The following is a 270,320-nucleotide window of genomic DNA, read 5'->3' as shown; positions in this document are numbered from 1 at the left end:
ATTTGACCAGGTCTTGGTGCCCTAGGAGTATTTTCCCAAACTTGAATAGAGACCTGGGATGAAACATGAAGGACACAGGCCTTGTTGCTCAAAATTGGTTTCTAGACACCAGAGATCCAACAAGCAGAATAGACTAGGCCTTGTTAAGCTAAAAGTAGTAACCCATAGTAGGAGTATAAGCCCTCCTTTTTTCGCAATGGGTTTGCTGCCAGAACACAGGTGTTGTGAAAACCACCACTAAACCTAAACCAAAATGGAAAAGGAAAAGACTCACATCAACATCGTCATCATTGGACACATAGATTCGGGCAAGTCTACCACTACTGGCCTTCTGATCTACAAATGTGGTGGGATTGACAAAAGAACTATCAAAAAATTGAGAAGGAGGCTGCTGAGATGGGAAAAGGCTCCTTCAAGTATGCCTGGGTCTTGGATAAACTGATAGCTGAATGTGAACGTGATATCACCATTGATATCTCCCTGTGGAAATTCGAGACCAGCAAGTATTTTGTGACCATCATTGATGCCCCAGGACACAGAGACTTTATCAAAAACATGATTACAGGCACATCTCAAGCTGACTGTGCTGTCCTGATTGTTGTTGCTGGTGTTGGTGAATTTGAAGCAGGTATCTCCAAGAATGAGCAGACCCATGAGCATGTCCTTCTGGCTTATAGGCGTGAAACAACTAATCGTTGGTGTTAACAAAATGGATTCCACTGAACCACACTATAGCCAGAAGAGATACAAGGAAATCGTCAAGGAAGTCAGCACCTACATTAAGAAAATTGGCTACAGCCCCGACACATTAGCATTTGTGCCGATTTCTGGTTGGAATGGTGACAACATGCTGGAGCCAAGTGCTAACATGCCTTGGTTCAAGGGATGGAAAGTCACCCGTAAAGATGGGGTTGCCAGTGGAACCACACTGCTTGAAGCTCTGGATTGCATTCTGCCACCAACTTGTCCAGCTGATAAGCCCTTGCATCTGCCTCTCCAGGACATCTACAAAAAGCCCTTGCATCTACCTGGTATTGGTACTGTCCCAGTGGGTAGAGTGGAGACTGGTGTTCTTAAGCCTGGCATGGTGATCACCTTTGCTCCAGTCAATGTTACAACTGAAGTAAAGTCTGTTGAAATTCATCATGAAGCTTTGAGTGAGGCTCTTCCTGAGGACAACGCGGGCTTCAATGTCAAGAACATATCTGTCAAAGATGTTCGTCGTGGCAATGTGGCTGGTGACAGCAAAAATGACCCACCCACCAATGGAAGCAACTGGCTTCATGGCTCAGGTGATTATCCTAAACCATCCAGGCCAAATCAATGCTGGATATGCACCTGTGCTGGATTGTCACATAGCTCACATTGCTTGCAAGTTTGCTGAGCTGAAGAAGATAGATGGTCATTCTGGAAAAAAGCTGGAAGATGGTCCCAAGTTCTTGAAATCTGGGGATGCTGCCATTGTTGATATGGTTCCTGGAAGACCTATGTATGTTGAGAGCTTCTCTGACTATCCTCCTCTCGGCCATTTTGCTGTTCGTGACATGAAACAGATAGTTGCTGTGGGTGTCATCAAAGCAGTGGACAAGAAGGCAGCTGGAGCTGGCAAAATCACCAAGTCTGCCCAGAAAGCTCAGAAGGCTAAATGAATATTATCCCCAATACCTGCCACCCCAGTCTGGTCTCAGAACTGTTTGTGTCAATTGGCCATTTAAGTTTAATAGTAAAAGACTGGTTAATGATAATAATGCATCATAAAACCTTCAGAAGGAAAGGAGAATGTTTTGTGGACCATTTGTTGTGTGTGTGTATGTGTATGTGTGTGTGGCAGTTTTAAGTTATTAGTTTTTAAAATCATTACTTTTTAATAGAAACTTTACCAAAAATCTGTCACAGAATTTTAAGACCCATTAAAACAAAAGTTTAATGAGAGAGAGAGAGGGAAAAAAAAGAATCTAAAGTCCTGCTATACAAATACACACAAGGCCTTAGTCTCAAATTATGGCCAGTATTTTTAACCCAGAGGCCTAAGATCCAACAAGCAGAGGAAATCAGGTCTTTGCATGCTGGGATTTGTACCTCTACTGTGAACCTAGACTTTGGTACCTATAAGAGAGGAAGTCAGCCCTGGGTACCCTGTGAGTAGCTGTCTATACTTTGAACCTACCTTTGGATCCACAAATATATAGGAAAAGTTCTGGGTGCCTAGGAAGTATGTTCTCATAGTTGAATCCTAGACATTTTGTTTTATGCTGGTCTCAGCTAATGAATAGTGATACTGTCAGCTAGGAATTCTTGGGCCACTCACCTGGGCCCATATTACTTGTGGCAGCCCCCACAGACATTTCTCCAACTGCAGCCAATATTGTGGCTGGACAGATGCTTGTAGTTTTTAAAATGATTGCAAAACACTCTTCGGCAACAAGAATCAGGGAACTTTATAAAAACAAGGTTTAGTACTCACAGGTCCTGGAGTGTACACTGCATGCTCAGGGCTTCATAGTGAGGTCACAGATAGAGAGAGAGAGAGAGAGATAAAGTATGAGCCAACCTGGGGTACTAACTTTATTGGATTGAGGGTGGGTGCCTAGGGTTTCACAAGTTCACTATTGGTAAATTTACAACATAAGAGCAGGAATTAAAACATGGGGGAGGAAAAGCACGGTCCCTCAGTCAGTTTTCTAGGTCACTATGAGCTTCTTAAAAGGGAAACATCATGAGTAGGGACAGCCTGGCTCTTTATCTGGTTTTATAGCTGGTACTGTGTCACATAGCTGGCAATATATTTATATAAGATGTATATCTTTGAAATGGATGCCTTAGCAGTTAAGAGCTTAATGTCCGGCACTTACAAAAAAAAATAATAATTGTCAGGCACTTACACTACACATCTGGGACCTAACAAGCAGCAGAAACAAGCTTTAAAGCCCTGGAAGTAGGTATACATATTAGAAAACTAGAGGTATTTAATCCAACAAGCAGTGCCTTGCTGACCTGGAAGCCATTTCCCATACTCAGAACCAAGACTTGGGATCCAATAAGCAGAGGAGACAAGGAGTTAGTTATACTTGCAACAGAAAGAACTGTTGTATAACAAAGAGAAGGGACAAGACCCTGGTCCCATAACTAGTCTCTCTTGTGTCTAACAGTTATAGGAAATGAGGTCTTAGTGCCCTCAGGTGTTAATACCCATAATTGAATCTTACCAATTTGGGATCTACCAAACTGTGGAGACATGGCTTTGGAACTCTTGAAAGAGGTGTACATACTCAGAAATTAGAGGTGTATAAGCCAATAAACAGGGAACAAGACCTAACTGTAGTGAAAGTTGTTGTCCATACTTGGAACCTAGAGATCTGAGATGTAAACAAGTAAAAAGGGAAAGGCCTGTTGTTCCCAGGAGTGGCTCCACTTGTTCATGTTCTAGGGACCTTTGAGTAAGAAAGCAGTAAGGAAAAGTCCAGAGCAACTAGAAGTACTTGCCCATTCTTACAACATATATATTAGATTTCTACCAAACAGAGGATTTAATGTCTTGATATCCTGGATAGTTGCCCATCCTCAGAATCTACGCATTCTGGATCTAACACAAAGAGGAGATAAGGCTTTCTTGCCTTAATACTTGTCCAAAATTGATCCTAGACACAGAAGAGTAAAAAGAATAAAAGAAACCCTCCATGTTTGCTATAGACTAAATACTGATGTCTCTCCCAAATTCATATGTTGAAAGTAATTCAATCTCTAGGCGTTAAGTAAGAGCAATTAGTTCCAGAACATAAAGGCCTTGTTTTCTCTGTGTTCTGCATCCCAAGTTATTGGTTCTGAGTAGAGCAAGTATTCCCATTACCCAATATGGTGGTATTAGGTGATGGAGCATTTGGGAGATGCTTAGTCATGAGGTGAGAGCCTTCATAAATGGGATTAGTACTCTAATAAAAGAGACCCAACAGAGCTCCCTTGCCTCTTCCACTATGTGAGGGCACAGTGAAAAGACAGCCAACTGTGAGGAAGTGGTCTCTCACCAGACATTAAATCTGCCAGTACCTTGGTCTTCAACTTCTAACCTCTAGAATGATGAGGAACAAATTTATGATGTCTATAAGTTTATACAAGCAGAGGATTTTTTTTTTGTTACAGCAGCCCAAACAGATTAAGACATTGTTGCTCATATTCAAAACTTACAGAACTTATGAAGGGGTACATGTACCCCAATGTTTATAGCAACATTATCAACAATAGTCAAATTATGCAAAGAGCCCAGATGTCCATCAACTGATGAATGGATAAAGAAGACGTGGTATATATACACGATGGAATATTAGCCGTCAAAGAGAATGAAATCTTGCCATTTACAACAACATAGATGCACCTAGAGTATATTATGCTAAGTGAAATAAGTCAATCAGAGAAAGATAAATACCATATGATTTCACTCATATGCAGAATTTAGGAAACAAAACAGATGAACATATGTATGGAAAAGAAAAGGGGGGGAAGCAAACCATAAGAGATTCTTTTTATTTTACTTATTTATTCATGAGAGACACAGAGAGAGAGGCAGAGACACAGACAGGAGAAGCAGGCTCCATGCAGGAAGCCTGATGTGGGACTGGATCCCGGGACTCCCGGATCAGGCCCTGGGGTGAAGGCAGGAGCCAAACCACTGAGCCACCCAGGGATCCCCACCATAAGAGATTCTTTTTTTTTTTTTTTTTTAAAGATTTTATTTATTTATTCATGATAGTCACAGAGAGAGAGAGAGAGAGGCAGAGACACAGGCAGAGGGAGAAGCAGGCTCCATGCACCGGAAGCCCGACGTGGGATTCGATCCCGGGTCTCCAGGATCGCGCCCTGGGCCAAAGGCAGGCGCCAAACCGCTGCGCCACCCAGGGATCCCGCCCACCATAAGAGATTCTTAATGATAGACAACAATCTGAGAGTTGATGGAGGGAGGTTGGAGGGGAATGGGCTAAGTGGGTGGTGATTATCAAGGAGGGCACTTGTTAGATGAGCACTGAACATTACATGTAAGTGATGAATCACTAAATTCTGTTCCTGAAACTAATATTTGCTAACTATCTAGAATTTAAATAAAAAATTGGAAGAAAAACGCCCACAAAACCGACAGACCTTGTATCCAATTTGCTAACTATCTAGAATTTAAATAAAAAATTGGAAGAAAAACGCCCACAAAACCGACAGACCTTGTATCCAAGAAGCAAAGGCAACAAGCCCAGGTGTTGTGACAAATTGCTTTTCATTAGAACCTAGAAACATTGAATCTACCAAAAAAGTAGATAAGGCCTTGTTGTCCAGTGAAGAGTTGCCAATAGTCAGATCCCAGACATCAAAGAAATAACAAGAAAAGGATATAAGATTTGGACCCTAGGAATACTTTCTCATATTCAGAAGCTATAACTTGGCATTCAAAACAAAACAAAACAAAACAAAAAAAAAAAAACAAGAAACAAGGCCTTTATGTCACGGGAGTAATTGCCCTTACTGAAGCCTAGGGAACTAAAAGAAGCTAACTGTGACTTCCAAAGTATCAAATTAAAAAAAAAAATCTGAAAATTATATGGCAAAAGAATAACAAGGAAACTGTAACAACACACTAGAAACTATTTATTTACCACAAAATGGCAATAACTGAGAAATAGAATTACAAAAGACATAAGACATGTCAAAATAGCAAAATCAAAGACTTAACTCCTACTTTATCAGTAATAACATTAAATATAAACAGATTAAATTCTTCAATCTTAAGGTAGATGCTAGGGACACCTGGATGGCTCAGTGGTTGAGCATCTGCCTTTGGCTCAGGGCGTGATCCTGGAGTACCTGGGTCGAGTCCCACATCAGGCTACCTGCATGCAGCCTGCTTCTCCCTCTGCCTATGTCTCTGCCTATCTCTCTGTGTCTCTCATTCATAAATAAATAAAATCTTTAAAAAATTAAAGAAAAAATAAAGGCAGATGCTGGCTGAATGGATTTTAAAAGTGGGGGGAGCCTACATAAACCAGCAACATATTACCTGTAAAAGACACACTTGGGTTTGTTTTTTTTTTTTAAGATTTTATTTATTTATTTATTTATTTATTTATTTATTTATTTATTTAAATAATAGATAACTTAGCAGACATCTACTGAACATTCCACCCAGGACACCTGAGTGGCTCAGCAGTTGGGAGTCTGCCTTCAGCTTGGGGTGTGACCCCAGAGTTCTGGGATCGGGTCCCGCATCGAGCTCCCTGTGTGGAGCCTGCTTTTTTCCTCTGCCTGTGTCTCTGCCTCTCTCTCTCTCTCTCTCTCTCTCTCTCTGTCTCTGTGTGTGTGTGTGTGTGTGTGTCTCATGAATAAGTAAATAAAATCTTAAAAAAAAAAAAAAAGAAGGAACATACCACTCAACAACAAGAGCAGAACGTATATTCCTCCTTGGTGCACATGGCACATTCCCCTGGATAGACCATATGTTAGGTCATTAAACAAGCACCAATAAAGTGAAAAGGATTGAAATTTAACAAAGTAATTTCAATTCTATTGAAATTATAAATTAATAGAAGGAAATTTGGTTAAGTAAAAAATACGTGGAAATTTTAAGATCTACTCTTAATAAATGGTCAAAGAAATCAGAAGGGAAATTAGAAAATACTTTTGAGATGAATGAAAATGAAAACACAAAATATCAAAATCTATGGCATTCAGAAAAAGCAATGCTTACAGGGAAATTTATAGCTGTGCATGCCTACATTTAAAAGAGAAGAAAGACCTTAAATAAGTAATTTAAGCTTCCATCTTAAAAACCAGAGGAAGAGCAAACTAAAGACCAAAATAGACCCAAATCAAGCTGAAGGAATTAATAATAAAGATTACAGTGGGAATAAGTTATAGAATACAAAATCAGGGGCACCTGGGTGGCTCAGTGGTTGAGCATCTGCCTTTGGCTCAGGTCGTGATCAAGTCCCGCATCGGGACTGCATGGAGCCTGCCTCTCCCTCTGTGTCTCTCATGAATAAATATATAAAATCTTTAAAAAAGAGAGACAGAGAGAAAGAATAGAAATTCAATAGAAAAAAATCAGAAAACCAAAAGTTTGGTCTTAGAAAGAATCAAAGAAATTGGCAAGCCTTTTGTCAGACCAACAAAAAAAAAGAGATGACTCAACTTACTAAAATTAGAAATTACCTATCAACAAATTAGATAACCTAGATGGAATGGAGAAATTCCTAGAAAGACAAAAACACCAAAACTGATTTGAGAAGAAATAGAAAATTTGAATAGACCTATAAAAAATTGATTAACATTCAAAAAAACTTCCCACAGAGATAAGCTCAGAACCAGATGGCTTTGTTGGTGAATTCTACCAAATATTTGAAAATTTAACACCAACTCTTCACAACTTCTTTCAAAAAATAGAAGACGGAACATTTCCCAACTCATTCTGGGAGTTCAATATTACCCCAATACCAAAACCAGACAAAGATATCAGATATAAAAAAACTACAAACCAACATCCCTTATAAATGTAGATGCAAAAATTATCAACAAAATACTGAAAAGCCAAACCCAACTATATATATAAAGACTATATATTGTGACCAAGTGGGATTTATACCAGCTATGTAAGTTGTTTCAACACAAGATGATCAATCCATGTAAAACATCATATTAATAGGAAAAGAAGGAAACACATAATCATCTCAACATACTCAGAAAAAGAATCTAACAAAATCTAACATCCATTCGTGATTTTTTAAAAATCACTCAACAAGTTAGAAGTATAAGGGAACTTCTTCACTCTGACAGGGGGCTCTACAAAAAATTTGACATCAGGGCAGCCCGGGTGGCCCAGCGGTTTAGCGCCACCTTCAGCCCAGGGCCGGATCCTGGAGACCCGGGATCGAGTCCCACATCGGGCTCCCTGCATGGAGCCTGCTTCTCCCTCTGCCTGTGTCTATGTCTCTGCCTCTCTCTCTCTCTCTCCCTCTCTCTCTCTCTGTGTCTCATGGATAAATAAATAAAATCTTTTAAAAAATTGACATCATAGTTAACATTGAAATACTGAAAGCTTTCTAAGATCAAGAATAAGATAAGGATCTCTTCTCTTGCTACAGCTATTCAACAAATTCAGCATGAGACTCTAGGTAGTGTAATTAGGCATGAAAAAGAATGAAAGGCACCTTGAAGGAAAAAGAACCAAAACTTTTTGCAAATGAGGTGCTTGGGTAACAGTCGGTTGAACATCTTCCTTCAGCTCTCAGGTCCTGCTCTGCTAGGAGCCTGCTTCTCTGTGTTCCTCTGCCTGCCCCCTGCCTGCTTGTGTGCTGTCTCTTGTTCTTTCTCTCTGTCAAATAAATAAAATCTTTTTGAAAAAATTTCTTTTGCAGATGACATGAGTGTTATGTAGGAAACCTTAGAAGTCTACTAAAAATTTACTAGAGGTAAGAAGTAAGAAATAAATTCAGCAAGATTGCAGGATACAAGAGAGATATTTAATAATCAGTTGCATTTCTATACACTAGCTATAAACAATTTAAAAATGAAATTAAAAGACAATTACATTTATAAGCATATCAGGTGACTCTCTGGTGGGTTTTCTCCCACGGAACAGCCAGAGAAGTGGACAGCAGTGAATTCCCAGCAGCCAATCCTCCTACCAACTGGAGGATAGCATTAGAGCAATCACTACACCAGGGGGCAGCAAACTGCAAGTTTGGCAAATCATAAACTACACCCGGGAGCCCCCAGTTTTTTCTGAAGAGTCAGATAGAAAATATTTCAGGCTTAACTGGCCATCTGGGCCATCCGGGCAGCAACTACTCAACTCTGCTCTTGTAGCCTAAAAGTAGTTATAAACAGTACAAAGAAACAGTACAAAAGTACAAAGAAATGAGTGTGATTATATTCCATCAAAACTTTATTTAGAAAGAGACTGGGTGCCAGATTTGGCTTGCAGGCCATAGTTTTCCAACCCTTGAACTACCCGTAGGATATAAAGCTCTGAAGAAAACCAAGAGAATATTTCCCTCTAGAATGGGAGGAGGAAGCTGTGAAGCAGGAACAGTCAGGTTCTTCTGGGCGGCTAACAACCATGCGGATCTTCCTCTTGGCCTGGTTAGTGGTTACCTGGGAATTCACTTTAGAATACTTTGTTGCACTGTGCATTTATTTTATGTACTTTTCCAAATGTGTCATATTTTATAATAAACAAAATATAAAAACAAAAAGAACTGATAGCTCTGCACAATCATTTGGCACCAAGAATTCTTTCTTCTTTCTTTTACTCACCTCTGCAGAAATGCTAAAAGTTATGGAGGTGAGAGATTCCCCCCCCCAAATTTTAATGAATCTAACTCAAAACCTCATTTTCAATTTTCCCATATCACCCTAAAATATATTCAACTTTCTGTTCCTAAAGCCTTAAAGCCCATACCCTATGACTCCCATTGCACTTAAAATCTCAGGCAGCCTGGGTGGCTCAGTGGCTTAGCACCGCCTTCAGCCCAGGGTGTAATCCTGGAGACCCGGGATCTAGTCCCACGTCGGACTCCCTGCATGGAGCCTGCTTCTCTCTCTACCTGTATCTCTGCGTCTCTCTCTCTCTCTCTCTTTGTCTCTCATAAATAAATTAAAAAAAAAAAAAACTTAAAAAAAATAAAAATCTAATCCACTTGCCATGACCTCTGAACAGACTGCTGCTAGATGCTATGAAGCCCCCAGTTTGTATAAAATACATAATGCATGTGTTGATTTAGAACAGATCTTCCCAAGGCCCCTTTTTTTAGCTCTAGAAATTCACTAGTTGGTTTGGGGGCCAGTATTCTGGGTATTGTTAGAAATTATAGAGTAGATGCTCAAGACTCACCTAGACCTACACCTGGAAAGGCTTTGTTTCTTTCAAGGTCAGAGATACTGGACCTCACTCTTTTCCATTCAGCCTTGCTCATAGCTAGCTCCATTTGAAAATGCTTCTAACTTCAGTTGCACAGTCCCAAGCCCTCCTCTCAAACTTGCATGAGTGTTTTTTAGAACGGGGACAAACACTGCCTCTCAGCCACTTGGCTCCACCACATGCCCAGAAGGCTTTTTCTGGGGCACATCACCCGAGTCACAAGACCTGGAGGCCCAAAGACTTCAAAGTCCTTCAAGAAAGGACACCTTCTAGGTGCTGGCTCCCCTCACTGAGACCCATCCTACAGAGCTGGGAGACTTTGCATTAAGTCATGTTTAATAAATGATCATATCAAGGACCTATGGATTTCAGAATTCCTGAAAGAGGAGCCAAAGGACTGGCCCCTCATAGAGGGTGAGGCAGGAGACACTACTTCTGGCCACTGGGTGTCAGAGTTCTCTCTCTCTGGCTCAGAGGCCCGGGGGTGAAAAAGTCCAGAAGAAACAGCATGTCCAGAAGGAAACTTCTCAATCCCTACTCATCCTCCTGGGACTTGAGGGTATGGGATGCATAGCTCACCAAAGGGACATGCACTTTATTGGGAGGGGTCTGCCAGGCTTCTTGCTTCATTCTGGCCATGTCATGGCTTCCAGTACCAGAATTACATGAACAAAATCAATGCTCTCCTGAGTGTTCCTCAGGAACATGCATATTATTCTGGATATTTCCATTATTTTATCTCTGCTAAAAGTTAAGAGATTAAATGTGAGTATCAGAAAGGTGTGGTTGTACCAGAACTGTCAAACAATGCTGGTGGGAGTATAGAGTGGTATAACCACATTGGAAAACATGTTTTTCATTAAGGCTAAACATATGCCTACCTTTTGAAATTCCACTCCTAGGTATATACACAAGAGGAGTGAATGCATGTGTTCACAGAAAAACTTATATAAGGATGTGCACAGCCCTTTTTATTCATAATAGTCTCCAGATGGATACAACTTAAATGATAATTAACAAGAGGAAGGTAAAATTGTGTTATATTCACCTAATGGAGTACTACACCCCCCTGCCCTCCCCACACACAAAGGAATGAAGTAGCGAAACATTCAACAACAAGGATGAATCTCATCTATTAGGTTGAGGGAAAGAAACCAACTATAAGAGAAAATGCACTGTATTTCACTTATATGAATTTCAAGAATGCCAAACTTCAATAAATCAGAATAGTGATTTTCTCCAGGGAGGGTTATAGATCAGAAAGGAAATTTTTATTTTATTTTATTTAAATTCAAGTAATTAACATATACTTTACCATTATTTTCAGAGATAGAGTTCAGTGTTTCATCAGTTGCATATAACACCCAGGGATCATTACATCACATACCCTCCTTCATGCCCATCACCTAATTGCCCCATCCCCCCACCTACCTCCCCTCCAGTAACCTTCAATTTGCTTACTATGATTAAGAGTCTCTTATGATCTGTCTCCTTTTCTGATTTTGTCTTGTTTTATTTTTCCCTCCCTTCCTCAATGATACTGTTTTATTTCTTAAATTCTACATGAGTGAAATCATGATAACTGTCTTTCTCTGATTGACTTATGTTGCTCACCACACTACTCTCTAGTATGTTCCATCCACATAATTGTAAATGGCAAGATTTCAATTTTTTGATGGCTGAGTAGTATTCTGTTGTATATGTATATACCACATCTTCTTTATCCATTCATCTGTTGATGGACATTTGGGCTCTTGCCATAGTTCGGCTATTGTGGACACTGCGGCTATAAACATTGGGGTGCAGGTGCCCCCTCTGGATCACTATATTTGCATTCTTTGGGTAAATACCTAGTTGTGCAATTGCTGGGTCATAGGGTAGCTCTATTTTTAACTTTTTTAGGAACCTCCATACTGTTTTTCAGAGTGGCTGTATCAGTTTGCATTCGCACTAACAGTGTAAGAGGGTTCCCCTTTCTCTGCATCTTCACCAACATTTAATATTTCCTGAGTTGTTAATTTTAGTCATTCTGACTAGTGTGAAGTAGGATCTCATTGTGGTTTTGATCTGTATTTCCCTGATGCCTAGTCATGTTGAGCATTTTGTCATGTACCTATTGGCCATTTGCACATCTTCTCTAGAGAAATGTCTGTTCATGTCATCTACCCATTTCTTCACTGGATTTTCTGCTTTGGGGGTTGAGGTTGATAAGTTCTTTATACATTTTGGATACTAGTCTTTATCTGATAAGACATTTGCAAATATCTTCTCCCATTCTGAAGGCTGCCTTTTAGTTTTGTTGACTGTTTCCTTTGTTGTGCAAAAGTGTTTTATCCTTGAGAGCTTGTTTGGAGGTTCTAGCAGGGGAGCGCAGCTACTCGTATACCCTTGACCGAAGAACGGTCCTCCTCTATCGGGGATGGTCGTCCTCTTCGACCGAGCGCGCAGCTTCGGGAGGGACGCACATGGAGCGGTGAGGGAGGAAGGGGACACCCGCCTAGCCAGCCAGATCAGCCGAATCAACCCTGGCGATCAATGGGGTGACAGATGTCGCAGCCAGATCGCCCTCACATCCAAAAGTGTTTTATCCTGATGACATCCCAATAGTTCATTTTTGCTTTTGTTTCCCTTGCTTTTGGAGCCGTGTCTAGCAAGAAGTTGCTGTAGCTGAGGTCAAAGAGGTTACTGCCTATGTTCTCCTCTAAAATTTTGAGGTATTCCTGTCTCACATTTAGGTCTCTCATCCATTTTGAGTTTATTTTTGTGGGTAGTGAAACAGTGGTCCAGTAGCTGTCCCATTTTCCCAACATCATTTATTGGAGACACTGTCTTTTTCAGTGGATATTATTTCCTGCTTTGTTGAAGTTGAGTTGATCATAGAAATGAGAGTCCATTTCTGAGTTCTCTATGCTATCCCATTGACCTATATGTCTGTTTTTGTGCCAGTACCATACCGTCTTGATTGATTACAGCTTTGTAATAGAGCTTGGAGTCCAGATTGTGATGCTTTTTTTTGTTTTTGTTTTTTCCAATGTCGCTTTGGCTATTCAGGGTCTTCTCTGGTTCTATACAAATTTTAGGATTATTTGTTCCAGCTCTGTGAAAAATGCTGATGGTATTTTGATAGAGTTGCATTGAATGTATAGATTGCTCTGGGTGGCATAGACATTTTAACATTTGTTCTTCCAATCCACAAGCATGGAATGGATTTTTCCATTTCTTTGTGTCTTCCTCTATTTCTTTCATAAGTGTTTTATAATTTTTAGAATATAGATCCTTTAATCTTTTGGTTAAGGTTTATTCCTAGGTATCTTACAGTTTTTAGTGTGATTGCAAATGTGATTGATTCCTTAATTTCTCTTTCTTCTGTGTTATTGTTAGTGTATAGAAATGCAATTGATTTCTGTGTATTGATTTTATATCCTGTCACTTTGCTGAATTGCTGCAAGAATTCTAGCAATTTTTGGTTAGAGTCTTTTGGGATTTCCACATAAAGTATCCCGTCAATGTGAAAAGTGAGAGTTTGACTTCTTTGCCAACTTGAATGCCTTTTATTTCTTTTTGTTGTCTGATTGCTAAGGCTAGAATTTCTACTACTACGTTGAACAACAGTGATGAGAGTGGACATCCCTGTCATGTTCCTGACCTTAGAGAATTATATTCATTGTGGGCTTTTCATACATGGCTTTATGATTTTGAAGTATGTTTCCTCTATCCCTACACTGTGGAGAGTTATAATCAAGAAAGGATGCTGTACTTTGTCAAGTGCTTTTTCTCATCTATTGAGAGGGTCATATGTCCTTTCTTTTATTAATGTAGTGTATTACATTGATTGGTTTGCAGATGTTGAACCACCCTTACAGCCCAGGAATAAATCTCACTTTGTGCTTGTGAATAATCCTTTAAATGTACTGTTGAATCTTATTGGCTAGTATCTTGGTGAGAATTTTGGTATCCATGTTCATCAAGGATACTGGTCTGTAATTCTTCAATTAAAACAATGAGGTCTTTGGTTTGGGGATCAAGGTAATGCTTGCTTCATAGAATAAGTTTGGTAGTTTTCAGGAAGGAACTTCTGGGGTCCTGGAAATCCTCTATATTTTTATTTGGGTAGGAGGGATGATAGAAATAGAAATATATATAGATATTATATAGATATAGATAGACCAAGCTGTACATTTAAGAATGATTCCAGTTAGTAAGTGAAGAAACCTGATTGACTTTTTAAAATCATCATTTTACCATATTAAACTAATTTGTTTAATTAAAGATCATCCATGGATGAAACCAGTAGCTGGAAGGATGATAGGGTAGTTTACATGGAGGGGTCAGGTTCTCACTACCTGAACCAACTGACCTTATCAGGCATTGAGTGCCTCCAGATCTGATGCAATAGAAATCACTAACACCATATATGCCATATCTTTAATATTAAAAGGTAGAAATGTAATCCAATCAAATCTAGAAATAAATTCAATTTATAGAAAATATGGAGAATTAAGGAACCAATTAAATTATGCCACAAAGAAACTAGGTGGCTGCATTAGTTATCTATGGTTACTAACAAATTATCACAAACTTAAAGTCTTAAAAAAAGTATCTATTATCTCACAGTTTCTGAGATACAGAGCTAGTATGGGTTAGCTGGATCCTCTGCTTAGAATAGTAAAGGGCTGCAATCATGATGTTGACTGAATCTCCTTCTCTAAATTTATTTATTAATTTTTATTTTAAGAAATTTAAGTATAGGTTGGGTGCCTGCCTTCGGCTCAGGTCCTGATCCCAGGATCCAGGAACGAGTCCTGCGTCAGGCTCCCTGCATGGAGCCTGCTTCTCCCTCTGCCTGTGTCTGCCTCTCTCTCTCACTCTGTGTCTCTCATGGATAAATAAATGTCTTTAAAAAATAAAAATAAATAAAATTTAGGCATAGTTGATACACAATATTTCATTAGTTTCAGGTGTACAATATAGTGTTTGACATGTCTATATGTTGTTATGCTCACCACAAGTGTAGGTACCATCTATCATCATGCAATGTTACAATACCCTTGACTATAATCTCTAGGCTATGCCTTTTATCTCCATGACTTATTCATTCCATAACTGGAAGCCTGTATCTCTCACTCCCCTTCACCTATTTTGCCCTTCTCCCCACTCTTTCCCTTCTGGCAATCATCAGTTTGTTCTCCGCACTTATGGATCTGTTTTTGCCTTTTGTTTGTTTGTTTTGAAAGAAGACATACAGAAGGCCAACAGACAGGAAAAAAATGCTCAACGTTGGGGCAGGCAAGATGGCAGAAGATTAGGGTCCCCAAGTCATCTGTCCCCACCAACTTACCTAGATAACTTTCAAATCATCCTGAAAACCTACAATTCGGCCTGAGGTTTAAAGAGAAAACAGCTGGAATGCTACAGTGAGAAGAGTTCACACTTCTAGGAAGACAGAAAAAAAAAAAAAAACAAATAAAAAAGCATCCAGCGGGGGAGGGGCCCTCACGAGGACCCGGGCTAAGGCCGCGCGGTGAGAGTCCCCAGGACAGGAAAGCTCAGGCCCGGAGAGGCAGGAGCTTCACCGATCTTCCCCGATGGAACGGCGCTCAAAGGGACCTCCGGCAGGGTCCCAAGAGGGGCAGTGGAGCCCCCAGGTTCCCGGGGTCACTAACAGAGGAAGTGCCCCCCGGGGGAGAGCGCGCCACACACCGCTGGCCGAGCTCCCTAAAGGGCTGCAGCGCGCCCAGCGGGGTCTTGGGAGCAGCTCAGGTGGCTGTTCAGGCGGCGGCTCCGAGCGCAGGGGGCTGCGCGGCCCTGGGAGCACGATTCCAGCAGCACAAACCCCGGAGCCCAGGACGCCGGGGAACACAGCCCAGGATCCAGCGCTCCCCTTGGGACAGGTGGATCCTTGGGACAGGACAGCGAGGACGCTCCTGCCACGCGGGGGGCAGCCCTGAGCTGTGCAGGGCAGCACCCCCCGCCCCTGGAGCATCCAGGCCTATGCGGACTGGGAGCTGTGGGAGACACTGCATGAGCTGACTCCAGGGCTGGAGAGCTGGCAGCCACCAGGCTTGTTGTTCCTCCCTCTGTCACCTTGCCTGGGATGGAGCAGGCTGCCAGGGAACAGGGCCTCACAGGATAAACAGCTCCCACTGAGCCGTGCACCAGGCAGGGGGTAGGGCAGCTCCCCCAGGTGCACACACCTGAGAATCAGCACAGCAGGTCCCTCCCCCAGAAGACCAGCTGGAAGGACAGGGGAAAAGCAAGTTCTTAACCAAACAGCACTGGAAAGCTCCAGGGGAAGTTGAGGGACTTACAGTATATAGAATCAGAGGATACCCCTCCTTGTTTGTTTTTTTGTTTTTGTTTTTGTTTTCTGTTTTTTGTTTTCCCCTTTTTTTCCCCTTCCTTTTTCCCAGTACAACTTGTTTTTAGCCACTCTGCACTGAGCAAAATGACTAGAAAGAAGAACTCACCACAAAAGAAAGAATCAGAAACAGTCCTCTCTCCCACAGAGTTACAGAATTTGGGTTACAATTTGATGTCAGAAGCCAATTCAGAAGCACAATTATAAAGCGACTGGTGGCTCTGGAAAAAAGCATAAAGGATTCAAGAGACTTCATGACTGCAGAATTTAGATCTAATCAGGCCGAAATTAAAAATCAATTAAATGAGATGCAATCCAAACTGGAGGTCCTAACAACGAGGGTTAATGAGGTAGAAGAACGAGTGAGTGACATGGAAAAAATACTCAATATCACTCATCATCAGGGAAATGCAAATTAAAACCACAATGTGATATCATTTTACACTTGTCAGAATGGCTAGAATCAAAAAGACAAGAAATAATATGTGTTGATGGTGATGTGGACTCATCCTCATCCACTGGTGCAGCTACTGCGGAAAATAGTATGGAGGTTCCTCAAAAAATAAAAGAAATACCAAAAAGATAAAAAATAGAAATAGAAATACCGTATGATTCAATAATATCACTACTAGTATTTACCCAAAGAAAATGAAAACACTTATTTGACAGGATATATGCACCTCTATGTTTATTGCAACATTATTTACAATAGCCAAGATATGAAAGCAACCCAAGTGTCCATCAATAGATAAATGAATAGGGCACCTGGGTGACTCAGTCAGTTAAGTGTCTGCCTTCAGCTCAGGTCATGATCCCAGGGTTCTGGGATTGAGTCCCAAATCTGGCTCCCTGCTCAGCAGAGAGCCTGCTTCTCCCTCTCCCTCTGCTCCTCCCCATGCTTGTACTCTTTCTCACTCTCTCAAATAAATAAAATCTTTAAAAATATAGATAAATGAATAAAGATGTGGGATGGAATATATATATATACACATATACATACATATATATGTTTATGTGGGAATATAGATTTAGAGATTCTATTATATATATACATAATGAAACATTAGTCATAAAAAAGGATGGGATCTTGCTATTTGTGACAACATGGATGGTATTATGCTAAGTGAAAAAAGTCAGACAGAAAAAGACAAATGCAATGTGATTTCACCTATATGCAGAATCTGAAAACCAAACAAATGAGGCTCTTTTTAACATTGAATCCATCTTCTTGGATCTTATCTTTCTATAAGTTTGAAGCATGGATCCAATTTAATTTTTGCTACATGGTTACCCAGTTGTCCATAGCCTATCAACATTTTTTTCCACCGGATAATTGTTTGGGAAATTCTAATAAAATTTAAAGCTTACGAATTCTGTGTGTAAATTAGATTAAATAGCCTTTTTGGGTGAGACTTAAGAGTTTCTCCTGCTTTTAAAATTAATAGAATCAGACAGCCCTGGTGGCTCCGCGGTTTAGTGCCACCTTCAGCCCAGGGCGTCCGGCTGCCTGCATGGAGCCTGCTTCTTCCTCTGCCTGTGTACTCTGCCTCTCTCTCTCTCTCTCTCTCTCTCTGTCTCTCATGAATAAATAAATAAAACCTTTAAAAAATAAAATTAATAGAATCAATCTCTTGGCTTTGTGGTATCTAGTTTAACTACTCAAAAACTTTTTTGGGCATGCTTCCTTGACTTTAGTTGATTTCTGAATCAGAGAAGCTATTATTACAAACTTACAACAGGAAAAAGATAAAGAAAGACACACAGACAGATGTGTAGATAAACATAAATAAATAGACGAAGAAGCCATTCTGGAAGAAATATTACCCAAGGAATAAGAGTAAACTCTACAATAAGAATTTTACTCTAGAAAAAAAAAAGAATTTTATTCTAGGATGCTGTTCTGAAAAGAGCATAGCAGCTGTGAGACCATTGTACTTAGGCTTGTTTGCAAAGCTTGCCTTGGGGTGGCATCTGGAAATGTAGATTTAGAGAGTTCACTTACTACTCCATTATTATTTATTTCCCTAACTGATTAGAGTGGCTCACTGCCTAACCTATTTGTACAAACAATATTGTTTATGCTGAACTTGTGCTTTCCATTAGTCTTGAATTTTATTTTAATTTTTTAAAGATTTTATTTATTTATTCATGAGAAACAGAGAGAGAGAGAGACAGGCAGAGGAAGAAGCAGGCTCCATGCAGGGAGACTGACATGGGACTCAATCCCAGGTCTCCAGGATCACACCCTGGGCTGCAGGCGGCGCTAAACCGCTACGCCACCGGGGCTGCCCGAGTCTTGAATTTTAATGTGACTGATAACTGATAAAATCCTGGACTCCTAGGCTCAGGCAAGTTTCCCTGGCAGACAATATTTCAGGCATATTATCATAACTTGTTGAAGGAATTTAGCACATGCATGTGACTTCTTTTGAAGATGACTCTTGGAAGCTCCTTGTTTCCTCTGGATCTCATCCCATGGACTTTTTCCTTTTGCTGATTTTGTTTTGCATCCTTTCATTGTAATTAATCATAGTCATGAGTATGACTATATGCTCAGTCCTGTGTCCTAAGTGAATCATCTAATTTCTGGGTGGTCTTAGAAACCCCTGACACAAATGCTCAATAAGAACAAAAAAATCATTGAAAGAAGAGCTCAGAGACTGGATAGCAAACAACAGATTTGATGAAAAATAAAATTTCAGAGCTAATGAAACACATAGAATTTCACCAATATATAGACATAGAGGATAAATATTGAGATAATTAAGAAAAGAACAAACATAACATAAAAGACTATCCAACATAAGGATAATTGCTTTCCTTAAAATAGAGAACTCACCTGATGGAACATATGAAGGGGAGGGTTAGCTTGGGGATATTTAAAAACACAGTGGTAGAAAATGGCTGGGGGCACCTGGGTGGCTCAGTCAGCTAAATGTCTGCCTTTGGCTCAGGTCATGATCTCAAGATCCCAGGATCAAGTCCTGCCTTGGGTTCCCTGGTCAGCAGGGTGTCTGCTTCTCCCTCCCCATCAGCCCCCTCTCCTGCTCGTGCTCTCTTTCTCTTTTTCTCTCTCAAATAAATATATACATTTTTAAAAAAAAGAAAATTGCTGAAAGAAGGAAAAACAATCTACAAAAGAAAGGATATACTATGTACTAGTAGAAATGATAGATTGTTCAGTGTGATATATTCTAATTGAGTTATTGAGCTTTGAGGATAATAACTAATTCTGCAGATGCCAGGTAGAAGAAAGAGAGATGGAATAAAAGAGAGCCTCTACTCTTGTATATTTCCTTCAAAAATTGGAAGCAAATACATTAAAACATTAAGATTTGATAGATTTGAAGGGATAAGTACATGGCTTATTAAAAATGTTATTCTCTGTCCTTTATAGACATTAGAAATATTTTATAATAAAAGAGAAAAAACATTATTTTTTTCAACGGGACAACAGACTGGGGGCCTTTATTGGCTGGAGATGTCTACTTCCAGGGGGCCCCTCCCTCTCCATGCCCCCACCCCTACATGGGACACAGGAGGGGGTGGGGCTTCGGGGGCAGGTCCTATGCAAGGAATCCCCAGCGTCCTGACAATTATTTATTTATTTATTTATTTATTTATTTATTTATTTATTTATTTTTTTTGCGTCCTGACTATTGAGCTCAGGGTGGGGACCCAGCACCAGAAATCAAGGAGAGGAGGGGTATGTTGGGATCCCCAAGGTTTAGCTGGGAAGGAGGGGGAGGCGAGCCCTTCCCCATCAGCCCTGCAGGTGCCAAGGGCCCAGGAGAGCCCCAACTCCTGGCTCCCTTCATTGCCTACAGGCCCCGAGGCTTGGGCAGCTGTTAAGACTTGAACCCACCACCCCTCCTCTGCAGGCCTGCATCATCCTATTTCACAGAGGGAGGTGGAGGCACAGGGCTCTGAGCAAGGCCTCACCTCTTACCTGGGCTGCCCCTCCCTCTCAGGCCACTGTCCTCTCTCAGTTTCCTATTTGGCTTACACAGGGAGTCAGGACCAAGACTTGCCCATCCCAAAGGCCTAGGTGACAGAAGGGACCCTGAGGACGTTAATAAATATGGATGGGCGGTCCCTGGAGGCAGTTGGCAAAGTTCAGGCTGGGAAGGGAAGCCTGGCCTGGTCTGCCCCTAGGGCCGACCCACCCTCAGCCTCTCTTGTTGCTGCTCCTGGGAGCCACGATTGCGATTGCGTAGTTGGCCGCATGTCCTCCCCTCTTGCCCCACAGGAGGCTGGGAGTGCCCGGGCCAGCAGGGCCTGTCCCCGGCCCCTCTGGTTCATAGAGCCCAATCATTGTTTCCAAGATTAAAGCCCTCTCAGCTAAAATCTTCAAAGCCTCGTGTGGTTGGTGCAACTCCTCCCCCCATTGGCTCTTCTCCCCAGGGTCTCCTTTGGGGTCAGGTTCTCTCAGCTGCCCCATGGAGCCTTGGGGGCCAGGCTCCCCATGCAGTCCTCTTTCTCCCTTCTCTGCTGGGTGGCCAGAGATTCCTTTGGGTCCAGTGGGGCCTGGGGATCCCACGTGTCCAGGACTCCCAGGGATGCCCATGGGACCAGGAAGTCCAGGGGGACCCATAGGCCCTGGAGGTCCTGGGAGTCCCGCTGGTCCCTGGGGCCACTGGCTGCTGGTCTCAGTGAAGGTGTTGGACAGTAATGGGTCCCCATACTGGGGGTACCAGATGTGAGGTGGCCCAACAGGGGCTGGGGGCCCAGGGGGGCCAGGAGGCCCTGGTGGGCCTGGAGGTCCCCACTCTCCAGGGTGCCCACAGCTCCAGCCTGGCCAGGGCTTCCTGGGGGACCTTGAGGACCTGGTGGCCTCTCATCCCTGTTGGGCCTCGGCTGCCAGTTTCTCCCTTAGGGCCAGTGGGCCCAGGAAGCCCCTGGCCACCAACTCCATCATCTCAAGGGAGCAGTGGGGCCCTCCTGTTCTGACTCTGGGTAGCCCTCGGAGGCCTCCATCCCCAGGGCTGCCCTGAGCTGCTGGGGAGCCCCAGAGTGGGTCGGCAGCAGGGGTTGGGAGCACTGCCTGCTCAGTGACAATGAGCGCTGCCACCTTGACCTCCAGTACCTTCAGTCGCTTGGTCAGCTGACACTTTGCTGCAGTTGAGGCAACCTGAAAAGGCTGTGGGCCGAAATGCCATCGGTCGCATGGTGTTGCCTGACCACCCGGGGTCCACGAAACCAGAGGAGCCTTCCTCACAGTTCACCCGGAGTGCCCAGGGCAGCACCTCCACTCCCGCGCGGTCACTGTCTCGTACATCACTTTGTAGGAGGGTCTCACCACCGCTGTAGCTGCTCCCGGGGCAGCTCACGGGCCAGGCGCAGTGCCGCAGCGCTCGTTGAAGATAGGTACCATTTTGCACGTGGCATGAGATGGTACGAGTCACCACATACGAGCACCAGTTCCTTGTTGGGAGAACGGGGCTCCCTCGACGCTCCACGCGGCGCCGCCTCCGGGGAGCAGGAGCCCGAGGCAAAGCAGCGCCCAGGCCCGCGCGCCCCGGTGCTGCGCCCGCGCCCTCCGCGCACCGCCCCTCGCCGCAGCCGCCGCCGCCGCCCGCGCTGCCTGCTCCCCAGCGCCGCGGCAGGAGAGGGGCGGGGAAGCGGGCGCCGGGCGGGTGAGAAAAAACATTATTAAATCTTTCCTGATTCCTTATTTGTATTTAAACTCTTCTCAAACATAGAAATAAAAAATATTTTTTTTTTGAAAATCAGACTGACTTCAGAGTTAAAAAAAAACACACCACAAATACTTCTACTGGAATGTTTGCAGGTGGTGAACATCCAATTTTTGATCTAAGCTCAGGTCTTGATCACAGGATTGTGAGTTCAGGTCCCATAGTGGCCTCCATGCCTAGCATGGAGGCCACTTAAAGAAAGAATGTTTTCAAACACATGAAGAGAGAATAGCATGAAATCCTCATATACTTTGTACTTGTTGCCCAACTTAATTAGCAACTTCCTGCTATTTTTACTCTTTTAATCTTGATGGGAGAGGCAATCACAGGCGTGCAGTCTTCTGACCCCTGCTTGGCTGCATGGGAATGGGTAGAGGCCTAGAATACTTCTTTTTCAAGCCGTAAAGAGCCTTGGCAGCCTGTGCTGCTATCACCTCGTGGGGCATTCTTTCCCTGTTTCAGATTCTGCGTATTCCTTTGTTCTGCTTGAGCATGTGCGTCGTAGGTCATGTGGCCAACCCCGCTACTATATCCATTCCCAGCAGGGATGAAATGGGGTCCTTAGCTTGAAGCAAAAGAGGGGTGAATGCAGATCATTGTCCTGCATTGGCCACAGGCTGGGACCTGTTGACCATGATAGACTAAAACCCACCGTTGAAACTGATTCCTGTGAGAGTAAAGTGTCATTCTATCTAGTGAAATGTGTCTCTCTTGGTGACCCTAGCATTTATAAAGCATGGAGGGAGTAGACATCTTGTGACTACTATTCTGGGTGGCAGGTATCCATACCCTATTTTGCTATCCAACATGCAGTAGGATTCTTTCTTGCCTGGAGGTGGTAACAGGTGTCACGTACTTGATCAATCCATTTACACATATGCTTACACACTCCTTTTATTTCCTTATGAAAATTTAAAAAGCAAATCCCCAACATAATCATTTCACTTGTAAATACTTCAGTGGTTGTCTGTAATAAAGATACTAATATAATGACAATTTCATTAGTACACCCAACAAAATTAACAATCATTCTTTAACATTATTCATACCCCATTTGTGTTAAATTTGACCTCAGACTCTTAACATTTAATGCCAGAAGGTGAGACAATGTCCGCAATGTTTTTGGGAAAGAAAGTACAGTCTTGAAAATATTAAATTCGTGCATTTTGTGGTTCAAGTAAACATTCCATAACTAAAGAACTCAAAGATTCTAACACCTATGGTTGCTTATTTTTAATATATGTTCATTGAAAAATTTGTGAATTGAAAGATAGGAAAAAATTGGCTAAAGGATGATTTGAATAATGAACCCAGTTAAATATATATTTAAGATTATATAAACATAGGGGTGCCTGGGTGGCTCTTTTGGTTAAGTGTCTGCCTTCGACTCAGGTCATGATCCCAGGGCCCTGGATCAAGCCCCGCATGGGGCTTCCTGCTCAGTGGAGAGTATGCTTCTCACTCTCACTCTCTCCCTGCTCATGGTCTCTCTCTCTCTCTCTCTCTCACTCGTTCACTCTCTCAAATAAATAAATAAAATATTTAAGATTATACAAATAAAGAATTATGAGTACAAGGTAGCCTCTAAATGTTTTATGCCTTGACAAAGTAAAAAAAAAAAATTGCAAGGGGATGGTAACTGAGCTGATTTCCTCATTGGTCATCGCAAGGAGTCACATGATACTGTCTCAAAAGCTAAGAGAAACCTAGTAACTGCCTAATGTTTTTCACTGCCTAATGTTTTTCACTGACAATTTTAGAGGCGTCTTTTAGGAACTAGTCTCTTGTGGTAGAATAGTATTTATCTTAGCTTCAGTGGACACTCCATTTTTATTCCAGTTTATAAAATGTTAATTAAATCCAAGTAATATACATTTGTTGCTTTTGAATTAAAATACTACATGTGCCTTCCCATTTGATAAATGTCTATCATTTTACCCAAATACTCATCTGGAAAAATGTTTGGAGTGGAGGTTTTTTTTTTTTTTTTTTTTTTGAAGATTTTATTTATTCATGAGAGACACACAGAGAGAGAGGCAGACACAGGCAGAGGGAGAAGCAGGCTTCCCACAAGGAGCCTGATGCAGGACTTGATCCTGGACCCCAGGATCATGCCTTGAGCTGAAGGCAGATGCTCAACCACTGAGCTACCCAGGCGTCCCATAGAGTGGCGTTCTTAATGGTAATAATAGTTATTTTAGGTGACTGAATTTGGGGTGAGGTTTTTTTAAAATTTTTATTTATTTATTCATGAGAAACACACACACACACACACACACACACACACACACACACACAGATACACAGGCAGAGGGAGAAGCAGGCTTCATGCAGGGAACCTGATGTGGGACTCAATCCCAGGTCTCCAGGATCACGCCCTGGGCTGAAGGCAGTGCTAAACAGCTGAGCCACCCAGGCTGCCCTGGGGTGAGGTTTTTATATTCTCTGGCATTTACTGAATTCACTGAGTTTTTATTTATTTATTTATTTATTTATTTATTTATTTATTTATTTATAAATGAGCATGACTCTTTTTGCCAAAAGCTCTAAAGGCATTATTTAAAATATATGTATATTAAATAATATGGCATTATTAGAAAGGTAAATTATTATTATGCTGGCAATGTTGTTGCTGCTGCTTTCATTTGCTTGCTTCTGCTGAGATTTATGATAGAAGTTATTGCTTATATCAGGAAACCTCACTCATGTTCACAGGTATATTTAAAAAGAATAAGCAACCACTTCATACCTACTAGGATAGCTATTTTTTAAAAAAGACAAATGGAAAATGACAAGTACTGGTGAGAATGTGGAGAAATTGGAACCTTTGTATATTGCTGGTGGGGCTGTAAAATGGTGCAGAGACTATGGAAAAGTTTAGGAGTTCCTCAAAAAACTAAATATAGAATTACCATATGACTCAGCGATTCCACTCTTAAGTACACTATACCTAAAACATTTTAAGTCAGTTACTCAAACAGCTACTTTCATGCCCATCTTTGCAACATCATTCACAAAAGCCAAAGGTGGAAACAACTCAAGTGTCCATCAACAAATAACAGATAAACAAAATGTTGTATGTATATACAGTGGAATAATACTCAACTATAAAAACGAATAAAGTTCTGACACATGCTACAGCATGAATGAAACTTAGAACCAAATGAAAACCAAGCTAAGTCATAAGCCAGTCATGGAAGGTGAAATATTGTATAATTCCATTTGGATGGAATATCCAGAGTGGGAATATTCAATACTCCAAGTAGTTTCGTAGTTACCAAGGAGTAGGGGTAAGAAGTGGGGATGGCTGCTTAATAGCTACAGAGTTTGTTTCAGATGATGGAAAAGTTTTAGAAATAGCGGTGAGGGTTGTACAACCTCGTCTATATAATTAATGCCAGTGAACTATACATTTAAAAATGTCTAAAATGGCAAGTTTTATGTTATATACAACGGACCTTTGAACAATGTGGGATTTAAGGGCACCGACCACCCCTCCACACACACAGGAAAATCCGTGTATACCTTTTTTTTTTTTTTAAAGATTTTATTTATTTATTCATGAGAGACAGAGAGAGGCAGAGACACAAGCAGAGAGAGAAGCAGGCTCCACACAGGGAGCCCGACGTGGGACTGGATTCCGGGACTCCAAGATCATACTCCAGGCCAAAGGCAGGCACCAAACCGCTGAGCCACCCAGGGATTCCCTCCCACCCCTGTATACCTTTTGATTCCTTAAAAACTTTACCACTAATAGCCTACTGTTAACTGGAAGCCTTACCAATAACATAAACAGTAGACTAACACATATCTTATATATTATATGTATTATATATTATAGTCTGACAATAAAGTAAGTTACAGAAAACATCAAGAAAATCGTAAGGAAGGAAAATACATTTACAGTACTATATTGTAACAAAAAAATCTGAGTATAAGTGGACCCAAGCTGTTCAAACCCATATTGTTCAAGGGTCAATTGTATGTTACAACAAAAAAGAATAAACAATGGGCTAGATTCATTCAGCATAAACGTTTCATAGGGAAGAGTATATGATTTCATATACTATTTGAGTTTGCTCCACAAACTAATAATGCTGTAGATGTAGATTTATACTCTTTAACTGAGTGTTTTCAAAATTTATAAAGATGTTTATTACAGCATCATTTACAATAGAAAAAAAAAACTGGTAGCCAAAACAACCAACCAACCAACAATTGTTAAATGGCCGGACAAATTACAGTAATTAGCTTTATGGGAAATTATACTGCCATTAAAATAATAATTGTGGGGATCCCTGGGTGGCTCAGCGGTTTAGCGCCTGCCTTTGGCCCAGGGTGCGATCCTGGAATCCCGGGATCGAGTCCCACGTCGGGCTCCCTCTGCCTGTGTCTCTGCCTCTCTCTCTCTCTTTATCTCTCTATCATAAATAAATAAATAAATAAATAAATAAATAAATAAATAAATATCTAAAAACATAAAATAAAATAATAATTATGTAGCAACGTGGAAACTGATTATGACATTAAGTAAAAAGGATATTTTGTATATTATTATTTGATATTATGTAAAAGTATATATACTGAGGGAAAATATCTAAATAATAATTAGGCTAGAGATTGTGGAATTTTTAAATAAATAACTAGTACTGTTTTCCACGCTTCCCTTTATTTTGATATATTTTATTGAAAATAAATTAGGAAATTAGGTGTTACGGTTGCAAGCCGGACTGCTGCACTGTGGCGACGGCTTGGCTTCACGCCAGCCCGTCGTCCCATCCGAGGGTCTTCAGCCGGTGGTCCAGGGTTCAGGCCCTGTCGAGAGTCCCCGTGGGCCTCTGCCTGCAGCCTTGGCGGGGATGCTGATCCCTCCTGGTCCTGCCTGCGTCCTGCCGGCCCCTCCTGGTCCCAAGCGGCGCATGGGACACTTGCTGAAAAATGATTTATCTGAGATAAAACTTAAGTGGGGTTCCTGTATTCTCATTCACCTCCAGCCTACCTCGAGCGCCCGCTCCCTTTTCCCAGCACCGCCCCCTCTTACTACTCCCTCTCTCGGCCCCTTCCTCACGGTCGCTCCTCCGGCCTCCAGGCTCGCCGAGTCCACCCCGCACCGCCCGGGACCGCCGTGGCCCCCCCGGGCGCCTGCCCCTGGACGCTCCGAGCGCTCACCCCACCCTCCCGCGGGCGCCGGCCCTGGCTCCCCGAGGCCGTCCCCCACCCCCACCTCGGTCCCGGCTCGGCGCGCAGGCGCAGGCGCGGAGGGCGGGCGCGGGCGCGGGCGGAATGGGGACTGCAGCGGCGGCGGCGGCGGCGGCGGCGGCCGGGGAGGGGGCCCGCAGCCCGAGCCCCGCTGCCGTGTCGCTCGGCCTGGGCGTGGCCGTCGTGTCGAGTTTGGTGAATGGGTCCACGTTCGTGCTTCAAAAAAAGGGCATCGTGCGCGCCAAGCGGCGAGGTAGGGCGGGCCGCGCGGGCTGTGCTCGGGGTGGAGGCGGGGGTGCAGGGAGCCGTCGCCGGGCGCAGGGAAGGGGCGCGGCTGCTGGCCGGGGGGTGCCTGGGTCCTCCCTCGGGGCCTGCCCGGGCGGTAGGCGGAGCGCGCCTGGCGCCCGGCGGGAGGCTGCGCGCCCACCTGCAGCGCGGCGGCGGCCCGGGCGGGTCCCGAGCATCCCCGCCGCGGCCGCGCCCTGCGCTCCCGCATTCCTGGAGGCGGCCCGGGCCCTGGCCGCTGGGACTCCGCATCTTGCTGCTCCCGCCGGCGGCCTGCGGCGCCCCGGGTCGGTCTGATAGTGTTGCTCCGCGGACTTCTTCCTCCTCCCCAGACCCTCCCGCGCCCTCTGCAGCCGCGCCGCCTGCCAGCCGCCCTCCGCTTGGAGCCCGCGCCGCCGTGGCCCGCACTCACCGCTGCTCGGGGAGCCTCTTCTCTCAGAGGAGCCCCGAGGAGTCGAGGCGCGGCGCGGCGCCTGCCTGCAGGGAGCCACGGGCCTTCCGCCCGGGCTGTGGCCCCGGCCGCCGCGCACTCGGGAGACGGAGCCCCGCTGGTTTGCGCCCCTCTCCCGCCAGCGTGCGGGAGGAAGCGCTGTGCACTAGGCCGGCCGCGGCGCGGCGCGGCGGGGCGGGGCGGGACAGGCGGGCCGCGGAGGCGCGCACCCTCGGGGTTGGGCAGCAGGTCTTTGCTTCTCTTGAGCTTCTGTTCCCGGGGCCCTTGGTTAAGCCACTCTGGTTGAGACTCCAATCGTCTGACTACAAGTGATCTTTAGTGTGAAGAAAGCGCAAAGCAGATATTTTAAATAAGCAAAAAATGGGCCAACTGAGTATTCCCCCGGTGGATTCACTACCAAACCCCACTGCTTAGTGGTGGGAACGTGAGAGATGGAGCACAGTTCTTTGCTGACATTCCTCTGTGCTAAGAGAGGCCTGAGACAGTTTACTGAATGCGAGATATAGCATGCTTTGAAACGGAAAAGAAATGCTGCTCCCAGAAAGACAGAATCTTGTGGTTGTTAGCTGCATTTTAATAAGAACGGTATTAAGAGTTCTTTGGGGGAAATGAGACCACCAAGTCATGGGTTTGAGAACAAGTAAACTTATTTAATAGTTCTGATTCTGGAACACAGGTGAAACTTTCTCAGAGTGTCCTAGATGGTCAGCCAGGAGCCCCTCCAGTAAAGACATAAAAGGGACCTGTAATCTCAAATGAAAATATAAAATCATGGATATTCATTTAAAGAACTCAAGTTTGGAGTGAAAACACTGAAATTTACATAAAATCTAAATCAAAGCAAATTCAACAGATATGAAGACACAACTCGCAGTGGCAGAGTTTTCAGGGAGCCAGTTTGATGGGCTTCAGGAGTGTGTGAAGTGTTTGCTGTGACTCAAAAATATTTTTTTTATTTTTTATTAAAGATTTTTAAATTTATTTATTCATAGACACACACACACAGAGAGAGAGAGAGAGGGAGAGAGAGGGAGAGAGGGGCAGAAACACTGGCAGAGGGGAGAAGCAGGCTCCATGCAGGGCACCTGACTTGGGACATGATCCCGGATCTCTGGATCACACCCTGGACTGAAGGCGGCGCTAAACCGCTGAGAGCCACCAGGGCTGCCCTGTGACTCAAAAATAAACAACACATGTGCCCATTGGTAAGATGTGTGAGAAGAGAACTCCACCTCTGTGATGGTCCTTCCAAAAACCTACAACCCCAGTCTCCCCATGAGAAAAACATCATACAAACGTGAATAGAGGAACAGCCTGCAAAATATCTGACCAGTCCTTTGCTAAGGTTGTAAAGTCTGAGAGATTGTCACAGACAGGAGAAGTCTAAGGACACATGATATTGGGGAAAATCTAACGAAACCTTAATATAGACTTTAATAAAAAAACAATTATTGAGTAAAACTAAAGTTATTTTAGCTCAGCTTATGTATTTGAGGGAATTAATGAATAAGAAAATAAAATAACTAGAAAAAAAAATCCGGCTGTGATTGATACAGTTATTTATAACTACATAACATCCCTTTAAATTAATAAAAGTGAAAGTGTAATATTTGCTAATTCCATACTTCCCCACTTATCCACTTGCGACAGATTCAGGTAGGCTGAGTTGTTCATCATGATGGAAGACACATATCCATTTGTTCTGATAAATTTAGTTTTGATTTGTTCAGTAGATTTTCATGAAGCTCTTATTATGTGCCAGACACTAACTATTGTAGTTATTGAAGATATGCAGTTTTAGAATCTACTCTCCCTAAAATTTTTTCCCACCTCTGATAACAAGCAGCAGAATTGTCCATTATAAAATGCCTGAAATGGAGGATTTAGGAGGAAAGAGAAAATAGCCAAGAAGTAGGAAGTCAAGTTCTTGCATAAAAAGACGGTCAGTTTCCTACATTATAAAAAACTCTCACTGAAAGCTTCAATTTTAAATGAATTGCCACGTGAGAGCATTTCTTTGGAGTTTTACCTTCAGGAGAGGTAAGCTCTGGTCTCAGCCCTTCTACTGTGGGTTTTGGGGCAAGGCTTCCTCTGTTATAGGCTTTCACACACCTTGAAAGGACCTTCCCAATGAATGGAGTACCCAGATAGTCCACGAGCACAACACAAGCTCCTAGTGGACTGCCTGACTCTTGGGGAACCTTTGAAGGACTCTGCATGGGAAGAGGACATGAGGGACCACAGATCATTTTTACATTTATAGTGTTAGAATCCAGGTAAAGCAGGACTTAAGTGAGAGAAACAAGGTAACCATTGGGTGTGAAAACATTTGTGGAAAACCAGTTACAGCTTTTAGAATTCCTGTGCATATAGGTGAGGATGGCCAGGGAGTATGATAGCATGAAGGTGGTATCCTGCCCTGGAACAGGCTTTGTGGAAACAGTTTCAGGAAAGTCATGTGCTTGAATTTGCTGGAGGCTTTGGAGAATTGCCTAGTGAGTTGCTGTATGTAGAATGCCCTAGACTAGGATGAACCAGCTGATCTTTTTAAAATCCCTTTCATCGAAGCCAGGAGATATCACTTCATACCCATTAGAATGGCTATTGTAAAAACAAAACAAAAACATAAAATCACAAGTACTGGTGAGGATGTGGAGAAATTGGAAGTCTTGTGCAGTGTTCATGGAATGTAAAATGGTGCAATTGCTAAAAAAAAAAAAAAACAAAAAAAACCGTATGGTGGGACGCCTGGGTGGCTTAATGGTTGAGCGTCTGCTCAGGGCATGATCCAGTCCCACATTGGGCTCCTTGCAGGGAGCCTGCTTCTCCCTCTGCCTATCTCTCTGCCTCTTTCTCTGTGTCTCTCATGAATGAATAAACAAAATCTTAAAAAAAGAAAAGAAAAGAAAAAACAGCATGGCAAGTCCTCAAAAAATTAAACATGGAGGGAACCCCGGGTGGCGCAGCGGTTTGGCGCCTGCCTTTGGCCCAGGGCGCGATCCTGGAGACCCGGGATCAAATCCCACGTCGGGCTCCCGGTGCATGGAGCCTGCTTCTCCCTCTGCCTATGTCTCTGCCTCTCTCTCTCTCTGTGTGACTATCATAAATGAATAAAAATTAAAAAATTAAAAAAAAATTAAACATGAAATTGGAATTACTATATGATCTAGCAATTCCACTTCTGGGTATAGACCTAAAAGAAGTGAAAGCAGGATCTTGAACAAATATTTGTACATCCGTGGTTATAGCAGGAACAAAAGGATGTAGAGTGGACAAAACATGGAAACAACTCAAATATCCATTGATAGATGAATGGATAAATAAATTGTGGTATATACATTCAAGGGAATGTTATTTAGCCTTAAAAAGGATTGTAATTCTGACGTGTGCTACAATATAGATTAACTTTGAGAACAATATGCTAAGTGAAATATACCAGTCAGAAAAGGACAAACACTTTATGATTTTACTCAGGTATCTAGTCAAATTCATAGATAGGAAGTAAGATGGAGGTAACAGGGACTGCAGGAAGCAGAGAGTGGAGAGTTAGTGTTTAATGGGTGCAGTGTTTCTGGTTGGAAAGATGAAAAAGTTCTGGAGATCAGTCGTGGTAATAATGGTCGCACGACAGTGTGACTTAATGTCATAGAATCACACACTTAACAAGGTTTAAAATGGTAAGTTTTATATATATTTTACATAATAGAAAAATCCTTTTCAGATTTCATAGTCTCCTTGCTGAGGAGTACAGCCTAGAGGTGTAGTCACACTCTTAAGACACTTAGAAGGTGAGTGAGAGTGGAAACTGGTATTCAGGCATTCTGCTTGCTGTCCTAAGCCTTCTGTGCATTGTTTCTGCAGGGTGTGTGTTCCATGGCTATGAGATGCATGTGTGCTTTCTCCTTGCCTCTTCTGCCATCTCCAGGCACACACTTATGATCTCAGGATTGTGGGATTGAGCCCTGGGTGGGCTCTCAGCACAAGAGTCTGCTTGGGATTCTCTTTCCCTCTCCTTCTGCCCCTTCCTCTGCTTGTGTACTCTATCTCTCAAAATAAATAAATAAATAAAATATTAAAAAATAATTTATTCTCATTTTCATATGATATAAGCAAAATACCCCTTGGTCTTGTTGGACCTGTTGACACCATATTTCTTCCTCAAAGATATTTATAGGTATAGTATAAAATATAACGGTATTTATATTTTCATTCTTTTAATTAAGTCCTTAATGAGTAAGCAATCATCTTCTATTTTATTTTAAAGATTTATTTATTTATGATAGACATAGAGAGAGAGAGAGAGAGAGAGGCAGAGACACAGGAGGAGGGAGAAGCAGGCTCCATGCCGGGAGCCCGATGTGGGACTTGATCCCGGGACTCCAGGATCGCACCCTGGGCCAAAGGCAGGCGCCAAACCACTGAGCCACCCAGGGATCCCCGCAATCATTATTTAAAAAAAAATCGTTTCAACTGTGAGGAACTAGAAAAGACCACTTTTCACATTAAATAGGTGATGGGTATTTTTTAAATTTATTTTTTATTGGTGTTCAATTTGCCAACATATAGAATAACACCCAGTGCTCATCCCATCAAGTGCCCCCTCAGTGCCCATCACTCAGTTACCCCCAGCCCCCGCCCACCTCCCCTTCCACCACCCCTAGTTCATTTCCCAGAGTTAGGAGTCTTTCATGTTCCGTCTCCCTTTCTGATATTTCCCACTCATTTTTTTTTCCCTTCCTCGGTGATGGGGATTAAGCAGTTTGCTTGTGATGAGTACCAGGTGATGTATGGAGGCGTTGAATCACTATATTGTACACCTGAAACAAATATTACACTGTACAGTAACTAACTGGAATTTGAATACAAACTTAAATACCACTTTCCAAAAAGTAATATGCACAATCCCACAGTCCCTCAGTCCACACTCCTTAATACTTCTGGCCCAGGAACTTGTGACTGTAAACTGACCTCATTTAGATATTGCCTGAAACAAGCTGAGAGGCAGTGCCCTCGACCCAGGGGCGGCAGTTAGGCAGAGGGTTTGGCTGGCTTGTTCATGTCCAGTCTGAACTCTTTGGGGTGATGTAATTATTCAGCAGAATATATCATAAATTCCCAGACATAATCATATTTTTAAAAAGCACCTTCTTCCTGACTAGAGTTATTGGTAATTGTTTAAAATCTGGGAAGTACATAAAACTATGAATAGGAAAATTAAAAGTATCATCTCCTCAACTTGAGATAACTTTTTATAGTTAGGGTGTATTTCTTTCTAGTCACATTCAATAGTTATCTTTCAAAGTAGAATTTTAATGAAAAATTCTACATACAAAATATATCTAACACATATCTAGGGTATAGAGTAATGACCACTACCCATCAGATATTCCAAAAAATTATATATCCTTAAAATCTCAAAAAATGCTTTTTATTATGGAAAGTGTCAAACGCATACATAGAAAAAACAGTGTAATGGGCCCTCATTGTACTTGGCTTCAACAATCATCTTACTTCATCTGTCCCCCAGGGTCATCCCTCACCCTCAGCCCACTGGGAATTTTGACCCAAACTTCAGGCAGCATACTGTCTCCCCTAGATATTTCAGCAAATATCCCTTGGTTCGACAAAACCATAATATATTATACCTAAAGATTAACAGTTAATGTTTAATATTCTCATGGTCAGTGTGTAATATTCTGTGATTATTTCAAGTTTTCCCTCACTTTATCTTTTAGAATCAGGATCCGGTTCTGGCCCAATATTGCTTTTAGGTAGTACATCTCTTTATGTACTTTCTAAAATGGAGCAGAACATACATGTGTCTGTGCTCTGTGTGTCAGTTTATATCTTGTGGTTATGTTCCATCTGTCATGAGCTCATCCCATGTTATTAGATAGTATTTGAAAATATATTCAGTGGCTGTTACCATTCTCCTTTTGTAGGACATGGGTGTGTCTAGTTTCTTTGTTAATGTAATATGTTACATTGACTATCCTTTCATGTAAATCTTTGTGGGTTCTTTCCTTTGAGTATCTCTCTTGCAGTAGAAGTTTAAAAGTGATGTTCTTATAAACTGTGTGTATGTATATATAGCCAGATTGATTTCCAGAAATATCATATCTATTTTCAATCCCACCAGCAATGCCTGGGAAGCATGCTCATATTTAAATGTAGTGGAAATATAAACATGTATACCCCAAATTCATTTCCACAGTTTTGACTTATCTCTTACAGTTCCATTCTAGTCGTCATGACTGAGAGCTCATTATCATAGATTGTTCTGTTCACATCAAAAGATCACACTGGTACAGGTATAAATATCTGACATCTACCTGTCATGAAAGCAGGAATCAACCACATTGGCTTCTCTGCCCTCAGGGTGCATCAGGGGCAGCCTCCATCTCTGGGAGAGAAAGCCCTGCAGTTATAGCAGGGAGAAAGTAGAAGCTCTTTAAGGGCAGAAACTATGCCTTGGAAGTCTTTTAAAGTCTTTGTATTCACTAAGGACTGTGTACATGGTGGTTCTAATAAATACTTAATAGATAAGCAGAGTAAGGAAATGGAATACAACTATTGACTGAGCTTCCTGGAGGGAGTAGGATGAGAAAGGAGAATGTGTTAATATATACCACATTCATTTTCCCTTTGAAGCACAGAATTTCATTTTCTGACGAAACAGTGAAACTTTATCACAGCAGTTAATGTATTATGGTCAACAGTGTGTGGGCTAACCTGGAAATTTTTATGTATTGTTTATGAACTATTTCTTTTAAAAAACACTGGAGTATAATTATGTAAACTGCACAAATCTTAAGGGTACAGTTTAATGAGTTTTGAGAAATAAATACACCTGTGTAGCTGACACCCTAGTAAAATAATTGATTATTGCCATAACCCTAAAGAGTTCCCTATGTCCTTTTTCATTTTGTCTTCCTCAAACAAGAATACCCATTCTTCTGATACCTATTTGCACAGAGTGAATTAATTTTGCCAATTCTTGAACTTCATATAAGTGGATTAATACAGTATGTATTTTCTTATGTCATCATGGTTTGAAGATTGATCACGATGTGTGTATCAATAGTACATTTCTTATGTTGCTGGATAGTGTTCCATTGTTTGAATACCATACTTTGCTTATTCATTCTTTGGTGATGAACATTTTGGTTGTTTCCAAATTTTTAAGTCTTTTAAAAACATAATGTTTTCATTTCTTTCCAGTAAATACCTTGGAGTAATAGTGTTGGTTAATGAAGTAGGTATATAATTAAATTTTAAGAAACTACTGAACATTTTCCCACTATAATTGTACCATTTTACATTCTCATTAGCAGTATATGAGGGTTTTTGATGTTCCGCATTCTTTTTTTTTAATTTTTTAATTTTTTTATTATTTATTTATTTATTTATTTATTTACTTATTTTAATTTATTTTTTATTGGTGTTCAATTTACTAACATACAGAATAACCCCCAGTGCCCGTCACCCATTCACTCCTACCCCCCACCCTCCTCCCCTTCTACCACCCCTAGTTCGTTTCCCAGAGTTAGGAGTCTTTACGTTCTGTCTCCCTTTCTGATATTTCCCACACATTTCTTCTCCCTTCTCTTATATTCCCTTTCACTATTATTTATATTCCCCAAATGAATGAGAACATATAATGTTTGTCCTTCTCCGACTGACTGACTTCACTCAGCATAATACCCTCCAGTTCCATCCACGTTGAAGCAAATGGTGGGTATTTGTCATTTCTAATAGCTGAGTAATATTCCATTGTATACATAAACTACATCTTTCGTTGGACACCGAGGCTCCTTCCACAGTTTGGCTATCGTGGCCATTGCTGCCATAAACATCGGGGTGCAGGTGTCCCGGCGTTTCATTGCATCTGTATCTTTGGGGTAAATCCCCAACAGTGCAATTGCTGGGTCGTAGGGCAGGTATATTTTTAACTGTTTGAGGAACCTCCACACAGTTTTCCAGAGTGGCTGCACCAGTTCACATTCCCACCAACAGTGTATGAGGGTTCCCTTTTCTCCGCATCCTCTCCAGCATTTGTTGTTTCCTGCCTTGTTAATTTTCCCCATTCTCACTGGTGTGAGGTGGTATCTCATTGTGGTTTTGATTTGTAATTTTTATTTATTTATGATAGTCACACAGAGAGAGAGAGAGAGGCAGAGACACAGGCAGAGGGAGAAGCAGGCTCCATGCACCGGGAGCCCGATGTGGGATTCGATCCTGGGTCTCCAGGATCGCACCCTGGGCCAAAGGCAGGCGCCTAACCGCTGCGCCACCCAGGGATCCCGATGTTCCGCATTCTTTTCAACATTTTGTATTGTCACCTGTTTAATTTTAGCCTTTCTGATGAGTGTATAGTGGTATCTCATGACTTTCATTTGCATTTCCCTGACACTGTATGATATCAAATATCTTTTTTAAAAAAACTTATTTATTTTGGAGAGAGAGCGCACAAACGGGAGGGGAGAGGGACAGAGAATCCCAAGCACATTCCATGCTGAGCATGGAGCCTGATAGGGGGCTTAATCCCACAACTCTGAGATGATGACCTGAGCTGAAAACAAGAGTTGGGTGCTTAACCAACTGTACCACCCAGGTGCCCCAATATTGAGTATCTTTGTGATCTATTCTGGAGAATGTTTCATGTGTGCACTTGAAAAGAATGTGTATCCTACTGTTTATATATATATATATATTTTTTCATGATGGTTTTATCTGTTAAAACCAAACCTTCCAGTATTCAAATAACTTTTTCCATAATTTTCTGTTTAGATGGTCTGTCTGTTGATGTGAATGTATTATTATCCTTTAGTTCCTTTATGTTTATTATGAACTGTTTTATGTATTTGAGTGCTGACATGCGAGGTGCTTAAATATTTACAATTGTACATTCTTGTTGGATTATATTCTTTATCGTTATATAGTGGCCTTCTTTGTCTCTTGTTACAGCTTTTGTCTTAAAGTCTATTTCATCTATTTGTTTTAAAGTATATTTTGCCCAATATAAGCATTCTTTGCACACTTTCTTTTGATATCCATCCCCTCACTTTCAATCTGAAGGTGTCTTTAGATCTGAAATGAGTCTCTCTCCCATATAGATGGGTTTTGGTTTTTTAAAATCCATTATATCACCCTATGTCTTTTTTTTTTTACCCTATGTCTTTTGATAGAAGCATTTAATTCATTTACATTCAAGGTAATTATTGATATATATGTATTTATTGTTATTTTATTTGTTTTGGGGTTGTTTCTGAAGATTTTCTCTGATCCCTTTTTTCTATTTCAAGGTTTGCTGATTTTTCTTTAATGATATACTTTCTTTCTCTTTATTTTTTGCATGTTTAGTAATGTCTTTTGATATATGGTTACCTTTAGGTTTGTATATAATTTCTTGCGCTTAGAGCAATGTTTATTAAATTGATAGTTGTTTAAATTTGAACCCATTCTTTACTCTTCTCTCCATGTTTAGCTATATGTTATTATATTTTATGTCTTTTTTTGTGAGTTCCTTGAGTTTTTACAAAACATTCATTTTAACTGCTTTAGGGTGTTCTACTTTTACACCGTCACTTTTTATTTCTCCTTTCCACCTAAAAAAGTCTTCTTTAATACTTCTTGCAGGGCAGGTTTAATGATCACAAACTCTTAGTTTTTGTTTATATGGGAAACTCTTTAGCTCTCCTCTATTGTGAATGATAGCCTTGCTAGATAGAATATTCTTGATTGCAGATTTTTCCCTATTCATTACTTTGAATACGTTATGCCACTCCCTTCTAGCTTGCAAAGTTTCTGCTGAAAATCTCCTGCCAGCTTTATGGGTTTCCCATGTAAGTTACTGTCTTTTGTTTTACACTTAAAATTTTTTTCTTTTTCACTATATTTTGTCAATATAAGTATAAGATGTCTTGATATGGATCTGCTTTTGTTGATTTTGTAAGGGTTTCTCTGCCTCTTGGATCTGGATATCTGTTTCCTTCCCAGAGTAGGTAGTTTTCAGCTATTATTTCTTCAATTCCATTTTCTGCTCCCTTTTTTTTTCCTATTCTTCTAGGACTGATGTAATACAAATGTTCTTATGTTAGATGGAGTCACTGAATTCCCTAAGTCTATTCTTATTTTGCATAATTTTTTTTCAGCTTGATTACTTTCCATTATTCTGTCTTCTAGGTCACTAATTCATTCCTCTGCTCCTTCTAGCATGCTGTTCATTCTGTTAAGCTTGTTTCTTGTTTTGTTTATTGATCCCTTGTCTATGGCCATACCACCCTGAACGCGCCCGATCTCGTCTGTTTATTGATCCCTTTATCTCTGCTATGTTGCCTTTTTTAAAATTTATTTTTTAATTCAAGTTTTGTTAGTTAACATATAGTGCAATATTGAGTTCTGGAGTAGAATTAAGTGATTCATCACTTACATAAATACCCATTGCTCATCACAACAAGTGCCATCTTTAATACCCATCACCCATTTAGCTGATCGTACCCCTCCCTCCCTCCATCAGTTCTCAGTTTGGTCTCTGTCATTAAGGGTCATTTATGGCTTCTTTTTCTCTCTTCTTTATTTTTCCCCCCCTTCCCATATGTTCATCTGTTTATTTCTTAAATTCCACATATGCATGAGATCATATGGTATTTGTCTTTCTCTAACTGACTTATTTCACATTCTTCTATGTCATTACTTATTTTTGTGTTAAGGGTCTCAGTCATGTCTTTCACTCTTTGCTCAAGTCCAGTGAGTATCCTTATGATCATTATTTTAAATTCTCTATCAGGCTAGTCCCTTATATCTGTTTTGCTTAAATCTCTGGCCATGACTTGTCCTGTTCTTTCCCTTGGGATAAATTTCTCTGTCCTCTCATTTTGTCTGAGTCTCTGTGCATCTAATGGCCTTGTGAAGACCACAACATGTAGTACCCTACAGTGTGATGTCCTCTGTTGCCCAATGTCTGGCACTTCCAGGAGTATCTCCAGTGTGTGCTGCATATGTTCCGCTTTATGCCCTAGCTGTTTTATCATTCAGGCCAGTCATCTGCAGAGGCTGTGGGCAGTGTTGAGTCCCTGGCCTGAATGTGGACATTTTCACTAGGTGTGTTCTAGTCTGTTTATAAAATGAGATCTGTCACCACCACTACCTAAACTGAGGCTCTGCAAAACCTCTCAGATCGAGGAGGCATAGTGTGAGTAGGGTTTTGGGCTGGTCTTCTGAAGGTGGCCTGCCGCACTGGGACTGAGGTAAGGGTGACTGAGAGGAGTGGTTCCACTGCAGTGGGACGGGGCGGGGGTGGGGGGTGGGCTTGGTGCCAGCAAGTTAGTTTTAGCACTGTGCTGGTTCCCGCAGGTGGCCCTGTGCTTATAAGAGGCAGGGGAGGGAAGTAGCACCAGCAGTTCCTTTTTTCTTGGAGGGTTCTCTTTGTGAACACTGTCTTTCTAGGATGAGTTCTGAAAGGAGTAAGTAACCTTCCCCACTGTGTGCCCTAGGTGCTTTTCGGATTGCTTGTTTCCACATTGTATGTCTATGGGTTGTTGCCTGCCTTCTCTCTAAGACCAGCAGGATGCCCTCCAGTCTCTATCTCAGCCAAGGATGCTGGCTTTTAAAACTCCAGGTTTTAAGCTGGGCTGATTGCTGGAACTCAATAACATTGGCCTCTCTCTCTTTCCAAGCCAGTTGCTGTGGGGATTTGTTTTCCCTGCAGGATCCCCAATATGCTAGCCCGTCTCTCAGCCTTCTCTGCGACTACAGCTCCCTCCATAACACAATGGCCACAGTCTCTCTGTCAAAACATATCTCTGCACTTCCTACCATCTGTGATGTGGCATCTTCTCTACGTTTAGTTGTGGAGTTTGTTCTGCTAGTCTTCAGGTCGATTTCCGGAGGTATTTAGAATGATGTGATAGTTATCTAGTTGTAGTTGTGGGATGAGGGGAAGCTAGGGTCATACTCTACCACCATCTTCCAACCTGCATAACTTTATTTTGTTTCTTTTATGTCATTTGTGCTTTTTGATTTGATTTCTGCCTATGAAATCTTTGTTTCTACTCAGGTCATGGTGGCATCCTTCTGTGTTTTCCTCTAGTAGTTTATAGCTTTAGCTTTACCTACAGGCCTGTAAACTATCTTGAGTTAACTTTTGCATATAGCTGAGGCATGAATCAAGGTTAGTATTTTCCCTATCATTATCCAGTTGATGTAGCACCATTTATTAAAGAGACTTCTCCACTGAATTATACTGCTGTTCCGGTCCATGATTTGAGGGTACACGTGTGGGTATATTTTTTAACTTTGTTCTGTTACATTGTATATGTCTATGCTTATGCCAGTACCATACTGTCTTGATTATGTAGTTTTATAATAAATCTTAAAGTGAGATAGTGGGAGTCCTACAGCTTTGTTCCTCTTTTTCAAGACTGCCAAACTATTTCTTTAGGAAAATAAGTCTACATATTTAATACTTGATGTACAAAATGACTTAAAGTATTAAATCCACATATAAGTCAATGAACGCTAGTGCTCAAATTGATTCTACTTAATACCCTCATCTAGCTATGTTGGTATTTGGAAAGAAAATTTCTTTATTCCTAGCCCTTTTTAAAGAACCCTATGAAAACTGTGGCATCTTTTTACACAGTTTTAAAGTCAAGGCATTACTTAATTAGTAAAGGACATAGTGATGGACTCTAGCTTTGCTGTTTGCAGCAACTTCTATTGTTACTATAGGAGCACACATAAATGGAAGCAATTTTTCTGTGGTATAATCCAGAAAGTAAATAAACTAGATGGCTATCTGTATTTTTGTGCTAGAAAGTCATATTTTAAGGATGTTTGTGATGCACTTATATAACTAAAAATGAAATGTTTTAAAAGCCACAAGTCCATAGTTGGACAGTATCCCTGCCAACTGATGTTCTCATCCTGACAAGTCTCTTTTGTATTTGCACAACATTTCTTTGTTTTATAGTCCAACTGTTATAAACAGGCATTCAGCCTCCCAGTTAGCACCCAAGTTTTCCAGTGTGAGACAAAACCCCCTGCAATTTAGCTCTTGGTATCTCCACCTAGGAGTGGAGGAGAGGACAGATGAGTTTAGGCAAACAAACAGAAAATCCTCCATATTCTATTCTATAATTTTGTGGCTCTCTGTTCTTGCTGAGCCCAGAGGGCTTGAAGTATCGTGGCCATCAGCTGGGAAATGGAGTGTGGGTAGAGGTTTGAATGAGTGCCTCCTGAGGTTATCAGGTGAGTGACTTTAGGATCAGGTGAGAGACTTTAGGATCTTTAGGTACAGTGATGTCTGAAGATGAAACCTGAAGAAACCAACTGGTTTTAGAACATAGAGAAAAATATCTATTTATGATAGAGATTGAAGGCTGTTATGGAATGCAAACACTGAGGAACTCATGGCTACAGAAGGAGGAAGGAACCTGAGGCAGCCAGCTCAATGAGGAAGCTGTGCACAGGTGGATGGGTAAGCAGAGCCATGGACCTCCTTCAGGGCAGAGCACAAGGGATGCTCCTGGTTTGAGGCCTTTGGAGACCATCTGGAGGAGCTTCACCTTGATTTGTAGCAGGATGGGTATCCAGATAGAAAATCTGATTTATTAAGTGTCCATGGAAGCAGAAAAATTTTGCTTAATATTGGCTTTAAACGTGAGTGTGCTCTAAACAGCTTTTGGATTTCATCAAATACAGGCTCCTCCTAGAGCATATGAATGAGAGGGACTGAGAGATTTGGAGCTCCTTTGACAAAAGCGTGACCAAAATTTTTTCATTTCGCCATCCTTTGGTACCAGCTTTCTCCCCATTTTAGTAACACATTTTTTTTTTTCAAACTTCCAAATACATGTGCTACATGGTGGTCAATGGTGCTGGGAAATGTAGCAGTGAAAGAGGAGAGCCCATGGGTTTTCATTGCATTGGCCACGGGCATCCTTGGACCAGTTTTCACTTCATGAGGGTCACTCACATTCCAGCAACTGGTATGATGGCTATCCCTGACTCCATAAGCACTGATGACCAAACTATATTCATTAGAATAAAAAAAGTTGGTGTTCCCTGCCCCCAGCATTCTGTTTTCTCCACTACGAAAGATTGTGATTCCTTGATTTTAAAGTCTCTAAAATCTTTCTACATCATAGATAAATTTTAAAACATTGAGTGGATTATTATGTGCATCTGCCATAAAAATGAGCTTCAAAATGTTGTAGAATGACATACATTTACAATTATTTAAATTAATGGATAAGAATATTTACTTATACACAAAAGAGAACTGAAGTGATTATACTAATATGAAAAACGTAGATTTTTAAGACAAAAATATATTAAAAACAAAAAACATGTTATAACAGTGAAATGTTCCATCTATCAGGATGATGTAACAATTATAAATCAATATGTACCTAACAACAGAGTCTCAAAATACGTTGAGCAAAACTAACATAATAAAGAAAGAAATAGGGACACCTGGGTGGCTCAGCGGTTGGGTGTCTGCCTTTGGCTCAGGGCATGATCCCAGGTCAGGGGATCAAGTCCTGCAATGGCCTCCCCTCAGGGAATCTGCTTCTCCCTCTGCCTATGTCTCTGTCTCTCTCTCTCTCTATGTGTCTCATGAATAAACAAAATCTTTTAAAAAATTAAAAAAGAAAAAGAAAAATAGGAAAACAATAGTAGTTGGAGACTTCAGTATCCTAGGTTCAAAAATTTATTTTAAAAGATTTTTGTAGAAAAGCTAAGCAGAAGATCACCCAGGATTAGAAGACTTGAATGATATTATACCAACTTCTGTTTAATATTTTAATTATTACAGTTGGATTTATATATGCCACTTAGTCTGTTGTATTTGTCTCATGTATTTTCTGTTTATATACTCATTTATCATTTTATTTGCATAAAGTGAAAATTTCTATTGTAAGTTAATTCCTATAGTAATTTTGTACTATATATATTTTTATTGAACTATTTTATTGAAAATGGTATTCAACATTATATTAGTTTCAGTATAGTGATTACATGACAAAATGGTCATCATGAGAAGTCTAGTTACCGTGTGTCACCACACAAAGTTATTAAAGTATAAATGATTATATTCCCCGTTATTCTTTATATTCCTTTATTTTATAACCAGAAGTTTGTACTTCTCAATCCTCTTCACCTGTTTTGCCCATCCCTCCATACTTCTCCCTTCTGGCAACAGTTTGTTCTTTCCTTTTGTAAGTCTGCTCTATTTTGTTTTCTTTTATTTATTTTGTTTTTTAGATTCCATGTAAGTGAGATCACACTGTATTTGTCTTTCTTTGTCCAACTTACCTTATTTGGCATAATACCCTCTGGTCCATCCATGTTGTCACAAATGACAAGATTTCATTCTTATGACTGAGTAAGATTCCACTGTGTGTGTGTGTATCTATGTCTGTATCTACCCCCCACCCCCTTCTTCATCCATTCATCTGTAAATGGGGACTTTAGGTGTTTCCATAATATGGAAATTCCATATGGGAAATAATGCTGCAGTAAACATGAGTGTATATAGCTTTTGAAATGAATATCTTTGTTTTCTTTACGTATATACATAGCAGTGGAGTTATTGAGTCATATGGTAGATCTGTTTTTAACTTTTTGGGGAAACATCATAAAATTTTTCCTAGTGGTTGCATCAATTTACATTCTCACCAACAGTGCATGAGGATTCCCTTTATCTATATCTTTACTGACACTTGTTATTTCTGCTCTTTTTGACTATAGCTATTATAGCAAATGTGAGATGATACCTCACTGTGGTTTAGATTTGCATTTCCCTGATGATTGATATTGAACATCTTTTCATGTGTCTGTTGGCCAGCTGTATGTTGCCTTTAGAGAAATATCCATATCCTCTGTGCATTTTAAAATCAGATTATTTGGGGTTGTTTTGGTGTTGGGTTGTATGAGTTCTTTATATATATATATATATATTTATTTTTTTTTATTTTATTTATTTATTCATGAGAGACACAGAGAGAGAGCGAGAGAGGCAGAGACACAGGCAGAGGGAGAAGCAGGCTCCATGCAGGGAGCCTGATGTGGGATTCAATCCTGGGACTCCAGGATCAAGCCCTAGGCTGAAGGCAGGCGCTAAACCACTGAGCCACTCAGGGATCCCTTTATATATTTTAGATAGTAATAATCCCTTATCAGGTATGTCACTTGCAAATTTCTTTCCCCATTCATCATGTTGCCTTTTTGTATTGTTGATTACTTCCTTTGCTGTGCAAAGGATTTTTAGTTTGATATCATAGTTTCAATACTTTATTTTTGCTTTTGTTTCCCTTACCTGAAGAGATATATCCAGAAAAATGTTGTGGAATCTGATGTCCAAAAAATTACTGCATATGTTTTCTTTTAGGAGTTTTATGGTTTCAGGTCTTACAGTAGGCCTTTAACCCATTTTGAGTTAACTTTTGTAAATGGTGTAAGAAAGTGGTCTAGTTACATTGTTTTGCATGTAGCTGACCAGTTCTCTAACACCATTTATTGAAGAGACTTTTTTCCTTATTGTATACTCTTGTCTCTTTTGTTGTAGATTGACCATGTAAACATCAGTATAACTTGCTCTCTATTCTATTTTTTAAATTTGTGTGTGTGTGTCAGTGTGCCTGCACATCAGTACTATACTGTTTTGATTACTATAGCTTTGTAGTATAGTTTAAAATAAAAAAGCATGACATTTCCAGTTTTGTTCTTTCTCAAGAATACTTTGGCTATTTGGGGTCTTTTGTGGTTCCATACAAATTTTAATATTTTTTGTACTGTATCTGTGAAAAATGCCACTGATATTTTTGATAAAGATTATTGAATCTATAGTTTGCTTTGAGTATGTACATTTTAACAATATTAATTCTTTTAATCCATGAACAGGGTATATCTTTTCATTTGCATGTGTCATCTTTAATTTCTTTCATCAATGTCTGATAGATTTATTCTTAGATATTTTATTCTTTATGATGCTATTGTAAATGGGATTATTTCCTTAATTTCTCTTTCTGGTAGTTCATTATTGGTGTACAGAAACACAACAGAGAGAGAAGTTAAGATGTTGGAGGAGTAGGGGGACCCTAAGGGTATCTCCTCCCTTGGATACAACTTGATAGTTATCAAATCTTTCTGAACATCCAATAAACCAATTAGAGATCTGAGAAAACAAATGCTGCAAATCTACTAGTAGAAAAGCAACCAACGTTTGGAAGATAGGAGGTGTGGAGACTTGAATCCAGTGTGATATAGCTGAGGATATGGTGGTGGGGAGGGAACCTGCTTAAGGAGGCTACTACGAGTATTTTAAACAGCAGAGTGCAAAATCAGTACTTTTAGAAGTCTGCTACAGTGGGGCATGTACCTGGCTTAGAAGTGCTCAGGAGGTGAGTGGTGTGGAATCCCAGGTGTGACAATGTGGTCTCAGGATGCCATAGGTCACAGGAAGAACTGGTAGTGCCTGAGTGCGAAGAATTCCCAGACCTAGGAGCTTGGAAGCCACCTGGGAACAGTGTAAGTCACTTGGGTGGTTCAGCGGTTGAGCATCTGCTTTCAGCCGAGGGCATGATCCTGGAGTCCTGGGATGGAGTCCCACATCGGGCTCCCTGCATGGAGCTTGCTTCTCTCTCTGCCTGTGTCTCTGCTTCTCTCTCTCTCTCTGTGTCTCTCATGAATAAATTAATAAAATATTAAAAAAAAAAAAAGAACAGTAAGTCTATGTGTCAGCTCTATGCTCTGTGTTGGCATAAACTGCAAACTGTGGTGTCGTCCTGTGACTGTTTTCTGGGAGGAGTCCAACAAAAGGCAGAAGGGTGGTGAGCAACTCCCTGCCCCCCCCTACTGCCCCAAGAGGAACAGGGCAGGGCCACGCTATGGGAGTCCCTAAAATTTGAAGTTTTGAAACTCAGTAGCATACCTGAGATAAAAACGCTCGATCAAGGAAAATAAGGCGAATCTTTGTTTACCCTTAAGATCACTTCAAAATATGTCATCATTTTTTTTGAATTTTATTTATTTATTTATGAGAGACACAGAGAGGCAGAGACATAGGAAGAAGGAGAAGCAGGCTTCCTGCGTGGAGCAAGATGGGGAACTTGATCCCAGGACCCCAGGATCACAACCTGAGCTGAAGGCAGATGCTCAACCACTAAGTTGCTCAGGTGCCCCAAAATATGTCAGCATTTGACAATCTTATATGACCCACTCCAAACTTTTCCTTTGTGATGGGGTTGGGTGGGAAATGGAGCTGGAATACTTTGATGCAAATCCTAGAATTCTGTATTTCTCTAATAATCAAGTTGGGAGCTAGAAGATTCATCTCTATAAATAATTATTCAAGGATATAAAAGAAAAAAAAAACAAAAACGCTCGATCACAAAGATGGGTGAGTACAGAGTTCTGATGGCAACTGGGCAGACAGAGTGATTGATTGCTTTTCTTTGAGGGCTCACTGAAGACTGTGTTTTGGGGGTGAATTTTCAGCTCCAGGACTAGAGGGCACAGCCATTTTCATCCCCCTCATCAGTGCTGAAAGCCTTCAGGGAGCAAAGTTGCACCACCTAGTGGAGTGTGTAGCCACTTACAGCAAGCTCTGCCTCCCTGTGCCCAGGAAAAGCATTTTCATCACAGGGTAAATCCACCAGAGAAACAGTGCCACAGACCCTTCCCCTAGAAAATCAGCACAGACAGTTTGCTCTTACCAAATTTACTGATCTTAGAGCACTGAAGACCTTCAGCTCTCGGGGAAAACAGTATATAGCATTCTTTGTATTTTTATTCTTTAGTGTTTTAGTATTTTTTCATTTATTTTCTCAATTTTTTATTCCTTTTTACTTTTTATGTATACTATACATATTCTTTAATTTGTTTTCTTTCATTGTATTTTCATATATGTGTGTGTATATGTGATATATTATATATACACACATATATGTTTTTCTCTTTCTTATTTTGGGATCTAGTTTCTTTTAACAAGCAGACCAAAACACACCCAGAATATAGGGTATTTTTGTTGTTGTTGTTGTTGTTGTTGTTTTTGTTCATTTTCTTCCTTTTCTGGAAAATGAGGAGACAGAGCTCATCCCAAAAGAAGGAACAGAAGGCAGTACTCACTGTCAGGGATTTAACCAATAATAGATATTAATAAGATGTCTGAACTAGAATTTAAAACGGTGACTATAAAGATACTAACTGGGCATAAAAAAGCATAGAGGATACTGGAGAATCCCTTACTGTAGAGATAAGAGATGAAGATGGACACTATATCATACTAAAGAGGTCTATCCATTAGAAGACCTCACAATTGTAAATATTTATGTCCCTAACTTGGAAGTAGCCAAATACCCAAATCAAATAATAACAAACTTAAACTCATTGATGATAATATAGTAATGGTAGGGAACTTTAATACCCCACTAACAGCAATGGACATATCATCTAAGCAGATCAACAGGGAAACAAGGGCTTTGAATGACACACTGGACCTGATGGACTTCACAGATATATTCAAAGCATTTCATCCTAAAGCAGCAGAATACACATTCTTCTTGAGCACACATGGAACATTCCCCAGAATAGATCACATACTAGCTCACAAATCAGGTCTCAACTGGTACAGAAAGATTGAGATCATATCATGCATATTTTCAGACCACAATACTATGAAACTTGAAGTCAACCACAAGAAGAAATTTGAAAGGGTCCCAAATACTTGGAGGTTAAAGAACATCTACCAAAGAATGAATGGGCCAAGCAGGAAATTAAAGAACTTAAAAAATACATGGGAAAAAAAATACATGGAAACAAATGAAAATGAAAACACAACAGTTCAAAAGCTTTGGGGTGCAGCAAAAGCGGTCCTAAGAGGGAAGTGTATAGCAATACAGGCTTTCCTCAAGTAACAAGAAGTCTCAAATATGTAACCTAACCTATCTAAAGGAGCTGGAAAAAAAAAAAAAAGCAAATAAAACCTAAATCTAGCAGGAGAAGGGAAATAATAAAGATTAGAGCAGAAATCATGGGGTGCCTGGGTGGCTCAATCAGTTAAGTGTCTGCCTTTGTCTCATGTCATGATCCTAGAGTCCGGGGATCAAGCCCCAAGTCAGGCTTCCTGCTCAGCAGGGAGCCTGCTTCTCCCTCTCCCTCTGCCTGCTGCTCCCCCTGCTTGTACAATCTCTCTCTCAAATAAATAAATTTTAAAAAATTAGAGCAGAAATCAGTGATATAAAAATTAGAAAAACAGTAGAACACATCAACAAAGCTGATTCTTTGGAAGATTTAATAATATTGATAAACCCCTAGCCAGACTTATCAAAAAGAAAAGAGAAAGGACCCAAATAAATAAAATCATGAATGAAAGAGGAGAGATCACAGCCAACACCAAAGAAATGCGATTATAAGAGAATATTATGAGCAGTTATATGCTAACAAATTAGGCAATCTGGAAGAAATGAATGCATTCCTAGAAATATACGAATTACCAAAACTGAAACAGGAAGAAATAGAAAACCTAAACAGACTCATAATCAGTAAAGAAATTAAAGCAGTAATCAAAAACCTCCCAACAAACAGGAGTTGAGGGCCAGATGGCCTCCCAGTGGAATTTTACCAAACATTTAAAGACATAAAATCTATTTTCTGAAACTATTCCAGAAAATAGAAATGGAGGGAAAACTTCAAACTCATTCTATAAGGTCAGCATTACTTTGATTCCCAAACCAGACAAAGGCCCCATTAAAAAGGAGAATTGTAGACCAATATCCTTGATGAACATGGATGCAAAAATTCTCACCAAGATACTAGCTAATAGGATCCAATAGTATATTAAAAGGATTATTCACCACGACTGTGTGGAAATTATTTCTGGGCTGCAGTGGTGGTTCAGCATCTGCAAATCATTCAGTGTGATACTTCATATTAATAAAAGGATAAGAATCATATGATCCTGTCAAAGATGCAGAAAAAGCATTTGACAAAATACAGCATTCTTGTTGATAAAAACCATATGCTATGTAAGGATAGTGGGAGCATACCTCAATATCATAAAAACCATTACAAAAGACCCACAGTGAATATCATCCTCAATGGGGAAAAACAGAGCTTTTCCCATAAGATCAAGTACACAACACAGATGTCTGCTCGCACCACTGTGGCTAACTACAGCACTGGAAGTCCTACCTCAGCAATCAGACAACAGAAGGAAATAAAAAGCATCCAAATCAGCAAAGAACTCAAACTTTCACTCTTCACAGACGATATGATATTCTATGTAGAAACCCCAAAAGACTCCACCCAGAAATTGCTAGAACTGATTCAGGAATTCAACAAAGTGGCAGGATATAAAATCAGTACACAGAAATTAGTTGCATTTCTGTACACTAACAGAAGCATGACAAAGAGAAATTAAGGAATCATTCCCATTTGGAATTGCATCAAAACCAAAGAGATACCTAGGAATAAACCTAACCAAAGAGGTAAAGGATCTGTCCTTTGGAAACTATAGAATGCTTGTGAAAGAAATTGAGGAAGACACAAAAAGTGGCAAAAACATTCCATACTCATGGATTGGAAGAGCAAATATTATCAAAATGTCTGTGGTATCTAAAAGCAATCCACACATACAAAGCATTCCCTTAAAATACCATCAGCATTTTTCACAGAGCTGGAGCAAACAATCCTAAAATTTGTGTGAAATGAGAAAAAAAAACCAACTAGCCAAAGGAATGTTAAAAATGAAAACCGAAACTGGATGGAGGCATCACAATCTGAACTTTAAGCTGTATTACAAAGCTGTGATCATAAAGACAGTGTGGTACTGGCACAAAAACAGACACATTGATCAATGGAACAGAAGAGAGAACCCAGAAAAGGACCCTCAATGCTATGGTCATCTAATCTTTGACAAAGCAGGAAAGAATATCCACTGGAAAAAGGACAGTTTCTTCAACAAATGGTGTTGGGAAAATTGGACAGCCATGAGCAGAAAAATGAAACTGGCCCATTCTCCTACACCACACACACAAACTCAAAATGGGCGAAAGACCTAAATGTGAGACAGAAATCCACCAGAATCCTAGAGGAGAACACAGGCAGCAACTTCTGTGACCTCAGCCACAGTAACTTCTTGCTAGACAGGTCTCCAAAGGCAAGGGAAACAAAAGCCCTCCTTAATGTTCGTTTCCCAGAGTTAGGAGTGTCTCATGATTTGTCTTCCTCTCTAATTTTTCCCCACTCAGTCCCCGCCCCCTTCTCTTAGGATCCCTTTCACTATTAGAATTAGGTACTTTAGTTTGAACTGAAGAAACCTGTCAGATGAGCATTTTGACATATCTGAAATTGTGTAACTATGTGTTTCAGAGTTCGGGAGACCATCTTGCTGCAGGTTCCTGTCATACAGGCAGGAAGAGGAACCCATGTGATGGGAAGGCCTGGGCACCTGTTCATGTTTCTGCCTGACTGCATGGGGATATATTAGGGTAACCTAACAATACAAGAGACTGTGTAAAATGTCAAATCACTGAGTGAGTGAAAAGGTCTTCTGCCCAAATGGTTGAAAAAAGAGCTAAATCATAAATTCTAAGTTTTTTTTTTTTAAAGGTTTTATTTATTCATGAGCGACAGAGAGAGAGGGAGAGACACAGGCAGAGGGAGAAGCAGGCTCCATGCAGGGAGCCCGACGTGGGACTCCATCCCGGGTCTCCAGGATCACGCCCTGGGCCGAAGGCAGCACTAAACCGCTGGGCCACCCGGGGCTGCCCCTATAAATTCTAAATTATGAAAATTGAGTAACCTGTTTAAGCATCAAGTCATTGAACCCTATGCTCATAAAATTATCATATAAATGGGTTGCAGTAAATGCATGAGAGAACTGGACTTCAACATAAACTACATGCCAAAGAATATGTGTGACTCTGGGTGGCATCATGAGCCAAAAAATCATTTTTTATAAAGGTTTTACTTGTTTGGGTCAGTTTGTGTTCGTTGCAAAAAAAAAAAAAATCTGAATTTGCCACTTTTAGTGGTTACTCATGTTGCTATTTATAGAATAACTTAAAGAGTAAATAAGCAGTATGGCATTCATTGTTTTTAGTTTTATTTTCATGTAAAAACTGCTTTTTTGAAAAGATTTTATTTATTTATTCATAGAGACACAGAGAGACATAAGCAGAGAGAGAAGCAGGCTTCCTACAGGGAACCTGATGTGGGACTCGATCTGATCCAGGGACTCCAGGATCATGCCCTGGGCGGAAGGCAGACGCTCAACCACTGAGCCACCCAGGGGTCCCTAAAAACTCCTTTTTAAGTATGTAGTTTGTAAACCTCTTGCTTTATACTTTTCTCACATTTTTATCTCTTTCATAGGTACCTCCTATTTAACAGACATTGTGTGGTGGGCAGGCACAATTGCAAGTAAGTACCTGGTGTGGTGAAGAGTGTGTTTTCTTTCTTAAGATCAGTCATTCTTCTGGTTGGACTGGAGCGGGTGGAATGAGTGCAGCTCCAATCTTTGGGCTGAAGACCAATGTGGGAGGCATTGGAGGGAGGGAGGAGGTAGAGTTCCTGCTGCCTGCAATTAGTTCTGAATTTAGGCCAGGTCTGACTGTCTGGGCCCAAAGAAACTAAAACAGCTTCTGCTTACTCACCTGTAGTCAGGCTGTTGACATTTGGTGAAATTTCATGTTTTGTTGAACATAATTGGTTTTACAAAGGAGAGTTTCTTCACTTAGCCTTAAGTACAGGATCATGTAATAGCATATAAAAGAGGTCACACACAGAGGTTTATGTGCTATCATATAAAAATAATAAGATTGGAGTTTAGAGCCCTACATATATAAAGAAAAATTGTGTTAGAAAATTCATAAATATCATGAGGTTTATTTGTCACACATTGTCTTTTAGGCAAGGTGTTGTCTAGCAGATGATGTTTCCTTTTATTGAGGAGCTCATCTTAAAGCTCTGTCTTGATACAGTCCCAGTGCAGTCCTGTGCGGGCAGTAGTTTTTCCACTTGGTGTGCCAGCAGCATGTCACTGTGACCTAGTACTCTATACTGGAGTAGATTCCAGGCCATTGAAAGGACACAGGAGATTCTACATGACTAGTCTTAAAACAAGAATGTGTTACGGAAAGAGTGGAAATATACTTTGTTGCATCCACTGTCAATCACTGCCATTTAGTTTTGGAATTTCCACAGAGGGCTGAAACTACTTCTGAATGATTGGGTCCGTGATGCTGTAGGGCCTACTTTCCTCTGCTTTCAGGACCCTTAATTATGCAAACATTGCCCCACATTTGCATCCTTACAAGAAATGAATAGAAGAGCCCTTTCAGAGCAGAGCCTTGCCAAATTAAACTCTGTGATGATTGCTAAAAGTGAGCTGTAATTGCAAGTGATATCCTGTGATTCTCTTGACAGTGGCTGTTGGCCAGATTGGAAACTTCCTGGCTTACACAGCGGTCCCCACAGTCCTGGTGACTCCACTGGGTGCCCTTGGAGTGCCATTTGGGTGAGAACTGGGATTCTGTGTTTTGATTTTTAATGTGCAGTTTAGATTTTAAAAAACTTTTCATTTTAAGTATTTTTGTTCAAATAATAAAAGCAAAATTGTAACTGAAGCTAGGTCTTCAGTATTCTACTCTGTGGTTTAATTTTATCCCTTCGAAATGATTTTTGTGAATTATTACCCTTCTCTTAGAACTTTGTTTTAGTATATTTCAGACCCTAACTTATGCATGGACATGAGTGAATGTGATTCTGTTGTTCTCCTGTCTTTATCCTGAAAGACTTCTAGAAACTAAGGTGTTCCTGGTACCTTAGCAAGTGATTCTGAGAAATCACTAAGCAAAACTAGTCAGTTGGTGTTTTATTTGTATGCCTAGCATCCCCTACCAAACACTGAACAAATCTCTCACTCCACTCTGGGAAATTATGGAGGTGGCACCAATGGGTATAAAATAGAATTTATAACTCGTAACAGTTAATAGCAGATGAATCCCCATGCCCAGGAGAAGGGCTTCTGTGGTCTAAACGTCCAGGGGGAAATGAGGGTGGAGGGGCTTTGGGTTTTTATTGCAGTTAGAAAGTGAATGGGGTGAAGGTTTCCACACTCAGTTAAATTTTTGCCAGTACTAATGGACTGAGGACACTAGGGTCTGAGACTATGAGCAGGTTTTCTTATCACGTTGCCCAGATGTGGGGCTAAGGGAGGAAGGTAGGACTGGGGACTTGAAGGCTGCCAGCCATTATGCATTACAAGTGGAGTCTTTGTATTACATTTGAGTTACCTACAAAAATGATTTTATGAGCTATTAATTGAATAGCTCAACATACATCCTTCTATGAGCTTATTTATATTCTGTTTTACCTTTGAAGAAATTATTAAGAAACAGATATAATAAAAGAAATAAAATCCAAGTTTCTAACTCATTTATATATTGGCATTCTCCTGTATTCTAGACAGACTCCCAAATCCTTTCAGAGAAGTGGTGGGTCTATGATAGATAAATTTAAATTGTACTTTAAAGTCAATTAGGCTTTAAGAGTCTGTAGCCTAAAAAGCACAAATATGTTTTCTCCAGGTTGAAAATATGTTTGTAGAATGTTGTCCTTATCTAAACAGCAGACTAATATCACATGTAGCATGATGTTGCTTTGTGTTTGGATGGCCTGAAGAACTTGGATTGCATGAGTGATGCAATTCCACTTCAGGGAATCACTGCTCTAGCTTCCCAGAGCCCAGCCTCACTCTTTGATTTGTTCTTCTGAAAAAACATCAGGTAAATAAATCATCTGACGCTGGGGTCTTTGCACATTGAACATTTAATATGCATATATTAAAATATCTTGCCTAGTTAAGTTCCAAAGAACTATTCTCATGGACTTTGACAATTAAGTCACCTCACCAGAAATGTTCACTGCTCAAAGTCTTCAGGAGACAGACTAGAAATATAGAAGAGAGATAGAATAGACTAGAAATAGACTAGGGAGTCCCCAGATAGGTCTACTTTTCTCTAATGATTCAGTGTATGATAAAGTAATCATCACAATATAGTATTTTGAAAAGAAGTTAAAAACACTTTTTATTGGAAAATAATTTCCAAATTACAGAAAAGTTACAAGATTAAGAATAATCAAAACAGGTGATGGGTTAAATGGGTGATGGGGATTAAGGAGTACATTTGTTGTAATGAGCACCAAATGTAGTATGTAAGTATTGAAACACTATACTGTACACCTGAAACTAATATATTAACTGGAATTTAAATAAAAACTTAAAAGAATGATCAAAACAACATCCATATACCCCTCACCAGTGCACACGTACTGTTGATTTTTATCCCACTTCCTCCATCATTTGCTTTCTCTGTATCAAGATTTCTCAACTTTGGGGCAGCCCTGGTGGCTTAGTGGTTTAGCGCTGCCTTCAGCCCAGGGTGTGATCCTGGAGATCCGGGATCGAGTCCCATGTCAGGTTCCCTACATGGAGCCTGCTTCTCCCTCTGCCTGTCTCTCCCTCTCTCTCTCTCTCTGTGTCTCTAATAAATAAATAAAATCTTAAAAAAAAAAAAGATTTCTCAACTTCAACACTGTTGACCTTTGAGACTAGTCATTCTTTGTTGTGAGGACTGATTTGTCCATTGTGGGGTGCTTAGCATCTTTGGACTCCACCGATCAGATGTCAGTAGTACCCACCCAAAATGTGTCCAGACATTGCAAATGTCCTTGGGGGTGTGCAAATCACCCCCAGTTGAGAACTATAAATGTGGTGTTTGCTTTGTTTTTTGTTTGTTTGTTTATCCTTTGAGACTACATCTATCATGATTCTTCACCCTTAAATACATCAATTTGTGTTTCCTAACACTATAGATATTCTTTTAATAACCACAGTACAATGATCAATTTCAATAAATTTAACATTGTATTACATGTATCTAATCTGTCTTCTGTATTACAATTTTGTTAAATGACCCATTATATCCTTATTTTATGTCATTATCCTTTATTCGTTTATTTTTTACCATTTATGCCATTATTTCTTTTTTAAAGATTTTATTTATTTATTCATGATAGACAGAGAGAGAGAGAGAGAGAGAGAGGCAGAGACACAGGCAGAGGGAGAAGCAGGCTACACGCTGGGAGCCCGACGCGGGACTCGATCCCAGGACTCCAGGATCGCACCCTGGGCCAAAGGCAGGTGCCAAACCGCTGAGCCACCCAGGGATGCCCTATGCCATTATTTTTATGCCATTTTTTTCCTTTGTACCATCATTTTTTCTTCTAGTACAAGATCCAGTCAAGTATTGGGATTAAATGACTGCATTTAATTTTCATGTCTCTATTCTAAAAGAGAAATTTTTTTATTTAGGTAAATAGTGTTGGGAAAACTGGTAGACAATTTTGTAGGAATATCAGTTTAAATCATAGCACCGTCAAAATATGATCTAATCTAAGTAAATTAAATATTATATATAGAATGTCCATCAAATGTGGAGAGGCAAATACAACCAATGGTTTGTTGATACTATTCCAGTGTTCCAGTGCATGACTGAAGTGATATATTGAAGTATATTGTCCTGTTCGTAATGCAGAGTTGAGTGTTCTTTGTAAAGCTGTGGTAAACTCAGTCAGTTAATGTGCCCAATTATCTGTTGCACATAACTATAGACATTTTCTGTCTCTTATTTTTACTGAATAAACCTGCATCTCTAGTGTAACCTAGAATATGTACTATGGAGGTTGAATCTGTAAAAGAACAGGAAAAAAAAGGTTAGCTTGGCTTATGGCCTATATATAAGAAAAATATTTCTATTTTTACAACTTGAAAAAATGTCTTTCAGATCTTAAAAGGATAAGAAATTTCTAAAGTTTGATGTAATAATGAAAAGTTTAACATTCTACATTAAAAATAAAATGGAAAAAAGATTTAAATAAATATTACAGTAATTAAAGCTATGACATAAAGAATTTCTTAAATTGATGAGAATAGTATGAAAATCCCAGTAAATAAAATGACAAAGGGAAAACCTGACGATTTTTTTCATAAAAAAATACATTTATTGGGATGCCTGGGTGATTCAGTGGTTGAGCACCTCCCTTCAGCCCAGGGCATAATCCTGGAATCCCAGGATCGAGTCCCACAAAAGGCTCCTTGCATGGAGCCTGTTTCTCTCTCTGCCTGTGTCTCTACCTCTTTCTCTGTGTCTCTTATGAATAAATTTTTAGAAATCTTTAAAAAAAAGAAACTACATTTATTTCACTAATATTAACCCTCATTTTCAATAAAATGCACATAAGCAACCAGATGTAATAAATACCTGTTATTTAATAAATATTTCAAAAGTAATAAGAATGTTAGGATACCTGGTAAATATAACAAACTATAAATACGTACGTGTTCTTCTTTCTTTTCTCACCTTTAAAAAACATATATAAAATTTTATAAAGTAATAATTATAATGAAGTATTATTTGGTTTGTAAAAGACCCAAATAGCACAAAAAATAGTGCAAAAGGAAGTAAGTAGAAATTGAACTATAGAGGAATAGCATTATATCTCACTAGGGTTAATTTAGTATCAATTTAAAATGTATTCTGATAAACTCTAGAGAAACCATTAGAAGTTACTCAAAGAAGTATGGTGAAAAAAATAAGGAACTAAAATGTTTCACTAAAAAGATTTACTTAATGTAAGAGAAGACAGTAAGTGAAGAATTGGGAACAAAAAAACATGAGACATGTAGAAAAGAAATCTGACTCTTGATTTTGGCTCAGGTTATGATCTTAGGGTGGTGGGATCGAGCGTGCCATCAGGCTCTGCACTTGGTGCAGAATCTGCTTGGGGTTCTCTCCCTCTCCCTCTGCTTCTCTCTCTCTGTCTCTCTGAAATAAATAAATAAAATCAATTTTTTTTAAAGGCAGAGATTGTCAGGCAGGATAAAGATCCAGCTATATGCTGTCTACACAAGACATTTTAGATTCAAAGATATAAATTGAAAGTAAAAGGAAGGAAAGAAAATATATTATGCAAACAATACCATAAGAAAGTTGGAGAGGCTATATATCAGACAAAATAGATTATAAAACAAAAAATATTACTGATAGAGACATCTTGTAATGACAAAAGAGTCAATCCATTAGGAAGATGTAACAATTATAAACAAATATGCACTTAAAAACAGACCTTCAAAATATATGAAACATACCTGATAGAAAAACGAATAACAGACAATTCAATGATAATAGTTACAACTTGCAAAACCCAACTTTCAATAATGGATAGAAAAACTAGGCAAAAGATCAAGAAGGAAATAGAAGACTTGAATGACACTGTAAGTCACTGTAAGTCAACACTGGAGAATACTCCAGCCAACAACAGTAGAATTCATATTCTTTCAAGTGTATAAGGAATATTTTCCTGGATAGACCATATGCTAGGCCATAAAAAAGAATCACCAATAAATGTGAAAGGATTGAAACCATGCAAAGTACTTTCTGACTATAATTGAATGAAATCAGAAAGCAAAACCAGTGAATTTTTTTTTAATTTACAAATATGTGGAAATTAAATTGCTGCTAAAAGACCAATGGGTCAAAAAAGAACTTACAAAGGAAATTAGAAAATACTTTGAGATGAATAAAAATGAGGCGAAAACACACCAAAGCTCACATGACTCAGCTAAAGCAATATGCAGAGGGAAATTTATATCTGTAAATGCCTACATTAAAAAAAAAAAAAAAAAGGAAAGATCTCAAATCAACAATCTAACTTTCCATCTTAAGACACTGGGAAAAGAGGGCCAACTAAACCCAATGGAAATAGAAGGAAGGAAATAATAAATATTAGAATAGATAAATGACATAGAAACTAGAAATACAATAGCAAAAAGCAGACCCAAATATTGTCCTTTGAAAAGACCCAACAAAATTGATAACCTTTCAGTTACATTGACAGAGAAGACTGAAACTACTAAAATCAAGAACAAAAAGGGGATATTGGCATCAACTCTCCAGAGATTAGAAGAATTATAAGCAAATAAGATGAACACAGTATACCAACAAATTGGATAAGTTAGATGAAATGGACATATTCCTAGAAAAACTCAAACTACTGAAAATGCTTTAAAAATAGAAAGTCTGAATAGACCTACAAGTAAAGATTGGTTTCGTAATAAAAAAAAATTCCAACAAAGAAAAGTTCAGGGAGAGGTGGTTTCACTAGTGAATTCTTTGGAACATTTAAAGAATTAATAGAATTCTTCACAAACTCTTCTAAAAAAATAGGAGAAATGGGAGCCCTTCCCAACTTACACCATGGGGTAATATTACCCTGGTAACAAAACCAAAGAAATCACCAGAAAGGAAAACTACAAACCAATTCTCTTATTAATATGAATGGAGCAATCCTTAACAAAATACTAGCCAATTGAATTCATTAATATATAAAAAGACTTACACACCATGACCAAATAGGGTTTATCTCAAGAATGCAAGGTAGATTTAGGGTCAAAGTAAGTCAGTTAATATACTTCATCAATAGAATAAAGGTTAAACATATCTCAATAGACACACAAAAAAATCATTTTATAAAATTCAATACACTTTCATGATGAAAACATTATGCTAGAAATAGGAGGGCAACTGGGTGGCTCAGTTGGTTAGGCATATGACTCTTCATCTCAACTCAGGTCTTGATCTCAGGGTCATGAGTTAAAGCCCTGCATTGGGTCCCACACTGGGGGTTGAGCCTACTTTAAAAAATGCTAGAAATAGAGGGTAGCTTCCTAATCTGGCAAAGGACCTCTGAAACCCCCCCCAGCAAATATCATATTTAAGGTTAAGGACTGGATGATTTCCCCATAAGATCAAGAACAAGGCATCTGCTGGGGATCCCTGGGTGGCGCAGCGGTTTGGCGCCTGCCTTTGGCCCAGGACGCGATCCTGGAGATCTGGGATCGAATCCCACGTCGGGCTCCCGGTGCATGGAGCCTGCTTCTCCCTCTGCCTATGTCTCTGCCTCTCTCTCTCTCTCTCTCTGTGACTATCATAAATAAATAAAAATTAAAAAAAAATTTAAAAAAGGCATCTGCTTTTGCCACTTATATTCACGTTGTACCAAAGGTTCCAACCAATATAGTTGGGCAAGCAAATTGGAATGAGAATGGATTAAAAGACATCTTGATTTGGAAAGGAAGGAGTCAGACTATCTCTGTTAGCAGAGGACATGATCTTGCATATGGAAAATTCTATGGAACTGCTAAGAAACTATTAGAACAAATAAGTTCAGTAAGGATGCTGGATGTAAGATCAATATACAAAAATCAATTCTGTGTACAGTAGCAGTGAGCAAGACAAAAATGAAATTAAGAAAACAATTCAGTTATAAAATATTACCAAAACAAACTAGATACTTAAGAATTCATTTTTAAAAAGAAGCACAAAACTCAGTCTGAAAACTGTAATTCACATATCATATATCCATATTCACATGTTAACAAGAATTAATATTGTTAAGATGATGATACTAACTCATCTACAGATTCAGTGCACTATCAGAATCTTAGCTGACTTATTTGAAATTGATAAGCTGCTTCTAAAATTCATACAGAAATGCAAGAGAGAGATGCCTGGGTGCCTCAGTGGTTGAGCATCTGCCTTCAGCTCAGGGGTCCCAGAATCAAGTCCCTCATCAGGCTCCCTGCAGGGAGCCTTGCTTCTCCCTCTGCCTGTGTCTCTACCTCTCTCTCTGTGTCTCTCATGAATAAATAAATAAAATCTTTAAAAAGAATGCAGGAGACCCAGAATAGCCCAAACATTCATGATAAATAAGAGGACTTACAATTAGAAGACTTACACTTCTTGATTTCAAAACATTTTGTAAAACTACAGTAATCGGAAGAGTGTGGTACTGGGTTAAGGATAGACATATATATCAATAAAACAAAATTGAGATTCTAGAAATTAGCCCTAACATTTACTGTCAACAGATTTTAACCAATGGTTAAAGACAATTCAGTAAGGAAAGAGTAGTTTTTTCAATAAGTGGTGCTGATCCAACTGGGTATCCACATGCAAATGAAGTTGTACTCCTCCCTCACACTATATATAAAAATAACTCAAAAAGGATCAAGTACACAAATTCAAAAGCTGAAACTATAAAACGCTTGAAGAAAAGGTATAAATTTTTGTGACTTTGGATTAGGCAGTATTTTTCTAGATCTGACACCTAAAGCACAAGCAAAAAAGATATATAAATATAAATAAATTGGGCATTATCTAAATTTAAAACTTTTGTGCTTTAAAGAATGTCTTCAAGGAAGTGAAAAGCCAGTAAAAAAGGTGATGTCACCAAAATTGTTATGTATGGGAACCCCACCCTCTGTCCCCCTCTCAAAGATCAATAATTGGACAGTTATCCATGTAGAAAAATAGTTCTTTTTTTAATTTTTTTTTATTTTATTTATGATAGTCACACAGAGAGAGAGAGAGAGAGAGAGAGAGAGAGAGAGGCAGAGACATAAGCAGAGGGAGAAGCAGGCTCCATGCACCGGGAGCCCGATGTGGGATTCGATCCCCAGTCTCCAGGATCGCGCCCTGGGTCAAAGGCAGGCGCCAAACCGCTGCGCCACCCAGGGATCCTAGAAAAATAGTTCTGGGAGAGGTCTAATGTTTGCTTAAGAAACTTAAGCAGTACTGTGGAACAAAAACCCGATAATAACTACAAAAAAACAGAAAGAAAACAACTTCACTTTGTATCATTGCTTCCCCCAAGCTGACATTGCACAGCACCAGGGTGTGGGGAGGGACTTCTCAACCAGAAAGTGTTTCCTTTGCCAGGAAGGAGGGGCAGGGTGAGCAACCAGCCTTTCAGGACATTGCACCAAGGTCCTGCTTTGGTTTCATTCCGCCCACCCTGCAAAAGCTGAGACAGAGGTGGCTAGGAGGAACAAGGAAGAAAAGAAGGGATACCAGTAGCAGCCACTCAGTGAGAGCAACTGTGGCTCACTCATCTGCTCTGTAGACAAACCCAGCAGATTTTGCCACTGAAGAAGTCAGTGGCCAGCACAGTTACCATGGACATCTGGATATTTCATCAGCTTATGCCCCAGGGGTATTCACATTTAATGATACTAGCATCAGAATCCCTCCTCATTCCATTTGCCATCCCACCCTTGCCAGATCAGGATCCAGTCCCAGAACTCTATAGCTGTATGAGTAGACATCAGCCTACTCCTACAGCTGACTGTGTGTTCAGGGTTAGCCTCTCCATTTGTGGACCTGAAATCTGTTACCAATCTCCACTTCAGTGTACATGCAGTTGAGGGTACTTCTCTGCAGCCATGAGAGACTATTCTGACAGTCAGGGTCTCTGCAGCAACCTATTGGCTTTATCAGGGCTTCACATCTGTCACTGCCCTGCACCACCATGTTCACCTGCAGCTAGCTTCTCCAACTATGCACCTGCACACTTCCAGCCTGACCACTATGACTGCTACACTGTAGCACACACACCCAAGGAAAGAGTGTGCAGCCACACCAACAGCCAGGGCCCTTATAGCTGCCAGTGAGCTTGTGGTTGGCCCTGGTCTTTATTGCTTATCTTACTCCTGAGCATTATGTATGTGTCTGCAACTGGACCCTGCAACCAGCCATGTCCACACCAGCTCTGGCCATCACCCCTGCCTGCCCTGATCCCTTTCATTGGACCTGGAGGCACTCCTGAGGACACCAGTAGCCCCACTGCTGTCAATGTGGATGACTCCAGCAGCCTGAGCTGAAGAGACATACCCCACCAGACCTAGTGCTGCCACACACCCCCATTCTTGGTACCCTCCAACACTAACCCCCAAGTCACAGCATGCTCCACTGTGCTCTCATCCATAAGTAAAAGTCTTCTTTTACTAATGTCAGTCCCTAAAGTCTGGAAGAGGTGACAGCATTTTCAAATGCACATATACCTACACAAAGCTACAGGGATCATTCAGAATCAGAGAAATATGACACCTCCAAATAGAGTAAACCTCTGGTTACTAGCCCCAAAGAAATGGAGATCCAGGAATTGCTTGACAAAGAATTCAAAATAGTTCTCTTAAAGATGCTCAGAGAACTGCAAGAGAACACATATAAACAATTGAAAGACATCTGGAAAATAACAACAAAATGAGAAGTTTGAAACAGACAACCTAAAAAAGATTCAAACAAATTTTGGAGCTGAAGAGCGCAATTGATGTACTGAAGAATTCAGTAGAGAACTTGAGCAGCACCCTTGACCAATCAGAGGAAAGAATTAGTTAGCTAGAAGACAGATCAATTGAAATCATCTAATCAGAAGAGAAAAAGCAAAAAGAATGAAGAAAGACTATGGGACTAATGAGGCACCTTCATGAAAACAGTGTACTACTATTGGAAAAAGAGGAAGAAAGAGGTTAGAAAACATATTTAAATAAATAGTGGTGGAGAACTTCCTAAATCTGGGGAGAGATTTGGACATCCAGACTTGTAGGTCACCCCAAAATTTTAATCCAAAAGAATCATCACCAGAATATAATAAAACTGTCAATAGACAGTTGAAAAGAGTATTTTAAAAATAGCAAGAGGGGTGCCTGAGTGGCTCAGTTGGCTATATACCTGCCTTCAGCTCAGGTCATGATCTCAGGATCCTGGGATCGAGCCGCATTACAGGTTTCCCTGCTCAGTGGAGCACCTGCTTTCTCCTCTCCCTGTCCCCACTCATGCCCTCTCACTATTTCTCTATTTCTCTTTCAGATAGATAGATAGATAGATAGATAGATAGATAGATAGATAGAATCAACACAAACAAACAGGAAGAGAGGGATACCTGGGTTGGTTAAGTATCTGTCTTTGACTCAGGTAATGATCCCAGAGTCCTGGGATCAAGCCCCGTGTTGGGCTCCCTGCTCAGTAGAGGAGTCTGCCTCTTTCTCTCTCTCTCTCTCTCTCTCTCACTTCTCTCTCAAATAAATAAATAAATAAATAAAATCTTTTAAAAAAGAAAGAAAAAAAACAGCAAGAGAAAAAAATTATCTTACATAAGGAAACTCCCATATTATCAGCAGATTTCTTACAAAAGACCTTGTAGGCCAGGAGCACATGGTATACCATGGAGCACTGGTATATTCAGTGTTGAAAGAAAGGAAACATATAGCAAGAATACTTTACTCAGCAAAGTTGTTCTTCAGAATTAAAAAGAGATAAAAATTGTGCAGAAGCTTTTTATTTGAATGTAGTCCCAAAAGTTTGTTTTTGCTTTTGTTTCCCTTGTCTCAGGAGACATATCTAAAAAAATGTTACTACAGCTTATGTTACAAACATTACTGCCTGTGCTCTCTTCTAGGATTTTTATGATTTCAGGTCGAACATTTAGGCCTTTAATCTGTTTTTAGTTCATATTTGTGTATGAAATTTAGTATATGGTATAAGAAAGTTATCCAGTTTCATTCTTTTGCTGCTAAGTTTTCCCATTGAGAACAAAGTGATGGCTACCAGAGGCGATGTGGGTGGGGGGGATGGATTAAATAGATGATGGATATTAATGAGTGTACTCGTGATGAGCACTGGGTGAAGTATGGAACTGTTGAATCACTATATTGTACACCTGAAGGTAATATAACACTGTATGTTAACTATAATGGAATTAAAAATTTCAAGAAGAGATAAAGACTTTCCCTGATGAACAACAGTTAAAGGAATTCATCACCACTAGACCTGCCTTGTAAGAAATGCTGAAAATTCTTCAACCTAAAATGAAAAGGTGCTTAGAACATGAAAATATTTAACACTCTGGGGCAGCCCCGGTGGCACAGCAGTTTAGCGCCACCTGCAGCCCACGGTGTGATTCTGGAGACCCAGGATGGAGTCCCACGTCAGGCTCCCTGCATGGAGCCTGCTTCTCCCTCTGCCTGTGTCTCTGCCTCTCTCTCTCTCTGTGTGGCTCATGAATAAATATATAAAATCTTAAAAAAAATACATATATATATATAACACTCTGGTGAAGTTAAGCATTTAGTCAGATTCAGAATATTCTACTGTAATATGGTGGTGTGTTAATACTAATTCTAGTATGCAGGTTAGAGGACAAAAGTATTAAAAATAACTATAGCTACAATACTTTGTTAATTGACACATAATATATAAAGCTATAAATCATGACGGCAAAAACAAAAGGCAGATGGTAAAAAGAGTTTTTGTATGATATTAAAATAAAATTTTTGTTGTTATAAAATAGACTGATATAGGTATAAAGTGTTTTCTGTACACCTCATGGTAAACATAAAGTAAAAGCCTGCTGTAGATTCATAAAAGTTAAAGACAAGGGAATCAAAGTATTTCATTACAGGAAATCATCAGTTCACAAAGGAAGATACAAATGTTGAAGAAAGGAACAAGGGAACTATAAAAACAACCAGAAAACAATTAATTAGATGACATTAGTAAGTCCTCACCTATCAGTAATTACTCTAAATGCAAGTGGTGTGATTTCTCCAATTGAAAGACATAGACTGGCTACTTGAATTAAAAAACAGGACCCTACAATATACTGTCTACAATAAACGCAATTCATCTTTAAGGACACACATAGGCTCAAAGCAGAGGGATGGAAAAGGCTATTCCAAGCAAGTAGAAGCCAAAAGGAAGCTGGGATAGTTGTATTGAGACAAATTTAAAAAAAGATTTTATTTATTTATTCATGAGAGACAGAGAGAGGCAGGCAGAGGGAGAAGCAGGCTTCATGCAAGGAGCCCAACATGGGACCCGATCCTGGGTCCTTTTACTAAGGCAGTGCTAAACCGCTGAGCCACCCAGGATGCCCTATTTAGACTAATTTTTAAAAAGATTTTATTTATTTGAGAGAGAGAGAGAATGAGCAGTGAGGAGGGGCATTGGGGAGGGGAGAGAGAGAGAGAGAGAAGCAGACCCCTTGCTGAGCAGGAAGCCTAGTGCGGGGCTTGGTCCCAGGACCTGGAGATCATGACCTGAGCCAAAGGCAAATGCTTAACCAACTGAGCCACCCAGGCACCACTTGCTGTACTTAGACAAATAGACTAAGGCAGATACAGTAATAAAGGAAAAAGAAACTCACCATCTAATGTTAAATCCATCAAGATTTAACAATCATAAGTATATATGCACCCAGCATCAGAGTACCTAAATATATTAAGCAGATACTAACAGATATGCTGGAAGAAAAGACAGCAATACAATAATAGAAGGGGACTTCAGTATCGCACTCAGTAATGGATAGATCATTCAGACAGAAAATCAAAATGGAAACATGAGACTTGAACCATACTTAGACCAAATGGATCTAAGATACATACACAGAACATTCTATCCAACAACAGCAGAGTTAACATTCTTCTCAAATGCATATAGAACATTGCCCAGGATAGATAAATATTACAGGTTTCTGAAGAAGTCTTAGCAAGTTTAAGAAGGTTGAGATCATAACAAGTATCTGACCTTAATGGTATTGAAATTGAAATCAGTAACAGGAAAGGAGCAGATTTATACGTATGTGAAGATGAAACAACACCTAAACAATCAAGGGTCAAAGAAGAAATTTAAAGAGAAATAAAATAATCTTGAAACAAATGAAAATGGAAATTCAACATATTAAAACCTATGAGATGCTGCAAAAGCAATTCTAAAAGAGAATTTTATAGTGATAAATCCCTAATTTAAGAAAAAATGATCTCAACCTAACTTTACACCTTAAGGAATGAAGAAAAAGAACAAACTAAACCCAGTATAGATAAAAGGTAGGAAATAAGAAAGATCAAAAATAGAGATCAGAAGAACAATAGAAAAGATTAAAGAAACTAGGAGCAAACATTTTTAAAAGATAAAATGGATATGGCTTTAGATTAAGAGAAGACTCAAAATTAGGAGTGAAAGAGGAGGCGTAACAACTGATACAACAGAAATACAAAGGGTCATAAAGCACTACTATGAACAATTATATGGCAACAAATTGAACAGCCTTAAAGAAAGAGATAAATTCTAGAAATATAAAACCTACCAAAGACTGAATCATGAAGAAATAGAAAATCCGAACCGACAAATGATAAGTAAAGAGATGGAATCAACAATAAAAAATATCCGAATAAAGAAAAGTCCAGGACCAGTTGGCTTTATGGGTGAATTCTACCAAATGTTTAAAGAACAATTAATGCCAATCTTTTTCAAACTTCCAAAAAATTGAAGAGGAGAGGACTCCCAAGCTCATTTTATGAGCCAGCATTTCCCTGATACCAAAGCTAGATAAAGACACTACAAGAAAACTAACTACCAATATCCCTGATGAATATATTCTCAATTCATCAACAAAAATTCTTACAAAATATTAGCATGCCAAATTTAATAGTGTATTAAAAAGAACATACATCATCATTACGTTGGATTTATCTCTGAGATGGAAGTATGGTTCAACATACGAATACTGGGCATCCCGGGTGGCTCAGCGGTTTAGTGCTGCCTGCAGCCCAGGGTGTGATCCTGGAGACCGGAATCGAGTCCCATGTCCAACTCCCTGCATGGAGCCTTCTTCTCCCTCTGCCTGTGTCTCTGCCTCTCTCTCTCTCTCTCTGTCTCTCATGAATGAATAAATAAAATCTTAAAAAAAAACAAACCCATATGAATACCAATACATGTCATATACCACATTAATGTAATGAAAAATCAAAATTCAATGGTCATCTCAGTAGATGCAAAAAATCTTAGTAAAAGTCAATATGTACTCATGACAAAAAATCCTTAACAAACTGGGTATAAAGGTAACATACTTCAATATAATAAAGGCCATTATATGACAAGCTCAGAGCTAAGATAATCAGCAGTGAATGTTTGAAAACTTTCCTCTAAGATGGGGAAAAAACAAGTGTGCCCATTCTCACCGTTCCTATTAAACATAGTACTAGAAGTCTTAGAGGACTTAGGCAAGAAAAAGAAAGGAAAGGCATCTGAATCAGAAAATAAGAATTAAAATTGTCTTTGTTTGCACATGACATGATCTTAAATATAGAAAATCGTAAAAACTCAACAAAAAACTATTAGAACAGATTTTAAAAATTCAGTAAAGTTTCAGGATATAGAAATCAGTTGTGTTTCTCTCCATTAACAACAAAATAAAATGCTAAGGAATAAATATAATCAAGAAGGTGATCTGTACACTGAAAACTACAATAATTTATTTTTATTAAATTTGACCTGCAATGTTATATTAGTTTCGAGTGTACAACATAAATGATTCAACATTTCTATGAATTACCCAGTGCTCATCACAATCAGTGAAGTTACCATCTGGCACCATACAGTTATTACAGTCCTTCTGACCATATTTCCAATGCTCTACTTTTCAACTCCATGGTTTATTTTACACCTGGAAGTTTGTACCTCTTAATCCCCTTCACCTATTTCACCCATCTCCCCACAGCCCTGCCCCACCAGATTGTTCTCTGTATTAATGAGCCTTCGGGGGTTTGTGTGTTTTGTTATTGTTCATTTTGTGATTTAGATTGCACATGTAAATAACATGATATAGTATTTTTCTTTGACTCCTTTCACTTGGCGTAGTGCCCTCTAGGTCCATCCATGTTGTCACAGGTGGCAAGATTTTGTTCTCCTTATGATTGAATAATATTTGTGTGTGTGTGTATGTATATACACATACCATTCCTTCTTTATGCGTTCATCTGTTGATAAGGACTTAGGTTCCTTCTCTATCTTGACTGATAAATAATTCTGCAGAAAACATTGAAGTACACATATATATTTTTGAATTACTGTTTTCATTTTATTTGGGTGAATACCCAGCAGAATTATTGGATCATATGATAGTTCTATTTTTGATTTGTTGAGGAACCCGTGTACCGTTTTCCATAGTGGTTGCACCAATTTACAATCCACCTAAAGTGCAAGAGGGTTCCCTTTTCTCCTTACCAACACTTACTATTTCTAGTCTTGTTTAAAATTTAAAATCAATTAAATAAAGTATAGTGCATTATTAGTGTCAGAGGTAGAGTTTAGTGATTTCATCACTTGCATATAACACCCAGTGCTCATTACATCATATGCCCTCCTTAATGCCCATCACCCAGTTATCTCATCCCCCTACCCACCTCCCCTCCAGCATCCCTCAGTTTGTTTCCTGTAGTTGAGTTTCTTATGGTTTGTGTCCCTCTTTGATTTCATATTATTTTTCCTTCCCTTCTCCTATGTTCGTTTCTTTTGTTTCTTAAATTCCACATATGAGTAATACCATCTGATATTTTTCTTTCTCTGACTTATTTCACTTAGCATAATACCCTCTAGTTCCATCCACATTGTTGTAATTGGCAAGATTTCATTCTTTTTGATGCCTGAGTAATATTCCATTACACACACACACATCACATCACATCTTCTTTATCCATTCATCTGTTGAAGGACATTAGGGCTCTTGCCACAGTTTGGCTATTGTGGACATTACTGCTATAAACATTGGGATGCGTGTGCCCCTTCAAATCACTGTATCATTTGGATAAACACGCAGTAGTGCAATTGCTGGGTCTTAGGGTAGCTCTATTTTTAACTTTTTGAGGAACCTCCATACAGTTTTCCAGATTGGATGCACCAGTTTGCATTCCCACCAGCAGTGCAAGAGTGTTCCCCTTTCTCTGCATCCTCATCAACACTTGTTTCCTGTACTATTAATTTTGGCCACTCTAACTGGTGTGAGGTGGTATCTCATTCTCGTTTTGATTTGTATTTCTCTGATGCTTGAGCATTTTTACATGTGTCTGTTGGAGAAACGTCTGTTTTTGTCTTCTGCCCATTTCTTGACTTGGATTTTCTGGGTTTCTTTTCTTCTTTTTTCTTCTTTTTTCTCCTCCTCCTCCTCCTCCTCCTCCTCCTCCTCCTCTTCTTCTTTTGGTGTGTTCTTTATAGATCTTAGATACTAGCCCCTTATCTGAGAAGACATTTGCAAATATCTTCTTCCATTCTTTAGGTTGTCTTTTGGTTTTGTTGACTCTTTCCTTTGCTGTGCAGAGCTTTTTATCTTGTTGAAGTCCCAATAGTTCATTTTTGCTTTTGTTTCACTTGCCTTTGAAGCCGTTCTAGCAAGAAGTTGCTGTGGCCAAGGTCCAAGAGGTTGCTGCTTGTGTTCTCCTCTAGGAATTTGATGGATTCTTGTCTTACATATAAGTCTTTTATCCATTTCAAGTTTATCTTTGTGTCTGGTGTAAGAGAATAGTCCAGTTTCATTCTGCACGTGGCTGTCCAATTTTCCCAACACCATTTATTGAAGACTCTCCTATTTCCAGTGGATATTCTTTCCTGCTTTGTTAAATATTAGTTGACTAGAATAATTAATTAGAATATTGTTATAGTTAATTAGAATATTGTTGAGGGCCCATTTCTGGATTCTCTCTTCTTTTCCATTGATCTGTGTATCTGTTTTTGTGCCAGTACCACACTGTCTTGATGATCACAGCTTTGTTATACAGCCTGAAGTCTGGAATTGTGATGCCTCCAGCTTTGGCTTTCTTTTTCAACATTCTTTCCTCTCTGCTTTCATGCATGGCAGCCATTTTCCACTTTGGCATAGCCTGCCCATAGCCTGCCCATGATCCCAAGCTTACTTCTGAGAGCCTCCCAGTCCTCTGGTTTCCACATATGTGCAGCTATGTCTGACCCCTCAGTTTAACACCCAGTTGTGTAGTCTAATATTATTTGTTGGTTTTTAAAATGATTTTGTTATTTCCTCAAGTCCGTTGCAAAGGTTTCCTTGAGGACTAGGCTGTCTAGGGATCAAGACACAAAGTGGTCTAAGGGAAAAGATGGAGCTTTAGCTTTATAGATATGTTATCACCATGATTTCACCTCTTACTAGTTTTGTTCTTTGGGTTCAGTGCTAATCCTTTCTGAGACTATTTATCTGTAAAATGAGGATTAAGAAGGAAATAATGCAGTATATCTAATTCTAGTGTGCCTTCCTGATGGATATTTGTGTTCCCTGAGGGCCTTTGCCATAGACAACAAAGTGACTATTACTAGTCTTATGATTACTAAAAGCCGAGGTTTTCCAATTCAGATTGTTTACTGATGTTACACAGGGAAATAAAAAACGTATTACCAACCAACCTTAAGATTATAGGTGTTTTTAAAGGAATACTTTTTTTTTGCATTATATAAGTAATGTGACCACATTTTAAAACTTTAGGGTATTGGGGACACCTGAGTGGCTCAGTCAATTAAGTATATGACTCTTGATTTTGGCTCCCATCATGTTCCCAGCATTGTGAGATTGAGTCCTATGTTGGGCTCTGTGCTGGGTGTGGAGCCTGCTTAAGATTCATATTCTCTCTCTCTCTCTCTTTCTCTCTCTCTCCGCCTCCCCACAAAAAATAGTTCTCCCCCTTCTCAAAAAATAGTTTGGGTTGTTATAAAATTGTAATGCATTTACTGCTGCATTTTTGGGTTTTCGTCTTTTTTGCATTTTCTCAATTCATTTTGACTTGTGTTTTCATCATGAATGACGTGTAATTATTTTAACAGTTTTTTATAACTTACTTTCCCATTAACATAGTTTGTTTGCTTTTAGTTTTTGTATTAACTTTTTAAAAGCTTTTATTTTTTTTATTTATTTGAGAGAGAGAGAGAGAGAGAGAGCGCGCGCGCGCGCGCGCGCGCGCGCAATCAGGGGGAGGAGCATAAGGAGAGAGAATCTCAACTGGACTTGCACTGAGTGGGGAGCCCGAGGCGGGGCTTAATCTTATGACCCTGAGATCATGACCTGAGCCGAAAGGAGGAGTCAGATGCTCAACCAACTGAGCTACTCAGGCCCCCTGATTGTCTGCTTTTAAAAATAAGGAAGCAGTATTTTTATTTAATTGTGAAACTTCATCTTTATGAATAATAAACATTTTTCTATCCTGGTATATTTTCTATCTACCAAAATAATATATAGTAATATAGGTTAAGAGTCATTATCTATGTACTGACTGCATGGAATTGGTATGGAAATCTTTTGTGTTTAAGTAACAATTTCAATAAACTCCCAATCTTTTCTGCTCTTAAAAACTAAATTAAAAACAAATATGGCTGTCAAGAAAATAGGGCTTTTCCAAAATAAGTACAATTAGTAGAAACAGATCAGATAGTATGGTTTAAATTTTAATGATTTCTCTCTCTCTCTTTTTTTAAAACAAAGGTCCATTTTAGCTTCTTATCTTCTGAAGGAAAAGCTCAATATCTTGGGCAAATTGGGGTGTCTGCTAAGCTGTGCAGGTTCTGTTGTGCTGATTATCCACTCCCCAAAATCTGAGAGTGTGACCACTCAGGCTGAGCTGGAAGAGAAGCTGACTAACCCAGGTAACTCCTTTCTAGCAAAGGTGCAAGAGAGCTTGGCTGTCAGTATGATTCTTCCAGTCCTAGGCTGGAGTTGGCTTACTCATGGTCTGTTCTCCCAGACCCTCTGTTCCTCTTTGCCTATGAGTGGCCATTGTTGTGCCCTGCAGGCTGTAGCATCCCCACTCGTGCTGCCCGAGGTGTGGGAAGAGGTCTGGCGGTCCCTGTGTTCCAGACCTTGCATTCCTGCTCCCTGGAGATTGGGACCCCTTCTGCTTTCTTCTGGACCTCAGAGACCTTGTGCATGGGTTCCTTCATCATCTGCCCCTTCCACAATTGGCTCATCCCCTCTTGCCTCCCTCTCACACTTACCCACTTGTAGCTTATTGTGGCCTTCCCACTGCCCTACCTCCCATGACCACTCCCCATGTCTCCTCCCACCGCCTCTTACCTCTCCCTACCTCCCATATTCCCACCCTACCTCCTTTCCGCATTCCTGCTGTCTCTCCCTCTTAGTGTCAGTCCTGCTAGGGTCTGCTATGGGCCATGCTCCCCTCAGGACCACTATGTGTCCACACTCTGCACTTCCCTCTGATGTGAAGCTGACAGCTGAGACTCAATTTGATTTATCTTTGGATCTCCCATAGAAATCTCTCTATATTTTTTCTAGATATTTTTAAGATATATTTTTTGACAAATGCTATAAAAAACCACAGTTTACAAAATTATACTGGCTTAAAATATAGATTCTTCTAAATTATTACCAGTAGACCATCTTATGTTGCTCACAAACAATTTTAGAAAGGTGGCAGCACAAAATTGCATCCACATGAATATCCCAAATATAGACATCTCTAGGTCACAAAAAAAACTGACCACTCTTTTATAGCTCTCAATTGACAGTGACTGTCATTGCAACAGAAACATCTGTAAAAATTTGAAAAAGGATTTATAATGAAATTAGCTAAGACTGTATTTTTCTATTAGATTTTGTCCCTAAACACTTGGTATTATTTCATTTACTTCACCCTGTAAAAGTGAAAATATTTCTAAAACTATGAGAAATGAGAATACAAAGACACGAAAAAAAAATCAGTAAACTGGATATGAATGTCCTGAAGGATTTACTTTATTTAAGTTTCAGAACAATATTTCTTACTTTTTTTTTTTTTTTTTTGATTCGGGGGCACAGAGGGAGGAGGGAAGAGAATCTCAAGCAGATTATCCACTAAGTGTGGAGCCTGACTCAGAACTCGACCTCAAAACCCTGAGATCATGACCTGAGCAGAAATCAAGAGTCAGATTCTTAATGACTGAGCCACCTGGATGCTTCAAGGCCTCTTGCTTTTTTTTCGCTTTTTAAAGATTTTATTTATTTATTCATGAGAGACACACAGAGAGAGAGAGAGAGAGAGAGGCAGAGAGATAGGCAGAGGAAGAAGCAGGCTTTCCATGGGGAGCCTGATGTGGGACTCCATCCCAGGACCCTAGGATCACGCTCTGGGCCGAAGGGAGATGCTCAACCACTGGGCCACCCAGGTGTCCCAGCCTATTACTTTTTGATAAATCTGGATGTTGCCAGTATTCAGGTCCTAACTTTTACAAAATATATGTCTAATTTGAATACTACCATAACAATTTGATATAAACGTATGGTAGCAAAAAGATTTTTGTTTTTAACATGAAAAACTTTGTTTTAACTTGGAATATAAATTGATATTATTCTATCCTATTTATTTATTTATTTCAGAAGATTTTATTTATGTATTCAGGAGAGACACAGAAAGAGAGGCAGAGACACAGGCAGACAGAGGCACATTGACTCCTCCCTGTGAGGAGCCTGATGTGGGACTCAATCCTGGATTATGGCCTGAGCCAAAGAAAGACACTCAACCCCTGAGCCACCCAGGCATCCCATCCACTTAATTTATTAAGTTAAGGGAGGTTTCTAGTTTTTAAAAAAATTCTTCTAAATGTAAAAATCCAGAATGAATTTTTTTGTCAAATAATTGTCTCAGAATAATTTTTTAAAATTTATTTATTCATGAGACACAGAGAGAGAGGCAGAGACATAGGCAGAGGGAGGGGCAGCCCGGGTGGCTCAGCGGTTTAGCACCACCTTCAGCCTAGGGCCTGATCCTGGAGACCTGGAATCGAGTCCCACGTCAGGCTCCCTGCATGGAGCCTGCTTCTCCCTCTGCCTGTGTCTCTGCCTCTCTCTCTCTCTCTCTCTCTCTCTCTCTCTGTGTCTCTCATGAATAAATAAATAAAATCTTAAAAAAAAATGCAGAGGGAGAAGTAGGTTCTCTGTGGGGAGCCCAATGTGGGACTCGATCCCAGGACCCCAGGATCATGACCTGAGCCTAAGGCAGTTGCTCACCCACTGAGCCACCCAGGTGCCCTGCCTCAGAAGAAATTTTAAGGTTATCTTCCTGAATCCTCTCCTAGAACAAGGCTCCACAGTTCCTTTTTCTTACCTGTAGGGAAGACGGGACTCCCACAGCCTGCCTGGTGCATGTCCACGTTGTTCCTTGCCCTGTCAGGCCCAGCTCCTAGTACCTCCTTTACTAACTCATATTGAATTGAAAATTATAACCTCCTTGTACATGTAATTTCAAAGTACATTTTCAATATGATGCCCTAACTATAAGATGAAAGAAAAGGAGAAATGGCAGGTTGGTACTTTATAATAAAATAGAATGCTAAGGGGGCACCTGGATGGCTCAGTGGTTGAGTGTCTGCCTTTGGCTCAGGGCATGATCCCAGGGTCCTGGGATTGAGTCTCACATCTGGCTCCCCACAGGGAGCCTGCTTCTCCCTCTGCCTGTCTCTGCCTCTCTCTGTGTCTCTCATGAGTAGATGAATAAAATCTTAAAAAAAAAATAGAATGCTCAAGTACGACTACAGAAAACATACTAAAGCCAGCAGACCTCACTCCATGTGGAGTCGCCGAGACCCTGGCAGTTGCAAATACAGACTCATGGTATGTTGGGCTATTAACTGAAATACTTAGGGTATTGCCATCAGCAATGGGATCCTCTGAAATGGAGAATAACTCTTGATGAAGTTCTGAAAAATTCAGTGCATATTAAATATATGCAAAAATTTGTTTCATATATAAACTGGGTTCTAGGCTCTGATAATTACAAGCATATTTTTCATTTATAAGTCCAAGGAGACATTCAGAAGTTTTGAGGAGAAGGGGATGATTTTTGATTGTGTGAAACCATCTCTATATCCCAGGGCCTATGGCCTTCATCTGCCGTATATTGCCCTTGATCACCAACATAAATTCCCCTGCAGCTTTCTCACATGTTCTTTAAGAAACCTCCCACTCTGGCCACATGTACAGGAGCATTATCTGCCTGGGTCTTGTTGAACTGACTCTAAAGTAAGAAAATCATCTGTTTTCCAGTGTTTGTGGGCTATCTGTGCATCGTGCTCCTTATGCTGCTGCTGCTCATCTTTTGGATTGCGCCGGCCCATGGGCCCACCAACATCATGGTCTACATCAGTATCTGCTCCTTGCTGGGGAGTTTCACTGTGCCTTCTACCAAGGGCATCGGGCTGGCGGCCCAAGATATCTTCCACAACAACCCATCTAGTCAGCGGGCCCTCTGCCTGTGCCTGGTGCTCCTGGCTGTGCTTGGTTGCAGCATCATCGTCCAGTTCAGGTACATCAACAAGGCGCTTGAGTGCTTCGACTCCTCTGTGTTTGGGGCCATCTACTACGTCGTGTTCACCACCCTTGTCCTGCTAGCATCGGCCATCCTCTTTCGGGAATGGAGCAATGTGGGCCTAGTGGACTTCCTGGGTATGGCCTGTGGGTTCACCACCGTCTCTGTTGGGATTGTCCTTATACAGGTGTTCAAAGAGTTCAATTTCAACCTTGGGGAGATGAACAAATCTAATATGAAAACAGACTAGAACCCAACAGGGGGTTGAGTGGCTCAAGAATAGGAAATGGATGTTGTTTCTGGCCCTAATTTGATGTGAAGTGGAAGAGACCCTAATCAATGGTATTGCTTGCATATTAATGGGTGGTCTGATGGACAGTGGGGAGCATCACTCAGCACCAGGGTGGGGGCCCAGCCCTCTGCAGTCTGAAGTTGCTAAATGGTTGCCTGGGCATCATCTCTCTCCGATGAGAGGAATCTCATGTTCTTTGCCATTAACCTGGAAGCTTTCATGAATACTCTTTGCTTTTAAAATATTTTAACATTATTCAGTACAAAATAAAGATGGGCTCTTTCTGATTAGTCTTTGCAGGGGCGCAGATACTCTTACTTAAAAGATTACTTTGGAAATGGGAGAAATTGTTGTCTTGAAGTCTGGGTATATAGTAAATGTGTCTGTAGTTGTGTTATTTTGCATTAGGCATGTATAACATTCAGGTACCTCATCCATATAAGAAGTATATACATTTAATTGTTTTTAATCCTCTAATGAGCTGACTCTCCCACCCCCCACTCCAAGATATTTTAATTGAAAATAGAGAGAGAATAGGTGGACATGATGCAGAGTTCCATTTATAGGCTGACTTTCAATAGCTCAAATCAATTTCAGTGCCTTTTATCACTAGAACTCTTCACTTAATTTGATGAATAATACATGTATATTCTTTTAGATTAGAATAACTCTTTGATTATACTTTAATATTTCACTATCCTAAATATAAATGTGTAAAGCAGTTAGAAATAACAATATAGTCATTTGTTGGAAGAAAGTCAATGTGAAAGACACAGAAGAGCAAATTGACCCTTTTAGCATGAAGTTATTATCCAATTAAAGACAATTGACTTAAGGTAACATAAGGTATTTTTATTTACATTCAGTCTATGTACCTTGGACCCAGTATCAAATATATCCATGTTCTCTTTCAGTGAGTATTGTGGCCATTGAGAAGAAATAAATTACTTGACAGGGTGTTAGTTGAGAGAGTTCAATAGCACATATATCGAGTTCCCTATAATACAGGAATAGGTTAAAGGACACAGTGTAGTTCAGACTTTCTGCAAATTAGAACACATATACTAAGTTTTAAAAAGAATTTCTAGGAAAAAGAAAAGCAATTAACTTAGCCATCTCCCTGTTGTTTGAAAAGGCAGAGTACCCTAGAGTTCTTCACCCAACCTCTAATTAAGCTTCTGAAATGCAAAGTAGCCACGAATTATGCCAGTATTTGGATCAAAGAGATCATCTGTTTTTAGTAACTTTCTGTGTATATTAAATGGGAGCAAAGCACAAAGTGATGCAAATTATTTCATTAAGATATCATGTACTTCATGTGCAGTATTTTACCTAAATAGTGAACTGTGTCAAGTTGGAAGATGGGATTGGGTGAGGTGATTTGGTGAACTAGAATATCAAATTTAACAATAACCAATTGAAGTTACTCACTAAGGGAAAAATGTTTTTTCAGGCAAAAAGAACATCTCTAAAGGCCAAAGAAATTGTTCCCTAAAATATTAAACAAAAAAACTAAATAAAATGAGGATAGTTTAACATAGAGTGAAGAACACCTTTATGAATTAAAAGCACATATGATGATGTGGGTTGTCAGGGATTAGTGAACTGAGAGCAGCAACAAAACTGTTTAAAAAAATTTTTAATCTTATATTAACTGATAGTTAATAAATACTCAAAGAGTCCCTCACTCTTTTTGTCAGCTCTTGAAGGTTTGTTTTTTTATCATCAGGTATTTTTAGGAATGCAAGCCTTAATTTACTGAACTATGCTCTCAAAAATGTCACATGGTAATATCAGTATATTTTTGAACATAAAAATAATTTCCTAGATAAACAGTTTAAGATATTAAAAGAATATATGTGGTAACACAAGTACACTGAGAAAGTTCATATGTCTTATGGAAATTATCTTGTTTATTTTGTTACAATTTATAGGTGAAGCTAAGTTTAAATTCATCTATTAGTGTTCCTCATTATATTTTAATTCATAATTATACCATGGATATTCAGAGGTGATATTTTCTGGATGATCACCTCTGATTTTTTAGAGTAAAACAAAATCTGAAAGTAGTAATAGCTGGTCTCTTAAGGGTGATTTGTTCTGGAACAGTTAGATTCTCCCAGATTAGCAGATTATTTTGATAGGATGCCCAGCTTTCCTTCCAGTGGAACAAAGTTCTAATGATTGAATTTTTAAGTGTATAACTCTAGTCTCAAAATAATTGACATGATCAGCAGTCTAATAGCCTAATTTCATGTTTGACATAGAGCATATAACTTAATAGTTTTTGTTTTTGTTTTACAAATTCATGTTTTCATAATTCATTTGGAATCGCAAGGAAAAAAAGCCTCAAAATGAGAGTTTTAGAGGAGGGCCTAGAATGGGAATGGGTCTCATTGTCTCTAAAAGTAAATATATATGGAACATTTTCATTATTATACTATTCTTTGGATTTTATCTCTGAAAAAGTAAGAAAAAAAAATACCTACTGTCTATTTGTTTTCAAAGCTTCTCTACAATACCATAGTTAAGTCATTTCTCTGCTCTACTACTTGGACAATGCTTTGTGTTTTTCATCTGAATCTTTACATTTAAAAAGATTGCTTTCTTATTTTGCTCATTGAGGCCTATTAAGGATTCTAACCCAAACCCAGCACTAAGACCACCCTGAGCATTTTGCTGTTCTGGAGGACTACTCCATGCCTGTAGAGAAGGTTCTGGAGAGGAAGGGCCGTCTGCTACTTGCCACACATGGTTCTTCAGTCAGATGTCACTATGGTACTTTCATATTAGAACATTAGTGAAATATACTTTGCTGCTGTTGGTTCAGCAATAAGATATATTCTTTCAATTCCTCCTTTTCAAGCCAATTTGTTATATTCAATTTTATTTCCAGAAGTTCATGCCAGCTGTAGTAGGTTGGTCTTTGTTCTTTTTCTTTGGGTTTCATGTCTGATAGAAGAGAATACTATTAATGTGTGTAGTCACCCCTCTTCCTTCTTCCTTGACAGCTCCTCTCTTTGTAAATACTGTGTTCACTTCCAGAAGCTAGTTCCTAGACATTTGTAAAGCACTGAGATGCATTGTCTCCTAGGTATGGACAAGCACTTGGTCCATGGAGACCAAGGTGTTGATGAACTGCCTAGTTCTTGTTGAGAGATGATACCTTTCTCACCTAATCTAGAAGAGCAGAGAAAGTGCTCCGACTGTCTACAGAGCCATGTCCATTGCTCTTTTCTGATGTCTACTTGATCCTTACTTAGGCCTCTCATACCCAGTAGGAAACTGTGGAGAGAAAAATGCTTTAGTTTAGATCAGTTCACAGTTGCCTGGTTGATTCCAGTGGTCTGAAGGAGTTGTCCTTCTCACTGTGTTTGACACCAAGGAAGCAGTTCACCCATTGAGCAGGATTAGATGGAATCTTGGTGTTCCGCCTTCTCAGGGACCAAAAAACGTAATATTAACAACTTAGTATCGACCTTCTTCCCAAGGACATGTCTGTGTTATTTTTTCATGTTTTACTCATATTCATAGCTAGAGGTCTTAACTTGAGTTGGAAAGAGAAAAGATCCAGTTGCACACCAGTCACACCATGAAACAGTTTATCATATAAAATACCTCAATTTTCTGTATTCCTCACTTCCACTTCACAATTGTACTGGTGATGAATTTTAAGGGTCGGTCCTTTAGCTTTTAGGTGATTTTTCCCATCTGGCCAGATTCTTATACCTCCATTGTATACTTGAAAAGATTAAGAATTATAGGAATGAGAACGAGAATTTGGCCTGTTTCACTACTTGTTTATTTTCATACACATTTCTCACATGCTATTAAATGCAACAAGATAATTATATTTTTAAAAATGTAACTTTATGTTACATAAAAAAATGTTGTCTAGTAAAAAGTTGATACTCAGTAGAACAATGATCATGTAAATAAATCTATTTCAAACGTACCCAACATGATAAAAAACATAGTCTAGGGCCCAGAGCATGAGCCAGGGAGAAGGACATATTTGTTCTTTTCTCTATTTTTCCTTGAATTGTGCAACTATAGGTGAGTCACATAACCTTTCTGTGCCTCAGTTTCTCTACCTCTAAAGGGGTGAGATGGTTCTCCAAATCACCTGTTTTAGAGCGCTCACACTGTTAGCATGTGCTGGTAGCCTCAGACGAATGTTATATACAGGATTGCTCTGGAGTGAGGCAGTGGAAATTCAGCTGCACCATCTGAGTCTGCTCAGGACTGTGCTATAGACAGGCAGCTTCAAGCTCTGCGTAAGCAAAGGGAGTGCTGGGTGTAAAGTTTGCATGATTCCATGAAGCTTTAATTTTCCTTTTTTTTTGTTTTAAAAGGAAGGGTTTGTATATTCTATTATAAAATATGGAAATTAAACAGGGACTTTAAAAGTTGCACTGAAAAATCACATTCTGATGGTGTGATGAGATTTTCTGACATTATGCCTAGGTTTATGTGCTGCAAAAGATTCAGTGACCTGTGAACCAGATTGATCCTGTTGTGTTAGATTTGTAAGAATGATGCTGAACTTCTTGCTTCCAAGCAGTTCATCCCTGACATGAACTACCTGACACCAGGTAAATGTCAGGAGCTCCTAAACCACTAGTACCAAAAGGTCATGTTGAAAAGTTCAGACTATTTTATATGTCAGAACATAATAATTTGGCCCCTACCCCCATGTCAGTGTTTTTGCACTTTGGAATCATTTAAGGGTACTGTTCTTCAGTAGCATTCCTGAGTGTTTTTGCCTTTTTAAATGACAACTATTACTTTCTTGTAAAATGGAATATAATCGTGAAGGAAACGATGACTAGATTAAAAAATGTAACATGTTGATTGATTGTGTAGGTTTTTTTCCTGTAAATGTATCAGGGGAGCTTCCAGTTAGCATACATACACACATTTATCAATGGCTAAGACTTGCTTATATTTTGCTTTATAGAAGTAGTCATAGCATGTTGTAATTGCCTTATGTAAATATAAAAGGCTATTTATTAAGTTTTCCAATAATATTTATTAATCTGTATGTGTTTTAAAATAAAATAACTTATTTCTAGCTGAACACTTGTTGCTTTTCTTTTTTACCCACAACTTGAAATATTGTAGTCTCAGATTCCATTTCATCCTAGTTCCTTAATTAAATGTGTCCCGTTTCCTTTGTAGAAACAAATAGCCCAGGTCCCCATCATGATATAGAAAATATCTACCTGTGCACATCTTAGGGAGCAGATCCATGATATGTGAAGGAGTTTACCATGTAGTGATTATGTTCTGATACAACAAAATTATGGTATTAAGGAAAATCAGCTATATTTTAAATGTTAATACCTTTTATATGTTATACATAACATTTTATTATATTTTAAGCACATGGAAAATTAGAGAATCATAACACATTTTAATACGGTGTCATCAGAAATCTTGTCATTAATCTTTATTAGTGTCCTATAACTCACTTTATTAAATGAAAAAAATATTGGATGCCTGGGTGGTGCAGTCGGTTTAGTGTCTGACTCTTGATTTTGGTTCAGCTTATGATCTCAGGGTTAGGAGATCAACTTTCACATCAGGCTCCACACCTAGCATGGTACCTGCTTAAGATTCTCTCTCTCTTCTGCTCCTTTTGTTCCACAATCTCCCCTGCCCAAAATAAGAAAAAGAAAAATTATTTGAGCAAAAATTATGTATTTTTGAGGCTCTTTCCAAAAGGATTTAATTACTCATATATATATATATATATATATATATATATATATATTTATTTATTTATTTTTAAACAATCTCTGCACTCAATGTGGGGCTCTAACTTACAACCCTAAGATCAAGGGTTGCATGATCTGCCAACTGAGCCAGCCAGGTATCCCTAATTACTTACATTTTGATCAAAGTGTACCTATACAGAAATCAGGAACATTTTATTTTTTTATTTATATTTTTTTATTTAAAATATTTTATTTATTCATGAGAGACACATAGAGAGGAAGACATAGGCAGAGGGAGAAGCAGGCTCCATGTGGGGAGCCTGATGTGGATTCTGGGATCATGCCTGGGATTCTGGGATTCTGGGATCATGCCTTGGGCCGAAGGCAGATGCTCAACCGCTGAGCCACCCCGGTGTCCCCAGAACAAACATTTTATTTATTTATTCATGAGAGACCGAGAGAGAGAGAGAGAGAGAGAGAGAGAGAGAGACAGGCAAAGGGAGAAACAGGTTCCATGCAGGGAGCCAGGCGTGGGACTTGATCCATGGGCTCCAGAATCACACCCTGGGCTGAAGGCGGCGCTAAACCACTGAGCCATCCAGGCTGCCTCAAGGAACAAACATTTTAAAAACCACCAATGTTTTTGGAGTTGTGAAGTGTGTAAGTGCCTAATTGTACAAAAACTTGTCCTGGTTGGTTGCGAGGAACTTACGGTCTAGTTCCTCTGTTGCTGAGTTATGTCCCTGTCTGATGGGTCTGAGGCATGACATTTTTAGCATCTTTACTGTAATGTTAATCACATTAGTACACCATATTTCCAAACTTACCTGGTAGTTTCATAAAAGTTTTTTGTGTTGGAGAGCTGAGGCATAGTCAAGAAACAAATAAAAAGATACTTCTATCTGTATTAGTAATTCAAAAGAGACAGACTAATTCCAGTTGAAAGTTGAGACTGGAATTGTACCATGGCAAGGAGGATAAGAAGGATGCCAATCAAGTAACACAACAAATCCATATAAAGTAACTCAGACAAAGGGATGGAGGATGGAGAATTCAATGGAATCCTTTTATTTTTAATGATGATGTGTGGGATCTCAATTGTCCTCCTTACTCTGATTTGGTGTGCTTATTTGCTGTATTGGTTTTCTATTGCTGCCCTAACAAATTACCATCAACTTTTTGGCTTAAAACAGCACAAATGTATCATCCTACAGTTCCAGAGGTCAGAAATCCAACACAGATTTAACTGGGCTAAAATCAAGGTGTGGGAGGCTCTAGGTGAGAATCTGTTCTCTGCCTTTTTCAGTAGAGACCTTGCATATTCTTTGGTTCATTCTCCTTTCTCCATCTTCAAAGCCAGCAATGTTGCATCTCTCTGACCCTTCTTCCATTGTCATATCTCATTCTCTGACTCTGACACTTTTGCCTTCTTCTTACAAAGATCCTTGTGATTAATTTGGGACCCGTTTAGACATTAAGGATTATCTTCCCATCTCAAGACCCTTAATTTAATAACACCTGCAAAGTCCCTTTTGCCTATAAGGTAACGTAGTCACACATTCTAAGGATTAGGACTATGGACATCTTTGGGGGAGGAACATTATTCTGTCTACCATCTCCACTCACCATTCCATCAAATGAGACAATTATTAAAAGCCAACTCCTGGCTTTTAATGAATATTCTAGTGTTCTACTTAAATTTACTGCAAGTTAGTATTGTCTTTTTCAGAGAGGTCTCCTCTCTCCTTCCAACCAATGTTCTGGAAAATGCCCTACTACATTTATAAGTCATCTGCGATCCTGAGTAAATTTAACAGTATTAATTGGAAAACACTTATATAATACTAATCTTTTAAAATGCTAGAAATACCAGAGGGGAGTGGGCGGAGGAACAGGTTAAGGATAGGATTAAAGAGGGCCCTTGTTGTGATGAGCACACAGTGATATATGGAAGTGTTGAATCACTGTATTGTACACCTGAAATTAATAATCCACTGTATGTTAACTAACTGGAATTTGAGCAAAAACCTTAAAAAAATACATAAAATGCTAGAGGTTGCCACTATTCACTTCAGAAGGAGAAAGGCAAATTCAGTGATAGGGAGTTGAGCTAAAGAAAAAATAATCATCTGTTATGCTTTCTCATGCTCTTGGCTGGCCTCTATAGTAACAAAACCAAAGCACAGAAGAGCAAGTGAACAACACTTTGTACATGAGAAACTATTTGATTTACTAATACATGATTTTTTAAAAAAAATACTGTATTAAAGAAGTCTTGCTTATACTTCTATAACAAAGATTTTCACAGTTTTGAGGTATAATTGACATATTCTATTACTGCACTTATGTAAAATGTACCCTTAGTAGGTTTTGATGTATGTTGCATGATGTTATAGGATGAAAGTATCACCATGAGCAAAACAGTGAACATATCCATCACCCCAAAGTTTCCTTTTGCCGCACCGTAATCCCTCTGCCCTTACTGTCCTCTCCACTCCCAGTCAGCCATCTACTTTCTGTTGCTATATACACCTTCCATTTCTTAGAATTTTATATAAACATAATTGTTTGTTATATACTTTTTGTCTGGTTTCTTTCACTTACTGAAATTATTTTGAGAATTAGCCATGTTATAGCATATATCAATAGTTTATGCCCTTTTATTGTTCAATGGTGTTCTATTATATGGATATACCACAGTTGCTTTTATCCACAGTTGCTTTCTTGTTGGGCATTTGAGTTGTTTCCATTTCTTTGGCCATTACAAATGAAGTTGCTATGGAATGTTAATTTACAAGTCTTTTAATGGATATATACTTTCCTTTTTCTTGAGTAAATATCTACCAGTAGAATAGCTGGTCATATGGTTGACATATGTTTAACTTTTTAAGGACATGCCAAATCGTTTTCCAAGGAAGTTACACTATTTTATGATCCCACCAGCAGTATACGAGAAGGAAACGAATTTTTAAAAATTTAAAAATATCTGCTTGAACACTCACATGTAAGTTGTGTAACATCATATGCTGGAGAAGTGGTCTGGGCATTTAAGGAGCCTACATAATGTTAGCAGGTCTATTATATACACTTTTAAAAACAATGCACTGTGTAACATGACTCTTAAGTGTCAGGTGGGAGGTCCAGATAAATGTGAGAGGAGTCTGAGCTACAACAAAGAGAGAAAGATGATTACATGAGACAGGGCTTTGTTGGGATGATTAGAATACCGGCAGAAAAGACCTGTAAGCAAATTCCTTAGGTTAGCATAATTTCTAAGCATTCTTTTCATACAAACTAACCACTATTTTCATTGTGATCATCTAACTCCTGTAGGTATGATGGCATTTGTTAGTTATTGCTACATACCATCTATATAAAAACTGGTGGCTTACAACAATCATTTAGTGTTTTTCATATGTCTGGACCAACAGTGCATATTCGTGAACCTCAACCAATCATATTAGTCTGTTGGCTCAGTCTCTGGTGTCTGGACATAGTATGGTTCATCTGGGTAGCTCTGCAAGTTGCTCTGTTCCACGTGGTCTCTTTCTCCAGCAAACTAGTTTAGGTTTCTTAGCATAATTTAGTCTGGGAACCACTACATCTTCTTGGCCAAAAACAGTCCCAAGGCCTCGGCAGAATCAATGGATGAAGTGGAACCACAAAGTCACTCTGCAAAATGCATGGGCACATGGATGGGTAGAGAATTAGAGCCATTTTTCATCAATCTACTATATCATCAGAGACTAACATGCCAACATCTTTCAATATGTAATTCCTTACTTGACTATGTTACCTAGGTAGACTTTGGCTGAGACCAAATAATTAAGCAAAAAAAAGTCTTCTGAGCCAGTTCTAAATGTATGGTTGCCTGGTTACCAGCTCACAGAAGATTAAAAAGCTTTTAAATTAGTAGCTGCAAAAAATAAGTTAATTAGTAGCTGCATAGTCACCTATAACAAAACTGGAGGTCGTTGGCTAATCAGATGAGTCTGAAAAGAGCAAATTATATTTGGCATTTTCTGGTTCAACAAGCATTCATTTAAAAAACATTCCCACCCAACATTATTTACATTTCGAATACCAGTGTCTATTCAGAAACCAGAACATACCCAAAGGACCTTAGCACCTCCAACCAAGATATTAACAGGCCTCACACCTGATCTGGCTTGTTCCTCTCTACCACACACACGTCTTAAAAATGAGTACTGCCTTTGCCCATCTTATTATTTTTTTAAAGATATGTTTATTTTGAGATAGAGCAAACCAGTTGCAGGAGGGGCAGTGAGAGAGGGAGAGAATTGTCGAGCAGACTCCCTCTGAGCACAGAGTCCAAGGTGGTGGGGTGCCATCCCAGGACGCTGAGATCATGACCTGAGCCTGAATGGAGTTGGAGGCTCAGCCAACTGAGCCTTTGTTCATTTTAGAGAAAACCAGGGTGCCTGGGAGGCTCAGTCAGTTCAGCTATCTTTCTGTTCATTTCAGCTCAGGTCATGATCTCAGGATCCTGAAACCAAGCCCCAGGATGGGCTGCCCGCTGAGTGGGAGTCTGAGATTCTCTCTCTCCTTCGCACCCTCTGCCCCGAGGGGGCTGTCCCTAAAATACACAAATCTTTAGAGAAAACCATGATGATGGCGGGTCTTAAGGACGCTCTCCATTGGAGAAGCCAACGCAGGAGAGCCGCACAGTAGGTTTCCTATGTATCTCCTGAAAACGCATTTCCGCTCCTAGCGTCTCCAGAAGCGCTTTTACCAAACCAAGTCGCCCCTCGAGCTCCTCTTTCGGGTCTGAGTTACGAAAGGGCCCTGCTGGGAGCCAGTCCTCCGCGTCCACCACCAGGCCCCAGGTCCCCGGCCCAACCCTGGCCCCCGCTGGCCCCCTCGGAGCTCCCTTTTCCTAGGGGACCGCTGGGGAGATTGCTGAAAATGCAGCTTCACAGGCTAACCACACGTGGGAATTCGCAGTTCAGGAAAGCGGCACGCGGAACTTTTATTTTGATCAACCGGTTGGCGAGCTTCCTTGCCAAGCCCGCCCTCCGCGCCCCGCGCGCCCCCCGGCTCCCCCGGCTGCCCCGGCTCTCCGGAACCAGCGCCGCCTCAAGGAACCGGAAACCACACGAAGGCTCGCGGCGGAGGGGCCTCCGCTGCGCCGCTCTGCGCGTGCGCGGCGCCTCTGGCGTCAGTCGGCCGCGCCCGGGCTCTCGGCGGCGGCCCTGGGTTCCGGCTGCGGCGGTCGTCGTAGGTCGTCCGGGGCAGGTTCCCCTGGGCGCTCCCCCATGGAGGAGGCGGCGCGCGCGGCTGCAGCCCCGAATGCTCTCGCTTCTTTCTGTACGGCGACGAAGGCCCTGGCCGCGCGAGCTCGAGAGGCGGCGGCCCGTGCGGCCTGTGTGGGCGTGTAAGCGGAGCTGACGAGGGCCAGGGAGTGGAGAGGCAGCCGCATGGCCGGCCACCGCCCGGGGTGAGCGCGACGGGGCTGGCGCTGGGCCGCTGGGCCGGCGTCAGGGCGGCTCCTCTCCGCTCTGGGGACAAGTGTGCTCGGCGTTGGAAGGGCTCTTCTGGGTCCTGCATGGAGGGATCCCCGTGCAGTCCCGTGGAAGCCCGGCTCGGCCCGGGGGGTTGGGGGGGCGGGGCGCGTTCGCGGGCTCCTCCACGTAGTTTTCCTCCGGTGGTGAGTTTGTAGAAGATGGTCTCAGACGCGCCGAGATGCTCGCCAACGACCGAGCAAGCCTCAGAAGTCGGCTGTGACATTTTGAACACGGCTGTTTTAATTTCTTGACTTTGTAGAGTCATTTAGTCCTGTTTCCCTCTTCCTACTACAAGTGTACACGACTCTACGTACGTTTGGTTTTGTATTTGTCTCTTTAATTTCTTCACTAGGTTTTTCAGTTCATTTAGGAGACATGAGAGAATAGAGAGATACGTTTCATTGCAGTAAACTGTCTTTTGAAGCAGTGTGTTGTGGTTGGATGAGTAGGTTTCATGTTGGTAAGTAAAAGGAGTATGGACACTAGGAGCGGAGCCACATGTTTGAAAGTATTAGTGACTCTGCAGTGCTTTTGCCTACCTCTGTACTTTCTTCTTTCCAGGCCGGAGCTACTCTGCCAGGGTTTAAAACTTTAAATGAGAATAAAGAGTGTTATTTACAAGGAAATGAGAGTGAATAAGTCATCTCTAACCGCTTCCAGCCTTTTTTTTTTTTTCATGAGACCATATTAAATTTACATGTAAGTGAAAATTTTAATTTATAACTAATGTTGCTAAATTAGGGTTGGAGATGCAGGTTCTGTAGTATTTATAAGTACTGCTTTTAAAAATAATAATTAGCTAAATAAGAGATTGGAAAAAAAATTTTAATTAAATAAAAATTAACTTAAAAATTATTTAAAAATTAAATAAAAAATTAAAGCTGTGGAAACCAAACAGAAGTAAATATTAAGAACTCCAAAGGTTTTGCCTTTGCCTGGGGGGGCTCAGTGATTGAGCCTCTGCCTTTGGCTCAGGTTGTGACCCTAAGGTCCTGGGATTGAGTCCCACATCAGGCTCCCTCTTAGGGAGCCTGCTTCTCCCTCTGCCAGTGTCTCTGCTTCTCTGTGTCTCTCATGAATAAATAAATAAAGAACTCCAAAGTTTTCATTCATTGTGGGCAGCCCCTATAGAAATGGAGTCCAGTGGACACTTAGGTTCCACTTCAGGCTGTGTAACTTTTTCTGTTGCCCTCGCATGCGATTTAACCCCTTGGAGGTTTGGTTTCTTTGTAAGGTGGAGCTAATGATACCTCATTGTGTGTATTAGAATTAATATATATCAGCTACCCGGAACAGTGCTTCACAGGTGTCCAATAAGTGGTAGCTATTACTATTAGAAATAAAAGAATTACACTTGTTTCAGGATATTTCTTTTATATAAAAATATCTTGCAGTGGTATCCTACCTACCGTTGTTCACTCAGTGTCAGCCACAGTGGCCTTTCTTTTTCTAGAATACTGCCTACTTGTTCATATCTTTGCCTTTGCATTTTTTGTCTGCTTTGTTCTTTTCCTCCTTCAAGCCTTTGCTCAATGTTCTCTTCTCCACTAGGCCTCTTAACCAACCTGGTTAAAATTGAAGTCCCTTACCCAATTCCCCAGTGCCCTTAACCATAGATAGCATTTACCACCTTCCAATACAATGTTCTTATTTATTTTTATTGTCTTGCTCTGCCTCCAACACAAGGGAAACTCCATGAAGGCAGTGATTTGGTCTTTTTTACTCACTGCCATATCCCCATTCCTAGAGCATAGTATGTATTCAGCCGTTAGTTGGTTGAGTAAATGAGATAAGCACCTGTCCACAGTGAACGGGGTATAAGTCGTATACATAAGTAACGGTAATACAGGCCTGAAAAGTGTCCAAAGAGAAGTGTGGGTAAAGGCCAGGGAATTCAGAAAAGATTGATTGCTCTGGCTTATAGAATTCAAGCAGGGCTTCATTGTCGAGATATTTTTTAAATGGGCTTGTTAAAAACGAAAGGATAATGGAAACAAAGATATGGAGGAGGAAATAGAGTAAGAATGGCAGCACTGTGTTGACCTCAGGTGGAACACAGGGTACGTGAAATACTGTATTGGAAGATAAAATTTAAAAGTTAGGTTTGGAACAAATAGTGAAAGGTTTTAGCAGATTACAAAATTTGAACTTTCTGTAAACAGTGGGTGGCAGGAGAATGAGATGGCACAGATGTGTTTTATAGAGCAGTGTGACAACATCATGTGTTGAAGCTGGATTAGGATTGGGAGAGACATGGAAGTGGAAGATTGTATTTCACAAAAGGTAGACTCCACCTGGCACACTTGGCCCTTGTATCCAGTGTGAGTAATGAGGATGGAGAAGCCACGGTCAGAATATGAGGAGCAGATTGGAAAGAAGACGATGATCTATACGGAGAGACTGATTGGAGCTGCCACTTGCTTGTGTTCCACCTCTGGGACTAAATGGAGACTCCAATTGGAAAGACAAAAGGCTGAGAATAGGGAGACCCCAATTCTAGTCCTGTTTTGCTACCCACCAGCTGCTTAAGAATTGCTTAACATCTTTGTGCCTGTTTTCTCATCATGGGGCCCTCACCACATATCTTTGAAGTTTTTGTGAAAATGAAATGTCAAAAATGCTACAAGTTTAAAGCTGTAAATGTACTTCTGTTGGTATATTTTAAAAAATTATCTAACTTTGGTAACTGTTGCCTATTAGTCATTTTGCAAAGCAAATCTTAATTTCAGTTTATTTTATAAATATTAGAATACTAGTCTGTCTTTTCCTATCTTAAGTTATGCGTTCTGTTTTAGGAGAAGGTAGGCCAATTTCAGAGTTTTAGGTTGTGTTTACTTCATTTTCAACATAAGTTGTATTTCATGAAAGTTAACGTTAAGTATTCATAAATATTAGTAAAGTAAGTTGTGAAAATTAAAATTTAGAAAGAAGCTGATAATTCTAGGAGCCTTTAAAAGTATGTTTAAAATTAAAATGGGGTCATCTTCAGAATTTTCAGTTCACTCAGCTGTGGAATCCTTGAGGATAGAGACTTACGATGATCTTTATAACTCCAAAGTTTGGCATATTAGAGCTGCCCTGTATATGTTTATTGATCAGATGGCCACATATAAGAACTAATAACAGCCTGGAGGGGAGGAGTGTGGGGTGGGACCTTCCACTTGTGTCCCTCTGAGAGGTAAATGGGCAGGTTACCACCTGAAGCTTGTCATCTCTGGCTTAGGAACACAGTTGAAGTGAAATTTAGCAAGTTTTCTTGTTTAGCTATCCTTAAACCTGGCCCTACTTCTTAGTTAATCCTTAAAAAAAAAAAAATCTGTTTCAAGCTCTCTCAGCTGTGATTGACCTTTATAGTTACAGAGTGGGAGCAGAACTGAGAATAGTGAAACAAACTCATTCCTAACTTTTAGGACATTCACACTGATGTCGTATTTTCAAACAAATGAGAAAATTCATTTACTTAGTTTAGTGATGAAGACTGCTTTATAAACTTGAGGATTTGCAAATTCTGTATCGCCCTCCCTCCCCCATCCTGCCCACCACCACACTGGTATAGTTCCATGAGAGAACAAACAACCTTAATTCTGTAAAACCTTGTAAATCAGATTTGCCACTATAAAGGAGTGTCTTTTATGGGAAAACCAGCACAGAGAACCAAAGACATTGTCTTTAAGTGTTAATAAATTAAGTAAATATTACTAAATAATTACGCATTTCGTATTTGAAAGTCAAGCTTACGTAAGTAAAGTCTAAATTTGGATTTGTGAGGCAATCACTATTCTGGGATTGGAACTGTAGATAAACCTGACTTGTTTCTGGATATCACATTTGGAGATAACAAAGCTACATTTTATTGATTCCAGAATATGGAGACTACACGTTAGGTTCTCTGCAGATTTTCTATAGGGATGTTTCATGGACTGGGAACTTTTAAGTTGTCACTTCCTCAGTAGAATTTGCATGATTAAGAACATTGCTTGGTGATGATAGTGCTTTTAAAGGAGTTGATTTTACATTAAGGGGTTCTTTCAAGACTTTTAGGTGACCCAGGCTCATTGGAATGCAGAGTGGGCTGAAGTGTTTGGTAGCTGGGTTTCTTTGCTCCTATTTTCCCCAGACTTTCTTACTTTACCTTTGCATTTTTACTTGTGTATAGTACTGTTACTTCCCAGCATACTTTTAACTAGTTTCTACAGTTTTCAAGCTTATAGGCTGTAAAATAGTTGTTACATTTTAGGATGCTGATCTAAATGATGGCAGCTTTACTTTTAAGGCCCGTTATAATTATTCCATTCATCTGTAATAACCCAGAAATATATAAAGACATAGTTTGAGACTGCCAGATAGCTAGGTGCACAGGATTAAAAAGGTGACTTGTGTAGGAGCCCAGGAACTGGCAGTTTAGTGAGAGAGACTGGGTCATAGACATTTAAAATAACTGATCATTTACAGTGTGGTGGGAAAAACTGTAAGCATATTTGTTGTTGTTGGCATAATCTTTTTATAATTCATAGACCTAATTCTTACTGCTAACCATTTTGTTCCAAATTCTCTGCATGTTTACATCTCTATATACTGATTTTTGTGGTTTAGAATTATTCCTTTAAAAAAAAAAAAAAAAAAGATCTGTTTATTCATGAGAGAGAGAGAGGGAAGCAGGCAGGCTCTCTACATGAGCCCGATGTCCATCCAGGAACTCCAGGATCACGCCCTGAGCCCTGAGCGCCCTGAGTGGAAGGCAGATGCTCAACCACTGAGCCACCCAGGCAGCCCTAGAATTATTCCAAAGTCAAAGTTGAAGCTTGAGGTTGCCAATGTTTGGCACATAAAGAGACTATAGTTTATTTTATTTTAAATTTAAAAACCATAATAACTTAATAGATTGTTTAGCTTCCTTCGTTAGTGTATCTGTCTGTTAAGGTTGTGCCTCACCCAGGTCATGCACTCAGAGGCAGGACTGAATCTTCAAATTCCCCACCTAGGACATTCCTCAATGCATTTTCTTGCCTTAGGAGTGCATTAAAAAGACTGGGGATACTTTTCCAAATCCCTAGTAAAAGAGCTCAGTTCTGGAAAGGTGTCAGGTGGACACCCATATCGTATGTGACTGATACTTAAAAAACTCACAGCACATCCTTGACTGGAGTGTCTTACCTTCCTTCCATGTTTCAGTATTATCTTTTTCTAGATTGTGGGGTGACTTTGTCTTTAGGACTTGTTAGTGGTTTGTTTGTTCCTTCGTTCCATCCTCCCTGCTTTCTTCCCACTTTCCCTCCCTCTCTACTTTCTTCCCTTCCCCCCCCCCCCCCCCCCGTTTCTCTCTTCTCTCTCTTTATCTTCACCCCTCCTCTTTTTCTTTCTCTCTTTCCATGCCCAGTGTGAGGCCTGAACTCATGATCCTGAGATTAAGACCTGAGTTGAGACCACCCAACAGACTGCCCCACCCAGGTTCCTCTTGTTAGGGGGTTCTGTCTTGACATCACTGCAGCATGTATTTTAAAAACCTTAATAATGGAAATGTCCAAACATACATTGTATATACAGTAGAGAGAATAATACAGTGAAACCCTGGATGTGCCTACCACCTATCTTTACCACTGATCCCCATTTCTGCAGACAAGTTTTGGTTTTTCAGAAGTCTGATGGGAATTTTACATTAAGCCTGTTACGGTATACAAGTTAGCCATCCCAGTGGCATGTAGCAATAAGCATTTTTTTTTTTTTTTTTTTTTTTTAGAAAGAAGGATCTTTTGAATTTTTTTTTAAATTTTTTATTTATTTATGATAGTCACACACAGAGAGAGAGAAGCAGAGACATAGGCAGAGGGAGAAGCAGGTTCCATGCACCGGGAGCCCAACATGGGATTCGATCCCGGGTCTCCAGGATCACGCCCCGGGCCAAAGGCAGGCGCTAAACCGCTGCGCCACCCAGGGATCCTGCAATAAGCATTTTTGATTTTGCTCAAAGGTCTTTAGATCAGCAGGGATGACTGTTTTATGCTCTGCACGTGGTGATGATGGAAGGGTGCAAAGGGGCACTCAGAACTGGCATTCTTGTCATTTACACCTACCTCCTATTGGCCAAAGTAAGCCACTAGAGGCCATGTTCCAAGCCATTGGGGTGGGAAGGACTGTACCTTAGGAAGTGTTCCAGGAACCATCATGTGACTCAACAGGCAAATCTAAACACTGGCCCCTTTGTTTGGAGTGTCATCTCAGTGTGAATACTTTTCACCGTTATTACAGAACATTATCACCCATTATTTAACTGCCTTTTGTCTGTCTCCCCACTGAAGACTAAAATTTAGCTATCACTATTTAATCCATAGAGTTTACTTAGCACAGCATATGTTTGTTAAATACTGTTTGAGTAAATGGGTAAACTAATTGAAGGACTATGTGGATAGGAAGTTAAGTTGCTTTTGCTAAAGGCCAGAATCTCATAACTTGAAGGATGGAAAAACTTGGCTAGTTAGCAAGGGTTAATGTGTGAGGATTCTGACTGAATTGCAGATTAGTTCTGGAACTTGGAAGTCAAATTGTGGGACTGAAAATACCAGGGACGCCTGGGTGGCTCAGGGGTTGAGGGCCTGCCTTTGGCCCAGGGGGTGATCCTGGAGCCCCGGGATTGAGTCCCACAATGGGCTCCCTGCCTGGAGCCTGCTTCTCCCTCTGCCTGTGTCTCTGCCCCTCTCTCTGTGTCTCTCATGAATAAATAAATGAAATCTTTAAAAAAGATAAAGCTGATTCTTAAAAAGAAAAAAAAAAGAAAATACCAGAAAGTTGGTTATAACCAATCATAAACCTTATTGCTAAGTAATATTTTTTCCTCTATTTTCTACACTTTGCTGTAGTTCATTTATCAGCAGAGGTCATGAATTGGCCATTTGAAAATAATGTGTAATCTTTGGGAAGCCTCTGCTTCCATTCTCCTCTTGTGGCTTGAGCCTTTCTAGTTCCATAGCCCTCATGCTCCCTGAAAAGTCCACCAGTATCACACTTGTACCTTGGCAAACATCTGTCTGCCAGAATCTTCATCCTCTGCTAACAAAATAATGTGAAAACCAGCTTCTCTCTGCATGCCCCTAAATAGGCTAAATAAATAAATTACTGTTTATAAATAAATAAATAAATTATGTTTACATAGATTTCTAAGAAGAAAGTGTATGTGTCAGAAAACTCTTTTGAGTTTCCCTGTATAGATTATTCAAAAAGGGCACGTGAAATTGGTGAATGTATTTATAAACTAGATTTATATATTTTCATCCTGTAGAATTTTTTAAGATTTTATTTATTCACAAGTGACACAGAGAGAGGCAGAGACATAGGTGGAGGGAGAAGCAGGCTCCCTGCAAGGAGCCTGATGCAAGACTCAATCCCAGACCCTGGGATCATGCCCTGACCCAAAGGCTGATGCTCAAACATTATTTAAATATGAAACCAGAGTTTATAAAACTGATTTAAAATTTAAATTTAGTATTAGCATATAAAAGTAGTTTTATTTTTATTTTTTCAGTTTTATTGAGTTCTTCTTGACATATAACATTGTATTAGCTTAAGGTATGCAACATAGTGATCATATATGTGTATATTGTAAAATGATCACCACAATAAGTTAACATCACAATTACAAATTTTTTTCTTGTGATCTTTTAAGATCTTTTAGCCACTTTCAAATATATAATATATAGTCAACTATAGTCACCATACTGTACATCACAGTGTAGTCAAATATATATAATACAATATATAGTTAACTATAGTCACCATACTGTACATTACATCTCCAAACTTAATTATCTTTTGGCCACCTTCACCCATTTCTGTCACTCTGCTACCTTCTACCTCTGGTAACCATCAGTCTGTTCTTTGATTCTGTGAGTTTGGTTTTTAAGTATAGCTTTGTATCACAATCCCATCTTTTGACAAAACTATGAGAAATATAATACATTAGCAGTAAATTATAAATAGTAAATATATTATCAGTGGTTGTAATGAAAATACTCCTTTATGAGAAGAGAAATGGAGTAAAATTTGAATTGCATGTGGATGATCATGATCGCTCTTTTAAAAATCTCATTTTGTTTTATTTTGCATTTAGATTTGAAGATTACATAGTCCTGCCTCCAGCACTAGTGGCTTCTCTGTTTTGTGCTCAATGTGACTCACAAGAACTTCTTTAGTAACAAACGAAATGATCCAGGGGCGTGGAAAATATGATTTTTACATTGGTCTGGGATTGGCTATGAGCTCCAGCGTTTTCATTGGTGGGAGTTTCATCTTGAAAAAAAAAGGTCTTCTGCGACTTGCCAAGAAGGGCTCCATGAGAGCAGGTAGGCTGTGCCCTATGTGACTGAAATGACATCAGTGTGTGCTTATGTACTTAGGTTCTTTGATGACAATCACATCTTTATTCCTAGTTAGTATATTTGAAACTTTGAACTCTGCAAGCTTTGTAAATGCTTATAGAGAATCAAATGTCAGTTTAATTTGGGGGTGGGGAGTTTGCTTTTTTTTTTTAAAGATTTTAATTTATTTTTGAGAGCGAGTTTGCATGCATAGGAGCACGGGTGGGGGAGGGGCAGAAGGAGAAGCAGACTCCCTAGTGAGCAGGGAGACCTATGTAGGACTTGATTCCAAGACCCTGGGATCATGACCTGAGCCAAAGCCACATGTTTAACTGATTGAGCCACCCAGGCACCCCAGACATCAGTTTTGTAATGAGAAAAATAAAAAGTGAGACAATGTCAAAATAAGCTAACTATTCATTCCTCCAATTATCTAAGTTGAAATAGGAACCATTCCCCATTTAGCATCCAGCCTTATCTTTAAATTTTGGTATGACTGTAGAGAAGGAAATAAGGATTTATGAATAGAATCAGGATCTTACTGAAGGCTAGGATTTTTTGTCTAGGATAATATAAGTTTTACTTATACCTTAAGATGTTTTTCCTGATGATCTCAAATTAGCAGGAAGGAAAGAGAAGGCTTAGTGCAGTTGAAGAGTATTCTGTTCATTGATTTTCTGAAGGGTTATATTGGTTGTTTCCCCAGAAACTGTTGACAAGTCACAAGACCTTGGGGGATATTCAGTATGATTAAACCCCCTTCTCACTTCATTTAGTTCATTCATGACAGCTTACAGAGAGACCTACTTTGGCAATAAAAAAAAAATCACTTTCTCCCTCTTTCCTGTGCCATCTTAATGGCCAGAGCTAATCAATCTTAAAATAGTAGCCTCTATTAGAGGTTAGTGGGCAGAGGAGAAAGGATTAGTATATGTTACCTGAATAAGTGTATTTCCTATTCTTGTCTTAAGGCAAGCACTCTCATTGTCCATGATGGATATGCCTGTCAAAGGGTTCATTTACATTGGCTTTTTCTTTTTGACAATGGCTTAAGTACCAGTTGCTTCCTGATTTTATTAATTTGGTTGGGAGGAAAGTCAAGTAGAAAAGGAAGATGAGCATCTCCTGGCAGCTGTAGCCTGTGATGAAATGCTCAATCTTTTTATGTATGGTCATATAAGACTCCTTTCTCTATGGTTACTGCCTCATAACCACACCTATTTCTTATCCACAATCAGACTAACTTACTTGAAGTCGGGTTACTTCTTATTGGTTCATTTTCTTTGCTTGAAGCTGAGTTTGCAAACAAGAGAATGAAGTATAGACCTTATGAATATAAGGATTGACATAATTCCTTCACTCAACAGTATAGTGAAAACCTAAAAATTTTAACATTGTCCTAATCCTCATTTCCTTTTCCAAGATAATCGTAAAAATATCTTAGAAATCCCCTTATACGGTCATAATGGAATCTTCAAAATAATAATAATCAACAAATGAGATATTTTAAAATCTGTCATTGCTAATAATTGTCATAAATTTTTAAAGTCTGATAATCTTCCAAAAAAGTGAAATATTTTTTCATTCACAGGTCAAGGTGGCCATGCATATCTTAAAGAATGGTTGTGGTGGGCTGGATTGCTATCAAGTACGTATAGAGAATATTTCAAGGAAATACTATGGTTGTATATTAAGATATTTGCATATACTAATACAGCCTCATATTACTAGAATATTTTATTATTTATTTTTTTAAGATTATTTATTTATTCATGAGAGACAGAGAAAGAGAGAGAGAGGCGGAGACACAGGCAGAGGGAGAAACAGGCTCCATGCACGGAGCCTGACATGGCACTCGATCCTGGGACTCCAGGATCATGCCCTGGGCTGAAGGCAGATGCTTTAACCGCTGAGCCACCCAAGGATCCCTATTATTTAATTTTTTTAATAAAAGATTTATCTGTTCTAGGGAGAGAGAGACAGAATGAATAAGCAGAGGGAAGGGCGGGGGGTGGGGGAGAGAATCCCGAAGCAGACTCCCCACTGAGTGTGGATCCTGGTATGGGGCTCAACCCCAGGACTCCAAGATCATGACCTGAGCCGACATCAAGAGTCAGCTGCTTAATCCACTGAGTTACCCAAGGTGCCCCTAGCACTTTTTTTTTTTTTTTTTAAGATTTTGTTTATTCATGAGGGAGATTCAGAGAGGCAGAGACATAGGAAGAGGGAGAAGCAGGCCACCTCAGGGAGCTTGATGCGGAACTTGTCCCAGGACCCCGGGATCATGCCCTGAGCTGAAGGCAAATGCTCAACCACTGAGCCACCCAGGTGCCCCTGCCTCTAGCATTTTTTTAAACTTTAAATAAACCTTTTTTAAATTATTTTTTTATTATTTTTTTAATATCGTGTTTTTTTTTTTTTTTTAAGATTTATTTATGATAGAGAGAGGCAGAGGGAGAAGCAGGCTCCATGCTGGGAGCCTGACGCGGGACTCGATCCCAGGACTCCAGGATCGCACCCTGGGCCAAAGGCAGGTGCCAAACCGCTGAGCCAACCAGGGATCCTTACCTTTGTTTTTTTAATGAATAATACTCAAAATATGTAAAATTTAAGCCAGTAAATTTTTTGAAGCTAGCACTTTAATAGTTTAATTTGAGTGAGAAAACTTTCTTTCTTTTTTTTTTTTTTAAAGATTTTATTTTATTCATAAGCACAGAGAGAGAGGGGCAGAGACACAGACAGAGGGAGAAGCAGGCTCCATGCAGGGAGCCCGATGTGAGACCCGATCCCGGGTCTCCAGGATCACACCCCAGGCTGCAGGCCGCGCCAAACTGCTGTGCCACTGGGGCTGCCCGAGAAAACTTTCTTTTACCTGTCTAATTAAAATGTCTGATAGAGCTATATGTTTTTTAAAATTCTGTTTAAGGGACACCTGGGTGGCTCAGCAGTTGACCATTCTGCCTTTGGCTCAGGGTGTGATCCCAGTTCGGGGATCAAGTCCCTCATCAGGCTCTCTATGAGGTGCCTGCTTCTCCCTCTGCGATTTGTCTCTGCCTCTCTCTGTGTCTCTCATGAATAAATAAATAATTAAAACGTCTTAAAAAGAATCTCAGTTTAAGAAGGTAACTTAAAAAAGTCCTAGAAAAATATCCTGTTTTTAATTCTTTCTTCATGATTTTCATTCCAAATTGGAAAGGAGATATACATTTGATAAGTGTCTGTGCTTATTTTAATGATTACCTTTAAAAAGGTACAAAGAAAAAAATGAATAAGACACTGAGCCTTGAAAGTATTCTATGTAAGCTTAAGAGCCGTTAAAATAATGAGACTGATTTGACTCTTCATTCAACAAATATTTATTGATCATTTCTGGTATGCCAGTTTTTATTCTAGGTGCTGGACATAAAACTAATCAAACAAAAAAATCCTTATCCCTCTGAGCCTTAACATTCTAGATAGAAGCAAACAAACTCGCATTAATTAAAATGTGTGTTAGTGGTATATGCTATACATTTGTAAAGTAGGGAAGGGATGTAATGTGAAGGATAGGTAGGCTTACATTTTATTTTTATTTTTTTTATTTTTAAAAAGATTTATTTATTTATTTGTTTGTTTATGATAGACACAGAGGGAGAGAGAGAGAGGCAGAGACGCAGGAGGAGGGAGAAGCAGGCTCTGCCGGAGCCCGACGTGGGTGGGACTCGATCCCGGGACTCCAGGATTGTGCCCTGGGCCAAAGGCAGGCACCAAACCGCTGAGCCACCCAGGGATCCCCAGGCTTACATTTTAGATGGGAGGCTAAGACAGTTCTCTTATATTTAAGAAGGGGGACTAGGGCAGAACTTAGTATCTGAGTAAAAGATGTAAAGGAGCTAGCCATATGGATATTTTGGGGAGGAACATTTTAAGCAGGAGAAAACAGTAAATGTGAAGACCACGAGGCAGACCATGTGATAGGCAATTTGAATGTGATAGGCAATTTGAAATTTGAATGTGATACGCAATTTGAAATGCAAGATAGCCTACAAGGATTCTTGCCCCCTGGTATTCACACCTTTGTATAATCCCCTCTCACACTGAATTAATGCTGACCCAGTGTGATCATAGAATTCAAAAGAAGTGATGATGTATGTCTTCTAAGGCTAAGTCATGAAAGGTATTGTGGTTTTACCTTGATTGCTTGGATTTTTAACTCTGAGGGAAACCGGCTGCAGTAGTGTTAGGACACTCAGGCAGCCTGTAGGAGGTCCCCAGGCTATAGGCAGTACCAACTTGCCAGTCATGTGACTAAGCCACCTTGGTTGTGTCCTTCAGCTCCAATCCAGCCTTCAGATGACTGCCACCCCAACTTCTATCTTTGTCTGTAGACCTCTTAAAAAATCCTGAGAAGTACCTATTGATCTCTTTCTGAAGTCTTGACCAACAGAAAATATGGCTTTTGTTTTAAGCTGCCAAATTTTATAGTGTTTTATTATAAATACAGTACTGGATTATTAAATCGTGAAGGTAACATTAAAGAGGCAAGAATAGTAAGGGAGTGAATGTAGGGGAAGTAGCGGGGGATAAATTCAGAGAATAATGAGGGCCTGGACCGTGTGGGTCTTTGTAGGTCACAGAAAGGACTTTATGTGTGGGCAGTCATTGGAGACTTTTGAATAAAGGGTTGACATGATTTAATTTAGATTTTAATAAGATCTCCCAGGCTGTTTTGTTGGGGCATAGACCACATAGAAGCAGAAGCAGAAAAACCAAGTGGGGAGGCTATTGCAAAAATCAGATGATGGTATGGACTCAGGGTAGTTGTAGTGAGTGTGTTAAGTGGTAGAATTCTGGATGTGTTTTGAGGGTAGAACTGGTAAGATTTATTGAAAATAAGTTAAAAGGCTGGATAGAATATAAAAAACAACCTTTCCAAAGCATGAAACAGCAAACGTGTAATGAATTACCTAGCCAAGATCAGGGAAGGGTGTGGAGCTCAGAAGGATAAACTGAAGACATTTTTGCCCTAGAGGTAATTATGGACTTCAGAGCAGGCATCTGAGAGGTAGAGTGAACTTTTGAACTAGGCTAATTAAGGGTCAAAGTCAGGTGCTACTAAGAATGAGAACCTGTATAAGATTATTGCATTGGAATCATAAAAACAAATAACAAAAACATCTTTTACAAGATGCACATAGAAAACAAGGATATAGAATGGCTGGAAGAAAAAGATGGAAAAGCAACCTGAAGAAAGTTGAGATTGCTGAATATACTAGAAAATAAGCTTCAAAGCAAAAACCAATACTAGAGATAGAGGCTTATTTTGTAGAGATAAAATCTTCAACTCATCGGGAAGCTTTGACAGTTCCAACTTTATTTAATAATATGGCCTTGAGGGGGATCCCTGGGTGGTGCAGTGGTTTAGCGCCTGCCTTTGGCCCAGGGCGCAATCCTGGAGACCCGGGATCGAGTCCCACGTTGGGCTCCCGGTGCATGGAGCATGCTTCTCCCTGTGCCTATGTCTCTGCCTCTCTCTCTCTCACTGTGTGCCTATCATAAATTAAAAAAAATACATATATATGGCCTTGAAAGATTCAAAGCAGCAGTTGACAGAGCAACAGGAGAAGTAAATTCAAAATCATATGGTAAAATATAAAATATAACACTCAGTATAGGAGAAGCAAAGTAAAATTGTTAAGGTTATAGAACATTTGAATAATAAATTTAACCAAATTAACCTGGTCTACATTGTTTTCAAAGGCTAATAGAATATTATATAATGGACTATTTTTGCTAGATCATAAAGCCAGTCTTAAATTTTTCAAAGGATTTAATGGTGTATTTTCACAGATCATTATAATTACAATAGAAATCAGTAACAAAAAGATTACATAAAAATCCCCATGTTCGGAAATTTAGAAATACACTTATGTATCCATGGTTCGAAGAAGTCAGAATGAAAACTAGAAAATATTTTAAAAGTGTGTTTACCTTAGAAAACAATATGTGGGTGCCAAATACAAAATATCCTAACTTTTGAACATTACTGAAATAATGAAAGTTTATAGTTTTTTAAAAAATTTATTTTAGCACATCATGAACAAATTAGGTATATTCTAGGGATGCAAAGTTGGCATAACTTTGGAAAACCAACCATTGTAATTTATGATGTTAACTAATTGAAGGAGAAAAATTACCATTTCACTATGATTTAGCAACTATCATGACTAAAAAGAAACCATCTCAAATAAGTAATTTTTTTTAAAGATTTTATTTATTCATGAGAGACACGGAGAGGCAGAGACAGGCAGAGTGAGAAGCACGCTCCTGTGTGCAGAGCCTGATGTGGGACTCAATCCCAGGACCCTGGGATCACGCCCTGAGCCGAAGGCAGATGCTCAACCACTGAGCCACCCAGGTGCCCCTAAAACAAGTAATTTCAGGAAATTTCCTTAATGTGACAAGATTTCAAAGACAAAAAAAGCCAAAACAATCACAATAAACACCAAAATAAAGAAATATTTAAGGCTTTCTTTTTGAAACTGGGAACAAACAAATGACCTCTTGTTACTCCTTCAGTATTTTTAAAAGAATTTCTAACCAGTGTAGGAAGGCAAGGGGATGGAATAGAATTAGAAATACGTAAACTGGGTAGCCCGGTGGCGCAGCTGTTTACAGCAGCCCGGGGTGTGATCCTGCAGCCTGGGGTGTGATCCTGGAGACCCGGGATCAAGTCCCGCGTCGGGCTCCCTGCATGGAGCCTGAGTCTCTGCCTCTCTCTCTCTCTCTCTCTCTCTCTCTATCTGAATAATAATAAAAAGTAAATCTAAAAAAAAAAAATATGTAAACTTGTATTATACTGATTGTATAATTATGAGTATAAAAATTCCAATGAATATACAAATTATAAAATAAGATTTAGCAAAGTGTTAGATACAAAGTCAACATATAAAATTTAGCTGAATTGGGGATCCCTGGGTGGCGCAGCGGTTTGGCGCCTGCCTTTGGCCCAGAGCGCGATCCTGGAGACCTGGGATTGAATCCCACGTCGGGCTCTCGGTGCATGGAGCCTGCTTCTCCCTCTGCCTATGTCTCTGCCTCTCTCTCTCTCTCTGTGACTATCATAAATAAATAAATAAATAAAAATAAAATAAAATAAAATAAAATTTAGCTGAATTGTAAGCAACAATTAGAAAATGAAATGTTAAAAGTACTATTTGCATATAATTTTTAAAAACAGGAATCATTTAATTATAAATCTAACAAAAGATGGGAAAGATACCTACAGAGAAAATGAAATAATTACTGAGAAAAAGACAAATAGAGGGGTGTATTATTTTTATGAATTGAAAGATTCATTATTGGAAAATCATTTCTTCCATAGTGACAAGCTAAATGCTGTTCCATTTAAAACTAGGTGATTATGTGGTACATGGTAAGTTGATTTAAATTTTATATGGTAATACAGAAGTCCAAGTAAAGCAAAGCAATTAAGTTAAAAATTTTAAAATTTGTTAACATATAGTGCAAAATTGGTTTCAGGAGTAGAATTCAGTGATTCATCACTTATATACAATACCCAGTGCTCATCACAAGTGCCCTCTTGAATACCCATCACCTGTCTAGCCCATTCTTCACCCACCTCCCTTCATCAACCCTTAGTTTATTCTCTATCATTAAGAGTCTCTTATGGCTTGTTTCCCTCTTTCCTTTTTTTCTTTCCTCCCTTTCCATATGCTCATCTCTTTTTTTTTTTTTTTTTCTTTTCTTAAATTCCACATCTGAGTGAGATCATAGGATATTTGTCTTTCTCTGACTTATTTTACTTAGCATAATGCACTCTGGTTCCATTCATGTTGTTGCAAATGGCAAGATTTCATTCTTTTATATTACTGAGTAATATAGCATCATATGTATATACTACATCTTTTTTATCCATCAGTTGATGGAGTTGGACTCTCTCCATGGTTTGGCAATTGTAGATAATGCTGCTGTAAACAGGGGGCGTACTCCTTTGAATCTGTTTTTCCAAGCCTTTGGGAACATACCTAGGAGTGCAATTGCTGGATGGTATGGTGGTTCTATTTTTAACTCTTTGAGGAACCTCCGAACTTGTCCAGAGTGGCTGCATCAGTTTGCATTCCCACCAACAGTGCAAGAGGGTTCCCCTTTATCTACATCCTCCCCAACACCTGTTGTTTGTGTTGTTAATTTTAGCCATTCTGACAGGTGCAAGGTAGTATCTCATATGGTTTTTATGGTTTTTGATTTCCCTGGTGAGTAATGTTGAGTATTTTTTCAAGTATCTAGCCATCTGGATGAATTTTTGGAAAAGTGCCCATCCATGTCTTCTGCCTATTTGTTAACTAGATTATGTTTTTTGGGTGTTGAGTTTGAGCTTGTTAAGTTCTTTATAGATTTTGGGTGGTAACTCTTTATCAGATATTTCATTTGCAAAATATCTTCTCCCATTCTCTGGGCTGCCTTTTGTTTTGTGATTGCTTCCTTTGCTGTGCAGAAGCTTTTTATCTTGATGAGGTCCCAAAAGTTCATTTTTGCTTTTGTTTCCCTAAGCAAAGATATTCTTAAGAGGTGAAAGGATTTGTTCTACTGGATATAGAGATTTACTCTGAAGCTACACTAATTAAAACAGTGTGGTACTGTGCCAAAATACATAAACCAGTAGAATGGAGAACCATAAAACACGACAGTATATTTATTACAAAGGTGGTATTGAAATACGGAACTGTGCTTTTCAGTAAATGTTGCTGTAACAATCCATGTGGAAAAAATAAAATTTGATTTCTACTCCAAACATCAGATCAACTCCAAGTGGTTCATAAGCTTAAATGTGAAAGGTGGAACACTAAAGAATGTAGGGGATAAAGAATTTCAAGAAAGATTTCTAATAAAAGAGATGAGTGAGATAGGTGAAGGGGACTAAGAGTACACTTAGGATGAGCACTGAATAATGTATAGAATTGTCAGATCCTACACCAAATAATGTATAGAATTGTCAAATTCAAGCCTTAAGTATTTTGTGCACCTGATATTAATATTAACACTGTTGGGATCCCTGGGTGGCGCAGCGGTTTAGCGCCTGCCTTTGGCCCAGGGCGTGATCCTGGAGACCCAGGATCGAATCCCACATCGGGCTCCCGGTGCATGGAGCCTGCTTCTCCTTCTGCCTATGTCTCTGCTTCTCTCTCTCTGTGTGTGTGACTATCATAAATAAATAAAAATTAAAAAAATAATATTAACACTGTTAACTGGTAGAATTTAAAAATTAAAAATAAAAAGGATTTCTCATACAGTTTGTATGAAATACCAACCACAAAGAAAAATATTTTAAAATTTGACATTAAAATTGAGAACTTTTAGTGAAGAATTTAAAAGAGTGAAGAGGCAAATTACATAATACTTTAAAAAGAACTAATATTTTTAACCCACAGAAGGTTCATGTCCAAAAATTTAATTACTTCAAATCAGTACCTGATGATGTCTTTTGAATATAAGAGTTGGGTTTTTTAAAAAAGAAAAAAACTAGTGAAAAAGACTTGGGAGAGGTGTTTCACACCAGTTTTAGCTGCTTTTAATTAATTTGTGTCTGTTATCATAGGATATGTTTTTAAAAAAAATTTAAAAATCTATAAGCATAAATTAGATCTATTCAATTAAAATTACAGATTTGTATTTTTTTTTCGGATTTGTATTTCTAATTGGTTTGAATTCTATTCTAATGATAATTTACAGGAGAACCCTTATTGAATAGGTAGGAGAAAATAGAGAAATTACTAAATACAATTGAAATAGCATTTTAAAAAATATACATTTGATCCTTCAACAATATGGAAGTTAGGGCCCCTGACCCCTTGTGCAGTTGAAAATCTGCATATGACTTTTGACTCTGCCAAAACTTTAATATTAGCATACTATTGACCTGAAGCCTTAACCAATAACATAAATAGTTGATTAACACACATTTTATATATGTATTATATACTATATTCCAAACAACTATAGATAGGAAAATCATATGAAATACATTTACGGTGCTGTTAAAAATCCATACATGAGTGGACACTTAAAGTTCAAATTCCAGTTCAAGGGTCAACTGTATATGAAAATAAAATGCGGGCATTTCCATTTTGAGTGACTTGTTCTGAGTTTTCTTTTCTTTCTCCAAGTGGGAGCAGGTGAAGTGGCCAACTTTGCTGCATATGCCTTTGCTCCAGCCACCCTAGTGACTCCATTAGGAGCTCTCAGCGTCCTAGTAAGGTAAGGATGCTTTGTGTGTAAGAACAGTCAGTATATTGGTCTATACAGCCTTAATGCCATTTGATTATACATGCTCACCATAATTTACATTGAAACAATCTTGAGAATTATTTTTAAGCTGTGTAGTAATTTATCTTTTGTGCATAGGCATGCTATCAATTTGTAGGAGAAAATGCTTCTGTGCTTTGTCTTGTTTTCAGAGCCAGCAGGAGTTTTTATTACAATTTTTAAAAATTTTAAGTTGGATTCGTCACAATATGAGACATGTACACTTCAGTAGGTGTATTGGTGATAAATCAATTACTATACCTACAGAAAATCAATGATTGGCACAAGGGTATTATGTGCCTCCAAAGTGCTCTGGGGTCTTCCTTTGGAAGGAGCAGTCCAAGACTTGCCCTTTTTTCTGTTACTTAATGATTAGCCCAAACAGCTAAGACTATATTGAAGTTTGGGTTTTGGTTACTATTCTCAAAGTTGATAGATAGGTTTTTTAAAATCTTTGTTTCCCCCGAATATAGTGTGTGTGTGTGTGTGTGTGTGTGTGTGTGTGTGTGTGTAAAAATCGATATTACATGCAGGTTACATAATTTTTCAAGATGATATATAATCTGTAGTATATAAAGATTTATTGTGGTACGTGTCTTTTACCCTTAGTTTTCTGTATGTTATGCCATATTTATAGGTTTACATTATATATTTTTTAGATATGGATACATTTGGCTATAAAGTATTAAAACTTGCTAATTTAACAGGCAAATAATTTAGAATTACATGAACACAGGAAAGATGCATAAACCAGTATGGATAAATTAAAGTTGAGCAAATTTAAGCATTGATTTGGACATACATTCCTAGGTTATAAGTTTCTACCATAGCTCCATTTATTGTTAAATTTCATACTGACTTTCTACAGCAGAAATATAGAACTATACTGGTTTAGTGTATGATGAATTCATTATGTGGTCTATGTATACAATGGGATATTCCTCAGCCATTAGAAACGATGAATACCCACCTTTTGTTTCGACATGGATGGACTTGGAGGGTATTATGCTGAGTGAAGTTAGTCCATCAGAGAAGGACAATCATCACATGGTTTCACTCATACAGAATATAAGAAATAGTGAAAGGGATTAAAGGGGAAAGGAGGGAAAATGAGTGGGAAAAATTAGAGAGGGAGACAGAACATGAGAGACTCCTAACTCTGGGAAACGAACAAGGGGTCGTGGAAAGGGAGGTGGGCGGGGGCGTGGGGTGACTGGGTGACGGGCACTGATGGGGGCACTTGATGGGATGAGCACTGGGTGTTATACCATATGTTGGCAAATTGAATTTAAAGAAAATATTTTAAAAATTAAAAGTGTCATAAAAAATAAACTACAAGTGCTAGAAAAAGAAAAGAAATCATTAATTTGCTGGAAACATTTCATTTTATGATTGAATGCACCTTTTCTTTACCTTGTTGTGAAGCCAAAGAATCTTTACAAGTTCATAGTGTTGTAGTTTTTCAGTAATTTAAATTGAGTTGTGTTGATTTTTTAAAATGAGAAAAGTGGTTGATTAATTTTAATGTTCTCCACCCCCTTCCCCACTGTAGTGCCATTCTTTCTTCATACTTTCTAAATGAAAGACTTAATCTTCATGGGAAAATTGGATGTTTGCTAAGTATTCTAGGATCTACAGTTATGGTCATTCATGCTCCAAAAGAAGAGGAGATTGAGACTTTAAATGAAATGTCTCACAAGCTGGGGGATCCAGGTAAGAAACCAAAAAAAAGCTTTATCAGTTTATTATTTTACTTTTTATTTTTAATTTATTATTATTATTTTTTAAAGATTTTATTTATTTATTCATGAGAGACACAGAGAGAGGCAGAGACACAGGCAGAGGGAGAAGCAGGCTTCATGCAGGGAGCCCGATGTGGGACTCGATCCCGGGACTCCAGGATCACACCCTGGGCCAAAGGCAGGGGCCAAACCCCTGAGCTACCCAGGGATCCCCTTATTTTACTTTTTAATTTAGTTTTTATTTTAACCAAAGTTTTATGTGCAAGAGGTAAGTTGTTTGCCATTACTTATTATGAAAAACAAGTGATCATTTTCCTCCCATAGCAGCCCTTAATTAACGCTTGTTTATTTTATTCTTTAACCATGTGTTTAAATAACTTGCTTACATTGCTGCTACTGTTTTTGGCTTTAGGCATCATCTGTTATATCCACTATCTATTATGTCTACTTTTTTTTGTTTAAATGATTTATTTATAAGCACTATATCACTTTTATTCCCAGCTTACACCTATGATATAGTTACCTTTCCTTCCTTATTTGACTTGTTTTTTCTTAACTGATCATAATCTTGTTTGATCACTTTTCTATGAGTTTATCAAGCCATCCTGAAATTCTTCTCCAGTGGTCTTAATTCTACCCTCAGTAATTTCAAACACATTAGATATTCTATAGTTTCATATCTTCTGGAAATTTCTCCCAGAGTCTTATTTGGCCTTGGTCTAGATTGGTATCTTGAGGCCACCAGCACACTTGTCACTGTGGATTTTCCCTCATCAGCATCATGAAAGATCCCCTTCACTTTCTATTTTTTTCTTGTCTTTGAATGCTGGGTTTGCTCCTTCATTTTGGTTGGAGCCACTGTTGTAGGAGACAAGACAGGCACAGAAGAGATGAGACCTTGGATATATAAAAATGTCTTTAATCAATGTGACCTCATTGTCTTCTCACTTCCTGCTGCTAAGAAATCAAACACAGTTAGTTATCTTTTAGATGTTAACCATATTTTGTTTTTAGGAAACCTTTAGGACGTCCTCTTTGCCCTCAGTCATCTGAAATTTTCCACTGAGGTACCTACATGTGGGCTAATTTTTATTCATTGTGCTAGGTACTTGATAGATTTTTTAAATTTGGAAATGTGCATCTTATTCTAGGATATCAAATTCATTTTTTATTCTGTGAAATTTGTCTTTTATTCTTTTGTTCATCTTTATTTTCTGTGAAATTCTTTTTTTTTTTTTCTGTTTCTTATTTTTTTTTTTATTGGTGTTCAATTTACTAACATACAAAATAACCCCCAGTGCCCGTCACCCATTCACTCCCACCCCCCGCCCTCCTCCCCTTCCAGCACCCCTAGTTCGTTTCTTCCCAGAGTTAGCAGTCTTTACGTTCTGTCTCCCTTTCTGATATTTCCCACACATTTCTTCCCCCTTCCCTTATATTCCCTTTCACTATTATTTATATTCCCCAAATGAATGAGAACATATAATGTTTGTCCTTCTCCGACTGGCTTACTTCACTCAGCATAATACCCTCCAGTTCCATCCACGTTGAAGCAAATGGTGGGTATTTGTCATTTCTAATAGCTGAGTAATATTCCATTGTATACATAAACCACATCTTCTTTATCCATTCATCTTTCGTTGGACACCGAGGCTCCTTCCACAGTTTGGCTATCGTGTCCGTTGCTGCTATAAACATCGGGGTGCAGGTGTCCCGGCGTTTCACGGCATCTGTATCTTTGGGGTAAATCCCCAGCAGTGCAATTGCTGGGTCGTAGGGCAGGTCAATTTTTAACTTTTTGAGGAACCTCCACACAGTTTTCCAGAGTGGCTGCACCAGTTCACATTCCCACCAACAGTGTATGAGGGTTCCCTTTTCTCCACATCCTCTCCAACATTTGTTGTTTCCTGCCTTGTTAATTTTCCCCATTCTCACTGGTGTGAGGTGGTATCTCATTGTGGTTTTGATTTGTATTTCCCTGATGGCAAGTGATGCAGAGCATTTTCTCATGCGCATGTTGGCCATGTCTGTGTCTTCCTCTGTGAGATTTCTGTTCATGTCTTTTGTCCATTTCATGATTGGATTGTTTGTTTCTTTGGTGTTGAGTTTAATAAGTTCTTTATAGATCCTGGAAACTAGCCCTTTATCTGATATGTCATTTGCAAATATCTTCTCCCATTCTGTAGGTTGTCTTTGAGTTTTGTTGACTGTATCCTTTGCTGTGCAAAAGCTTCTTATCTTGATGAAGTCCCAATAGTTCATTTTTGCTTTTGTTTCTTTTGCCTTCGTGGATGTATCTTGCAAGAAGTTACTATGGCCGAGTTCAAAAAGGGTGTTGCCTGTGTTCTTCTCTAGGATTTTGATGGAATCTTGTCTCACATTAAGATCTTTCATCCATTTTGAGTTTATCTTTGTGGATGGTGAAAGAGAGTGGTCTAGTTTCATTCTTCTGCATGTGGATGTCCAATTTTCCCAGCACCATTTATTGAAGAGACTGTCTTTCTTCCAATGGATAGTCTTTCCTCCTTTATCCAATATTAGTTGCCCATAAAGTTCAGGGTCCACTTCTGGATTCTCTATTCTGTTCCACTGATCTATGTGTCTGTTTTTGTGCCAGTACCACACTGTCTTGATGACCACAGCTTTATAGTACAACCTGAAATCTGGCATTGTGATGCCCCCAGATATGGTTTTCTTTTTAAAATTCCCCTGGCTATTCGGGGTCTTTTCTGATTCCACACAAATCTTAAAATAATTTGTTCTAACTCTCTGAAGAAAGTCCATGGTATTTTGATAGGGATTGCATTAAACGTGTATATTGCCCTGGGTAACATTGACATTTTCACAATATTAATTCTGCCAATCCATGAGCATGGAATATTTTTCCATCTCTTTGTGTCTTCCTCAATTTCTTTCAGAAGTGTTCTATAGTTTTTAGGGTATAGATCCTTTACCTCTTTGGTTAGGTTTATTCCTAGGTATCTTATGCTTTTGGGTGCCATTGTAAATGGGATTGACTCCTTAATTTCTCTTTCTTCAGTCTCATTGTTAGTGTATAGAAATGCCACTGACTTCTGGGCATTGATTTTGTATCCTGCCACGCTACCGAATTGCTGTATGAGTTCTAGCAATCTTGGGGTGGAGACTTTTGGGTTTTCTATGTAGAGTATCATGTCATCGGCGAAGAGGGAGAGTTTGACTTCTTCTTTGCCAATTTGAATGCCTTTAATGTCTTTTTGTTGTCTGATTGCTGAGGCTAGGACTTCCAGTACTATGTTGAACAGCAGTGGTGAGAGTGGACATCCCTGTCTTGTTCCTGATCTTAGGGGAAAGGCTCCCAGTGCTTCCCCATTGAGAATGATATTTGCTGTGGGCTTTTCATAGATGGCTTTTAAGATGTCGAGGAATGTTCCCTCTATCCCTACACTCTGAAGAGTTTTGATCAGGAATGGATGCTGTATTTTGTCAAATGCTTTCTCTGCATCCAATGAGAGGATCATATGGTTCTTGGTTTTTCTCTTGCTGATATGATGAATCACATTGATTGTTTTACGGGTGTTGAACCAGCCTTGTGTCCCAGGGATAAATCCTACTTGGTCATGGTGAATAATTTTTTTAATGTACTGTTGGATCCTATTGGCCAGTATCTTGTTGAGAATTTTTGCATCCATGTTCATCAGGGATATTGGTCTGTAATTCTCCTTTTTGGGGGGGTCTTTGTCTGGTTTTGGAATTAAGGTGATGCTGGCCTCATAGAACGAATTTGGAAGTACTCCATCTCTTTCTATCTTTCCAAACAGCTTTAGGAGAATAGGTATGGTTTCTTCTTTAAACGTTTCATAAAATTCCCCTGGGAAGCCATCTGGCCCTGGACTCTTGTGTCTTGGGAGGTTTTTGATGACTGCTTCAATTTCCTCCCTGGTTATTGGCCTGTTCAGGTTTTCTATTTCTTCCTGTTCCAGTTTTGGTAGTTTGTGGCTTTCCAGGAATGCGTCCATTTATTCTAGATTGCCTAATTTATTGGCGTATAGCTGTTCATAATATGTTTTTAAAATCGTTTGTATTTCCTTGGTGTTGGTAGTGATCTCTCCTTTCTCATTCATGATTTTATTAATTTGGGTCTTCTCTCTCTTCTTTTTAATAAGGCTGGCTAATGGTTTATCTATCTTGTTAATTCTTTCAAAGAACCAACTCCTGGTTTTGTTGATCTGTTCCACAGTTCTTCTGGTCTCGATTTCGTTGAGTTCTGCTCGAATCTTTATTAACTCCCTTCTTCTCTTGGGTGTAGGATCTATTTGCTGTTTTTTCTCTAGCTCCTTTATGTGTAAGGTTAGCTTTTGTATTTGAGTTCTTTCCAGTTTTTGAATGGATGCTTGTATTGCGATGTATTTCCCCCTTAGGACTGCTTTTGCTGCATCCCAAAGATTTTGAACGGTTGTATCTTCATTCTCATTAGTTTCCATGAATCTTTTTAATTCTTCCTTAATTTCCTGGTTGACCCTTTTATCTTTTAGCAGGATGGTCCTTAACCTCCACGTGTTTGAGGTCCTTCCAAACTTCTTGTTGTGATTTAGTTCTAATTTCAAGGCATTATGGTCTGAGAATATGCAGGGGACAATCCCAATCTTTTGGTATCGGTTCAGACCCGATTTGTGACCCAATATGTGGTCTATTCTGGAGAAAGTTCCATGTGCGCTTGAGAAGAATGTGTATTCAGTTGAGTTTGGATGTAAAGTTCTGTAGATATCTGTGAAATCCATCTGGTCCAGTGTATCATTTAAAGCTCTCGTTTCTTTGGAGATGTTGTGCTTAGAAGACCTATCGAGTATAGAAAGAGCTAGATTGAAGTCACCAAGTATAAGTGTATTATTATCTAAGTATTTCTTCACTTTGGTTAATAATTGATTTATATATTTGGCAGCTCCCACATTCGGGGCATATATATTGAGGATTGTTAAGTCCTCTTGTTGAATAGATCCTTTAAGTATGATATAGTGTCCCTCTTCATCTCTCACTACAGTCTTTGGGGTAAATTTTAGTTTATCTGATATAAGGATGGCTACCCCTGCTTTCTTTTGAGGACCATTCGAATGGTAAATGGTTCTCCAACCTTTTATTTTCAGGCTGTAGGTGTCCTTCTGTCTAAAATGAGTCTCTTGTAGGCAGCAAATAGATGGGTCCTGCTTTTTTATCCAGTCTGAAACCCTGCGCCTTTTGATGGGGTCATTAAGCCCGTTCACATTCAGAGTTACTATTGAGAGATATGAGTTTAGTGTCATCATGTTATCTATTCAGTCCTTGTTTTTGTGGACTGTTCCACTGAACTTCTTCTTAAAGGGGAATTTTAAGAGTCCCCCTTAAAATTTCTTGCAGAGCTGGTTTGGAGGTCACATATTCTTTTAGTTGCTGCCTGTCTTGGAAGCTCTTTATCTCTCCTTCCATTTTGAATGAGAGCTTTGCTGGATAAAGTATTCTTGGTTGCATGTTCTTTTCATTTAGGACCCTGAATATATCCTGCCAGCCCTTTCTGGCCTGCCAGGTCTCTGTGGAGAGGTCTGCTGTTACCCTAATACTCCTCCTCATAAAAGTCAGGGATTTCTTGTCTCTTGCTGCTTTAAGGATCATCTCTTTATCTTTGGAATTTGCAAGCTTCACTATTAAATGTCGAGGTGTTGAACGGTTTTTATTGATTTTAGGGGGGGATCTCTCTATTTCCTGGATCTGAATGCCTGTTTCCCTTCCCAGATTAGGAAAGTTTTCAGCTAGAATTTGTTCAAATACATATTCTGGCCCTCTGGCCCTTTCGGCGCCCTCGGGAACCCCAATTAAACGTAGGTTTTTCTTCCTCAGGCTGTCGTTTATTTCCCTTAATCTATCCTCATGGTCTTTTAATTGTTTGTCTCTTTTTTCCTCAGTTTCCCTCTTTGCTATCAACTTGTCTTCTATGTCACTCACTCGTTCTTCCACCTCGTTAACCCTCGTCGTTAGGACTTCTAGTTTGGATTGCATCTCATTCAATTGATTTTTAATTTCTGCCTGATTAGCTCTAAATTCTGCAGTCATGAAGTCTCTTGAGTCCTTTATACTTTTTTCTAGAGCCACCAGTAGCTGTATAATAGTGCTTCTGAATTGGCTTTCTGACATTGAATTGTAATCCAGATTTTGTAACTCTGTGGGAGAGAGGACTGTTTCTGATTCTTTCTTTTGAGGTGAGGTTTTCCTTCTAGTCATTTTGCTCAGTGCAGAGTGGCCAAAAGCAAGTTGTATTGGGAAAAAGAGAAAAAGAGAGGAGAGAAAGAAGAAAAGAAAAGAGAAAGAGAAAAAAAAAAGGGAAGAAAAAAAACGAAAAAAAAAGAAGAAAAAGAGAAAGAAAAAGAAAGGAGAAAAAAAGGGGGTGAAGGAAGGAAACAAATCAAAAAGCACAAAAAAAAAAAAAAAAAAAAAAAAGAACCACGGGGCAGTATCTTCTGATTCTGTGTACTTTAAGTCCCTTGGCTTCTCCTGGAAGTTGTCAGTCTAGCTGGTCTTCTGGGGGAGGGGCCTGTTGTGCTGATTTTCTGGTGTTAGCAGTTGGGGGAGCTGCTGTGCCCCTGCCTGGTGCAGGGCTCAGTGGGGGGTGTTTACCCCGTGAGGCCCCAGGAGGAACAGCCCCAGTGGCGGGGCCAGCTCTGGAAACCTGGATTCAGCTCCGGCAGGAACTCCGTCTGCAGGGCCTGGAGGCTCCGGGGCGGGGCCGCTGCTCTGCTCAGCTGGGGCAGGAGCGTCCTCGCTGTCCTGGGCCCTCCCGGCCTCTGCCTGTCCCGGGGGAGGCCGGATCCTGGGCTGTGTCCCGGCGCCCTGTGCCCCGGAGCCTGCGCTGGTGGATTCGCGCTCCCGGGCCGCGCAACCCCCTCCGCGGAGCTGCCGCCCGAGCCCCTGAGCTGGTCCTGGAACCGCGCAGCCCCCTCCGCACGGAGCCTCTTCCTCTGCCCGAGCCCTCCCGAGCTGCTCCCGAGGCCCCGCAGACCCCTCCGCGGAGCCGCCGCCCGAGCCCCTCCGAGCTGCTCCGGGTCCCGCCGTGCGCGCTGCAGCCCTTAGGGAGCTCGGCGCACTCTCCTGGTAACAGCAGTTGCTGTTACTGTCCCGGGGAGCCCGAGGGCATCCCCGCCCTCCTGGGTCCTGCTCCAACTCCCCACGAGCCCCTTTCCGCCCGGGAAGGTCGGTGCAGCTCCTGCTCCTCCGGGACGGGGCTCTCCTGACCTGGGGACACTCGCCCCGGCCTCAGCCCGGCTCCTCGCGGGGCCCCTCCCCATTGGAGGCCTTTTGTTTCTTTACTTCTTTTTCCCCGTCTTCCTACCTTGATAGAAGCGTGAACTCTTCTCACTGTTGCATTCCAGCTGGTCTCTCTTTAATTCTCAGGCCGAATTCATAGATTTTCAGGATGATTTGAAGGTTTTCTAGGTAATTTGGTGGAGACAGGTGATTTGGGGACCCTACTCTTCCGCCATCTTGCTCCTCCCCCCCTATTTTCTGTGAAATTCTTCTTCTTCCGTTGACTGGACCTCCTGAACCATACAGTGACTTGTTATATATATATTTACCCCCGTTTTTACCATTTTTCCTTTTAGCTCTGCCTTTTGGGAGATTTCTTCAGTATTGTGTTCCAGCCCCTTTTTGAATTTTTATTTCTTCTGTTACATTTTTTAATTTCCAAAGAGCTTGCTTTCGTTCTTCAGTTTTGTGTGTGTGTGTGTGTATGTGTGTGTGTCAAAAAAACCCACAGCATGAAATTCACCCTCTCAATATTTCACAGATGTACAGTACATTATTGTCAACCACATGTGTTTTGTTGTGCAGCAAGTCCCTGGAGAGTCCTGGTTATTTAAAAAAAATTTTTTTTTTAAATTTTTATTTATGATAGAGAGAGAGAGGCAGAGACACAGGCAGAGGGAGAAGCAGGCTCCATGCACCGGGAGCCCGACGTGGGACTCGATCCCGGGTCTCCAGGATCGCACCCTGGGCCAAAGGCAGGCGCCAAACCGCTGCGCCACCCAGGGATCCCTTTAAAATTTTTCTGCAAACTTCAGTATCAGGATTATTTGTGGGCTCTGTTTTTGCTTTTGTTTTCAGTCACTTAGTTTTGTCTTTAAGCAGTTTTGATTAAATGCTGGATATAGATTATTAAAAAGTATAAAGGCTCTAAGTGATTTTTTTTTATTTTTATTTTTATTTTTATTTTTTTTTTTTTGTGATTTTTTTTTAATTCCTTCAGAGAGAACCAAAATTTCTTTTGTCAGTAAGATATGAGTACAGCAAGTCACCTTTAACTTGAAATATTGCTTCAATCTTTGTTGGGGCTGATTTCTTTCCATTTTGCCTGTAGTCTTAATCATAGCTCTTTTCTCTCAGCTGATAGCCTAGGATGTTTACTTGGACCCTCCACCTGGGTGAACTTTGAATGGCAGTGTTCGTGTTGGCATTCCAAGACTACAGGTGTCTTTTCAGCTCCCTGGCTTTTTCAGCAGGCTGTCCACTTGGCTTCTCAGACCTGGGCATGTATAGCTTTATGCCCACAAATGCCTTAAGGGGGAGTTGCACACAGAAATTGGGACTCAGTGTCTCTTTAGTTCCTGCCTTTCTAGAATCTTGGCCCTGGTGTCCCAGCTGCCTAGACAGTCCCAGATTCCAAGTTTTTATTTTTACCTAATCTACTGAAACTTCCACAAGCCCCAGGTCACCACTTTCTGCTGGTTTTTATGTCCCTCCTTACTTCCTGCTCTGGAATTGGCAGTTATTGCAGGGAGAAAGGTGAGTTTTCACCTTACCTTTTTCTCCAGATTTTGGCCTTTCAAGTTCTGGCCTCATCATTGTCTCTTTGAGGATGCTAATGGTAGTTTTACTGTTTTAATGTTTTTGTAGGATGATGATTTATCTGTTGTGAAGTTTTCCTCTGCATAGAGCAAACAAAGGCTTTGTGTTTTTCTGTTAGTTTTGGTGCCTCTCCTAGTGATTCTTGGCTGCCTTCTGAAAGTCAGGCATGTCACATTCCCAGCAGTGTGTCCTGCCTGAGTCCTAGGAGGTGATGGGAAAAAGGGAGTTAGACCTTGCTCTAGCCCTCTATTTTAGTGTGGCACCTACACACTCACCTGGCCAGAGTCCTCCAGTTTGCTGTGGCAGGAAGAACAGTCAGTCAGATACTCAGAGCTGAGCAGAGTTCCTGGGGTCTTAATGCTGAATAGATTTTCAGCCAGGTCTTCTGTTTTGTCTGTTCTTTACCCTGCTTCCAGAGGTACATTGTACCTTTGTAGTGTTCTGTGCTGCAAACTGAGTTACTTTACCATCTTTTATCATTGCTGATGTGGGTGGGATTCAGTTTTCGTGGATGTGCTGTATCAGTTATGAGTTTATCTTCTGTTTTCTGGCTTCCATAATGTTGTTGCTATCATCTCCTATATCCATTCGTGCTTTTGTGTGTCTGTTTAAGAGTCCTGTTACTACTTATTAGCAGACTTTAAGGAGTGAACAGAATAAATTCATGTGACTTCTGTGGCATTTTAGCAGATGGTAGTATCTATATTATAGGGTAGTTGTAAGGAATGAATCAGTGCAAATTGCTGAGAAAAGTGCCTGGCCCATGATGCTACACAGTTTTGGCTCTTACTATGCTGGGTTCAGTTCTCCATATTGAACCAGAACCCTAACAGTATTTTTGATTCTTACTGATTTACTATTTACCCCAGTGGTTTTCTCTAAATATTTAAAAAATGTACTGCTTTTAGGACAAACTTGATTTGTAACTGTTATTTTTATCATCTATAAATTGTTGAGTGTTCAAGGTCATTTCATAATTTTTGTCCACTAGTTTCTGATTGTTTCTGTTCTTGGAGTTAAGAGCATTCCAATGGGTGGAAAGTAGCAAGATATTCTAGTGTAGATGGCTGCAAATCAACATGATCTCCATTTTCTATGACCTAATTATTTCTAATAATTATTTCTAATATTTCTATGACCTAGTTTATGAATATGAAACATGGTATAATTGTCCAGCATATACATCTAACTAAACTTTATGAGTGTAGGTGCGCCTGGGTGGCTTACTCAAGTGTCTGCCTTCGGCTCCGGTTGTGATCCTGAGTATGATCCTGGGGACCTGGGATCAAGCCCCGTATTGGGCTCCCTGCTAGGTGGAGAGCCTGCTCCTCCCCCGAGTGTTCTCTCTCACTCTCCCTCTCAAATGTATAAGTAAAATATTTTTAAAAAATTTTAACAAAATTTTTATGAATGCACTTTTGCTGGGACAGCAAGAGAAAGCTAGTATTTATTTTAAGGCCACTCCTTTTCTCCTTCCTATTGAGTTAATATTTATTTTGGATTTTCAGGGTTTTTTTTTATTCTGTATTTGGCTAAACACAGTTTTTCTTTGCCTCCAGGTTTTGTGGTCTTTGCAACACTTGTGGTCATTGTGTCATTGATATTAATCTTCGTGGTGGGACCTCGCCATGGACAGACAAATATTCTTGTGTATATAACAATCTGCTCTGTAATTGGAGCATTTTCAGTCTCCTGTGTTAAGGGCCTGGGCATTGCAATCAAAGAGCTGTTTGCTGGAAAGCCTGTGCTGCGACATCCCCTGGCCTGGATTCTGCTGCTGAGCCTTATAGTCTGTGTGAGCACACAGATTAATTACCTGAACAGGGCCCTGGATATATTCAACACTTCCATTGTGACTCCGATATATTACGTATTCTTTACAACATCAGTTTTAACTTGTTCAGCTATTCTTTTTAAAGAGTGGCAAGATATGCCTGTTGATGATGTCATTGGTACTCTGAGTGGCTTCTTTACAATCATTGTGGGAATATTCTTGTTGCATGCCTTTAAAGACGTCAGCTTTAGTCTAGCAAGTCTCCCCGTGTCTTTTCGAAAAGATGAAAAAACAATGAATGGCAATCTCTCTAACGTGTATGAAGTTCTGAATAATAATGAAGAAAGCTTAACCTGTGGAATTGAACAGCACAGTGGTGAAAATATCTCCCGAAGAAATGGAAATCTCACAGCTTTTTAAGAAAAATATAATTAAAAGGTTAATCTGTAATTGTCTTATAAAAGTGATTTTGAATATCAGGATGTGTCTGAAAAAGCATTGTTCTCAAGAGACAATCTTTTTTAAAGTTTCACTGATTTGGACCAAGAAATTATTTTTCTTATATTTACATGATGGTAGCTCACTAAAATGACCTCAGTACATGGCCAATTTCTATTAACATTGTATTATTGTAGAGGTATTTTAAATTTTCTTTCATCAAAATCCAAATGCACTGACAGTTTTAAGTCTATAAAAATGCTTTATTTTTACATTGGTGTTGAAAATCTGAAATGTACATTTTGCCATCCTCACTCATCAGTCCCTGACCATTTGAAGGCTTTTTGACTTTAAAAGGAGCATTTTTCTAATTGGTTATCCTATGATTTACCTTACCTATAAAAATAACTCCTGTTTGATGAATTAATTTTGAAATGTTAGCTTAAAGAAGTCCTAAGTTTAATGAAGAAAAACTCAATTTACCAAACAAAAAAAGGAAGTTGCACATTGGAGAGGTTTCTCATGCTGTGACTTAACAGCACACATTTGATGGTCTTCCTACTCATTGATGGCACCTTGCTAAACCAGCACATCCTGCATCTGTCAGGCTATATAGCCTGACTGGTTTCATCCTTCACTTATTCTAATCCCTTGGTACCTGGAACCTTGACTACCATTTTACATCAGTCCTTGTACTTCTCAGTATATTTTCATAATGAGTTATGTTGTCATTTAGATCTTCTAACAACTCTGGGAAATAAAGTCAAAAGGCTAATTTCTTAAATTTAGCTCATGTTATAATAAAAAGACAAATTGAAACAGTTCTTTTCTAAGTCTGAATGCTTAGAATACAGTTGTTTGTAAAATATGGTTTCTTTGTACTCAGTAGTTTACTTTTAGTTTGTTCAGACCAGTATGTAATTTGGTCTCCTAAAAATGTCCATGAAAAAAATGTTTATGGAAAGTTTCAAATGTGTGCAAAAAAGCAGACTAGTATAATGAACTTCAGCTTCAGAACCTATCATCGTAGCAGTTACTTGGCCTTAAAACAGTACACCATTTTCACGTGTGTAGCAGGAAGAACATGGACTTGGTCCCACTCTGCTGCTCCTCCCCAAGGTCACACAGCTTGACCCCTACTGTGTAACCAGTCACCACTCGTGCCTCACTGTCCTTGTCTGGGGGTTGCCAGAGCATTACTGTGGTGGTGATGGGACCTGTGTCCCATCACACAGCTCTCCATTGGCTTTATCAGGGCAGAGTTAATGGTCTCCAAGTTTCATGACACAAATTCCCCTTTCCCCAGCAATTTTTAATCCTCTGAGCCCTTATACATGTTTTCTTTTCCTGTCTTCCCCATGTAATCTTAGTATCACAGATATACTATGTGTTTAGGTACTGTATATCTGTACTTTGTACATAACAGAGTAAGAACCAATTTTCACCTCCCATGGGTATGAATGCTACTGCACTCAGCATGCATACATTAATAAATTCTTAATTCAACATCTTTAGTACTTGAAGTTGTACATAAATGTTAATTATAAACCAAAAATGTATAATAGAGTCTTAGAGAACTTAGTAATATGAATTACTACTTAAATTTAGCCATTAATTACTCATATTTTCTACTTTCAGTATAGGGTGAGTGGATACTACCTCAGTCTGTCAGAACGCTGCCCCTAGAGTTAATCATATTACCAAAAGCAACATTTTAAGGTAACTTTTTATAAAGAACAGTTCTATTTCATATTCAAGGTTAAATAGTTTACACTTTATTTTCAGTAGCATGTATGATGCTGCTGGATTTTAGGGTTCTGTTTTCAAAGCCATAAGGCAGTTACTCCCTATCATGACCTTCTTGCAAGGCTGAGGGTGACCTAGACTCATCTCCTGGGCCAGGTCTGTGCAGATAAAGATTCTTGCCCAAAGCAGGGAATAACAGCAGTGTCACAACAATAAAAGAATAAACACAAAAGTTTTTATTAGTTTTATTTCTGTAACCTTATTTAAATCATACCTTAAAAATTAAGATTTTGTCACAACTGGATTTAGTAGAAGCAAAGGAATCAAGTTCACTATTTTCTGAAACACTGACACACAAAAGGGAAGGGAACAATGACTTAGAAAAGGTTACTCATAAAAGACCATCAGAAAAATCCCTAAACAAAAGCTAAATAATCATTAAGTTTAATTCTAATTGGTAGTGGATTTTATTACAATGAACTGATAGTTTCTTAAGTCCATAGATCTTTACCCAAACATACTGATCCTTTTGCTAAGGAATAAATGGATGTACTCAGCAGCACTCTGACATAGCTAGCTGTTGGAACATTCCATGGAAAAATGGAAAATAATTCTCTAAGAACATGATGGCAACAATCAGCGGCCAATATTCTCAGACTTGGCTAATTACCAAAAGCATATACAATTTTAGTCTAGAAAAATAGGTCAATTTTATAAAATTAAGCTTTTAATTGAAAAGTACCCCCTTTTAACAGGCACAGAGATACTGAAAAATAGTCCCTAAAAATCTTGCTAAATAGTTTATGATAAGAAAAACATGCCCTTACAGTTATTAAATGCAGTCAGTACTGGGACTCTTCAAAAACATGATGTCCCTGTCCTCAGCTGCTGGCCAGCGACTGGTGTATAGGTGGCTGGAAGCAGCGAACATGCTCCACAGGCGTGCTTTCCCCATCACCAGACTTTAAGTACTTGTCCAAGACAGTAATTATCTCATCATTTAGAATCTGGAACTTGCGAATTCTTTCCACCATCTTCTTTAACGGCTGTAACAGTTAAAATTAGAATGTTTTACTATTAAAAAAGTGTACCTTTATGTTTCAAAATGGCAGGATTTTCACATTTTCTTTTTTTTTTTGATTTTCACATTTTCATAAAAATTATAGCAAACTACCTACTAGCATGTGTGTCTTTAATATACCTATTGGGACAATGAATATGCTTTGCATTTACATTACTGGTTTTATGCTACTGACTACAGGTTTACCTATACAACTTATAGGCCTACTATTCATTCAATACAAAGGTATTAAGAACCTGCTGTGTACTAAAAATTGGGAATATAAAGGTGAAAATAATATGGTCAGTAGGGAAAGACCAGTAATCTTCAGAGTTTTAGATTCCAGCTCTTGTGGACATGTGCTTTGATAGACCCTCCTGGTATAACAGCTGGATAAAGAAAACATGTGCACACACATACACAGGAAAACACTGAAAAAGCATTGTAGGTTTTGTCTATGCAAGAGGCAGAGCAGAAGCCAGGACCTCCCCAGGGACAGATGCTATCAGCAGCAGTGGGATGAGATGGCCTAGGCTGCAAGCAAGCAGGACTATATGTAGAGATTCCCAATAAAGCCAGGACTAGGTGACCCCATTTGGTAACAGTCCATGGATATGAGAAGCAAATAAAAATCTTGGGAAAGGGGAGCTCGGGTGGCTCAGTGGTTTAACGCTGGCCTTCAGCCCAGGGCCTAATTCTGGAAACCTGGGATTGAGTCTCACATCGGGCTTCCTGCATGGAGCCTGCTTGTATCTCTGCCTGTATCTCTGCCTCTTTCTCTGTGTCTCATGAATAAATAAGTAATCTTTAAAAAAAAAAATCTTGGGAGAAAAGCAATCCATGGGGCGCTTGGGTGGTAAAGTTGGTTGAGTGCCCAACTTGGTTTTGGCTCAGGTCATGATTTTTTAGGGTGTGAGATCAAGCCCCACGTTGGGCTCCATGCTCAGTGGGGAATCTGCTTGAGTTTCCCTCAAATAAATCAATCTTAAAAAAAAAAAAAAGGCAATCCAAATTAAGTTCAATTGGACAAGAGCTGGCAAATAAACCTAACACACAAAACACCTCAGATTTTCAGGTAAGTCTCTGAGGCTTCAGATATTAGAATAACATGATATAAAATACATGAAATGTATAAAAATAAAAATTCATTGAAGATAAAATAATCACCACTAAGATTTGAAGAACCAAATTAAACTTTTCAATATGAACTTATATTCAAAATTAAAAACAGATTAGACAGAGCTGAAGTAAATTAGTTACTGTATAATACAGTACTCTGGGAACAGCCTAGAGAGACAAGAAAATGGAGATACGGGAGGTAGAGTGGCCCCTGGAAGACATCCATGTCCCAATCCCCAGAACCTATGAACGTGTTACCTACAGACTTTAAAAACATAGTTAAGATGATAAATTTTAAAATGAAGAAAGTACCCTGGATTTTCCAGGTGAACTCAATCATATAAGAGAAGGAGATATGGTGGAAAGGAAAGTTGAAAGACTAGAAACATAGGTAGGACTTGAGATGTGGGCTAACAGCCAGGAAGAAATAGGGACCTCAGTCCACCTGCAAGGGACTTTGTCCAGTCATCCCCCCGAATGAGCCTGGAAGCAGATTCATCCCCAGACGCTGCATACAGAAACACAGACCTGCAGATACACTGAATTTGGCCTTGAGATGATGAAGGACCCAGCTGAGTCATGCTCTACCCAGATTTCTGGCCTACAGAACTGAGAGAATGAACATCAGTTTTAAACCACTAAGCCTGTGGCAATCTGTTGTGGATCAGGAAACTAATTAGAAAACTAACAGGATAAGGGAGCCAGAAGAATGTTAACAAGCATGTAATTGCAGTCCTAAAAGAGAAAATAGAGAATGGAAGAAAGACTAAAATATTTGGAAAGATAAGGCTGAGTATTCTCTAGAATTCAATTACAAAGAATCCATAAAATGACAAAGGGAAAAAGATCTTAAAGGCAGCCAAAACAAGCAAACAGACAAAACAAAGCACACACAGTTCACTGACAAGCCAGAAGACTGGAATAGTATGCCAATAATCTGAAAATGCAGATCCCATGAGGTTGTATAATATGAAGCAGATCTAAGTACCCTACAAAGAGAAAGAAAATTGAACAATTAGTACTTTAACTGCCTGACTGATTTACTTATCACGTAGATTTAGATTCATTTTGGAAATGAAAAGAAAGCTTAAGTTGTTGTCACCTTACATACTGGGATAAAAACATTCCCCGCAAAAGAACTTTTTTTATAAATACAAATATGATGATTTTGTGAATCTTCCACATACCACATTTTTGATAATCTCATCTTTGCCGTCATGTTTCTGGACTTTAAGCAGATGGTAGCAAAAATCCAGGACAGCGAAGCGGCGCTGTTGCCCAAGAAGGACGATGATCATGCAGCCAGCCCAGTGGAGCCCATCGCCAAAGCACTGCCTACAAACAGGAAGTAGCAAGCTCAATGGACAACCAACAAAAGATTATAAACTCTTACAAATTTGTGTCCAGACATCAATGATCAAGGAATCTACTTGGAACCGGCCAGGACAGGAACACTGAGCAGCAGGTGATGTGAAGTCTGTGGACATACTCAGTGTGCCTACGTTTCCATGGGTGAAGGAAACTTCCCCATGTCACCTAAGAACCTCCACTTAAGTGGCTTTGAAGCAGCTCATCAAACTTCCAGAGGAACAGTCTTCTGTGTTAGCCTGCTCCCATTTCCCCATCCACTGAGCACATACTTACTCGACTGTAAACTCGTGTGTTCCCACAGGAATACAGTAGACAAACTGCATGGCACTCCACAGTCTGTGAAACTCAACACACTCGTCCACATGCATGACTCCATTGCTGGGGAGAGGTCCACGCCAGATAGGATCATCCAGAAAGGTCCGGATCCGAGTCAGGATGACTTCAAACATAGACAGGCCACAGCAGAGACGTTCCTTTGTCAGCAAGTCCCCTTCTCTTGCTATGGCAATTTGCTGCAGGAAGGACAGAACGTTATGAGCCATGGCAGGAGGGTAGAAACTGCTGAAACCAAACTACTCAGATTCGTTTCTGACTTACTGGAAAACTATCTTAATTAGCAGAAGAAGATTTTTAGAAATAAGCATGTAGGTCTTAGATTAAATGTATTTCAGTCAAGAATTGCCTAGTATAGCTGTTCTTAACTGGGAGTGATTTTGCCTCCAGAGGAAATGTGGCAATGTGTGGAGACAGTTCTGGTGGTCACAGCTTGGAGTGAGAGGAACGGCAGCTAGTTGGTAGAGGCCAGGGACACTGTTTTTTCAAAAAATTTTCTTAAATTTAAATCCAGTACGATTAACATGCAATATTATAATTAGTTTCAGGTGTCTAAGACAGTGATTCAACAATTCCATATATCACTCAGTGCTCATTAAGTGTACTCTTTATATCCCTCACCTATTTCACCCATACACCCCACCCACCTCCTCTCTAGTAACCATCAATTTGTTCTCTGTAGAGTCTGTTTTTTGATTTGTCTCTTGTTTTGTTCCTTTGTTTCTTAAATTCCACTTAAGTGAAATCATATGGAAAGACTGACTGGCTTATTTCACTTAGCATTATACTCTCTAGTTCCATCCATGTTGTTGTAAATGGCAAGATTTCATTTTTTACGACTGAATAATATTCCACTGTGTATGTGTGTGTGCATACATACCACATTTTCTTTATCCATTCATCTATCAATGGACATGTGGGCTGTTTCCATAATCTACCTTTTTATAAATAATGTTGCAATAAACACAGGGATGCATACAACCTTTCAAATTAGTGTTTTTGTATTTCCTAGGTAAATACCTAGCAGTATGATTACTGGATCTTATAACCCTATTATCCTATTTTTGATTTTTGAGGAAACTCCATACTGTTTTCCAGAGTGGATCCACCAGTACGCATTCCCACCAACAGTGCCCAAGTGTTCCTTTTTCTCAATATCCTCAGCAACACTGGTTTCTTGTCTTTGGGCTTTTAGCCATTCTGACAGATGTGAGGTGATACCTCATGGTAGTTTTGACTTTCATTGCCCTGATGATGATTGATGTTGAGCTCTTTTCATGTGTCTACTGGCCACCTGAATGTCTTTCTTCTATAGAGAAATGTCTGTTCATGTCTTCTGCCCGTTTTTAATTGGATGTCTTTTGGTGTTGAGTTAAAATTCTTTAAATATATTGAATAGTAACCCTTCATCAGATGTCACTTGCAAATATCTCTTCCTATTCAGCAGGTTGTCTTTGGTTTTGTTGGTTGTATCCTCTGTTATGTGGAAGATTTTTACTTCGATCAAGTCCCAACAGTTTATTTTTATTAGTTTTCCTTGCCTCAAGAGACATATCTAGAAAGATGTTATGGCCAACATCAGAGACATTACTGTCTGTGTTCTCTTCTAGGATTTTATGGAATGAGGTCTCATGTTGAGGTCTCTATATTTGCATGTAGTTAAGTTTCCCAACATGATTTGTTTAAAAGAGACTTTTCCTCATTTCATATTCTTTGCTCCTTTGTCAAAGATTAATCATGTAATTGTGGGATTGCCTCTGGGTTTATTCACTGATCTCCATTTTTGTGCCAGTACCACACTGTTTTTGATTACCACAGCTTTGCAGCATTAACTTGAACTGTGGAATTGTGACACCCCCAGCTTGGTTTTGCTTTCTCAAGATTGCTTTGGCTACTCAGGGTTTCCATACAAATTTTAGGATTGTTTGTTCGAGTTCTGTGAAAAATGCTCTTGTTACATTGACAGGGATTGCATTAAATCTGTAGACTGCTTTGGGTAATATGGATATATAACAATTTTTATTCTCCCAATACATGAGCATGATATATCTATCCATTTGTGTCATCTTCAATTTTTTTCAGCAATATTTTTAGTTTTCAGACTATAGGTCTTTCACCTCCTTGGTTAAGTTTCTCCTAGATATCTTACTATTTTTGTTACAATTGTAAATGGGATTGTTGTCTGAATTTCTCATTCTGCTGCTTCATCAGTGTACAGAATGCAATTGTATTCATTTATCAGCTCCAGTAGTTTTTTGGTGGGGTCTTTAGGGTTTTGTATATATAGTGATCAGGTCATTTGCAAATAGTGCAAGTTTTACTTCTTCCTTACCAATCTGGATGCCTTTTATTTCATTTTATTGTCTGAGTACTGTGGCTAAGACTTCTAGTAATTATGTTGAATAAAAGTGTTGAGAGTGGACATCCTATCTTGTTTCTGACCTTAGGGCAAGAACTCTTGTTTTTTACCATTGAGTATGATGTTCACTGTGGGTTTTTCATATAAGGCCTGTATTATGTTGCAGTATGTTCCCTCTAAATTTACTTTGTTGAAGGTTTTTATCATGAATGGGTACTGTATTTGTCAAACCCTTTTTCTGTGTCTACTGAAACGACATGTTTGATGTTTTTTGAGAGGGAGAGTGGGGGCAGGGAGAGGCACAGGGAGGAGGAGAGAATCAAGCTAAGTTCCATGTCCAGCGCAGAGCCTGACATGGGGCTTGATCTCACAACCCTGAGATCATGACCTGGGCTGAAATCAAGAGTAGGACGCTTAACCGACTAAGCCACCCAAGGTGCCCCAATGATCATATAGTTCTTATCTTTTCTCTTGTCGATTTATCACATTGATTTATCTGTGGATAAATCTGTGGATAAGCCACTCCTGCATCCCAGGAATGAATCCCACTTGATTGTCAATGATTTTTAATGTATTGGTTGAATTTGGTGTGCTAATATTTTGTTGAGGACTTTTTTTTTTTTTAAGATTTTATTTATTTATTCATGAGAGACAGCGGGGGGTGGGGGGGGAGAGAGAGAGAGAGAGAGAGAGAGAGAGAGAGAGGCAGAGACACACACAGAGGGAGAAGCAGGCTCCATGCAGGGAGCCCAACATGGGACTCGATCCCCAGTCTTTAGGATCACGCTCTGGGCTGAAGGCAGCACTAAACCGCTGGGCCACCGGGGCTGCCCTTGTTAAGGACTTTTGCATCTATGTTCAGAGATATTGGCCTGTAGCTCCTCTTTTTTGTGGTGTTTTTATCTAGTTTGGGTATCAAGGTGCTTCTAGCCTCATAGAATAAATTTGGAAGCTTTCTCTATTTTTTTGGAATAGTTTGAGAAGAACAGATATTAACTCTTCTTTAAATGTTTGGCAAAATTCACCTGTGAAGCTGTCTGTTCCTGGACTTAGGGTTTTCTGGTTACTGATTCAATTGCATTGCTGGTAACTGGTCTATTTAAATTTTCTATTTATTCCTGCTTAAGGTATGGGAAGTTAAATGTTTCTAGGAATTTATTCATTTCTTCAAGCTTGCCCAATTTGTTGGCATATAATTTTTCATAATATTTTCTTATACTTGTTTGTATTTTTGTGGTCTCTCCTCTCATATCTGATTTTATTTGAGTCCTTCCTCTCTTCTTTTTAAAATGAGTCCAGCTAACAGCTTATCAACTTTGTGGATTTTTTCTCAAAAAACCAGCTCCTGGGATGCCTAGGTGGCTCAGCGGTTGAGCATCTGCCTTCAACTCAGGGAGTGATCGTGGGATCTGGGATGATGAAGTCCTGCATCGAGTTCCCTGTGGAGAGCCTGCTTTCCCTCTGCCTAGGTCTCTGCCTCTCATGAATAAATAAATAAATCTCTAAACACACACACACACACACACACACACACACACACACACACACAGCTCCTGGTTTCATGGATCTGTTCCATTGTTTTGTTTTGGGTTTTTTTAGGTTCTATGTCATTAATTTCTGCTATAATATTACTTCCTTCTGCTGGCTTTGGATTTTGTAGTTGCTCTTTCTCTGGCTCCTTTAGACCTAAGGGTAGGTTGTTTGAGATTGTTCTTGCTTCTTGAGGTAAGCCTACATTGCTATATACTTCCCTCTCAGACCACTTTTTTGCATCCCAAACACTCTGGACCACTATGTTTTCATTTTTATTGGTCACTATGTAATTTTTTATTTCTTTTTTGATTCCTTGGTTGACCCATTTATTGTTTAGTATCATGTTATTTGTGGTCTTTCCAGATTTTCTCTTCTGGTTGACTCCTAGTTTCATAGTATTGTGGTCAGGAAAGATGCATGGCATGTCTTCAATCTTTTATAATTTGTTGAGATTTGTTTTGTGGGCATTTAATGTGTGATTCTGGAGCACTTGAAAACAATGTGTATCCTGCTGTTTTAGGATGGATGTTCTGAATATATGTTAAATCCAACTAGTCTAGTGTGTTATTCAAAGCCACTGTGTCCTTGTTGATTTTCTCTTTGAATGTCGTTCATTGATGTAAGTGGGGTGTTAAAGGTCCCTACCATTATTGTATTACTGCTGCTTTCTCACTTTACATTTGTTATTAACTGCTTTATATATTTAGGTACTTTCATGTTGGGTACATAATCATTTTCAATTGTTTTATCTTCTGATTGTTTTCTTTGTGATTATATAGTGTCCTTCTTTGTATGTTGTTATATGTTGTTATAGTCTTTGTTTTGTCCAATGTAAAGTCTGTTTTGTCCAATATAAATATTGCTACCCTACCTTTACCTTTACATTCATTTGCATAATGTTTCTCCATCCCCTCACTTTCAATCTGCAGGTGTCTTTAGGTCTGAAATGAGTCTCTTGTAGCAGCATATAGATAGGTCTTGTTTTTTTCATCCATTCTGTCAATCCATGTCTTCTGCTGGAGAGTTTCTCCATTTACATTCAAATTATTGATAGATACATATTTATTGCCAATTTGTTAGTTGTTTTGTACTTATTTTTGTAGTTTATCTCTTTTCCTTTCTTCTCTTGCTCTCTTCTCTCAGTTTGCCAGCTTGCTTTAGTGATATACTTTGATTAATTTCTCTTTATTTTTTGCCTGTTACTGGTTTTTGATTTGTGGTTACCATTAGGTTTGTATATAACATCTTCTGCACAAACCAGTATATATTAAGTTGATGGTTTCTTAAGTCTGAACCCATTTTTTACTTGTCTTCCCCCACATTTTAGGTATATGGTGTCATACTTTACACCATTTTGTAAATCCCTTGACTTTTACAGATATGTTTATTTTTACTGCTTTTGCACTTCCTATTTTTCTTACTCTTACTTACAGTTTTTCCTTTCCACTCAAAGAGTCCCCTTCAACATTTCTTGTAGGGCTGGTGTAGTCATGAATTCCTTTAATTTGTGTTTGTATGAGAAACTTTTTATCTCTCCTATTTTGAATGATAGCCTTACTGGACAGGGTATTCTTGGCTGATTTTTTCCTTTCAGTATGTTGAATAGGTATATCATGCCACTCCTTTTTGGTCTGCAAACTTTCTGCTGAAGAATCTACTGATAGTTTTATCAGGTTTCCCTGCATATAATGGTTTTCTCTTTCTGATTTTAAAATTCTCTGTCACTACTTTTTGCTATTTTAAGTAGTATGTGTCTTGGTGTGGACCTCTTTGGCTTGATTGTGTTGGTGGCTCTCTGTGCCTCCTGGATCTGGACTTTTGTTTCCCCAGATTTGTGAAGTGTTCATCTATTATTTCTTCAAATAAATTTTCTGCCCCCTTTTCTCTCCCTTCTTCGGGGATCCCTATAATGTGAATGTTATACTTGATCATGTTGCTGAGTTCCCTATGTCTATTCTCATTTTGCATAACCTTTTCCCTCTTACCTGCTTAGCTTGACTACTTTCTAATACTTTGTCCTCCAGGTCACTGATTCATTCTTCTGCTTCCTCTAGCCTACTATTTATTTCATCTAGTGCATTTTATTTTTTTTAAAGATTTTATTTATATTCATGAGAGACACAGAGAGAGAAAGAGGCAGAGACACAGGCAGGAGAAGCAGGCTCCATGCAGGGAGCCCGACATCCTGGGCTGAAGGTGGCGCTAAACCGCTAAGCCACCCAGGCTGCCCATCTAGTGTACTTTAATTTCATTTATTGTGTACTTCATCTCTGATTGGTTCCTTGTTGTTGTTATTGTTGTAAAGGGTCTCACTCTTGTCTTCTACTTTTTTTTTCAAGCCCAATGAGTATCTTTATGATAATTACTCTAAATTCTCTATCAGGCATATTACTGATCTCCAATTGCTTAAGTCTCTTATGATTTTTGTCCTGGTCTTTCATTTGGGACACATTCCTCTCTCTCCTCATTTTCTTTAACTCTCTGTTTCTATGTGTTGGGAAAATCAGCTATGTCTCCTGCTCTTGACAGTAGTGGCCTTATGAAGAAGAGGTCACCACCATGCAGTGTCCCCTGTTCACCAGAACCTAGCACTTCAGGGGTGTCTCCTATATGTGTTATGCATGCCGTGCTATTGTGGCTAGGATGCTTTTTCCTTAGTCTAGCTGTCTGCAGTGGCTCTCTTTGCCTGCTGTGGCCAGCGCTTGGTCCCTGTGGTGTTAGTAGGCCAATCTCGTGCCACTTACAGCTTGAGCTAAGTTGGACTAGGTATTTGCCAGAGATGTGGTAGCACCAAACTACACTGTGCTTTCCCTGTGCTGTTCCCTGAGCTTTCACTCGTGGGCAAGGCTTGCAGCCAGCCCAGCTGTCTGCCCTCAGCCCATTACTGGGCCCTCTGACTGGTGTGTGTGGTTTTCTTTCCCTCTCTCCAGGGTAAGAGTCACTTTAAAGTGGTGCTGGTCCCTGTTGCGGTGCTCTCACACTGCCAGGCCTGTAGCACCACTCTAGATGGGCTCTGGCCAAGAGTGCACTGGGAGACAGAGCTACAATGGTGAGAAGTGGGAGCCATGTATGACGGTGTTAGCAAGGTTTGCACAGCACCAGTCCTCTGCAAGAGGGTTCCTGCTCTGCCAGGATTGAGGCAAACCTGTCTGGAGAGTGCAGATCCACTGCAGCACAGCACACGGGAGCAGGGCAACAGTGTTAGCAAGTCAGGTAGTCAGTGTCAGCAGGGTACTGTTTACTGCAGGTGACCATGTGTTCATGCTGGGGGGCAGGGGTTGGAAATGGTGCCTGATGGCTCCTTTGTTCTGGGAGAAGTCTCCCAAGGATCTCTGTCCCTCCAGGACACACTCAAAGATGAGCAAATGACTATTTCAGTTGACCCAGGTGTTTTTCAAACTGCTGCTTCTATGCTATACCTCCATGAGGCTGTTGTACCAGAGATACTGCTAAATATCCTACAGTTCATAGGACAATTCATCACAACAAATAATTATCTGGTCCAAACTGGGGATAGTGCTGCAACTGAGAAACCCTGATCTAGCTTAAGTTGATATGAAATCATGGAGCTCTACCCCGACACCTTGCCTCCTATATGAGACTCCCACTTTCTTCTGTTATTAAAAACTTATGAAAAAAGTCCTCTTCATGAAGAGATAGAAAAAACAAGTAACATTTACTGTGTACATTTTATGTGCTGGTGATGTCTGAAGCCCTTTGCACATGTTAGCTCAAACTTCCCAACCACCCTGTGACAAAGTCCTATTAAGAACCCCACTAGAGACACCAAGGCCTAAAGGCCCATCTGACTTCATGATGCTTTCCAGGGTGGATCACCCAGAGCCTGTATGCTGAAGCTCCAGCCCACCAGTGGCCTGATGTGGATACCAAGCTTGCAACAGTGACAGCTGCCAGAGTATCCATTACCTGAGGGGTCCCCAGTCTTTCAATCAGAGGGACAAGATGAAGCGGGGCGTACTTTGATTCTAGTCTTTTCATTTTGGCATCAAGTCTCTCTCCCTCTGCAGTGGAAAAAATATTTTAATTTCTGTTCCTCTGTAAAAAAAACAACTGCCAAAGTTTCATTTTGTCAAAGAAACAAATGAAAGATTTCTTAGATGAACATTATACAGATTCTCTCTGAACACTACAGAACTGGCTTGATATTTTAATTCAAAATGACAGAACTGATTTTCTGTTCAATATTCTTTTTTTAAAACATGAAAATACCAAATGTAATCAAAATCAGAGAAGAGTACAAAACCCTCTGTACCCATTTGCTGCACGAGTATCAATTCATGACACTCGTGTTTCATAGATGTTGAGTATTTATGGGACAGCATGAGAGCTATTTTGAAGCACATCCAAGACATATCATTTCAGCCTTTACTATTTCAATTATTCAATATTAATTTAACCATGTTACATTACCAATTACCTCCAGTTATGAATGAACAGGCACCAAACTCAAACAAAACTGGCACTAAATTCTCTGGTCAGAAGGACAAAGTGTCACCACTGCAAAGGGCAGTCTAAACTCCCCGGTCAGAGACTCACCTTTTACATGGACTCTCGGCAAGATGTTCTGAAATGGAGCTGCATGCAACAGGTCACACACTTCTTCTAAAGACTAGAGCAAAAGAAAAGAAGGTTGCATTTGGAAGTTTACCTCATCACAAAGACAAACAGATAAGTATGGTGCTAAAAACAAGATCTTTGCCATTTAATGTAAAATAAATATTCTAAGCAGCACTGTGCAGAACTGTCTGGGATGATGGAAATATTCTCTGTTTGTGCTACACACTGATATAGTTACCAGCCACATGTGGGTAGTACACCTGAAGAACTGATCTTTAAATTGTATTTACTTTTAATTAATTTAAATCCAGACATGAGTAAAAACCAGCACTGAATATTGCTTTTGGATCATAACACCTCTAAAGAGGTAATAGGGGCAGCCCCGGTGGCTCAGCAGTTTAGCGCCGCCTTCAGCCCAGGTCCTGATCCTCGAGACCTGGGACTGAGTCCCGCATCGGGCTCTCTGCATGGAGCCTGCTTCTCCCTCTGCCTGTGTCTCTGCCTCTCTCTCTCTCTCTCTCTCTCTCTCTCTCTCTGTATCTCTCATTAGTAAATAAATAAAATCTTAAAAAACAAAAAAAAAAATAAAGAGGTAATAAAAACCCTACAGAAGATCCATTCTCCAGAATATTGCAGTATAGAGGGAAAGTTTACCCTCCAATATCAAGGGGTTGCAGAACTCCTAAAAACTTACCATAAACCCAAAGAACAAGGCATTTTTCCAGATTCTAAGGGCTCTGAAACAATAGAGAAGGGCCCTAAAGATTGGTGTGCTCACCAGAAGATGTGAATAAGCTCTCTCTCAGGCCTCCTACACTATGCCCATCTCGAAATCTTGTAATTCCACAGTAATAATACAAATTACCAAAAGAAACTGTTTCAGAAAGTTAAGATATAGATCAATTGGTGATATTTTCCCTTCTGAGAATCTCCCCAGATGGTGGCACTGACTGTTAAGCTAAGACCAAGAGAAAGAGAAGACACTTTGTACTTATCGAGTGTCCTATTATCAACTAACATAAATCTAGTGCATCTGTTCTACTAGGACATTCCAGAAGCAGACTGACCCCTCCATACCCTGTCTTCCATTTCTGAGGCCAGCAGCAAAGCATGAGCTCCTCATGCAGAATATATGTATATGAATATATGAAACCTCCTCTGGGCTAGTGTACCCAGGACCTGTTCCCCTCGGCTTTCTATTCAAGGTGAATGTTGGGGGAGGAGAGAGAAACAAGATTAAAAAAGGGACAGGATCAGATGATCCTGTGCTACGTAAACACATAAAAGAGGGCGATGTCAATGGAATACTATTGCAGCTACAAAAAGGATAAGAAATGTCACCATTTCCTAATGTAGAATGATCTCCAGACCTACTTACTGTTGAGTGAAAAAAGTAACATGGAGAGTAGTAAACGGCCGGCCTGAACCAACAGAGTGTAGGGGGGCAGCTGGAAGGTGGCTGACTGCAAGAAAGTGCCAATGGATGGCAGATGGTAGACTTGGTTAAGGGATGACTGCTGCCACGTAGGAATGCTAAGGGCAGAGTCACACAGAAACAGAGCTCTGCAAGCAGTAAAGGAGCCTGCAGGCCAGCAAAACCACTCAAGAGGGGTGGCTCATCCAGTTGTGCTGCTTCCAGGTGCTATTATCAATGCGCTCAAATTTTTGCTCCCAAACCAAACTAGAAAAATTGAGGATAGCTATAAATCCAGCATTTAAAGCAAATAAGCAATTAACATTATTCTAAAATTAAAAGTTTATTAAATACACACATGCATAAACTAAAAACAAATAACAACCCCCCCGCCCCCGCCCCAAACTACATAATCAAACTTTTCAGGCTAGGTTCTTTGGGGTTTAAAAAATTTTTAATTTAAATCCAATTTACTTAACATATAGTGTATTATTAGTTTCAGGAGTAGAATGTAGTGATTCATTATTTGCATGTAACACTCAGTACTCATTACATCAAGTGCCCTCCTTAATCCCCATCACCCAGTTACCCCATTATTTCCCCACCCACTTCCCCTCCAGCAACCCTATTTGTTTCCTAAAGTTAAGTGTCTTATGGTTTGTCTCCTTTTCTGTTCATTTTTCCTCCCTTCCCCTCTGTTCATCTGTTTTTTCTTAAATTCCACGAGTGAAACCATCTGATATTTATTTCTCTCTGACTGACATGGCTTAGCATTAATACCCTCAGTTCCATCCATGTTGTTGCAAATGGCAAGATTTCATGGTTTTTGATGGCTGAGTAGTATTTCAGAGTGTGTGTGTGTATGTGTGTGTGTCTGTGTAAATATAATAGTGGGAACCTACTCAAATATTAAAATGTATTTTTTACCACTTTCATCAGAGAGACCAAAATAAGCATCAAGAAGAGATCAGTGTCTGGAGTCTTCAAACCTGTCCCTGAGTTTGATGGGATTTGGGCATAACCATCTGAGACAGAGTAGAACAGCCATGCCATCTTCCACCTTGGAGAATTTCACTTGGTGAAACTATGGGAAATACCACCTCCAACTTCCAGAAGGACAAAAGCAACACCACCAACTTCCAATCTCAGGCCAGACCTGGGAGTAGACCTGCCCAACACAGAAAGTGTGGCTTTTCAACACTTGCATAAGTGCACTAACAAGGGAATCCAGAGAAGGGAGAAGCAAAGGGGTGATAATGAGCAGAAGGAGTGAGGAGGGGCGATGACACACATCCCTGCAGGGCAGAGCCACTGTATCCACAAGACAGCCATGCATGGTGCTCAGTATGTCCCAGGCAAGGGGTCCCTGCATCTGTTGTATTCGACTAAGATGTAGATGATCTTTTTTTTCATTGTTTCAGAAATATTCATATGCTCATAAGCCAAAGTCTGTTTTCAAATCAACTGACAACTATTTATAACATTTTTTCCTGGGTGCCCAGTACTGTGCTTGCAGGAGCTAAGCACAAGAGTATATACTTAAGACACAAGCCTGATCTCAGACGGGAGGAGACAAGGGGGATCTGTGTCAACTGGGCACTAGAGACCCAGCACTCACCAGGCCCCTGAGGCCTACAGGATCCCTCCACTATTGAGGCACCAATCCCCAATGGATTGTAGTGAGGTTTAAGAGTGCTGAACAACTGTAACAAGGGATTTCCTTGTCATGAGAGATATGCACAACAGGCATAATTTAAAAAATCCAGGCAGCAAAGATCACCTTGGTTTCAGATTTCTCTTTTCCTAAGTTTCTTTCTTTCTTTTCTTTTAAATATTTTATTTATTTATTCATGAGTGATAGAGAGAGAGAGGCAGACAGAGGCAGAGGGAGAAGCAGGCTCCATGTAGGGAGCCCGATGTGGGACTCGATCCTGGAACTCCGGGATCATGCCCTGGGCCGAAGGCAGCTGCTCAACCACTGAAACACCCAGGGATCCCTCTTTTCCTAAGTTTCTAATACAGCATCACACTCCATCCAAAAGTCAATGCGTGTCCAATTGTTGCCCTGATGGTGGATTTAGTCTGTTCCTTTGAACTGACAAGAGATGAGTTCTGCCCTACCAGTATCAAACCCCTATGGTTCTATAATTCTTTATGTCTACACAAGGCCTCTTTGATATCTTCTTTTTTGTAAGGAAGAAAAGCTTTTGATAGTTTATCTTATTTCCTTTAAGCACAGGTAGCCCAGAGGAAAAACCAGCCTAATGGTTCCCTGCCACTAAGTCAATTCCATTAAGGCAGTCTTCCCTCAGTAAAACTTGGGGCTCCCTGCCATAGCCCAAAGCCAGAGATTAATGGCACCTTCAGACTTAGACAAATGTGGACAAGAATGCACTTTATGTTGGTGTTCAGGCAAAATCACACATGAAGGGAATCTTCCTATATTAAATATTTAAACTTCATGGTAAGAGATTATGATTTTAAGTCATTCTTTCTAGGGCACCTGGGTGGCTTAGTCAGTTAAGTGTCTGCCTTCAGCTCAGGTCATAATCCTGGGGTCTGGGGATCCAGCCCCATGTCGGGCTCCCTGCTCAGCGGGGAGTCTGCTTCTCCCTCTCCCTCTCCCTCTCCCTCTGTTCCTCCCTCCACCCCACTTGTGCTCTATTGGTCTCTAAATAAATAAAATCCTAAAAAAACAAATTAAGTAATTCTTCCTAACTTATTTGGTTGTTAAAAATTCACAAATATTGGGGTGCATGGGTGGTTCAGTTGGTTAAGCATCTAACTCTTGATTTTTTTTTTTTTTCCTAACTCTTGATTTTGACTTAGATCATGATCTCAGGGTCATGGGATTGAGCCCTGTGTCAGGCTCCACTCAGCAGGGAGTCTGCTTCTCTCTCTCTCTGCTCCTCTCTCTAATCGCACGTACTCCCTCTCTCTAAAATAAATAAATCTTTAAAAAAAAATTCACAGATATTCCCGTAGAAGATTCAGTTTTCCCTAACATGTTCTTAGAGCAAGGCTGCCCTGGATGTCAGCTGCTTGCTGCCTCCAAGGCCAGCCTGCCTGCTCTTTGCAGAACTGCCCAGCCAACTTGGTGACTCTGGTGGGTCCTCCACCTCATGCTGTCACTCCTGCTGTGTGAAAGGGTGGCACTCAGAGTCCATGCTGACTTTCAGATGGCCTATGGTTCCTTTTTTTGTCACCACATGGAAAGAGTCTATTCAGGAACACAGCAACAGAGGGGAAAGTCAGAAGATGCACGTCCTGATAGGAGGCCATCAGCTCCCAGATGTATCCACATCCAACCTTGGACTACCTGACGACTATATATATATATATATTTTTTTTTTTTTTTTAATTGGGTGAAGGAGGTCGATCCAGTGGCTCAGCCCCTAGAGGCATGGCAGTCTGAATGCTATGTCCTGAAGTGCATATGAGTACCATGGTCCCAGTCACTGCAAGACATGATCCTGCCCCTGCCAAGCTCCCAGGGTCCTGAAGACAAGAGACTGCTTTAAGAAACAACATAGCAAAAGATCTCCCCAAATACGCCTAGAGCTGCAACCAATTAACACTGAAATGTCAGTAAGCTTTTTCAATATATTTGGCAAGCTGATATTTTCAGAGCAGAGCAAAGATATATGAAGAGGCAACATACCCTCGAAGAAGAATATGGTAAGGGAACATGTCCTGCAAGGTAGCAAGATTTAAGTTAGAGGTATAATGAATAAGACAATGTGTAGTTATGCCATAGATAGACATATGACCAATGGGTCATGGCAGAAAGCCTGGATATTGACCAGTGAATCCACAGAAAGCTGGCAGATAACAGGGTGACACTACAGATTATCAAGGAAAGGAGGGGTCCTTCAGCCACTGGAGGAGGGACAACTGATTAACCCCGTGGAGAAAAAAAGAAACATCTACTCCCACATCACAGACAAAAAAAAAAAAAAAAAAAAATTCCAGAAGAATTATGAACTTAAATGTAAAAAGCAACACTTAAAACCTTCAGATGAAAATATAAATCTTTATAAGTCTTAGGTAGAAAGGAACTTCTTTAAAAACATACAAAAAGTGCTGTCTATACCAAAAAAAGAGACTACACTCAAGAATATCAGTTTCTAGGATCCCTGGGTGGCGCAGCGGTTTGGCGCCTGCCTTTGGCCCAGGGCGCGATCCTGGAGACCCAGGATCGAATCCCACATCGGGCTCCCGGTGCATGGAGCCTGCTTCTCCCTCTGCCTGTGTCTCTGCCTCTCTCTCTCTCTCTCTCTCTGTGTGACTATCATAAATTAAAAAAAAATAATAATATCAGTTTATACTGTATATGTGTGTATATATATATATACATATATAAAGTCACCACTATCTGAGTGAAAAGACAAACCACAAACAGGGAGAAGTCTATGTAATATGTGTAACACACAAAGGATATACAAAGAACTTCCATAAATAAGCTGTAGAAGAATGGGCACAAGACACAGTGGAGGATTTAACAGAATAGGAAGAGCAAGCAACAAATGAAGCTGCCCACCTCTTTAGTCACAGAGAGAAAACCTGAGTAAGGCCACAAGAGATTCTGTTACAGTCACTAGGTTTTCCAATTCCAGTCAGTTTTTGTGAGGGGAATGAGGAACAGCTCAATGATACCACAAGGACTTAATCAGTGGAGAGAACAGGTGTCCCCTGGTGCAATTTCTCAGTATTGCTAAGCTTCTGGCATCTGCTTTATTATGCTGTCCACTGCCAATAGTCATGGGACATTGTAGATTTTTAAACATAACATAATTAAAATTCTACAAACTTTAAGAATCAGTTTTTCAGTTACACTGAGCTACACTGTGAGTGCTCAAAAGTCTCAGATACAGAACTTTCCATCATGCAAACAGCTCTCCCGGGCAGCAGAGCTTTATACCTTACATATATGTCACATGTTTGTTTAGACATACTAAAAACAACATAATAAAACATTCCACAGCACTCACATAGTAAAACATTCTTAAATGATGAACTACATTGTTCTGTTTTTCAGGTACAGGAGACAAATTCAAATTAAATTGTATGCAGTCTCTCTCTCTCTCACACACACACACACACACACACACACACACACACACACTGGTGCTTTATAATACCTACTCCCTTTACCCCCATTAAATCAGACCTCTAAAAAATACCTTTTCCTGTCACCTATGGGGAATCCATGGCCTGGGGCTTGTATGGCTGGGCACTCACCAGGCTCTGCTCAATGAGCAAGCAGAAGAGGACGGCATTGCCCACTTCCCGCAGGTTCTGGAAGCACACTGTCTTCAGCTCCGCATACTCAACAATGTCCTTCAGCTGGTGGTGGAAGAACTCTAGGATACCTATGGTAACAGAGAGTGAATGGGGAGACTGGGGAGGGTGGGGGCACAGCCTGGGGTCTGTGGCTCGGGGCACTTATGCTGGCCAGGAAACATCTTCTGATGCTGCCATTGTGCCTGCTACGGAGATGGTCACATGTCCCCCAAACCCAACCTCTTTCTTGCAACAGTAGTCTGTGCATCACCTGGGCCTTGGGCCTCAGCTCCAAAGCTTCTCTCTCAACCCTGTATCTTCTGAGGAGGTGTCACATTGCAAGAATAAAGGAGAAACACCACACCATCATCTCCAGCAGAAACAGAAATGGTTTTGAGAAAATTAAGCATCCCTTCATAGGTATAGAAGGGAACATACTTAATCTGCACATCTACAAAGAACCTGCAGCTAATGTCATTCTCAGTGGTAAAACCTACATACTTTCTCCCTGAGCTCCAGAGCAAGACAACACATTTTAATCACTGTCCTGGAGATCCTGCACATTGTGATAAGGCACAAAAGACCAGGCCTAAGAATTGGAAAGAAGGTTAATATTTAATCTATACATTCAAATGCTGACCCAGCCAAAAATCCACAAGCTGACACTAGAATTTATTTGGTCATGCAGAAGACCTAGAATAGCCAAAATAACTCTAAGAAGAACAAAGTTAGAGATATAACAGGTTTTAAATTCCTCATCCCAACATGTCAGGTCCCAACTGCCATTTGGCAAGGATCCCCAGGGCAGTTGGACCTGGCAGCTCAGTGCCCTGCCTCTCCCCAGTTGGTGATTTTCAAGGTCCTAGTGCTGTACAATAATAGTCAGGGCCTCACAATGTCAGAGCCCCATCACCCATCGGTGACTAATGGGTACTGCCTCCCTGCCAACAGCACACTTCCCACGTACTTGCTCCCAGTTGAAAGGCGGTTTGTTCATTCTACCGGAAACAATCAGACTCTGATTAGGTGCCCTGCATCCTCCCACACAGGGAAAGCAGATCCTATCCTTTTCAGTAAAGTCTGAATTGTTTGATGCACTGTAGTTTGAACACTTATGCTGTCTCCTCCATGCTTCACCCCCAGGGAGGGGCCGCACTCACCAGGGGAGCCATACTCATGCCGGGGCAGGCGGCAGATCTTAGGCATCACCTCCATCAGTGTCTTCACGTACTGCAGGATTGTGCCTTGTAGCTGCAGGAGAGACAGGCTGCATTAACCACTGGCCGCCACCACCCCAGAGGTTGTGAGTGGTGTATGGGGCTTCTAAAAAGGAGTCTGTAGGTAAAATACATGGCAACGAGCAGGACTGAGAATCACTTCCACAGGGAAAGGAAATCCGATCCACAGAAATAAAATGTCTACCAGGGTAGGGTGACTTTATAGGACTAACCAAATTTACGTTCTCAAACACAATCCCCTTTCAGGAGGCAAGTGATCTTTTTTTTTTAATTTATTTTTTATTGGTGTTCAATTTACCAACATACAGAATAACCCCCAGTGCCCATCACCCATTCACTCCCACCCCCCGCCCTCCGCCCTTCTACCACCCCTAGTTCGTTTCCCAGAGTTAGCAGTCTTTACGTTCTGTCTCCCTTTCTGATATTTCCCACACATTTCTTCTCCCTTCCCTTATATTCCCTTTCACTATTATTTATATTCCCCACATGAATGAGAACATATAATGTTTGTCCTTCTCCGACTGACTTACTTCACTCAGCATAATACCCTCCAGTTCCATCCTCGTTGAAGCAAATGGTGGGTATTTGTCATTTCTAATGGCTGAGTAATATTCCATTGTATACATAAACCACATCTTCTTTATCCATTCATCTTTCGATGGACACCGAGGCTCCTTCCACAGTTTGGCTACTGTGGACATTGCTGCTATAAACATCGGGGTGCAGGTGTCCCGGCGTTTCATTGCATCTGTATCTTTGGGGTAAATCCCCAGCAGTGCAATTGCTGGGTCATAGGGCAGGTCAATTTTCAACTCTTTGAGGAACCTCCACACAGTTTTCCAGAGTGGCTGCACCAGTTCACATTCCCACCAACAGTGTATGAGGGTTCCCTTTTCTCCGCATCCTCTCCAACATTTGTTGTTTCCTGCCTTGTTAATTTTCCCCATTCTCACTGGTGTGAGGTGGTATCTCATTGTGGTTTTGATTTGTATTTCCCTGATGGCCAGTGATGCAGAGCATTTTCTCATGTGCTTGTTGGCCATGTCTATGTCTTCCTCTGTGAGATTTCTCTTCATGTCTTTTGCCCATTTCATGATTGGATTGTTTGTTTCTTTGGTGTTGAGTTTAATAAGTTCTTTATAGATCTTGGGAACTAGCCCTTTATCTGATATGTCATTTGCAATATCTTCTCCCATTCTGTAGGTTGTCTTAGTTTTGTTGACTGTATCCTTTGCTGTGCAAAAGCTTCTTATCTTGATGAAGTCCCAATAGTTCATTTTTGCTTTTGTTTCTTTTGCCTTTGTGGATGTATCTTGCAAGAAGTTACTGTAGCCGAGTTCAAAAAGGGTGTTGCCTGTGTTCTTCTCTAGGATTTTGATGGACTCTTGTCTCACATTTAGATCTTTCATCCATTTTGAGTTTATCTTTGTGTATGGTGTAGGAGAGTGGTCTAGTTTCATTCTTCTGCATGTGGATGTCCAATTTTCCCAGCACCATTTATTGAAGAGACTGTCTTTCTTCCAATGGATAGTCTTTCCTCCTTTATCGAATATTAGTTGCCCATAAAGTTCAGGGTCCACTTCTGGGTTCTCTATTCTGTTCCATTGATCTCTGTGTCTGTTTTTGTGCCAGTACCACACTGTCTTGATGACCACAGCTTTGTAGTACAACCTGAAATCTGGCATTGTGATGCCCCCAGCTGTGGTTTTCTTTTTTAATATTCCCCTGGCTATTCGGGGTCTTTTCTGATTCCACACAAATCTTAAAATGATTTCTTCTAACTCTCTGAAGAAAGTCCATGGCATTTTGATAGGGATTGCATTAAACGTGTAAATTGCCCTGGGTAACATTGACATTTTCACAATATTAATTCTGCCAATCCATGAGCATGGAATAGTTTTCCATCTCTTTGTGTCTTCTTCAATTTCTTTCAGAAGTGTTCTATAGTTTTTAGGGTATAGATCCTTTACCTCTTTGGTTAGGTTTATTCCTAGGTATCTTATGCTTTTGGGTGCAATTGTAAATGGGATTGACTCCTTAATTTCTCTTTCTTCAGTCTCATTGTTAGTGTATAGAAATGCCACTGATTTCTGGGCATTGATTTTGTATCCTGCCACGCTACCGAATTGTTGCATGAGTTCCAGCAATCTTGGGGTGGAGACTTTTGGGTTTTCTATGTAGAGGATCATGTCATTGGCGAAGAGGGAGAGTTTGACTTCTTCTTTGCCAGTTTGAATGCCTTTAATGTCTTTTTGTTGTCTGATTGCTGAGGCTAGGACTTCCAGTACTATGTTGAATAGCAGTGGTGAGAGTCAGAGTGGACATCCCTGTCTTGTTCCTGATCTTAGGGGAAAGGCTCCCAGTGCTTCCCCATTGAGAATGAGGAGGCAAGTGATCTCAAGTGTGACAGGACGGTGAGGACCTGCTCTAGTTGCATCCAACTTTGGCCAACACAGAGGCTCTGGGAAACAACATCCGCATGGGGTGGTTTCTGTATTCCTCATATGGACTTGATGAGGCTCCAACACTGGGCTCGGCATGTGCCGAACACCTTCCAAGTTATGTATTTTGGGGCAAAGGCTGTAGCTGGGGTCCTAGCAGAGACTGAGTGGGTTATGCAGTCATGGCTGTGTCAAAAGATCCAACTTTTATATATCCTAATTGATTTTTGATCCAAAAAGGTTGTATAATTTGTCAACTTCTTAGAATTCTGTCAGCTTTTGCTTTGCATTGTTAATGATCATACCATCTCCTTGATGGATTGCCACTTTAATTATTGTGGCCATAAATTCAGCTTCAAGTATAGAAATGCCCTGAAAGTCTATATTTGGCAATAAAGAATCCTAAAGAAATGGGCACAGTCACAGAAAGATGACTAAAATCGGGGCGCCTACATGGCTCAGTGAAGCGTCTGCCTTTGGCTCAGGTCATGATCTTGGGGTCCTGGGATAGAGCCCCGCATCAGGCTCCCTGTTCTGTGCGGAGTCTACTTGTCCCTCTCCCTCTGTCCCTCCCCCTGTTCATGCATGCTCTCAAATAAAACCTTTTTTAAAAAAATGATGAAAATAATGGAAACAGATTAAAGATTAAGATTTTATGAAGTTTTCTTAGTTAACAGAAATAACACAGAAAACTAAATCTATGATAGTGTACAAATAGCATTTTCTCACTCTTTCTTTTTCCAAAAGGACTTAATTAACTAAAAGACTTCGGCACATTAACTTCTGACCTCAATCTGAAGTTAAACAGATTGTAAAGTCTTAATCCTTTATTCACAGTTTAACTCCTGGTACTCAGAAAAGGGGCACACACCATCAGCCCTGCAGGGGGACCAGCCATCCCTGGGTAACAGGAATCTCTGAACAACAGTAGGACCACTGCCTCTCAGCGGAGCCCATCTGCCCCTTGCGGCAGCCCTGCCAGAGACAGCTCAGAACTCCTCATGGACAACACACTCACCTCTGTTTCCCCCACTGTAAGTGTTTCTTGGAGATCTGTGTTTTAAGAAACCTCTTATTTCACAAACAGAAACAGGAGTGTTTGTACAACTGTCCCCTCCCAGATGCTCGCCAGCTGAAACATGGTCTCTCCCAAATGGCTTCATGTCTCTCTTGAGCAACAAGCAATAGCAGTGGTCCTTTATAAAAGGAGGTGGGGAAGACTATGTCTGCATATAAAGGCCACATTTTCTTATAAAGCAAGCTGTATTTTGGTACTTGTCTCTGAATAGGTAAAATAACAGGGACCAGGCTTTTCCACGCCAGTGAATTCAAGGCTGTGCAATATATTTGGTCTTATTCCTGTTCCTAAAACCTTTCAAATTATCCAAAGAGACCTTAAAGGTGTCTCTTGTTAATGAGGTGACTTTTGGAAAGCACTCACCAACAGGGGCTGGTGGCCAGGAGAACCAACCCCATGGTTAGATTTGGGACTTTCAGTCCCACCCCCAGACTGCTGGGGATAGGGAAGGGGCTGAGGTTCATTTAGTCACCAAAGACCAATGATTTAATCAATCCTGCCTATGTATTAAAAACCTAATAGGGTGGAGTTTGGGGAACCAGACAGTTCCATAGGTCACTGTCTCATGCCCCAAAGAGCACGAGAACAGAAGCTCTTTTCTTCAGGACCTCGACACCTATGTATTGATTCATCTGGCTGTTGATTTGTATCCTTTGTAATAAACTGGTAATCTATTGAGTAGTTCCCTGAATTTTGTGAGTTGCCCTAGCAGATTGCTAGGAGGGGGGCTGCAGAAACCTCTGATTTATAGCCAGTGGGTCAGAGGTACAAGCGACAAATTACACTTGATATTGAGTGGGAGGGTGGGTGTGGGGAAGCCTTGTGGGTCAGAGCCCTTAAACTGTGGGATCTGATGATATCTCCAGGTACATAGTGTTAGAATGGAGTGAATTGTACAACACTCAGTTCGTATCCCAGAATTGCTCAGTGGAGTGCCTGAATATTTTTATTTCCCTCCCACATTTGAATTGAGTAGAGAACCCTAGACCACGTAAAGGAAGCACACTGAGGGAAACATACCAAGCTCTTCACAACCTTCAGCAGCTCCTCCATGACCACTGCAATGCCCTGGTAGCCGAGCAGCCGACAGATGACCTGGAAGTGTGGAGGCCCAACAAAGTTCCGGTAGCTGCCATAAATGCTAGAGTAGGCCAAGTTCAAAGCCTGGGGGATAAAGAATGTTAAGTGCCTAATGAAATCTTCAGAGTTTTCAACGTGGTTACTATGCATACAAGATTTGGTGCATACAATGCACCAAATATGCATGTGCCCTTAGGTGGAGAATCCCAGAGAATTTGTTAGACTGCCTTTACTAGTATTTGTGTTTTCAACAAAAAGAAATGACAAGCAAGTTTAGTGAAAGGGATTATAGGGAAAAGGAGGGAAAATGAGTGGGAAAAATTAGAGAGGGAGACAAACCATGAAGGACTCCTAACTCTGGGAAATAAACAAGGGGTAGTGGAAAGGGAGGTAGGCGGGGGGGGGGGGGGGGGGGGGGGATGGGGTGACTGGGTGATGGGCACTGGGGGGGGGCACTTGATAGGATGAGCACTGGGTGTTATACTATATGTTGGCAAACTGAACTCCAATTAAAATAATAATAATAATAAAAAATTCCAAGTAAAAAAAAAAGTTTGTTAGAAAAAATAAGACAAATTTCAAAGATTTATCAAACTGCCAGTTCTACAGAAGCCATTCTGAGGTCTTGGAATGAGAAATAAACACATCTTCACTGCTGCCTCCTCAGAGCTGCTCCCAGTCTCCTAGGGGAGACATCTGAAGACAGACACTGACAGAGCAGTAAGAACTGTCTTCTCAGGGACACACAGGGAGCTGGGGACAGCAGCCCCCACCAGGTGAGTAGGTGGCAATGTAATGAGGGTGGCCTCCTACAGGAGGGGACCTCCAATCTTGTCTAAAAACATGGATGCACCCAGCAGGGAGACTACGAACAAGCATTCAGTGTGTGTTTTCCTATCAGCACTTGTCAGCTGCATCCCATAAATTCTGATATATTTGCATTTCATTTAGTTAGGTGTCTTTAAAAAAAAATTTCCCTTCAGACTTCATCTTGACCCATGGATCATACAGGAATGTTTTAATTTCCAAGTCTCTGGAGATTTTCTTCTCCTCTTTCTGATTTCTAGTTTGAGTCCAGTGTGGTCAGAAAACACACTCTGTATGATCTCAACTCTTTTAATTTTCTTTTTTTTATAAAGATTTTATTTATTTATTCATGAGAGACACAATAAAGTACCTTTATTATTGTACCATGTTTTTTAAATCCACTCTGCCAAACCTCAGTATTTTAACTGTATAAAGACCACTTACATTTAGCAGATTTATATATAATCTAATTATTGATATCTAAGTAGGGTCTGTTTCAGTCTTCCTGACTTCTTCTGAGTCACTTAAACATTTTCTAGATTCCACTATGATTGATCAAGTTTCAAGAATATCTAAAAAGGGGCACCTAGGTGGCTCAGTGGTTGAACATCTGCCTTTGGCTCAGGTTGTGATCCCGGGGTCCTGGGATTGAGTCCCACGTTGGGCTCCCCGCAGGGATCCTACTTCTCCCTCTGCCTGTGTCTCTCTCTATCTCTCATGAATAAATAAATAAAATCTTTAAAAAAAAAAAATCTCTTCACACATCTTTTAGTGGTTATTCTAGGTCTTATATGTTGTGTAAGTTATAACAATCCAACTATCAACATTTTACCACTTTGAAGTGTTATCAACCTCACCTCCACTTAGGTTCCCTGAATCTTCTCCTTGCCCCCTTTGTCACTGTCTTAAATATTTACTCTACATACACTAAAAACCACATCATCAGAAAAGTGAAGAATCAGCACAGCAGGCCTGGATGCTCAGCTCTTGAGTATCTTCAGGAGGCCTGCTTGCAATTCCTGGGAATTCAGCCCTTAGAATGTTACCTACCTATAAGGTTGTCTTCTACCACTGGGGCATTTATTTTTTATTTTTACTTTTTTTTAAAGATTTTATTTATTCATGAGAGAGAGAGAGAGAGAGAGAGAGAGAGGCAGAGACACAGGCAGAGGGAGAAGCAGGCTCCATGCAGGGAGCCTGCCATGGGACTCGATCCCGGGTCTCCAGGACCAGGCCCTGGGCTGAAGGTGGCGCTAAACCACTGAGCCACCCGGGCTGCCCGCACTGGGGCATTTAATTAAGCACACAGAAAACTTGTTTATATTGGATGTACAAATAGTGATTCATGGGGGCTCCTCTCCTTCTGGATGTATGTTCTAGCGTGTCAAAAGAAAACCATGAAAAACATTAATGAAATCTAATAGTCTCAGGAGCTTGGGAAGATGGTAGAGGAGGACCCTGAGCTCACCCCCATCCTACCTCCAAGATATCATCCACCTCCAAGTTATTAAGATGGAGAGCAATCTGAAGACTGGCAGAAAAATCTCCACAATGAAATATAGGGAAGAAGACATCTGAAATCTTAGGAAGATCAGAAAGGCAGAGGGAAGCTGCCAATGAGAGGAGGGGGATGCACGTTGTAAAGAGGGCAGAGAAATAGACCCTTGCACCAGGAAGCTCACACAGGAAGGACTAATCCCCATAAATTTTGGCTTTAAAAACCAGAGGAGCTGCATCAAAATCAATAAAAGCAGGCCAATACCAAGTCATATTGTAGTTAAATTCGCAAAATATAGTGATAAAGAAAAAATCCTAAAAGCAGAAGACCCATAAAGTCAGCAGCAGATCTCTTCATAGAAATGGCACGCCATGAAGCCTCTGAGTGGCTCAGCAGTTGAGCGTCTGCCTTTGGTTCAGGTCGTAATCCCAGGTCTATCAATAATTACTCTGAATATAAATGGACTAAATGTTCTAATCAAAAGACAAATGCTACCATAATGGATTAAAAAACACAAGACTCATTTATATGCTACCTACAAGAGACTAATTTTAATTTATTTTAAATTTTTTATTCTTTTTTTTTTACCAGAGACTCATTTTATTTTATTTTTTTTATAATACATTTATTTTTTATTGGTGTTCAATTTACCAACATACAGAATAACACCCAGTGCTCATCCTGTCAAGTGCCCCCCTCAGTGCCCGTCACCCATTCACCCCCACCCCCCGCCCTCCTCCCCTTCCACCACCCCTAGTTCATTTCCCAGAGTTAGGAGTCTTTATGTTCTGTCTCCCTTTCTGATATTTCCCACACATTTCTTCAGAGACTCATTTTAGACCTAAAATCACCTGCAGATTGAAATGAGGGGATAGAGAAATATTTGTCATGCACATGGTCATATGGAATCACAAAAAACCCCAAATAGTCAAAGCAATCTTGAAAAAGAAAACCAAAGCTGGATGGATCACAATTCCAGACTTCAGGCTCTATTACAAAGCTGTGATCATCAAGACAGTATGGTGCTGGCACAAAAAAAGACACACATGAGTGGAGCAGAATAGAGAACCCAGAAATGGACTCTCAACTCTATGGTCAACTCAGTTTCGACAAAATGGGAAAGAATTTCCACTGGGGGAAAAAAAAAAAAAAAACCAGTCTCTTCAACAAATGTTGTTGGGAACATTGGACAGCCATTAAGCAGAAGAATGAAACTGGACTACTGTCTTAAACCATTCACAGAGATAAATTCAAAATGGATGAAAAACCTAAGTGTGAGACAGGAAACCATCAGAATCCCAGAGGAAAACACAGGTAGAAACCTCTAACCTCAGCTGCAGCAACTTCTTACTAGATACGTCTCCCGAAGCAAGAAAAACAAAAGTAAAAATAAACTATTGGGACATCATCAAAACAAAAAGCTTCTGCACAGTGAGGGAAACAACAAAACTAAAAGGCAACCTTCAGAATAGGAGAAGATATTTGCAAATGACATATCTGATAAACAGGTGATATCCAAAATATATAAAGAACTTATAAAACTTGACACCCCAAAATCAAATAATCCAGTTTAAAAAATGGACAGAAGACATGAACAGTTTTTCCATAGAAAACATACAGGTGGCCAACAGACACATGAAAAGATGCTCAACATCACTTATCATCAGGGAAATACAAGTCAAAACCACAATGAGGTATCACCTCACACCCCTCAGAATGACTAAAATCAACAACAAAGGAAACAACAGATGTTGGAGAGGATGTGGAGAAGGGGCAACCCTCTTACACTGTCGGTGGGAATGCAAACTGACGCAGCCTCTCTGGAAAACAGTGTGGAGGTTCCTCAAAAAGTAAAAAACAGAAAAACCCTAGGACCTAGCAATTGCAGTACCGGGTATACCCAAACAATACAAAAATTCTGTGTCGAAGGGATGCATTCACCCCTATGTTTATGGCAGCATGATCAACAATAGCCAAACTATGGAAAGAGCCCAAATGTCCACTGACTGATGAACAGGTAAAGAAGTGGCATATATATACAATGGATATTACCCAGCCATAAAAAAAGAATGAAATCTTGCCATTTGCAATGACTTGGATGGAGCTAGAGAATATGCTAAAATATCAGAGAAAGATAAATACCATTTGATTTCACTCACATCTGGAATTTAAGAAACAAAACAGATGCACATAACATGAGTGTTATGTTATGCACATAACACTCAAGAGAACAAACTTACGGTTACTGGAGGGGAGGTGGGTGGGGGGATGGGTTAAATAGGTGATGGAGATTCAGGAGTGCACTTGTGATGAGCACTGGGGGTTGAATGGAAGTGTTGAGTCACTACATTGTACACATGAAACTAATATTACACTGCATGTTAACTAACTAGAATTTAAATAAAAAGAGAAATGAAATCTTGCCATTCGCAATGATGTGGCTCGATCCCAGGACCCTGAGATCATGATCTGAGCCGACTGAGCCACCCAGGTGCCTCTACATTCTAATTCTTTAAAAAATTATCCACCTTGGGGTGCCTGGATGGCTCATTGGTTAAGTGTCCAACTCTTGATTTCAGGTCAGGTCATGATCTCTGGGTCATGAGATCGAGCCTTGCATCAGGCTTCGTGCTCAGCAGAGTCTGCTTGAGATTCCCTCTCTCTGCACCCCACCAAAAGAAATTGTCCACCTCATGCCTTTTTAGAGGAGTGGAGGAGATGGGCAGCCTGCACTAATACACCAGCCAGAATTATAGTTTGTGTCCATTTTCTAAGGGCATGGTCCTACCACAGTCAAGTTCAAGCTGCCATCTATTAGTGAGAGGAAAGAAGACAGAAATGAAAGTTTCACATTTTAAAAGAACTGGGAAAGAATGGGTTGAGGCATTAAAAGGTGTCGTGTTGTAGGTCAGGGGTCCCCTAACTCCTGACTTGTGTCCTGGCCTTGATTACACTGAGATTAAAAGGGAACCTGCTATTAGGCAAGCTAGTTCCACTCAACCAGCAGCTCACAGAGCTTCTCTTGGGGTCCACAGAGTCTGGGTGTCACTTGGGGGTGGGTATGAGGCAGAGTCTGTTAACTGTCTGGGCCTCATGTCCCACCACAAGCATCACCTGTCTGACCTGAGGGACTTCCCAGTGGCAGCACTGAGCCAGGTGTTTTCATCTCCCACCTCCCTTCTCTGAAGCAGGTACCACTGGGGACTCCTCTGCAGGTGAGAAATCTTTGGCCAAGCAGAAGGAGGGAAGAGGGCAGGGGTCTAGGGGTCCCTGCCTGTGTCTCAACAGCTTTAGCCTCCTTTCCACCTTCCCTGCCCCACTGGTCATGCTCCCAAACCTGCTGGGGTGCCCTCCATTGTTCAGACCAGGCGTATTTGGCTCTTGGTGCCTGTCTGCACCCCAACACCCAGCCAACAACTTCAGGCCTCTCTGGAGCAGGGCCTGTACTCACATCCTCCTGCATCAAGAACCATGTTCCCTGATTGAAGCCAGGCACAGCCCAGGTCACAGCTCATGCATAGGAAACAGTTGCTGAGTGAGCCCTGAGACAATGACTGTAACTTGTTACCTATAGAAAAACACATTACTTAGTATTTTTTAAAATGATGCTCAATCCTAGAACACAGTAGACAGAACAATGACGCCTGGCATTCTTCACTTCTTGTCATCATCACGAGGCTTAAAACGGCAGCAAAAATCCTGACCCTAACCAAGTGGGGTAACGTGATACTCCAACCCATACCTTGCACCCTCTCACAACTCCCACAACCCTTGCCTCAGTTGAGTAAATTGTGAAGCCAGCCTGGCTGTGACCAGAAGAGACACTCAGTGGGGCAACATCCTCCCCTACTCACAGCAAGGTCTGTGCCATGTGGCATGGACAGACCTGAGAAGAGGAGAGGACACAGGCCCTAGGGATCAAGGCCTCTTCCCTTTAACCTCCCTAAATCTAGCCCTCCTTGACTTCAAAAACTGACACCTCTACTCACCAACTACCAGAAACTTAGGAAATATCTTTGGGTCTTTTTTTCCTCTCATCCTCCATCTTCAGGGCATTAGCAAGTCCAGTGAAGTCCACTTCCAAAATATCCTTTTGGATATTGAACCCATCTACTTCTCTTCATCTCTGTCAACGCTACTTGGTCCAAGACACCACCTCTTGCTGGGACTAGAGTAACATCTTTCCACCTGCCATCATTCTGTGTCCACTTCCTGACCACCACCACCCCAAACCACCTTGGCCCTAAATTGCCTGCCATTCACCCTCATCCACCCCCATCTTGTGACACAGTCTTGGCCCTCAGGGCCCTCAGTACGGTTGGTTTCTTCTCAGCATCCAGATCTCATTAGAAAAAGGCCTCTCCAAAACCCAACCCATGCTCTGTCACAGCATCCTAGGAGCACACCTGTTCACAGGGACATGCCCTTTCCATACACCATGCAGAGAACATGGTGCCACTCAAATGCAGAACACGGAGTTGGCAGCAATTTCAGCTTGAAATTCCACATATCCTAGCAAAACACAGGAAGTTTCTATTTCTGCCAACTCTGGTTTCCCCATATATATCCTCTACTTAGCCCTCTGGCTTGTCCCACTAAGACATCTATCATTTTTTCTTGGCTGACAGGATGAAAACTAAATGGACACATCAGTTTGTGAAATGCTATGATGTTGTGATTAAGACAGAAGTGGGCAGCTGAAAGGAGAAGACATCATGAGCCTGGAGAAGTTGGAGAAGAGGAGGAGGGTGAGCCAAGGACCTGTGTCTTCAAAGACTAGTTGTAAGGGAAGAGTGACATGTTGACACTCTCCTGAGAGCCACCACTAGGGACCTGAAGAGTGGTCCTTTTATGTCATTATTTTAATAGACACATTTTTGCACCTGTAAGCAGAACATGCAAAAAACACAGAGAAGATACTGCTCAAACCTCAGCCCCTCAGAGCTTCAGAGCAAAATTAATCAGCAGTGCCAAGGCTCACCGTTAACGACTCTGAGACCACAGGGGCTAGTGTCCATGCTTGGGGAAGGGGGCCAGGCCCCATTTCTCTACACAGCCCACAGGTTGGGCCCTGTGAAGACTGAGACTCACACCAACATTGGACAGGGCAACTTAAAACCCAAGTGAGAACAATGCAAACACATCATAAACAGAATTCAGAAAAGAAAGACATTTCTCAGACTCAGCCCTCCCAAAGACAGCCACTGTTTAGTATGCCAATAATCTTTTCTCTGTATGTACCTTTTTGTAATTAGGATCATTCTGTTTGGAGTTTGATTTTTTTTTTAACTTAATAAAATACAGGTCCCACAACTATCATAAGATCTATGTAATTATTTGTTAACAACTGTATTGCATTCCACTAGACAATCAGATATTGGAATATTCTTGCTGGTCAGTTGGGCTGCTTCCATATTTTTTATGACAATGTTGTATGACCACCCCCTTAATGGACCTCACATTATACTTGTTTGATTCATTCCTTAGCCTATCCAGCTTCCCACAAGTGAGAACATTTAAATATTGATAAGCATTGCAGATGGTCTCCTAGAATCATACAGGTTCATGTGCACTCATTTATTTTTCTTCAATCACTGGTGAGGCTAGATATCTATTTCTATCTTTTACTACATTTTTGGAAATATCTGTTCATTCCATTTATCTCCTTTTTAGTATAGAGCATCTTTTCTTATCAAACTGTAAGAATGCTTTAAATACTAACTACAGGGGGATCCCTGGGTGGTGCAGCGGTTTGGCACCTGCCTTTGGCCCAGGGCGCGATCCTGGAGACCCGGGATGGAGTCCCACGTCGAGCTCCCGGTGCATGGAGCCTGCTTTTCCCTCTGCCTATGTCTCTGCCTCTCTCTCTCTCTCTCTGTGACTATCATAAATAAATAAAAATTAAAAAAAATTTTAAATACTAACTACACTAACCTTTAATACTCTTAACCTGTTACAAATGCAGCCATCCTCAGGCTGGACACCTGTCTTACCTTACTGGACAATGTTCTGTGGCCTCAGCCAGCCTGTCTGCCTGCGGTTTCTGGATGTCAACTGTCTTCTGCATGTCCCTCCCTTCTCACCTCACCTCTCCTTTCATGGCATCACACCTAGACAAGATATTCTGACCCTCTGTCAGAGATGAGCCCTGAGCCTATTCCACACATTTGCCTGGTTTGCTATTTTTAAAACTTTAACTCTACTGGTAAACTCACTGATTTTAGGGGCAGGAGTGAGGCCAGGCCCAGCCTGACACCCACCAGATGGCTAGAGTGCTGTCCTAGCACTACATTACTTTTTAGGAAGGTGCTAATGGAAGAAAACAATAACATTTCTTTCATATATGGCATGATACATTTAAATCACTGCAACTGACCTGATTTATTTTTATTTTTTTTTAATTTTTATTTATTTATGATAGTCACACACACAGAGAGAGAGAGAGAGGCAGAGACATAGGCAGAGGGAGAAGCAGGCTCCATGCACCGGGAGCCCGACGTGGGACTCGATCCCGGGTCTCCAGGATCACGCCCTGGGCCAAAGGCAGGCGCCAAACCGCTGTGCCACCCAGGGATCCCAACTGACTTGATTTAAACTAAACTTGAAAATATGCTTCATTGTGAACTTAAAAAAAATCATAACATAAACACAAAAGAACCTACCTTCGATCCATGCAAATACTGGGGTTGTGCGTTAGGCTGTTTATCTCTTTGAAACTCTTGAGAAAATGGTAATACTGTCCGAACAAATCTAAACAAAAAAAGGATAAAAAGATAAAAGAAAACAAATTTAAAGGTAGTTCTTTAAATTCAGAACTTTTTCATTACCCATCAGTTACATCTTCCTCCAGTTAACTGATGTAATCATCACGTAGGAAAATTCTAAGAAATCAAATACCATGAGATATAAATACTCCCAAGCATAGTACATGTATCCAGAGTTCATCAAGAGAGTGAGAACGAACACCTGTGTCCTTCCACCACATAAGCACAGTCTCCAAACTCCGGGACAGAGTCTTGTCTATGGGCACCAGCACCATTTCTTTTTCTTTTTCTTTTTCTTTTTTTTTTTATAATAATAAATTTGTTATTGGTGTTCAATTTGCCAACATACAGAATAGCACCCAGTGCTCATCCCGTCAAGTGTCCCCCTCAGTGTCTGCCACCCAGTCACCCCCACCCCCTGCCCTCCTCCCCTTCCACCACCCCTAGTTCGTTTCCCAGAGTAGGAGGTCTTCATGTTCTGTCTCTCTTTCTGATATTTCCTACCCATTTCTTCTCCCTTCCCCTCTATTCCCTTTCACTATTATTTATATTCCCCAAATGAATGAGACCATATAATGTTTGTCCTTCTCCAATTGACTTATTTCACTCAGCATAATACCCTCCAGTTCCATCCACATCGAAGCAAATGGCGGGTATTTGTCATTTCTAATGGCTGAGTAATATTCCATTGTATACATAAACCACATCTTCTTTATCCATTCATCTTTTGATGGACACAGAGGCTCCTTCCACAGTTTGGCTATTGTGGACATTGCTGCTAGAAACATCGGGGTGCAGGTGTCCCGCCGTTTCATTGCATCTGTATCTTTTCACCAGGACCATTTCATGCCTAAATCAGTCCTTTGACAAGTGGTAATGAACAAGCACTCAGGCATTGCTGGGCCTCTGGACACAGCAGTGACCTCGAGGACAGGAGTGGGAAGGCAGGCACAGGCAGTCGAGTCATCACTCAAATCACTATTTACAAGGTAAGGGGAAGAATGAGGAAATTCAGTGCTTATAACCACACTCATAATGGATTAGGGAATACTGAAAATCAAATGCTTGGAGTTTAAAGCAAACATGTCAAACTTGGCTAAAACTTTCAAATCAGAATGGTTCATTTAAACATGTAAACTTTTATAAAGAAGCCATCATTAAGAAAAATATAAGGATTTGCTAATTATTAAATCTGAAGAACTTGAATGACACATATTACACTTTAATAAATAAAAAAGGATGTAATTGGCAAAATACCACCAGCGCATGAAATGAACATGCATGTCTGAGGGCAGGTCAGTGGCCTGCAGCATCAGGTGTCTGGATTTTGTTGTTAACCCTTAAAGTGTTGAGTTATTTTGACCAGGCTGTTAAACGGCTCCAAAGTCAGCTGGACCCCTTCCTAATTAGGGTGGCTCAGTGGTCAGTACCTGAGGGCTAGTACTAAGGCTGGCCCTCTGGCAATTCTGTCAAATGGGTAGGTATTCAGTGAGGTTTCCCCATTCTTACTGGCAAGGCTTCAAATGGCTTCTAATTCTGTGAATTATATAGCTTACAGCTCTAAAAAGTTATTCTTTACTATCCTTGTGGAGTTTCACCAATGCACCATACAGTTTAATATTTGAGCAAAGAGTAAAGGGCCCTGAGTTGGTCTCAGGAGCTGCTTCTCTTCGCAGCTCTCCCCTCTCCCGCCCTGCAAATCTCCCCTGTAAGTGTCAACTGTTTCAGCTTCCTCAGTTTCCAATCTATCTCCTCTACCAAGTAAGACGTCCAGGCTGACATGCAGAAGAATGAAACTAAACCATTCTCTTATACCACACACAAAGATAAACTCAAAATGGGTGAAAGATCTAAATGTGAGACAAGAATCCATCAAAATCCTAGAGGAGAACATAGACAACACCCTTTTTGAACTTGGCCACAGCAACTTCTTGTAAGATACATCTCTGAAGGCAGGGAAAACAAAAGCAAAAATGAATTATTGGGACTTCATCAAGATAAAAAGCTTCTGCACAACAAAAGAAACAGTGAACAAAACTAAAAGACAACCTACAGAATAGGAGAAGATATTTGCAAATGACATATCAGATAAAGGGCTAGTACCGGGGCAGCCCGGGTGGCTCAGCGGTTTAGCGCCGCCTTCAGCCCAGGGCATGATTCTGGAGACCTGGGATTGAGTCCCACGTCAGCTCCCTGCATGCGGCCTGCTTCTCCCTCTGCCTGTGTCTGTGTCTCTCATGAATGAATAAATAAAAAATCTTTAAAAAAAAAAAAAGGGCTAGTATCCAAGATCTATAAGAACTTATTAAACTCAACAGCAAAGAAACAAACAATCCAATCATGAAATGCAGAAGACACGAACAGAAATTTTACAGAGGCAGACATAGATATGCCCACAAGCACATGAGAAAATGCTCCGCATTACTTGCCATCAGGGAAATACAAATTAAAACCACAATGAGGGAAAGAAAAAAAAAAAAAAAAACCACAATGAGGGGGATCCCTGGGTGGCTCAGCAGTTTAGCACCTGCCTTTGGCCCAGGGAGCGATCCTGGAGTCCCCGGATAGAGTCCCACGTCAGGCTCCCTGCATGGAGCCTGCTTCTCCCTCCTCCTGTGTCTCTGCCTCTTTCTCTCTCTCTCTCTCTCTCTATCATAAATAAATAAATAAATAAATAAATAAATAAATAAATAAATAAATCTATCTATCTATCTATCTATCTATCTATCTATCTATCTATCTATCTTAAAAAAAAAAATAAAACCACAATGAGATCCCACCTCACACCAGTGAGAATGGGGAAAACTAACTAGACAGGAAACAACAAATGTTGGAGAGGATGTGGAGAAAGGGGAATCCTCTTGCACTGTTGGTGGGAATGTGAAATGGTGCAGCCACTCTGGAAAACTGTGTGGAGGTTCCTCAAAGAGTTAAAAATAGACCTGCCCTACGACCCAGCAATTGCTCTGCTGGGGATTTACCCCACAGATACGGATGCAGTGAAACGCCAGGACTCCTGCACCCCGATGTTTCTAGCAGCAATGTCCACAACAGCCAAACTGTGGAAGGAGCCTCGGTGTCCATCGAAAGATGAGTGGATAAAGAAGATGTGGTTTATGTATACAATGGAATATTACTCAGCCATTAGAAATGACAAATACTCACCATTCGCTTCAACGTGATAGAACTGGAGGGTATTATGCGGAGTGAAATAAGTCAATCAGAAAAGGACAAACATTATATGGTCTCATTCATTTGGGGAATATAAAAAATAGTGAAAGGGAATAAAGGGGAAAGGAGAGAAAATGAGTGAAAATATCAGTGAGGGAGACAGAACATGAGAGACTCCTAACTCTGGGAAACGAACAAAGGGTAGTGGAAAGGGAGGTGGGTGGGGGATTGGGGTGACTGGGTGACAGGCACTGAGGAGGGCACTTGACGGGATGAGAACTGGGTGATATGCAATATGTTGGCAAATTGAACTCCAAAAAAAATAAAAAATAAAAAATAAAAAGACTTCCAGGCTATATTGGGATACCCTCCCTCCACACTGAGGCCCAGGAAGTGCTTCCAGGCAGAAAGCCAGGGAAGTCATAGGGCTCACTTCTTTTGTTTCCTTTCCCTCAGGGAAACAAGCAATGCCTGAAAACAGTGGTTTCATAAATTTTGCCTAATTTTTCACTTGCTTAGGGCAAAAGAGTAAATCCAAACCCTATTCCTCCATTATCCCAATTTTTATTTTTTCCGAACAATTTTTATTTAGTTATTTATTCATTATTTATTTATTTGTATAATAATAAATTTATTTTTTATTGGTGTTCAATTTGCCAACATACAGAATAACACCCAGTGCTCATCCCGTCAAGTGCCCCCCTCAGTGCCCACCACCCAGTCACCCCCACCCCCCGCCCTCCTCCCCTTCCACCACCCCTAGTTCGTTTCCCAGAATTAGGAGTCTTCCATGTTCTGTCTCCCTTTCTGAGATTTCCTACCCATTTCTTCTTCCTTCCCCTCTATTCCCTTTCACTATTATTTATATTCCCCAAATGAATGAGACCATATGTTTGTCCTTCTCCAATTGACTTATTTCACTTAGCATAATACCCTCCAGGTCCCTCCACGTTGAAGCAAATGGTGGGTATTTGTCATTTCTAATGGCTGAGTAATAGTCCATTGCATACATAAGCCACATTTTTTCCGAACAATTTTTAACCATGTACACACACACACACACACACACACACACACACACACATTCTCCCCGCCCCCCACCCAACGTAAAGACAAAAGCATTGGCAACAAATACTGAATTCCATTTAGTAGGCTTGTGTAGGAAGCATTAATAATTTTGAAGCCATTTTCTGCTTTTTTAGAACTGAGCAAGAGAGTAAATATACCAAGAATATTTACATCCAGGAACCAAGAATAATGAAACAGGATTCTCAGTGTAGAAAGGAATTACAGAAATGGAAAGGGAGGGAGAGAATAAGAATGACACCTGCAGTGCTGAACTGGAACTGAAGGTACCAGTGTGAATTCACGGTTATAATATGTAAACAGCTACAGAGGAGCCGTGCATGCATGCATTTTATGGGTTTGTGTCTCCAAAGAGAAAATCTGAAGTCTTAATGACCAGCACCTTGGATGTGATCCTTATTTGGGATCAGGGCCACTGCAGCTGTGATTAGTCAAGGTGAGGTCATGCTGAAGAGGAGTGGCTCCTTAATCCAATGACTCCAGTCCTTGTAAGAAAAGAGACACACACAGGGCAACAGCACATGTCTACAGAGGCAGGGCCTGGAACAAGAGAGCTGCACAGTAAGGAAGGCTGAGAACTGCTAGCTGCCACCTGGAGCTGGGAGGGGGCAAAAGGAGGTTCTCCCAGAGTCTCAGAGAAGTGGCATGGCCCTGTGGACACTCTGATGTTGGATATCTAGACTCCAGAATTAGAAATTTTTGAGAAAAGAAATTTTTGTGGTTTGAAGTCCCATGGTTTGTGATAGTTTGAGGAACCTAATACAGCACACATCTGGTACTTCTAGCTCTGAACATCAAAAGGGTCTAGAAACAATGATATTCCAATAGCAATAAGCATACCTAACACCCAGACTTACTTTTCAAATATTAAGCCTAGTTCTAAAATAGTCTCCACTCTAAGGAATCCTGTAGAAATGACAAATCACAAGGACAGAGCAAGAGAAATAGAAGATGAACCTGGAACTTCTTGTGGTGCAGGAAGTACAGCCATGCTTCAAAATGATGCAGACAGAGAAAATCTGGTAGAAGGGGCTCCCACTGGCCAAAATGGGGCCAACTTGAGCCACAAACCCAAGTCATGATAGTAACAGATTCTAATGCTGAGTTAGAATCCCTGAGTCCTTACTTATAATAAACAAATAAATGTTAACACAAATAGCAGAAAGCCAAGTAATATACACGGAAAGATGAAGTTTGAAATCATTGTTCAAGCACCATAATGACAACTGATAACAAGCCAGAACTGAAACCTGATAGCCACCATCCTAACAAAGGGGCAGAAGTTAACATACTGGAAACGGGACAAAATAATTCCCTTGGCTTCATGGTACACTGCACTGAGGACACACTGCTTCTTCCATGGCCTTCCTCTCTGAAGCCTAACTCTGATCCCAACTGTTGGCCTATTTCCAGAGCTATAGCATTTTCATACAACTATTAGCTGTATAGGTTAAATTTAAGTCACAAGCCACCCTAAACCAGTTCCCAGAGCTATCAGCGAAATTCCTAATCAAAAATAAGCAGCAAAATCAGTAGATATGCCAAGAACAAATGAAGGTTTCCCTCAAGCAGCTCTTAGAAAACCCTCAAGTATGGAATCAAAATACTGAGTGACGGGGGATCCCTGGGTGGCTCAGCGGTTTAGCGCCTGCCTTCGGCCCAGGGTGTGATCCTGGAGACCCGGGATCAAGTCCCACATTGGGCTCCCTGCATGGAGCCTGCTTCTCCCTCTGCCTGTGTCGCTGCACCGCCCACCCACCCACCCCCGTCTCTCATGAATAAATAAATAAAATCTTAAAAAAAAAAAAAATACTGAGTGACACAGTTTTGTCTGTCTTCTCAGGTTCCAGTTCAGTTTCCAGGAGCCTCGGTGGGGAGAGCAGCCTCCTGCAACACAGGTGGGATCCACTCTCAGCCTCTGTGGGCTTTGTGCTCAACCTGCAAACAGGGATGTTCACAGCACTGCGTGGGCCATGGGAGAAATATGCCACAGCACGTGAAGGCATCGGTGCTGTCCTTTCTGCTTGGAGTCATCTGCATTCAACATTGTGTTGTGTGGTCTCAAGAAACAAGGGCCTCTCTCTTCAGTTATATATTGGATGCCTCAATGCTCCCTGCACAGGGTCCTGTAACGGACACACGCCTGGAGGTTTTTACCCTCGAGTAGGTCACTGGGTTACTAGCACCAGCTTTCTGACCTGAGCCCTGCCTGCCAACTTGGCCTTTGATAGTGAGGCTCCTGCTGCCTGTTCTCCGTCAACAGCCCCAAACAGGGCACCCACATAGTAGGGCCCACCTAGGTAGGCTTGAACTCAGAATCAGATCCATTTCCCTAACTCCACACTTCTCACCCAACTTTTGTTCAGATGTCTACAGTCTTTCAGAAAATACAGCGATTTATCACTAGAGTTTATGGCAAATGCTGACTTTTCATCGTCATGTAAAGCTGACCTGCCTCTGCAGTCCTTCTAAGTAGCTCATGTCACTTCTGAGGGCTCAGCCCACTGAACCTCACCAAGGACACCAGGGCCAAGTGGGTGCTACATGCAGCAAGCATAAAGGAGGCACAGGGAATACCTTTAATTGCTCCTTTTGCAAGATCTCTGGGATATCCCTTAAAGGGTGAAGAAATGCTAGATAGCTAAAAAAAAAAAAAAAAAAAAGAAAAAAAAATCTAAAATAGTACAAAAAACATCACAGCTCCCTGTGTTGCCTGATTCTGACCTCATTGGAACATCTTTTTTCAGCCCATTGACAGTGGGGTTCTGTTGCATGTTACCTTTGGAGACACCAGACAAGGCAAAAATGATTTAAGGTAACAAATTAATTCCAAAGGTTTCAAATGGACTAACCAAAACAGCTCTTTGACCTACAAACATCAGCCATGACTTAAACAGATTTTCAGGGAGAAAGGTATATATATATCTTAACACAGAATGACCCTTCTTTTTTTGTTTTTTTAAAGATTTTATTTATTTATTCATAGACACACAGAGAGAGAGAGGCAGAGACACAGGCAGAGGGAGAAGCAGGCATCATACAGAGAGCCTGACGTGGGACTCGGTCCAGGGTCTCCAGGATCACACCCTGGGCTGCAAGGAGGCGCTAAACCACTGCGCCACTGGGGCTGCCCCAGAATGACCCTTCTTGTGATATATCACATGGGGTAAGAATATGTATGTAATAGTATACATAACAACACCCATTTCAGCAAAATAAAAAATATACATGTATATCTGACTGTATGGCAAAAACTGCAGAAGACAGACCCATTTTTTGATGAAGGAAATTTCTAGGGATTTAATTCTTTCCCCTATATATGTATATATGATTTCTAGCTTTTCTATAATTATGATACATTTTTTTATGTAATAAAAATATTTTTTCAGTTAATCCAAACTCTAACTTGGAAGATACCTATTTCAGGAAACTGGGTGTCTTAAAAGAAGTTAAACAGGGATGAGCAGTCCATAAAGTCTGGTTCTGGGGGATTGTGCCCATCCAGGCTCAGAAGACCCTTAATTGGAGGAGGCTGACAAAGCTCCTTCATTTGTGGCTCTGAAACCCATGGCCACATCTCCACTACTGCTGCCGGGGACTGGATGTCAGCCACCTGGGGCCAGTGTGATGGCATAGCCCCATGCACCTGGGAACAGGCCTGCCTCCCCTCAGAGAAATCTACCCTTGGGGCTCTGATGTTGGCAATAGCAGACCTGATCAGACCACAGGAGGGCCTCCTTTCTGTCCTCAGTTCTAGTCCTCATCAGCACCCTGAGACACAAAACTCTGGGCCAGTAACAATTCAGCCAATACCTGATGGGATGCTCAGACCCAGCAGCAAAGCCAAAGACAATTATTTATTTTTTAAGATTTTATTTATTTATTCATGAAAGTTACAGAGACACAGGCAGAGGGAGAAGCAGGCTCCATGCAGGGAGCCCAGTGTGGGACTCGATCCTGGATCTCCAGGATCACACCCTGGGCTGAAGGCGGTGCTAAACCACTAAGCCACCAGGGCTGCCCCAAGACAATGATTTTTAAAAAGCAGTCATAATACACACATGCACACACACAGATACAGATAAATGTCCCTGGTATATGCTGACATACAGCAGGACCCGAGCTAAAGACATATGGAACAAACTTCCAACAGGCAGCTGCCCAGCGCACAGCAGCCAAGGCAAGGCTGTCCCAGGATCTGGGCCATATGAAGCTGAACCACATGAAATAATGTTGCTATCAACCATGGCACTCACCTAATTAGCCACTTTGTGTTGTTGAAAGGATAGGTAGGTGAGAGGGTGGCTGATGGATCTTTATACACCCCAACATCCCAGAATGGATGACAAGTAGAGTCAGTGACTACATCCCAACATCAGGTAGACTTACAACTGTAAGCTGTAGCTGCTGTCCACATGCCCCATGAGATTCCCACCCTGAGCTACATGCAAATGCCCCAGACAGGAATGTTGGCCTGCTGTGCAATCTCCACATGCAAAGCCTCAGACATGCCCACAGGCTGGCCTAGGGCTACATTTGCAAAAAGAGACTAAGAGGGCCTGAGTACCTGGACATGAGAGATGATGGGGAACAGGGGAGGGGACAGCAACCTACTGGATGATGCAGAGCCTTGAGATTGTCCCATTTAGGAACCCTTTGGCAAGGGCATCCAGAACTATTCATGAGGTACACACTCACCGGTTTGTGGAGCCATTGTAGCAATAGTTGGGCAGGAAGTCATAATTGAGTTCCCAGAAGACATGGAGGGTGATTCTCCCATAGGGTGCTGACACATTGTGGTTGGCCTCCCGGAACATGGCATCAAAGCTGTCCAGCGTCAGGTACCTGCTTAGCAGCTTATGGGTCATGCGGTTGATTTCCAAGAGGCCATCCAACTCCTACAGGACCACAAAAACAAGGGTATGAGAACGGAAATGGGCCCAACACAGCGGCCTCCATTCCCCACGTGGGCAGTGCCATGGTTGGGGCAGAGCAGGCTGGGCAGAAGATAGCAGGACACACAAAGGTAAGGCTGGGGAGTAGGCCAAGAATACACAGTGGGGATCTAGTAGGTCACAGCAGCTTGCTTCTTACACCTAAATTTATTATGTCCTCTCCACTGCTTTGAAACACCCCTCTTTACTATGGTCACCCCCACAGGGCCATCATCCTTTCTCCACTAAGGTCCCCTCTGCATTCCCCTCCCCACCCCGGCCTCCAACCACCCACAGGGCACACACCACTGAGACGTAGCCACCTCTGCCCTTGCTGGGGCACTGTGTGTCCTCAAGCCTCAGCCTGAGTCAGCCTCATGTGCCTGGAGTTACCCAAAACCACAGCTATGAAGCAGAGTCAGCAAGCACTTTCACAGATGGCCTTCCAAGCTCTCAGAGTTTGCCCATAAACATTCCTAGGTCTCTGCTATCCACAGCAGCAGCCACTGGCCACATATGGCAATGAGAATGTGCCTGGTCCAAATTGAGGTGCACTGTGCATGTCAGTTACACATTAGATTTAAAAGATCAAACATGGAGACAAAGAATGTAAGATATCCAAGTCAATAATATTTTAATTCTGTAAAAGAGTATGAGGAGCACTGCTCACCCTACGTGGAGATGCTCAAACCAAGTTGTTCACGCCCACCACTCATCCAGAGCTGCTTCTCTAGGAGTGTACAGTCTTCCTTGAGTTCTTACATATTCACTATCATTTGTCTGTGGACCTCATTCTTGGAAGATTGATTTGGCTTAGCACAAAATCCTTAATTTGTGTTTCTTTTCCTTGGCTTCTGGTATGAATTGCTATGGGCAAAGCTCTGAGAACAAATTTTCTTTCTCTCATCACTCTGCTCAGATATCCAGAGGACTTTTCCTTTAAAATCTAATACTTTTACTTCAATATTCCTTGGTGTTGGCCACTTTGGGTTGGTTTTCCCAAGCATAGGTCATAGGCTTTTAATATATATTTTATAGCCTGTCTTTCTTTTTAAAAAATATTTTATTTATTTATTTGAGAGAAAGTGCATGAGAGAGCATAGCAGGGTGGAGGGCAAGAGGGAGAGAGAGAAGCAAGCTCCCCACTGAGCAGGGAGCCCAGTGTAGGACTTGATCCCAGGTCTCATGACCAGAGCTGAAGGCAGATGCTTAACTGACTGAACCAGCCAGGTACTCCTTAATTTTTTTTTTACATACAATTTTTTTCATTTAAATTTTAGGTAGTTAACATACAATGCAATATTGGGTTTCTGGAGTAGAATTCAGTGATTCATCACTTACATACAACACCCAGTGCTCATCACAAGTGCCCTGTTGAACACCTATGACCCATCTAGCCCACCTCCCATCCTTACCTCCCTTCATCAATCCTGTTTGTTCTCTAGCATTGTCTTTCATGGTTTGTTTCCTTCTCTCCTTTTTTTCTTTTTCTTTCCCCCTTCCCATAGGTTCATCTGTTTTCTGCCTTAAATTCCACATGAGTGAGATCAGTATGGTATTTGTCTTTCTCTGACAATCTGTCTTTCTCTGTCTTATTTCACTTAGCATAATACACTCTAAGTCCATCCACATCATCGCAAATGGCAATATTTCATTTTTCTGATGACTAATATTCCATTGTGTTTGTGCACACACACACACATATAAATATATATATATAAATATATATATATTTATATATATATATTTATCTCCATTATCATTTCATCAGCCGATGGACATTTGGGCTCTCTCCATAGTTAGGCTATTGTTGATAATAGCATGTCTTAAGTTTTATCAACTTTTTTTTTGAAATACAACTTTTAATATTTGTTCCATTCTATTGCTTTGGTTTTTCTCAATGTATGTATGCCCCCTATATGTATGTTAGATCTTTACTATCTTCTGTATCATTTTCTTTCAAATCCTTTTTGTGTTCATTTCTTTTTGATTTTTAAAATTTTTCTTTTTTTATTCTTTTCCCATAGTTAGGTGTAACTTATTCAAGATTAGAATTACTTGTTCTTTCAAGCCAATTTAGAATTGTGACTATTAAGAGCAGACACTAAAAAACCATACTCAGGATAAGCCATGCTCGATCAGTGAGTACCTTTTGATTCCTATGAATTCCTATGGTTCAGTTTATCAGTAAGGTCAAAACTAAAATTAGCTCCAACCCTTTTGACCAGTTTCCCACAAATCTGGTAAGGCTGACAAAAGGGAGAATACTTACAACTATTGATGTCAGATCTTCACTTTCAAATCGTCCAATAGCCAGTTCCAGAGACTTATACATGGCTGCTGAGACACGCTGAGTAATCAGGCGATTAAGGTCTATGGATCTGCCCAGGAGCTGGAAGATGGAGAAAGCAAAAAGAATGAACAATAAAATACAAACAAGGAACAACAACAACAAAACATATATATTTTCCCAGAATCCAATTTCAAAAGAGAAGACAAATAAATAATATACAAAATGTAAATATTTTAAATCAAATGATATACATAGGTGTCATGATCAAATACCCTACTTTCCTAGAGCTGAAATTTCTCTAGGTCAAAACCATAAAGAGCTTTTGTAGCATCCTTTGCATTGAATTTACACTTATGTCATGAACAGAAACCCCAAATTTCACCAAACAGCCAGGAGAATCTGGGTCTGTTAGTGAGGAAACCCTCAAAATGGTATGCATGACCACCTGCCACCAGAGACCTTGTGCATGCCTGACCTACACAGTGTTACAGGAATGAGGAAGAGAAAGTTATTCCCTATCTCAGAGTCCTAATAATGTAAGTGTGCCTCAATATCATCTCAGTAACATAAAAATATGAACAAGATCCTGGTGGGAAATGTCCAAAATGTGACTGGTCATTATCTGTAAAATTAAGTGGAATTTTCCCTATATTTTCCCATATTTTTCTAATTTATGATATGTATTATTTGTAAGGAAATAAAAAATAAGCACTGTATTTTTATTCTTTGTGCTGGCCAAGAAAAAGCTCCTCTCTACCACTCAGCTGACAAATGTTTCTCACCTTCATTCTTAAAAAAGCCCTGACTTTTGGGTATGTGGAGAGGACTCAACCCTCTGGGGCCATGCCTTCCCCTGCAGCCAGAGCAGGGTAGGGCAGGGTGCAGAACGTTGCAAGTATTCTTTTATGTCTTTAATATCTCAACACTTGGAGCACCTGGGTGGCTCGGTTGGTGAAGTGTCTGACTTAAGCTCAGATCGTGATCTCGGGTTCCTGGGATCGAGCCCTGAGTCAGGCTCCCTGTTCAGTGGGGAATCTGCTTCCTCCTCTCCCTCTGTCCCCCACTTGTACTTTCTCCCTCTCATATATAAAAAAAAAAATTCTCAACATAAGGAAGTTGTGCGACATCTATTCAAACTCAATAAGCTCTAAGAAAACCTCACCATTCCAATGCCAGCTCCATGTCTCAGCATGCCCCAGAGAGGTCTGACTTACCTGCACATGCCGCTGCTTAAGTAGTGTCTCATAGCGGTTAGACGGTGGGAGATGGATCGTTGCCCCCTGATTCTTGCATTCTGATCGTAAACGTTTATCAAGAAGCAAACTAGTATGGAGGAAGAGAAGACATTTCTCATAGGCTGTGAATTTTAATGGAAATGTCAGATCCAATTACCCAAGATTTCATGTCCAAATCATGTGGTCCATAAACCACAAACTCACCTTCCTGCCATAACCTTATAATATGCAAATATCTGGTCTGCTAGCTTATAAACAAATTGGTCAAAGCATAGATTCACCTGAAGAAAAAGAAAGGACATGTTAGAATTTTATTTCCTAACGATCAAATAAGACAATTAAAAAAAATCTTTTGATTCAGCAAGTTCCATTTCTAGGTATTTTAACCAAAAAAACTGAAAACACTAACTCAAAAAGATATCTGCACCTTCATATTTATTGTAGCATTGTCTGCAACAGCCAAGACATGGAAACGACCTCAGTGTCCACTGATGGAGGAAAAGATGAACACATACAGAAATTGTGGTGTATGTGTGTGTGTGTGTATATATATATATACATATATATATATTATGGAGTTTATTCAGCCATAAAAAGGAAATCCTGCCATTTGCAACTACATGGATGGACCCTGAGGGCATTACGCTACCAAATAAGTCAGACAGAGAAAGACAAATACTGTACAATTTCATTTAGTATGTGGAATCTTAAAAAAAAAAAAAGAATGCATAAAGAACAGACTAGTGGTTTCCAGAGGCAGGGGTAGGGATAGATAGAATGGGTGAAAGTGATCAAAAGGTACAAACTTCCAGTTATAAAATAAATAAGTTCTGGGAATATAAAATTAAAAGAAAATCTTTTGTTAAGGCAACTAACAAAGGCTCTTATTAGAAAAGAGAAATAAGAAATGACCTCATTGTCCAAAAACAGATTAAATGCATTATGGTATGTCCAGAAGTGAGCACTACACAGCCACTGAAAATTATATCAGAACCTCTCTTACCAATGGAGAAAAATGCTCCCTATCTCTTAATGACAAAGGAATATGAAAAAGTCTCTTCATCGTGTGTTCCCAGTAGTTATTGCATTTGGGTTCTGCTCCTGCCACCAGGCTGTGTATCCCAGGAGCTGCGTGTGGCCTCCCCTGGAACATGGCCAGCTGCTCTAGGCACTGAGGTCAGGGAGGAGACATAGGATGGATTATACCCTGTGACTCCATTCCCAAAACTGTATCTTCCCTTGCAAATGGCGTTGGCTTCCCCACCCAAAACTGATAAAGACATCATGTGCTCAAAAGGGAGTCACCCCAGGACCTGCAGGTTTCTGCCATATGCCTACCTTACATGGCCCAGGAGTCTATGAATCTCCCTGAAGAAGCATGTTCTAGTGGTTTTGTGAGGAGGCAGAGAAGGAAATCTAGATGCACAATGCAATTTGTTGAGGTTAAATGCTCTTAAATCTTAAGCTAGAAAATAAGATTTATCTCCTTAGCTGCATGTACACAGATTTAATTCTACTTGCTGGAATTTGTCCTCAAAAAAGTAATCAAATGTGGGGCCCCTAGGTGGCTCAGTTGGTTAAGCATATGCCTTTGGCTTAGCTCATGATCTCAGAGTCCAGGGACAGAGCCCTGAGTGGGGAAATCTGTGCTCAGTGGGGAGCCTGCTTCTCCCTCTCCTCACCCTCTGCTCGTGCTCTCTCCTGCTACCTCTCTCTCTCAAATAAATAAATAAAATCTTAAAAAAAAGAAATCAAACACAGCTCAAATATTAGCTGCAAGGAAGTTCATCAAAGCATTACTTACAATATGCAAAAATAAAAAGCTAAAATGAAAGAAATAAATAGGAGTTGATTTAAACTAAGTTCGTAACAGAAGACAGGTGAGGAAACAGGTGTTTATGACATGCAGAGACCCCAATGGTCACATGTACAGATACAGAGAAGAAAGTACAAATAGAAGGGTTCGTTCCAAAATATTTCAAAAGTTCATTCTATTGTTTAAACCTCCTTGTATTATAGAGAAAATCTGCTTCCTCTTATACTCAGAGAATATGGAAATTAAAATTTATTAAAGGTGCTAGGCCCTCACCTCTGCCTCAATTTCGTCGTAGAGAAACTGCTTGTTGAACCTGGTGAGGGCATAGTGGGCGCTGTCATTGTACAGGTCCAGGGAGTAGAGGACGTACCTGCAGAGGGGGCAGTGGTCAGCCTACCCTTCCACATGGGCCTTCTTGACTCTCACTTCCCACACTCAGTGAAACTTAATATTCATTGTTGACCTCTCACATGAGGAAAAACAATCTTTCAAACACCAAATGGGGTTCCTGCCAAAGTCCCTAATGGACCAAGCCCTATGGTCCCACAGATGGGATACATTTACTTGGCCATGCCCAGGGCCCCTAGAGGGTCTATCAGGGAATCTTCTCACTTATTTATGTTTCAAAGTTTTTCACCACAGAATGTAGTGTTTTTTATAACCACAAAAAGAAGTTATTTTCTTATTTCTAAGAATGAACTTTCTGATAAGAAGAACATATAGAGGTCCTGAATCCCACAGCTGACTACAACCATGTCCAGCATAACCAACAGCCCTTTTCTCCTGGCCCCATAACTGGACAAAAGGCCATAACTGGTCTCCAGTAGTAAGGTCCCTCTGAGAGTACAAGGTCCCTCCCAGCTCACAGCAGGAAGGCTGTGTGAGCAGTGAGGTCAAGCTCAACTCCAAAAACACAACACAGATGCATGCCAAAGCCTCTGTGTTAGTCCTCCAGGCTCCTCACACTTTCCCCAATGCTGCAGAGCAGATGTTACGGCTACTCCAGAGAAAGTGGAAGGTCATCCTTCTGACTGCCACTCAAGAACTGACGTGCACAGGCTGTGTGTGCCAAAGAGCCTGCTGGGTCAGTTTCCAATCTGTTCACAAAACATCTCCTTTTCTATTAACTTACCTCATATGGTAAGTTATGGACCTCATATTTTTATGTGGACCTCATATTTTTAAAGTCTATCACACCCTGTCCTGGCCTTGAGCACTGACCTGAAAAGAAAGCTTCCTCTCCCAAATTCATCTGGCTCAGAGGCTATGCCACAAGAGATGCCAAACCACATCTCCTCTTGCTGACCCCTACCTGAGTCCCCAGGGCCTCACTAGCACCTGACACATGGGGCTTAAGGACTTCTGCTGCCTGAGTTCCTGATTTTAGTCTAAAGCCAAGAAATCTGTTACTCGTATTAATCCCTCAAGTCTTATCCCAAATATAACAACTTCAGATGAAATGCTGCAAACAACCCAGCTCCCTCCTCCATCTCCCAAATACCATCAAGGACCCTGGTCACCACGAAGAGCTAAGACGAGCCTGCAGGGCACTCACTCCATCATTGATGCCTCCTTGGTCTCCAGGATGTGGTCTGTGAGGATCCACGGCATGGACATCTCGATAGGGAACTGGATCCTCCTGCCCATTGTCAGTTCCAGGAAGAACTCTCGGAACCACAGCTGTGAAAGGTCACAGCACTGCTGGAGTGTTTCTGGGAGGATTCAAATGACATCACGTTAACTTTCTGCAGGCAGAAAAGACTGAGCAGGATGATCGAGGACAGGGTGGGGCATGTGGGAGGTGCTGGCTCCTTTAATCTCAGCCGTGAGCCATGCGGGAGTGGACGTGAACAGGGAGGGGTCACATGGCACCTCACACTAAAGATAAGACAACCATGATGTGGCTGCAAGCAAAGCCACCCTAGACCGTGCACATTCTCACTTATGAAAAGAGCAAAGTCAGCATCTGGTCCCTGCTGGCCTGGGACGGACACCACCACCCATAAATGGGACCCTGTCAATCCTGTGAGCCTCTCTGAGGGACTGAAAGGGAAAAATATGTCTTTTTAAAAGGAGAAATAAAAACCATGTTATCTTTTTTTTACTTAGGATAAAGATACAGCATTACATGCTATTCAGGACAAGTCTATCTAATGCAAAACAGAAACAAATTTTAAAAAACTGTATCATTTGACAAATGAAAAGCAAAGGCCTTGCTATTTATTTACTCCAAACCTGTAGCACTTGCAGCCGAAATAGAGGCTTCCTGCCCTAAGCAAGCTGCTGCAGCACTCCACAAGAACCTAGGGTGTCCACCAGTGCCCTGGTCAAGGTCACTGCCACCTTCCACATGCCACTGTTCATGGGGGCTGTTTCTGATACTTATCACTATCTTGCTCTTGAGCCAGGTGACAGATTACATTTGTCTGTATTTCTGACCTCATATGGGTTACAAAGACTTTGCATTCAAGTCACAGAGCAGCCACAGGCCCAAGGCCCTCATCTTTTGAAGGGCCACACCACAGGGAGGGGCCCCGGCCGGATGTGCAGTTAAAGGTGAGGGAATATCACATAGGTCACAACACAGGTCACCATCTGGGTATGTGAGGGGACCAGAGCAGGGGATGGTCAGCAGAAGCATTCTAGATGGTGTTAGCAGTGTTAGAACATGCTTGGCCAAACGCTGGTCAGCAGTATCTCTTACCACTGAAATTTATCAAGTGAGTGTAGAAGAATGACTCTCGATGAAATTTTTCTATGTCCAATATGGTGGGCCCCTCAAGGCTACTTCTCAAGGTTTTCTTGGAACCACTTTTGTCTGCAATGAGGGACTCTAGCATGGTTCTCACCATGTAAAGCTGCATTATCCAAGGAAACATTTGTGGGGGAGAAAATATACATGGCACATTAGTTACACCAAACTTATGTAAACCACAAGAGGAAGACTACTGTGCTATGCCCTGACCAGAGCCAGGCTGGAGCAGTAAGCCTACCACTATGCCAGCTCCTCCAAGTGGTCTTAGGCACCCATCTAAGTAGCCAAGTTGGTGCTGCTTGAGAGAAGGAATTTGTAGCAGAGCAATTCATCTCCGTGCCATAAACATCAACAAGAAAAACAAATGATGTCTTACCACCAAAGGTTAAAAGAGGCGGATAGGTGTAGGACTGCCTCAGAAACGCGTTTACCACATGCAAGAGTCTTTCCATGCCCAAAGACTTGAGCTGCCTCAGCAGCTCGGCAGAGCTCAAGGACTCCGCCATGGTGCGCACCAGGTACAGCTAGACACGGACAGATGGGGGGAGAGTTGGGAGAGAGCCGTTAGTCACAGGACACACACATCATGGGGTGGGGAGGCACACATGGGAACAGAGGGTGGGTGGGTGCATGCACACTGGACAGACCCAGGACAAGTGTTGTCCTTAAGTGGGCCAAATGCCTTCCTCCTAGACATTTGAGAGGTTTCATACAGAGCCACCAACATGCTTTGCTGGCAGTTCTCCGAAAAACTGGCAGAAAAGATTATAAAAGCCCCCAACAGAAGAACAATGAGTTAGAAATACTAAGTCCCAAAACAGGAAGAGAAAAGCAGAAGGACATATTAAATCAGATATGAGGGTCAGAAGAAAGCTCCTTTTGGGCAACAGGGAACTCGGAGCATGCTGGGAGAGAGAACAGCAGTGGTGGCTTAAGACCAGGGACACAAAGAAGCTACATTGTTACATTCCTACAAGTTTTATCTTCAGAAACTATCATTTTAGGCCCAATATAAAAAGTATAACCGTACATTTAAACACCCATCAGGAAACACAGTGTAAAATGGACACAGAGACTTTCACCCACATTTTTCCAATGGGAGTTGATGCAGTTAAATTAAGTTCTGCATGCAAACGATCAAACCCGAGAATCACAAGGATGTCTTGGCTAATGCTCCAGATTCACTTGGGCAGGGAACAGAGGAGCAGAAAAGGCACAGGCAAGACTTGTGGCATTTTACTCTTAGCATTGCTTACCAAGCCTCAGTTCAGGGTTAGCCCACTCAGGGGAACAGGGGGAGCAGGGGAGCAGGGAGGATGAGAACCTGTGTGCTGGAAGGTCCCACGGCGCGCCGCGGCACTTTGATATCAAATCCACTCTTGGGATCCTTCTCACCCCGCAGGGCTGGGTCATTGAAGGGCTCATGCCCTGTCTCCCAGTCACACACGGTCTTTCTGATGGCCTGCAGGACACTAAACAGCCCCTTCAAGTCATGAGTGAGGCACCTCCAGACTTTTACAATCACAATACTGCCTCTGCTGGTACTTCGCTCTTAGGACAGTTGATTCTCACACGTGATTTCCTTTGAGGGCAGTGGAGGGGCATGGTAATGGAAATTTTGAATAGAACATTCTCTGGGGGACATTACTATAGCCCCAGGTCTGATTTAGCTGCAGTTTGCATCGATTAACCTGGAAGTGATGCTATATTTCCTGAATATTGAGTCATGCAAAGGGCAGCTGGGGACAGACCATATATATTTACAGACCATATATATTGAGCGGAAACTCAACCTCCACTGGCTGATTCCTTGACTTCTAACAGGAACATGTCACCAACCCAAGTGCGGGGACCGGGCCTTTGTCTCAGACACATTTGGAACATGTTTTCATCTCCAACAGGCTCCACCATACAGAGACCCCTCCATAGGTGTCACACTGGGCAGACATACCCATGTGCCCATCCTATCAGTTCATGGGAAAGTTCTGGCTAAAACCTGAGTTATTCTTAGATTATACTTCACATTTCCCATGTGGTGAGCCTCCCATGACGGCAAGCATAAGCAAAATGGAAAGATTTACAGTATCAATTTTATTAATGCTAAAACTCATACCAAGCCAGACTTCAAACATATCAATTAGAAAGCAAAAAAATGAAATCAATACACGCAAGCCCCGGTAAGCTTCATTTCACACAGATGTTTCTGAAAGACAACTTTAAAAGGCTAAAATTAAGAGAAAACTAGCTCAAGATCACTGCAGGATCTCTGAAAGAAGTGTGTTAGTTTCTGACCAACACACCTGGTCAGGCCAAAAGGGTCAGAAACAAAAATACTGAGTATGATACACTTTGAGAAACGTGATGCTGGGCTTCCTGTTCCCACAAGCCTGGCGATTAGAATCATCAGATTTTGAGACACTCTCCTGCCAGAGATAAACACACCCTTGTTCCCGCATCTCCATTGTTCAGACAGTCTGTGGTTGATTTATTACGCATTGCTCAGGTGAATAACTGGATCCATTGCATTACATTTATTTTTTTTAATTTTTTAATTTTTTAATTTTTAATTTTTATTTTTTTAATTTATGATAGTCATCACAGAGAGAGAGAGAGAGAGAGAGAGAGAGAGAGAGAGAGAGAGGCAGAGACACAGGCAGAGGGAGAAGCAGGCTCCATGCACCAGGAGCCCGACGTGGGACTCGATCCCGGGTCCCCAGGATCGTGCCCTGGGCCAAAGGCAGGCGCTAAACCGCTGCGCCACCCAGGGATCCCCTATTGCATTACATTTAGAGGAAATTCACCAGAAGTGAATGTCTGGAGGTTGAAGACAAATGTGCTGAGCATATTTATGAAAATATAACTATACCGTTTTTTAAACCTAAGCTGATTCTACAATTTTGGACTCTGAGCTCACAGGGAGGTATTATACTGAGGCTGACCTTTGGATGACGTTCTTCTTCTTCTTGATGGCCTGCCTGAGTGGTTCCCGGAGGGTAACCTGGGAAAAGTCCTGCAGTGCAGCATAGACGGTATGCCTGATGGCATGGTTGAACACACTCTCCATCCTGCCCATTAGCACCTGCAGGCCTTTGATCATGGCGATCACCTGCAAGGGGACACACGGCTTTCAGTGTGGTGGAGGGTGAGAGGAGATGTAGCCTTCTTGGGTGATGCCAAGTTGCACCTGGAAGCAGCCTCCCTCTAGTGCACAGCACCTCTCCCCGGCCTCCTATGTTTCTGCTCTGAAGCTGCTGCCCTGTAGCTCTTCCCAAGAGCAGTGAGCTTAGCTCTGTCAGTGGCTGTTCCTGTGCCTGGGTCCAACTCCATTAGACCATAAGAGCCTTCAAGGGCAGGGGCAGATCTGCTCAGCTTGGCATGGAGCTAACGGGCATTTGGTAACTCACTCAGAACACTCCCAAATGCATAAGGGCATACCCTGCCTATGAAGGATTTTAAAGGAAAAAGAATAAAAAAGATTCATGAAAGCAAATATGTTATTAGCTGGGAAAGAAAAAAAAAAGTTATAAGAGTTTGTAGCCCAAATCCCATCCATTAAACAGTAATAGTATGCTGAATTCATATGCATAAAAAAGCCTGGAAGAAAATACACTAAAATGCTTAAAGTTCATCTTTGTGACAGCATCACAGACACTACAATGTCCTCAATGCATGCTCCTATGTTCTATTTGTTTGCTTTAGGGATTTGTTTGATGGTTCTGTGTTGCCTTTTTTTTTTTTTTTTTAGATTTTTACTTATTTATTCATGAGAGACACACAGAGAGAGAGAGAACACAGGCAGAGGCAGAAAGCAGGCTCCATGCAGGGAGCCCGACATGGGACTTGATCCTGGGTCTCCAGGATCACACCTTGGACCTAAGGCAGTGCCAAACCACTGAGCCACCAGGGCTGCCCCTTGTGTTGCCTTTCTAATGAGGAAAAAAAAAAAAGGAAATTTGAAAACAAAAGCATGCCCCAATTCAAATTCAAATTGAACTGAATTCAAATTCAAATCAACATGAATGAAAATGAAAATACTATATATTCAAATTTACAGGATGTAGGAAAAGGTATGCTAAAAAGTAAATTTTGAGCTTCAGAGGCATACATTAGGAAACAAAAACTCTGACAATAATAATCTGATATTCATCATCACAAATCTGTAAAAAGAATAGGAAAATATACCTCCTCACAAACTAGAGGGAAATAAATACTGAAAAGTAAAAATTAACAAGACAGAAAACAAGCACCTCATAGAAGATGATCAACAAAGATAAAGCTGTTTAAAAAAAATAAGTAAATGAATAATAGAATTGACAATTTTCAAGCAAGACTAATCAAAAGAAACACAGACAAGGCCTGAACTATGAGCAATCAAGAATGAAAAGGGAGGCATTATCACACAGGTTACAGATATTAAGAGATTATGTGACTGTATCAGCGTAGAATAAACATACAGATCAATGGAATGGAAATATGAGCTCAGAAATAAATCCTCACATTTACAGTTAACTGATTTTCAACAGGGTGTGAAAACAAATCAATAGGTAAATATTATCTTTTCAACAAACAGTATCCATATGCAAAATAATGAAGTTGGTCTCCTGTGTAGGAAAGGGTTAACTCTGAGCCCTGAGATGATCAAACCCTGCATATTCTCAAGAAAGGCCTGTTTTCAGGACTGGCCCTTGGCCAACTCCTAGGAACTGAGTAGCTGAAGTCAATCATGCAGGTGTGCTGCGTGCCTACATTACTGACCACCAATAAAAAACCTGGACACTAAGATCTTGGGTAAGCTTCTCTAGTTGGCAACACTTTCTACATGTCCTCACTCATCTCTGACAGGGAAATTAGGCATATCCTGCATAGCTGCACTTGCAGGAGATACCCAGAGGTTTGACCTGGTTTCTTCCGGACTTCACCCACATGTCTTATTGCTAACAAATATGTGTCCTTTCATCGTAATAAATTATAATCTTGAATAGAACAGCTACTATGAGTCATTCCAGCAAATCAAGCCTGAGGGCAGTTTTGGAAACTTCTAACACAGCCTCTACCTCACACCATCTAAAGAATTAACTCAGAATGCATCACACATTTAAAGAGGCAAAACTATAAAATTCTTAGAAGAAAACGTAAATCTTCAGGACTTGTATTGGGAAATGGTTTCTCAGAACCAATATCGAAAACACAAGCAGAAAAAGAAAAGAAATAGGTAAACTGAACTTTATAAAAGTTAAAAAGACTTCATGCTTCAAAAGACCCCATTAAGAAAGTAAAAAGACAACTACAGAATGGAAGGATGCAAATTATATGTCTGATAAGGAACTCTTATCTAGAATATATAAAGAACTTAGTAAGAAGATAAACAATCCAATTAAAAATGGGCAAAAGATCTGAATAGATGTTTCTCCAAAGAAGATATATAAATTGCCAATAAGCAAATGAAAATATGCTCAGCATCATTAATTGTCAGGAAAATGGAAATCAAAATCATAATGAGATACATTTCACACACAGTGGGATGGCTAGAACCAAGACGACAGATAATAACAAGTGTTGGCAAGGATTCAGAGAAAGTGGAACCCACATACACTGTTGATAAAAATATAAAACAGTGCTGCCACTTCAGAAAACCCATGTAGTAGTTTCTCAAAATGTTAAACAGAGTAATCATATGACCCAGGAATTCTCCTAGGTGTATCATCAAAAGCAATGAAAACATGCATCCATACAAGACAGTACACAAAAGTGAATAGCATTATTCATAATAGTGGAAAATTAGAAACAAGCAAATTAAAAAATCAGCTAAAAAATAAATAGAATGTGATACATTCATATGATGGGATGGAATTCAGCAATGGAAAGAATGAAATACTGATACATGTGTGAACCCTGAAAACATTATGTTCAGTGAAAGAAGCCAATCACAATTTGCCACATACTGGATGATTTCATGTCTATGAGGTGTTCAGAATAAGCAAATCTACAGAGTCACAAAGCAGATTGGTGGTTCCCTAGAGCTGAAGGGAGGGAATAATTGGTGGTGATTGCTAATAGGTGTGAAGTTTCTTTTTGACATAAAAAAAATGCTCTACATTGTACTGTGATTGGATAATTCTGTGAATATATTTTTAAAAAGCACTGAATTTTTATACTTCAAACAAATGAATTGTATACTGTGTAGAAAAAAAGCTGTTACCAAAATAAGATGAGAACTTATTATGGAAAGCTTTATGACAAATATCAGAAAATTTTAAGATTCTTTGAAAATTCCCTGAAAATACAATGTATCATCCCTGAAAATACAACTTAATAAAACTGATAAAAAAGTAATAGAAAATGCTGGGATGCCTGGGTGGCTCGGTGGTTGGGCCTTCAGCTCAGGGCGTGATCCTGGGATCAGGATCGAGTTCCATATTGGGCTCCTTGCGGGAAGCCTGTTTCTCTGCCTCTTTCTCTGTGTATCTCACGAATAAATAATAATAATAATAAAAAGAACTAGAAAATGCACATGGTAAAGAAATTGAATGTTTCAAAAACCATCCCATAAAGGGAAAGCTTCACCAGTAAATGCTAACAAACATTAAAGGAAGAAGTAACATGAACCTTACTCAACCCACTCTAGACAATACAAAAAGAAGGGAGTCCTCTATGAGCTATTTTATGAAGCCAGCACTCAGGAAACTAGAATGGAAGGTCATAAAAAAGTAATGTTATTCACTACACAGGTGTGGGCTGTGTGCGGTGACTTCCTTCTCTAAAGTACACTATAAAAAGGGGGAAGCAGGAGTGAGGGGAAGGTGGAGGTTAACTTCCTAATAGAGAAACCTGACAATATTTCCTTGGCCAGGTGATCAAGGTCAATACGAACAATGATAAATTTGTTGACAGTATGTACCCTCAATGTGATGTGATGGAAATGATGCTTCACCTCTGTGGTCCTCCTTCCACAAACCTATAATGCCAGTCTGATTATGAAAAAAAAAGTTAATAAATACCAACTGAGAAACATTCTACAAAATACTTGACCAGTGCTCCTGAAAACTGTTAAGGTCTTCCAAAACAAGGGAAGTATAAAAAACTCACAACCCAGGGGAGCCTAAGGAGGTATGATGACTTAATGTAATGTGGGATCTCAGATCAGAACTAAAACATTATGGAAAGATTGAAGAAACCTGAATAAAGTCTAGACTTTAGTTAACAACAATGTACCAAGGTCACCTGGGTGGCTCAGTTGTTAAATGTCTACCTTTGGCTGAGGTCGTGACTCCAAGGACCTGGAATAGAGCCCTGCATCAGGCTCCCTGCTCATGGGGAACCAGCTTCTCCCTCTCCTCCCCACTCATGCTCCCTCTCGCTATCTCTCAAATAAATAAAATCTTAAAAAAAGGAATAATTATCAATATTGGTTTATTAATTATAATAATACTAATATGAAATGTCAACGATAAAGAAAAATGGATATGGAATATATGGAAACTCTATCATCTGCAATTTTTCTGTAAATCTAAAAATATTTTAAAATAAAAGATTTATTTTAAAAAGTGATAGGGGCACTTGGGCGGCTCAGTTGCTTAAGCATCTGCCTTTGGCCCAGGTCATGATCCTGAGGTCCTAAGATTGAGACCCACATCTCCCTCCACCTCTGCTTCTCTCTGTCTCTCATGAATAAATAAATAAAATCTTTTTTTAAAAAAGTGATAGTATGGGCAGCCCGGGTGACTCAGCAGTTTGGTGCCTGCCTTTGGCCCAGGGCATGATCCTGGGAGACCCGGGATCAAGTCCCATGTCGGGTTCCCTGCATGGGGCCTGCTTCTCCCTCTGCCTGTGTCTCTGCCTCTCTCTCTCTCTGTGTCTCTCATGAATAAATAAATAAAATCTTTTAAAAAAAAGGAATAGTAAAAGACACTCTCATTCATCAAGTTTGATATAAAAATCCTAAGCAAAAATACTAGCAAACTATATCCGATAATATACAAGGAGGATAATCTGTCATGACTGAGCCAAGTTTATACAAGGAATGCAAGGCTACCTTAACATCAAACCTGTTTCAAAAAAAGAAAAAAAGTGGAGCAGGGAAGACAGATGCCCTACAATCAATGTAAATTCACTACATTAAGGAATAAAAGAGAAAAGTCACAGAAGTACTTCAGTGGATGCAAAGTGTTTAACAGAATATAAACTCAGAATAAAATCTCTTAGCAAACAAGCAATAGAAGGCAAGTTCCTTAATCTGATGAAGGTCGGCTATAAGAAACCTACAGCAAACACATCATATGGTGAAATGTTTTAAGAGTTTTAAGATTTAGGGATGCCCGGGTGGCTCAGTGGCTGAGCATCTGCCTTTGGCTCAGGGCATGATCCCGGGGTCCTGGGATAAAGTCCCACATCCGGCTCCCTGTGGAGAGCCTGCTTCTTCCTCTGCATCTCTCATGAATAAATAAAATCTTAAAAAAAAAAAAAAAAAGACTTTTAAGATTTAAGAAGTTTTACAGATTATAAAAGTGAAATTAAAAGGAATCTAAATATGGGACACCTGGGTGGCTCAGCGGTTGAGTGTTTGTCTTCAGCCCAGGGTATGATCCTTGGGTCCCAGGATTGAGTCGCACATCGGGCTCCCTGCATGGAGCCTGCTTCTTCCTCTCCTGCGTCTCTGCCTCTCTCTCTTTCTCTCTCTCTGTATCTCTCATGAATAAGTAAATAAAATCTTAAAAAAAAAAATCTAAATAAATGGAGGGATATACCAGGTAAACATCAATTCTCCCCTAAAATGACCTACAGATTTATTCATATCCCCATAAGAAACTTCAACAGGTTTCACTGTGAGATATGAAAGATAATCTAAAATTTATATGAAAATACAAAAGGCAAGAATAACCAAGGAATTCTTGAAGACAGAAAAGCTTGCTTTACCAGACACAGAATCAACTATACTCATTAAGACAGAGTGGCATAAGAACAAGCATAGACCAACTGACCAATGGGTTAGAACAGTGGGAAAAACAGACACATACATGAGTAGTCACTTAATTGACAACAAAGGTACGTAGAGCAATGGAGGCAGAAGTATTTTAAAAACTAACTTCAGGGGCATCTGGCTGGCTCAGTTAGAAGAGAGTATGTCTCTTGATCTTGGGGTTGTGAGTTCGAGCCCCACGTTGGGTATAGAGATTACTTAAATTATAAACTAAAAAAAAGAAAGAAAAACTAACTTGAAGGTGAACTGAGGTGAACTTCAGATCTAAATGTGAAAGGCAGAATAATAAAACATCTAGAAGGCAGTGGAGGAGAATATCTTATAACCTTAGTGTATACAAAATTTTCTTAAACCAGATACAGTCCAACTACAAAAGAGAAGAAATTCAATGGCACTGAAATTAAGAACTTCTATTCATAAAAAAGGCTCATGAAGGAGCCAAAGCCAACATATGGGAGAGCAAAGGGCTTGGTGACAATGGTTGGAAACATGGGGGGATTCCTCTCTCTCTCAGAGCACCAGGGTGGCATCTTGTTCCTCTTCTGTCCCCACACCAAGAAGATTTTCCCCCCTCCCAAACACTCATGAGCTACCCAGGGGAGCCATCGATGCAGAGACCAGGAACCCAAATCCTATTTTACTGTTCTGCTGACCACTAAGAAAGGTGCAAAGGGCTCCCTATACAGAAGCAACAATACAAAAACTGTGCGTTGAATTTTACTCAGGTTTTTGCCTTTGCTTTGAATGGGAAGACAGCCTGCAAGAGCCAAAAGAGGAAAAGAAAGCAAACCGCACCTCCACCAGGGCGAACTTTTCCTCACTGGTATAGTTGTAGCGGGTGGCACGCTCATACTCCTCAGCATTGTCAGGGCAATCCTTGTTGGAGTACTTGTCCGTTGGGTGCACAAGTTTCCATGAATACTGGTGTGGTCACAAAGAGGGAGACATTCACACTGGATACAAAATGCTTATATTCTGGTCATACTGACATGACCATCATCACAGCAACCAATGTTAGCTGCATCTGAGAATCACACACACACATGCTCACACATATACTACACACATATACACTCACACACAGAGTCCATCTCCATAAAACTGCAAAACATTCTGGCCATGTGACTTCAGGTTTAATAAATACATAGGCAAAAATGTCCTGGATATTTTGTGTTGAATATCTAAGGCTAGGTATTTCATCACCATTAAAAAAATAATAATAAAAATAAAAAAAAATCAGCCTTTCAAACAATCATATACTCATCTACTTTAATAATTTTAATCTTTTTTTATTTTTTAAATAATTTTAATCTGATCAAAATAAACAACAAAAGGGAAAATCTTCTGACTTATAGGTATTCAAATCTTCATATGGCATCAGAAACTATTTTAGTAATGCTAAACAAAAGAAACCAATGGCTAGAACTCCACAGGGAAAACATTTTCAAAAGATAAGAATTAAAAATTATCATAATGGTACAAATTCTATCTATATGTTTTAAAAGATGAGGCCCTTTATTTGTAACAAACTTAAAAGAAATGTAATTTGAGCCATCTAAGAAACATTTAAATTGATACAGATTTTTATTTCTAGGGTCAAAGATTAAAAAAGCCAATTTGTTCTTGATCCAAAGTTAATGCAGAAAAAAATATCATTTAGTCAATTTCTTGATAATTTTGGGAAGAAAAACACTTCTAACCAACTAGGGATAGGTGCTCTTTCAGACCTGCATTTCCTGTAAAAGCAAATAGAGTGCCTACCACTTCCATCACGTGAGCACTCCACTGTGACAGCAGCTGCAAGCCCTGGAGCGCCAGGTCAAAGAGCTTCCGGTACTCAGCGTCTGTCTTCTGAGCCTCCTGGCGGCCTGACCCTGTGACAACCTAGAGCACCACAGGAACATCAAGAGGTCACTCTATATCTAGAAAAATCAGTTATGCATTCACCCCATGACCTAGCAAACCTGCTAGGAATCTCCAGGAAACGTACATTTGCAAAATTATGAAATGATGGGGGCATACGAGCCTTTACTTAAGCAACCAGCTGGGAACATCAGAGCCCTGACAATGGACATTCTGCAGCTCTCAAAGAAGAGAATGTCACTGCAGACTGTGCTAGAGGGGAGCTCTGGGATGGGGTTAAGAGAACTATGTACACAGTTATGCTTCTACTTAGCTAATAAAGGAAAACATGCGCATTATGTGCATTTGCTTATATCAAAAAATGAAAACTTATACTTAAGAATGGTTACCTAGGGCAGCCCGGGTGGCTCAGCAGTTTAGTGCCACCTTCAGCCCAGAGCCTGATCCTGGAGACCCAGGATCGAGTCCCACGTCAGGCTCCCTGCATGGAGCCTGCTTCTCCCTCTGCCTCTTTCTCTCTGTCTCTCATGAATTAATGAATAAATAAATAAACAAACATAAATAAGTAAATAAAATCAGTCTTGAGAAAAAAAAAAAGAATGGTTACCTAAAAGGCAGGAAGGCATAGGGTGGAAAGAAGGTGGGCTCCTTTGAAGGACACATACCTCCTTTTGTACATCTGACTTTGGAACCACATAAATATTTTATATAATTATGACATAAAAATTAAATTACAGGATAAAAGCAATCCCTAAAAGTCAAAAGCAAAATGAAACCATGAATTAAAAGTGTGTACTGAATTGGGTTCATGACTGCACAGAGGAACAATGTAGTACAGGTACCTGACAATAAGCTTTTTTGATTACAGTGTAAGTGCCTGGAATTAAGCTTTTGATTGCCGAGGCATCCATTTCAAAGACATCATCTAGAATACACACAGTCCCAGGTCTACAAGTAGATAAAGAGCCAGGTGGCCCCATCTATGAAGCTCCCATTTTAGAAAGCTCTGGATAACTTATCACTTGAGAGACCCCACTTTAGTACCCTAATTCCTGCTCTTATGTTTGAAATTTGTAAATAAAGAATAAACCCATGAAATCCTAGGAAGCCCACACTAGACCCCAGTAAAGGCAGAGTTCCAGATCCACACTTCCTCTCTACCTGTCACTTCACCATGTGGCTCGAGGGATGCCATGCGCCCTCTTAGAACTTGTGAGCAATAAGCCTCTTTTTCCCAGAGTTCCCAGATGGTTGTTGCTGAGAGTATCTTGCCAGCATAGTAGAAACCACAAGGGACTGTCCAGCCACAATATCGGTCCCCTATGGAAGCTGCCAAAAACAGCTGAGTCCTTCAGGCACCATTATCAATAGCCTGAGACCAACATAAAACAAACCACTTCAAGTGACTTTCAAAAACAATGATTTAAAAAAGAAAAAATGAAAGAAAAACCATGATTTGATCTCTATACCTAGAGGGAAAAAAATCTAAGGGCAAAATTAACTTACAAAATAAATCTTAAAACAATTTTTAGTAATTATATTATCATAATATTGTACTGTTATATATTATAATATATAATTATACTGTTTCTAGTAATTATATTGTTATTAGCAGCACTGGTATTGCTATTTTAAGACTAAGTGTATACCAAGACATGCTGTAGTCATTAAGAACCAGCATTCTCAGCATTAAAGGGGAAAAAATAAAAAGATAAAAACTGAAGTAGACTGCCTTCAAATCAGGGGATCCCTGGGTGGCTCAGCTTTTTAGCACCTGCCTTGGGCTCAGGGCATGATCCTGGGGTCCTGGGATTGAGTCCCGTATCAGACTCCCTGCATGGAGCCTGCTTCTCCCTCTGACTATGTCTCTGCCTCTCTCTGTGCGTCTCTCATGAATAAATAAATAAAATCTTAAAAAAAAAAAAAAAAAAAGACTGCCTTCAAATCAGTACTCCAAAAAGTTTGTTACCTTAGATGATGCTAGAGAATCAATTATTTGAAAAACTGATACACATAGCAAAGGAATTCAGCTCTGACCTGTCTCCCCTGAAGGAATCACACTGCAAAGCAAGGCTCAGCTGTGAGGAGGAGTTGAAAAGGAATGAAAGGACTAGAAGACATCATGTGGCAGCCCTAATGAATTTATACATTTGGCAGTAGACAGCGGGTGTCCACACTCTAGAGAGAGACAGCCAGACACTTGAGCAGTCTGCAGCATGATCAACGAAGGGCCAGGGGAACTGAGAGGATGGAAGTGGAGTCTCTCATCAGGCCTCCAGACCTTTTCTTTTTTTTTTAATAAATATGTTTTTTATTGGTGTTCAATTTGTCAACATACAGAATAACAACACCCAGTGCTCATCCCGTCAAGTGCCCACCTCAGTGCCCGTCACTCAGTCACCCCCATCCCCCGCCCACCTCCCCTTCCACCACCCCTAGTTCGTTTCCCAGAGTTAGGAGTCTTTCATGTTCTGTCTCCCTTTCTGATATTTCCCACTTATTTTTTCTCCTTTCCCCTTTATTCCCTTTCACTATTTTTTATATTCCCCAAATGAATGAGACCATATAATTTTTGTCCTTCTCCGATTGACTTATTTCACTCAGCATAATACCCTCCAGTTCCATCCACGTCAAAGCAAATGGTGGGTATTTGTAGGCCTCCAGACCTAATAGGGGACAGTGGTCATGCCAAATGACACCACAGGGAGAAAGATGGACAAGGGACATCTTCAAAGAGACACACCAACCAACTATATTGTGTAAAACTTATTTGGATCCTGAGGCAAATCAACTTGGAAAAACAATTTGTGAGTCAACAGAGGAAATTGAACAATGACTTTGATATTAAGGAATTCTTGATTTTTTTAGGTGTAATAATGGTATTATAGTCATGTTTAAAAAGAGCCTTTATCTCTGTAAGACACAAGGGAACCCCAAAGGAGAGAGTGGTTGGAACCTCTGATTCATATACAGATCAGAAGCACATGGGTACAGAGTTGCTCTTAGTGTAAGGAAAATATTCCAATAATGGACTGTGGTGGTAGTTACACAATACAATGAATAAACTAAAAACCTTTGAATTATACATTTTAAATGTGTGAATGGTATGATACGTGGATTAAATCTCCATAAACCTGTTTATTTTTATTTTTATTTTTATTTTTTTATGATAGTCACAGAGAGAGAGAGAGAGAGGCAGAGACATAGGCAGAGGGAGAAGCAGGCTCCACGCACCGGGAGCCCGACGTGGGATTCGATCCTGGGTCTCCAGGATCGCGCCCTGGGCCAAAGGCAGGCGCCAAACCGCTGCGCCACCCAGGGATCCCCATAAACCTGTTTAAAAATAAATGAGCAGGGCATGCAAAGATAGATCTCTTTTTTTTTCTTATTAAAACTATCATCTTGGGACACTTGGGTGGCTCAGTGGTTAAGCATCTGCCTTCGGCTCAAGGCATGATCCTGGAGTCCTGGGATTGAATCCCACAATGGGCTCCCTGCATGAAGCCTGCTTCTCCCTCTGCCTCTGTCTCTGCCTTTCTCTCTGTGTCTCTCATGAATATAAATAAAATCTTTAAAATAAAATAAAACTATCATCTTAATTATAAAGGTACTAGAGTAGACAGCAGAGGGAAACAGGCGCCACACATGCTGTTAAGTACACCTATTTTAAGGGTAGAAATCACCTTTGTATGTTGTCTGAGAGCATCTTGCACATTTGGTTTACAATTCTCTCAGCACAGCCCCTGCCTCTGTCTCTAATCTGTGGGTTGTGCTGGCAGCTGGGGAAGCAGTAGCTAGCACCTTGTCCCTGAGGAATGGGCCACCAGGGGTTGATGAGGGGTCGGCTGGGAGCCAGCATGTGCTCTGAGCCATCTGGGGTGTCTTCCAGTCATTCTGGTTACATGATGGCTCGTGTTTGCTGGGCAGAGGACATGGGAGCTCATCATTCTGCATCGGGTGGGGCCAACACACAGAGTTGTCCCTCCAAATGTCAATGATCCTCCTGGGAACCCAGAGGTACCAAAATCTCAAAAACCAGACTTGTGTATGCAGACTCAAGTCCCCAGGTCCCTCTAAGACTGTGCATAGCACCCATACCACCGACCTTACTCCCTGCCTGCTCAGATGTGAGAAATGACATCCCCACAGGTCCTCTGCACTCAGACCTCCCCATCCTGTCCATCCCATACACTGGAGGGGCTAGCCTGGAACTATGCATTGCAGGTAGGGAGAATGTGACCAGCCCAAACAAAAACACAGAAAACCCAGCTGCCAAGTTGGAAGGATTTAAAAAGACCCACAGCTGAGGAAACAGTACTTCTTCCTACCCTCAACTCCAGGCTCTCCTCTGGACACCCAGGACATAAACTCCCACCTAGCCCATGGTTTCTGGCCTTAGGTACCAGCACCGGCAGGCATAGAAGGCTCACTTACCTCACTATTGCTGTAGCGTGCAAGCTCTGAAATGAAGCGCATGTGATCCTCCCGAATCTGGATCATCTGTTCACAGATGTTATACTGTGGGCTGCTGCTGGATGATGTGCACATCCATCTGGCAGGAAAGGGGAAATGTGTTACCGGAAGGGGTGGCCTGCATAAGACTTAGGCATCACAATGTTGGGGGGCTGGGGACACGTGTACAGTAGGCACACAGGATGGACCACTGGTCCTGCATGCTGACGAGGAGATAAGAGGCTTGGAGAGAACATGAATTCTCTGCAAATAAATAGCCAGGCCAGCCCCATCCACCTGAATCAGGGTCACTGTCCTACCTTCTCATATATGTGTCTTGGAAAAGGAGTTGTAATTTCTGCTTAACCGGCCAACTACCTTCAAAAAAGCTGAGAGTTGCTACTGGAATAGGATACTGCATCACCCTTGCAAGGGCCCCTTAACACATACTGCAGATTTGATAGGAACTAATATTTCTTTATTATTCACATGTTATATTAGAAAACAAGTCAGCCAAAGACCCAGAAACAACAGTTATCCTTACTGGGAGTTGGAAATGGACATTGTTTTCAATGACAGGTTAGACAGTGCTGTCATAACTATTTACTTGCACAACGCATCATTTCAGCAGCAAACATACAGTCAATTTAGTGGGAAAGAAGTTTATTAACAATTCAATCTGCTGGAGCTCTCAAACAGAAAGCATGGGCCTTGGGGCTCTGACCTCTGCTCCCTCACACTCAGCACTGACACCCTCGCCATGTTTTTAACAAGCGGGTCCTCTTTGCTTTGAGGGGAATGAATGCAGGTTACCACTTTTCAAACTAATGGATACACTGTCTGAAGCAGCGTCCCTTTCTTACCTTTTGATTCCTCTGTAGGATGATGCAAGGATTATGTTGGCCATCATCCAAAGTAGGCCCCCTGAGTCTGCAATGAGTACCTGTCGCCTAGAGCCTACACTGGATTCCACCCTCAGGATACCTGTGTCCTCTGCAGGCCCTAAAGAGTGTGTCCACCTCAGGTGAAGCCCTAGAGCCCAGAACCTGACTGCTGACACCACACTCCCTGGCCCCCCATCTGGATCCAAATGCTGATGTAGGGCTGCTGGAGAGGGCCCTCAAAGCTGATGGCTACATGCTCAAGCAAGTCCCAAGGTGGCTATTAAACACAGCTATTACCACCAATTAAATGCTATTGACTTACAATAAATCATATCAAAAACACAGAAGTAAGTATGCAAAACTCATTGTTTCCTGATTCTCTTACTGGTTTTACCATGACCTATCACCTAGAGTTCATTTGTGTTTGTTAGGGTAGAAACACCGTAGAATGGCATGCTACTAATGGTCACATCCTTAGCTTCAGGTCCATCATGGTGAGAGGACTTACACCATGGAAATGAGCACTGCTTCAAATCAGAGCCTGAACTGGTGCTAAAGTAGAAACCGGTTCCAGTTTAATGAATGTAACTTAGAGGAGAATGAGAAGTCACCTAACTGGATAGCATATCAAATTTAATGGGAGATTTATTATGAAATAAGCTAGCACAGAGCTCAGTAAACTACAGCACAGGCCAAATACAACCTGTGTTTGTATCGCCCTAGCATCATACAAGATGGTACGTCTAAAAAAACAAAACCACAACAACAGAAAAGAATATATGACAGATACCTCAAGTGACCTACCAAGTCTTAAAGTGTTCACAATTCAGCATTAAAAAAACAACAACAAAAAAAAACTGGCGACCCTTAGTAAGCAGACTGGAGGTAACTGCATTTTTCAAAATTATGGCTAAACTGCAACTGGAAGCTGGCAACAGGTACAAGTGTTTGGCAAGGATCAACCAAAGCATCCTGCAAGACCCAACTGGCTATGTGGAATCCAAAAAAAGAGTATGGTGTGTTTTTTATCATCTGTAATTGCGAGCTATGGATCCTTTAGCCAGTTGCTGGCCAACTTTCTCCCCAAAGGTCCAAGACAGTAAATACTTCAGAATTTGTGGGCTATACTGTCTCTGTCACACAATCATTGTCTTCTTCAAAAATAAGAAAAGGAAAAACAACAACAAAAAAAACCTTTAAAAATGGAAAGACCATTTAAAGCTACCAAGATCTTACAGAAACAGCCCTGGGCTGGATTTGGCACTCAGGTATGTTAGTTGTACATCCTCTGTAATGTAAATGCAAATATCCCCTTCCCCAGCAGGGCTAGTCTTTAAGCATTCCGGCACACCACTTGTTTAAGCTGGTACATTCTCAGCCACTTCTATTCAATAGAACTCTCTGAGATGATGGAAAAGTTCTGTACTTGTGCTGTCCAACACAGTAGCCACTACTGAACATTTGAAATGTGAATGTTCTAACCATTTTAACTGTATTTTTAAAGTGAATTTAAATGTAAGCAGTCACAAGTGACAAGGCCTACTGTATGGGGCATTTGGTTCCAGATGGTTAAAAATGTCAAAGGCGTTCTCTCTAGATAGATAAGTGTTATAAAACCACAATGAGAACATTGCAGAATGTTCCAACTGGACAGCTCACTGTCATCCTACCGAGATTTATTTTCCTCATAGTGGGCGCTGGTCTTGATGTATCTTGCCAGTTCTATTTGCATGTCCCCGAATAGTGGAACCACCTGGAGCTGCTATATTCAAAGAACAAAGAAAAATAAGGCCATTATGTGTCTTCAGTCACCAAACATAGTCACAAGAATGAGTAATGCTTTAAAAAAAAAAATGAGTAATGCTGGTAATTACTATGGGCTGAATACTATCTCTGTAAATCATTTACTAGAAAAAAAAACTAAGCAATTTACACAATCACGTTAAGAAGGACAAAACACAATTTAAGAACCAATGTTCATAAAACCAATTCAAATATTAAAATTAACCTACCTTGTTGCTAGATCTGTCATAAAAAAACAATTTTCATTTCCATATGCTAGTAACAAAATGAAAATCTAAAGAGAAACAATTTGCAATAGCATCAAAAGAACTAAAAATATGAACAAATCCAAAATATGGTAAAGACCTCTAAACAAAAATACTATCAAAAATTCTAGAGAAAGTTTTGAAGTTCTAAGAGAATGGAGAACTATATCCATAGATCATAGATTGGTCATACATTGGAATGCTTAGTATTTATTTCTAAACTGATCTATAAATTCAATGGAATCCCAAACAAATTCCAAGAAGAAAAATGGTTTACGGGTAGTGAGTACGTGTGCATACGGAAATCAGCAAGCCAATTTATTTTGAATGGTAAAGGCATGACACCCAAGACAATCTGAAGAACATAACTTGAAAGCCTCCTGATAAAGCAGATCTGTTCTATTGGAAAGCTATAGCAACAAAGACAGGGTGGCCCTGAGCAGGAATGGAGACCAGCGGAGCGGGACAGAGAACTTAAGACAGAGTCACACCCTTACAGACACCTGTTTTATGACGGAGGCAACATTGCAATGCGAATCAGCATACCCATGTGAGAAATTGTGAGGCTGTATCTAACACTGAATATATATGCCTATGGCCCCCAATCCTAGCCCTGGGCATATACATGTTCAATAAAAACCTGCATAGATCAAAGCAGCATTGCTCGTACCAGCCAAACTCAGAAATGACCTCATGCCATGTCACAACAGAATGGGTAAGTTGAGATCTAATCATAAAATGGATACCACAATGGAAACTTAAGGACAACAGATGCAGGATCTCCCAGGGATGAATCTAACAAATGAGTGAAAGCAGCCAGATGCAAAAGATACCGTCACACAAAGGTTCAAACCCAGGCAAAGCTGAGGCAGAACAGGAAGGAGACTAGTGGCCTTTGCAGATGGAAGCCAGTGCTTTCCCCCTTTCCCACTGCCTATGCCCACATTTCCAGATGTGGGTCACAGAGGCTTACCTCCCCAAATTCAAACTGATAACCTAAAAAACGTAACTCACCTTGAAGTACTTATCAATTTTGGATAAGTTTATTCTTTTCTTGGCATCAAGTTTATAGATGTTGCTGACACTCCCATCCATCAAGTATAGGCCAAACCCCATGACCTGAAAATCACAAAATGGCACATAAAACTCAGAACTGCAAGTTTAGTTACCCAAAAGCTCTTCTATTGCTATAGTTCATAAATTAAAATGATAGTTTGCTCTTCTTTCAAAAAGCACTTTTGTTTTTATTTATTTATGTATTTTTTTTAAGATTTTATTTATTTATTCATAGAGACAGAGAGAGAGGCAGAGACACAGGCAGAGGGAGAAGCAGGCATCATACAGAGAGCCTGATGTGGGACTCGATCCGGGGTCTCCAGGATCAGCCCCGGGCTGCAGGCAGCGCTAAACCGCTGCGCCACCAGGGCTGCCCATTTATGTATTTTTTAAAGCTTTTATTTATTTATTCATGAGAGACACACACACAGAGAGAGAGAGAGAGAGAAGCGGAGAAACAGGCAGAGAGAGAAGCAGGCTCCATGCAGGGAGTCTGATGTGGGACTCGATCCCGGGACTCCAGGATCATGCCCTGGGTCAAATGCAGGCACTAAACCGCTGAACCACCCAGGGATCTGTTGAACCACCCAGGGATCTGCTGAACCACCCAGGGATCCCAAAAAGCAAAAAGCACTTTTAAAAGTTCCTTATAAATAAATAGATATCCTTTCATATGAAGTTATTCTTCTATGTGTGTCATTTCTTGTGGCTATTTTAATGTCTTCCCCAGGCACAAACACCATCTCTACCTCTCGTCAAGCAAATGCAACACTAAATGTGGATTTCCATAAGCATCCATGGCCAGGGGCTCCTGCCCCAGATGGCACACATAGAGTATTTCCACCATCACAAAGAGGTCCACTACAGCGTCCTCCAGCACCAACTCGCCCATGGTGCTCTCCTGCAGGAAGAGATCTTGGGACTGGGCCCACTCTTACAGGGAAGGCTTTGGGCTGACTGGACACCTAGCACAAGGTTCTTCAAGGCTATCCTCCCCAAAGGTGGAAAGCAAAGCTAATGCAGTGGCAGAACTGCCTTCTCCTCCCTCTTCCCAGTAAGAAATATCACTGACCTCCCCAATATGGTGAATGGTCATGTTCTTGACCAAGAAAAGTCTACCATAATCATGAAGACGCCATATTCTTAATTCCTAGAAATCACATCCTGAACAATTGGAATCTGATGTATCCTCTGCTGCAAGAAGCTGATGCTAAGAGAAGCGCCCACCCCAGACCTCCTCACCCATAAGCATGCCTTCCCGGGGGAGGCATATGATCCCAACTGGCACTGAGGTCAAGCCTGAGACAGTCATACGAATGTGTTGAGAGCCGCTAGTGCACGGAGGATACTGTGTATAAACACATGCGCACACACACAGTGGCAAGCATGAGAATAAGAAAAGGCTACCAAAAAGATTGTAGTCAAAACACAGCCTCTTCTCTCCACAGTTATGCAAGCAGCCATGCCCACACACGTACTTTGAGAAGCATGTGTTTCTCACTGGGTGTCAGGTACATCCTATTCTCGTAGTAATCCACACACAGATTCACGATGTCGGCGAGGAGCTCTTCATAGCCAGAAATCACTTCAAGCTGCTGCTGCAGAGACTAAAACACAGAATGCGAGATCCATGCCATAGACTGTTCCTGGCTTCCTGGCTGTGGCCCCAGTCATGCACCCCATCAGCTAGAGCAGCAAGAGTGCAAGCCTTACTTGTGTGATTTTGTTGTGGTTGGCCAGGAACATGGACAGATTCTGTGATTCCTGGATGGACTGTGGATCTGCCATTTTCCGTAGAAACTGAGCGGCTCTTTGAAAGCAAAAAAAAAGAGTTAATCAATGTGCTTAATGATTTTAAAAAGAAAAAAAAAAAGCATAAAATAATCCAGATTATTTATCTGGCTACAGTTAAATGTAAAAATGTGGGCCTTAGAAGCTGGTTATAATTTCAGCCTCCTCGAGCTTCTCTACCCTGGACTCCAGGTCACTCTTGTCCCAGCCTGGACAGTTCACCACCCCACTGTCCACAGCTGAAAGATTTCCTCAGATGTGGCAGTGCCAACCATAGGCCTTCTTGCCAGGTACCTAATAACACTGGTTTCTCCCCATAGCGACCTGTTTCCAAGTCTGAGAAAGACTGCCTCCCCTTTTGACTCCCAGAATATGGTAAGGGAGATGGTCAGCACCATCCAGTGTCTCTGCCAAGAATCACCTAGGCTACCACACCTCCCACAAGTCAGGCGCCACACCCAGTTTTTGTGCCAATGGTCAGAGACAGAATCCCGATTTCCTCCACTAATAGGCTAGTTGATCTTGGATTAACCCCCTGCACTCTCCTGAAGCTCACTTATCACACCTGTAACAAACAACAACTGTCCATCTGTCTACCCACAAAGCAGGTGTGAGGAGAGAGGGAACAGCACACACAGAATTATCTGTACATTTAGGTACAATAAGACTGTAAGGTACACGCTGAGTGTCTGAGTCTTGCAAAGCAATGTAAACATGGGTGTGAGCTTCCTGAATGTCTAGGGCAGCCCCCCCCCCAAAAAAAAAAGTTTCGTGGAAACTGTCCACATAAGGACCTGTCTGCTACCTAAAAACTTGGGGGTTTTATTGAAGAAAAATTCTCATGGTAAAGACTGATATCCTATACCAACAGTCATTTCCTCTGTGCCTCCTTAGAAATAAACCCCAAATTTCCATGCTACAGCAATGTGCCTCATCTCCATGTGACTAATGGTTGAGCCATGAGATACAACAAAAAATACTGCAAGGAACTTGGAAGTTCACTTATAAAAAGTAGTATGACCCCTTCTATTCTCCTTCCTCCCTGTTGACTGGAATGAAGAAATGATCGCTGGAGTTCAAGCAACCATCCTGGACCATGAGATAACACATGAAGACAGCAGAGCAGCCAGCCAGCAGGACCCCTGGGGTGTGAACACTGTGGAATCCCCTCATCAGTTGTGAGGCTTCAACTCTAGGTGATCTAGTCCAACTCCCACTGCTAACTCATCCTAAATCTCAGTTTGGCACCACATCCCATGTAGATTTTATTTTAAAGACATGGCAAAAGTTATATGATTTCAGATACAATAAAGCGACAGCTAACAGTATAATAGTATAACCCCTTCTGAGTATAAATGCCAGCCTATTCTGATGCAAAGGAAAACCTCATAAAATTTAATTTCACAGCCAAGAGTCCTTATCTAGCAGAACAAACAAAAGTCAGCATCTCATTCCTGCTAATCATGCATTGAACAGTATCAAGCACAGACTTTTTCTTTTTTTTTAAAGCACATACTTTATAAAGAAAAGTCTATTAGAAGATAGTTGGCTTTGTTCTGACTGATCACCCTCCATCTTCCTGCCAACTGCCCCTCACTATTTTCTAGAAGCAGACTATCATGCCACACCTACCTTTTCCAATTCTCTTCTCCGTAAGTTCTCTCCTGTCTCCCAGGAGAAGAGCTAGTCTCAGGGAGCTGGAACCTCAGTGTGATCCTATGACAGTCTACAGACCAGCTCTGCCCACTGCTGTGATGGTGTGTACCTTCTAGGAATGTGTAACCAGGAAATGACATGAACAGGTGTTGCCCTCAGGCTGCAAACCTGCCTGTGCCCTCAGGAAGATGCCTACTGAGCCAAAAGCCTTGCAGTGCCCCTAACCCTCTATAAAAGGGACTGATCTTATGTACTTCTGTCTTCCCACATGTGCTGAGCACCCACGCTCCTCAACAAATGTTTGAGGATAATTAGATCCCACTCTAGCTTCATGAAACCACAATGTACACATGCCTATGAGGACGCACCTTGATGCATTGCCATACTCATAATCTGCCAGCTACCCTTACGCACCTAGGAGTGTGTATTCAAACAGTCCTGAGCCTGTCAAATAACTGTTACCAAACAGTGACATTATTTCAGCACATATGGGATGCATACCTACCATGTGCAGAGCATGCAGCTAATCAGGAACCACCCTGTCTGCGGGGGCACTCTCTGCAAGGACCTACAGGGAAAGGTCAAAGCTCACCTCTTATATGCCGAGTGGTCATTTTTCACACTGCACTTCATGTTCTTAAGCTCATCTAGCACAGCAAACATGTTAATGAACTTCCCCAGCGTGATCAAGTAGGCTTCAGACACGAAGTCCTTCCTTCTTTCCGCATGGCATAGGCGCCTCACCTCCCCACAGAAACGCTCAATGGCATTTCTCTAAGCAGAGGAAGAAAAGGCAAAAAAGGCTGCTGTCAGTGAAGGGCCAACTCCATGCCCAGCTTCAAGCACAGTGGCTGGACTCACTGTCACTCCTTGACGAAATACCCACCCAAATGAGTGGACATTTACAGCTCAGGTAAAGAGATTTGTTGTTATAAAACAAATGTTATTTGTTACAAAAGTAATTTCCACATACTTTTGTTGTGTAACAATCATCATTAACTTTCCACTTTACCAACTACATCCCTAAAATAAAAGAATTTTGTTGATTATTCAAGCAAAGTTACTGAGAAAAACCTCCAACAGAAGGTCTACAAACAGATGTTTTAGCATTCAGAGATGAAAAGGAAGGGGTGTGCAGAGAAATGTTTCCTCTTGACAACCTTGAAGATAAAGCAAACACTCATCTCCTAATAAGTTCTATCTTCTCACCTTTGCTAAAGGGATCTATAGTAAGAACCCTACATGTTCAAAGTAGATCTTTAAAAAGCCAGCAAGTCCACCTCCTGTGGCAACTCCATGTAAACAATGGGTCAGAGTAGCCAAGGCAGGGCAAGAACCCCCAAGTGACAGGAGGGAGTGAGAAGAAGAAAACACCTGAAAAACTAGATGCGTCACAAGTATAAATTGGCAGAAAGACAAACATATTTGGAACTGACAGAAAGCAGTCTTCATGAAGGAAATACAAATTCACTCTCAGAGACAAGAGTAGTGAAACACAGAAGAGGTATTTATTCTGAAAGGGCCAGTAAAGCTGTAGACTGACAAAGGATTTGTTCTCTTTTGTCTCAGAAGTTGTTATGGCTGCTTTCGTTCACATGCACTTTGTTCAGAAGTCATGGTGATATGTCAAAGTGGGCCAGATTCCTACTCATCTGCATTAAAGTCCTAGGATTATTTCACTGTTTTACCTGGAAGTACATAAAATTCATCAGTTTTGTGACCTCAGGCTCCAGGACCTCGACGGTTTTCTCATAAATTTCCACTCTATTAGGTTGCTCATTACATTTCACCTAGGAATAAACAAGTATGACATAAAGAGGCTTCAACTTAGCTAGAAGTGAGAGGGAAGGTCATTGTTAGGTCATTGCAGTCCCAGCCTGCTGTGGCGTGGGATGTGGGAGGGAGGGTAGGCTGGTGGAGTAGGGGTGTGGTTAGGCTGAGATGTGGGGGGAGAAGGGTAAGAGCACTGTCTGACTATGGTAGGGGCATGGTCAGCAAGAATGGGTGCGCCTGGCTGGGGTGGGGACACCTGTGGGATGGCCCGAGAGCAGCTCCTCCAGGTGTACAGCATGACCGCGTACTCTTGGCCTTCTTCCAGCATTTCATTCTGTAAGGGTACACAGGGCAAATCAGCAAGCAGGAAAACAATCATAAAAACGGAGATGCCTTGTTGCTAAAATCCAGAGGCAATCCTGACTCTCACTCTGAGGTACAGACAAGTACCAGGACCTGTATGCCACGAGGCAGCTGCTAAGAAGTTGGTGATGCTGCAGTGTAGCACTGTGGCCATAATGACCTCCGGAAACACCCCCATGGCTTCTGTGGGCTGGAGAGGAGCCAACACAAACCTTGGCACCTGCCACAGCCGCTATTCCTCAACTCCGCTCTATCCAAAACAACCAGCTGGCAGTGCAGATCTGAAGTTGAGCACAGATGCCAGCATAGTGCAGATGTGCACAGGGTCAAGGCCTTACCACCAGGCTACAGAGAGCCTCTGGGCTCCTAAGACTGAGGCAGCTCCATCATCCCTAGTGTATAGGAGGAAAAGCTACAAGTATTTCTGTAGCACTTAAAATCCAGAGAACAGTATCCATGCAAAGAGGACTGCCATAATTTTTTAACTGCTGTAGTGTTTACTCTTTTCACATTGTTTCCTTTGGTAAAAATGGTAAAAAGCGCAGAGATGTTCTAAAAATGTCAACTACAATTTCATTATGTTCTTAAGAGGCTTTAAAATGTTTACAACTTTTGATCTAGTAACTTCACTTATACAAATCTAGCCAATGGGAATAATGATGTGTTTGGAAAGATATTCATTATTATATTTTTTATGACAAAGAAAAAAGGGAAACTAAACATGCAAAAATAATGAAATTGTGGAAATTACAAAATGGAATAGATAGCTATTAAATATTACTTTAGCTGGCACATTTTGACATATGTCATATGAAAAGTTCATGAAATCATTAAAATACGTAATAGCAACACAATTCATTCATGCAATCTGAATCACAGTTGCGTATATAACTGCATGCATGAGTACAGGTATAAATGATAAGAGAGAATGGACTCCCTCAAAATGCTGACAGAAGCTTCCTTGCTCAATTTCTTGCTTCAATTTTCAGAAAGAACATGTATCGTTTTTATAATAAAGAAAACAAAGTCTTCTCTAAAAACATAAGGCATCTTCATCCACTTTCTTCTCTTTTTCCTTAGTATATATCATACTAAGATAACACCAAAAAGTGTATATTTGCCATCACTAGTAGTATTCCCCCAAGGAAAACAAAAACATGCAGAAGGAATTACCATGCTAGAATGAACAGTCGCTTGTTCAATATATCTTGCAATACCAGTAACAAATGCATTTCTGTCTTCAAAGTTAGTGTTGAAATTTGGCTGAAAGGAAGAGAAAAACCATCATGTGGAGGTCAGCACTGCAGGCAGTACAACCTACTGCTGTCCAGCACAAACCTGGTAGAGGAGTGAGGATGGTGGGGGCTCGATGCAGGGCTGCTGGTCAGGCAAAGGCAGCTCTTCCAAGAGGTCCACATTGGATAGTGCATCCTCCAGTGTCACCTGGGCCGCCATCTTGGCCTAGAACAAAACACAGCACAAACCTGCACTGTGAGGAAGGGTGGAGATACTGACAATCATTCCAAGGTAGGGAAATCAGACCCCCACTTGCCTGATCCCTCTCTTGAGCAATGGGGATGGCTGACGTGGTCATGACCAATCCCTTGGGTCTGTTGTCTCTCTTAGGACTTGCTGGCAAAGAAGTCATGATGTAGCCTCTCCTGGCCTCCAGTTGTGTCACAGTGGCACATGAACCACCACACATACCTTTGCTTCCTGTCACCCTTCCCACCTTGGAGCCATCATCCCTACTGGGCTCTCTGGGAGGGTCTGACAACCTGCTCACTGGGCCAGAGGAGGGAATGTCCTCTTCAACACCACTGCCCCAACCACTTCAACACCTGTCTGCCCCAAGGAAGCCAGCACAGCCTCCAACCTCCAAGGGGGCAAGAGTGCTTCCCTGCAGATGGACATTTCCCAAGTGGTTCTTCTATGCAAAGCAACACACTAAGGAATAGAGATGGAGAAGGTCAGAGCCCTTCTTCCTCCAGCAACTGCCTGTAGGGACTACTAAGGTGGGGGCCAAGGGTCAACATGAAAGAGGGAGGGGACTGTTAGCACAGGACTGACAGCACAAACTCCAAGGCCAGTGCAAGAAAGCACAAAAAGGGGGTGGATGTCATCTAAACACATCTGTGGCAGCTCCAGGGGAGAGGAAACAGCACATTCCAAGCCTGCCTCCTTCAGAATGCTGCTCCGACCCTGGATGGGATACAGGGAGTAGCAGCTCCATCCTCAGACACAATACACCAAGCAGCCCTGACTCTGGACACGCGGAGCAGCTACATGCATTGTGAAAAGGAAAGAGCAGCAGGCAGGCTGGTGAGAACACTAAATGGAAGAAGCCCTCAGTTGCTCCTCCCAATACTGGGCGCCAGACAAGGTGTCAGTGTAGAAGTGCGTGGTGAGGAGAGTTACTAAACCCCCAGCTACTGGCTGGAAAACCAAAAAGGGAACCCCAGAGCACCGGAAAGCCCCAGGGACAGTATGGAGAGGAAGAATCTCAGAAGAATGAGATTATAAAGTTGCTAATGAACTCTGGGCCCCCACCCCTAAGCTGTAAGTGCATGAATCTGATCCTCTCACACTCCAATCCCTGAGATCACAGCCAGCTCCCAGATGGCCACAGGTGGCACACACAGGACAGACCCAAATGGCACTCTAGAGGCTCTGAGAACAGAACTGACATTGAATCACACCCCAGAGAAGGAGGTGTCAGAACCACAACCTACATTGAACCAGGTGGTTTGCCTGCTAAAATAAAAAAAAAAAACAAAAAAACAAAAAAACACAATAGCATTCTCCTAGGACTTCAGACCTAGAGTTCCATTTCATAATATCCAAAATGTTCAGCTGCAGGCGAAACTACCTAGCACACAAAGAAAAGATGATTAACAGATACCGACAATGAAAAAACCCAGATATTACCATAGATATTACAATTATGTAACAGAATTTAAAGCAATGATTATAAAAATGTTCTAATAAACAATAATAACACTCCCAAACTGAAAGAAAAAATAAAAAACCAGGGAAGAAAAGATACCACATAAAGAACCAAATGAAAATACTAGAAATTTTAAAGCTAAAAAATACTATACAAAAACTCCCTACACAAGCTCAAGAGCAAAGGAAAGAAAAATTCAAAGGAACTTGAAGACAATAATAAAAATTCTCCAATCCGGACAACAGAAAAAAGGTTGGAAAAAAAAATGAGCCTCCGAGGATCTTTGGGACAAGAGAAATGGTCTAATATTTGTGTCATGAGAGTGGAAGGGATGCAGAAACTGGGTGAAAACAATGGCCAAAAACCTCCCACATTTGGCAGATCATTCATGTATGAATTCAAGAAGCTTAATGGATTCCAAACAGGATAAACCTAAAGAAATCCACACCAGGCACATCATAGTCAAACTGTTATAAACTAAAACAAAGAAAAAAAAAATTGAATGACTAAGTCACAGGAACACAAGACACAGAATAAGGAATACAGTTAATGATATTGTAATAGTGATACATCAGGACAGATGGTAGCTATACTTATAGTGAATACAGCATAATCTATAAACTTGTTTATGCAAGTTTACAGCAATACAAATTATTGCTGAACTTGTTCACTGTATGCCAGTATAACACTGTGTCAACTAAAATTCTTTTTAAAAATTAACTGGTGAAACACAAAAAGAAAAGAATGTGTTAGAAACAGAGAAAAAGTGCCTTATTATCTACAGAACAATTTGAATGCCTGTGGATTTCTCCTCAGAAACCAAGGAGACTTGAGGAAGTAGAATGACACTTTTTAAGTCTGAGAGAAAAAGAAGTGTCAACAGAGAATCCTACATCAAGTGAAATACCCTTCAGGAATGAAGGTAAAATAAGAATTCTCAGATGAGGGACACCTGGGTAGCTGAGTCAGTTAAGTGTCCACCTTCATCCCAAGTCATGATCTCAGGGTCCTGGGATCAAGTCCCATATCGGGCTCCCTGCTCAGAGGGGAGCCTGCTTCTCCCTCTGCCTGCCACTCTCCCTGCTTGGTGCTTTCTTTCTCTTTCTCTCTCTCTGACAACGAAAAAAAAAATCTCAGATGAAGGAAAATAAAGAGGATTCATAAACAACAGGCAAATCAAAGTTCTTCAATAAAAGGGAAGTACTACAAGAAGGAAACTTGGGACACGAAGAATAAAGCAAAAAGCAATCCAAAGGTTAAACAGTGAGCAAAAAGACTAGATTATTTCCTTCACAGCTCACAGCTCTAATAAATGAAACTATGAAAAGCAATATAACTATGAAAAGATCACATATAATAAATTTAGAATGCTAAAAATGTCAAACAATCTAACAAAGGCAGGAAAAGGAAGCAGAGTAATGAAAAAATAGGGATCCTCTTTCTGCTATTTTAGGACACAATGAGAAGTTGGTGTCTGCAACCTGAAAACGGTTCCTCTGATTCTGTGACCAATTCCAACTTGTGACTTTTTTTCCCACACCACCAAGGAATTCTTGGACACCAGCTGGGTGTTCTATAGTTCAGCTCAATTCTGACACTATCTACCTGCAGATAGCATCAGATCCCACATGTCAAAGACTCAGTCCTACAAGACAAACCCCCCTCCACCTCAGACGCCAATCAAAATTCCAGGTTGTCAACTGTGCTTCTGACCAACCAGCCAGAAATCAGAGGTTACCGTGACCCCCTCCTTGGATTCAATTAATTTGCCAGAATGGCTCACAGAACTCAGGAAAATGTTGTACTTTCTAGATTACCAGTTTATTATAAAGGATATATAACTCAGGGAAGAGAGGCATAGGGCTAGTTATATGGGGAAAGGGTGCCAAGCTTCTATGCCCTCTCTGAGTGCTCCACACTCTTTCCAAATATTTCATCAATCCAGAAATTCTCTGAACCCTGTCCTTATGGATTGCCCCACATGAGCATGACTGATTAAATCACTGGCCATTGGCAAAGGATTTAACTTCCAGGTCAGGGAGGTGGGATGCCAAGTTCCAACCCTCTAATCCCATGCTAGGTCTCCTGATAATCAGTGCCCTTCTTAAGGGGCTTTCCAAAAGTCACTTCATTACCATAAACTCAGGGATGGTTGAAAGAGGTTTGTTATGAATATCAGTATCTTCCTTATCACTTAAGAAATTGTAGGAGTTTTAGGAGCTCTGTCAGAAACAGATAAAGATCAAATATATAAAAATCAGAATATTACAGACCCTCACCAGACATGACTATGCTGGGACCCTAACAGCTTGATCTTGGACTACTAAGCCTCCAGAACTATGGGAAATAAATTTCTACTGTTTACAAGCAAAAAAAACAAAACAAAACAAAACACAAAAAACCACACACACAAAGTGTGCGTGATATCCAAACATATCAGTAATTACATTGATCATCAACAGTCTAAACAGGGGTGCCTGTCTCAGTGGGATCAGTCTCACTCAGCAGGATCTCCTCCTCCGCTCACTTTAAAAAGAAAGGAAAGGACGGAAGGAAGGAATGGGGGGAGAGGGAGAGAGGAAAGAAAAGAAAAGAAGAAAAAGAAAAGAAAAGAAAAGAAAACATTTTTAAAAAGTCTAAACACACTAATTAAAAGTCAGAGATTGTCAGAAAGGATGAAAAAATCCTGACTCAACTATACGCCAGTTACAAGAAACTCACCTCAAATATAACAACATAAGTTGAAAGTAAGAGGGAAAAAGACAAACCATGCAAGCACCAGGCCAAAGGAAGCTGGAACAGCTGTGTGAATAGTAAACTTCAGAGCAAGAAGACTACCAGGAATAACAAGATGCACCACATACTGACAGAGGGAGACAGAACAATGATCAACATGGATGCATCTGACAAGAGACAGCTTCAGATGACACCAGGCCAACACTGACAGGAGACAGGCCACTGACAGGCCAACACTGAAAGGAAAAGTAAATCCACAAGTGCCCTGGTGACAGTGACATTTCTGTCCTTGACAGGAAATCAGCCAGAACATGGAGCAAAGACAGTGGGACCTAATGGGCCTAACTGGCATTCACACAAAACTCCTCTCAACAACAGATCTGTTTTGTGTGTTTCTAACTATAAATTTAAAATGTAGCAGATCACAAAAAAATAAAAATAAAAAATAAAAAATAAAATGTAGCAGATAATTTTTCAAAATAGCTGGTCCTTTTGTAAACAAGGAAGATGGCCTTTTAAAAACTTCCATCATCAACTTCCTTCTATCATCAGGACTTCTTGTTCCACATACTCATGAAAGAAGCAGCCCAGGACAGCGAAGCACAGAAAAGCAGGGGCTTGGTCCTCACCCTGGCCACTGCTCTGCAGTGTGGGGAGTCCCAGCGACGTCTTCTGAAGCACGAGATGGCCAGACAACATGCATTCTACAGATCCAGCTCTGAGTCCCACACTAGGCCTTTGCATGGCCAGAACCCACGCCGTGCGACATGCCACAAGAGGCCTGGGGGCTCCTGCAGCCCTTGCATGCCCCACAACATTCATGCAACTGGCCATTAAGGAAATGGTCAGGCTAACTGCCCATGTGACCAGGCACCTTGGCCTCCTGCCCACACCACGCTTCTTCCTCCCTACCTCTGCCCAAGAGAGGCCAAGATCACCCTCAATGGGGGAAGAGGTGGTGCAGGAGGCTCGCACAGGGTCCGTGACACACTTAAGTCACATCCAGGGAAAAACATAAATGCTCAACTTAAATCAGTAAAGACACTTTCCTCATATAAAAATATCAATATTTGTGTGATACACACAATGAGATATTATTAATCAGAAAGGAAATAAGGAAGGAAATTTTCACCCATGCTACAACACAGATGAACCTTGAGGACATTACGCTGAGTGAAATCAGTTACAAAAGGACAAATAATGTATGATTCCACTTATGTTGGGTACCTAGAGTAGTCAAAGTCATAGAAATAGAATGGGGTTGTCAGGAGTTTGAAGGAGGTGGAAATGGGAGTTAGTGTTTAATAGGTAAAAAGTTCCTGTCTGGGAAGATGGGAAAAGTTCTAGAGAGGACAATGGTGATGGCTGCACAACAGTGTGAATGAACGCACTCAATGTTGCTGAACGGCACAATTAAAAAATGGTCAAAATGGTAAATCTGATGTTAAAATTTAAAAAAATCAGAAAAAAATAGCAGTGTTTACTGTACATAAATCAGAAAATATGGACAAGGGAAAAATCCATAATCCCCCTCATCCCTCACAGAAAGATGTTATGATACAAGCTGTTTTGTATGCTGCTTTTTTCTTCCAACTTTCATAAAAAAGTTCACAGTGTTGGGACGTCTGGGTGGCTCAGTGGTTGAGCGTCTGCCTTTGGCTCAGGGCGTGATCCTGGGGTCCTGGGATCGAGTCCCACATTGGGCTCCCCGCAGGGCGCCTGCTTCTCCCTCTGCCTGTGTCTCTGCCTCTCTGTGTCTCTCATGAATAAATAAATAAATAATTTTTAAAAAGATGTTAAAAATACACCAAGGATACATTTCAGTATAGGATCAGGAGAGTAGTATAAGGTGTTTGCCCTTATGGAAGGAATGACACAACTTTGTCATATTTGCTTCATAAAAAATTACAAATAATATTAACAACAGTCATTTTGGGTTTGTTATACTGCTCTCTGTAATATATACATATTTAACTTTCTCATATGACAGGTAATTTGGGTTACTGATAGGAAAGATAGATGGAAAGGGACAACCCTTATGTGATAGGGAGACTAGGTACAAAGAAGGCTGACACAGGAATCCAGGCAAGAAATTCTGATTATCTAAGTTCAAGTGGAAGTAGTAATGTTGGACAAAAGATTACAGATCTGGGATATATCACAGAGGCAGATAAAAAGGGTTTGGTGGTTAGATGCAGGAAGAGGTGGAAAGGGAGTTCAAAACAACTGTCAGTATATCAGTTAAATTGGGGTTGTCTGGGAAGCCTGCTCCTTCCTCTCCCTTGGCGGCTCCCCCAGTACGTGCTCTCTCTCTCTGTCAAATAAATGAATAAAATCTTTAAAAAACTTAAAAAAAAAAAAAAAAAAGGTTAAAATTGTTGAACATGAGGCAGCCTCTGAGGAGAGCAGAATGTGGCAGCTGCAAGGTGGAGAAGCAAAGCAGTGATGTTCCGGATCGAGGGCCTTGCACTGAAGCTGGACCCAGAGGAGATGAAACGGAAGATGCATGAGGATGTGATCTCGTCCATACAGAACTTTCTTATCTATGTGGCCCTGCTGTGAGTCGTACCTTTTATCCTAAAGAAATTGGACAGTATATGAAGATGGGCATCACATGTAAATGAGAGAGATGAGGAACCCAGTTACAATTTCTACTCCTATCTGCAAATGAATAGGCCCAGAAAGATGTAAGAGACTCTTTGATTGAATGGACATAAAAATTCTACTTGTCAAGAACAAATTTGGCTCTGACCTTCATAGCTAAAGTTTAAAAATACTTGGGAAGTAAAGACATCTTGTGGTGATAGTACACCCATATGCCTATGATGTTCAGACTCTATGAATGTTGATATAATTGTAAGTAATGTCAAACTCTATTTTCTAACAAGTATTAATTATAAGGGAATTCTATCTACAAAAAAAAAATTGTTGAACATGTTTCTGCAGCACCTTTTCAGCTTCCTGTAGGCCAATGGCCAAGGCCCTGCTGTAGCTCCCTGCTGTCTTTCCCCTTGTCACATTTTCATATTTCATGTTTTCCTGTCATAAACACCCCCTAAAAGACCACCCCCCCCAAAGAGTGCTGCAGTTGCCATGAGCACATGCACACACATACCCCAGGGCCCCACAAACACTCTCATGTCTCTCCACCCTGTGCATCGTCCACAAATGCATATCTGCACAGCCTTCCCCTCAACCACATTAAGGAAACCTGGGAATAGTCAGCTCTGGGTCCTACTCTCCAAAGTCTCTGTCCTGACTTGTTCTCTAATATCTCACAGTTCTACCTCCAAGATTTCTTTCAAATCTACTTACTTTTCTCCATCTCTAAGTGCCACCGACAGACCCTACGCTCATGATGGACTCACAACTCTAGAAATGATGTCCATGCTCACTGTAACCACTCTGGCCGCCCTCCTGGCTGCAGGACCTCACTCCTTCCTGCCACATCCTCTCAAGCCCACTGGGCTTTCTTCCGGGCATGACACTTGCCCCAGTGGCCTCTGGTTCCCTTCCCCCCTCACTGCCTATGCTGCCACCAGCCAGAGAAAGCCTGTGTCCCCAGGACAAGGGCACTTCATCTGCCTAGCCAGCACATGACCTGTGGGGCAGAGCGTCTACTGCACCTGAGGGAGTGACAAGACTTTGTAACCAGCTTCGACAATGCCAATGCCCAAAAGCATAATGAAAATGACTTCTTTGGAATAGTGCTCAATCCTGCCCACGCTGCCAGGGGAGAGTTTAGTTTAACAACTCAAGTCACATTTCTGTCTCCACCAACGCAATTCACATGAACATGTAAAGAGATGTGCACCACTCAAGGCCTGTTCACAGCAAGATGGCCTCTGACCACAAGTACAAGGGGAAGAGAGAGAGAAGGTGGCCATCTGCAAGCTGAGGAGAGAGGCCTCAGAAGGCACCAGCCCTGCTGACACCTTGATCTCAAACTTTCAGCCTCCATTAACCATAAGACAATACATTCCTGTTGCTCAAGCCACCTTGTTTGTGGTATTTTTTCTGGCATCCCAAGCAAACCAACACAGAGCTAAGAACGAGTCACACAGAATTGCCGTGCAACAATCCCTATACCCTTGCACCAACTGGCTGCTAAAGTCTACCATGTACTGGTGTTTTTTGGTCATAAAAAAATATATGCTCAGTGCACAAAAAGCAGATGGCTAGGAGTGCAACAAGGGTCAGCGGACCACCCAAACCTCATTCTCAAAGAGCTAGCACAGGCACCTCCAGAGTGTGGTCCCCCACCTCCCTTTGCAGTGAACTGACTCCTTGGTTTACATAATCAGCAAACACTGTCAAGCCAGGCTGCCCCATTGACTGACTCTACCTGCAGTGGTTCCCAGCCCTCAGGTTCACGGCCAAGCTCTACAGGTCGTTAAGGTATATCACTGCCATTTTAACAAACCATCAACAAACTGATTTTGTACATTTAACAGTTTTTAAAATAAAGATTTCAAAGGACTTACTGAATATACTTTGTTGCTCTTCCAGTGACTGTTCGAATACCCCTGAATCACTCACAGGGATCCCCTTGGCTCAAGGGGCACCTATGCTCTGGTGTCAACATTAGTGGCTGGGAGCTGGCTAGTCGCCTGAATTCTGAAGCCTGCACACTGTGCCGTGTGCCCCACTCACCCAGCTTATTTCTTCACTCAGCCTGTGTGGGGAAGGCGCCGTGCTGATTGCTCAACAGGACCCCTAGGGCATGACCCTGGCATGGGGACCTCATGCCCATGAGCTTAAGCTGGAGAGGAGGGGTGCTGGAGATGGGAGGGAAAGCCGTGCTGTGACACACTAGAACACTCTCAGCCAGGGAGACCCTAGCGAGATACTTCTTCCTCCTATGCCCCATACTCCCTACCCTTGGGTGAGGCACTCCCAGGACACAGGCACCAGCTGTGTCTCAGCTGGGACTCAAGCAACCACAGGTTCCTGCTCACTACCAGGAACAGACTCATGCAGAATGGAGGCTCAGGTCTATGCAGGGCAGAGTCTTCAAAATCCTGCTGGCATTTATTTGCCTCCGTAAGAGGTATCTAACTACAGATTTCCCTCTCCCCCTACAAGACGGACCACCACACTGGTATACATAAATCCCTCTCACACAACGCTGCCAGTGCAAACTAGGGGCATCCCTTCCTTTCATCTCCTACCCAGAGCTAGAGCCCAAGGATCATGCCCCATGCACCTCAGGTGGCCACCACAGGTGAGCATCAGGGGACCCTAGGTGGGGTCAAGCAACCACATGTAGTCAGGAGGCTGGGGTTCCCAACACTGGGCTGAAGAGCCTCACAGCTGCCCATTGGAAAGGCTGTGCCTACTTGACATGCTGAAGGCCCCCATAGCTGCTGACCTCCTTTCTCCCTCACCTGGCAATGTCTGCCCCTCAGCCTCAAATTCACCCTGCATCTTCTCAACAAGTTGTCCTCTTAGCTGCACTCACGGTGGTGCCATCCCATCCCAACAGATGAGCAGAGCAAGGTTCAGAGGTCCCATGGCCAGAGCAGGGACAGAATCACCCGCTCCATCGCCAGGCACTATGTCTACCTGGATAAAGGCCAGAGGCAAACAAAAAAGCGGGTTTCACAAAGGGTGAGTGCAGGTGTTAGGAAGCAGCCTAGGCCTGAGGGGCAGCAAGAGCTGGAACCCCAGACAGAGCTGCCCAGGGGAGTACGGGAACAGGAGACAGGGCCTCCGTGAGCATCTAAGGGAAAAGGCCAGAGGATTTCTATAAATGTAATAGTCACCACACACTTTGAAGCAAAGAATACTGCACAAGAGAACTTGCTTAAAAATATACGATGTAATCATATTCCCCGTTTCTGGGTAGCATCCGGGTAGATGGGAAGGAAGAAAGGGAAGCCCCCTGTTTGCGGGCAGTTCCATAAAAAGGTAATAGCAGACAATGAGTCCTTATATAACTCAATGGTCTTGGGAAAAAAGAACACTTAAGCCACAAAGAATTCATAGAAATTAAAGCAGTGAGACTGATTTTCAACTAGCAGCATGGGTGGTGCCAAGAAATTAAAAGGGAAAGAAAAACAGTACGTATGGTGTGTGTGCGTGCACGCACACACACACTGGTTATGAGTATGTCTCTAATAAGCCAGTACCCTTAGGAAAATGGAACACTGTCAGAAAACCCGCTGAAGAGACAAGACAAAACAAAGGAGCAAGGTAAGAGAGGTGCGAGATGGGCACTGTAGGTAAAGCAAGAAGACAGGTACCAGGGGTTGGTGACAAGGGGCTCCTGAAGGGACCCACAATCCAGACACTCCTGCCAAAGCCCCTGAAAGCATAGCATGGAGGCATCTGCTCACCTGGTTCAGATCCTCAACAGTACCTTGGTGTGATGGCAGGGCTCAAGGGGCAGTATTACAGAGCTGATGTGAAGTCTCCACATAAGGCCTCCTCTGAGCCCAGACAACTTCAATCTGCACTGCCCTCTGGGGCCAGCCCAGGCCAGCCTGGAGCCAGACTCAGGCCAGGGAGGGAGGCCTTACATTTTAGCAGATTGGAGGACAAACTGCTATGACCATAGAGCTGTATTTCTGTTCTATCATCATTCCCCTAGCATTTTCTGCAAACAAAAAACATTTGAAAACACTTTTGGGTGAAATCATCTGCATGTATTTGGAAGAAGGACATTCATCTACCAGGGTAAAAAAATAAAAACAAAGAGCGAAAGGAAATAAATGCCAATAAAAGTTGAACGGACATCAGCTTGAGGAGAGCGACTCATGTAGAAGGACGGCTTAAAAACACCAACAGGTGGGGCAGCCGGGTGGCTCAGCGGTCTAGCATCTGCCTTTGGCCCAGGGTGTGATCCTGGAGTCCCGGGATCGAGTCCCACATCGGGCTCCCTGCATGGAGCCTGCTTCTCCCTCTGCCTATGTCTCTGCCTCTTTCTCTGTGTGTCTCTCATGAATAAATAAAATCTTTAAAAACAAAACACCAAGAGAAAAACCCCAAAACATAAACAGTAAGCAAACTGATTCTGGTTACTTCTGGCCTCCAAATTTAAATCTTAAGCAAATCAAACATTTAACTCGAATATGTCTCACATTCTCACAAAGGAACTCAACACATAATTCCACGGATCTGTAACTTTTATCAAAGCAAGGTCTGACCTAGATAAATTACTGTTCACAAAAACAGAAATGAAATTACAACTGTTCTGCTAAGTACGTGCCTATTAATAAATACAAAGCATCCAAGGGCCAGGAATTAGACAGTGCTGGGTCTCACTGTCCGTAAGATAGGGTGGCAGCTAAACCAGGTCGCAAACAGGATTACAAACTGACCGCAAAGCTCTGGAGGGGCAGGAAGTAGTATGTGTAGCCATAGCTAGCACCTGGATGCCCAAAGGAAGGAATGAAGCACTGGGACAGTAATTCAGGGGCCAGAAGCTGGGGGTCTGGGAGTAGATTGAGAGGTGGGGGCAGCACTAGCACTGTGCACACATGAGGACAGAGTCTAGCACTAGACTGTGAGACCCAGAGCCTCCCTCTGGGGGCATCTGCCAGGATGGTAGCCCAGTGTCAGACAAAAGCCAAGTGAAGGTGCATCCTATCCAAGAGCCAACAGGTGGGAGCTCTACACAGGCACTGAAAACAATAATCTTTGTTTAGACTAGACACTGTCAGGGCAACTGAACACCAACATGGTGAAACCACAGGCAGGGAAATGCAGAGCTGATAACTTTGGTGCCCATTCATGTGTCCTGCTTGTGACACCCACAGTGAGAGTGCTGTGCATGTGTTGCTTCCACCCTGAGTCAACATGACCAAGAGCAGTCTTCTTAGTATTTCTAAACTTTTATTTTACAAATTGAAAGTATGTTGCTCATCAGACTCCACAGCATAACCAAACAAGAAACTATGAAATGACTCTGCTAACATGTGTAAGATGGATACTAATTTTCTTTCTTTTCTATATGCAAATAAAGGCACTTCCCAGAAAAGTAGAAATGTCCCATATTTTTACACAATCTGTTCACATGTAAAATAAATCATGTGAGGAAGAGAAGCATACTTTATTGAACCTTGCCTTTCTCTCCCACATTTTAAAACAGTGTGCCTTACTAAGTATTTACCCAAAGGATACAAAAATACTGTTTATAGCAGCATTATCTACAAAAGCCACATTACAGAAACAGCCCAAGCGTCCACTGACTGATAAATGGATAAAGAAGTTGTATATACGTACAATGGAATATTATTCAGCCATAAAAAAGAATGAAATCTTGCCATTTGCCATGACATGAATGAAGCTAGAGAGTATTATGCTAAGTGAAATAAGTCAGTCAGAGAATACCGTATAATTTCACTCATATGTGGAATTTAGGAAATCAAACAAACATGGGGGAAGAAAAAAGAGAAGCAAACCAAGAAACAGACTCTTAACCAAGAAAGTAAGAGTAAGAGTAAGGAGAGCACTTGTGATGAGCACTGGGAGATGTATGTTAAGTGTTGAATCACTACATGGTACACCTGAAACTAAATATACACGGTATGTTAACTAACTGGAATTTAAACAAAACTTGGAAAGAAAAAATTAAAACAACTTTTTTTCTGTATCACCAACTAGCATGGACTCCAATTTATTTCTCCAGATTAAGGGGGTAGTTGGAAGGGTGGGGATGAGGCTGCTGTATCATCAGGCAAAAAGCTCCTAATTAAAAATCAAACATCATTTTCTAGCCAAGCTTGAGTGGCTAAAGAAACTAGATTGTTTTAAATGCACAAAAACTTCAAATCCATTCTCAAAAGCAGCACTAGTCTCTGATGATCACGTCAAAAGAAATGCTGCTTTGACAAAGAAACAAAATCAAGTATGCTTGAAAATCACAATGAAGTGAAGTCTGAGATGGAGCATGCTTGGGAATCTTGAGCCTCTGGGCTCTTCCCCTCAGGACACGGTTCTCCAACTCACAGGGTCTTCCCAAGACCAGAGCTATGTGTCATGCCGTAGGTCTCCTGCTCCCACCCCACTCAGTGGGACCGGCCACTCTTCTGTCTGTGGCACTCCGAAGCTGCACTCGTGTCTGCCACTCTCCTTCCTCACTTCTTTGAACTGTACAAAGTACAACTTTCATCATGTTACTCTTCTGCTCATATCCACATGGCCACTGCTACCAACAGCTATGGCTCTCAAATCCTGTTCCATGAAACTCTGGGGTACTCCGTGATCACAAAGGAAAGCAACCTCGCCTTTAGCTATTTTATATACTGGCTCGCCTCCTGAGATTGCTATGAAGAAACTACTCAGATGCTAAAACAATCAATCAATAAAAGAATGGGCCCAGTATTCCACAGACTGAAGTCTCAATCCCTTAGGTAAAGTCAAGGGCCCTTCTTGCAGCCAGCCTACCTCAGCAACCTAACACCCAGGCCCAGCCTGACATATCCGTACTGTGCTCTCCCACTCCCAGGGCCCCATGTGGGTCCCTTGGGAAAATGGAAATGCTAGAAACCAGGAGCACATCGGTAAGTACCATGGTTCTTTTGAGGTGGCTGTCAAAGAGACTAGTTCTGCTTTTGAGAATGGTTTTAAAGCTTTTGTGAATTAAAACAACTGAGTTTCTTCAGCACCACAAATGCAATCACATAGATGGGCAAGAACACAGAAACTGATATACTGCCATCTGGCAGATGTTTAGATTGGACAGACTCTCCTTGGTGAAGTGGTTGTTTTCCTCATGGTCTGGGATACAGAGAGACAGCATGGTCTACTAATGAATTACTGGATGTTTCCCCGTGTGAATGCAGTAGTCCTTCTTTCACACAGAATCCAATGCCTGTGTAAAACAGTAAAGGAACACAGTATGTCCAGCTGAGTATACTTTTTCTAGTAAAATACATCCCACCGTGGCAGTCTCCGGGGCTCGGGGTGGGGGCCACATCCAGAAATCCCACTTCTGAGTGAAAGGAAATAAAGGAAACAAATCACTGACTCAAAAAAAAAAAAAAAATCTGCAGTCCATCTTCACTGCAGTATCATTCATAATAGCCAAGACACAGAAGCCACCTAAGTGCCCGTCAATGGATGAAGGAAGATATGGTATGTGTGTACATATGTAGACACATGAAGGAATGTTATTCAGCTATAAAAAAAGAAGGAAATCTTGTCATTTTCAACAACACAGATGGATCTTGAGGTCATTATGCTTAGCAAAATAAAGCAGAAAAAGATAAATTCCGTACAATCTCACGTATGTGTAGAATCTAAAAAAACAAACAAAAAAACCAAGTTCAAAGATATAGCAAAGTTGGTAGTTGCCAGAAGCAGGGAGTACAGGATGCATGACAAAGATAAAGGTGGTCAAAAGGTACAAAAGGTACAAACTTCCGATTATAAAATAAATAAATCCTGGGGATATATTACACAGCATGGTGACTATAGTTAATAATAATAATGTATTGCATATTTGAAGGTTCCTAAGAGAATAGACTTTAAAGTTCTCACCACAGGAAAAAAATGTTTCTGTAACTATGTGAAGTGATGGATGTTACCTAGACTTACTGTGGTAATCATTCTGCAGTATATACATATGTCAAATCACTACATTGTACACCTGAAACTAATATAATGTTGTATGTCAATTATATCTCAATTTTTAAAAGCTGCACGTAGATTGAGGTTAGGTACTCTCCCACAGATGAAACTGTATCTAAATGTTCTTTTAATAGGCATTCCTGTGCCTATTAAACACAATCCCTATGCAGTAACCCGCTGGGTTTTTTTCTTTTTCTTTGTGTGACTTGCCAGCTTGATTGTTTTCCTCTTATTTTGTCCTTTGAAGTGTTGGCATCTTCCTTATCAATGCAATGCGTAAGGCGCTCAGTATAGCACTGACATTACAGACATTAAAGCCATGTGAAAGTTGCTGCAAACATTTTTCCCAATCAGGCTACATGCCTTTCTTTCTATGCCACATTTTCCTCTGAAATTTCAGTTTTAAAATATCCTATCAATCTTGTCAGCCTTTACCCATTGGAATTTCCTCTTTCACTTCTAAATTTACCCAGGAGAAGAACTCCACCAGCCCCGCCCAGAGAAGGAAGCAGTTTCTAGTGCACAGCCCCCATCTCAGCAAACTGCTGACCCATTACCATAAGTCAAAAGCTACCCATCTGGCAAACAGTTTGAGGCAACAGTTAATCCTCAAGCACTAACTTGAAAGTAATGTCGAGATCCACAGAAGGTTCAGTAAGCTGATTAATGTTAGCAGTTCTTTTACTGGACCTCAGCTGCACAATAGTTCTTAGAACCTGATCTACTTTCAACTTAGTTATGTTTAATAATGCCATAACCACAGGTGAACCACCATCCACAACAAAAGCTAGGGACCTGCAAGTGATCCGTGGCAGACACTAACCAAGCATCGATCCCCCATTTTCTTTTATACAAGTAGCATCTCATTTATACATATTCTTAAAAGGCTCCTTTTTCAATTTAATCATTATAGGGGCATAGGGTGACTCAGTCAGTAAAGCATCCGACTCTTGATTTCAGCTCAGGGTCATGACCTCAAGCCCTCTGTAGAGCTGTTCACCTAGTTGGTAGTCTGCTTGAGATTCTCTCTCTGCCCCTCCTCCTCGACCCCTCTCTCTCTCTCTCTAAAGTCAATCAATTGATCTTTAAAATATAAAAAAAAGTAAATTTTATAATTACAAAAGGAATATCATGCTATATATATTTGTCTGACTTTTTTCACTGCTCTTGTATCACTAAGAGGCAATCACAATCACAAGTTGCTCTGAAGTGTTTTGACAGGTATATACTATTCCACTGAACAAACAGACCACAGACTATGGGCCCAGTCTCCTGAGCTGATAATAAGGGTTTTTATTATCATGAACTATGAGGAAAATCTTGCATGTTAATACATGCAATGAATTCTCTGGGGCAGGGGTTGGCAAACTTGCTATAAAAGGTCCAAATCTGGTCATTGTCCTATGAGTATGTAAGAGAATATTATTATACTTAGGAGAAATACAATGATGTGCTTCAGGGTAAAGGGCCTCAAATTGGTGGGAAAAAATTTTCTCCGTGTGTGTGTGTGTGTGTGTGTGTGTGTGGTTTAAGATTTTATTTATTTATTCATGAGAGACACAGAGAGAGGCAGAGACACAGGCAGAGGGAGAAGCAGGCTCCCCACAGGCAGCCTGATGCAAGACTTGATCCCAGGACCCAGGATCATGACCTGGGCTGAAGGCAGACACTCAACCACCGAGCCACCCAGGCACTCCTCAAATTTTGAGTTTCAATTACGCAATAATTTTATATTTCCCAGATATTTAAGATCTGAAAGAAAAGTTTAAAGAAAAAAAAAAAAGTTTAAAGAAAATAGTGAAAGATCTTGAAATGCAGAACTATTTCCACTTCTGACCCAGAAAAAAGGAGCAAAATTCCAACATTATGTTTTTAAAAAGAACTCTATCCCTTGGAATATGTACTAAAGCATTTGTGAATGAGATGAAATGCTGCATCTGGGATTTGCTGCAGGATAGTGCATGTGTGGGGGTGTCACAAGACGAACGGAGATCACTGTTGAGGGTTCCTGACACTATTTTCTGTGTCTGTACATTTTGGAATTGCCACAATGAACAGTTTAATACACATATATGTGAGATTTCAAGTCCCTCATCCCTGTGGGTGATGAGGCAGCAGCTAGTGGCTTTGCCTGTAGATACAAAGGGTCCTCAGTCCAGGTATATGGCCTGGCAGCCATTCCCCACCTTTTAAAATGCTTAAGTTCCTTCCAGCTTAGTTTTAATTCCTTTTTTCCTGTGGTAATTTAAAAGTCTTGAAGAGGTAAGAGCTTTTGAAATCAGCCATTTTCAGTCTGCTAAAAAGCTTATAAGGTCGATACTTTATTCAGAAAACCATAAAATTGGGACACCTGGGTGGCTCAGCGGTTGAGCATCTGCCTTTGGCTCAGGGTGTGATCCTGGAGTCCCGAGATCGAGTCCCACATCAGGCTTCCTACATGGAGCCTGCTTCTCTGTCTCTGCCTCTCTCTGTGTCTCTCACGAATAAATAAAGTCTTAGGAAAAGAAAACTATAAAATCCTGAGTAGGTTCCTCCAACTCAACTCCCCAAGAGTCCCCACGGAGCTGAGGTATGAGCTGGCTGTAAATAAACACAGCAGAAAATCACCAGGGAGGCTGAGCACAAATGCCAAATCTCGGACCTCAAACCCAATTCTTTAGAATATAGCATTATATAATCCTTTGAAATGATGGAAGAAAACAGTGGAGCAACTACATTTCTACCTAACAAAGACAAGGAATTCAGCTGCTCTAATAGCTACTCACCTGGCTCCAGCCTTTCCTTGTCATCTGTCCTCAAGGAGCAGTGGGAGCCTACAGCTCTGAAGGCTCACAGGTGCCCCATCATTGAGGGCCCGGCCTATGGAATGAGGAGTGCTACTGTTAACACTGAGTTTTAACTAAATGAGCTGCTATGGGCTGAAATGGTCCCCCAATCCATATGTAGAAGCCCTGATCCCCAGTACCTTAGACCTCATATGAATGGATCTTTACAGGACTAATTACGGTAAAATGAGTTCATAGTGTAGCTCTAATGCAACATGACTAGTGTCCTTATAAGAAATTAGGAGACAGACATAGAGAAAAGGCCATGTGAGGAGAGAGGGAAGATGGCCACCTACTAGCCAAGGAGTGGCTTTCAAGATAAACCACCCTTGCCAACACCTTGATCTTCGACTCCCAGCCCCCAGAACTGAATGAAATAAATTTCTGTTGTTAAGACATCCAATCTGTAGTACTTTGTTACAAGAGCCCTAATGGACTAACGCACAAGCCCCTTGGCAAGGCTTCATTCCTGCAAATATACCGGAGATGGGAGGAAATCAGGGGTACCAGCAGTACCGGCACCCACTACAGCTAACAACTAGCCTCACTGCAAGTTGCAGGCATGGGAAGCTCTAAAACAGCCATCAAAAGGCCACCACAACCAACAAGCACATACAACACTATCTCCTACATTCTAGTCACATCCTTTCAAACTAGTATCTGTTATTGACTGTACATGTTTTATGATTTACCCACCAGAGTCAGAGACAATTTACATTTATAAGCCACCAACAGGAGCTCATGCTCAGAGTCACTTTAGGGATGGAGCAAGCAGATGAAAATGACAGGGATATGAAACGCTCTGCTTTTCAAAATCATTGTTTTTGCTTTTTTTTTTCTTCTTTGCAAGAGGAGTTAATAAACTAGATAAAAGATGAAAGGAGAAATACTGAGTGTGTATAATTTATTTAAGCTGAATTTCCAAGCAACATGAGGTACTTAGAAACATCAACTTGGCATATGGGTGGAGATAGGGGATGAAACAGTGCTACCCCATCACTCCTTTCTGGGAGCTGCCAGCTGAATAAGCAGAAGCTATGAACCAGCATGGGGCTACAACTATCAGGAACAAACCAGTTCTTAAGCTTGGAGAGTTTTGCAAGAGTGTGAAGTCACATCCCCTGTGGTAGCTGTCCCAGTCCTTGGCCATCCTGGCAGAGGCATCCCCAAGCGGACTCACCCCACTCTGTTCATTTCTGGTGTGGGGGATGCCATATGTGCATGCGGAGAGGGTTACAGCTTCCCACATATCACGTGCATGGTCTGACAGTGACGTATGTGAAAGGATGTGTTCCTTTTTCCTGATGGAGGGTAGTGGGGGGATGTTGATTCTCCCTTTACTCAGGTGGCAGTTCCAGGGGTCAAGGACCTCCGCGGTCCCATGTCCACCCTTTGCACACACTCATCCAACCTCGTTGGATGAGCCAATTATCTAGAGGCAAATTATTAAAACATAAAAGAAAAATTAAATGAAAATTAGTTTTAAAAAATTAAATGAAAATTAAATATAATTAAATGAAAAAAATGTGATAGTTAACTTTATGTGATAACTTGGCTATACTATAGTATTATGCGGTTTTTGGTCAAATGCCAGTCTAGATGTTGCTATAAATGTGTTTTTTAGGGATCCCTGGGTGGCGCAGTGGTTTGGCGCCTGCCTTTGGCCCAGGGCACGATCCTGGAGACCCGGGATCGAGTCCCATGTCACGCTCCCGGTGCATGGAGCCTGCTTCTCCCTCTGCCTGTGTCTGTGCCTCTCTCTCTCTCTCTCTGTGACTATCATAAATAAATAAAAATTAAAAAAAAAATGTGTTTTTTAGAAACACCTGGTGACTTCCTGCCCTGCACTTCTGTGTGACTGCTTTTGAGAAGCTTTTGGATCTCTGTTGCCTCCATTCTGCCACAAGGTCAAGGCAGGAAGGGAGATGTGCCCTACTGTGCCATTGCTAGCATGTGACTCAGCCTGGGGGGGAAAGGGGGAAAGTGGAGGGAGAGGCCCTACAGACTGGGTAGGGGTGGTCCTGGGCACTGTGGCCACACACACCCTTCCTGCAGACTCTGAGTATGAAAGTCTCAAGTTCCCTCTGAATTCTCCCTTTATGCATAGGTCATGTGCATTCCTGCACTGTTACCCAAGATGGTGTATTTGAGAGTGTGCTTACAACTCTGTGCCTCAAGAGAGTCTTGATTTCATTTAGAATAATTGGAGGGCATGCCCCCACTAGACTGCCCTACCAGCTCTCCTAGAAGAACCTGTTATGACCTATTAGCCACAGGAGGGAATATGCGGGCCTGAAGGCCAGGTCAACTCTTCTGAGTTCCTTAGCTGGCTGGATCAGCTGAGATCTGTCTGGGCCATCTTCACACCCCATGTCCAACAATGCAAAGGAAAAAATACAGCTTCTATGTACAAAAACTTTATTTTTTTAAAGATTTGATTTATTCATGAGAGACACAGAGAGAGAGACAGAGACAGAGACAGAGAGAGGCAGAGACACAGGGAAAGGGAGAGGCAGGCTCCATGCAGGGAGCCTGACGTGGAACTCGATCCCGGGTCTCCAGGATCAGGCCCCGGTTTGAAGGTGGCGCTAAACCGCTGAGCCACTCGGACTGCCCCTGTACAAAAACTTTATGAGTGCGGTCTCCAGAGCAGCAGCAAAGCTGACTTTCCAGAGCCTGTGAAATGATCACATGCATGCATAAGTTTACTTTATTAAACACACAAGTTATTTAGTGATCTCTGGTGATACCTTCTCCCAAAGAATCAAGAGTTCAGGTAGTTTTAAAGCTCATTGGTTTTGGAGGAGGAGCAAGATGGCAGAAGAGTAGGGTCCCCAAATCACCTGTCCCCACCAAATTACCTAGATAACCTTCAAATCATCCTGAAAATCTACGAATTCGGCCTGAGATTTAAAGAGAGAACACCTGGAATGCTACAGTGAGAAGAGTTCACGCTTCTATCAAGGTAGGAAAAAAGAAATGAAGAAAAAGGCCTCCAAAGGGGGAGGGGCCCCGCGAGGAGCCGGGCAGAGGCTGGGGAAGTGTCCCCAGGACAAGAAAGCTCCATCCCGGAGAAGCAGGAGCTGCACCAACCTTCCCGGGCAGAAAGGGGCTCGCAGGGAGTTAGAGCAGGACCCCAGGAGGGCAGGGATGCCCTCGGGCTCCCTGGGACACTAACAGACACCTGCGCCCCGGGGAGAGTGCGCCGAGCTCCCTAACAGCTGCAGCCCGCACGGCGGGACCCGGAGCAGCTCGGAGGGTCTCGAGCAGAGGAAGAGGCTCCGTGTGGAGGGGGCTGCGCGGCCCAGAGCGTGAATCCAACAGCGCAGACCGGGAGCACAGGGCGCCGGGACACAGCCCAGGATCCCGCCTCCCCCGGGACAGGCAGAGGCTGGGAGGGCCCAGGAAAGCAAGGACGCTCCTGCCCCGAGCTGAGCAGAGCAGCGGCCCCGCCCCGGAGCCTCCAGGCCCTGCAGACAGGAGTAGTTCCTGCGGGAGCTGAATCCAGGTTTCCAGAGCTGGCCCCGCCACTGGGGTTGTTCCTCCTGCGGCCTCACGGGGTAAACACCCCCCACTGAGCCCTGCACCAGGCAGGGGGCAGAGCAGCTCCCCCAAGTGTTAACACCTGAAAATCAGCACAACAGGCCCCTCCCCCAGAACACCAGCTAGACAGACAAGTTCCAGGGGAAGTCAAGGGACTTAAAGTATACAGAATCAGAAGATACTCCCCCGTGGTTTTTTTTTTTTTTTCTTTTTGATTTCTGATTGCTTCCCACCATTTTTTCACCTTTCTTTTTCTTTCTCTTTTTCTTCTATTTTTTCCTTTTTTCTTCCTTTTTTCTTTTTTCTTTCTCCTTCTCTCTTCTTTCCTTCTCTCCCTCTCTTTTTCTCCTTTTCCCGATACAACTTGTTTTTGGCCACTCTGCACTGAGCAAAATGACTAGAAGGAAAACCTCACCTCAAAAGAGAGAATCAGAAACAGTCCTCTCTCCCACAGAGTTACAAAATCTGGATTACAATTCAATGTCAGAAAGCCAATTCAGAAGCACTATTATACAGCGACTGGTGGCTCTAGAAAAAAGCATAAAGGACTCAAGAGACTTCCTGACTGCAGAATTTAGATCCAATCAGGCAGAAATTAAAAATCAACTGAATGAGATGCAATCCAAACTAGAAGTCCTAACGAGGAGGGTTAACGAGGTGGAAGAACGAGTCAGTGACATAGAAGACAGGACTATGGCAAAGAGGGAAACTGAGGAAAAAAGAGAAAGACAATTAAAAGACCATGAAGACAGATTAAGGGAAATAAACGACGGCCTGAGGAAGAAAAACCTACGTTTGATTGGGGTTCCCGAGGGCGCCAAAAGGGACAGAGGGCCAGAACATGTATTTGAACAAATCCTAGCTGAAAGCTTTCCTAATCTGGGAAGGGAAACAGGCATTCAGATCCAGGAAATAGAGAGATCCTCCCCTAAAATCAATAAAAACGTTCAACACCTCGACATTTAATAGGGAAGCTTGCAAATTCCAAAGATAAAGAGAAGATCCTTAAAGCAGCAAGAGACAAGAAATCCCCGACTTTTATGGGGAGGAGTATTAGGGTAACAGCAGACCTCTCCACAGAGACCTGGCAGGCCAGAAAGGGCTGGCAGGATATATTCAGGGTCCTAAATGAGAAGAACATGTAACCAAGAATACTTTATCCAGCAAGGCTCTCATTCAAAATGGAAGGAGAGATAAAGAGCTTCCAAGACAGGCAGGAACTGAAAGAATATGTGACCTCCAACCCAGCTCTGCAAGAAATTTTAAGGGGGACTCTTAAAATTCCCCTTTAAGAAGAAGTCCAGTGGAACAATCCACAAAAACAGGGAATGAATAGATATCATGATGACAAACTCGTATCTGTCAATAGTAACTCTGAATGTGAACGGGCTTAATGATCCCATCAAAAGGCGCAGGGTTTCAGACTGGATAAAAAAGCAGGAACCATCTATTTGCTGTCTACAAGAGACTCGTTTTAGACAGAAGGACACCTACAACCTGAAAATAAAAAGGTTGGAGAACCATTTACCATACAAATGGTCCTCAAAAGAAAGCAGGGGTAGCCATCCTTATATCAGATAAACTAAAATTTACCCCAAAGACTGTAGTGACAGATGAAGAGGGACACTATATCATACTTAAAGGATCTATTCAACAAGAGGACTTAACAATCCTCAATATATATGCCCCGAATGTGGGAGCTGCCAAATATATCAATCAGTTATTAACCAAAGTGAAGAAATACTTAGATAATAATACACTTATACTCGGTGACTTCAATCTAGCTCTTTCTATACTCGATAGGTCTTCTAAGCACAACATCTCCAAAGAAACGAGAGCTTTAAATGATACACTGGACCAGATGGATTTCACAGATATCTACAGAACTTTCATCCAAACTCAACTGAATACACATTCTTCTCAAGCGCACATGGAACTTTCTCCAGAATAGACCACATATTGGGTCACAAATCGGGTCTGAACCGATACCAAAAGATTGGGATTGTCCCCTGCATATTCTCAGACCATAATGCCTTGAAATTAGAACTAAATCACAACAAGAAGTTTGGAAGGACCTGAAACACGTGGAGGTTAAGGACCATCCTGCTAAAAGATAAAAGGGTCAACCAGGAAATTAAGGAAGAATTAAAAAGATTCATGGAAAATAATGAGAATGAAGATACAACTGTTCAAAATCTTTGGGATGCAGGAAAAGCAGTCCTAAGGGGGAAATACATCGCAATACAAGCATCCATTCAAAAACTGGAAAGAACTCAAGTACAAAAGCTAACCTTACACATAAAGGAGCTAGAGAAAAAACAGCAAATAGACCCTACACCCAAGAGAAGAAGGGAGTTAATAAAGATTCGAGCAGAACTCAACGAAATCGAGACCAGAAGAACTGTGGAACAGATCAACAAAACCAGGAGTTGGTTCTTTGAAAGAATTAACAAGATAGATAAACCATTAGCCAGCCTTATTAAAAAGAAGAGAGAGAAGACTCAAATTAATAAAATCATGAATGAGAAAGGAGAGATCACTACCAACACCAAGGAAATACAAACGATTTTAAAAACATATTATGAACAGCTATACGCCAATAAATTAGGCAATCTAGAAGAAATGGACGCATTCCTGGAAAGCCACAAACTACCAAAACTGGAACAAGAAGAAATAGAAAACCTGAAGAGGCCAATAACCAGGGAGGAAATTGAAGCAGTCATCAAAAACCTCCCAAGACACAAGAGTCCAGGGCCAGATGGCTTCCCAGGGGAATTTTATCAAATGTTTAAAGAAGAAACCATACCTATTCTCCTAAAGCTGTTTGGAAAGATAGAAAGAGATGGAGTACTTCCAAATTCGTTCTATGAGGCCAGCATCACCTTAATTCCAAAACCAGACAAAGACCCCCCAAAAAGGAGAATTACAGACCAATATCCCTGATAAACATGGATGCAAAAATTCTCAACAAGATACTAGCCAATAGGATCCAACAATATATTAAAAAAATTATTCACCATGACCAAGTAGGATTTATCCCTGGGACACAAGGCTGGTTCAACACCCGTAAAACAATCAATGTGATTCATCATATCAGCAAGAGAAAAACCAAGAACCATATGATCCTCTCAAAAGATGCAGAGAAAGCATTAGACAAAATACAGCATCCATTCCTGATCAAAACTCTTCAGAGTGTAGGGATAGAGGGAACATTCCTCGACATCTTAAAAGCCATCTATGAAAAGCCCACAGCAAATATCATTCTCAATGGGGAAGCACTGGGAGCCTTTCCCCTAAGATCAGGAACAAGACAGGGATGTCCACTCTCACCACTGCTGTTCAACATAGTACTGGAAGTCCTAGCCTCAGCAATCAGACAACAAAAAGACATTAAAGGCATTCAAATTGGCAAAGAAGAAGTCAAACTCTCCCTCTTCGCCGATGACATGATACTCTACATAGAAAACCCAAAAGTCTCCATCCCAAGATTGCTAGAACTCATACAGCAATTCGGTAGCGTGGCAGGATACAAAATCAATACCCAGAAGTCAGTGGCATTTCTATACACTAACAATGAGACTGAAGAAAGAGAAATTAAGGAGTCAATCCCATTTACAATTGCACCCAAAAGCATAAGATACCTAGGAATAAACCTAACCAAAGAGGTAAAGGATCTATACCCTAAAAACTATAGAACACTTCTGAAAGAAATTGAGGAAGACACAAAGAGATGGAAAAATATTCCATGCTCATGGATTGGCAGAATTAATATTGTGAAAATGTCAATGTTACCCAGGGCAACTTACACGTTTAATGCAATCCCTATCAAAATACCATGGACTTTCTTCAGAGAGTTAGAACAAATTATTTTAAGATTTGTGTGGAATCAGAAAAGACCCCGAATAGCCAGGGGAATTTTAAAAAAGAAAACCATATCTGGGGGCATCACAATGCCAGATTTCAGGTTGTACTACAAAGCTGTGGTCATCAAGACAGTGTGGTACTGGCACAAAAACAGACACATAGACCAGTGGAACAGAATAGAGAATCCAGAGTGGACCCTGAACTTTATGGGCAACTAATATTCGATAAAGGAGGAAAGACTATCCATTGGAAGAAAGACAGTCTCTTCAATAAATGGTGCTGGGAAAATTGGACATCCACATGCAGAAGAATGAAACTAGACCACTCTCTTTCACCATACACAAAGATAAACTCAAAATGGATGAAAGTTCTAAATGTGAGACAAGATTCCATCAAAATCCTAGAGAAGAACACAGGCAACACCCTTTTTGAACTCGGCCATAGTAACTTCTTGCAAGATACATCCACGAAGGCAAAAGAAACAAAAGCAAAAATGAACTATTGGGACTTCATTAAGATAAGAAGCTTTTGCACAGCAAAGGATACAGTCAACAAAACTCAAAGACAACCTACAGAATGGGAGAAGATATTTGCAAATGACCTATCAGATAAAGAGCTAGTTTCCAAGATCTATAAAGAACTTCTTAAACTCAACACCAAAGAAACAAACAATCCAATCATGAAATGGGCAAAAGACATGAACAGAAATCTCACAGAGGAAGAAAGACATAGACATGGCCAACATGCACATGAGAAAATGCTCTGCATCACTTGCCATCAGGGAAATACAAATCAAAACCACAATGAGATACCACCTCACACCAGTGAGAATGGGGAAAATTAACAAGGCAGGAAACAACAAATGTTGGAGAGGATGCGGAGAAAAGGGAACCCTCCTGCACTGTTGGTGGGAATGTGAACTGGTGCAGCCACTCTGGAAAACTGTGTGGAGGTTCCTCAAACAGTTAAAAATAGACCTGCCCTACGACCCAGCAATTGCACTGTTGGGGATTTACCCCAAAGATACAGATGCAGTGAATCGCCGGGACACCTGCACCCCGATGTTTCTAGCAGCAATGGCCACGATAGCCAAACTGTGGAAGGAGCCTCGGTGTCCAACAAAAGATGAATGGATAAAGAAGATGTGGTTTATGTATACAATGGAATATTACTCAGCTATTAGAAATGACAAATACCCACCATTTGCTTCAACGTGGATGGAACTGGAGGGTATTATGCTGAGTGAAGTAAGCCAGTCGGAGAAGGACAAACATTATATGTTCTCATTCATTTGGGGAATATAAATAATAGTGAAAGGGAATATAAGGGAAGGGGGAAGAAATGTGTGGGAAATATCAGAAAGGGAGACAGAACGTAAAGACTGCTAACTCTGGGAAACGAACTAGGGGTGTTGGAAGGGGAGGAGGGCGGGGGGTGGGAGCAATGGGTGACGGGCACTGGGGGTTATTCTGTATGTTAGTAAATTGAACACCAATAAAAAAAAAAAAAACAAGAGGAAACAAAAAAAAAAAGGAGTCGGTTCTTTGAAAGAATTAAGAAGATAGATAAACCATTAGCCAACCTTATTAAAAAGAAGAGAGAGGAGACTCAAATTAATAAAATGAATGAGAAAGGAGAGATCACTACCAACACCAAGGAAATACAAACGATTTTAAAAACATATTATGAACAGCTATACGCCAATAAATTAGGCAATCTAGAAGAAATGGATGCATTCCTGGAAAGCCACAAACTACCAAAACTGGAAGAGGAAGAAACAGAAAACCTGAACAGGCCAATAACCAGGGAGGAAACTGAAGCAGTCATCAAAAACCTCCCAAGACACAAGAGTCCAGGGCCAGATGGCTTCCCAGGGGAATTCTATCAAACGTTTAAAGAAGAAATCATACCTATACTACTAAAGCTGTTTGGAAAGATAGAAAGAGATGGAGTACTTCCAAATTCGTTCTATGAGGCCAGCATCACCTTAATTCCAAAACCAGACAAAGACCCCACCATAAAGGAGAATTACAGACCAATATCCCTGATGAACATGGATGCAAAAATTCTCAACAAGATACTAGCCAATAGGATCCAACAGCACATTAAGAAAATTATTCACCACGATCAAGTAGGATTTATCCCCGGGACACAAGGCTGGTTCAACACTCGTAAAACAATCAATGTGATTCATCATCTCAGCAAGAGAAAAACCAAGAACCATATGATCCTCTCATTAGATGCAGAGAAAGCATTTGACAAAATACAGCATCCATTCCTGATCAAAACTCTTCAGAGTGTAGGGATAGAGGGAACTTTCCTCAACATCTTAAAAGCCATCTACGAAAAGTCCACAGCAAATATCATTCTCAATGGGGAAGCACTGCGAGCCTTTCCCCTAAGATCAGGAACAAGACAGGGATGTCCACTCTCACCACTGCTATTCAACATAGTACTAGAAGTCCTAGCCTCAGCAATCAGACAACAAAAAAACATCAAACGCATTGAAATTGGCTAAGAAGAAGTCAAACTCTCCCTCTTCGCCGATGACATGATACTCTACATAGAAAACCCAAAAGCCTCCACCCCAAGATTGCTAGAACTCATACAGCAATTTGGTAGCGTGGCAGGATACAAAATCAATGCCCAGAAATCAATGGCATTTCTATACACTAACAATGAGACTGAAGAAAGAGAATTTAAGGAGTCAATCCCATTTACAATTGCACCCAAAAGCATAAGATCCCTAGGAATAAACCTCATCAAAGAGGTAAAGGATCTATACCCTAAAAACTATAGAACACTTCTGAAAGAAATTGAGGAAGACACAAAGAGATGGAAAAATATTCCATGCTCATGGATTGGCAGAATTAATATTGTGAAAATGTCAATGTTACCCAGGGCAATATACACGTTTAATGTAATCCCTATCAAAATACCATGGACTTTCTTCAGTGAGTAAGAACAAATTATTTTAAGATTTGTGTGGAACCAGAAAAGACCCCGAATAGCCAGGGGAATTTTAAAAAAGAAAACCATAGCTGGGGGCATCACAATGCCAGATTTCAGGTTGTACTACAAAGCTGTGGTCATCAAGACAGTGTGGTACTGGCACAAAAACAGACACATAGATCAATGGAACAGAACAGAGAACCCAGAAGTGGACCCTCAACTCTATGGCCAGCTAATATTCGATAAAGGAGGAAAGACTATCCATTGGAAGAAAGACAGTCTCTTCAATAAATGGTGCTGGGAAAATTGGACATCCACATGCAGAAGAATGAAACTAGACCCCTCTCTTTCACCATACACAAAGATAAACTCAAAATGGATGAAAGTTCTAAATGTGAGACAAGATTCCATCAAAATTCTAGAGGAGAACACAAAAAGGCAACACCCTTTTTGAACTCGGCCACAGTAACTTCTTGCAAGATACATCCACGAAGGCAAAAGAAACAAAAGCAAAAATGAACTATTGGGACTTCATCAAGATAAGAAGCTTTTGCACAGCAAAGGATACAGTCAACAAAACTCAAAGACAACCTACAGAATGGGAGAAGATATTTGCAAATGACATATCAGATAAAGGGCTAGTTTCCAGGATCTATAAAGAACTTATTAAACTCAACACCAAAGAAACAAACAATCCAATCATGAAATGGACAAAAGACATGAACAGAAATCTCACAGAGGAAGACATAGACATGGCCAACATGTACATGAGAAAATGCTCTGCATCACTTGCCATCAGCGAAATACAAATCAAAACCACAATGAGATACCACCTCACACCAGTGAGAATGGGGAAAATTAACAAGGCAGGAAACAACAAATGTTGGAGAGGATGCGGAGAAAAGGGAACCCTCCTGCACTGTTGGTGGGAATGTGAACTGGTGCAGCCACTCTGGAAAACTGTGTGGAGGTTCCTCAAAGAGTTAAAAATAGACCTGCCCTACGACCCAGCAATTGCACTGTTGGGGATGTACCCCAAATATTCAGATGCAATGAAACGCCGGGACACCTGCACCCCGATGTTTCTAGCAGCAATGCCCACAATAGCCAAACTGTGGAAGGAGCCTCGGTGTCCAACGAAAGATGAATGGATAAAGAAGATGTGGTTTATGTATACAATGGAATATTACTCAGCCATTAGAAACGACAAATACCCACCATTTGCTTCGACGTGGATGGAACTGGAGGGTATTATGCCAAGTGAAGTAAGTCAATCGGAGAAGGACAAACAGTGTATGGTCTCATTCATTTGGGGAATATAAATAATAGTGAAAGGGAATATAAGGGAAGGGAGAAGAAATGTGTGGGAAATATCAGAAAGGGAGACAGAACATAAAGACACCTATCTCTGGGAAACGAACTAGGGGTGGTGGAAGGGGAGGAGGGCGGGGGGTGGGGGTGAGTGGGTGACGGGCACTGAGGGAGACACTTGACGGGATGAGCACTGGGTGTTTTTCTATATTTAGGCAAATTGAACACCAATAAAAAATTATTTTATTAAAAAAAATAAAGCTCATTGGTTTTGTGAAGACTGGTTCTTCTAGGTGGGTTTTGCGGAGTAAGAAGAAAATTATTTAAAATAAATAGCTTGAGTAGGTCAGGGATTTAAATTTTTTTTTTATTTTTTATTTTTTATTTATGATAGGCACACAGTGAGAGAGAGAGAGAGAGGCAGAGACACAGGCAGAGGGAGAAGCAGGCTCCATGCACCGGGAGCCGACGTGGGATTCGATCCCGGGTCTCCAGGATCACGCCCTGGGCCAAAGGCAGGCGCTAAACCGCTGCGCCACCCAGGGATCCCTAGGTCCGGGATTTAAATACAATGCAAATCCTCATCACTATTTCTGACTCGCAGATACAAGGTTCTTTGGAGCCAAGTGTACCTTCTTCTGAAGAATATCTTGAAGGATGAATACATGCCCATTCCCACTGTCCTGGCCAAGACAACATGGGCAAAGAAATGATCATGCGGGCAGCCTGGGTGGCTCAGCGGTTTAGCACCACCTTCCACCTAGGGTCCTCTCCTGGAGACCCGGGATCGAGTCCTGCGTCGGGCTCCCTGCATGGAGCCTGCTTCTCCCTCTGCCTGTGTCTCTGCCTCTCTCTCTGTGTGTCTCTCTCATGAATAAATAAAATCTTAAAAAAAAAAAGAAAAAGAAATGATCATGCTAACTCTGGGCACAAGATTCTGGCCATCAAATCAGGATCCTAGACGGGAACTCACTGTTCTCTTAAGCATTGGGCATTCTCCACTCTGGAGTAATATGTACCCAAGGAAGAGTGATGAACTGGGCCTAACAAGCTTGGCTAGTGGAGTATTTGAGATACAAATACAAATCACAAATATGCTGGTTTCTAGGTCACAGTAGTTATCACTGTCCATTCGTTTTATTCACAACTAAAAATTCTGAAAGCCACATTCAAAGTCCATCATTTCTATCCTCACAGCCATGCACAGAGATGAGGCAGTCATGATAAATCTGGGTGCAGGGAGCAAGGAGTTAAATGAATGCTTAATGAACTTCAGCTGAACAGCACAAATGCACACCAGGCTCAAACCAACAGAAATAAAAAAACACATCTGTATTTTCTTGAGACTATGTTCTAAGATCCCACCAAGCACAGAATTTATACAAATGCAAATCTTATCCCTGGAATGCTCTGCAATCCTATTAGATAACCTGAAATTAGGCCAGAGATGATATTTTACACCCCACTCACAGGGCAGGTTCTCCACTAACTCCTGTGAAGTTTCTGTGCTTAAGGCCCCTGCTTGTAGGCAAACGTTCTCCAGATACAAGATATAAAGAAGACAAATAACAAAATGGTAGATATAAACCCTACCATGTTAAGTATTTATATGAAATGTAAATGGACTAGACAATCCAAAAACAGTATTGACACAATGAATTTTTTTAAAATGAACCAATTCTATGCTACGAGAGACATATTTTAAAGTTAAAAACAGGGTGAAGCTGAATGCATGGAAAAAAAAATACATGTAAAGAGAAACCAAAAATGGACAAAAGTAGCTTTACTAGTAATAGATAAAATGAAATAAAAGAGAATTGAAGACAAAAACCAATACTAAAAAATGATAAAAGTTCCAATCCTTCAGCAAGATTTAACAATTATAAACACATATGTACTTAACACAGCTTTATAATACATGAAACTGCTGAGAATATAATTTTATATGCAAAACATCCTAAAGATTCCATAAAAACTGTTGGAGCTAATCAATAAATGAATTCAGCAAAGCTGTAAGATACAAAAGCAACACATAAAAATCAGTTGCATTTCTATATTTAGCAATGAACAACCAAAAAAGGTATTAAGAAAACATTTTAGGGGTGCCTCAGTGGCTCAGTTGGGCATCTGCCTTCAGCTCAGGTCATGATCTTGGGGTCCTGGGATTGAGCCCCAGATTGGGCTCCCTGCTTCTCTTTCTCCCTCTGCCCCTCTCCCCACTTGTGTTTGCTCTCTCACCTGTGTTTTCTCTTCCCCTCCCTCTCTCCCTCCCTCAAATAAATAAATAAATAAATAAAATCCTTTTAAAAAAGAAAGAGGGAGAGCCCCAGACTAACCCACTAACAACAAAAGGACTAAAACTTGACCACAACAGGCAGAGAGCCACGGCACATGACGGTACTGAAGGCAAATGCAGTTCAGCCACAACAGTAGGGCAAATGTAACACACATAGGAGACACCTCTGAAACACCAGGTTCTGGTGAATAGGACACACTACACTGTAGAGCATCTCAGGACCTCCTCTTCATAAGGCCACTATTTTCAGGAACAGGAGACATAGCTGACTTTCTTAACACATAGAAACAGACACAGAAAGTTAGACCAAATGAGACAAAGGAATATGTCCCAAATGATAAAACAGAAAATCCACAGCCAGAGACCTAAACAAACAGAAATAAACAATATGCCTTATAGAGAATTTAAAGTAATAAAGATACCCACTAGGCTTAAAAAAAAAAAAAAAGAAAGAAAGAAAAAATATATTCAGTGGACTTGATCTTGATAAAAAGTGGAGGACTTCAAGGAGACCCTCAGAAAAGAGATAGAAAACATAAAAAGAACCAATTAGAGATGAAGAATTCAATAAGTAAAATTAAAAATACACTAGAGAGAACAAATAGTAGACTAGAGGAAACAGAACAATGGATCAGTAACCTGTAGGACATAATAATGAATAACAAGCTGAACAAGAGAAAAATAATAATTAAAAGTCACAACAAAGGGAACTCAATGACATCATCAAGTGTAATAACATTCTCATTATAGGGATCAAGAAGGAAAAGAAAGAGAAGAGGAAACAGAACATTTATTTCAAGAAATAATAGCTGAGGGACGCCTGGGTGGCTCAGCAGTTGAGCACCTGCCTTTGGCCCAAGGCGTGATCCTGGAGTCCTGGGATCGAGTCCTACATCAGGCTTCCTGCATGGAGCCTGCTTCTCTCTCTGCCTATGTCTCTGCCTCCCTCTCTCTCTCTCTCTGTGTCTCTCATGAATAAATAAATAAAATCTTAAAAAAAATAGCTGAAAACTTCATAAGTCTGGTGAAGAAAAACAGAAATCTAGATCCAGGAGGCACAGACAGCCACCAGCAAAACAACCCAAGAAGGTCCACAGATAGACACAGTAATTGAAGTAATAAAAGTAGTGAAAAGAAAAAAAAAATTATTGCAGCAAAAGAAAAGAAGACACTTGCATATAAGGAAAACCTCATAAGGCTGTCAGTGAATTTTTCAGGATAAACTTTGCAGGCCAGAAGAGAGTAGCATGATGTATTTAAATGCTGGGAAAACAAAAAACAAAAACCTGTGCAACCAAGAATACACTATCCTGAAAGACAATCATTCAGAATAGTCCCAGACAAACAAAAGCTAAAGTAATTCACCACTAAACCAGCCTTACAAGAAATGTTCAAGAGAACTCTTCCTGGAAAGGAAAGACCTTAAGTAGGAGTAAGAAAAGTAGGAAGCGGGATCCCTGGGTGGCGCAGTGGTTTAGCGCCTGCCTTTGGCCCAGGGCGCGATCCTGGAGACCTGGGATCGAGTCCCACGTCGGGCTCCCGGTGCATGGAGCCTGCTTCTCCCTCTGCCTATGTCTGTGCCTCTCTCTCTCTCTCTCTGTGTGACTATCATAAATAAATAAATTTAAAAAAAAAAGAAAAGTAGGAAGCATAGAGGCAGGAAAATTAAATATATCTATACAATGACGCTGGTGGCAAGGGATTCACAAAATAAAAGGATGTAATGTATGACACCATATACCTAAAATGCTGGGGGAAGAGGAGTAAAGCATGGGTTCAAACTTAAGCAGCCATCAATTTAACATAGATAGTTATATGCCTAAGATGTCATATATAAACCTAATGAAATCACAAATCAAAAACAAATAATAGATATGCAAAATATAAAGAGAAAGGAATCCATATGTATATACCTAAAGAAAGCCAGTAAACCATGAGAAAATAGCAAGAAAGGAACAGAGAACTACAAAAACAAGCATAAAACAAGTAACAAAATGGCAATAAGTACAAACTTATCAATAATTACTCTGAATGTAAACAGACTAAGGCTTCAATCAAAACATACAGTGATGGAATGGATGAAAAAGCAAGGCCCATTTATAGAGTTCCAATAAGAGACTCATTTCAGACCTAAAAACATGAATTTTGAAAGGAATAGAAAAGCAAAAGAAAGTGAAAAGAAAACCAAGGTAACAACACTTACTGTGCACAAAACAGACTTTGAAACAAAGATTGTAACAAGAGACAAAGAAGGACACTATATAATAAAAGGGAACAACCCAACAAGAAGATATAACAATTGTAAATATTTATGCCCTCAACTTGGGAGCACCCAAATACATAAAATAGTTAATAATAAACATAAAAGAACTAATGAATAGTAATACAATAATAGTAGGGGACTTTAATAATGCACCACTTACAGATCAATGGCAATATCTTCCACACAGAAAATCAACAAGGAAACAGTGCTTTGCCTGACACACTGGACTAAATAGATTTAACAGATATATTCAGATCATTCCATCCTAAAACATCAGGTTACAATTCTTTTCAAGTGCACACAGAACATACTCCAGAACAGATCACATATTATACCACAAAACAAATCTCAACAAATTCAAAAAGACTGAAGTCATACCATGCATCTTTTCTGACCATGCTATAAAATTAGAAATCAACCACAAGAAAAAAATCTGGTTAGCACAAATATATGGAGGTTAAATAACATGCTACTAAACAATGAATGGGAGACGCCTGGGTGGCTCAGTGGTTGAGCGTCTGCCTTCAGCCCAGGGCATGATCCTGGGTTCCCAGGATCGAGTCCCACATCGGGCTCCCTACATGGAGCCTGCTTCTCTATCTGCCTATATCTGCCTCTGTGTGTGTGTGTGTGTGTGTGTGTGTGTGTGTGTGTCTCATGAATAAATAAATAAAATCTTTAAAAATAATAATAATAAAATAAACAATGAATGGGTCAACCAGAAAATCAAAGAGGAAATTTTTGAAAATACCTGGAGACAAATGAAAATAAAAACACTACAATCCAAAATCTTTGGGATGCTGCAAAAGCAGTTCTAAGAGGGAAGTTTATAGTAGCAATGCAGGCCTGTATCAAGCAGCAAGAAAAATCTCAAACAACCTGCCCTTACACCTAAAAGAGCTAGAAAAAGGAAAATAAAACCCAAAACCAGTAGAAAGGAAATAATAAAGATTAGAGTAAATATAAATCACAATGAAACAGACAAAAAACACAATAGAATGGGAAAATGGTTCTTTGAAAAGATCAACTAAACTGATAAACTTCCAGCTAGACTCATTTAAAAAAGAAGAGGAGGGGAGACAGAGGACTCAAACAAAATCACAAGCTAAAGAAGAGAATAATAACTGACACTACAGAAATACAAATGATTTCAACAGAATACTATGAAAAACCATATGCCAATAAAGTGGAAAACCTAGAAGAAATAGATAAATTCTTAGAAATATAAAACCTCCAAAACTGAAGCAGGAAAAACAGAACATTTGAACAGAGTGATTACCAGCAATAAAACTGAATCAGTAATCAAAAAAGTCTCAACAAATGAAAATTCAGAACCAGACAGCTTCACATGAGAATTCTACCAAACACTTAAAGAGTTAATAATCTATTTTTCTCAAATTATTCCAAAATACAGAAGAGAAGGGAAAACTTCCAAATTCATCCTATGAGGCCAGCATTACACTGATACCAAAACCAGATAAAGACATTATTAGGGATGCCTGTTCTCTGCCTATGTCTCTGCCTTTCTCTCTCTCTCTCTTTCATGAATAAATAAATAAAATCTTAAAAAACAAAAAAGGTGTCTGCTGATGATTATTTTTTAAAAAAAAGACACTATTAAAAAAGAGAACTACAGGACAATATCTCTGGAACACAGATGCAAAACTCCTAAGAAATCAGGAGTTAAGTGTCAGAGGAGTAGGGAGGCCCTAAGTGCATCTTGTCCCTCGAACACAGGTAGATAGTTATCAAATCATTCTGAATACCCCAAAAAATTGATAGGAGGTCCAAGAGAACAAAACTGCACGTCTACAAAAAGCAACCATCTCTTGGAAGACCAAAACACATCCAGGATTTAGTTATTTTGTCTTTATTCTTTGTTTCTTTTTTTGCCTGCCTGCCTGCCTGCCTTCCTTCCTCCCTTCCTTCTTTTCTTTTCTGGACAAAATGACAAAACAGAGAAACTCACCCCAAAAGAAAGAAAAGCAAGTACAACTCACAGCCAGGGATTTAGTCAACACTGACATAAGAAGTCTGAAATACAATTTAAAAACAACAAGCATAAGGATACTAGCTAGGCTTGAGAAAAGCATAGAAGATACTAGAGAATTTCCTATTGCAGAGATAAAAGAACTAAAATCTAGTCAGGCTGAAATAAAAAATGCTATAACCAAGATGCAGATGCAAATGCAAATGGAGGCCATAAAAACAAGGTTGGAAAAGCAGAGAAGCAAATCAGTGATAAAGAAGGTAAAGTACTGTCTTAGTTCTAATAAGACAGTAACAGAAGCTGTCTGGTTCTGGATTTTCATTTGTTGAGAGTTTTTCAATTACTGATTCAGTTTAATTGTTGGTAATCAGTCTGTTCAAATGCTCTGTTTTTCCTGTAATAGGGCCTGGGTGGCTCACTTCGTTAATCTGCCTTTGGCTCAGGTCATGATCCCAGAGTCCTGGGATTGAGCCTCCCATCCCTGCTCAATAAGGAGTCTGTCTCTCTGTGCCTCCCGCCACTCATGCTCTTTCACACAGGTACACTGTCTCTCAAAAAAAATCTTCAAATAAGCTAAATTAATAATAATAATAATAATAATAAATATCATAGAGTCCCAAAAAATGGAGAGAAAAATAACTGAAAACTTCCCTAATTTGGGGAAGGACACAGACATCAAAATACAAGAAGCACAGAGAACTCCCATTAAATTCAACAAAAGCCAACTAAGCTAAGGTATGTAATAATAGTAAAATTCACAAAATACATAGACAAGGAGACAATCCTGAAAGAAGGCAGAAAAAGTCCTTACACTACAAGGGAAGACAGATCAGGGTTGCAGCACACCTGTCCACAGAAACTTGGCATGCCAGAGAAAATGGCAGGAAATATTTAATGGGCTGAATGGAAAAAAAATACAGAGCCAAGACTCCTTTATCCAAAAGGTTGTCAATTGAATAGAAGGAAAGATAAGAGTTTCACAGACAAAAACTAAAGCGGTTCATGACAAGAAAACCAACACTGCAAGAAATTTTAGGAGGGACTGCTTAGGTGGAGGGTGGAGAAATCACCAAAAGCAACAAGGATAGAAGGGACCCAAGAACCTCATCAGAAACACCAACTCTATGGCACTAAATTCGTATCTTTCAAAAATTACTCCGAATATAGATGGACTACATGTTCCAGTCAAAAGACAGGATATCAGAATGGATTAAAAAGATCCATCTAGGGGATCCCTGGGTGGCTCAGCGGTTTGGCACCTGCCTTTGGCCCAGGGCGCGATCCTGAAGTCCCGGGATCGAGTCCCGCGTCAGGCTCCCTCTGCCTGTGTCTCTGCCTCTCTCTCTGTGTCTATCATGAATAAATAAATAAAATCTTAAAAAAAAAAAAAAAGGTCCATCTACATGCTGCCTCAAGAGACTCATTTTAGGGGCACCTGGCTCAGCTGGTTAAGTGCCTTCAGCTCAGGTCATGATCCCCATGGTCAAGCCCCACATTGGGCTCTCTGCTCAGTGGGGAGCCTACTTCCCTCTCTTCTCCCCACTTGCTCTCTCTTAAGCTATCTTTGTCTCTCTCTCAAATAAATAAAATCTTTAAAAGAAAAGAGAGCAAAGAAGAAAAGAAGAAAATAAAATCATTTTATTTATTTTGTGTGTCTTTGATTTTTTTCCTTTTAAAAAAACTTAAATTCAATTTGCCAACATCTAACACCCAGTGCTTATCCCATCAAGTGCCCTCCTTAGTGTCCATCATCCCGTCACTCAATCCCCCCACTCTCCTCCCCTTCCACAACCCTTTGTTTCCCAGAGTTAGGAGTCTCTCATGGTTTGTCTTCCTCTCTAATTTTCCCCACTCAGTTTCCTTCCTTTCCCTTATAGTCCCTTTCACTATTTCTTAGAGACTCATTTTAGACATAAATCACTGTCAGATTGAAAGTGAGGGAATAGAGAACCACCTATGCTAATGGACGTCAAAAAAAAAAAGCCAGAGTAGCCATACTTGAATCAGAAAAACCAGATTTTAAAACAAAGACATGAGAGATGAAGGACATTACATCATAATTAAGGGGTCTATCCATCAAGAAGATATAACAATTGTAAATATACCCCCAACTTGGGAGCACCCAAATATAACTCAATTAAAAACAAACATAAACTCATTGATAAGGGTGCTGGGTGGCTCACTTGGTTAAAGGGCTGACTTTGGATTTCAACCTAGGTCATGACCTCAGGGTTCTGGGACCAAGCCCCTGAATCTGGCTCTGTGCTCAGCAGGAGTCTGCTTGAGGCTTTCTTTCCCTCTGCCCCTCTCCCTGCTCACTCACACTTTCTCTCTAAAATAAGTAAACAGGGCTGGCGGGGTGGCTCAGCGGTTTAGCACTGCCTTAATCCCAGGGCGTGATCCTGGAGACCCAGGATTGAGTACCACATCAGGCTACCAGCATGGAGCCTGCTTCTCCCTCTGCCTGTGTCTCTCTGCCTCTCCCTCTCTCTCTGTGTCTCTCATGAATAAAATAAATAAAATCTTAAAAAAATAATAAGTAAATAAAACTTAAAAAAAAAGAACTCATTGATAATAACTTAATGATAGTAAGAGACTTTAACACCCTCATACAACAGTAGACAGATCATCTAAATAAAACATCAACAAGGAAACAAAAGCTTTGAATGACACAATGGACTAGATGGACTTAAAAGAAATATTCAGAACATTTCATCCTAATGGAGCAGAATACACATTCTTTTCAAGTGCATATGGAACATTTTCCAGAATAGATCATATTCTGGGGCACAAATCAGGACTCAATCAGTACAAAAAGACTGAAATCATACCATGTGTATTTTCAGACCACAATGCTAGGAAACTTGAAGTCAACCACAAGAAAATATTTGGAAAGACCTCAAATCATGGAGGTTAAAGAATATCTACTAAAAAAAAAAAAAAGAATATCTATTATAGAGTGAATGGGTTAACCAAAAGATTAAAGAAGAAATTAAGAAGTACATGGAAGAAAACAAAAATGAAAACATGATATTCCAAAACACTGGGAGGCAGCAACGGCAATACTAAGAGGGAAGTATATTGCAATACAAGCCCACCTCAAGAAGCAAGAAAATACTCGAACACACCCAAAACTTACATCTAAAGGAGCCAGAACAGAAATAGCAAATAGAGTCTATAGCCAGCAGAAAAAAATAGTAAAACTTAGAGCAGAAATAAACAATGTGGAAACAAAAAAAACAAAACAGTAGAATGGAGTAATGAAATTAAGAACTGGTTCTTCAAAAGAATTAATGAAATTGATAACCCCTAACCAAACTTATCAAAAAGAGAAATGGCCCAAATAAAGTCATAAATGAAAGGGGAGAGATCACAACCAACACCACAGAAATACAAACAGAGTAACAATTACAAGAGAATACCACAAAAAATTACATGCCAACAAACTGTGCAACTTGGAAGGAATGGGCAAATTCCTAGAACCTTACAAACTACCAAAAGTGAAACAGGAAGAAATAAAAAAACTTGAATAGACCCATAATCAGCAAAGAAACTGAATCAATAATCAAAAATCTCCCAACAAACAACAGTCCTGGGCCAGAGGGCTTCCCGGGGGAGTTGTACCAGACACTGAAAGAAGAGTTAGTAATACTCATTTTTCTCAAACAGTTTCAAAAAATGAAATGGAAGGAAAACTTCCAAACTCATTCTCTAAAGCCAGCATTACTTTGATTCCAAAACTGGGCAAAGACCTCAAGTTCTTTTTTAAAAAATCTTAAAAAAAAAATTTTTTTTTAATTTTTAAAAATTCTTTTTAGAAGAATTACAGGTCAACATCCCTGATGAACACGGATGCAAAAATTCCCAATAAAATACTAACAAATTGAACACAACAGTACATTAGAAAAAATTATTCACCACAATCAGGTGGCATTTATTCCTGGGCTACAAGGCTGGTTCAATATTCGCAAATCAATCAATGTGATATACCACATTAATAAAAGATATAACCGTATGATCCATTTAATAAATGCAAAAAAAAGCTTTTGACAAAATACAGCATCCATTTTTTTTTTTTTTTAAGATTTATTTATTTATTCATTCAGAGAGAGCGAAGAGAGAGGCAGAGTCACAGGCAGAGGGAGAAGCAGGCTCCACACAGAAAGCCCAATGTGGACTCGATCCGGGTCTCCTGGATCACACCGCGGGCTGCAGGCGGCGCTAAACCGCTGCGCCACCAGGGCTGCCCCAGCATCCATTCTTGATAAAAACCCTCAACAAAGTAGGGATAGAGGGAACACACCTCAACATCATAAAGGCCATATACTAAAGACTGACAGCAAATATCATCCTCAGTGGGGGAAAAACTGAGAGCCTTTGCCCTAAGGTCAGGAATGAGACAAGGATGTCCACTCTCACCATTGCTATTTAGCATACTATTGGAAGTCAGAGCCTCAGCAATCAGACCACAAAAAAATAAAATGCATCCAAATCAGCAAAGAAGAACTCAAACTTTCACTATTTGAGGATGACAGGATATGCTTTGTAGAAAACCTGAAGGACTCCACCAAAAAACTGCTAGAACTAGTACCTGAATTCAGCAAAGTTGCAGGATATAAAATCAATGTGCAGAAATCTGCTGCATTTCTATACACCAATATCAAAGCAGCAGAAAAAGAAATCAAGGAATCAATCCCATTTGTAACTGCACCAAAAACAATAAAATACTAGGGATAAGCCTAACTAAAGAGGTTAAAGATCCATGCTCTAAAAACTATAGAAAACTCATGAAAGAAATCGAAGAGGACACAAAGAAATGGAAAAAGCATTCCATTTATGCTCATGGATTCGAAGAGCAAACATAGTTAAAATATCTATACTATCCAAAGCAATTTACACATTTAATACAATCCCTATCAAAATACCACTAGTATTTTTCACAGGGCTGGAACAAATAATCCTAAAATTTGTATGGAAACACAAGAGGCCCTGAATAGCCGAAGCAATTCTGAAGAAGAAAAAACTGGAGGCATAATGATTCCAAACTTCAAGCTTACAAAAGCTAGGATCATTAAGACAGTGTGGTACTGGCACAAAAACAGACACATGGATCAATGGAACAGAATAGAGAACCCAGAAATGGATCCACAACTCTATGGTCACTAATCTTCAACAAAGTAGGAAAGAATACCCAATGGAAAAAAGACAGCCTCTTCAACAAATGTCTCTTCAACAGACAGTATTCCCAACAAATGGGAAAATTGCACATACAGAAGAATGAAATGGAACTACTTTCTTATACTATACACAAAAATAAACTCAAAATGGATGAAAAACCTAAATGTGACACAGGAAACCACAGAAAGCCTAGAGGAGACACAGGCAGAAACCTCTCTGACCTTAGCTATAACAACTTCTTAAAAGACATATGGCAAGAGGGAAAAAAAAGCAAAAACGAACTACTGGGATTTCATCAAAATAAAAGCTTCTGCATAAGGAAAGAAACAATCAACAAAATAAAAGGCAGCCTTCAGAATGGGAGAAGACATTTGCAAACAACATTTTTTTTAAGATTTTATTTATTTATTTGAGAGAGAGAAAGAAAAAGCACAAGTGGGGAGAGTACCAGAGGGGAAAGGCGGTGGTGGTGGTGGTGGTGGTGGATAGAATCTCCAACAGATTCCATGCTGAGTGTGGAGCCTGAGCCATGGTCTGGGTCTCAGAACCCTGAGATCATCACCTGAGCCTAAACCAAGAGTCTGATACTCAACCAACTGAGCCACCCAGGTGCAAATAACGTATCTGATAAAGGGTTAGTATCCAAAATCTATAAAGAATTTATCAAACTCAATACCCAAAACCCCAAAAATCCAGTCAAGAAATGGGCAGAAGACATGAACAGATATTTCTCCAAAGAAGACATACACATGGCCAACAGACACATGAAATCAGCTCAACATCACTTGCCAATCACTTGAAATGCAAACCAAAAGCTGATGAGAGATCACCTCACATCTGTCAGAATGGCTGAAATTAACATCACAAGAAACAACAGGTTGCCAAGGAGGCAGAGAAAGGGGAACTCTCTTGTAGTGTTGGTGGAAATGCAAACTGGTGCAGCCACTCTGGAAAACAGGGTGGAGGTTCCTCAAAACATTAAAAATGGAACTACCCTACAATCCAGCAATTGCACTACTAGGTATTTACCAAAAGGATATAAAAATACAGATTCAAGAAAATAATTAAAAAATAAAAAAATACAGATTCGAAGGGGTACATGCACCCCGATGTTTAGAGCAACATTAACAGCCAAACTATAGAGTCCAAATGTCCATCGACTGATGAATGAAGATGTGGTACATACATAGGATGGAATATTACTCAGCCTTCAAGAACAATGAAATTTCACCATTTGCAACAATGTAGATGGAACTAAAGAGTATTACGCTAAGTGAAATAAGTCAGTCAGAGAAAGACAAATACCATATGATCTCATATGTGAAATTTAAGGCAGAAAAAAGGTGAACATACGGGAAGGGGAAAAGAAAAAAAGGAGAGAGGGGGAGACAAACCATAAGAGACTCAACGCTAGAGAACAAACTGAGGGTTGGTGGAGGGAGATAGATGAGTGATGGGTATTAAAGATGGCACTTGTTGTGATGAGCACTGGGTCTTATATATAAGTGACAAATCACTGAATTCTACTCCAGAAACCAAAATAATAAATAAAAATAAAAACAAGGACACCTGGGTGGTTCAGTCAATTATTCATGTGCCTTTGGTTCAGGTCATGATCTCAGGGTCCTGCAATCAAGCCCCATGTCAGGCTCTCTGCTCACAGGGAACCTGCTTCTGCCTCTCCTCCCTACTCCTGAGCTCTCTCGTTAACTCTCTCAAGTAAATCTAAAAAAAAAAAAAAAAAAAAAAGACTAAAGATATAAACAAAAGCACTGACTACGGTGGTGAAAAATGTGAAACAATAATGTCAATAAACAAGAGGCTGATCAAATATATCACAATATACCCATACTATGAAACACTACACTGCCATTAAAAAGAATGGAGGGTAACTCGGTTAAGCGTCTGCTTCAGCTCAGGTCATGATAGCAGGGTCCTGGGATTGAGCTCCAAGCTGGGTTCCCTGCTCAGCAGGGCGTCTTCTCCCTCTGCCCCTCACCCTACCTGAGCATGTTCGTTCATTCTCTCTCTTCTCTTAATAATCTTAAAAAAAAAAGAAAAAGAAGGAAAATGAAGATATTCATGATCTTTAAGATTTTATATATTTATTTATTTGAAAGAGAGAGCTGAGCGAGAGAGCACGAGCAGGGGGAATGACCGAAGGAGAGGGAGAAGCAGACTCCCTGCTAAGCAGGCAGCCCCTTGTGGGGTTCAATCTCAGGACCCCAAGACCATGGCCTGAGCTGAAGGCAAACACAACTGAATGAGCTACCCAGGTGCCCCACTTCAAGATCTTTCAATGGGCCAAAATCACTAGGTGAAAAGCTATTATGATATATGCAATATAATCTCATGTTATCAAAAGAACAAAAATTATGTGTATACACAGAAAAGGCTATATAGTACCACAAAATTAGAGGGAATTTCACTTTTACTAAACATAGTTCTGTACTGTTTCAATTTTTTTAATAAGTGGGAGTTTTATAATTTTTCTCATGATTTAAAAGTATTATTTGAGGGACAACTGGGTGGCCCCGTGGGTGTAGCAACAGACTCCAAACTATGGCTTTCTGCTCTGGTGGTGATCTGCAGTGCTGGGATCAAGGCCCACCTGGGGCTCCCAGTTAGGTGGGGAGTCTGCTTGAGATACTTTCCCTCTGCCTCTCCCCTCACTCGCACATGCGTGCTTGCTTTCTGTCAAATAAACGGGTAAATCTTTTTAAAAAACATATTTGAATCTCTCAGATTGTATCCTAAATGAATACTTTTGAAAACTTTGTGCCTCTGCCCCTCAGGGACAAACTAGAAAATGGTTACTCTCAAATCGCATTAGCTAAGTGAACTAAGCCACAAAGACCTCTCATATGGGAAAAGTAATACTGTAGGAATGGAGAACTCAGGTGTTGCCAGGAGTCGAGAATGTGGGAGGGGCTGCCTAAAAAGAGACAGCTGAAGGAATTTGGGGGGTGACAGAACTGTTCTCTATCTTGACTGTGACGGTAATTCCATGACTATGTATTTGTCAAAACTCATAACCATACACCAAAAAGCAAATTTTACTATATGGAAATTTTAAAATAAATCCAAATAAACACCTATACAAAAAAAAAAAAAAAGAAAGAAAGAAAGAAAAGAAAAGAAAAAAGAAAAGAAAAGAAAAGAAAAAGGAAGAAAGAAAAGAAAAAAACTGAAAAATTTTCTTCGAGCGACCTATCAGCACACAAACATATGTATTAAAATAGGAAATGTTTTCCACCACAATGATGTTTGCCTCTGTCACAGAGATGATGGTGTGGGGGAAGAGGGCAGCAGGGAATCAAACAGCACCAAATTCCTATTGAATTCGTGCAAACGCATACTTGCTGTGGCTCACGTTTATTTAAATGGTGATTTCAGTTCTGTGTCTGCACATGTACGGTTCCCGCGGAGAACCACGAATGAGCTGCAGGACACCCTCAGTGGTCCAAGCACGAGCACTGGGCGATCAGCAACTGCCACCTCTGGCTGATGAACCCGGACAGGATTTTCTGGCACCATCACCAGCTGGTGACCAAGCGGCAAGCACAGCAATCTGATAAACAGTACCGGGTATCCCTGCTACTTCAATCACGAATCTTTTAACGAATACTATTACAAAAGGCCAAGGAATTCCACTGGGCTCACGAAGCAGCAAAACTGTCCAATGCGGCACACGTACCCCCTGCTACTGAGAAGAAACACTGCCAGGTCTCAGTCCACAGAAACACAGGTCATCCAACACCTGGTTTATTTATTTTTTTAAACATTGGGTTTAATAAGCAGTTGCTACCTGTAGTGTTTAGACTAACACCAGAGTGGACACGGTCCGGGCGCCTCTCCCAGCTTAAAATTCGCTCCGTAAACCCCGTTTCCAGAGGACTCTCACCATTTTTATTACATCCACGATATGCTGCAAACTACATGCACCCATTTCAGGCTTAAAATATACAATTCGGCACGGCCGTGCGGAACAGTGGTGCGCACCTAACCATCCCGGGGCGGTAACAAAGCCCACAACTCCTTCCCAAGAATCTGCAAAATGGTTTCGCCCCGCCAGCGTCCGTCCTGCCCTGGGCCGCAGCCGGCGGGCCCGGGGCGACTCTCGCTCCCGCTGTCGGGCCGGCGGCCGGCGCCTCCCTTTCCAACAATGACCCCGAAACACCGGTACGCCCTGCGCCCTGGAGCTCCGCCACGTGCCGGGGGTCGGGACCCGGGACCCGGGACCCTGGGGCGGGGCCGAGAGTGTGCGGGTGTCCAGGCGCGCCCAGGGCGGAGGCCCGGCGGCCACCCGGGGAGGGAGCGAGGCAGGCCGCGGAGGGAGGGAGGGAGGGAGGGAGCGAGGCCGCGGGAGCCCGAGCCCCGCCGCCCGCGCAGCCCCGGCCGGGCTCCGCCGCCTCCGTGCCCACTGGGTCCGAGGGCCGCCGTGGGGGCCGCAGGGCGGCGGGGACAGCAGCCGTCTCACCTGGTCCGCGGCGGCGGCGGCGGCGGCTCTCGCTGGTCTCGGCGGGCCCGGGAGTTTCCTGCGGGGTGAGTCACCCGGGCGCGCCGGGAATGCGCCAGGAAACGCCCGGCCTCCTCCCCTTCCTCCCGGGGCGGGGGCGCTCCGGCTCGGCCTCTTCCTCCCGGCGCTCCTCCCTCCGCGCCGGCCGGGTCCCCGCCGCCTCGGCCTCCGCCCGCCGCCCGCCGCCCGCCGCCGCCCCCGGGTCCCACCGGGCAGCGCGCCGAGCGTCTCCGGGCGGCGACGAGGCGACGCGCTGGCCCCGGCCGCGCGAAGCGCTTCCTAGGACGTCTCTGAGGACCACCGGCCGGCTTGGGCGGCCCCGCTCTGCGTGCACCGTGGGCCCGCCCGTGAGAACCGCCCGGCTCCTGGGGGAGCGGGTCCGCAGGGTCTCCGGGGCTCCCCGAGACCCCGAGGTACTGAGCCGCGGAAGCACCTGGGGGCCGCGGGCGGAGTCGCCCAGCGCGCCCGCCCCCGGCGCCGCGGCCAGGTGAGCAGGGCGCACCTGCGCTCCTCCGGCGGGAAGCCGCTGGCGGCCGGGCACCGAGTCACACGCGCACGCCGCAGCCCAGTCCCAGGCGGCCGCGAGTGGAGACCGACGCAGGCCCCGAAGTGGTCACGTCTGTCCAGCGCCATCTCCCGTGAGCCAGGGGCAAACGCGCGTGCAAACTTGTGGGAATGGCTGACAAGAAAACTCGTCTTGAACAAGTCCCAAAAATCAGTCTTCAGGGAGGCCAATTAAGTGACAAATTGTACGGAAGCAGTGAAGGGAGTGAGTTTCTCACAAGCATGTTTAGGAGAAAAAATTGCCCTGAACTCCGCACCCACCCCCACCGACCCACTTCCCCTTCACCCACCCACCCGCATTCTGGTTCTAATGAAGAGCAGTAATGATGGGCATCAAGTATTCTAATCTGCCCACTAGACCGTGGAAACCACAACAGATTTGCTTACTGCATCTGTCCCCTGGATACTGCAAAAAGTCACAGCAAAAGGATCCTGACTAGACCAAAATCTACCAGTTGCCTAAATATTACGAGTTTTTATGGAGGTTCCCGGAGGTCCCTGACACAACTACAAAACATGGACTTTGACTTTCTGGTTCCCAGCCCACGCATTTTCAGTCAGATCACTGTCTCCCTCTGCCCCTGCCTGAGACTCCAAGTTAGATTCCAAAGGGTTTTGTTTTGTTTTACACTGTAGGTGAAGGGATAGAATATAATATCAAGGTGTACTGTGAGGTTTTAAGAACATTTTTTTAAATTTTTATTTATTTATTTATGATAGTCACATCACAGAGAGAGAGAGAGAGAGAGGCAGAGGGAGAAGCAGGCTCCATGCACCGGGAGCCTGACGTGGGATTCGATCCCGGGTCTCCAGGATCGCGCCCTGGGCCAAAGGCAGGCGCTAAACCGCTGCGCCACCCATGGATCCCCTTTAGAACATTTTAATTCCTAAAACAACTAATAAAAAATAAGAGGCATAGCTAAAAATCCAAGAAAGGAAACAAAGTAGAATGCTAAAACACTTAATCCAAAGAAGGCAGAAAAGAAGCAAACAGCACAGAGGATAAGGAGTAATAGACAGCAAGCTATTGGGCTTAAATCCAACTATATTAGCAATTACATTAAATGTAAATGCACTAAATACTCCAATTAAAGATAAATTGTCACATTGAATAAAACAAATCCCAAATATATGCTATATAGAAGAGACATGCTTTAGGGGCTCCTGGGGGGCTCAGTAGGTTAAGCATCTGCCTTTGCCTCAGGTCATGATTCCAGGATCCTGGGCTCCAGCCGGAGTTTGACTCCCTGTTCAGCTGCAGGTCTGCTTCTCCCTCTGTCCCTGCCCCCATCATGCTCTCTCTCTCTCTCTCTCTCTCTCTCAAATAAATAAGATCTTTTTAAAATAACAAAAGAGACATGTCTTAAATATAAGGATACAAAGAAGTTGACATTGAAAAGACAGAAAACATATACCGCTTAGATAATAATCCTAAGAAAGTTGGAGTGACTATGTTAATATCAAAGACTTTTTTTTAGACTCCTAACTCTGGGAAACAAACTAGGGGTGGTGGAAGGGAAGGCGGGCGGGAGGCAGGGGTGACTGGGCGACGGGCACTGAGGTGGGCACTTGACGGGATGAGCACTGGGTGTTATTCAATATGTTGGCAAATTGAACACCAATAAAAATTTTATTAAAAAAAGACTTTTTTATGTTGAAAAAAATTTAGATTTATAGCCAGTTTAAATTATCCCAATTTTGTTGGAAACATCCAATGATGGAGAGAAGAAAGCATATGTTCCACTGGCTACTGACTATGATGCTTTGAATATCAAAGACTTTAAGGCAAAGTGTCACCAGAAATGAAAAGAGACAGGGGTGCCTGGGTAGTATAGAAGGTTAAGCTTTGCGCTCTTGGTTTTGGCTCAGGTTCTGTTCTCAGGGCTATGAGATGGAGCCCCTCACCCATGGATCCCCCTCCAGCCTCAGGTTGGCTCCTCCTCCAGCCCTATGTTGGCTCACACTGGAGCCCCCCATTGGCCTCAAGGAATATGCTTAGAAGACTCTCTCCCTCTGCCACACCCTACCGTGCTTACGGCTCCCCACCTGTACTCACTCTCTAAAATAAATGAATCTTTACGAAAGAAAGAAAGAAAGAAAGAAAGAAAGAAAGAAAGAAAGAAAGAAAGAAAGAAAGAAAGAGAAAGAAAGAAGGAAGGAAGGAAGGAAGGAAGGAAGGAAGGAAGGAAGGAAGGAAGGAAGGAAGGAAGAAAGAAAGAAAGAAAGAGAAAGAAAGAAAGAAAGAAAGAAAGAAAGAAAGAAAGAAAGAAAGAAAGAAAGAAAGAAAGAAAGAAAGAAGAAAGAAAGAAGAAAGAAAGAAAGAGGGGCAAGATGGTGGAAGAGTAGGGTCCCCAGTCCCCTGTCCCCACCAACTTATCTAAATAACTTTCAAATCATCCTGAAAACCTATGAATTCGACATGAGATTTAAAGAGAGAATAGCTGGAATGCTACAGGGAGAAGAGTTTGCGATTCTAACAAGGTAGGAAGATGGAAAAAATAAAATAAAAAAGAATCAAGTGGGGGAGAGGCCCCGCAAGGAGGCCAGAATCGCCTTAAATCCAAAACCAGAAAACGACCCCACCAAAAAGGAGAATTATAGACCAATATCCCATATGAACATGGATGCAAAAATTCTCAACAAGATACTAGCCAGTAGGATCCAATAGTACATTAAGAAGATTATTCACCATGACCAAGTGGGATTTATCCCCAGGATGCAAGGCTGGTTCAACACTCATAAAACAATCAACATGATAGATCATATCACCAAGAGAAAAAACAAGAACGATATGATCCTCTTAATAGATGAAGAGAAAACATTTGACAAACTACAGCATCCATTACTTTTTTTATAATAAATTTATTTTTTATTGGTGTTCAATTTGCCAACTTACAGAATAATACCCAGTGCTCATCCCGTCAAGTGCCCCCCACAGTGCCCGTCACTCATTCACTCCCACCCCCCCTCCTCCCCTTCCACCACCCCTAGTTCGTGTCCCAGAGTTAGGAGTCTCTCATGTTCTGTCTCCCTTTCTGATATTTCACACACATTTCTTCTCCCTTCCCTTATTTTCCCTTACACTATTATTTATATTCCCCAAATGAATGACAACATATAATGTTTCTCCTTCTCCAATTCACTTACTTCACTCAGCATAATACCCTCCAGTTCCAACCACATTGGAAATGGTGGGTATTTGTCATTTCTAACGGCTGAGTAATACTCAATTGTATACATAAACCACATCTTCTTTATCCATTCATCTTTCGATAGACACCGAGGCTCTTTCCACAGTTTGGCTACTGTGGACGTTGCTGCTAGAAACATCGGGGTGCAGGTGTCCCGGTGCTTCATTGCATCTGTATCTTTGGGGTAAATCCCCAACAGTGCAATTGCTGGGTCGTAGGGCAGGTCTATTTGTAACTCATTGAGGAACCCCCACAAAGTTTTCCAGAGTGGCTGCACCAGTTCACATTCCCACCAACAGTGTAAGAGGGTTCCCCTTTCTCAACATCATCTCCAACATTTGTGGTTTCCTGCCATGTTAATTTTCCCCATTCTCACTGGTGTGAGGTGGTATCTCATTGTGGTTTTGATTTGTATTTCCCTGATGGCAAGTGATGCAGAGCATTTTCTCATGTGCGTATTGGCCATGTCTATGTCTTCCTCTGTGAGATTTCTGTTCATGTCTTTTGCCCATTTCATGATTGGATTGTTTGTTTCTTTGCGGTTGAGTTTAATAAGTTCTTTATAGATCTTGGAAACTAGCCCTTTATCTGATACGTCATTTGCAAATATCTTCTCCCATTCTGTAGGTTGTCATTTAGTTTTGTTGACTGTATCCTTTGCTGTGCAAAAACTTCTTATCTTGATGAAGTCCCAATAGTTCATTTTTGCTTTTGTTTCTTTTGCCTTCATGGATGTATCTTGCAAAAAGTTACTGTGGCCGAGTTCAAAAAGGGTGTTGCCTGTGTTCTCCTCTAGGATTTTGATGAACTCTTGTCTCACATTTAGATCTTTCATCCATTTTGAGTTTATCTTTGTGTATGGTGCAAGAGACTTGTCTAGTTTCCTTCTTCTGCATGTGGATGTCCAATGTTCCCAGCACCATCTATTGAAGAGACTGTCTTTCCTCCAGTGGATAGTCTTTCCTCCTTTATCGAATATTAGCTGGCCATAGAGTTGAGGGTCCACTTCTGGGTTCTCTATTCTATTCCATTGATCTATGTGTCTGTTTTTGTGCCAGTACCACACTGTCTTGATGACCACAGCTTTGTACTACAACCTGAAATCTGGCATTGTGATGCCCCCAGATATGGTTTTCTTTTTTAAAATTCCCCTGGCTGTTTGGGGTCTTTTCTGGTTCCACACAAATCTTAAAATGATTTCTTCTAACTCTCTGAAGAAAGTCCATGTTATTTTGATAGGGATTGCATTAAACGTGTATATTGCCCTGGGTAACATTGACATTTTCACAATATTAATTCTGCCAATCCATGAGCATGGAATATTTTTCCACCTCTTTGTGTCTTCCTCAATTTCTTTCAGAAGTGTTCTATAGTTTTTAGGGTATAGATCCTTTACCTCTTTGGTTAGGTTTATTCCTAGGTATCTTATGCTTTTGGGAGCAATTGAAAATGGGATTGACTCCTTAATTTCTATTTCTTCAGTCTCATTGTTAGTGTATAGAAATGCCACTGATTTCTGGGCATTGATTTTGTATCCTGCCACGCTACCAAATTGCTGTATTAATTCTCGCGATCTTGGAGTGGAGGATTTAGGTATCATGTCATCAGCGAAGAGGGAGAGTTTGACTTCTTCTTTGCCAATTTGAATGCCTTTAATGTCTTTTTGTTGTCTGATTGCTGAGGCTAGGACTTCCAGTACTATGTTGAATAGCAGGGGTGAGAGTGGACATCCCTGTCTTGTTCCTGATCTTAGGGGAAAGGCTCCCAGTGCTTCGCCATGGAGAATGATATTTGCTATGGGCTTTTTGTAGATGGCTTTTAAGAAGTTGAGGAATGTTCCCTCTATCCCTACACTCTGAAGAGTTTTGATCAGGAATGGATGCTGTATTTTGTCTAATGCTTTCTCTGCATCTTTTGAGAGGATCATATGGTTCTTGGTTTTTCTCTTGCTGATATGATGAATCACATTGATTGTTTTACGAGTGTTGAACCAGCCTTGTGTCCCAGGGATAAATCCTACTTGGTCATGGTGAATAATTTTCTTAATGTACTGTTGGATCCTATTGGCTAGTATCTTGTTGAGAATTTTTGCATCCATGTTCATCAAGGATATTGGTCTGTAATTCTCCTTTTTGGTGGGGTCTTTGTCTGGTTTTGGAATTAAGGTGATGCTGGCCTCATAGAACGAATTTGGAAGTACTCCATCTCTTTCTATCTTTCCAAACAGCTTTAGTAGTATAGGTATGATTTCTTCTTTAAACGTTTGATAGAATTCCCCTGGGAAGCCATCTGGCCCTGGACTCTTGTGTCTTGGGAGGTTTTTGATGACTGCTTCAATTTCCTCCCTGGTTATTGGCCTGTTCAGGTTTTCTATTTCTTCCTGTTCCAGTTTTGGTAGGTTGTGGCTTTCCAGGAATGCGTCCATTTCTTCTAGATTGCCTAATTTATTGGCGTGTAGGTGTTCATAATATGTTTTTAAAATCATTTGTATTTCCTTGGTGTTGGTAGTGATCTCCCCTTACTCATTCATGATTTTATTAATTTGAGTCTCCTCTCTCTTCTTTTTAATAAGGTTGGCTAATGGTTTATCTATCTTCTTAATTCTTTCAAAGAACAAACTCCTGGTTCTCTTGATCTGTTCCACAGTTCTTCTGGTCTCGATTTTGTTGAGTTCTGCTCGAATTTTAATTAACTCTCTTCTTCTGCTGGGTGTAGGGTCCATCTGCTGTTTTTTCTCTAGCTCCCTTATGTGTAAGGTTAGCTTTTGTACTTGAGTTCTTTCCAGTTTTTGAATGGATGCTTGTGTTGTGATGTATTTCCCCCTTAGGGCTGCTTTTGCTGCATCCCAAAGATTTTGAACGGTTGTATCTTCATTCTCATTAGTTTCCATGAATCTTTTTAATTCATCCTTAATTTCCTGGTTGACTCTTTCATCTTTTAGCAGAATGGTCCTTAACGTTCACGTGTTTGAGGTCCTTCCAAACTCTTGTGATTTAGTACTAATTTTTAGGCATTATGGTCTGAGATTATACAGGGGATGATCCCAATCTTTTGGTATCGGTTCAGACCCGTTTTGTGACCCAATATGTGGTCTACTGTGGAGAACGTTCCATGTGCACTTCAGAAGAATATGTATTCCATTGAGTTTGGATGTAAAGTTGTGTAGATATCTGTGAAATCCATCTGGTCCAGTGTATCATTTAAAGCTCTTGTTTCTTTAGAGATGTTGTGTTTAGAAGACCTATTGAGTATAGAAAGAGCTAGATTGAAGTCACCAAGTATAAGAGTATTATTATCTAAGTATTTCTTCACTTTGGTTATTAATTGTTTGATATATTTGGCAGCTCCCACATTCAGGGCATATATATTGAGGATTGTTAAGTCCTCTTGTTGGATAGGTCCTTTAAGTATGATATAGCATCCCTCTTCATCTCTCACTACAGTGTTCTGGGTAAATTTTATTTTATCTGATCTAAGGAGGGCTATCCCTGCTTTCTTTTGAGGACCATTAACTGTAAATGGTTCTACAACCTTTTATTTTCAGGCTATAGGTGTCCTTCTGTCTAAAATGAGTCTCTTGTAGACAGCAAATAGATGGGTCCTGCTTTTTTTTATCCAGTCTGAAACCTTGCACCTTTTGATGGGGTCATTGAGACCGTTCACGTTCAGAGTTACTATTGAAAGATATGAGTTTAGTGTCATCATGATATCTATTCAGTCCTTGTTTTTGTGGATTGTTCCACTGGACTTCTTAAAGGGGAATTTTAAGAGTCCCCCTTAAAATTTCTTGCAGAGCTGGTTTGGAGGTCACATATTCTTTCAGTTCCTGCATGTCTGGAAGCTCTTTATCTCTCCTTCCATTCTGAATGAGAGCCTTGCTGGATAAAGTATTGTTGGTTGCATGTTCTTCTCATTTAGGACCCTGAATATATCCTGCCAGCCCTTTCTGGCCTGCCAGGTCTCTGTGGAGAGGTCTGCTGTTACCCTAATACTCCTCCCCATAAAAGTCAGGGATTTCTTGTCTCTTGCTGCTTTAAGGATCTTCTCTTTATCTTTGGAATTTGCAAGCTTAACTATTAAATGTCAAGACGTTGAACGCTTTTTATTGATTTTAGGGGAGGATCTCTCTATTTCCTGAATCTGAATGCCTGTTTCCCTTCCCAGATTAGGAAAGTTTTCAGCTATGAGTTGTTCAAATACATATTCTGGCCCTCTGTCCCTTTCGGCGCCCTCAGGAACCCCAATTAAACGTAGGTTTTTCTTCCTCAGGCTGTTGTTTATTTCCCTTAATCTATCTTCATGGTCTTTTAAGTGTCTGTCTCTTTTTTCCTCAGTTTCCCTCTTTGCCATCAACTTGTCTTCTATGTCACTCACTGGTTCTTCCACCTCGTTAACCCTCATCGTTAGGACTTCTAGTTTGGATTGCATCTCATTCAATTGATTTTTAATTTCTGCCTGATTGGATCTAAATTCTACAGTCATGAAGTCTCTTGAGTCCTTTATGCTTTTTTCTAGAGCCACCAGTAGCTTTGTAATAGTGCTTCTGAATTGGCTTTCTGACATTGAATTGTAATCCAGATTTTGTAACTCTGTGGGAGAGAGAACTGTTTCTGATTCTTTCTTTTGAGGTGAAGTTTTCCTTCTAGTCATTTGTCTCAGTGCAAGGTAGCGAAAAACAAGTTGTATTGGGAAAAGGAGAAAAAGGGAGGAGAGAAAGAAGGAAAGAAAAGAGAAAAAGAAAAAAGAAAAAAGGAAGAAAGAAAGCAAAAAAGAGAAGAAAAAGAGAAAGAAAAAGAAAGGGGGGGAAAAGGGTCGGGGAAGCAAACAGAAATCAAAAAGAAAAAAAAAAAAAAGAAAAACATGGGGGAGTATCTTCTGATTTTGTATACTTTAAGTCCCTTGACGTCCCCTGGAACTTGTCCATCTAGCTGGTCTTCTGGAGGAGGCGCCTGTTGTGCTGATTTTCAGGTGTTAGTACTTGGGGGAGCTGCTCAGCCACCAGCCTGGTGCAGGGCTCAGTGGGGATTGTTTACACCGTGAGGCCCCAGGAGGAACAACAACAGTGGCAGCAGCCAGCTCTGGAGCCCTGGAGTAAGCTCCCGCAGTAACTACAGAGCTCTCCCTCTGCAGGGGCCTGGATGCTCCGGGTCAGGGCCGCTGATCTGCTCAGCTCGGGGCAGGAGCGTCCTTGTTGTCCTGGGCCCTCCTGGCCTCTTCCTGTCCCTGGGACAGGCCAGATCCTTGCCTGTGTCCCTGGAGCCCTGTGTTCCAGGGCCTGCGCTGTTGGATTCGCACTCCTGGCTGCGTAGCACCCTCCACGGAGCCGCCACCTGAGCCCCTCCGAGCTGCTCCTGGTCCAGCCGTGTGAGCTGCAGCCCCTTAGGGAGCTCGGCGGGCTCTCCCCGGGGCGCAGGTGTCTGTTAGTGTCCCAGGGAGCCTGAGGGCACCCCTGCCCTCCTGGGGTCCTGCTCTAACTCTCTGTGAGCACCTCTCTGCCCAGGAAGATTGGTGAAGCTCCTGCTTCTCCGGGAGGGGCTTTCCTGTCCTGGGGACACTAGCCCCGGCCTTAGCCCGGCTCCTCGTGGGGCCCCTCCCCCTTGGATGCCTTTTCTTTCTTTATTTCTTTTTTCCCCGTCTTCCACCTCCATAGAAGCGCGAACTCTTCTACTGTAGCGTTCCAGCTGTTCTATCTTTAAATCTCAGGCCGAGGGATCCCTGGGTGGCGCAGCGGTTTAGTGCCTGCCTTTGGCCCAGGGTGCAATCCTGGAGACCCTGGGTCGAGTCCCACATCAGGCTCCTGGTGCATGGAGCCTGCTTCTCCCTCTGCCTGTGTCTCTGCCTCTCTCTGTGTGTGACTATCATAAATAAATTTAAAAAAAATAAGAAAAATAAATCTCAGGCCGAATTCGTAGATTTCCAGGATGATTTGAAAGTTATCTAGGTAATTTGATGGGGACAGGTGATTTGGGGACCCTACTCTTCCGCCATCTTGCCCGTCCTCCATTCCTCAACATCTTAAAAGCCATCTAGGAAAAGCACACAACAAATATCATTCTCAATGGGGAAACACTGGGAGCCTTTCCCCTAAGATCAGGAACATGACAGGGATGTCCACTCTCAACCCTCTATTCGACATAGTACTGAAGTCCTAGCCTCAGCAATCAGACAACAAAAAGACATTAAAGGCATTAAAATTGGCAAAGAAGAAGTCAAACTCTCCCTCTTCACAGATGACATGATACTGTACATAGAAAACCCAAAAGACTCCACCCCAAGATTGCTAGAACTCACACAGCAATTTGGCAGTGCAGCAGGATACAAAATCAATATCCAGAAATCAGTGGCATGTCTATACACTAACAATGAGACTGAAGAAAGAGAAATTAATGAGTCAATCCCATTTACAATTGCACGCAAAAGCATAAGATCCCTAGGAATAAACCTCACCAAAGAGGTAAAGGATCTATACCCTAAAAACTATAGAACACTTCTGAAAGAAATTGAGGAAGACACAAAGAGATGGAAAAATATTCCATGCTCATGGATTGGAAGAATTAATATTGTGAAAATGTCAATGCTACCCAAGACAACTTACACATTTAATGCAATCTTTATCAAAATACCATGAACTTTCTTCAGAGTGTTGGAATAAATCATCTTAGGAATTGTCTGGAATCAGGAAAGACCCCAGATACCCAGGGAATATTGAAAAAGAAAAACAAAACCAGGAGCATCATGACGCCAGATTTCAAGTTGTACTACAAAGCTGTGATCATCAAGACAGTGTGGTACTGCACAAAAACAAAAACATAGATCAATGTAACAGAAGAGAGATTCCAGAAATGGGCCCTCAAATCTATGGTCAACTAATACTGACCAAGCAGGAAAGACTATCCACTGCAAAAAAGATAGTCATGTGCAATAATAAATGGTGCTGGGAAAGTTGGACATCCACATGCAGAAGAATGAAACTAGACCACTCTCTTGCACCATACACAAAGATAAACTCAAAATGGATGAAAGATCTAAATGTGAGACAAGAGTCCTTCAAAATCCTAGAGGAGAACACAGGCAACACCCTTTTTGAATATCGGCCACAGTAACTTCTTGCAAGATACATCCACGAAGGCAAAAGAAACAACAGCAAAAATGAAACATTGGGACTTCATCAGATAAGAAGCTTTTGCACAGCAAAAGAACCAGCAACAAAACTAAAAGACAACATACAGAATGGGAGAATATATTTGCAAATGACGTATCAGATAAAGGTCTAGTTTCCAAGATCTATAAAGAACTTATTAAATTCAACAGCAAAGAAACAAATAATCCAATTATGGAATGGGCAAAAGACATGAACAGAAATCTCACAGAGGAAGACCTAGACATGGCCAACATGTACATGAGAAAATGCTCTGCATCACTTGCCATCAGGGAAATACAAATCAAAACCACAATGAGATACCACCTCACACCAGTGAGAATGGGGAAAATTAACATGGCAGGAAACCACAAATGTTGGAGAGGATGTGGAGAAAAGGGTGCACCAACTTTCACTGTTGGTGGGAATGTGAACTGGTGCAGCCACTCTGGAAAACTGTGTGGAGGTTCCTCAAAGAGTTAAAAATAGATCTGCCCTACCACCCAGCAATAGCATTGCTGGGGATTTACCCCAAAGATACAGATGCTGTGAAACACCGGGACACCTGCACCTCGATGTTCATAGCAGCAATGTCTACAATAGCCAAACTGTGGAAGGAGCCTCGGTGTCCATCGAAAGATGAATGGATAAAGAAGATGTGGTCTCTGTATACAATGGAATATTACTCAGCCATTGGAAACGACAAATACCCACCATTTGCTTCGATGTGGATGGAACTGGAGGGTATTATCCTGAGTAAAGTAAGTCAATTGGAGAAGGACAAACATATGTTGTCATTCATTTGGGGAATATAAATAATAGTGAAAGGGAATATAAGGGAAGGGAGAAGAAATGTGTGGGAAGTATCAGGAAGGGAGACAGAACATAAAGACTCCTAACTCTGGGAAACGAACTAGGGGTGGTGGAAGAGGAGGAGGGCGCGGGTGGGGGTGAATGGGTGACGGGCACTGAGGGGGGCACTTGACGGGATGAGCACTGGGTGTTATGGTATACGTTGGCAAATTGAACTAAAAAATATATACAAAAAAAAGAAAAAGAAGAGAAAGAAAGAAAGAAAGAAGAAAGAAAGAAAGAAAGGAAGGAAGGAAGGAAGGAAGGAAGGAAGGAAGGAAGGAAGGAAGGAAGGAAAGAAAGGGAGAAAGAAAAAGAAACGGAACTTTGATAAAGATAAATGGGTCAACTCCTTAAGAATAATATTTTTTAAGTATGTATACACCAAATGAGCTTTGGCATACTTGGGAAACATAAAAGCAAAAGAAGAGGGGCGGGGCAAGATGGCGGAAGAGTAGGGTCCCCAAGTCACGTGTCCCCAACAAATTGCCTAGATAACCTTCAAATCATCCTGAAAATCTACGAATTCGGCCTGAGATTTAAAGAGAGAACAGCTGGAATGCTACAGTGAGAAGAGTTCGCGCTTCTATCAAGGTAGGAAGACGGGGAAAAAAGAAATAAAGAAACAAAGGCCTCCAATGCGGAGGGGCCCCGCGAGGAGCCGGGCTAAGGCCGGGGCGAGTGTCCCCAGGACAGGGGAGCCCCGTCCGGGAGAAGCAGGAGCTGCACCGACCTTCCCGGGCGGAAAGGGGCTCGCAGGAAGTTAGAGCAGGACCCCAGGGGGGTGGGGATGCGCCCAGGCTCCCGGGGACACTAACAGACACCTGCGCCCCGGGGAGAGTACGCTGAACTTCCTAAAGGGCTGCAGCGCACACAGCGGGACCCGGAGCAGCTCGTAGGGGCTCGGGCGGCGGCTCCGAGGAGGGGGCTGCGCGACCGGGAGTGAGAATCCAACAGCGCAGGCCCCAGAACACAGGGCACCAGGGACACAGCCCGGGATCCGGCCTCCCCCCAGGACAGGCAGAGGCTGGGAGGGCCCAGGACTGCAAGGACGCTCCTGCCTGGAGCTGAGTAAATCAGCGGCCCCGCCCCCGGAGCATCCACGCCCTGCAGACGGAGTGCTCTGTAGTTACTGCGGGAGCTGACTCCAGGGCTCCAGAGCTGGCCACCGCCACTGGGGTTGTTCCTCCTGGGGACTCACAGGATAAACAACCCCCACTAAGCTTCACAGTGGCCTCACAGGATAAACAGGTTAAACAACATTCACTGAGCCCTGCACCAGGCAGGGAGCTGAGCAGCTCCCCAAGTGCTGACACCTGAGAATCAGCAGAGCAGGCCCCTCCCCCAGAAGACCAGCTAGACGGACAGGGGGAAAACAAATTATTGACTAAGCAGCACTGGAAGGTTCCAGGGGAAGTCAAGGGATTTATAGTATACAGAATCAGAGGATACTGCCCCTTGTTTTTGTCTTCTGTTTGCTTCCACCCCCCCTTTTTTCTTTTTTCCCCCTTTTTTCTTTTTTTTTTCTTTTTCTTTTCTTCTTTCTCTTCTCTCTTTTTCTCCTTTTCCCAATACAACTTCTTTTTGGCCACTCTGCACTGAGCAAAACGACTAGAAGGAAAACCTCACCTTAAAAGAAAGAATCAGAAACAGTCCTCTCTCCCACAGAGTTACAGAATTTGCTTTAAAATTCAATGTCAGAAAGCCAATTCAGAAGCACTATTATAAGGCTACTGGTGGCTCTAGAAAAAAGCATAAAGGACTCAAGAGACTTCATGACTGCAAAATTTAGATCTAACCAGGCAGAAATTAAAAATCAATTGAATGAGATGCAATCCAAACTAGAAGTCCTAACGACGAGGGTTAATGAGGTGGAAGAACGAGTGAGTGATATAGAAGACAAGTTGATGGCAAAGAGGGAAACTGAGGAAAAAAGAGACAAACAAAAGATCATGAGGATAGATTAACGGAAATAAGTGACAGCCTTAGGAAGAAAAATCTACGTTTAATTGGGGTTCCTGAGGGCGCCGAAAGGCACAGAGGGCCAGAATATGTATTTGAACAAATCATAGCTGAAAACTTTCCTAACCTGGGAAGGGAAACAGGCATTCAGATTCAGGAAATTGAGAGATTCCCCCCCCCAAATCAATAAAAACTGCTCAACACCTCGACATTTAATAGTTAAGCTTGCAAATTCCAAAGATAAAGAGAAGATCCTTAAAGCAGCAAGAGACATGAAATCTCTAACTTTTATGGGGAGAAATATTAGATTCACAGCAGACCTCTCCACAGAGACCTGGCAGACCAGAAAAGGCTGGCAGGATATATTCAGGGTCCTAAATGAGAAGAACCTGCAGCCAAGAATACTGTATCCAGCAAGGCTCTCATTCAGAATGGAAGGAGAGACGAAGAGCTTCCAAGACAGGCAGGAACTGAAAGAATATGTGACCACTAAACCGGCTCTGCAAGAAATATTAAAGTGGACCCTGTAAAAGAAAGAGGAAGTCCAAGGAAACAATCTACAAAATCAGGGACTGAATAGGTATCATGATGACACTAAACTCATATCTTTCAATAGTAACTCTGAACGTGAATGGGCTTAGTGACCCCATCAAAAGGCACAGGGTTTCAGACTGGATAAAAAAGCAGGAACCATCTATTTGCTGTCTACAAGAGACTCATTTTAGACATAGGACACCTACAGCCTGAAAATAAAAGGTTGGAGAACCATTTACCATTCAAATGGTCCTCAAAAGAAAGCAGGTTTAGCCATCCTTATATCAGATAAACTAAAGTTTATCCCGAAGACTATAGTGAGAGATGAAGAGGGACACTATATCATACTTAAAGGATCTTTACAACAAGAGGACTTAACAATCCTCAATATATATGCCCCGAACATGGGAGCTGCCAAGTATATCAATCAATTAATAACCAGAGTTAAGACATATAATAATACACTTATACTTGGTGACTTCAATCTAGCGCTTTCTACACTCGATAGGTCTTCTAAGCACAACATGTCCAAAGAAATAAGAGCTTTCAATGATACACTGGACCAGATGGATTTCAAGATATTTACAGAACTTTACATCCAAACGCAACTGAATACATATTCTTCTGAAGTGCACATGGAACTTTCTCCAGAATAGACCACATATTGGGTCACAAATCAGGTCTTCACCGATACCAAAAGATTGGGGTCGTCTCCTGCGTATTTTCAGATCATAATGCTTTGAAATCAGAACTAAATCACAAGAAGTTTGGAAGGATTTCAAACACGTGGAGGTTAAGGACTATCCTGCTAAAAGATGAAAGGGTCAACCAGGAAACTAGAGAAGAATTAAAAAGATTCATGGAAACTAATGAGAATGAAGATACAACCATTCAAAATCTTTGGGATACAGTGCAATTGCTGGGTCTAGGGCAGGTCTATTTTTAACTCTTTGAGGAACCTCCACATAGTTTTCCAGAGTGGCTGCACCAGTTCACATTCCCACCAACAGTGTAAGAGGTTTCCCTTTTCTCCACATCCTCTCCAACATTTGTGGTTTCCTGCCTTGTTAATTTTCTCCATTCTCCCTGGTGTGAGGTGGTTTCTCATTGTGGTTTTGATTTGTATTTCCTTGATGGCAAGTGATGCAGAGCATTTTTTCATGTGCATGTTGGTGATGTCTATGTCTTCCTCTGTGAGATTTCTCTTCATGTCTTTTGCCCATTTCGTGATTGGATTGTTTGTTTCTTTGGTGTTGAGTTTAGTAAGTTCTTTATAGATCTTGGAAACTAGCCCTTTATCTGATACGTCATTCCCCCAAAGATACAGTTGCAATGAAACGCCATGACACCTGTACCCCGATGTTTCTAGCAGCAATGTCCACAATAGCCAAACTGTGGTTGGAGCCTCGGTGTCCATCAAAAGATGAATGGATAAAGATTATGTGGTCTATGTATACAATGGAATATTACTCAGCAATTAGAAATGACAAATACCCACCATTTGCTTCAACGTGGATGGAACTGGAGGGTATTATGCTGAGTGAAATAAGTCAATCGGAGAAGGACAAACATTATATGGTCTCATTCATTTGGGGAATATAAATAATAGTGAAAGGGAATAGAAGGGAAGGGAGAAGAAATGGGTAGGAAATATCAGAAAGGGAGAAAGAACATAAAGACTCCTAACTCTGGGAAATGAACTAGGCGTGGTGAAAGGGGAGGAGGGTGGGGGGTGGGGGTGACTGGGTGACGGTCACTGAGGGGGACACTTGTGGGATGAACACTGGGTGTTATTCTGTATGTTGGCAAATTGAACACCAATCAAAATTAGTATTATTTATTATTTTATTATTTATTATTATATTATAATATATAATATATAATATATTATAATTATAATATTATTTATTTTTATAATATTATTTATTATTTTATTGTTATTAACACCAACGAAATACAAACGATTTTAAAAACATATTATAAGCAGCTATATGCCAATAAATTATGCAATCTAGAAGAAATGGACACATTCCTGGAAAACCACAAACTACCAAAACTGGAACAGGAAGAAATAGAAAACCTGAACAAGCCAATAACAAGGGAGGTCATTGAAGCAGGCATTAAAAAGCAAAAGAAGAAACATGTAAGTGTACAGTCATAATGAGAGATCCTATCCTCTCTTAGTAATTGATAGAATACGCAAACATGAAATTAGTTATGATACAGAATAATTTAGAAAGTAATTAATTGGGATACCTGTTTGGCTGAGTCAAAAGTGCATGGGATTCTTGACCTTGGGGTTGCGAGTTTTAACTTTTTAAAAAAATATTTTATTTATTTATTCATGAGAGACGCACAGAGAGAGGCAAAGACACAGGCAGTGGGAAAAACAGGCTCCTCCGTCTCAGGGAGAGTGTGCAGGACTTGATCCCTGGACCCAGGATCATGCCCTGAGCTGAAGGCAGATGATCAACCCCTGGGTCACCCAGGCGTCCCAACAATGGAAAATTTTAAGTATGCTGAATTAATAATGAAAAAACTGCATCAAAATTTGCAAGATGCAGCTAAATGGCTGCTCAAAGGCAAAGTTTACATATGAAGTACAGGTATTATAAAACAATAAAGGGGGGATCCCTGGGTGGCTCAGCTGTTTAGCACCTATCTTCAGTCTAGAACATGATCCTGAAGTGCTGGGATCGAGTCCCGCATCGGGCTCCCTGCATGGAGCCTGCTTCTCCCTCTTCTAGTTTCTCTGTCTCACTCTCTCTCTCTCTCTCTCTCTGTATCTCTCATGAATAAATAAATAAAGTCTTTTAAAAATAAAATAAAAAAGATAATATATTGGTTAGTATGAGCAAGATGGCAAGAGTAGGAAACCCTAGGCCCTTATTCTCCCATAGAAACACAAACACTGGGAAACGAACTAGGGGTGGTAGAAGGGGAGGAGGGCGGGGGGTGGGAATGAATGGGTGACGGGCACTGGGGGTTATTCTGTATGTTAGTAAATTGAACACCAATAAAAAATAAATTAAAAAAAAAAAGAAGGGATCCCTGGGTGGCGCAGTGGTTTGGCGCCTGCCTTTGGCCCAGGGCGCGATCCTGGAGACCCGGGATCGAATCCCACGTCGGGCTCCCGGTGCATGGAGCCTGCTTCTCCCTCTGCCTGTGTCTCTGCGCCTCTCTCTCTCTTTCTGTGTGTGTGTGACTATCATAAATAATTAAAAAAAAAATTAAAAAAAAAAAAAAAAAAAAGAAACACAAACACCATATTGACCAAAGTAGCTTTACGAATGTTCTATAAACCAGTAAAGAACCCACAGCAACATGGGGTGCCTGGGTGACTCCATAGGTTATGCTGAGCATAGAGCCTACTTAAAAAAAGGAGGGCACCTAGGAGGCTCCCTCAGTTAAGTAACTGACGCTTGATTTCCACTCAGGTCATGATCTCAGGTCATGAGAGCCAGCCCCACCTTGGGCCACACACAGGGCACCGAGTCTGCTTAAGATTCTCTCTCCCTCACCCTCTGCCCCTCCCCTCACTCTCTCTGTGAGTGCTCACTCTCTCTCTCTGAAACAACAGCAAAAAAAGAATTTGTAGCAACAAACACACAATCAGGAAAAAGTTGCATTCAAAACATTCCAAACAAAATTTCATAGCATTTTTGATCACCCTTGCCTACTCCCTCCCTGGCATGGATTTAGGAGGAAACTTATGGTAGAGACCAGAAGGATGAAAGGGAAAAAGTGGGAGTTGTCTGCAAAGGTCTGACTTGTCTAGGGGTTACTGGAGGGACTGGTTTTTGTCTTGCCTGGCTTACAGTGGTGACAGAAATAGTGGATTAGTTTGAATATCAGATCGGAAGCTGATGAAAGCAGTGGTGGATGCCAGAGAATGGTGGAGAGCTGTAGGGGACTTTGGGGTACCTGGGGGCAAGATATTAATTATGGGCAGGGGAATACAATAGAACATCTAAGGCCTTGAGAAGAAGCAGGGTGAGACTTTTAGGAAAATAAGACTTTTAAAAAGCAGCTATGTATACAGAGAATTAGGGGGGAAAGAAAAAGCATACACACAGGCCCAAGAATGATATATGACCAAAAGAAGAACTTAAGCCTTCATTCTGCAATGGTCAATGAATATCTTCCCCCGTATGGAGTCAGTTTACAGAAACTGGGAGAAACATCAGTTTTTTCAAATGTTCAGTTTTCAACAAAATATCACAAGGCATACAAAGAAGCAGGAAAACATGATCCATTCAAAGGAACAAAATAAATCTCCAGAAAGTGACCTTAAAGAAATACGGATTTCAGAGATCCCCGGGTGGCACAGCGGTTTAGCGCCTGCCTTTGGCCCAGGGTGCGATCCTGGAGACTCCGGATCGAATCCCACGTCGGACTCCTGGTGCATGGAGCCTGCTTCTCCCTCTGCCTCTCTCTCTCTCTCTCTCTGTGTGTGTGTGACTATCATAAATTAAAAAAAAATACAGATTTCAAACTTATTTGGCAAAGACTTTGAACCAACTGCCTTAAATATGTTCAATGAACTAAGTTAGAATACATATAGAGAACTAAAGGAAATCAGGAAAACAAAATAAGAACATATTTTTATATGCCAATATATGAACAAAATGAGAATATTTGACAGAGACAGAAATTCTAGAAATCCAGTATCTGATCTAGCACATCTGGAGTTTGAAACTTGTCATTCTATCTTAACAAGTAAAAAGCTAAAGGAACTGAAAATCAACAACTCTTCTGAGAACTGAAGTAAGTTCACAGGGTAAACTGCTGACTTATCAATCAGAGAGACAGGACAGGTGGATACAAAGAATCAGAACATACCTAAAGAGAAACCCATGAGCAGAAGCCTCTCGGGGAACCAATATCTGGGTAGGGAAACTGATAAGCTGAATCTGATAAACTGCTGGAGGCTCAGTGTAGACTGGCCTAAAATGAAAAAACTCCAGGAGAGCTCCTGTCTTAAATGGGTGTGCCTACTATTTTGTGATTTTTATCTCCAGAAGCCTTACCATGTTCTCACAGCAAAGAATGGAGATAAATCGCCTGTGCTTCCAGCAGGGGAAAAGAAAAAAGGAACCATTTTGAAATATGCCAGAGCATTATGTTCTTAACAAAGCTTGCCTTTAAAAGAACTATATCACAAACCCTAACTCATTCAGGTACTATCAAAGCATAACCATCCTGCATGAAGGGAAATATTCAATGTCAGCCTCTCTAGCCATCCTGTCCCACCTGATGGAGGGGGGAAGCTGAGAAACACTTGTGAAGTTCACAGCCCAGGGACACTGCATCACTAGAAAACTGAGGACTAATCATAATTTCATTAACTATGCAATGTTTAACCTCCCCCTACATCTTAATGCCATATCAATAAAAGTCTATTTACCACAGATCCTCTTACCCAATAAGACAGAGAAAATGAAGAGCTCAATAAAAATCTGCTTTTTCTCCATTTCCTGCTTCTATCCTTGCTAGGACCGGCACCTCCATCCCACTTGACACATGCCTTGTAATGCAAATAGCATATGTCCTCCTTGTAAGGGACAAGGAGCTAATGATTTCTCTAGAACAGATAACATCTAAGGAAGGACCAGGTGAGAATGACCAGATGAAGCGATCATATGTGTATTCCACACCACCAGAGATAGACATCTCAACGCCAAGACCCCTGGCTCCAAGGAATAACACCTGGGCCCTCATCTTTGTTCTAATCTGTTCCTGGATGTCTAAGAGGACATGGACATTGGACCACTGTCCTCAGTAAAAAAAACGCAGACTCCAAAGACTCCTTCCTTTCCTTGATGGGTCCCCCAGACACTCTGTATCTGCACTCTCTATAGATCTTTGATAAACTCTGCTTTCCTTCCTGCTGATTTCCATATGCACAGACCTCTTGGCTGGTCTGCAGGATTCCCTCTGGATCTCTGGACCAGCCTGCTAGCATCACCAGTACATCATATATGTATTTCAAGAGAAATCACAAGCATACTAACAAGCAAAAAACACAGTTTAAAGAGATAGAGGAAGCATCAGAACCAGACTCAGATATGGCAGGGATGTTGGAATTATCAGAATAGGATTTTTAAAAACTATTATTAATTAATATGTTAAGAACATATTGTTCAAGTATTCTATTTCCTTATTTGGTCAAAAATCATTTGGCCATATATGGGAGGGTTTCTCTATGGGCTTTCTATTCTATTCCATTGGTCTCTATGTCTGTCTTTATGCCAGTACCACATTGTTATGATTACTGTATGTTATGATCACTATAGCTTTGTAGTAAGTTTTTTAAATCACTCAGACCTAAAAGACAACAGACACTGCAATCAGCAACAGCAGAATACACATTTTTCTTAAGTGCATAGGAAACATTTCTCCAGCACAGACCATATGTGCAGCTACAAAACAAGTCTTTAAAAATTTAGAAAGATTGAAATCATACAAAACATCTTTTTTGATTATGATGGAATGAAACCAGAAATCAATACCAGAAGGAGCTCTCTGCTCCTCCCTGTTCATCAGATAGTGGCATCTTCTGGTGCAGTGCCAGCCATGTTCCTAAGACACAGTGATGAAGATTGCAGTAAATGGATTTGACTGTATTGGGTGCCTGGTCACCAGGGCTGCTTTTAAGTCTGGTAAAGTGGGTATTGTCACCATCAGTGATCCCTTCATTGACCTCAACTACATGGTCTTCATATTCCAGTATGATTCCAACCACTGCAAATTCAACAACATGGTCATGGGAAACTTACCATCAATGGAAAGTTCATCTCCATCTTCCAGGAGCGAGATCCTGCCAACATCAAGTGAGGTGATGCTGGTGCTGAGTATGTGGAGTCCACTGGGGTCTTTACCACCATGGAGAAGGCTGGGGCTCACTTGATGAGTACAGGCAAGAGGGTCATCATCTCTTCCCCTTCTGCTGATGTTCCCATGTTTGTGATGCGTGTGAACCATGCAAAGTATGACAACTTCCTCAAGATTGTCCACAATGCCTCCTGCACCACCAACTACTTGGCCTCTGTGTTCATCCCTTTTGTTTCTTAAATTCCGCATATCAGTGAAATCATCTGATATTAGTCTTTCTCTGATTGACTTATTAGTTTACCATAATATACTCTAGTTTCATCCACATAATTTCAACCAGTAATATTTCATTCTTCTGATGGCTAAATAATATACCACATCTTCCTTATCCAGTCATCTGTCAGGGGACATCTGGGCTCTTTCCATAGTTTGGCTATCGTGGACAGTGTAACAGGGTTCACCTTTTTCCTCTTCTTCAACATCTGTTGTTTCTCAAGTTGTTAATTTTAGCCATTCTGACTGGTGTGAGGTGGTATTCCTTGTGGTTTTGATTTGTATTTGCCTGATGCTGAGTGATGTTGAGCACTTCTTCATGTGTCTGTTGGCCATCTCTATGTCTTCTTTGGAGAAATGCCTGTTCATATCTTCTGCCTATTTCTTGACTGGATTTTTTGTTTTCTAAGTGTTGAGTTTGATACGTTCTTTATACATTTTGGCTATTAGCCCTTTATCTGATAAAACATTTCCAAATATCTTCTCCCATTCCATATTTGTCCTTTAGTGTTGTTGACTGTATATTTGCTCTGGAGAAGCTTTTTATCTTAATGAAGTCCCAGTAGTTAATTTTTGCTTTTGTTTCCCTTGCTTTTAGAAAGAGGTGTCTAGCAAGAAGTTGCTATGGCTGAGGTCAAAGAGACTGCTGCCTGTGTGCCTCTCTAGGATTTTGCTGGATTCCTGTCACATTTAGGTCTTTCATCCATTTTGAGTTTGTCTTTGTGTATGGTGTAAGAGAATGGCCCAGTTTCATTCTTCTGCTTGTAGCTGTCCAATTTTCCCATCACCATTTGTTGAAAAGACTGTCTTTTCCCATTGAATATTCTTTCCTGCTTTGTTGAAGATTAGTTGACCATAGAGTTGAGGGTCCATTTCTAGATTCTGTACTCTGTATCATTGTTTTTGGGGCAATTGCAAATGGGATCAATTCTTTGATTTCCCTTTCTGATGCTTCATTGTTGTTGTATAGAAATGCAACAAACTTCTGTGTGTTGATGCTATATCCCGTGATTTTGCTGAATTCCTGTATTGGTTTTAGCAATTTTTTGTATCCAAGTTTATCAGGGACATGGGTCTGTAACTCTCCTTTTCTGGTGGGGTCTTTGTCTGGTTTTGGATCAGAGTAACGCTGGTCTCATAGAGTTTGAAAGTTTTCTTTTCATTTCTATTTTTTTGAAACAGTTTCAGAAGAAAAGATATTCATTCTTCTTTAAATGTTTGGTAGAATTCCACTGGGAGGCCATTTGGCCCTAGACACTGTTTGTTTGGAGATTTTTTATTACTGCTTCAATTTATTTGCTGATTATGGGTCTGTTCAAGTTATTTTTATTTCTTATCATTTCAGTTTTGGTAGTTTATATGTTCCTAGGATTGCATCAATTTCTTCCAGATTGCCTAATTTGTTAGCATATAATTTCTCATAGTATTTTCTTATAGTTGTGGGTTTTTTTTAAAGATTTTATTTATTTATTCATGAGAGACACACAGAGAGAGAGAGGGGCAGAGACACAGGCAGAGGGAGAAGCAGGCTCCACGCAGGGAGCCCAACGCGGGACTCGATGCTGGGTCTCCAGAATCAAGCCCCAGGCTGAAGGCAGCGCTAAACTGCTGAGCCACCCAGGCTGCCCTATAGTTGTGGGTTTTTTGGTGTTGGTTGTGATCTCTCCTTTTTCACTCATGATTTTATTTATTTGAGTCCTTTCTCTTTTCTTTTTGGTAAGTCTGGCCTTATTAATTCTTTCAGAGATCTTATTAATTCTTTCAGAGAACCAGCTCCTAGTTTCAGCGATATGTTCTACTAGGTTTTTTTTTTTTATCACTGATTTCTGCTCTGATCTTTATTATTTCCCTTCTCCTGCTGGGCTTAGGCTTTATTTGCTATTCTTTTTCCACCTCCTTTAGGTGTAAGGTTAGATTGTGTATTTGAGACTTTTCTTATTTCTTTTTTTTCTTAAGATTTTATTTATTTATTCATGAGAGACACACACACACACAGAGGCAGAGACACAGGCAGAGGGAGAAGCAGGCTCCATGCAGGGAGCTCAATGTGGGACTCGATCCTAGGACTTCAGGATCACGCCCTGGGCTGAAGGCAGGCGCCAAACCACTGAGTCACCCAGGGATCCCATGACTTTTCTTATTTCTTGGGGAAGTCCTGTATTGCTATATACTTCCCTCTTAGGACCACTGTAGCTGTATCTCAAAGGTTCTGAACAGTCATGATTTCATTTTCATTTGTTTACATGAAAATTTTAAATTCTTTTTAATTTCCTGGTTGGCCCATTTATTCTTTAGAAGGATGTTCTTTAACCTCCATGTATTTGTGTTCCTTCTAAATTTTCTCTTGTTATTGAGTTCACATTTTAAAGCACTGCAGTCTCAATATGCATGGAATAATCTCAGTTTTGTGGTACCAGTTGAGAACTGATTTGTGACACAGTATGTCATCTATTCTGGAGAAAGTTCCATGTGCAGGAAAAGAATGTGTGTTCTGTTGCTTTGGATGAAATGCTTTGAATATATCTGTGAAGTCCATATGGTCCGGTGTGTCATTCAAAGCCCTTGTTTTCTTGTTGATCTTCTGCCTAGAATATCTGTCCATTGCTGAGAGTGGGGTGTTAAAGTCTATTATTATATTATTATTGATGTGTTTCTTTAATTTTGTTATTATTTGGTTTATGTATTTGGTTGCTCCCAACTTAGGGGCATAAATATTTACAATTGTTAGATCTTCTTCTTGGATAGACCCATTTATTATGATATAGTGTCCTTCTTCATCTCTTATTACAGGTTTTTTTTCTTTTATTACAGTTTTTTTTAATATTTTTTTAATTTTTATTTATTTATGATAGTCACAGAGAGAGAGAGAGGCAGAGACACAGGCAGAGGGAGAAGCAGGCTCCATGCACCGGGAGCCCGACGTGGGAATCGATCCCGGGTCTCCAGGATCGCGCCCTGGGCCAAAGGCAGGCGCCAAACCGCTGCGCCACCCAGGGATCCCTTATTACAGTTTTTGATTTAAAATCTAAAGCGTCTGATGTAGAGATTGCTACTCCAGCTTTCTTTGATGTCTATTTGCAGGATAAATAATTCTCCACTGCCACTTTCAATCTGGAGGTTCTTGGGGTCTAAAATAGGCCTCCGGTAGAGAGCATATTGATGGGTCTTTTTATTTTTTTTAAGATTTTATTTATTTATTCACGAGAGACAGAGAGAGAGAGAGAGAGAGAGAGAGAGAGGCAGAGACACAGGTAGCCAGAGAAGCAGGAGATCCGCAGTCTCCAAGATAACGCTCTGGGCTGAAGGTGGCGCTAAACTGCTGAGCCACCATGGCTGCCTGATGGGTCTTTTTTTATTTTTTATTTTTTAAATAAATTTATTTTTTATTGGTGTTCAATTTACCAACATACAGAATAACACCCAGTGCTCATCCCGTCAAGTGACCCCCTCAGTGCCCGTCACCCATTCTCCCCCACCCCCCGCCCTCATCCCCTTCTACCATCCCAGTTGGTTTCCCAGAGTTAGGAGTCTTTATGTTCTGTCTCCCTTTCTGATATTTCCCACACATTTCTTCTCCCTTCCCTTATATTCCCTTTCACTATTATTTATATTCCCCAAATGAATTAGACCATATAATGTTTGTCCTTCTCCGATTTACTTACTTCACTCAGCATAATACCCTCCAGTTCCATCCACGTTGAAGCAAATGGTGGGTATTTGTCGTTTCTAATGGCTGAGTAATATTCCATTGTATACATAAACCACATCTTCTTTATCCATTCATCTTTCGATGGACACCGAGGCTCCTTCCACAGTTTGGCTATTGTGGACATTGCTGCTATAAACATCGGGGTGCAGGTGTCCCGGCGTTTCATTGCATCTGAATCTTTGGGGTAAATCCCCAACAGTGCAATTGCTGGGTCATAGGGCAGGTCTATTTTTAACTCTTTGAGGAACCTCCACACAGTTTTCCGGAATGGCTGCACCAGTTCACATTCCCACCAACAGTGTAAGAGGGTTCCCCTTTCTCCACATCCTCTCCAACATTTGTGGTTCCCTGTATTGTTAATGTGTGTGGTGGTGTGAGGTGGTATCTCATTGTGGTTTTGATTTGTATTTCCCTGATGGCAAGTGATGCAGAGCATTTTCTCATGTGCGTGTTGGCCATGTCTAAGTCTTCCTCTGTGAGATTTCTCTTCATGTCTTTTGCCCATTTCATGATTGGATTGTTTGTTTCTTTGGTGTTGAGTTTAAGAAGTTCTTTATGGATCTTGGAAACTAGCCCTTTATCTGATATGTCATTTGCAAATATCTTCTCCCATTCTGTAGGTTGTCTTTTAGTTTTGTTGACTGTATCCTTTGCTGTGCAAAAGCTTCTTATCTTGATGAAGTCCCAATAGTTCATTTTTGCTTTTGTTTCTTTTGCCTTTGTGGATGTATCTTGCAAGAAGTTACTGTGGCCGAGTTCAAAAAGGGTGTTGCCTGTGTTCTTCTCTAGGATTTTGATGGACTCTTGTCTCACATTTAGATCTTTCATCCATTTTGAGTTAATCTTTGTGTATGGTGAAAGAGAGTGGTGTAGTTTCATTCTTCTGCATGTGGATGTCAAATTTTCCCAACACCATCTATTGAAGAGACTGTCTTTCTTCCAGTGGATAGTCTTTCCTCCTTTATCGAATATTAGTTGACCATAACGTTGAGGGTCCACTTCTGGATTCTCTATTCTGTTCCATTGATCTATGTGTCTGTTTTTGTGCCAGTACCACACTGTCTTGATGACCACAGCTTTGTACTACAACCTGAAATCTGGCAATGTGATGCCCCCAGATATGGTTTTCTTTTTTAAAATTCCCCTGGCTATTCAGGGTCTTTTCTGATTCCACACAATTCTTAAAATAATTTGTTCTAACTCTCTGAAGAAAGTCCATGGTATTTTGATAGGGATTGCATTAAACGTGTAAATTGCCCTGGGTAACATTGACATTTTCACAATATTAATTCTGCCAATCCATGAGCATGGAATATTTTTCCATCTCTTTGTGTCTTCCTCAATTTCTTTCAGAAGTGTTCTATAGTTTTTAGGGTATAGATCCTTTACGTCTTTGGTTAGGTTTATTCCTAGGTATCTTATGCTTTTGGGTGCAATTGTAAATGGGATTGACTCCTTAATTCCTCTTTCTTCAGTCTCATTGTTAGTGTATAGAAATGCCATTGATTTCTGGGCATTGATTTTGTATCCTGCCATGCTACCAAATTGCTGTATGAGTTCTAACAATCTTGGGGTGGAGGCTTTTGGGTTTTCTATGTAGAGTATCATGCCATTGGCGAAGAGGGAGAGTTTGACTTCTTTTTTGCCAATTTCAATGCCTTTGATGTCTTTTTGTTGTCTGATTGCTGAGGCTAGGACTTCCAGTACTATGTTGAATAGCAGTGGTGAGAGTGGACATCCCTGTCTTGTTCCTGATCTTAGGGGAAAGGCTCCCAGTGCTTCCCCATTGAGAATGATATTTGCTGTGGGCTTTTCGTAGATGGCATTAAGATGTTGAGGAATGTTCCCTCTATCCCTACACTCTGAAGACTTTTGATCAGGAATGGATGCTGTATTTTGTCAAATGCTTTCTCTGCATCTTTTGAGAGGATCATATGGTTCTTGGTTTTTCTCTTGCTGATATGATGATCACATTGATTGTTTTACTAGTGTTGAACCAGGCTTGTGTTCCGGGGATAAATCCTACTTGGTCATGGTGAATAATTTTCTTAATGTACTGTTGGATCCTATTGGCTAGTATCTTGTTGAGAATTTTTGCATCCATGTTCATCAGGGATATTGGTCTGTAATTCTCCTTTTTGGTGGGGTCTTTGTCTGGTTTTGGAATTAAGGTGATGCTGGCCTCATAGAACGAATTTGGAAGTACTCCATCTCTTTCTATCTTTCCGAACAGCTTTAGTAGAATAGGTATGGTTTCTTCTTTAAACGTTTGATAGAATTCCCCTGGGAAGCCATCTTGCCCCTGACTCTTGTGTCTTGGGAGGTTTTTGATGACTGCTTCAATTTCCTCCCTCGTATTGGCCTGTTTGGGTTTTCTATTTCTTCCTGTTCCAGTTTTGGTAGTTTGTGGCTTTCCAAGAATGCCTCCATTTCTTCTAGATTGCCTAATTTATTGGCGTATAGCTGTTCATAATATGTTTTTAAAATCGTTTG

General features: G+C 41.0%; 3 protein-coding genes, 1 long non-coding RNA gene and 3 pseudogenes across 12 annotated transcripts; 4 read left to right on the top strand and 3 right to left on the bottom strand.

The window, feature by feature from the left end:
* LOC140610045 (elongation factor 1-alpha 1 pseudogene) overlaps positions 1 to 1,768 on the top strand; it is a 3,218-nt pseudogene extending 1,450 nt beyond the window's left edge.
* Positions 1,769 to 20,418: 18,650 nt separating this feature from the next.
* On the bottom strand, positions 20,419 to 21,900 carry LOC140609276 (EMI domain-containing protein 1 pseudogene; annotated as a pseudogene).
* A 4,696-nt stretch (positions 21,901 to 26,596) lies between these two features.
* On the bottom strand, positions 26,597 to 28,104 carry LOC140615411 (uncharacterized). The gene is made up of 2 exons (XR_012016069.1): positions 27,843 to 28,104; positions 26,597 to 26,877 (listed from the first exon to the last, which is right to left on the bottom strand). It is a non-coding gene; the product is annotated as an uncharacterized lncRNA (long non-coding RNA).
* NIPA1 (NIPA magnesium transporter 1) lies at positions 27,218 to 80,294 on the top strand. Of its 4 annotated transcripts, none has more exons than XM_072795263.1 (6): positions 27,258 to 27,398; positions 50,259 to 50,377; positions 51,264 to 51,311; positions 52,317 to 52,407; positions 71,109 to 71,269; positions 74,661 to 80,294. In XM_072795263.1, coding segments are annotated over exons 3-6 (765 nt in total). In that variant the 5' UTR covers positions 27,258 to 27,398; positions 50,259 to 50,377; positions 51,264 to 51,310; the 3' UTR covers positions 75,173 to 80,294. The 4 variants fall into 4 exon arrangements, with proteins under 4 accessions (XP_072651360.1, XP_072651364.1, XP_072651367.1 ...); XM_072795266.1 differs by lacking the exon at positions 27,258 to 27,398 and adding an exon at positions 40,878 to 41,132; XM_072795259.1 differs by lacking the exon at positions 50,259 to 50,377 and having other exon boundaries at positions 27,218 to 27,398.
* Positions 80,295 to 86,103: 5,809 nt separating this feature from the next.
* NIPA2 (NIPA magnesium transporter 2) lies at positions 86,104 to 118,737 on the top strand. 3 transcript variants are annotated; one of them, XM_072795257.1, is made up of 7 exons: positions 86,104 to 86,392; positions 87,021 to 87,158; positions 94,561 to 94,792; positions 96,399 to 96,455; positions 104,974 to 105,064; positions 106,665 to 106,825; positions 117,264 to 118,737. In XM_072795257.1, the coding sequence occupies exons 3-7, from the start codon at positions 94,654 to 94,656 to the stop codon at positions 117,896 to 117,898; spliced, it is 1,083 nt and encodes a 360-aa protein (XP_072651358.1). In that variant the 5' UTR covers positions 86,104 to 86,392; positions 87,021 to 87,158; positions 94,561 to 94,653; the 3' UTR covers positions 117,899 to 118,737. The 3 variants fall into 3 exon arrangements, with proteins under 3 accessions (XP_072651358.1, XP_072651359.1, XP_072651355.1); XM_072795254.1 differs by lacking the exon at positions 87,021 to 87,158 and having other exon boundaries at positions 86,105 to 86,392; XM_072795258.1 differs by lacking the exons at positions 87,021 to 87,158; positions 96,399 to 96,455.
* Positions 118,738 to 119,891: 1,154 nt separating this feature from the next.
* On the bottom strand, positions 119,892 to 242,889 carry CYFIP1 (cytoplasmic FMR1 interacting protein 1). 4 transcript variants are annotated; one of them, XM_072795242.1, is made up of 31 exons: positions 242,732 to 242,889; positions 197,110 to 197,232; positions 196,945 to 197,034; positions 195,665 to 195,742; positions 195,324 to 195,425; positions 194,228 to 194,409; positions 191,902 to 191,998; positions 191,667 to 191,795; positions 190,147 to 190,251; positions 188,755 to 188,846; positions 186,183 to 186,300; positions 181,647 to 181,769; positions 180,681 to 180,806; positions 173,848 to 174,014; positions 172,233 to 172,380; positions 170,858 to 171,011; positions 169,709 to 169,865; positions 168,427 to 168,523; positions 166,542 to 166,618; positions 166,317 to 166,425; positions 165,082 to 165,201; positions 162,574 to 162,773; positions 153,517 to 153,604; positions 144,490 to 144,633; positions 139,873 to 139,963; positions 138,671 to 138,801; positions 131,995 to 132,067; positions 131,365 to 131,459; positions 123,486 to 123,724; positions 123,029 to 123,176; positions 119,892 to 120,708 (listed from the first exon to the last, which is right to left on the bottom strand). In XM_072795242.1, exons 2-31 carry the CDS (start codon positions 197,224 to 197,226, stop codon positions 120,544 to 120,546), a joined length of 3,762 nt encoding a protein of 1,253 aa, XP_072651343.1. In that variant the 5' UTR covers positions 197,227 to 197,232; positions 242,732 to 242,889; the 3' UTR covers positions 119,892 to 120,543. The 4 variants fall into 4 exon arrangements, with proteins under 4 accessions (XP_072651343.1, XP_072651339.1, XP_072651332.1 ...); XM_072795238.1 differs by lacking the exons at positions 170,858 to 171,011; positions 242,732 to 242,889 and adding exons at positions 171,285 to 171,432; positions 214,795 to 214,817; XM_072795231.1 differs by lacking the exon at positions 242,732 to 242,889 and adding an exon at positions 214,795 to 214,816.
* Positions 203,900 to 204,055, top strand: LOC140610041 (mitochondrial import receptor subunit TOM5 homolog; annotated as a pseudogene).
* Positions 242,890 to 270,320: the final 27,431 nt, after the last annotated feature.

This window comes from Canis lupus, chromosome 2, assembly GCF_048164855.1.
Source record: "Canis lupus baileyi chromosome 2, mCanLup2.hap1, whole genome shotgun sequence".
NCBI lineage: Eukaryota > Metazoa > Chordata > Mammalia > Carnivora > Canidae > Canis > Canis lupus.
This window is presented reverse-complemented; position numbering and strand designations above follow the sequence as displayed.

Coding starts and splice junctions, on each gene's coding strand:
- NIPA1 (XM_072795259.1), top strand. CDS start 27,230: ATGGGGACTGCAGCGGCGGCGGCGGCGGCGGCGGCGGCCGGGGAGGGG. Junction 51,312..52,316: donor GTGGGCAGGCACAATTGCAA/GTAAGTACCTGG, acceptor TTCTCTTGACAG/TGGCTGTTGGCCAGATTGGA. Junction 71,270..74,660: donor AGAGAAGCTGACTAACCCAG/GTAACTCCTTTC, acceptor TCTGTTTTCCAG/TGTTTGTGGGCTATCTGTGC.
- NIPA2 (XM_072795257.1), top strand. CDS start 94,654: ATGATCCAGGGGCGTGGAAAATATGATTTTTACATTGGTCTGGGATTG. Junction 96,456..104,973: donor GTGGGCTGGATTGCTATCAA/GTACGTATAGAG, acceptor TCTTTCTCCAAG/TGGGAGCAGGTGAAGTGGCC. Junction 105,065..106,664: donor GCTCTCAGCGTCCTAGTAAG/GTAAGGATGCTT, acceptor TCCCCACTGTAG/TGCCATTCTTTCTTCATACT.
- CYFIP1 (XM_072795242.1), bottom strand. CDS start 197,226: ATGGCGGCCCAGGTGACACTGGAGGATGCACTATCCAATGTGGACCTC. Junction 194,410..195,323: donor TGAATTTTATGTACTTCCAG/GTAAAACAGTGA, acceptor TCCTCTGCTTAG/AGAAATGCCATTGAGCGTTT. Junction 190,252..191,666: donor AGAAACACATGCTTCTCAAA/GTACGTGTGTGG, acceptor TGTGATTTTCAG/GTCATGGGGTTTGGCCTATA.